Below are 234,776 nucleotides of genomic sequence, written 5' to 3'. Positions count from 1 at the left end.
TGAGATTTGATGGAGCAAGAGGGGAATGGGAGAAGTGATGAGGAGAGAGAGGAATTGGAGATGTGGAGGGCGAGAGAGGGGAATGGGAGATGTGCAGGGAGGGAGAGAGGTCTGGGAGACGTGGAGGGAGAGAGAGGAATGGGAAATATGGTGGAAGGAGGGAGAGAGGATGGGAGAAGTGATGGAGAGAGAGAGGAATGAGATATGATAGAGGGAGAGAGAGGAATGGGAGATGTGGAGGGAGAGAGAGGAATGAGATATGATGGAGGGAGAGAGGAATGGGAGATGTGGTGGAGTGAGGGAGAGAGGAATGGGAAATGAGGTGGAGGGTGCGAGAGCAATGGAAGTTGTGGAACTGAAGGGAGAAGGCAGTGGGAGATTTGAAGATAGAATCAGAGAGAGAGAGGAATGGGAGATTGGGAGAGAGTGGTGTTTCAAACCCCCCCCTCCATGATTGCTCTGGAGCCCCCAGAATTAAATATTTATTTTCTGATCACTTTTGTGACAAGACGAGGAGGAAACTAATTGGGACTCAGAAAAATATTGTTTCATTTTTTTCTTTTTTTCTGTTTCTAAACATTTTGGAAACAGGGAGAGAAGCTTCTTGACCAGTGGAAGATATGTCATCAAATTCCAGGAATGTTGTCGACTGGAGTTAGCAACACTGAGAAACGTAATGGAAAGGTGCGGCAAGGGGAGTGAACATTTAGGAGAAAGAACAGTGAAAGCAGGAAATGGGAGAGGGTGAAGGGAACAGTCAAAGGAAACATGAGTAAAATTAGCGTGAGAGGAACATGCTGAAGGATTGAGGAGGAAGGAAGGGGAGGTGATGACCAGAGAAAGAGGGATAAGATGAACCCGGGACAGGATAGATTATCTACAGTGTGGAAACAGGCCATTCAGCCCAACAAGTGCACAATGACCTTCCAACGAGTAACCCACCCAGACCCATTTCCCTCTGACCAATGCACCTCACGCTATGGGCAATTTAGCATGGCCAATTGACCTGACCTGCACATCTTTGGACTGTGGGAAGAAACCGGAGCACCCGGAGGAAACCCACACAGACACGGAGAACGTGCCAACTCCACACAGACAGTTGCCCGAGACTGGAATCGCACCTGGGTCCCTGGTGCTGTGAGGCAACAGTGCTAACCACTGAGCCACCGTGAATTTAGAAAAAGGAAAGAATTGAAGGATGTGTTGTTGATTGAGATGAGGTAAGGTGAGAAAAGACTTGTGAAAAACTGATGAGTTGGGCACATGCTCCTTTCTGCATTTACACTTGATATACATTTCCTAATACTGAGTAACTAGATTGAAAAGCACTTGAATACATGGGTGCTGTGGATAACTGCAGACTGGTTCCACAGGACTTACCAAATTCAGCAAAGGAACTAAAAGGCATGCTCCTGTTCCAATGCTCCCCAGGGATTGTTTAGCATGAATTGGAGGATCGAAGGTGGCATGGAGGAAGAGAGCAGGTAAGGGAGGTGATGGGACAATGACATAAATCTGTCTCACCATGCTGTCCTAAAAAAAAATTCAGATTGAATTTAACTTGAATAAACTATTGATGTTTAACCTCTAATTTTAATGTTTCAACAGGAAAGCTGAAACTGTGAATACAGTTCGCATCTTTACAACCTGGGCTCGAACATCTCTTGTGGGAGAAGCTAACAATAAGAGCTAAATAGATTGATTTATGTTATGGTGAAATATGTAATATACAAACACACAAAAAAAATAAAAAAAGAGTAGGTCACTTGGCCTTTGAAGTCTGCTATACAATAAGATCATGGCTGATCTGATTTTAACCTCAACTCTTCACTCTTGTATGCCTCGAAGTGTTTCCTGACTGGGAGGGAACATTCCTGTCTGGCAATTGTTGCATGGTGTCCTTCATTTGTTGTGTGTGTTGGCCAATATACCATGCTTCGGGGGCATTCTTGCCTGCAACATATGAGATTGGCAACGTTAGCTGAGTCACATGAGTATCTGCCATGTACATGGTGTGTGGTGTTCCCATGTGTGGTGATATTATCTATGTCGATGTTTTGACATGTCTTGCAGAGGTTACTATGCAGATGCGATGACAACAGATGAATGGACACAGTGCAACAATTGCCAGACAGGGATGTACCCTCCCAGTCGGGGAACACTTCGGCGGTCAGGGACATTCAGCCTCCAATCTTTAGGTCAGCATCCTCCAAAACAGCCTTCAAGATACACGACAATGCAGAATCGCCGAGCAGAAACTGCTAGCCAAGTTCCGTACCCATAAAGACAGCTTCAACTGTGAACTTGAGTTCCCATCATGTTACATGTGACCCCACCACACTGTTCTGTGTCTGTAAAATCTTCCTTACTGTCCTGTTTTGACACCATCACCTTGTTATGTTCTCTGTACCTTCATTAGTTTGTACAGTTTTGGACTACTTATTACTTTGTTTGACCCTCAGCATGCGATTCTTGTACCTATCATGTGCCTATCAAATTATTCCAGATATTTAGTTTGTCTCCAGCACCACCTTATTATTAATTTATTATAATTATCTCTCTGCCTCATTTAATCAGATTATAGGACACCCCTTCGCTTGTTATTCAGCAGTTGACACTTTACTCACACTATCTAACATTCTTGGTCTCCTGCAGAGATATTATGTGACACCCACTTATACCAGTTGTATGATCTTTTGATCTCTCTGCCTATAAATTCTGTGTCTGTGTGCACTTCTCTCTCACTACACCTGACAAAGGGGCTGCGCTCCGAAAGCTTGTATGATTTCAAATAAACCTGTTAAACTATAACTTGGTATTATGTGACTTCTGATCTTGTCCACCTCAGTGCAACACCAGCACCTCCAAATCATGGCAATAAAACAACATTATTAGCTTTCCCGATTATGTACAATAGCCCCATACTAACATTCTGTGATTCATGTACAAAGACACTCAGATCCCTGCAACCTCTCACTATTGAGATAATGTGTTCTTTATTCTTTCTGCCAAAACGGACAATCTCACCCTTCCCCACATTATACTCCATTTACCAAGTCTTTGCCAACTCTCATAACCATTTATATCCCTTTTAGACTCCTAATGCCTTCTTTACAACTCACCTTCTTACCTATCTTTGAGTCATCAACAAACTTACTACCATACCTTTAGCCCCTTCATTTACACTATCTAAATAAACCATAAAGATTTGAGGTTCCAGCAATAACCCAGGGCACACCACTTGGGAAATCCTGCTGGCCTGAAAAAGACCCACTTAGTCCTATTCTTCTGTCTGTGCCAATATGTAACCCCCTACACCATGAGCTTTTATTTCCCACAATAAATTTCACTGTGGCAACTTATCAAGTGCCGTCTGGAGATTTGAATACAGTGCATCCACTTGTTCCCGTTTATCCGTAGGACAAGTTACTTCCCCAATAAATTAAACTCAATTTCCCTTTGCATCAGGAGCAAGTGGGGACTGCAGATGCTGGAGATCAGAGCTGAAAATGTGTTGCTGGGAAAGCGCAGCAGATCAGGCAGCATCCAAGGAGCAGGAGAATCGTTTCGGGCATGAGCCCTTCTTCAGGAATCAGCCCTTCTTCAGGAATGCCCAAAACGTCGATTCTCCTGCTCCTTGAATGCTGCCTGACCTGCTGCGCTTTCCCAGCAACACATTTTCAGCTTCCCTTTGCATCAGTGTGGTTACCTTGAACTTATCAAGTGCCCAGTTAATAATTGAATGTTTACTTTCTGTCCCTTGTTTTAGTTTTTCATTGTCCACAGTTCCTACTAAAAAAATTGTAACCTTTGTCATTGAATCTTTCGCCTCCCTACTCAAAGACTGAACTAAGCATTTTGTAACCTGTATATTCTATTTGACTTTAAGGTGAGCTTCTTGCCCCATATCCAATTGAACATCAACTATTTACATTTATATAGCCCCTTTAAGGTAATAAGACATCTGAAGATGCAACAGAGGGGCATTGTAAAGCAACATTTCACACTTATTCACAAGAGGATATTAGGCTAGATGAACAAAAGCTTGGCCAAAGTGATGTATTTGAGAAGCATCTTACAAGGGGAACTGAGGGATTGGAATGTGTTATCAGATGAACCTCGGCAAGTTACTGCAGGGCACCTTGTAGATGGTACACTCTCAGTGTATCAGTGATGATGGAAGTGAATGTTGAAGTTGGTGGATAGGGTGTCAATCAAGCAACCTTTTTTATCCTGGGTTCTTCTCAAATGTTGATGGAGCTGCATTCTCTCATGCAAGTGGAGATTATTCCTCCACAATTCTGACTGGTGCCTTGGAGATGGTGACAAGGTTTGAGGAGTCAGGAGATGCATTATTGCCTGCAGAGGTCCCACCCTGTTCTTGTAAGCACAGAATGTATATGGCTGATCGATTTCAGTCTCTAAACGATGCCAAGCCCCCAGGATATTGATAGTGGGGATTCAGCCAAGATAATGCTATTAATTGTAAAGGGGAGATGTTGGATTCTGGCGTATTAGTGATTGTAATTGCCTGGCATTCAAGTAGCAAGTAGTGTTCATGCCACAACATAAGGCCAAGCCTTAATGTTATCCTTAATCTTACAACTTCTGAACATGAGTGTGGTACTACAAAAAAACAAAGCAGGTCACACAGCATCCGGGGAGCAGGAGAGTCAACATTTCGGGCAAAAGCCCTTCATCAGGAAGAGTTTTTACCCAAAATGTCAAATCTGCTTCTCGGATGCTGCCTGACCTGCTCTGCTTTTCCAGCACCACAATCTAGCCTCTAATCTCTAGCATCTGCAGTCCTCACTTTCACCTCCATGTAAACAAGGACTGGTTCAGCTTTAAGAATTGTGAATCATGCTGTACCTTGTGCAATTATTAGTCATTCCTCCTGACCTTAGGATGCAGGGAAAGTCACTGCTGAAGCTGCTGAAGGTTAGGATTAGGATTAAGACTCTACCCTGAGGAACTCCTGGAGCAATGTGCTATGGTTGAGATGATTCACCGACTCCAACAATCATCTTGCTTTATGCTACTTTTGACTCCAAACAGTAGAGTTTTCCTTCTAATTCCCATTAACTCCTATTTCGATAGGGCCCCTTGATGCCACACTTGGTCATCTCTGGGACACGCACCAAACAACTCCTCCGCCCTGAGGCTGACTCTCCCTCTCACTCTGCCAAGGGCATGCAAGTCCTGGACCGTCTCCACCACCAAATCCAAGCCACCTGACAACTGGAGGAAGAGTGCCTCATTTTCTGCCTTGGGACCCTCCAACCACACGGCATTGATGTTGACTTCACTAGTTTCCAAGTCACCCCTCCCTTCACCTTATCCCAGATCCAACCCTCCACTTTGGCACCGCCTTCTTGAACTGTCCGACCTGTCCATTTTCCTTCCCAACTATCCACTCCACCTTTCCCTCCGACCTATCACTACCACCCCCCAACCTGCATCTACCTATCGCCTTCCCAACTACCTTCCCTCCACCACCCCCCAACCTGCATCTACCTATCGCCTTCCCAGCTACCTTCCCTCCACCCCACCCCCCTCCCCCATTTGTCTCTCAGCCCCCTTTCCACCCTACATTCCTGATGAAGGGCTTATGCCCAAATCGTCAACTCTCCTGCTCCTCGGATGCTGCCAGATCTGCTGTGCTTTTCCAGTGCCACACTTTTCAAATCTGATCTCCAGCATCTACAGTCTTCACTTTCTCTATATAAGTTATGAAACAGGAGCAAAAGTAGACCATTCAGCCTCTTGAACATGCTCCAATCAGTAAGATCATAGCTCATGTGTTTGTGTTCTGAATTTCACATTCCTATCTATCCACAATAACCTTTGATCCCCTTGTTTAACAAGAATCTTATCTACCTCTATCTAAGGCAGGAACTTCCAAAGTTTCACAACACTGACAAGAAAAAAAAATTCTTCAAACTCAGTCCTAAAAGATGTGATCCCTGATTTTTCAACAATACCCTTTAATTCTATGAATCATAGAATCCCTAGTATGGAAACAGGCCCTTCAAGTGCACACCGATCCTCTGAAGAGAAACCCAACCAAACCCATTTCCCTACTACTCTACATTTACCACTAATGCCTCTAACCTACAAATCCCTGAACACTATGGGCAATTTAGCATGGCCAGTTCACCTAACCTGCACATCTTTTTACTGTGGGAGGGAATCCACACAGTCGCCAGAGGTGGGAATCAACCCTGGGTCCTGGCACTGAGGCAGCAGTGCTAACCACTGTGCCACCCTGGACTGACCCTCAAAAGCGAAACATCATTCCCACATACATCTTGTCAAGACCATTCAAAATCTTATACACTTCAATCAAGCCACCTCTCACTATTCTAAACACCAATGGAAACAAGCCCAGCCCATCTAACCTATCCTCATAAGACAATTTGCTCAATCCAGTAAACCTCCTTTGAACCACCTTCAATGAATTTACATCCTTCTGCAATAAAGATACAGAAACTACACACTGTATTCAAGAATTAACCTCACCTGTATAACTGAAGCAAGACTACTTGTACATTCAATCCTTCTCATAATAAAGGATGGAATCCCATTAGCTTGCTTGATTACTTGTGCTGTACCTGCTAAAGTTTTATGACTCGTGCACCAGAACACTGAATTCACTTTGCCTCTCGGAATTCTGCTGTCATTCTCCATTCAATCAGATTTTTCATTCTTCCTGACAAAGTAAACAACTTCACTTTGCACATTTTAATCCACCTGCCAGATTTCGGTCCAGTCACTCAACTTATCTATAGCCATCTGAAATTTCCATGTCTTCTTCACAGCATACTTTCCAACCTATCTTGATGCCCTTGTGAACATAGCTACCATTCCCTCACTCCCCTCATCCAAGTCATTGATGTAAATAAATAATAAATAAAGTGTTGTTCGTCTACAGGCTCCTCTTCATCTACAGCATGGCCAATAGTTTCCTGTTTTCTGCCTCTCTCACTTCTTGAATAAAGGGGTTACATTTGCTACTTTCCAGTCTGATGGAACCATTCCTGAATTGAGGAAATGCTAACCTCTTTAAAGACCCTAGTTAAGTCCACATGGACTTGGAGACTTGTCAACTCACAGCGCTATCAGTTTGCTTAGTAATAAGTTTGTCTTGATTGAAATTGTATGAAGTCCCACTTCCTGTTTGGTAGCTCTTACTGGAATGGTATTTTTGTAATCTTTAAGTGAAGGGAGAAACTAGGAACTCCCCATTCTCATGGCCTACAGAATCAACAGTTTACTTAACTCTTCTTTCTAAAATATTCTTCAAAAGTCTTGCAATCTGAATTTTACATTTCTACCTAGCTTCCTCTTCTTTAATTTGTTAACCTAACGTTTTATTCTTTTATCATTCTCTGCCATTCTTTATATTCTAACCAATCATCTGACCTGCTATTCAAGTTTGCACAGTCACATGATTTTTTTTCCCTTAAATTAGGTCCTTTCCTTACCTTATTTAGTTAACCACAAATGATAAATCCTCTCTAGAAATTTTCTTTATGGTAGGATTACATTTACTCGAGTATTCTGTAATATCCCCTTGAATGAACTGCATTGCTATTGATCTGTTCCCTAGCCCAGTATGCCAGTTCACTTAGCTAACTTGCTTTTCATGCCCATAGTTGTATTTTAAACCAAAATAAAGACTAGCTTTAAATCTAGTCTTCACCCTTTCAAACAGGATGTAAAATTCAATCATATTGTTGCCATTGCTACCTTGGGATGTCTTTATTTTGAAGTAATTATTTTATCATGTTACATTGTAAATAACCAAGTCTAATGTAACCTGCTCTCATCAGTTCCAGGTCATGTTCTGAGAAATTACCTCAAAAGGTTCAAGGAACTCTCTTCATTCAGGCTAATCTGACTGCTGACATTTCCAGTTTATTGCTATTGTTCAAGTTCCACGACTAACAGTGTAATCCCTTCAGCCTTTTCTAGTTTTCTATTCTTCTTGAATGGCATCAACATTAGGAATTATTTCCTTGCCATTTTGCTGCAGATGCCCATAGTAGGCATCAGACCGTATTGACTTCAAAGTGCGACTTCAGTTTATTTAATTTGTTTTGAATGCTAAGTGCATGCAGCTGTAGAAATTTTAGTTTCATGTTTTTATCGTCCTTGTGATATTGGTTTTGATTGTTGTGTAGTTCAAGGATTGTTTTTCTTTCTGTCCCTTACTGCTATTCCCTGACTTAATTTCCTAACAATAATTTCCCTCTGTCGCTTTGTCTCGACTATTTGATTTACTACATCTTTCTGCATTCAATCCCTTAAAAATCTCTCTACTTCGTGGTTGTGCAGTTTGCAAGAATATAAGCTCCAGCCCAGTTCAGGTGTAAACTATTCCAATGGTAAAGCCCCCACTTTCTCCATGAATTAGAGCCCATTTCTCTCCAGTCTCTGAGCCAGGCATTCCATCTAATTTTGTGTATCCAATGCCAATTTGCATGTGGCCCAGGTTGTAATCCAGAGATTACAAAGAGATACACAGAAACAGAATGAGATTCCATTACAGATTCATTTTATATATTTATCAAATTTCTTTTTTTTAAAAAAAATCTCTTTTGGTATATTAATAAACCCAAATGAAAAAAATGATCTAAACGTAGATAAAAATATATAAAAGGCCAGCTTAGTCACCGTGCAAAACATTTAAACATATACTGTGTCAAAGTGGAATTGAGACACGAGAAAATGTGCACTCCCTCAACCTCCATCGTTAATGTATTGACAGGACATACGGTAATATATTTTGTGATATTTGTTCATTTTGGTGACCAGTGTTCAAAATGTTGTATAATTACATGAAAGTTTACTGTAACAATACAGCAATCTTATTAAAAATAACCTTTGAGGTAGGGGTATAGCTTAGGGGTAGGGCATTTGAGAGTAGATCAAGGGATCTCCAGTTCAAATCTGGGTGCCCCCATTATACGGACACCTTGACTGAACATAAGCTGTGTTTCAATGTGCTTAGGTCTGGTTGGGCACAGCAGATATGGAGTGTAAGGGCATTTTGGCTGTAGTCAATGACCTTAGCACCTTCACTACTGATTTACGCTTGCCAGGGTTGGAGGATTTGAACTATAGTGAGACGCTGAATAGGCTAGGGCTAGGTTTAAGGTGAGAGATGAAAGATATGAAAGGAACCGAAGGGCCAACATTTTCACATTGAGTATGGTGCATGTAATGCAATGAGCTGCCAGAGGCAGTTGTGGAGGCTGGTCCAATCACAACATTTAAAAGGCACCCGGGTGGCTTTATAATGATTTGGAAGACTTTAGTGGAGCATGGGCCAAACACTGGCAAATAAAACTAGATCAATTTAGGATATCTAGGTTGACATGGAGGAGTTAGACCGAAGGGTCTGTTTCAGTGCTGTACAACTCTGATTCTAGTGAAGTTCTGTTTTTTAGTAGATCCAAATGCAAATAACTTCAATGGATAAGCAGCTTCTTGTGGTGACATTGATATTGAATGCCTGCACCCACAGCAATTCTCCATGGTGACTTCATATTCTAATACTGTGGGTGCAAAATTACAAAGAATTTAGACCTAAAAATGCACATATGTTGGATGGTCTAATATTTTCAATGATAGAACACTTGAATTAGTTTATCAGCCTTCTGCTTTAATAGCTGGAGGCTTCATATTCAGTGAGTCAACTTGTAGACCAGTTATCACAATAGCCAGAATTTCAAAAGTAGAATTTCACAAGAAAAACTTTATTCATTCACTACACTTAATGAACAGAATCACTTCGAATTGTGAAAGCAATCAAGTTCTGCAATACTAATTAACACACAACTGAGTGGACAGATAATTCATCTCACCTTTTCTCTTGCACCTTATCACCAAAGAAACCTCACACAATCCTACAGTACTTTCATTCAGCTTACTAAGTTTGCATATAAAGCAAATCAGGACACAAGCTTCATACTTAACCAGTTCAGCACCATTGTATCGGTATTGTATGTTCAAAAATATCGCGAACTTTCAATGCCACTAGATTTTTTTTTACACAACAGTAAGCAAGCCATAATGATCCCTAATTAAACTGCATGCTCATGCTGACCTGATGGGGTAAATTTAGGGTTAGGAGTTAGAGATAATCAAGTCACCAAGTTACGTTTCATGTTTGCAATGAGCAAATTGTATTGTACAACATATTGTATTCTATTTTTAAAACAAGCCTCCAAAGCCTAAGAAACTGGGTAATAAACACAAATTGATGTTTAAAAATATGACAGATTATTTTCTGTTCATATTTATAGCCAATTGTACATAGAAAGGGTGATATACACATCTGGATGAAACTTCCATAAACATTTTATTTTCAATATTCATATTCTCAAATTCACTTAGACCACCGAGGAGATGGAGGGTTAGAAGATGTGGCATCCTCGCCACTCCAATTTATATCTGAACATATTTCCAGCATTTGGTATGGAATGCAAAATGCACAAACAAGCCATAGTTAAACATGAAAACTAAGCCATTTGGAGTCCATTTATAGTACAGCTGGAACTTTGAAGCTCCATTTATACATATAGCATTAATCCAAGGTAATGACAAAGATGCTGGAGTGAAGTTGTGTGTTGTTGAGATTCAGATCTCCAAGCATGATTTGCATTACATCTGTTAATGTTGCAAGGGGAAAAATTTACACTGACACTAAACCTGGGGTATAAATGGATCCTGAGTCATGTATATGAGCAGGCAAACTGATACTGCAACCTTCAGATCCTGCAAAGAAAAAAGTTTGCTGAAGTATATAACATTTTGATTGCATGGGCTGTTTTTTTGATCCTCAACACTTTTAATCTGAGTCAAATGCAGAAAATCAGGACCTACAATTTTAATCATATAGAACCTGGGACTAAATATAGCCCAGAAATAAAGGTTTGTAAAATAAGAAGTCAGCTTTAAAGCTGTATTATATTGACTTATACAAATAATTTAAAAATAAAATGCCTTGTTTCACTCCAAAATAGGGTTGCCCACCCACCAAATGGCTAGGAACCACATCATAAACCACCAGTCCCCCCCCCCCCCCCCCCACTTCCCATTCACTACCCAATATTTCAGATCAAATTCATTAAAATTGGCAGCAGGTATTTAGAAACTGGCAATCTTCGTTGGCCGATTACATAATTTGAATGCCAATTAGTAATTGTTTTTCTGACACCCAATTCTAAAGCAACCCAATCTGTAACCATCACCTTTGGAATGTTAATTGTGAATGAAACTAGTTTAATTCATAATTGATCAATTCAAATTGTCTGGTGGCAATTCCAGACAGCTAAAGGACTCTGTACAGGCAAGACTCAACACAGAACCAGTGTGCGCTGAATTTATAAAGCCTTCTTCAAGCCTGGTCTCCCACAGAAAAAAATAACCACTATTCAAAAACACTCAGTAGCAAGCATATATGAAAACAAATGGAAAAACTCTTGCTACAAGCAACTGCAAGTACAGAGCTTAAGATGATTTTGAATGTTTTTAATTGGAGTTTTTAATAAAAGTGGAAAAAGATATTTTATAAACCAACTCCAATCAAATTAATTTGATTGTAGAAACTTGCTTACCTATACAACTGTTGGAAAAACAGCTTCACACAGCCACAAAACTACCAGAGGAGTAGGGGTTTACTGCTGTAAATCATCTTATACAGATGCATTTTTAAAATCTGTTTTCATGCATTACTTTAGTCCCTGAAATACAAAGCTACTAGGTGCTAGTCTTATAGACTATTGACTGTGAAATCTAAGACACAAATCTGGAAGTGGAATGAATCCCTTCAGCTGATGTCCAACCTGCTTTTAAGGTCATATTTGGGAACATGCATGACTGTTTGGATACCAGTAATACTTGTCTTCAGAGCTCCTCACTTCTGTCATGCAGTTGAAGAAGTTGGGCCTAAAATATGAAATGCTTCACAAGCATCACGTCTGGGGAAAATGATATTTAGATTCTATCATTTAATGTTATTTTGCCCAGAACCATCTTCCCAGATGATAGAAAGCATTGACTGACTACTGCATAGGATTCAAATCAGATGTGTTTAAAGGTAATTTTTAAATCTACCCAAAGTACCTCATTGAGTAATTAGTAAGTATTAACTGTTCGATATCAAAACTGTTTGATAGTTTGAATACAGTTGGCAACAACTGCACTGAAATCAGATATACCGATCAGTAAAAGTATACCAATAGGTGTTTGTCACAATTTTATAATAATTCACCTCCAAATACAGTAATAGAACTTAATTCTTTAAAGTCATGCCAGTTGGTTCTTTGTGTTTCTAGCAAACAGACATTAGAAAATAAACTGTAACCCATGATTGTTGGACCATGAAAAATGAATGGATGGAATCTCAAGAGCAGGCAGTATACAAAACAAAAATGTGATGTTTACATCCAGGATGTACCAGGAACACAACTTGAGTATTTAACCCCCAGTTTAAGAAAATACATTAAATGTACATGTACATTAGGAGTTAGCTACAACAAGCTTTTTGGAGAACAATTGGTTACAGTGCAGAGGAGAATACATGTGGTTACATTGTAAACCCGTCATGTTCCAACTCTGTCCTGGGATTATCACTCATCATTGTTATTTGGTTTAAAAAAAATAGATTAAGCCTTGGTTTATCAGATTAGTTATCTCTTCTGATTAACCCCATCTTGGATCTGCCATGGTTTTGTTTTGAAAGTAAATCCAGTTGTGTATAATTCTGGAAACATTTGCTCTTAATTTCAAGGAATTAAGTTGCTTAAACCCTATTTTCATAACTGCATTGTTTTATGCCTAAGTACCTGACCAATACATTTTGAAGATCATAAATCCATGACAGGAATGTTAGATCAGCCATGATCTCACTGAATGGTGGAGCAATCATAAGCTCAAAGAGGAGAAAAAGTAGTCAAATCTTTCAAAGATACTTTTAAAACAGTTTTATCTCATCAGCAGCACAAATAGTGTCGCATGTACTGTTTAGAATTGATAACTTTTAGAGCAATACAAGCCAGTGTTGACTAATTTTTCCAGTTCTAAAGCCAGAACATAGTAAAGCTTAGTGTTTCATTACTTCAATGCTTACACAGAACTCTACTTACCAGTATAAGGTTAGTGAACAGTATTAAAGAATCTTTACCAAAATGAAGTAAACAAACAAGTCACTGAACCCTAAAGGGATTTTTTTTCAATCAACATTGCAGCATAGAGAGAACAAAATTTGTTTTCAATATCCCGATTTGATCTTTGAGAGGAAAAAAAAAGAAATTCACTGAATCATTGTTCATGACTTGCAGGAAATAAGAAAATTATTGTTGCTGTACATGATAAAGAATCACTTTTTTCTTGAGCTTGTTGTTGGCAGGCAAATCCTGTCAATCCCCTTTCTCCTTCAGCTTCTGAATGTGACGAGCACGCAATCCTTGGTTCATCTTCATGGTCTGCTTAATGACGAGACACGTTGGAAGTACAGATGCCACAATCCAACCCTAAAGATGTTTATTAGAATATTGACATGCATTTTAATTAGTGACATTTAATTTTATGACAAGATTTTTCATACTAAGCTACAATCTGGGATTTCAAAGCTGTAGAAAGTCACACGATACTCAAAACATTAATTCTTCCTCTATCAACGAATGCTGCCATTCCTGCAGAGTTTCTCCAACAGGTTTTATTTCTGATTTCCAACATCTGCTGTACAGGCGGCCCCCAATTCATGAACACCTTACTCACAAACACCATGCCATTTTTAAAAGACCTGGCATACAAACTTACCCTGTATGTATGAATGGCTACTTCATATTATCCTACATTTTGTTCTGATTTGTGTACAAATGGACTTGTGAAAGGACTCCAGAATAGACATAGTTCGCAACCCAGGGACTGCCTGTACTTTAATTTTAATTCAAAGCTGCCACTTGACTTTATTTTAATGTATATTCAATATCAAGTTTTGGTGCATTGTGAAAGTAAAATGTTTTCTACAATAATAGTAAAATACAAAAAATTAAATGATTAGATATAGATTGCAGCACATTAGAGAACAGAATTTAAATCCCAACATCTTATAAGAAGTTGTCTCAAGGAGAGAAGCTAAGTGGACAATTACATTATGTGATATTATAGGCAAATTGAAGTACTGAGTGTGATTTTATCACATGCTTACAAGTTATTGCTATAAATTATTACTTTCATATATCATTGGCACATGTGAGAAAGTAACTTTGGTCACTTAAAGCAAGTTCCTGATCACAAATAATAATACAGCAAAGAGGAAATCAGCAGAGTTGAATGAAAGAGGTGCATAAGACCCAGGTAAGGCAACACCAGGATAATAATTACAGAACATGGATTCTGAAGATCTGCGACAAACAAAAACAGAAATTGCTGGAAAAACTAAGCAGGTCTGGCAGCATCTGTGGAGAGAGAAACAGAGTTAACATTTCACATCCAGTGATGTTTCTTTAGATCGAGAAACAGGTATGGAAATGGTGCTATAGGCAATCCCCGGGGTTCCATTGTGGAGACTGTTCACAAGTCAATTTGTACACAAGTCGGAACACAATGCAAGCCTATACCAAAGAACCATTTAAGTTCAGGAAATGTTATGTTGCCTCTTTAAGATTACAAATATGATCCCACATGGGTGTAAATATGAGTGTTGTAAACGTGGAATCCCATGTATGCTGTTAACAGGCATTTTGTGTAGTGGTAGTGAGTGGGAGGGGAAAGAGGGGAGAAGTGAGTTGATAGGTGTAGATGGAGCCCATACTCAGAAAAAAATAAGGGTAGGCAGACAAAGGACTATAGATAGTAAACCAGGAAGAAGTTAACTAGGTGATTATGGAGACAGTAAGTAGTTGAAAATGGGTTGGCTGTGCTGAAAGCAATCAATTTTATGACAGGACCTGGGGATGTGAGAGTAGCTAGTAGACAAGGAGTTAGTGTTCATGTTCTGAAATTGGTTAAAGTTGATGTTGAGTCCTGAAGGCTGTAAATGTACCTAAGTCAAAGTATTATTCTTCCCGTTTGCACTGTGGCTTGTAGGAGCAGGTCTCCTCCAGAAGTTTTGCACAGGAACACAGTGATGTGTTAATGTGACAGGCAGCTGGAAGCTCAGGACAATCTTTACAGGCAGAGAGTAGGTGTTCCACAAGGTGGTCACCCAGTCTGTGTTTCATCTTCCCAGTATAGAGGAAATCGTATTGTGAGTACTGGATAGAGCAAACTAGATTCAGTGAAGAGTAGGTAAATCACTGCTACACCCAGAAGTTGTGCCTGGATACATGGATAGTGAGGACAGAGGAGGTAAACTGTCAAGTGTTGCATCTTCTGCAATTGCATGGGAAAGTACTGTAGGGGTGTGGAGAATGCAGGAGGCTTGGACCAGGTATGTCCCAGAGGAAACAGTCCCTGCAAAATGCTAACGAGGAGAGCAGGGCACAGTATCCAAAAGGAGATGGTAGCTTATAATCCTTTAAATGCAGGGCAGAGGGCACATGCGAGAGAGAGAGAGAGAGAGAGAGAGAGAGAGAGGACGGAAGAGGGCAGGCGCAAGAAAGTGCAAGTGAGAGAATGGAGGAGGGCATGCGAGTGTGAGTGCGAGTGAGGGGGCGGAAAGCAGGAGACATAGTGCAGGTGCGAGGGGGCAGAGGAGGGCAGGCAAGAGAGAACAAGGGGAAAGGAGAGCAGGTGAGAGCATGAGCAAGGAGGTGGTGGAGAATAGACAAGAAAGAGCACATGCATGAAGGGGCCAAAAAAGGCAACACAGAATGAGGATACAAACAGCATGAGAAAGGGGGCAAAAAAGGCATGAGAAAAGTGATAAGGAGTACACAACAAAGGATGAAGATCTCAGCTATCTGCAAGAATAATAGGGTAGTTATGGTAGGGGATTTTAACTTTCCAAACATCGACTGGGACTGCCATAGTGTTAGGGTTTAGATGGAGAGGAATTTCTTAAGTATGTACAAGACAATTTTCTGATTCAGTGTGTGGAGAAGGTGCAAAACTTGACCTACTCTTGGGAAATAAGGCAGGGCAGGTGACTGAGGTGTCAGTGGGGGAGCACTTTGGGGCCAGCGACCATAATTCTATTCGTTTTAAAATAGTGATGGAAAAGAATAGACCAGATTTAAAAGTTGAAGTCCTAAATTGGAGAAAGGCCAATTTTGAATATTAGGCAAGAACTTTCGAAAGCTGATTGGAGGCAGATGTTCGCAGGTAAAGGGACGGCTGGAAAATGGAAAGCCTTCAGAAATGAGATAACAAGAATCCAGAGAAAGTATATTCCTGTCAGGGTGAAAGGGAAGGCTGGTAACTATAGGGAATGCTGGATGACTAAAGAAATTGAGGGTTTGGTTAAGAAAAGGAAGGAAGCATATGTCAGGTATAGAATCCTTAGAAGAGTATAATGAAAGGAGGAGTATACTTAAGAGGGAAATCAGGAGGGCAAAAAGGGGACATCAGATAGCTTTGGCAAATAGAATTAAGGAGAATCCAAAGGGTTTTTACAAATATATTAAGGACAAAAGGGTAACCATGGAGAGAATAGGGCCCCTCAAAGTTCAGCAAGGCTGCCTTTGTGTGGAGCCACAGAAAATGGGGGAGATACTAAATGAATATTTTGCATCAGTATTTACTGTGGAAAAGGATATGGAAGATATAGACTGTAGGGAAATAGATGGTGACATCTTGCAAAATATCCAGATTACAGAGGAGGAAGTGCTGGATGTCTTGAAACGGTTAAAGGTGGATAAACCCCCAGGACCTGGTCAGGTGTACCCGAGAACTCTGTGGGAAGTTGGAGAAGTGATTGCTGGGCCTCTTGCTGAGATATTTGTATCATCAATAGTCACAGGTGAGGTGCAAGAAAACTGGAGGTTGGTGAGTATGGTGCCACTCTTTAAGAAGGGCAGTAAAGACAAGCCAGGGAACTATAGACCGGTGAGCCTGACCTCGGTGGTGGGCAAGTTGTTGGAGGGAATCCTGAGGGACAGGATGTACATGTATTTGGAAAGGCAAGGACTGATTAGGGATAGTCAACATGGCTTTGTGCGTGGGAAATCATGTCTCACAAACTTGATTGAGTTTTTTTTGAAGAAGTAACAAAGAAGATTGATGAGGGCAGAGCAGTAGATATGATCTATATGGACTTCAGTAAGGCGTTCGACAAGGTTCCGTATGGGAGACTGATTAGCAAGGTTAGATCTCATGGAATACAGGGAGAACTAACCATTTAGATACAGAACTGGCTCAAAGGTAGAAGAAAGAGGGGGGTGGTGGAGGGTTGTTTTTCAGACTGGAGGCCTTTGACCAGTGGAGTGCCACAAGGATCAGTGCTGGGTCCTCTACCTTTTGTCATTTACATAAATGATTTTGATATGAGCATAAGAGGTACAGTCAGTAAGTTTGCAGATGGCACTGAAATTTGAGGTGCAGTGGACAGCGAAGAGGGTTACCTCAGATTACAACAGGATCTGGATCAGATAGGCCAATGGGCTAAGTAGTGGCAGATGGAGCTTGATTCAGATAAATGCGAGGTGCTGCATTTTGGGAAAGCAAATCTTAGCAGGACTTATACACTTAATGGTAAGGTCCTAGGGAGTGTTGCTAAACAAAGAGACCTTAGATTGCAGGTTCATAGCTCCTTGAAAGTGGAGTCGCAGGTAGTTAGGATAGTGAAAGCGGTGTTTGATATGCTTTCCTTTATTGGTCAGGGTATTGAGTACAGGAGTTGGGAGGTCATGTTGCAGCTGTACAGGACATTGGTTAGGCTACTGTTGAAATGTTGCGTGCAATTCTGGTCTCCTTCCTATCGGAAAGATGTTGTGAAACTTGAAAAGGTTCAGAAAAGATTCAAAAGGATGTTACCAGGGTTGGAGGATCTGAGCTACAGGGAGAGGCTGAACAGGCTGGGGCTGTTTTCCCTGGAGCGTCGGAGGCTGAGGGGTGACCTTATAGAGGTTTACAAAATTATGAGGGGCATGGATAGGATAAATAGGCAAAGTCTTTTCCCTAGGGTCGGGGACTCCAGAACTAGAGGACATAGGTTTAGGGTGAGAGGGGAAAGATGTAAAAGAGACCGAAGGGACAACGTTTTCACGCAGAGAGTGGTACATGTATGGAATGAGCTGTCAGAGGACGTGGTGGAGGCTGGTATAATTGCAACATTTGAGGGGCATTTGGATGGGTATATGAATAGGAAGGGTTTGGAGTGATATGGGCCGGGTGCTGGCAGGTGGGACTAGATTGGATTGGGATATCTGGTCGGCATGGACGGGTTGGACTGAAGGGTCTGTTTCCATGCTGTACATCTCTATGACTCTATGATGAAGAATGACAGGAAGATGAAGAAAAGTGGGGAGACAAGAATACTGGGAGACTGCTCAGACATAAAATCTCTCAGTTAATGAAGTATATGGATTCAAAAGAGATGTCACTGAGCATCTCCCACTCTCACCCCAACATTTACCTTGTTCTAGAGGCCACAGTGACAGTGGGCTGTCTATTGGTCATGTGCAGTTCTCGAAGGACTGTCAAAGAAAGGGATCATGGACAAGGCTAAGGACAGCCACCAAATGTGCTGATGGATTTGCTATAGCAAATCTGCTATAGCAGATTCCTGTGGTATCAATAAGAGTGAAGATAAGGTGACAGCAGATGGGAAGGGTAGTGTTTCCCCACACCATGGTTTTGAAAACTGGGGATGGTGGGGGTGGTCTTTGGTGGTGCAAGTGTACTGGATAGAGGGGGAGGGTGCAGAGGAGGGAGGATCTACCAAACCCAGACCCACCATTACAACAGCCAGAAACGGTCTCCTCAATCTCCACAACAACCGAAGCACGGGACACATTATTTACAGTAGTTACTGGACAGTCTATCCTTTTCCTCCCTCTCAAATATATGCCTTTAATCTCGCCAGCATCCTTCCTTTAACAGGACGCTCCTTCTCACATGAGACTGTGAAGCTACCCAACAATCACTTGGTTCACACAAGAGCCGACCACTCCTGCAAGTTTTGCAGGAGGCTGCTGGTACTGATGTGACCATATCCAAAAGATGAGTCAGCACTTAAAACAGAGAAGTTAAGTGATGCACCAAAACCAAGTGATAAATTAAACGACTGTTAAGAACTTGCATACTTACCATAATGGCATGTGGTAAATAGCCATTTGTTTGCATCTGAAGACCAACTGTTTTTAAAGCAGCCTTCGCATAGGTTTCAGGACTCGGTGCCGTTAGAGTTGGCCTTCGGATCTTACTCATCTTTGTAGACACAAAGAATGGCAGCACACTCTAACAAAACAAGTGCAAAGAGAAAAATACATTAGTAACAATATTGCTGGGAAATAGATTACTGTTGTTAGTGAAAAGAACGTTCTCACTTCTCTAAATTGTTGCTATTTCATGATCATGACTTAATTTTAAACAGCACAGAAAATCCAAACCTAAAATGGTAACAACACTGGCATATTCCACAACAGTAGTAAGTTATTCGAAATACTCATACAAGTAGCAGACCAAGGATATTTCAAACTTATTATTTGAGACCATGCACATAAGAATTTATTTATAATCAGACACTGTCTCAAATCAAATAGATATTGCAATTTGAGGCATGATAGGTAGGAGATTGGCACAAGGTAATAGAATCAGTGCAGGTACAAAGGGCCAAATAACCCACCTTCTCACTGTAGTAATTGAGGACACATCTGTTTCAAATGTATTCAGTTCAAGGTTTGCACAATACTACCTACCCAAGTTACCAGAAAAGACTGAATGGAAATACAGAGGAACCTAGATTATCTGAAGGACACGGGTAGACAGTATTTCATTCGGTTAATCAAATTCCAGATAATCGAATGCTGGATAACAGTTCAGATGAGCATCAGGACCTTGCGATCTTGCTCGATCATTCGATATTCGGATAATCGAATGCCAGAGGACCAGAGAAGGAAAATTTAAATATTAACCACTAGATGGCACAAAGGGGCCACAACAAGAACATACGTTGAAAACATTATTAGCTCCTCAATATTTTGTTAAGTGTAGTGATTATATCAAGGTCAACTCCATAGATGGAACTCCCTAAATGGACCAGATTAACAGCTCCAATCAGGGAGCTTTGGCTGACAGACAAGAATGGAGTGTTTTCCTAGTGGTTGAAAGTATAAAGATTTAGCACACGGGCTGACGAGGGAAATAAAATAAGCACAACAGCTGAATCTCCTTTGGCTGCTGTGGGAGCTGGGGGTTGGTGGTGAAGGGAAAAAAAACAACAACCAGGAGATTCAGAAGATCTCCTCAGTCGAGAGACTGGTTTTGAGCTGGCTGGCCATAGCCCACGTACTGTGCTCATGTGAATAAAGAGTGACTTGGTAATAGCATTTACAAAAAAAGGAAAAAGAACAGGAGTGTCAGACATTCTGTTCACTCAGAGCAGACTCAAGGACTCTCAGCACCAGGGCCCCAGGTTCAATTCCAACCTCGCGTGACTGCCTGCGTGGAGTTTGCACATTCTCCCCGTGTCTGCGTGGATTTCCTCCGGGTGCTCCGGTTTCCTCCCACAATCCAAAGATGTGCAGGTTATGTAAATTGGCTGTGCTAAATTGCCCATAGTGTCCAGGGATGTGTGGGTTAGGTGCATTCGTCAGGGGTAAATATAAGGTAGGGTCTGGGTAGGTTACTATTCGGAGGGTCGGTGTGGACGTGTTGGGCCAAATGGCCTGTTTCAACACTGTTGGGATTCTATGACTCTCCATTTGTAAATAAAGAGTGACTTGGTGACAGGATACTCTGTAGAATTCTCAGAAAGGCTAATTTATAAACGTTATATCCAACTGAACCTGATTTACTGTACTTTCTTCCTACAAAACAACACTTACTTCAGCAAATATTACTCTTTTAGCCCAGTGGCCAACATCATTCAATGAATATAGGTATTTGTGTAATTCTCTCCTGTTCTATGAGTTTGCAATTTAGTTGTAGCTGAGGAAGGACTTATGGGTCTGAAGCTATGAGGATATGTTGATTTACATTGCATATCAGCATTGTGGGTTTATAAATAAGAGCAGTTTCGCTTATTTGTGGGACATGGGCATCACTGGCTAGTGAACTGTTATCTTCAACTGCTGCAGTCCACGTGCTGTAGGTTGACCTACAATGCCATTAGAGAGAAAACCAGGATTTTACCTCAGCATTATATTTCCAAGTTAGGATGGTGAGTGACATGGAGGGGAACCTCCAGCTGGTGGTGTTCCCTCGTATTTGCTGCTCTTGAATAGAATAGAAATATCTTTATTGCCACGTGCACTCAAATGAGTGCCGTGAAAAGTTTGCAATGTTGTTGCTTATAACACCAGCTTAGGTGCAGGATACCTAGGTTCAGATACTAAAGTATTTGTTACAGAATTGAAAGAATAATAAATAAAAGTCCAGTATAAGAATAAAAAGTTTTTAAAAAGTACTCAAATTATAGGCCTTTTCACCAAGTCCGTGCCAGCACCTAGCCTTCAGGTCATTTGGACCAAGTCTCCAAACCATGCCGGGCTTCAAAACTCTGCTTCATTTCTAGTCCACAAGAGCTTGTGGTGGCCTGTAGTCCAGCCCTCACCTCCCCCTCACAATGATTTCTAGTCCACAAGGGCCTCACCTCCCCAGGATTCACCTCCCGCACCAGCCTCTGATCTGTGTCCTTCTAGATGGAAGTGGTTGTGGGTTTGGAAGGTACTGCCTAAGGATCTTTTGTGAATTTCTGCAGTGCATCTTGTAGATAATACACACTGCCACACTAGCATTGGTGGTGGAGACAGTGGATGCTTGTAGGTGTGGTGCCAATCAAACGGGATACTTTGTCTTAGATTGTGTCAAGTGATAAGTATTGTTGGAGCTGCACTCATCCAGACAAGTGGGGTGTCTTCCATCACACTTCTGACTTGTGCCTTGTAGATGGCGGACAGGTTTTGGAGTCACCAGGCGAGAGTTCTCGCTGCAGCAGCATTCCTAACTTCTGACCTGCTCTTGTAGGCCCTGTGTTTATGTAGTGAGTCTAGTTGAGTTTCTGGTTAAAGGTAAACCCTAGGATGGGGATTCAGTGATGGTAACACCATTGAACATCAAGGGGCAGTGGTGAGATTGTCTCTTGTTGGTGATCATCATTGCCTGGCAATTGTGTGAAACCAACGTTACCTGTACTTCCACAAATCTTTACTCAGAGAGTAGTAAGGGTATGGAATGCTTTGCCTGCATCGGTAGTAGATTCGCCAAGTTTAAGTGCATTTAAGTCGTCATGTTGGGATGGGCTTCAGATTAGTAGGGCGGCGCAACAACGAGGGCCAAGGGGCCTGTACTGCGCTGTAATGTTCTATGTTCTAAATGTCATCTACTGTATCCATTGCACCCGATGTGGCCTCCTTTACATCGGGGAGACAGGACGCTAACTTGCAGACCATTTCAGAGAACATCTCTGAGACACCCACACCAACCAACCCCACCGCCCCGTGGCTGAACACTTCAACTCCCTCCCACTTCGTCAAGGACATGCAGGTCCCGGGCCTCCTCCACCGCCAAACCTTAATCACTAGATGCCTGGAGGAAGAACGTTTTATCTTCTGCCTTGGGACCCTGCAACCACACGGGATTAATGTGGATTTCACCAGTTTCCTCATTTCCCCATTCCCCACCTTATCCCAGTCCCAAGCCTCCAACTTGGCACCTGTCCATTGTTTCTCCCATCTATCGGCTCCACCCTCCATTCCAACCTATCAACTTCTCCCCACCTTCATCTACCTATCACATTCCCAGCTATCCTCCCCCACCAGCCCACAAGTCTCATTCCTGATGAAGGGTTTATGCCCAAAACGTTAATTCTCCTCCTCCTCAGATGCTGCCTGACCTGCTGTGCTTTTCTAGCACTACACACTCTATTCTGATCTCCAGCATCTGCAGTCCTCATTTTCTCCCAGTTACTTGACACTTGTCAACCCAAGTCTGGATATTCAGATCTTGCTGCATCTGTAAGAAGTTGTGAATGGTACCAAACATGATGCAATCATTGGCAAACATCCCCACTTCTGACCTTATGGAAGGAAGATCAATGACAAAGCAGCTGAAGATGGTTGGCCCAAGGACACTACCCTGAGGAACTCCTGCAGAGATATACTGAAGCTGAGATGACAGACTAAATTATAAAGAAAACTAGCACAAAAATTATTGAAGATTCAATAAATACAACAAATCAGAAATGGAGCATGGATTTTTTTCTTTTTCATGCAAGGCATTGGAGGAATATTATGCATTTAGCCCACATTAATGTGCTCACTGTAACAGTTCACATTAAACCTCATCAGGAAGGTGACCTGTAAATTCTCTAAGTAGAGAGAAGAAACGACTTCTGAAGCCACTTTTGGAAACAGGCTCCTTTCATTGTTACTGAGGGAGTAAACTCAAGTAAGCATGACTGAAAAATACACATTTCGTTTTTCATTCCAGCAACCTAAACCCACCCAAATGCCTTTGGAGGGTAGGAGGCTGAGAGGTGACCAAAGAGGTTTATAAGATGATGAGGGGCATGGATAGGGTGAATCGTCATGGTATTTTCCCCAGGGTAGGGGAGTCCAAAACTAGAGGGCATAGTTTTAAGATGAGACAGGAAAGATTGAGAAGGGACCCAAGGGCAACTTTTTCATTGAGTAGTGAGTGCATGGAATGAACAGCCAGAGGAAGTGGAGGAAGCTGGTACAATTACAACATTTAGAAGGCATCTGGATGGTTACATGAATAGGAAAGGTTTAGAGGGATATGGGCCAAGTGCTAGCAAATGGGACTAGATTTATTTAGGAAATCTCGTTGGCATGGACAAATTGGACCGAAGGATCGGTTTCTATGCTGTACAGCTCTATGACTAATTTCAAAGCACTTTATTCAAAAATACCTTTGCATACACCCAACAGGAAAATATACAACTTTAAAAATGCCATGCGAAATGTAATTAATTTATTATATTAACAAGCCTAACTTTGCACACTCACATCGGGAGTCAGAATCACAGCACGAAAACAAACCCTTGTGGTCCAACTCATCCATGCCGACAAAGTTCCCTGAACTAAACTTGTCCCACTTGCCTGCCTTTAGCCATTACCCTTCTAATCCTTTCCCTATTCACATACCCATCCAAACGGCTTTCAAATTTTGTAACTTTACCTGCATCTACCACTTCCTCTGGCAGTTTATTCCATAAGTGCACCTCCCTCTTTGAGAAAATGTTGCCCCTCAGGTTGTCCCTCTGAAAAGCATCCCACCAAGACCCTGTGCCCCCCACCCTCCCCCTGTACTCTCATTTCCCACAGCTAATCCAACTAGCTGCACATCCCTGAACACTATGGGGCAATTTAGCATGGCCAGCCCACCTAACCTGCGCACCTTTGGCTTGAACAAGGAAATCAGGGTGTCCAATGGAAACCCATGCAGACAAACTGAGAACATGCAAACTCCATAGAGTCAGGCACCCAAGGCTGGAATTAAAACCAGATCCCTAGCAGTACGATGCAGGTGCTAACCACCATGCCACCCCATGCTGATACTACATCAGTGTTAACTTTAAATCTGAAATAGGTAAACTTTATTCAGCATAGACATTAAGGGGTACAGACCAAAGGCAGATGAACTGAGTTAGGCCACAATTCAGCCATGATCGCACTGAAGAGCGAAACAGGCTTGAGAGATTTAAAGGCTTCTGCCTGTTGCTATGTCCATATGAATAAAGGGGTGAATTTAGCCAAGACCACCAAGCAGCATCCGTAGAAAAAATCAATCAAAAATGGAGTTAATGCTTCAAAATAGTGAGACTTCAACAGAATGTAACTCAAAACCATTCACTGGACTTTCCAAAACATCAAATCTTTACTGTCTCTTCAGAAATGCCCAGCCTCTACAGTAATTCCTGTCCTTCGTTATGGCTTCAGATCACCAGCATCCACAGCTCTCCACCGTTACTGAGTTTACTGAGCCAAGTCTGATTTGTATGAAGGTGAACTCCAAGAATTGAGGATGCTGGAAACCTGAAACAGACAGAAAATCGCTGGAAAAACACAGCAAGTAACGAAGCGAGAGGACACCTCAAGCCCAGAAAGCCTATCCTCAGCCCTTCTGAAGTCATGGTCCCAAAATGTCACTTTGCCTCTGCACAGACCCACCAAGCACCTCCAGCAAGCCCTACCCTTGTTATTGCTTCAGACCTCCGTAATCCACAGCCACTGGCCCCATGATTGAATTTAGCCAAGTTTGAGTTCATCTTTATAATCTCTGCCCACACAGAGTACTAAAATGTTGCCCTCGCCCAGACAGAAAAAGCCCAAGTCCCCCAATTTTGCTGAAGGGATTGGCAAGGTAGATGTTGATCGGATGTTTCTTCATGTCAGACAATCTAGAACAAGAGATCACAGTTTTAGGATAACGAGGTAGCAGATTTAAAACAGGTGAGAAGAAATTGTTTCTCTCAAAGGATCGTGAATCCATGTGATTCACTATCTCAGAGTGCAGTGGATGCTGGAATATTGAAAAAAATTTAAGATGATAGACAGATTTTTAAATTAGAAATGGGTTAAAGGATTACAGAGAGGGGACAAAATTGAGTTGACATCAAGATGTGATCAGTCGTGATCATATCGAATGGTGGGGCAGACTTGAGGGGATGAATGTAATAGAAGGATTTTTATAAACTTCATTTCATATGCTGTCTTTAAGATATCTTGTACAGGTAGTTTATACCTTAGCTACAACTAATTATTCAAACATACTGAAAAGATGTATGAAAGTACATGTTTTCATCATTTTCAATTATGTATTGCATTTAAAAGTTTTGCCACAAAAGTAGATGGAAATTGAAAATAATTTCATATTCAGGCAAATTTACTTAACCTGGAGTACATAAATACAGTAATGCTTAAAGAAAATATTACATTTCTAATTTTTTTTGCAAGTTTTGTTTCAAAGATCAGCACTCTTTTTCTCACCAACACCATCTTTTGCTTTCACCCTTCAGCTTGCGTCACACTAGCAGCTATATGAATATAATTTACTGTAGTTGCTATGACAGTAGTTCCTATAGTAACTGTACAGTAACAAGGATACTTCTCCAAGCTCTACTTACCTGGACAACGATTCCCTTGCTCTTGTACTCAATATGTATCGCTTGCGAAAAGAAATCCACAAAAGACTATTGAAAATAAACAGAAATTAAGTCAGGAGAGTGAGAGAGAGTTCAGTGGTATGCTGTTCTGGGTTTATTTCGATTCATTTCGATTCTCAGAGGTTATAATCATAGGGCAGAACCTCGCCAGTCAGAAGCACAAATTTGTGATTTGAGGCACAGAGCGAGCAGATCGTGCATGATTTCCAGTCCTGGATTGAAATGATTCGCAGTCCAATCCCTGTACCTGAAGTGCCAGCATGTGATCACAGTGGGAACAGCCTTGTGCCAGGAGATAAAATTCATGAAATCTATTGTTGAGCTAAAATAATAGTCAAGTTATGATTTTATGAAGTCAATTATCTTGCTACTCACACTCAATACAAATTAAAACGTGTGTTTTTTTTACAATGAGATTTTAAACAGCCTTCATTTGAGTCAGGGCTCAGCAAATGTACAGACAGTCCCTGGGTAACAAACATGTTCCATTCCCAAGTTTGTAACTCAATTTGTAGGCTTGTGGAATATACTACAGTGTAAAATATCCACTCCAAAGTACAACCAGACATTCACATGTCAAATACGTAAAATTAAAGCAATATGGGATATGGTTTGTCAGTTCCTAAGTAGGGGACTCTTAGTAGGTTTTTTTTTGAGTGGCAGAGGTAGTAGAAACCGTAGGGGTAGTGTCTTAGAGGGCTTGCTTTACATACAACAGGATATTGTAGTAAGTAGTTATGAAACAAAGTTCAATAAATTAGTTAATTTATGGTCCAGCATTAAAAAAACCCCACAAACCTCTTTAGTCCGGGTTGAAGTCTTGAAAAATGCTGCACTAACGTTGCAGTACAGTATTGAGGTGCTGCTACATGGTTAGTGATGCCACCTTTCAAACGAGAGAAACATAGATCCTATTTGACTTCCCAGGTTAAAGTTTGGCTAGAGTTTGGCGGTGGAGGCGACGCAGAACTTGCATGTCCTTGGCAGAGTGGGAAGGGGAGTTAAAAGTGTACGGCCACAGGACGGTGCGGTTGTTTAATGAGTGTGTCCCAGAGATGTTCTCTGAAACATTCAGCAAGTTGGCATCCTGTCTTCCTAGTGTTGAGGAGACCACACAGAGAGCAACAGACACAGTAGATGACGTGTGAAAGTACAGGTAAATCTTTAGACGATGTGGAAGGATCCTCTAGGACCTTAGATGGAGGGGAGGGGGGAGTTGTCGGCACAGGTTTTGCACTTTTTGCAGTGGCAAGGGAAGGTGCTGGGAGTGGAGGGTGGGTTGGTGAGGGCATGACCTCAAGGGAGTCACGGAGGGAATGGTTTCTGTGGAACACGGATTGGGGTCGAGGGGGAAATATATCCCTGATGGAGTTTGTTTGCAGGTGGCAGAAATGGCGGAGGATGATGCATTGCATCTGGAGATTGGTGGGGTGGAAGGTGAGGACCAGGGGAGTTCTGTCCTTGTTGTAATTGCAGGGGTGGGGTTCAAGGACAGAGGTGCAGGAAGTGGAGGAGTTGCGCTGGAGGGCATCATTGACCACGTGGGAGGGAAATTGCAATCCTTGAAGGACGCCATCTGGGATGTTCAATGATGGAATTGATTCTCCTGGGAGCACATATGGCTGAGGCAGAGGAATTGTGAGTAAGGCTTTTTTTTAAAACAGGTGGTGGCGGAGGGGGAGGTGATGTAGCCCAGGTAGCTGTGGGAGTTGGTGGGTTTGAAGTAGATGCCAGTGTTGGGTCTACCGCCGAAAATGGAGATGGAGTGGTCCAGGAAGTGGAGGGAGGTGTCCGAGATGGTCCAGGTGAACTTCAAGTCAGGATGGTCTGTGTTGGTGAAGTTGATGAACTGTTCAAACTCCTCGTGGAAGCACGAGGTGGCACCAATACAATCATCAAACGTTACGGAGGAAAAGGTGGGGAATGGTGCTGGTGTAGCTGCGGAACATGGACTGTACCCGATGAAGAGGCAAGCATAGTTGGAGCCCATGGCTACCCCTTTTGTCTGGAGGAGGTGAGAGGATTCGAAGGAGAAATTGTTGAGGGTGAGGACCAACTCAGCCAATCGTATGAATGTGTCAGCGGAAGGGTACTATTTGGGTCGGCAGGAGAGCAAGAAACACAGGGCTTGGAGGCCTTCATCATGGTGGATGGATGTGTACAGGGACTGCATGTCCATGGTGAAGATGAGGCACTGGGAGTCAGGGAAATTGGAGGATAGGAAGGGCGTGGGCGGTGTCCCAAACATCTGTGGGCAGATCCTGGACCAAGGGAGACAGAACCGTGTCAAGGTATGCAGAGATAAGTTCGGTGGGGCAGCAGCAAGCTGAAGCGATGGGTTCATCAGGGCAGTCAGGTTTGTGAATTTTGGGCAGGAGGTAGAACCAGGCAGTGCAGGGTCCCTGGACCATGAGGTGGGAGGCTATTGGTGGGAGATCCCCTGAGGTGATGAGATTGTGGATGGTCTGAGAGAAGATAGTGGGGTGAAAGGTGAGGACCATAGGGGTTCTGTCCTTGTTGCAATTGGAGGGGTTGGGTTCAAGGGCAGAGGTACGGGAAGTGGAGGATACAATGCATCATCCTCAGTCATTCCGCCACCTACAGACTTCACCATCAGGAAAATATTTCCCTCTCCACTAACTCCCCGTCCCAGTCTGCCAAGGACATGCAAGTCCTTGGTCTCCTCCACCTCCTCCAAACTCTAGCCACCCGATGCCTGGAGGAAGAATGCCCCATCTTCCGCCTTGGGACCAATGTGGATTTCACCAGTTTCTTAATTTCCTCTACCCCCACCTAATCCCTGATTCAATCTTCCAACTCGGCACCATCCTCTTGAACTGTCCTACCTGTCCATCCTCCAGGTAAAAACAATGACTGCAGTTGCTGGAAACCAGATTCTGGAGTAGAGTGGTGCTGGAAAAGCACAGCAGTTCAGGTAGCATCCAAGGAGCAGTAAAATCGATGTTTCGGGCAAAAGCCCTTCATCAGGAGAGTCCATCCTCCTTCCTACTTATCCGCTCCAACCTATCACCATCACCTCCCACCTCCATCTACCTGTCAGGTTCCTAGCTACCTTCCCCACCCCCAGCACTAACCCCTCCCTTCATCAGTCACCCCCTCATTCCTGATGAAGGGCTTATGCTCGAAACGGCGATTCTCCTGCTCCTCGGAAGCTGCCTGACCTGCTGCGCTTTTCCAGCACGACACATTTCGACTCTGACCTCCAGCATCTGCAGTCCTCACTTTCTCCTAGTTAACAGAATTGGACAATTCAATAGTTTCATCAAATTTTCACGTCTGGGGCAAGTCCAGGAATTGTGGAGATGGATTTCCAATGCATTACCCCAGTGGGTCAGTACACTTCAAATATACCACGGTCATGGCACTTCATAGTTATTAATCATGGGATGTAGGTGTTGCTAGCTAGGCTAGCATTTAGTGCCCGTCCTGAAAAGTGGCAGTGAGCTGCCTTCTGCAAACACTGCCGTCCATTTGACGTAGAAAGACCCGTAATGTCATATGGGAGGGAGAGTTCCAAAATCTTGACCCAACAACAGTGAAGAAATGGCAAATCAGGATGGTAAGTGGCTTTAGGGAATATTGCAGGTGATGGTGTTCCCATATATCTGCTGCCCTTGTCCTTTGAGATGGAAGTGGTCATGGATCTGGAAGGTCCTTTGCCTTCTATTCTCCAGGACAAACAAAAAGGTCAATTTTCAAATGATCGCCACAATTTATATAACAGGCCTCTGTGATAATGCCTTGGCTACAGTAGAGACTAATCAAGCAATTATCCTGATGAGTGCTAAATGAAAACTTCAGCAATGTTTCTCTTTTCAGCAAAATTTAAGAACAACATCAAACCTGCAAATGTAAGTCAAAAGTGTTAAAAATTAACATTGCTGGCAAGCTACCAATTTTTTTTCCTCATTCTAAGAGCAAAACCAGAACTTTTACAAGAATTGAATTAACCGTAACCAAATGTTGCAGTACATGTTCAATTGTCTTCTCAGTCACCTCACTTCCCAACAATACACAATGAAGAGGCAGTTGACTGATAACAATTCTATTCTGCAGGGACCTAAGAGAAATGCACATGCATGTATGTGCTAAGGATGACACATTTAGCTACTTTCCACAAAGCAGACTTCCCTGCCAGGAATGTTTTGTTTGGCGTATCACAATACTTTTATATTGAATAAATATTACTGGGATCGCCATTATTTCACAACAGAGAGTTTGACATACCACAGTTATAACTCAAGCAAGCTGTCAAAAATATCAAGTTAAAGTTAAAAAGTTGATTTTTAGGCTTTGAACTAAGACTTAAAAGCGGAGGCCAAATTTCCATTGTACGCAGAATAAATTTTGCCAGTATCCCACAAGCATTCGTTTCTGTAAACCACAGAAACAAAGTGCACAAGTAAAATAATGAAAATATCGATGACCTATTTCTGCTACCAGGCATCAGCATTGTACAGATACTAGGTGGCACCAACTACCTTTTCTTAATGTGTTCTAAGCTTCAATCCCTGTTTCTACAAAGCTTATTAATACTGCTTAATGTCATTAAAATTTAATATTAAAGACTTAATAACTTAACATTGAAGTCTTAAAACGTATTGACTGCAAAGTTCTGCAGCATCTAAAGAGAGAAAACAGATAATATTGAGGCCAGTGTGATTCCTTTTCAAACATTTAACAAGTACAGCTGCTACGATTTAAAAATGATATCCAATTCATACAGTTAATATGTTGGGCAAAGATCAGATTCCAACTGTGGGAAAGATAAAGAAACAAAACATAAATGCGATGAGAATTTACAAGTTAACCAGCCCTTTTCATCATGCGTACCAACTCAAACACAGAAAAAGAATGGAGAGGATGGGCAACATCTCACCTTGGTGGCAGAGTAGAGAGTCAGTAAAGGAACAGGATACAGTGCAGAGGCTGATGCCACATTGAGGATGATGCCTTTTGACCTGTTAAAAATATGCATTATTCAGTTAACCTTTGGAATAAACGAGGATGAACTGTAGACTGAACACTCAAGGTTACATTATAAACAAAAAGCTTAACCCTGAAGTTGCTAGAGTGGGAGCTTTGAAATAAATCTTTTTAAATGATTTATTACATGTGTGCACAATGGAAAGACTTTGCAAATATATAGTTATACAGCCACCTTCATGTTGATGGCAAAGTTGTGAGCAAAAGGATGGTAGCTATGATATGCTCAGTGCACTGAAACCATGAGGTATGACTGTCTTCCAGTCATTTCACACTAACGGAAGCTCCGAGCCATAACTGCAGGAATATAACCTGACTTCAGAGCTCAAAGCTAATGAAGAAAAGTGGACACAGCACTGCTATTTAGTAGGTGGCGGATTTTTGGATATTTATCCAACTGTTAATTACACAATTGACCATAATCTCAAGGAGAAAAGGTTCGCAGAAAATTTCTTACATGAAACAAATGTAAATTTATATTCAAGAAAACAGATTTCTGTTCAAGGGAATCTATTGATACATGATCAGAAAACAATTTCAGAATAAATATTTGGCAATACAATGCTCAACCTGCACACTTATTTATAGTCTGAAGCCCTGGACAATGGTAAAAATGTGTAACTTTGTAACCATGTTTGAGATTTTGAAATGAAATGATGGGCAAAATATTCTTGCTCGAGAAATATTTAGGTTTGAAAATACTTGCTCAATGTTTGTTTGATTGATTGGACTTCTTAGTCTGAACTAAGAGCTATTTTCTGGATTACAACAGAAAACGTCCTTCTAAAAGGACCAGAGTGTCATGGAAAGCCATGTTGACTCCCCACCACAGATCAAAGACCAAGACTACATGGAGAATATACTGGCGAAAAAAACACAGCAAAATTGCAGCACTACTTGCACCTCAATTGCTCAGTCCTCTCTCAAGGCCAAATAAAAGTACTTGTAACAGTTTAAATACATTCTTTTAGTTGGACTAGACATGTGGCCTTCCTGATCACGGGTGATACTCGTGCATTTCTTATCAGTGTATATGCACAATAAGCTACATACCATTTTCGTCAGTCAGTGCACCTGATAGTAAACATGTTGATACATCCACAGCTTTCTTCCTTTCATATGGAGCACGTGGGTTTATACTAGTGTCTCAAATGACAATTCAGAATCCATAATGGAATGCTTATGATCCTTGCTTTTAAATCAGTTCTAGTTAAGATTGGCAGAATTTTTTTTAAAGACAGGATCAAAGAGATCATTACCTATTTAAAGTGCTGAATAGTGATAAACATCGCTTAATCGTCTGTTAATCACCTTAGCCTCACGATCACCAGATACAATGATGCAGCTGCAAGGAAATGATGCTATTTCTCATGTGTTTATAAAATTTGCTTTCCACAAACACTTCATTAAGGACACAAATATTCATGGAGACAAATAAAAGGTCTCGCTCCAGGCAAAACACTTGGAGAATCTCAAATCTATCATGTATTGATCTTTGTAAAAGATTGAGTTGAGGGCTCCAAACATTATCAATACAAGATGACTGCTTCACCAACCAAAGATCTAAGTGTCTAGTGTGGAAACATGTGCAGATTAAACCTCATCCACTGTACTGAACTATGGAGTGGACTCTGCTTGAGGACTGGAACCCACGCACTGGTTAATATACTGTGCAAAAACAATAGTTAAAAAGTTTCAATTTCACTGTTATTGGGTCATTTCTAGACTTACGAGGTCTGCTGGGTTAACGATCGTCAGTAACATATTTCAGACAGTTGACACCCTGGATAGGTAATTACTTCCCTCCCTCCCCCCCCACCCTTTAATCCCAAAACCAGATAAATTGCCATTTTAATTAAAATACAAACATGACAAATAATTCTTCCAAGCCAGTTTCAGAGTTAGCAACAACACCATTTATAAGAAATATAGACATGGAAATAAGGGAATCATAGCTTAGAAACCCGATGATTAGGTAGTATGAATTAGACTTCTCATTTAGTAACTGTTCTCGCCTTGTTAGGATTTGTCTAAATAATGAGAATTATTAAACCTTTTATCCCTCAAATTTCATAGTTTTTAAATTGAGCTACCATGTAATGCAGCATTACTGAAAAAATTTACTAGGGTTCCACCGGCAAGTGACATCCAAAGAGCTATACACTGCGGTCTTATAAATCTTAATTATTAGTGATGGACCGATTGTGACATTAATAATTACAATAACTTACTAAAAATTATGAAAGTCCATACTTTGTAGTGAAAAATTTCATACCAACGAACAGATAGAATTATTGCACAGTGCTAATTCTACTCGGCCATCAAGTAGTGTACAACCTCTGATAGCTGTAACACTCGACTGTTTAAGTGTAGATTAACAATCCATTTTTAAGCCTCCTCTGCAAGCCTGAGCAGATGACATCAATATGCCTTATGTGGGGCTGCATCAGGAAGCCACTAACAAGACAAGAAAAAAGAAATGCTGTTTAAATAGCTTGATACTTGTTCCCCTGTTTCACAGGATGCTGCCAGTTGTAATTGTCCAATACTCTCAACATTCCTCTGTTCCTGGGTCTTACCACTGGACAGCAAGCAGAGAAGCAGACAACTCAGATTTAGCAGGTGGAGGTGGGTACTGCAGATTAGAGTTAAGATTAGAGTGGTGCTGGAAAAGGACAGCAGGTCAGGCAGCATCCAATGAGCAGGAAAATCGACATTTCGACAAAAGCCCTTCATCAGGAATCACGAAGGGCTTTTCCCTGAATTGTCACTCTTTTTGTTCTTGGATGCTCCCTGACCTGCTGTGCTTTTCCGGCACCACTCTAATCTTGACTCAGGAGCCTCCGAAAGAATGACACGCATCAGCAGCTCACCCAATTTATTCCAAATGATTGGATGCACATGTACAGGTGAATCTTAGGTGTCCTGACTGAGGAGTGCATTCCATGATGTTCATTGGCTTGAAAATAGCTTGTGGCCAATGTTTGCACACTTATCTTTGACCCGCAATGTCTCAGGCTGAGGAAAGGAAGACAGATTTTAAATGATGACATAGGGAGCAATGACGTAAAAATATGGAAGTCTTAATTTGTTTAAATTATATTGGAAAACCTTAAAAATCAGACAAGATGTAGAACTTTTAACCTTTTAACTTATGATAGACATTATAAGTGAATAACGTGAGCCAACGATTAATGTTGTTCTCTCACTTGTGGAATAAATCTGCAGTTCCTTTTAGTTTTTGAATCTCAGGAGTTCAGTTTCTTTCACGAAGGGCCAATACTTCATTTTTAAATGACCTGTGAATAAAATACTCTGTATTCACTTATTGCAGTGCTGTTTATGGCTGGTGAGGTTATCCCTGGGAAATACCAAAGAGACAGCCTTTAAAAATGTCAAAAACCTACTGAAGAAAACTAGGTTGTACTCGACTGATGACTCATTTTTTTGTGTGTGTGTGTTCACCTACAGAAAGAAATAGCCACAATATCAAAAGGGAAGACTTCCCTGAGCTTATGAATCATTCCCTATGATACATATATTGTTACTCAATCATTTAAACGGAAAGACAAGGTTCATTAGTCATTCTAAATGAATTCTTGAAGGAAGGATTCTCCCTTATAAATAATAATGAGTTGAGTGACTCACCGCTTCACCATCGCAGGCAATACCACCTTAGTCATCTGCAGAAGCAAAATAAGTGAAATTTGAAAAGAAAACTCAAAACAAATTTGCAAACCTAATCTAAGAATTGCATTGGACCCTAAAACTTATCAAAAGAAATGAAACCAAAATATGACAGGTCTTCACATGAGACTATAGCATAAATAAAATGTCCTTTTAGCATAATTCTCTTTGAAAAATTCCTTACAGGTACAAGCTAGACAAATCTTGCATTAGCATCACAAACAACAACCCTTCACTGTGTATGCTGCAAAACAGGATTGGTACAGTTTCTTTAAAGTGAACATACTAGTGCTAACTATTGGCATCATGTATAGCAGCTATACCAGAATAGGCTTCAGAGGACTCTGAAAAACTTACCCAAACATCCACGAGGACGGAGAAGAAAGTGAGGACTGCAGATGCTGGAGACCAGGAGTTGAAAAATGTGATGCTGGAAAAACACAGCACGCCAGGCAGCATCCGAGGAGCAGGAGAATCAACATTTCTGGCATAAGCCCTTCTTCAGGAATGAGGCTGGTGTGCCAGGCGGGCTGAGATAAAAGGAGGGGATTTGGGGGAGGGGCACTGGGAATACGATAGGTGGAAGGTGAGGGTGAGGGTGATAGGCTGGAGAGGGCGTGGGGATGGAGAGATCGGGAAGAAGATTGCAGGTCAAGAGGGCGGTGCTGAATCCCGGGGTTGGGACTGAGATAGGGTGGGGGGAGGGAAAATGAGGAAGGTGGAGAAATCTACATTCATTGCAGGTCAAGAGGGCGGTCTCCAGCTTCCTCATTTCTCCTCCCCCCACCTTATCTCAGTCCCAATCCACGGATTCAGCACCGCCCTCTTGATCTGCAATCTTCTTCCCAACCTCTCTGGCCTATCACCCTCACCTCCTTCCACGTATTGTATTCCTAGTGCCCCTCCCCCAAATTCCCTCCCCCCTACCTTTTATCTCAGCCCGCCTGGCACACCAGCCTCATTCCTGAAGACGGGCTTATGCCTGAAACGTCGATTCTCCTGCTCCTCGGATGCCGCCTGGCCTGCTGTGTTTTTCCAGCACCACATTTTTCAATCCATGAGGACAGGCAGAATCGTGGCTGTGGTTAGCATTGCTGTCTGACAGCATCAGAGAGACCTGGGTTTGATTCTAGCCTGGGGCGACTGTGAGTGTTTCCTCCGGGTGCTTAGGTTTCCTCCCATAGTCCGAAGATGTGCAGGTTCGGTAGACTGGCCATGCTAAATTGTCCCATAGTGTCCCAATTTGCAGGCTAGGTGGGTTAGATGTGGTAATGCAGGGTTACAAAGGATAGAGTAGAGGAGCTGGGTCTGGGTGGAATTCTCTTTGGAGGCTCATTGTGGACTTGACTGGCCAAATGGCCTTTTCCACACTGTAGGCATTCTGTAATTCAATACCTTAATAGGATCAGAAATTTACCGATGTTTAAGTGTTAGTCTTACTCTCTTCTTTCCAAATGATAGACAATTATGTATCCCATCTGGGTCCTCTATTTCCTCTGTCAATAAGAACTCATCTGTCAGAATTGAATGGCTACACGTGTCAACTCTAACAGTGGTGTTGTGGGGACTCCCTTTTTGTATCGAGTCCTGTTCTGACTATGAAGCGATCTAGAATTGAGTTCAGCCATCATTGGCTGGAAACAAAGGCTCTTCACAGCAGAGTGTTCCGGTTGTGGGAATCAAAGACAACTTTGCCTATCAGACCCCAAATTCTTAAACAGTCAATTGCTAAGAATGATAACCCTTCCAATTAAAAGCATAAGAGATTTAAATGCATTGTATATGGATTTAATTAAGAAAGAATCTCCCAGGCCGTTTGAATTTATTCCCCTGAGAATATTAACTCTTTCTTGGCTTACATTTGAATGTTTCATGGCTGCACAACCTATCAGTCACAAGTCTTGAGAATGGAGCATAGATAAGCCAATCGCATATGTAAAGATTTACAAGATGTTGCATGGGATGTATTTGACTATTTTGGCATATTATTTGACAGCATGAGGAAAGACCAATAAATACTTGAAAAGAAGAACAGTGATCCTGAAAATGAACAGGAGAAACTTCAGTATGGTCAGGGGTATCAACACAATTCTCTCACTACTGACAGCAAGTTAAGTCAGGAATATTCCCTGCCCAGTGCCAGGGATGGGGACAACTGCTCTCAGCTGGACAGAAACTTTGAGAGGGGAGAGGATCCAACAATCATGATGCATTTTGGGATAACTGACAGGTCAAAAAAAAGGCTCTCTCCTGAGGGGGGATGGATGACAAAGAATTAAATTATGAAATTAAATCTCAAGGGGCAATAATCTCGGGATTGCTACCTGAGCCAAGAGCAAATCAGTGGAGGATAAGTAAAATTAGAAAGTTAAAGGCAATCAAAGCTTGGTGGGGGAGAAAGGAGTTTCATAGGATGCTGGCGGTATTGGGGAAAATGGGAACTGCACCTTTGGAAATTCATTAGACCCAGTTATATAACTAGGGTGTAACAGAGAGCTTTAAATTAAAAGTGGGTGAAGGATCAATGAAAGGAAGATATGATAAATTAAAGACAGAAGTCAAGGCAGGGGAGCAAGATGACAATAAGGGAAATGATGAAAGCATGGCTCGAAGAAATAGATGTTGCAAAACTAAGAGGCTACATCAGTAGATAAGGTGAGGAGGCTGTGAAAATAATAGAAGTACAGAACTAAGGGCTCAGGAGCAGACTGCATACATCGTCATAAAACATAAGTGACAGCATGGTTATAAGTAAATACTGTGTGAACTGGTAGCCATGATACAGATATTACTGCATGATGGCAAAGAATATGATTGGAATATATTAAGGGTATGTGGGATCAAGGAAGAATAGCAAGATCTAAAGGTGACACTGGTACGATAGAGGGAGTTTGGAAAATCAAAATGGAGAATCAACTTTGGTAGAGATAAGCAAGCTTAGAAGTTGTACAGGGGAGTGTGCGCATCATGTATCTGTAATCACACCAAAGGATGGGGTACATAGCAAGAAATAGCAAGGAATGTGTGTGAAAAATAGAGACAATCATGGAGGATTTTTACCCACATATGGACCAAAGGTAGCATACACAATGGGCTCACAGTGGTGATTTCAGGACAGTTTCTGAGAGCACCATGTTCTAGAATCAAGCAGGGAGCAGACTACACTAGATCTGCAAATGTGCAATGAGAGATTAATTAAATAATTCATAGTATATATAAATGCCTTTGGGTACCAGTGATCATAATACAACTGAATGTTGAAATGTTTGAGGGAGGGAAGAGTGGATTGAAGTCTAGTGTTTTAAGCTTAAATCAAGTTAACTTTGAGGGCATGAAGACAGAGCCAGCTAAAGTCAACTGGGATATTGGTTTACATGCTAGGAATCACAAGAAACGAGCACACAATTTCATTGGGTAATAGGGAAGATGAGTTGAATTGTGGTCTTTACTTCAAAGGGAACAGAGTATATAGACAGAGAAGATTTGTTAAAACCATACAAGGACTAGAGGCTGAGCATTATGACAGTGGTAGTGTCCCTACCTCTGGACCAAGTGGCCCATGTTCACATCCCACCTGCTCCAGAGGTGTGTAGTTGCATCACTGAACAGGTTGATTACAAAACATACACAGGCATTAGTTACATCACGCTTAGACAACTGTGAAGAGTTTTGGTCCCATAAAAAAGGAAAGACATAACAGCATTGGAGGCAGTCCATAGGAGGTTCACTAGGTTGATCCTGGACAGGGAAGGATTTTATGAGGGGTTGAGCAGTTTAAGTCTGTACTCATTAGAGTGAAGAATAGGAGACAACTTTATTGAAACATAAGATTATTATTTGACTTAATAAGGTAGGTACTAAAAGTTGGTTTCCCCTGAGAGATAGTCTGGGACTGGAAGGCACATTCTCAGAATGAGGATGTCACTTGTTTAATATTGAGGTGAGGAGGATTTCTTCTCCCGAAGTGCGATGGAATCATTTAATTTTACAAAAAACACCGAAGGCAGTCGAGGCCAGGTCATGTATATTTAAGACTGAGAATACATAGATTTCTAATCAGTAAGGGAATCAAGGGTTATGGGGAAAAGGTAGGAGTGGAATGCAGATGTGTTAGATCAGTCATGACCTCATTGAAAAATGGAGCAGACTCTGGATCAAATGGGGGTCTAGATTAGAGTAGTGCTGGAAAAGCACAAAGGTTGGGCAGAATCAGGGGAGCTAGAAAATCGACGTTTCGGGTAAAAGCCCTTCATCAGGGCCAAATGGCTCACGTGTTCTTGTGACTAATGATCAGTAGTGATGCAGTGGTCAACATTCAAGGAAGTATTTCAGAATACTCAAAGATACTTTCTAGTGAGGAAGAAAGACGTAAAGGAAGGACACACTATTAGTAGCTAACTAAAGGTTTAACAAGAAGGAGAGGGGGAGAGGAGGAGAGGAAGCTAGCAAGAAATGAGTTTTTAGAAGCACATAAAAGAGAAAAAACAAGCATGTGTTGATCTTCCAGAGTGTGTGTGTTGAGTATGTATGTCGAGGGAATTATTTATTTAAAATAATGAAATGGCAGATGAATTGAACAAATATTTTGCAGTTGCCTTCACTTTAGTGGACACAAATGACAATTCAGAAATAATTGAGAGTCCGGAGGTGAAAGGAAGGGAGAAACTCATTCACTGGGAAAAGGGTACAGCGATAAATTGTTAGAACTAAAAGTTCCAGGTCCTAATGGACTTCATCTCTAGTCTTAAAAGCAGGCTGCTGAAATAGTAGATGCACCAGTTTTAATTTTCCAAAATTCCCTAGATTGTGAAAAGGTGCCACTAGATGGGCATACAGGAAATGCTACTTCTGTATTTGAGAAAAGAGGAGAATGAAGCAGGAAACTATAGATCAGTTGGCTTAACATCTTCACAGGGAAAATGATGGATTATCAAGAACTATAGAGCAGGGTGCTTAGAAAAATGTTAATCGCAGTAAAGTTGATGAAAGGGAAGTCTTTTGACTATTAGAGTTTTTTGAGGAAGTAACAAGAAATGTGGATAAAGAACCACCTATGAATATGGCGTTTTTTGACTTCTGGATGGTGAGAGAGAAGATAGCACATCAAAGATTGCAACTCAAAATAAAAGCTTATAATGCAAGCAAGTGTAATAATGTGGATAGAAGATTGTTGAATTCATTAACAGGAAACAGTAGGTGTGACAACTAGAATGTCCAGAAATCAATGCAGTAGTCTCATGTAATTACAATTTATACTAATGACTCGGTTGAAGGATCCAAATGTATGGTTGCCAAATTTGCTTCCAGCCAAGCCACCTAACCTGCACACTTTTGGACTGTGGAAGGAAATTGAAAAACCTGCAGGAAATCCATGCTAACACAGGGATAACATGCAAACTCCCCACAGACATATTCACCGAAAGCAGGACTCAAACCTAGGTCTCTGGTGCTGTGAGGCAACAGTGCTAACCACTGAGTCATTGTGCCATATTACATTTTCCATGACAAGGGAACATGTTTCACATGTGACAATACATAATGTTTTGATGCACATGCTCAATGATGTCCCACAAGAATCCACCAAGAAAGACCATATACAAGCATGTGGTTGATTCAGAATGTGGACATTCATTGAAATGATACGTTTATCAACTGTCTTGCATGTACAGTATTGTAATTACATCCATCGACTATGAACATTAAATACTGGTGCAAACCTGATACAAGTCTGTACTCTTGGGTGTGAGATTTAACCTGTGACTAATATAAATATCAGGACTTTATTCCAACATCATGACCCATCAGAGTGATACCTTCCCATAAAACTGGAAACTCCACTTTAAATAAGCTTTTAACACAACTCATCTAAGGTGGTTTAACTAAATATTTATAATCACAGACCTTCTTTAATATGATTAAATTTTTAAAAAGTGCTGCGCGGGAGTTAGTTGATTATACAACAATTACTACAAACAAAGAAGTGGTCCACTAACTTTCAAGGTGGCCACACTGCTGCCACACTCAAAGAATCAGTTATGCAGCAAATTATAACCAGTCAACCCTCATACTAACTGTGAATGTATCCTCCCTGTGAACCGTGGCCCAAACTACATACAATATTCCAACTACAGCCAAATCTTGTTCACTTCTTCTTAGCCTTATTTACTTATGCCTGTATACCAAGGCGCATCTGCAAAGGCCTAGCCATTACAGATTAACTTCTCCTCCCTACCTTTCCATGCAATATCTTGTGAACTGCAGCAATCACTGAACAAGCATCCTGCTAGCCCCTGCCATTCAGTAGTCCTATATACCATCATTTATTAATTCCTCAATTTGACATAATCAAATCTAGATTCTGTTTCCTCACATCCAAGGAAATTATTTGTGGTTCTACTTTATTTTAATATCCCAAATAGAGACCATTATGAAAAGCCACTGACCAATCCAAAAAATTCTTTAACTTGATCGTTTCCTTTTTGTTCTCCAATCAACTTTGTGACATTGTTTGTTAAAACTCTTTGCACATTACTCTTCAATTATTCAGTAAATCAGTTGCACTAGAAATTTTAAAATTCATTTCAAAATATCTTGATTTTCATAAGTACAGAAATGTCACTCCATTCAAAGATTTTTTAAGTTAAATACAAGAATCATTCACTGAAGTGCATGAGTACTAAGATAATGCTAACATGTAGGGAGACCTTTTGCTATTAAGACTACACTCTCTTAAAAAAGTGGGAATTCTTTTATAAACCAATGTGTTCCAAATTTAGTGCATCAGGTTAGTTTCCTCATTTTAAAAAAAATCTGCAATAATTAACAGTTTTGCTTAGTTTCCCCAAACATGTAAATTGCTGTAGAAATAAACCTACACCTGCAGAAAACTTCACAAATAAATCAGCATCATAAAATTTGTGCATATTATAGAAACAGCTGCGAAATGTAAACACTGTTGAATTAAATAGAGATTAACGTCAAAATTGGCACACAAATTGTCAATTTGCATTAAAGTCATGTTGTGCTTTTCATATAAATGCAGGGTGCAGTCTCCGTGATTTCTATTTTCTTTCAATGACAATTGTCCTACATTAGAAATTGAATACTTGGAGTGGTAATGGGGAGGGTATGTTAATTAATTTCTGTTTAGTTGCATTGAGATTTTAAAAGAGACCTTGCAATTACGTAAAATTAGTACATTTTTTAAAAAAGCTGTCAGTTAGGTTATGTGATCAATTGCACAACTTAGGGCTCCTGGACTAATTTGTTAAAATTTTGATCCAAAAGGTAATTCAGGGGCTGGCAATGAAATGGAAGCCTCATTATGCTTGCACACAGAGTAATATAACCTCATGTTTGCCAAGGTCTGCAGCATTTTCATTAGTCGAGTGATTTTTATGAGCGAGCTCCCAGTTCCATTGAGAAACCAGTAGCAGCTGAAGTACAATCATTTTATCGGATTCCTAGAACTCCCCTTACTGAGCGCTACTGGCTACAAACTAACTGCAGGACCTTGCCAGTCTCTCTCAATTTTATTTTTCGACGTGCTAAATGAAACTGCTTCTTCATTCCAGACAGATGCAACAAGTATTAATGATAGCATGATCAAAGGAAATCCAGGAAAGTGTCTGCAACATCTACCTGTTGGATGAAATTAAAAAGGCACCCTATAACTGCGTTTGCTTAATTTAATTTCTAATAACTGCTCAGAACACAAAAACCTTCCACAAAGAGCTCTCATATATAATTGCATTTGCTTCATGCTTTTATTTTGCATTAAACCTTGCCCTAAAATATGCAATAACTAAAAATCGCCATATCAGTGAAATTATCTCCATCAGTGGAGATCTGCTAGCAAATTTCTCAGGCACGAGTTTAGACACTGGTAAATTTGCACTTGCCTTACAGTTGAAATAAACAGCTACGTGGTCCTCAAATATACCCAAAGTTTTTCTTTTAAAGATGACTTTCAAATGTTAGTATTAACTTAGCCAAACTTACTTTGGATTCTACTTGTTAGAATGACCATTCATCTGTACATTGAAAATGACCTCAAGGCACAGAAGTCACAGATATGTGTTGATGGCAAATGGAGTGAGCTCCTGCTTTCACTAAATGGTATCAATGCTGTTTTAACTTCAAATCCTTCGTAACTTGTTGTAAAGCTATGGTGTCAGAGAACATTTTTTTTAAAATGAGACACCACATCAAAGCAAAGAAACAAGTACGCTCTTTCACAGATTGAAACCTGCGTGCTATGCTGCACTGCTGAGCAACTGGGTATCCACATGGTGATTTCTTGAATCAACTCCAGGACTCAAATTGCCAAACTCAGAGTGTCGCTGCTCACTGCTGATTAAATGGATTGACTTCACTCCAAAGTCATCAACAACTTAGGAGAACAAGAGTTGTGGTGGCAGATAGCAGCAATTCCCCCCACCCACTCTCCTCACTGAAAACCACAATAAACAAAAATAAATCTGCAAGGGCACCAAAATCTAAAAACAAATTTCACTGACTGAGAAGTTCCAAATAGTACAATGATTTTGGTCATTAGTTTAAATATCAATGTGACTACTTGTCTAAATGGCCTAACTACTGTACCAGTGTTGCAGAAAATAACAATTACTTATGTCCACAACTTACAGGAGAATATATAAAAAAAACTAATTGTTGTCAAATTTAGTGAACTACCTGCATTGTTAGTATACTTTTGAGAAGTAACGAACACAAAAGTATTAATGAAGGAAACTTAAAAAAAGGCTTCTAAATTCAAGGGTATACAAGCCCATTAGCTCCAGTCTTTCAGTGTCGAGTGATTTCAGGAATTGACCTCGTGAACCTACGCTGCACTCCCTCAATAGCCAGAATGTCTTTCCTCAAATTTGGAGACCAGAATTGCACACAGTACTCCAGGTGTGGTCTCACCAGGGCCCTGTGCAGCTGCAGAAGAACCTCTTTGCTTCTATACTCAATCCCTCTTGTTATGAAGGCCAGCATGCTATTAGCCTTCTTCACTACCTGCTGTACCTGCATGCTTACCTTCATTGACTGGTGTACAAGAACACCCAGATCTCTCTGTACTGCCCCTTTACCTAAATTGATTCCATTTAGGTAGTAACCTGCCTTCCTGTTCTTGCCAAAGTGGATAACAATACATTTATCCACATTAAACTGCATCTGCCATGCATCTGCCCACTCACCTAACTTGTCCAGGTCACCCTGTAATCTCCTAACATCCTCATCACATTTCACCCTGCCACCCAGCTTAGTATCATCAGCAAATTTGCTAATTTTATTGCTAATACCATCTTCTATATCATTAACATATATTGTAAAAAGCTGCGGTCCCAACGGTACCGCACTGGTCACTGCCTGCCATTCCGAACTGGAGCTGTTTATCACTACTCTTTGTATCCTATCAGCCAACCAACTTTCAATCCAAGTTAGTACTTTACTCCCAATACCATGCGCCCTAATTTTGCTCACTAACCTCCTATGTGGGACTTTATCAAAGGCTTTCTGCAAGTCCAGGTACACTACATCTACTGGATTTCCCTCATCCATCTTCAGAGTTACAGGAGGTAATGTACTGAGCTGGATAAATGATTAGCTAACAGACAGAAAATGTAGAAATAAATGAGTCGTCGGACAGAAAAACATGCTCATTCAAAAATGCAACCTTAATAAGAATGATATTAAACATATACATGAAAATCTCAGACATCATCACACAACAGTAACACAACTTTGTATAACTTTGTCCATTAATTCAATCTAAATCTACTTCAATTAGCTCAGGAAATTGACCAATCCTTCAAGATGAGAGTTTGAAATTGGAATCATTGCAAATCTAGATAGACAGTGCAACTTGGGGTTAGCTTGGGGATCTCCTCATGCGGTGGTGCAACATAAACTTCGAAAAAGGAACCCTCAATACCAGGTCAACAATTCACCACATTAAAGTGGCTAACTAGTAGTTAATATTTTAATGTTCTCGAATGCAAAATGTTTCATTTTAACAAGACAGTGAATTAAATTTATGCTAATCTAGAAAACGTGCTCTCCTAACAACTTGTTTAACTTTTCCCACTAACAATTATAGTTAGAAAGCACCGATCATTCCATTTTCCAAAGGATTTACATTAATATGACAGTATTTTTCACTGGAAAGTTTAATATACCATAACCAACTCATTTCAAGGCAACAATTCACAATTGTGATCTTTAAAATTAGTTTACGGACAATAATTCAATTGCTAGCTGTGCAATGGATTCTACCTCAGCCAAGACACTGAACCTACAATAAAAGTTTTAAAGTAAAATCTTTAAAGGAATTAGTAAAATTTCAAATGGTTAGTAAAATATTGGTATTTTTAATGACTTGAAATGCAACACATCGTGCTGTTCAAATGCATTTAATAGCAAATTGAGTTTTAATATGGATACAAGTTGAATATCTTCTTATTCTCAAAACATTCACAAATTGAACAACTGAGGTCCACATGACAACAGAGTACTGCTTCATTTTTTTCTGCAAGATGAAAGAGCAGACAGAAAACTCCTTCTCTAGCTGTAACACTCTAGAAGTTACCTAGTGCAGTGACAAACTTGTACTGCTGTAATATCTATACTAGTTATCCCTGTAGCAGCGCTACAAAGTGATTAGGAAAGAAAATAGAAAGCGTGCTTTGAACTTAGAAACACTCAGAAATTAGATGGAACTGTGCCTAAATATGGCCTGCGTTCTGCGATGCTACCAGGCAATGCTTTATGTGCACACTGAGTTCCAAAAGTACTAAATGTTCCAGCTCCTACGCATGGACATGTGTCATCTTAATGGGCGCAAAACACTAGCCAGAAAAAATGCTGTTGATCATTGGTACAACTTTCAAATTCTGTTGAGATTAGAAAGATAAACTTTAGATTGTTAGATGATACACATAGAAGTAGTCATAAGGGGCACATATAACCTAATAATTTCACCAATCCTACCTATGTTCCAAATAACGTTATGTACCAGAGAGTTTGCTTGCAATTGCCATAATCACTCATTTACCAAATTGTTAATATACATTATTGCAAATTATTAATTTAAAATTAAAAGCAGACTTAAACAGTTTATAGTGGTTGGCGGTATTAGAGATCAAATAATTGAAACAGTTATGAATCTAAATAGGAATGTGAATGTATCAGAAGGTGGGAAAAAACAAACAGGTCTTCAAATTTCATTCTTCTGCACGAGCAAAAACTTTAATTTAGTATGTTACATAAAATCTTGAATTCATGGCATTTGTTCCCTGCAGCACGCTTACCAACGCCCACAGACTCTGTTCATCCACACACACTCACACCCACACAGTCTCTCTCAGGCACACACGCTCTTTCTCTGCAGCTTCACCTAGCACGACCTATTGAGTATATTTATCTGCAGACACAGTTGAGAATGATTCTCCATGCTGCTAATAACTTAAAGTCGTGAAATTGCAACTTGTTTGGATTCATTTTCTCTCAATCTCGATAATATATAGTATTGAAATTTTCTTTACAGAATGCCTGATTAAACAAACATGTTGTCAGGAAAACCCTGTTAGACTGCAGTATCTGCCTTTTGTAAAACGTATAATTTACGCAGATTACTTTTAACCAAATCTACACCATAACTTAATATTGGAAAACCATTGTTGTAAAAATATAATTGGATGAATGTGATGGAGTTTTTAAAAAAATCAGTATGATAACATTAGCATCCATTAGGGAGCAAAATAGAAGACAATTGGTATATCATAAAATGCAATATAATAAAATACTTATTGTTGAATTTTCTAATTATAGTTCAAAAATACGCCTGAAGTGGTGTTTAAATTTCCTTTTCCTCTCAGCTTACCCTGGCAGAGTAGCTAATTCCCTTGCTTCAACCTCTCCAAGTAGGTTTCTACACTGTCACTATGATGACAGGACCTTAATCAAAATCACAAATGATGTCCCTGTGACTGGTGCGTTATTCCTCATTCTTTCTGCTTGGGTCGCAAAATGTCCATGTTTCAGAATCATAACCAAGAGAACATGCTGAGAAATCAAGTCTTACAAATTACCAGCTTAGTCCAATGGATTAGCTTGATGCTTTGCAAGTTGGTCAAGATGGAAGCTGCTTGTATCATGCTCTGCAGCAAGAGACAGATTGTCTATCACATGGAACCTTGGCAGCAGAATTTGCTAAATAGTTCCATCAGGACAAGAGAGATCAGCAGCTAATATGCAATGCATTGTCTCATGACCAGTTTTCTTGATAATTACAACGAGGGAGAAGTAGTTACATGTTCTCTCCATGGGAGAGACAGTCCATGGACTTTTTGATAATTGATTTGTAAGGCATGCATTCTAAGTACTTTGTCTGGCAGAGTAACATGAACAACTTAGAAATCATTAAACGGAAAAAATAATTTCCATATTCACTTTCAGCAGCACATTGTCATTATCCAGGCAGAATAAAATCATAAATGTAAGTCTGCTCAAAGGCAGATCACCCACATTTGTTAGCATACAAACAGAAGAGGCTTCATTGGCTTGAGCAACCTACAGGATGGCAGACGGTTGCATCTCAAAGAACTTTCTGTACAGGAAGTAGCTGGAATCACATGATCTGCAGGACACCCAAAAGCTCCACTTTGTGCTTTCAAGTGAGATGTGAAGGCCTGAGACATTGATGATCACATCCAGGAATCAACATCTGACAGGAAAATGGTGACACTTCCTGTGGGTTGGTGTGCACGACCACCGCAAGCAGTGCCTATAATGCCTGGTAACAGATGCCAATTCCAAAAACCACCGACAACAACATTTGATAGCCTGACTTGTGATCGAACCGGTCTCTCCAACTTTCACCTCCTGCCTCAGCAGCAAAGGTGCACCATATGAAGTCATCCCATCAGAAATGGATGTTTGCTGTGTGCCCATCTTTTGGAGCTGGGGATGGTGGAATCTTTCTGCAGCTTTTGCCAAAATCAACCATGCCACAGAGGCAGAATCAATTATGGGATTCAAAAAGGAATTCAACGTTTATTTCAGAAGGAACAGTGTTCAGGGTTATAGGGAAAAGATGGAAGAATGATAAGTGAGGAAAGCCTGTGCATTATGATGGGTTGAATGGCTTTCTACTGCACTGTTACCAATTCTACATAGTGGTGATTCTTCTCCAACAGGACTCCTTTTGCCCTGATTAGCGGTTCCTCATCTTTGATTCCTATTTTTCTGACCAGCATGCATCCAACACATTTTATGATTCTACGATCTACAAGAATGGCTTCTTTCTTCCAACTACATTCATCATTGTGGAGTTTCCCATGATTCCTTCTTTGATCCTCCTCCACCATAACTAAAGGTGAGCTCCTGGGACATCAGCTGCAGACACGGTTCCATCTGTATAATAATGACATCAGAATCGATCTCTCTCAACTCTATGGCAGCACGGTGGCAGCAGTTAGCACAGCGCCAGAGACCCGGGTTCAATTCCTGCCTCAGGCAACTGTGTGGAGTTCGCACATTCTCCCCGTGTCTGCGTGGGTTTCCTCCGGGTGCTCGTGTTTCCTCCCCCAGTCCAAGAATGTACAGGTTAGGTGAATTGGCCATGCTAAATTGTTACCGTAGTGTTAGGTGAAGGGGTAAATGTAGGGGAATGGGTCTGGGTGGGTTGCCCTTTGGAGGGTTGGTGTGGACTTGTTGGGCCAAAGGGCCTGTTTCCATGCTGTAAGTAATCTAACCTAATCTTCTCAAATTGTCTGACCTATTATTAATTCATTCGTAAGTCTGGATGTCAACTGCTCAACCATCAATTACCCATCCCCAATTGCTTCAGAGAAAGTAGAGTCAAGTTACCTTCTCAAACTGCTACAGTCCTCGGTGTGAAGATGTACCCACAGTGCTATTAGGAAAGACCTTAACCCTGTGACAGCGGAGGGATGATTCCAAGTCAGTGTGCAGAAACTGCAGGAGATGGTGTTTCCATGCATTTGCTATCCTTGTCCTTCTGAAAGGCAGACATTGAGGCTATGGAAGCTGTTGCTGAGGAGCCTTAGTGAGTTAGTGCAGTGCAAGGGCAGCACAGCGGCTCAGTGGTTAGCATTGCTGCCTCAAAGCACCAGGGACCAGGGTTCGATGCCAGCCTCGGGCGACTGTGTGGAGTTTGCACATTTTCCCAGTGTCTGCGTTAGTTTTCTTCGGGTGCTCCGGTTTCCTTCCGCAGTCCAAGGATGTGCAAGTGAATTGACGATGCTAAATTTCCCATAGTGTTAGGTGCATTAGTCAGAGGGAAATGGGTCTAGGTGGCTTACTCTTTGGAGGGTCAGCGTGGACTTGTCGGGTCGAAGGACCTGTTTCCACACTGTAGGGAATCTAATCTAATCTAATCTAAACTTGTTGATAGTACACACTGCCCCCACAGTGCATTAGTGAAGAAGACATTAATGAATGTTGAAGATGGTGGATAGGATGCCAATGTGCTTTGAACAAAGAGTCATAGAGATGTACAGCACGGAAATAGACCACCCCCCCTGTCCAACTCGTTCATGCCAACCAGATATCTCAACCCAATCTAGTCCCATCTGCCAGCACCCAGCACATATCCCTCCAAACATTTCCTATTTATAGACCCATCCAGATGCCTTTTAAATGTTACAATTTTACTACCCTCCACCACTTCCTTTGGCAGCTCATTCCATACATGTACCACCCTCTGTGTGAAAACATTGCCCCTTAGGTCTCTCTTATATCTTTCCCCTCTTACTCTAAACCTATGCCCTCTAGTTCTGGACTCCCCAATCCCAGGGAAGAGAGATTTCCCACATACAAAGCCATGCTGACTATCCCTAATCAATCCTTGCCTTTCCAAATACATGTAAATCCTGTCCCTCAGGATTCCCTCCAACAACTTGACCACTACCGATCAGTCAAAGGGTAGTGAATCTGTGGAAGTCATTGTTGCAGAAAGCTATGGAGGCCAAGTCATTCAGTGTCTTTTTGACAGAGGTAGCTAGGTCCTTAATTAGTAAGAGGATTAAGGGTTATGGGGAGAAGACAGGAGAATGGGTTTGAGAAACATATGAGCCATGATGGAATGGCAGATCAGACTCAGTGGGCCAAATGGCATAATTCTGTTCCTAAATCCTATGGCCGATGGCCTTCGACGCTTACAGCCATTCATCCTATTGTATACATGGAAGTTAACAAATGTCTTACACTATTACCATTTTCCAACTCTTGGTACATAGCCCGTGAGCCTATGGCAATGCAAGTGAATATCAAAATACTATTTAAATGTTACAAGAATTTCTGATTCAACCACCCCTTTAGGCAGTGAGTTCCAAACTCCCACCACCCTCTTAGCAGAAACATTTCTCAACTCTCCGCTTAGCTTTCTATGCCTTACTTTGAATCTGGTTGTTCTGAATGACATCAAGCTCCTGGAGTGTTCTTAAGAGTCGCACTCATCCAAGCCAGTGCAAATACTCCATCATATCCCTGATGTGTCCATTGATGGAGGAGATTCATTGGGGAGACTGGGGGGGGGGGGGGGGGGGGGGGGGGGGAAGAGATCCTTGACACAAAATTCCTAGTCTTTGATGTACTCTTGCAGCCACAGTATTTATAGGACAGTTCCACCCCAAACTCTGGTACATTGCTAAACCCCCAGGATACTTATAGCTGAGGTTTCAGCTGCAAATTCCTCCAGTTGACAGTGGTCATGTATTTCTAGATTAATGGAAGAAAACACGGACAGCACTTTCAACATTGGCTTTAATTTTTGGTCTTTAAGATTGTAGGCAAGTCCAGCATTTCCCTGCCCACATACATAACACTATTGAGTCCAAGATCCATTACCATCAGACCTACATCTTGATCTGCTTGTGGTAGGTAAACGTAAACTATTTCACACATACCATCATATTGTCCATGAAGTTGCAATGCCTACATTTAAACCTGTAATTAAGTTAATGATTTGAAAAGTTGCCAGCATGAAATTTTGTAGATCATCCTGGATTCCAAAAATCCAAATCAACCACCAATTTTTAGGGTACACATATTTAGCCAATTCAGTGAAGTTACCATTAATTCCAGAGGATTTGCCACAGTTTGTACACTTACACTAATTAGTAACCTAGGATTGTTGCATTAAATATCTCTATTGCACTTCGAATATCTGATGAACAAATAACCTACTTACAGTCCACATATAAGCTTGCAGTCAGGGATCTGGTGTGACAGCCAATGGGACCCTACACAAAACCAATTTGAGGGAGGGACGGAGTAGGGAGTGCTGCATAAGAATTAAAAAGTAGTTGAAGAAAACCAACCTATTTGCAAACATAGCTACAAGGCACCGATAAGAACAATGCTCCTCCATGCAATTTGATTTGATAATCAAACCAAAGCACAAGCAGCAACAAACTTGGATGGAGTAGCATGCATGAAATTATCAAAGTCAGGCCTGAACACAACACATGATGGATTCCACAAAGTGGAACTACATTTTGATTATTTTAGAAAGGTATAGAGACATGGGACAGCAAAGTCAAGTTGGATTAAATGGATTGTTCTTCAATAGAGCTAGTGCAGACTTGATGAAAGGAATGGCATCCTTCTGTGCTACAGTGTCCTACGATTGTACGAAACTATAAGGAACAACCACCAACTGAGGTGGTAAAACTACAAGCTATATCCCTTTTCTGTGTGAATAATTCTACTAAAACAATGCATTATCAGAATTTGCACTGTATATTTAATCAATTTCAAACAGGTTCCAATTCTTGTCGACCTTGAATTGCTCATTTTTCAAATGCAAACAATCTATAACTCAAAGCCAACACAAGCACGAGTGAGTTATTAAGGTCTTTTATATACAATATCATGCAGATGCTCTGCTCACTTTAAGGGAATGATTCTTCATTCAAACTATGGCCTATATTACACACAACCAGTCAGCATTCACAGCTACAGATATTACTCATAATGCATTGACAAAGAAAGGCCTCTCCAATACTCAAACAGATGCCCATGTTAGATATTTTCATTTCTGTATCAAAAACAATGGATACGACTGACTAAAGATAAAGAAACCGAGAGGTCATAGTTGAAATTTAACCAAATTCCTTAAACGGATTGCAAGACATTCAGGAGTATTGTTACAATAAAGCTAAGGAAATTAGACGGATGGAAGGTAAATTTGCAAGCTTAACTGAGAGTCCCTTTCCTCCATTGCGCAGATTGTTGAGAGTAGATTAAAGTTCATAATCTACACAGATGAACAGTCTCTTGTGCCAAGGAAAACCGTAAAATCATCTTACTTAGGGATTCATCTATGAAACAATTAAAATTTATGAAGACAAGGAAAGCGGATACCATGGAAAAAGCTCACCTTGTCTGTCAGATTCCCAGTTACATGCTGAGAATAACTATCAGAAATTTATTAAAAGACAGTGAAATATTTCCTTGACTAACATTAATATTGCAAATATACAATACTATTTCAATACTTTATCATTTATGGCAATGCCTATTCTCAAAATCTTCAAATGCATTCTAAACAGATATTTGACTTGAACTCAACACAAGTCATGCCAGTCTATGAAATGTGACAAAATATGGAAGAAACTACTGATAAACTGGGCAAGGTGAAATTCATTTGCTGGCTACAATAGTAACCCAATCTTAGTTGAGCAGCAATCAAGCCTTTATGTAGTGATCCTTTCCTCATGTTTGGTTGCATTTACCTCATGGATTCAAAACCACTCCAGAAAAGTAAAAAAAAAAGAGATTCCATCCAAAGTCACCCTGTGCAGTATCAATGCTTTCAGTTTAGTGTCCAATACATCTTGAACGTTCTGCAAGTGCAGATGGGAATAATAACGACAACACATCACAAGTTAATAAACAATTATAGAACCTGAATTTGTGACTACCTCCAATCTTAGTTTTAGAAACTCAGATTCACAATCCTTACCGTTGCCTATGGATACTGACTTGAGTACATCAGAAACTATGTACCTGCATAGAAATTGTCTCCATTTATTACCCAGCATGAGGGAAGTCTATTTAGGTCTAACAAAACAAACAGCTGCCAAACCTACAACATATCCTGACATTAAAATTATACCACATACCATTGCATTGTAGCAAAACTCTGAGAACAAGAATCAGTGAAACTTGTTAAAAAGAAAACGAAAATGCCTTATTACAATTCATTTCATACTCCTTATTTTGTTTCAAAACAGGAAGATAATGACAATAACACTCAGATAAAGTGTGTCAAATCATTCACATCAAGCAACATTTTTAAAGAAAGAAACAGCTGCAAACAGATGAAGAAAATGAATCATGTTCAGACTTCAGACAAATAAGAACATTTGAAGAGAAAACAAACTTTCTGAAATATTTAATTTTAACAAACAGCTTGTTATGTACATTTGAATTACAATATATATATATTTAACACTGGAACAGGTCATTTGGCTTAGCCAGTGTGCAGGATTACTCTCCATGTGATGACATTGTTCTCATCTCATTTAACCATGCTGCTCCCAAAAGATGACGACACATTAATTACCCTGTGCACTAGGATAAATGTCATTTGTACATGTCACTTGCCTCAACCTAAGATAATATTTTGATCTCATGTCCACCACTACCATGCCAGGTAAACATAGTTCAAGCCTAAAATCAGCTGCCTTAGATTATTTAAAAGTTTAATTATAATGAGAGAAAAATATGATGTAAAATTTGATCTGCCCACTGGTTGTAGGATCCGAGAGACTATTTTCTGGAGACCAGAAGGATTGTATAAATAATGTTTACTATTAAAGAAAAATATCTAGAATTTACACGCAAGCACTCCCTGTACAACTTCAAGAATTTCAGCAGAATTATGATGATGCAGTCAAAATTTTAAAAATCCAACACTCATTGATATAAAAATAGAACATTACAGTGCAGTACAGGCCCTTCAGCTCTCAATGTTGCGCCGACCTGTCATACCAATCTGAAGCCCATCTAACCCACACTGTCCCATGTACATCCATACATCGTCCAATGACGACTTATATGTACTTAAAGTTGGCAAATCTACTACCATTGCAGGCAAAGCATTCCATACCCTCACTACTCTCAGAGTAAAGAAACATCTGTCCTATATCTATCACCCCTCAATTTAAAGCTATGCCCCCTCATGCTTGCCGTCACCATACTTGAAAAAAGGCTCTCCATGTCCATCCTATCTAACCCTCTGATTATCTTATATGTCTCTATTAAGTCACCTCTCAACCTTCTTCTAACGAAAACAGCCTCAAGTCCCTCAGCCTTTCCTCATAAGACCTCCCCTCCATACCAGGCAACATCCTAGTAAATCTCGTCTGCACCCTTTCCAAAGTTTCCACATCCTTCTTATAATGCGGTGACCAGAACTGTACACAATACTCCAAGTGCGGCCGCACCAGAGTTTTGTACAGCTGTAGCATAACCTCATGGTTCTGGAACTCGATCCCTCTATTAATAAAAGCTAGAACACTGCATGCCTTCTTAACAACCCTGTCAACCTGGGTGCCAACTTTCAAGGATCTGTGTACATAGACACATAGACCTCTCTGCTCATCTACACTACCAAGAATCTTACCGTTCGCCCAGTGCTTTGCATTCCGGTTACTCCAACCAAAGTGAATCACCTCACACTGGTCTTCATTAAACTCCATTTGCCACCTCTCAGCCCAGCTCTGCATATTGTTTAGAAAATGCAGCAGATTTAGGAAAGCACACAAGACATATCTTGCAATAATGAAAACCTAAAGATGACAGTACTAATTACTCCAGTAAACTGGTTTCAGTTTGTACCAAAGGCTGAAAACAGAATGATAGGTGACAGATTTTCCTGTTCTGTTTTAGGGCACAATACAAAAAAAGAAAAAAAAAGGGCAGGGAAACCATACGGCAAGCTAAGTAGATCTAACACTCAAGTGTTCTTATGAATACCTGCCAGTCTTACTCGATCACCTGAGTAGCATGGACCAACAACCTAAAGTTTCCTAAAACAGCATATTCAATATAAATTGAAAGTCAAATCACACAGAAAATATTTACAAATTGTAATTCCATGACCATGTCCATGTTGCAAAATGCACCATTTGCTAACCTTGTAATGGACCAAAACCTTCAAAAACTTCAAAAAAAAGCTAAAGGCTGACCGACTCTGCCAGAAAAATACTTATGATAGGGCAGCATGGTGGCTCAGTGGTTAACACTGCTGCCTCACAGTGCGAGGGACCACATTTAATTCCACTGTCTGGTGACTGCCTGTGGAGATTGCACATTTTCCCTGTGTCTGCATGGGTTTCCTCCCACAGTCCAAAATTGTGCAGGGGAGGTGAACTGGTCATGCTGAATTGCCCATTGCACCCAGGGATGTGTAGGTTGGGTGGATTGGCCATGGAAATTTCAGGGTTACAGGGATAGGTTTGGGTGGGCTGCTCTTTGGAAGGTCAATGTGCACTTGATGGGCTGAATAGCCTGCTTCCACGCTAAAGGGATTCTATAGTTCTAATCTGAATATTTTATTGAAACAAGCAGTGTGTGTGTAGAAATAGTACAAGACAAAATAAAAATGAAAATGCAAGTTCATAAAGTGGTAGGGAATTCCTGAGTTAAAGGTCATCACGATCAAATTAGTAAAAAGTTAAAATATTTTCAGCTGCAGTCGTACATGGTTGATTGGCAACAGTTAGCTCTGATAATAATAAAGCCTAGTGAAGAATTCAAAAACCAGAAAACGGGAAACTTTAATTCCAGACCTTGAAATACAAGATGATCTCCAGAAAGATTTTTGACAGTCGACTAAATGGTATTGTTAAATGTAAACATTTTTGTGAATTATGTTTTAAAATTTGATTTTACGCCTCAATACTCCACTGCATATAAAATCAAAATCCAACAACTGAATGCTGTTTGCAATTTCACCGCTTTGTATTTTCGAAGCTGTGAACTATGAATGGCACAAATCATCATACAGCAGAGACAAGCCATTCAACCCAACCAGTCATGCTAGTATTTATTCTCCACTCCAAGCTTTTTAAAATATTCATTACAGCTGGGATCTGGATGTTACTGGCTAGGCCAGCGTCATTGTCCAGTTCCAACTACTCTTGAACAAAAGAACAAAGAACAGTCCAGCACTAGAAAGGTCCCTTTGACCCACCAAGATTGCAACAACACATTATGCCGTTCTAAACTAAGAAACCTTTGGCCTTTATGTAGTCTGCATCCACCTTCACCACATCCTCTTACCACTCTTTAAAAAAAAACCCTGCTTCTCACATCTCACATTTAAACCTACCCCCTATTACTTTAAATCTTTATCGCCTAGTAAATGTCATTTCTATCCTAGGGGAAAGCCATGCCTCTCAATTTTGTAAACTTCTCTCAGGTCGCCCCACAACCTTCAACACACAAGTGTAAACAAACCAAGATTGTCCACTCTCTCCTCTAGCTAGTACCCTCTAAACCAGGCAACATCCTGACAAACCATTTCTGTACCCTCTCCAAAGTCTCAAAATCCTTCTGGTAGCGCGACAACCAGAACTGTACACAATACTCCAACGTGGCTTAATAAAGTTTGCGAGCGCTGAAACATGACATGTCAATTTTTATACTCTATGGCCTGACCAATGAAGGCAAGCATGCCACACATTTCTTGACCACCTTATCCACTTGTGTTACCACTTGCAGGGAACTGTGGATCTGTATCCCAGACCCCCCTGTATGTTGATGCAAATAAGGGTTCTACTATTTATTGCATACTTCCCTCCTGCATTAGATTTCCCAAAACTTCACATTTGTTCAGATTAACCTCCATCTACTTCTCCACCCCCCAAGTCTCCAGTCTATATTCTGCTGCATCCTTGAGCAACCCTCATTATCCACAACTCCCCCAATCTTTGTCATCCATAAACCTAATCAAGCCACCTACATTCTCCTTCCAGCACTGATCCGTGCAGAACACCCCGATCACAGATCTCCAATATGAAAAGCACCCTTTCCATTGCTATTCTCTACCAATGACTAAGCTAGTTCTGTGTCCATCTTAACAGCTCACTGCAGATCTTATGTAACTTCACCTTTTGTATCCACCTTCCATGAGGGACCTTGCTAACATCCATGTAGACATTCGCCGCCCTGCCCTCAGTTTCTTAAAAAACTCAATCAAGTTTAGACACAACCTGCCCTGCACAAAGCCTTGCTGTCTATTGCTAATATGTCTACATTTTCCCAAATGTGAGTAAACCCTACCCTAAGAACCTTCTTCAATAATTTCCCTACCACTGACATGAGGCTCACTTCTTGGATTATACCTGTTGCCCTGCTGAAACAAAGGAACAACATCAGCTCTTCTCCAGTTCTCTGGGACTTCTCTTGTGACTGACCTGGATACAAAGGCTGTGTACAAGGTCCCAGCAATTTCCTCACCTGCCTCCCTCAGTGCTCTGGGACAAGTCCCTTCAGGTCCTGGAGATTTGTCTGCCTTAATACTTTTCAAAACACCCAACAGCTTTTTATTTATATTGGCATGCTCCAATATATCAACATTTCCCTCCCAAGACTCATAATCCACCTTGTCCTTTCCCTTCGAATACTCGTGAAAAATATTAGTTAATGATCTCACCTACACCTTCCAGCTTCATGCATAAATTCCTTCCTGCCTTTGTCCTCGAATGGATCTACCTTTTCCCCTAAAGTGGAAGTTGACACATGACATGCTGGCATGGGGAGCACACAGACATAAGATGGCCGTTGAGCCATAAGTTGGTCACTTAGCACACAAGATGGCTACTGAGCTATTACATGGAAAAATACAGCGAATCACACAGATGCTGCCTGAGGCCAACAGAATACCAGCACAATAGAGACAGAACATAGATAATTAGTTTAAGGGAAGTGGGGGAGAGAATACACATCAGTAAAGTCTACTGCCTGAAGTGTCTGAGTCCAGCCATCACCATCAACAGAAATGTTAACTACCTGAGACTGCTTGTATACAAACATTAATACCTTTGGTTTGCAGTAATGGAAAACGATCTTCAATCTCAGGAAGAACGATCTTGACCAATTACTGCAGCAATGGCCTTCTGCGAAATTGCTGAAATTGATAATGACTAACGTTTTCTGTACACAAACCAAGCTGCACAAAGACTCGATATCTGGACCATTATACCATGGAACATATAAAATATCGTGATGTGTCCTCCATTGGTGAGAGAAGGGTCGCAGCTGACAGCCGTGCTGCCGGACGTCTCTCTCTTCCTGGAGCTCCGGTTTCTTTGTACAATAAACTCTGTCATTGATCCCCGATTCTGACTCAGACTGGTGATTTTCCCCACAACACCCCAGTTACCCTCCTGCTCCTGTCATGTGCATAAAATGCTTTGGGACTTTCCTTAATTCTGTTTGCCAAAGACTCTCATGGATCTTCTTGGCCATCCTAATTCATTGTTGAAGTTCTTTCCTGCGACCTTTGCATTCTGAGGGGCTCTGTAGAGGATTGTGCAATGCTGCCTTCTTGAACCACTACAGTCCATGTGGCATGGATACACCTACAGTGCTATTGCGCAAGTGTCCCAGGATTTTGACCCTGATAGTGAAGAAAAAAATATCATAGTGAGACTACATTATTTGAAAGGAGGAAACACCAGGGTTGAGTTCAGAAGTTTAGTTTCTCTCCTAGGAGTTCAAGCAACAAGTCAACTCAGCATTAGGAATTAGTTTGTACTGCTTCCAAACCAGAAGAGTTTGGATATAATCTGCAGGTTATTTGAAGTGAGAAGGATTAGGCTTTCAGATCTGAGAGAAGTTCATGTCAGCAGACTTGGAAAGGCATCATCAAATAGTTATTTTGCAGTGTAATGTGGAGACTAAGGAATCAGTTAAGTTGAAACTTAAAGTGTTGAGATAGGCATGTAATTTCACTGGATTCGAGTCCATAGCAGAGACTAATCAAGAAAAAGGTTGCAATTTGGCTTTTTGTGTTTTTATAACTTGGAAACTGTGTTTTTAGATATTGTTTTTTTAAATTATTATTTCTAATTTCTGATCTGTTATTAATGAAAATCCACAACATCAGAAGAGTGTGCCTCAGGGATTAACCAACATATTAACCAAACATTTAAAAAAATGACCAAACTAGGTTATATCACCATCCCTTTAGATGCTGGCTCAAAATCCTACAACTCACATTCTAACAGAGCTGTGCGTCACCACATTCCAAGGACTGCAGCTAATCAAGAAGGTAGCTCACCACCTTCCCAAGGGCAATTAGGGATTCTAATAAATACTCCACCTCGCCAATGATGCCCATGTCAAACAAATGTTTGAACAGTGCATATTTGTAATACATGCCCTGGCCCCTCAGTCACCATGGTGACTTCTCCCAAGTTTGCCACAGGGAGAATTAATAGCAGATTACATGATTTATGTCATTACCTGAAATTAAACAGATAGCTTGAAAAGTTTAAAGCTCTGTATTCACAACATGATCTTTGACTATGGACATCCTACAAATTGGAGGCCCCATGAAGTAATTTCCATTACCACTTTGGGTTGCTCTCAAGCCAGAGTAAACTGAAGTCCAAATAAAACAGACGGACATTATCCTGTTTTTTTTTTCGGGGGGGGGGGGGGGGGGGTGCTTAGCAGATTTAAGCTATGTTCAGAAAATTAATTAAACAGCTAACAATTTCATTCTCTTATACATGAGGCGACACTTTCCACAAGCTTGCTATTTTAACTTGCCTTTCAACTTAATTTTTATAATCTCTGAATGTCACTTTCCTCTTTAATTGAATACATTCCATGCATACATGGACAAAGAACTGAGTAACCAAAACATTAAACAGTACATGAGCCAGGTTGTGGGGATCACCCTGGCAGTGCAACAGTATAATTGAGACACACGTTAACTTTTGTAGTGGCCCCCAGCTAGAGATAAACCAAAGAAAGCTGTCAGCCAACTCGATAGCTTGCACCATGGAAACCTTTAGTCAACATTCACCCCATCATACTCAAAACCAGTTATTTCATGTGTACAACTGGCAAATTTATAATATCAATTCACAATCTGCATGACTATTGTGAAACACACAACACACCGCTCTAAATAAATTCTTCTCTTGATCTGATAAGAAATAGAGAATATGGTAAATACCGCACACAGCCCAATTTTTAAAGGACTACCAAGATCTGAAACTGCACCTGTAAGAGAAAGAGAACAGTACAATGGGAGGTGGAGGGAAGATGAGACTAAGACTTATCTCTGTCCCCCTCCCCCAAGCCTTTTCAATTTTCCAAGCACAGAAGCATTTACACTGAAGATCAGCAACTAGCACAGATTGGTAGCAAGACATTGTGAAGATGGAAAAGACAATATTCTAAAGCAGAAGAGACAAGCAACATGAGCAGGAATAGACTACACCCTATTGAACCTGCTCTATGATTCAATACGATTAAAATGAGGGCTTGAAACCCACTTTCCAGCCTGCTCCTCAAATCCTTCAAGTCCCTGAGACACCAATAATCTGTCTACTAAATTTCAGAGGATTCAAAGATGAAGTATTCACCACTCTTTGATGGATTCAGAACCCTCAAAAGAGCATGTTACAACAGCCTGAAAAGTTCTTTATCCAAAGCAATTACAGAAAAAGTGTGTTAAAACATTCAAATATCACAGGAATGTAAGAAGATAGGACCTTCTTACAGGAAATACACCCTTCAGCTGAAATAAAGGGCGAAGCATGTGAAAATAAAACATTCAGACTTGGAGAGAGCAAGAAAGAGGTAGAGAGAGAAAGGGGTGGGGGGGTGCGTGGGGAGAGACTCAGGGGAAGAGAAAGGGGGAGAGACAGAGAAAGTGGGGGGGGGGGGGAGAGAAAAGAGAGATTGAACATGATTGAATTTTGCATACAGTTGAGGGAGACAAGGCTGGGTCTAAGACTATTTTGTTCAAACTTAAGAAAGAATGATTGACAGCATGAAGTCAGAGATGGCTAAAGTGAACTGGGAAATTAGATTAGGGATAGTCAGTAAAGATACAGACATTTAAGGAAATATTTCACAATCATCAACAAAGTTACATTCCATTGAAGAGGTAAGACTAAGACAGGACACACAACAACTATGCTGGTTTTTGGTAGCATCAAATTGAAGGAACAGATGTCACTAACTCTCGTGGAATTTTACAAGTCAGAAAATCATAGTATAAAAAAAATTGAAGTCTCTCTGTAATATTATTGTTCTGAAATCATTTACATCTCTTCCTATCTCTCTAAGAAATATATTCTAATCTCCCATAAACTGAAGTGTTCCATTTGTTTCCGAATAATGGACAAATCCATGAATGATTCCCATTGACTGAAGCACATCTCACAATTAAATTTAAAGTTTGAGTGCAAAAGTCATTACAACTACTTCCTCAGATTGTAAACTGACAGACTTTAAATATAGGCTATTAAAAAATGGAAGCTGCAGAACTGAGTAATTTATGCAATGGAAATCTATTTACACACTACACATTTTGGTGAAGTTCTTTTACCATGCAACAGATATTGATGTGTTCGTACATTTGAAGAGAACAAAGAATTGCTGATCCATTTTTAAATGGAAAAATGAGAAACATTTCTAAAAATATTTTCAAGTACATATTTTTAATTTTGCAGCCAAAATCATGTTATTTGTTCATTTCCTCCCCATCGTCAAACGCACTGCACACTTCACACTTTGTCAATCCCAAGCTAATTCCACTTTGTGATTGAGCAACTGACACTAATTGACACCTCCACATATATTAGCACACAATGAGAAGACAGCAAGAAAAGCAGTAGTTATGTATGGTTCAAGATTGGAAAGAAACTTTTGGAAAGGGATGACTACATTGTTTAAAACATATTGAAGAGATACCAAAAACTACCAAATCAACTTAAAGTTTTTCATGCAAGGCTTAGAATTCTTATTGAGGAGTATATTTCCTGAAGTAGTATTATAGAGACATGCTGTCTCATCTGGCAATCAGGTCAGATGCAAGGATACCAGATTTCAAAGGGAACAATAATTTATATTGCATGAGAAAATGGCACTCACTAGTTGGTAAGTCAACTTTGATTGGTCATGGCATTTCAACGGAGAATGCTATACGCACAAACACGAATGAGCTCTGCAGCAAACAGGAATGCACCAAGGCATTGCATCTCTTTTGAATCAAATGAAAGCATAGGCCCTGCCTGCCAATGTAGTTAACTCAGCCACATTAGTGAGATTTAAACAATCCTTGGATAAGCAGATGGATGATGATGGGATAGTGGAGGGGGAACAAGCTGAGAATAGTTCACAGGTCGGCGCAACATTGAGGAACGAAGTGCCTGTTCTGCGCTGTATTGTTCTATGTTCTATAACAATAGTTCCTGAGCATATTCTACATGTTTAAGCCTCAACCAGCGTCGACTCAACTAGCCAGCACTCATTTAATCTCACAGCATAAATTGTTATGGGGTTTTCTGTTTCAAATTTGGCATTCTTGCATCTGTCCTGATGAGCAAAGATGAATGAAGTGAAAGCTGATTTTTTTAAGCAACATTCAAACTCTATTACCAAGCAACTGTAATCCAAGATGTTCCATAGTATATTTACACAGTTATATGGCCTTAGTTGGCAAAGCCATTTTATCAGTCAAAAGAATGTGCTCAAAACCCAGTTCCAGGTTTAGGACAAGTAATATTGGATTAAACTTCAGTGCAGAATTTGGGAATGCTGCGGTGCTAGAGGCATGACCTCTTTATTGAAGTGATTTGTTCAAATCGAGAAGTCTGTCCTGCAAAACAAGTTAAAGAATCGTGATGTCACATCCATGAGACTAGAAACATTTCCTAAATTGTTCAAAAAGTACACATTGCTGAGATTTAAAACGGCTACAGATCATGTGATTCACATGATGGTCACAGTCTAGACCCTCAATATGTGACTCTTATACCTATAATGCTATACCAGTCATTTGGTTTGTTTCCAAATGCATCCGATTTAAAATTTTTTTGTAATTATCTCTCTGCCTCAATTAATCGGTTCATAGGTCATCCCTTCACGTGTTATTTAGCTGTTGACACTTTACTCTCACTACCTGACACTTTTGATCACCTCGAAAGACTTCTTATTCAGCCTGTTGACACTTTACTCACACCGTTTGTATAATCTTTTGATCTCTCTGCCTATAAATTCCGTGCCTGAGTGCTTCCCTCCATTTCACCTGAAGATGGAGCAATGCTCCAAAAGCTTATGATTTCAAATAAACCTCTTGGACTACAACCTAGTGTTGCGTGACTTTTGATCTTGTTCACTTCAGTCCAAAACCAGCGCTTCCACATCAAGATGCGGATGGACGACTCATCAAAACTTAGTATGGTTGCAGAAGTGCTTAAAACCATCTAACAAATTTTAAATGAGTTTTGACCAGATAAAAACAACATTGACTAAATTACATGACAATTGCTAATTCCACATGACCAAAACTCCTTTGCATTTTAAAGGGTTTAATTATACATTGAAACAAACAAAATATTGTGGGCATTGAAGATCTGAAATAAAACCTGTGCCAGATAATCTCAGCAGGTCTGACAGGATCTGTGGAAAGAGTAAGAGTTCACATTACAAGTTAAATATGAATCTTTAGAACTTCTGGGCTCCAAAGACAAATTGATTTGAACTCAAAACACGGCTATTTCTTTCTCCACGGTTGCTGCCAGACTTTGTTTCTCTGGCAGTGCTTTTATTTATAATTACACGTTGGCTGAAGTCTTGACTTAGCCTGAGCCCAACTGTGTAGGAACAACTCAAAGCCAACAAGTGAATTTTATCTGAAAGCTGCAGTGTAATTGAAACCTGATTTCTGTAAAGATTTCTGAAGTAAATTGCTTTCCAATTTAAGTATCATTATCACCAACCTTAAAGAAATTCTGTGACTCAGGTCTTCAGCCATATGAAATCACCTGCACTATCTTCTGAGTGAAGGAACTCTAACACTACTGAATTGATAATTACATGTTTGGTTTTAATATTCAAAAATATAAGACCTTTGTCTTTCCTGTATTTTTCTTGTGTGCGTGCTTGCAAGAAAGAAGTCAAAGTCTGCTCCAGATTTCAATGTCTGAATAAACTCTTGTTTTAACTCTCAAGGAGCACGCTACAGTGACTTTACCAAAAAACACTTTTGGAAAAAAAAACACCGTAGCCTTTTTAAAAGAAAACTACTCTGCACAGAGAGACAGTGATGAATGTAAAATTAAAATTGCCTCTCTTCCCTGTCTGCATATAACTCCAGGAGTTGGAGAATCATTCAACCTTCTTCATAATGGAGACAAAACAAATTATTTTTTTTTCCTGCTTGTAAGATGTTGCAACTCTCATTGCAATGGTTGCTACATTTATCAAACGCAGAAACAATTAACAAAAACTACTGAGAAATCTTGCTAGTGTTAGTGGCTATTAAGATGGTTCATTGACTGGTGAAACAGTTTGGGGGTCTCCAGGTTACATCAAAAAATAACAGGTCACATTCTGCCAGAGGAAAATGGTGAGATGTTATGGCTTTGTACAAGATTATATAAAACCGGAGGGAAACCCACTTAATATTGACAAAGATGCGGTTTAGACCTCAAACCTTCAAAATGAAGAATTTTTTTCCATGCATTCATCCTGGTAGACAGAGCAAAGCATCTTGCCTTGTCATCATTCTGCTGTTGATTCGTTTGTTATGGGGTAGGGGGACGACTCGCTGCATGGTGGGTAAATGTCACCTTTTGGTTTAGAAAGTATTTGGTTTGAACATTCAAAGCATCAAAGGTTACTGCAGCAATTCTTTCACTTAAAATGGACAAACATCAAATTTAATGAGGAAACAAACTGGATAACAGCTGTTGCTAGATTTTATCTAGAGTTAGATTTATGGATAGGTTGCAGAAGGCAATCAACCACTTAAAGTCTACATCTCCAACGAGTGGAACCGGGTGCTAGATTAGATTACTTACTGGAAACACACCAATTCGCCGAAGCGCAACCCACCCATACCCCTACATTTACTCCTTCACCTAACATTACGGGCAATTTAGCATGGCCAATTCACCTGACCTGCATATCTTTGGACTGTGGGAGGAAACCGGAGCACCTGGAGGAAATCCACGCAGACACGGGGAGAATGTGCAAACTCCACAGAGTGGCCTGAGGTGGGAATTGAACCCGGGTCCCTGGCGCTGTGAGGCAGCAGTGCTAACCACTGTGCCACCATGCCGCCCATGATGTACCGAGAAATGGCTACCATATCTTGGATTGTGTTGATCACTATGTCATGTATAATTGATGCTAGGTACCTGGTATATTTAGAGCAGGGACTGAAATTCATATTAAATAAACAATCCAATGTCCAACAGGCTACCATCCTCTCCAGGGACTGGCGAATAAAACTAAGACAGGTCACGTGTTGGGTTGCCTCCACAATTATACATCGAGCAATATGGGAATTCAGAAGCTAAATCAATGAACCAAACATCTGAGTTAAAGAGCCCTCAATGCTTCTGGATATGGTTGGTTAGCCAGCCAGCTTGACTCAGTAGGGGTAATCCTCTCTACTAATGCTAACCTCAGTATCTTCAATGACATAACCTTTCTCGTTAGAATATTAAAAAAACACTGACCCAGTTTTGCAGTCAGTGGTAAAGTTAAAGCATATACCACTAACCAGGGGAGACAAGCTGCCCACAAAGATTTTTATGACATCAACATCCCCCCTTCTTGGCACCAAAATACAATTGGACACCAAATTAAGGAGATCCCCAGGTGTACAGCAGCAGTGATATCAGCAAGCAGGAAAATCATAGATATTCTCCAACAAACCCTGGAAGTTAAAAACCACTCTTACTTCCAATTTAAAATTCCAGATAAAATATTATTAGAAAACAAATGTTAGAAGTATGGAATTTATCAATGCAGAATTCTAACATTCCCCAACTGTAAATTATCTTTTCAAGGCTAATCAAGGTGTTCTGCTTATTATGAAATTAATCCATTGAATTTACACAATATTCAACAAGATTCAACTTTTTCAAAGATTTTTGCTGTGAGACCAAATGTAAAACTGGAATTTTTCATGACTTCACTGATCACTGAACTTTCACGCTTGGCAGGACCTCAACTGTGTCCCTCCAGTGAGTGCACCATCAGTGACAGCAACTTCTGGATTTGCACATTATTCTGCTTAAACTTAACCCCTGAATTTCATGTTAGTTTCAGTGGCGTGATGACAGTGAAAGCTGACTAGTTCACTGCTGTTACCACCACAATGTCCACGTCACTCGCCGTTAGCTTGTATCGATGAGGCATTGCCAAAGTAAAATGCCCGAAGGTGCTTCTCAGGAAGGAAACGAAACAGAATATATCAAACCACATAAGCAATTTGGTCAGATGACTAAAAGCTTTGTCAAAGAGGTAAAAAAAATTATTGGAAAGGAATGGAAAGAGGTATAAAAGGGTGCTTAGAATGACCATCATGAGAATGAATTGGGAGGAAGGATGTTTGGAAGAGGGGCTGCCAAGTACGTATGGGGAGACACCTTCAGAAGAGGGTGTGCTGTGAGTAAGTGTGTGTGTCGGGAAGAGGTCTGAGAAGAGATAGTGCTGTGTGAGTGGGGGGGGGGGGGGGGGGAGTGGGGGGGGCGGGGGAAATAGGATTAAGGGCTGTTGAGTGAGAGCAAATTGAGGATGGTGCTTAGAAAAATACGAATTGCTAGATTAGATTGGGACATCTGGTCGGCATGGACAAGTTGGACCAAAAGGTCTGTTTCCATGCTGTACATCTCTGACTCTATAACTTAACAAACAAACTTGCCTCATCTTAGGCTATTGTCAGGGAGAGTGATAGAGTTGCTACATAGGGAATGAAGTTTGGAACAGGGAGTGAAAAGAACATTTCTAGTCATCCCAATATTTAATTGGAGGAAATTTCTATTCATCCAGTTTTGAATAGCTTTAGCTATCCAGGATTATAGTTAGCCAGCAGTTACTCCACACTTTACTTCCTCCAACTGTTCTTGGCTCTCTATTAAGGTAAATGATTAAGAACACTCTGATGTCTTTGACTCACTCATGCACCTTTTCTCCAAGCACCATCCTCAATTTGCTCTCACTCAACAGCCCTTAATCCTATTTCGCCCCCCCCACCCCAACACCGCTTCTACTCACACAGCACTGTCTCTTCTCAGACCTCTTCCCGACACACCCTCTTCTGAAGGTGTCTCCCCATATGTACTCTTCCGAACATCCTTCCTCCCAACTCATTCTCATGATAGAATGATTCTAAGCACCCTCCCACTCAGTCGACAGCCTTGCCTTTTCAACAGCTTTACAGCAAACCCAAGCAGTCCTGCAACCCCACAGGCACCTTTGTGGTGAGGCCACTGAGTGATAACCAGCACCTTTACACTCCAACCACAGCCACGACCTGAAATCTGCTACTCTGTCTTCCTTCTGTACCCCTCTCCAGCCTCCCAAGTGCAAGGCTCCACCTTACAATCAGTAGATTGCACTGGATGACCGATAGCAGCCAGGTTCAGTTTGATATGAAGCTCAGTAACGACAGTTGAGGTTCAAATCTGGGTGCAAAGAGACTCTCCACAATGGAGTTTGTAGATTGTCTGCAGGATAGCCCAGACTTTTGGAATCTCATGACATGAGCTAGCAGCCAAGCTTACTGATGAGCACAGTGAAAGAAGTCAGAAAATCAATGCTAATGTCAGAATTCCACAAATGATAGGAATTTCTCAGCCCTGATACGTAGATAGAACCTTAACAATGACTGAGACGTGGCTGCCAATAATAGGAAGCTTGAGCCTAAGTTCATACGAACGTGCAGAAGAAGAAAATAAAGGCAAGTTTTGCAACATTGGAAATTAATTCTTCAAAGACAACCGGATTGTAGTTTGGTAGAAAGTGCACTTTTCTAAAGAATATATATAAAGAAAGAACAAGCATGTTGCTTTAATATTAAGCTTAATAACATTCTCCCTCTCTAACCAGTTCTATTAATAAACTGTGCTCCAGCTCAAAATTTCCAAACATGCAAACGCAATGTTTACACCACCACACCTGGAAGGCCTTACACTTACATCAAGTTTTTTATCTAATGGCTGAAGGACAATCGAGTTAGAGTTTTGGAAGTAGTTCCATAAAGTGCGATGGAAGCAGATTCAGTTATAGGCTTCAAAGAGGATAATCTTACAGGGTTACAGGAAAAGAGAAGGGGAATCAAATTAGCTGACTTGCTTTTGCAGAGATGGAAAGAACATGCTGTATCAATTCTGATCTTCCATTACCATTTTGTAGTTCTATAAGTTGAGCTGGCAAAGCAACGCAGGAACTATAATCAGCTTCAGTTCGAGAAAGGTGAAAATCAACCAGAGGTCTACAGACTGCTTGAATTCAGTACTGGTGTTGCATGTGATGAACAAGAGTCAGTTCCTAATCAATGTGTGGTAGTAGTGGTGGGCTTTGCTAACACTCAGAAAAAAACACAACCTGCTTGAATGTGCCTGTGGGGGAAAAATGTGAAAAAACTCAAGGTAAGAGTGTCACTGGTTATGAAATAATTTGCTTTTTGTCTGCAACTGATAATACACTAAGTTGACTTTTAGAACATAATTTTACCCAAATGTAGTGTAACCCATCTTTAAGTGGGTATGTAACGAATTAAAACTTCACAGAAATTAAATTAATTTGTTTTACCTTACAGACTGACATGATGTTGACGTTTATCATCTTGTTGATAACCTAAGAGAAAGAAAAATTCTCTGTTAAACTTGTTACTATAATAATTCAGCCTCTACTTTCTCAATGTTACAGCAATGGGAATGGGTAGACACTTGTACAAAGAGAAGGTGGACACTATTTGCTACGCAGGTCACAGAATACAGAACACAGCATTCAGCCCAATGATCACATACCACATTTATGCTCCATTTGGGCATTCACTCATTTTTAGTTAAATCTATCCTGTATCCACTCTTATTCGTAATGTTTGTCTAGCTTTGCCTTAAATGAGTTTTCACTTCAAACACTCCTTTTGGTATTAGGTTTCACATGCGCACCTCTATTTAAGTAAAAATAATTCTTCCAAATTCCCTTAAATCTTTTGACGACTAGCTCATATTGGTGAACTTTAGTTGTGCTCTTCCCTGGAAGTGGAAGCATTCACTCTATTATGTTGTCAAATCATTCATTCACAATTTGAAATACCTCCAGGTCACCTTTCGGGTCTTTTCTTTGCCCCAGGAGACATTACCAGTCTGTCAATCCTTTCCCGATATGTATGTCCACACATTCTTCGTATCAACATTGTAAACCTCCTCTACATCCTATCCAGAACTAGCTGTCTTCTTAAGTATGATCTAGTAAAGATCCAAAATGGAGAAGTTTTGCTAAGCTACTTTTCAATTCTACTCCTATAGAAATGAAGTTCAGTACTTACTCATTTTAGTGGCCTTAACAATAGCATATTTGTTTTCATATCCTTACTATTCCACTACAACCCCCCAGATTTGCAACGTGAGTCACATTCTCCATTTCCTAAGAAAACTAGGTAAGTTGGTCAATCTCATGTTAATCTGCTGCCCTTTGTTGCAGTCCTCTCTGATATCAACTTCTGTCACAATTTGGTGTTTTTGATTTCTAAGTCCAAATGACTTGTGCAAATTATGAACAGCAGTGGTCCCAGCAATGAACTTGTGACAATCTCTTCTCACCTTCTGCCACTCTGAATAATATTTACTCTCACGGCTTTGTCCTGAAGCCAGCAAACAATGCATTCTGCCACCACTGCTTTATGCACCTACATGCCCAAGCCCTTCTGCTCCTGCACATCCTTGAGAGTGCACTTTTTAATTTATGTTGTCTCCCCATGTTTTTTTTCTATTAAAATTAATCATTTCACATTTCTCCACATTGGACTCCACTCCCCAGCCACCCATCCCATCGACTTGCCTAAATTCTTTTGGTCTACACCAACTTCCTTACAGTTCACAATGTTCCCAAGCTACGCATTTTCCTCACATTTTGAAACTGTGGGGTGTCCATATGTCATTAATACATATTAGAAAGAGCAAGGATCCCAACAACAATCCCTGGAGAGCTCCTCTACAAACCTTCCTCCAGCCGAAAAACGCCCATTGACAACTACTCTCTGTAGCAACACTATCTCAGTCCCTTCAATACGATGCTATAACATAGCACACAAGCCTCTTGCCTGACAATGAATCAATGCCTTTTCAAAGTCCAAGTAAAACACATTAATAGTATCACCCTTATTAACCGTCTCTGTATCTCTTCAAAAAAAAACTCTTGCAATTTAGATAAGCAGTTAAAAAGCTAAGTTGTTGTAGAAGCTTCAATTTGATTGTGTAAGCTAAAAGAACAGATGCGCTGGAGATTGAGAGATGAGAACAGGAGGTGCAGCAGCTGGAGGTAAGGGAAGTTAAATAATGATGATATGGAGGACTTTACATGGCAATGATAACATATGGTTGGTCTAGAAAAAGATGCTCAGGATATGACCAGCACAAAGCTGTGAGAATGACAGAGCAGTGGAAGGGGCTAACTGGATAAAAGCTGGGATGCTAGAGATGCTCCCCTCAGGTCCTTGCAGCAGTAGAAGAATTATGGATTCTGGGTGGCATGGTGGCTCAATGGTTAGCACAGCTGCCTCACAGCGCCAGGGACCCAGGTTCAATTCCACCCTCAGGCGCATTCTCTCCATATCTGTGTGGGTTTCCTCCAGTTGCTCCAGTTTCTTCCCACAGTCCAAAGATGTGCAGGTTAAGTAGTCTGGTCATGCTAAATTGCCCATTGTGTCCAAAGACACAGGAAATGTAGGATTACAGGGATAGGTAGGGGGATGTGTCGGGATGGGTTACTGTTCAGAGGGGTGATGTGGAGTTGATGGACCAAATGGCATGCTTCCACACCATAGGGATTCTATGAAAGACCAGAAGCAACAGATGTAAGGAAAGAGAGAATTAAGCCTGATAATCAATGTAGCAACAAATGCAAGTTCTTCTGTTTCAACTTATTATGGATAGTAGAACCTGTGTTAAAATGAAAATCTCTGCTTGAGTTTACCTCAAACTTAATTTATTGTAATCCTATCTTGATAAATTAATTTCACAAATAAACTTTGTTCCTGTGTTTCTGCATCTGTAAAGACAGCATAGCTTACAAGTGCTGTAAATAGATGCTGACTGTTATATCATTCTTTGTCAATTCCTTTAGTAGCAATTCCAATCTGTTTCATACCACCAACTGTTAGCTGACAGGTTCCTTGGACAATTCTGTCCCCTTGTTTTAAATGTAGGAATTATATTTGCTATTTGTCAGACTTCTGGCATTACACCTTGCTTATTACAAATTATTTACGAAGTGTTGTAATGTCTCTGCTATTTCTCCCCTAGATCTTTAAAATGTGCATGCAATCCATCCAAATCATGGGCTTTCCCCTTTGAGTTTCCATTTAGTCAACAGATTCATTTATTTTTATTTCCAGGTACTTATCTCACTACTCATTATATATTAGGTTTACTTGTTCCTTCTCTCCAGTAGACAAGGGAAAGAATTAATTTAATATTTCAACCAGCTGTCATTGCCATATCCTGTCTATCTCGTAATGGTCATATTACAATTTAACAACCTTTATTATTAATGTACCAGTAAATATTACTGTTTTATGTTTTTTGACAATTTTACATCTCCTCTTTGCCTTCCTAATTATTTTGACACTCTCCAAATCTCCTCAACCTTGCATTCCTTATCAGTCTACATATTCAAAGTCTCTTTCTCTTTCTGATCATCAATTGTTCTGTTCCCTTGCCAGCTGAGGTTATGATAAGGGCTTTCTTCTCAACCTGTTCACTCACCTGAGACCCATGCAGCAGGTGACCATCAGGTTGAACCACTACCAGTCATCTCTCTCTGTGTCTCTAATGAGAAAGCCCTCTGAGACTTTACCTTTATATTCATCCACGGAGTCCTACTGATGTCTAGTTGGTCCTGTCCTTTCAGTGGAATACCTTGCTCCTCCATTGATGTGATTGAGCCTGCATTATTTTTGCTGAGCCCAAGCTTTGCTCCCTTTTCTCAAGTACAACTATTATTTTAGAAGAAAAGAAAATTTACAGCCCAGGAACAGGCCTTTTGGCCCTCCAAGCCTGAGCTGATCCAAATGGACTGTCCAAATCTGTCAGTCAATCCCTAAGCATCTGTATCCCTCTGCTCCCCACCTACTCATGCATTTGTCCAGACTCAGCTTAAATGAACCGACAGTGCCTGCCTCTACCACCTCTGCTGGCAACATGCTCCAAACATCCATCACCCTCTGTGTGAAGTACTTACCGCATGTATCCCCTTAACAGGAGGAAAAAAAGATGACATGCCATGCATTACCCGAATTCAACCAAGTCTCTTTAAATGCCCCAGCAACCCACTCAATCCATTGTTTAAACCAAACAGATTACTTCACCAAAAACACCGTGTTTGCTTTCACTCAGACTTGATTAGCCTGCATATTTTGAAAGCTGGCATTCACTAAAATGAGTGCTGCCTTCAACTCATGACTGAACACCTTAGCAAAGAATACAGCACCTGTTCCTGAGGAGCATTTGTTTTTATGGAATTACCACTTGTTTCCTGATAAAGGGCTTTTGCCTGAAACAGCGATTTTCCTACTCCTCAGATGCTGCCTGACCTGCTGTGCTTTTCCAGCACCATTGTAATCTTGACTCTAATCTCCAGCATCTGCAGTACCCACTTCTGCCTACTTGTTTCTCAACAGCCTAGCCCAAAATGTTAATACCTTCAAAGAGACAGTCTGCAAATGAGCATTAACTATTTCCCATCTGCAAGGCGGCTTTCAGCTTGGCATCAATAGTGAGCTTAGCATTAGGCTCCACTATTTACATTATCCACAATGTTCGTGGCTGTTCTAAAATACTTTTATGGACATGAGAAATTGCTTCCCTCCAGTGTTTCTGAACTAGACATCTTGATCAAATGATTGCATGCACAGCACAGGAAGAGATGAAGATTTCTAGATCAATGCAAATCTAATCTTGTAATACAAATTGCAAACCCATCTTTCAGTTCGTGAGACAAAGAGCTGACAGCATTAAGCAGATGCAAAAGATGGCAACCAGGGACAGAAAACCAATGAAAAGGCAGCATAAACTTGATAGAGAGAGAGGGGGAAGAGAATGAGAGAGAGGTGAAATGTACAAAATAAAGTACAAAGATGCAGATTAGAAGTTACCATAGTTAGAAACAAAGCAATCCAAGCCACACCAATTTTTGCTTTCAGAAATTTTTTTTTTTAAGGTTAGATTCCCTACAGCATGGAAACAGGCCCTTCGGCCCAACAAGTCCACACCAACCCTCCGAAGAGTAACCCACCCAGACCCATTTCCCTCTGACTAATGCACTTAACACTATGGGTAATTTAGGATGGCCAATCCACCTGACCTGCATATCTTTGGACTGAGGTGGGAAACTGGAGCACCCAGAGGAAACCCACACAGGCATAGGGAGATTGTGCAAACACCACACAGAGTGGCGCCCAAGGCTGGGTTTGAATCCAGGTCCCTGGTGCTGTGAGGCTGCAGTGCTAACCACTGAGCCATCATGCTGCTCCTTTATTCAAGGAAATGCTTTCAGAGTTCCTCCTTAACTTTGGGTCATGTAATTTTCCCCTGGATTTCCTGACCTTTGGAAAGGTCCTTGGATGGAAAGCTCCTTTTTTTTTAAAAGAAACGTAGACTACTCTTACCTTCGTCCTTGATTTACTTTTTGAGAAAAAGCACTTGGATTTTACTCAGCATTCCCTCAACAGAAAATTGACACTTTTTAGCACTAGGTGTTTGATGTTGAGATTCGGTCAGGGTGTTGGTGTTATGCACTAGGAACTTCTTTTCGGTGGCGGGCGGGGGGGGGGGAGCTGGGGGCAAAGAGAGGAGAGAGTAGATTCAGTTGGGGTGGCGGAAGTAAATTCAGCTATAGTTTTTGACTGCAGCATACAGAGGTGGAAAATCTCTGCATTGAACATTGAAAATGTTCCATACCATGATATGTGGAGCTGGTGGAAAGTGGACTCATCCACAGTGACCACACCCACAGTGAGTGTTGGCTGCATGAGTGACTTTGTTCAAAGTTCATAAGCTGAGTCTGAGCTGCAGACACTGAGACATACCAGAGAACACCATTTAAAGAGTGTGTCGAGATGATGACTTGAAGAGGAGGTGTATATTATTCTGTTTTTTTTTCATTTTATGAAGAGAGGATGAGACAGAAGCTTCAAGCAGTCTGCTCAAAACCAATAAAACAAACAGCTTGAGGGACCTTGGGGGCTTTTTATAAATTGAAACAATAGAAGAAGCCTGAATGGGTGGGGTCAAATTGTTCAAGCATTTTTCCCCCAACTCCTTTCCAGTGTACCATCTCACCATAAGGACTGGACCAGAAACAACATCCTGCAATTCCCTGGTTTCTCTCTCAATTCTGGACCTACCCTCCGAAACGATCTCAATAGACAAACACTCAATTACTATATTGAAAGTTCAACAGCCTACCTCTGATCTAGATGTAACCTGAAACAAACATGTGGCTGCCTTAACAAATTGGCTGCAGAAAACCCCCCTTACAAGTTTGCCAACAAAATGGATTTCTCTGTCAAGTAATTTTGATAAATATTAATTCACTTATATACAAAAAGATCATGTCTAAATAGCTAGAAAGTCATACAACTTTACGCTGCAGACTTCCAGACATGTTTAACACAATGCTACGTTTTACACAGATTATAACCATCCATTTCTGTTTTTATTACAAGTCTTATTTCCATCACTTTTGTTCCATTTAATGTAAGTTCTGATATAGTACATTGTTTCCTTTCCTCGACTGGTGCTTTTTTTGAACATTTTGTTCCTGCTTGCTGCACGTCAACTAATGTGCTCTGAATTGATTCTTCAAAAATTTATGAAAATGATATGAGCCAATTAGGTGCAAATGTGATGTACTTTCAAGTGAAACACAGATGTAACAGAATGAAGAGCTTTCCATGAATAGATAAATCAAGCATAGATCAAATATATTTGGCACTGGAACATGTAAAAATCTCACCCGATTCAGTTTTTTATAAAATATAGAATTTATTTTTTTTTAAATAAAATGGGTGTATATGCTCCCAAGCTGAATATAGCCACTATGATCCATCAGTACGTGCATGTTCAGCTGTACGAGGATATAAAAGAACAAGGAACAGTACAGCAGAGGAACTGGCCCATTGGCCTACCAATACTGTGCCAACACATGGTGCCTTTCTAAACCAGAAACCTTTTCCAACTGTACAGGCTGTAACCCTCTACTGTCAAGATGCCCTTAAAATGTTGCCAATGTATACACCTAAACTACCTCCTCTAGCAGCAAATTCCAGGCACTTACCACCCTGTGTAAAAAAACTGCCCTCTCACATCTCCCTTAGCCCTTTTACCTTAAACTGATGCCCCAAATAATTGACATTTCTACCCTGGGAAAAAGACTATCCATTCTATTCATACACTTCATAATTCTGTGAACCTCTAACAGGTTGCCCCTCATACTTCAACACACAAGTGGAAACAAACTAAGTTTGTGCAATCTCGCTTCCAGGTAATACCCTCCAAACCAGGCAACATCCTGACAAAATATTTCTTTACCCTCTCCAATGCTTCCACACCATTCTAGTAGTGCGGCAAATAGAACTGTAAAAAGTATATTCAAACTTGGCCTAACTAAAGCTCTATATAGCTTGCCAATTTTTACACTATGCCCCGAGAAGTGGAGACAAGCACCCCATATGCCTTCTTGACCATATCAACCACTTGTGTTGCCACTTTCAGGGAATTGGTGACCTGTGCACCTCGATCCTTCGGTATCAAGGGTTCTGCCTTTTACTGTGTACTTTACTCTTTATTCCCCAGCAAGCAATGTCTACTCCCTTGTCTATAGGTGAATAAAATCCTTGCTTACTTGATCTCCACGAATTTAACAGGATTTTTCACGAACCTTCAACAATTGGTTTGGTTATCAGGACCCGTGGGACTAGAACCAGACCTAATAGTAATATCAGGCTGCCAAGTACATTTAGTCCATTGCTCAACTAGATAAGGTGATCGGTAATTCGGGCAGGGAGCTGGTCAGCCAATTTGGGATCTGAATCAAGGGATGGTTTTGCAAGTGAAGTAATCAAAGGCAGCGCAGACCACAGATCGTAGGCTCTGTCATAGAGTCATAGACATGTACAGCATGGAAACAGACCCTTCGGTCCAACCTGTCCATGCTGACCAGATATCCCAACCCAATCTAGTCCCACCTGCCAGCACCTGGCCCATATCCCTCCAAATCCTTCCTATTCATATACCCAGCCAAATGCCTCTTAAATGTTGCAATTGTGCCAACCTCCAACCATATCCTCTGGCAGCTCATTCCATACATGTACCATCCTCTGCATGAAAAAGATGCCCCTTAGGTCTCTTTTATATCTTTCCCCTCTCACCCTAAACCTATGCCCTCTAGTTCTGGACTCCCTGACCCCAGGGAAAGACTTTGTCTATTTATCCTATCCATGCCCCTCATAATTTTGTAAACCTCTATAAGGTCACCCTCAGCCTTCGACACTCAGGGAAAACAGCCCCAGCCTGTTCAGCCTCTCTCTATAGCTCAGATCCTCCAAACCTGGCAACATTCTTGAAAATCTTTTCTGAACCCTTTCAAGTTTCACAATATCTTTCCGATAGGAAGGAGACAAGAATTGCACGAAATATTCCAACAGTGGTCTAACCAATGTCCTGTACAGCCGCAACATGACCTCCCAACTCCTGTACTCAATACTCTGACCAATAAAGGAAAGCATACCAAACGCCTTCTTCACTATCCTATCTTACTGTGACTCCACTTTCAAGGAGTTATGAACTGCACTCCAAGGTGTCTTTGTTCAGCAACACTTCCTAGTACCTTACCATTAAGTGGACAAGTCCTGCTAAGATTTGCTTTCCCAAAATGCAGCGCCTCATATTTATCCAAATTAAACTCCATCTGCCACTTCTCAGTCCGTTGGCCCATCTGGTCAAGATCCTGTTGTAATCTGAGGTAACCCTCTTCGCTGTCCACTACATCTCCAACTTTGGTGTCATCTGCAAACTTACTAACTGTACCTCTTATGCTTGCATCCAAATCATTTATGTAAATGACAAAAAGTAGAGGACCCAGCATCAATCCTTGTAGCACTCCAATAGTCACAGGCCTCCAGTCTGAAAAACAACCCTCCACCACCACCCTCTGTCTTCTACCTTTGAGCCAGTTCTGTATCCAAATGGCTAGTTCTCCCTGTATGCTCCTTGGGTAAACCAGGTGAACTAACCTATTAATATAGATGAGCCCCTTATTTCCCATTGGAAATGGTAGAATAAAATGGGGAAGTCTGCTTCCCATAGAAATGTGACAATCAACTGGAAACTTCCGTTACGACTGACCAAGATCCAAAAAGTGGAAATTCGAAGGATTACTCAATGAACTTTTGGTGGACAAGACAATTTTTAATTAGTAAGAGAATCAGGCCTATGGGGATAAGGCAGGAAAAGTGGAATTGAGGGATATCAGATCAGCCGTTATTTCATTGAATGGTAGAGTGGGCACAATGGGCCAAATAACTTACTTCCTCTCCTGCATCTTATCCTCCAAGGACAAGATGGATACAGGCGAAACTATTAAGGCAGGCTGGGACATTTCAAGGACCCCAGGGAGGCACAAGGAAAAATGAAGCAAAGAAAGAAAGAAAAGAACAATTTTATGTCAGTGCTATCTAAGAATGGGCCAGTCAGAAAATAAATTGGAGACAGCCAAACTAACCCAGACAAGGGAAAAGATGAAGAGATGTGAAGAAAACAGGTGGGACAGACCTGTTTTTGTCCCTTTTCATTGGTAAATCTGCCCTCACAGAGCCAAGGCAGATATAGGTTCCCAACCTAAACAACCCTGGCTTAGACCTGATCATCACAACAACCAAACATTTATTTCATCCTGGTTAACAGAATATCTTTTATCGTTAGCAACTGATATTAAAAGAAATGGGAATTCCCAGGGCCAGTTGAAATAACCGTGTGTTTTGGAAACAATTGGAAGAAATGAGAGAGATTCACAGCATGCATTGAAGAAAAATCACAATCTCAGAATTATTAGATGCAGAGTGATCTTCAGCCCATTGTGCTTGCACCAGCTCACCGAATGTTCATTTGTGTCGTTCTCCCATTCCTTCCTTGTAAATCCTGTACATTATTTTTATTTAAATAATCACAATGCCTTCTTGAATGCCTCAACTAAGCCTGTCACCACACCTTCAGGCAGTGCATTCCAGGCTCGAACCACTCGTTAAGTAAAAAAGTTTTTTCACGTTTACTTCTTTTGCAAAGCACTTCAAATCTGTGCCCTTTCTTTTCTGAATCTTTTTTGAACATTAACATTTTCTCCAGTTTCCTCTCCACTTTAATGACTAATGCAAAGTTACAGTTGAGTCTCTCTACTTGTGTTCACTTTTAGGAAGGTACCTTTTATTTGATCATCTATTTTCTTACTACCAAAATGCTTCACTTTACACTACCCTACAATGAAATACACCTGCTACCTATATGCCTTCACCAACAACTAGTCAATGCCCTTTTGAAGTTCTGAACTGTCCTTCTCACACAGATTATGTTTCCACTTTTGTTCCTCTTCAAAATTTGAAACTGTCCACTGAATTCTAGGTTAAATGAGATTCCTCCTCATCCTTCTAAACTCAGAGCACAGGGCAGAGTCCTCAACTGCTCTATATATAACAAGCCCTTCACATTCCCATGATCACCCCCTCTGGACACCCCTCCAATGCCAGCACACCATTATAGATACATATTTGAGTCTCCAAGTGGAGGAGGAAATGGGTAGGGACCCCAAACAGCAATGGTATGAACTCCCATTCCCAAGTGTGAGGGGGGCCTCTTGATGACTCTGTGAATTTTGTATTGAATGACTACCTGCTTCTAGAAGACACTGAAACCCATCAGTGACAATTCTGCTGCAATGATGTCGGGTAGTCCTCTCAGAATAGTCTTTAAGGCAACCAGTGGTGCTTTGATGGATAATGGGACAGTAGAAGATTGAAATATTGCAATAACCGCACCTTCTGCTAACAAGTCAGAGGTGCGTTTACTATGGGAGATTTCCATCTTGTAGACAAGAATCTCACTGGTCACAGTACTGGTTCTTGTCATGTGAAATATGGATCAGTGACTTTTAAATGTGAAATCATTAAATTCAGACAGTCATACACAGCTTCTAGTTTTACTAGTTAATTCAAAATTTTGAATATATTAACATTTCTGCAGAAACAACAACTTGCTGAACGTTAAATAAAACAATGCAAGATAAATTTCTGTACTATGAATCTCAGGAATGTTCTGCAAGTGCAATTGTTTCGCTCCAACCTTCTGCGATGTTTCTATACTTTTGCCACTTGAGGGTGCTGTTACACACAAATTCTCATCTGAATGCTCTCCAGAATAAAGTTCAGCCCACTGAATGTAACAGCCAAGTTTGCAAACAAAGCACCAAATTAGGCATTGAATTTTGCTATTGCTTCTGCTGCCCTTGCTGTCTTTAAGCACTGCTGATGTCTGCCCCAATGCCGCCTCTGGAGACTAATAGAACAACGTGACAGAGATCAAGGTGAACTGTTGATAGAATGGCTAAGTTTTTTATAAAATTCTTGGACTGGATGTTGGTACTGCCACTTGTTGCTCTTATCTGATTTCCCACTATAGCAAAAAGCCAACAAAAAGGAAACAAGTTGGTCTGTTATATATGTTGTAAAGTTCTGTGGTTCAACTTTTATGAAGCTGTTGTACATCGATTGCAAACTGCTTGCAAGAACAGTGTGCCTTGGCTTTCTTTTGGTGCCAATAGCGTTTACACTGACAGCAGTTCAGTGAATTCAGGCTGAAAGTAGTTTTGCCTTGGTTTTTGAATTGGGGGCGAACAATCGGGTGGTCATAGCCTGCAGTCATGAGTCAGAAGTGCAGCAGGCGGGATTACTAGCTTCTACTGGAGGAGTTTCCGGGAAAATACTCCAAAGTGCTCAGTAACTCTCTAGTATAATTTGAATGCACCCAACCCAGGCCACAATGATAGATTGAAGGGGTGGGGGAACCTTACTTTATCATTAGAGAAGGATGCAATTTGTTGCATCCAGCAGAAAGTGTTCCACCAGCTCAACCATAAGAAATAAGCCAGCCATTTGATCATCACTTACTCTTTTAAGTGGGCTTCACTGTTCCATGCTCAGGAAGCATCAAATCCAAAATTATTGCTGGGTAAGCAAACATTAAGTAAAATAACAGCTCAAACAGACCATGTCTAAGGTATACAAACTGCAGGCATGCAATAATTTAACCTTCTCACATAAGGAGACTTAGTTTTACAATTCTGTATTGCCCTCAACCTCACTGTGAAAGGATTAAACATAGAAGAACTCATACATTAAGGAGTTGAGAATAAAGAATTTAACATACACTTTACTACAGCACAGCAAACAGAAGGCAGTTTTTTTTAATTTTGCTATTAGATGGTCTGCCAACCAATGGTTGCTTTCCCCTGGACAGTGCCCATCTTACTCCTGACATGGGCCTTCCAGACTGTGAATTGGCACTGGGGAGACAAGGAAGTACATTACACGCCAGAGAAATCTGAACCTCTGACTTGTTCTTGCAACAAAACTATTTATACGGCCTGTCCAGTTCTGTTTCTAGTTAATGGTTACTGTCATGATGTTGCTAGGGAAGGAGATTTCTACATTCTTTCATGGGTTGTGGGTGTCACTAGCAAGGTCAGTATGTCACCCCCTCCTTAACTGTTCTTGAACTGAGTAACTTGCCAGTGCAATTTCTGAGAGCAGTTAAGAATCAACCACATTGCTGTGGGACTGGAGTCAGATGTAGGCCTGACCAGCTGAGGATAACATTTAATAGGGCAGTAATGAATCAGATGGGTTTTTATAATAAAAAACAGTTAAATGGTCACAATACTGCAGACCATGTTTCAATTCCAGATTCTTTTCATTGAATTTAAATTCTAGCAGTTGCCCATGAGAGATCTAAACTGGAACCCCCATCCCCAAAATTTAACTTGGGTCTCTGGATGACTAATCCAGAGTGCTCAGTAATTCTCTACTTATAATTAGAATGCATTGAATCTAAGCCACAATGATAGACTGAGGGGGTGGGGGACCCCACTTCACCTCCATCCCACCCATCAGCAATGGCAGTGACCACTGAACCTCCGTGTTAGATTCTCTTGTTGGTGATGGTCATTTTCTGGCATGTGTGACAGACATTTACCATTTATCAACCTAAGTCTGATGTCATCCAGATCGTGCCACATATGGGCATCAACTGCTTTAACATTTGAGACATCACGAATGAAACACAAGGACCAGTCACCATCCTCACTGCCAACCTTCTGATGGAGATGACGTCATTGATGAAGCAGCTGAAGATGGCAGCTATATGCTGGAGCTGAGATAACTGACCTCCAACATCCACAACCATCTTCCTTTGCACCAGGTTTGCAGCAACTTCAAACTGTGGACAGCTGGGAACGTGGGCACTGTCAGCCCTTTCTGCACCCTCTCCAAAGCATCCACATCCCTTAGTGGTGGGGTGACCGGAACTGTATGCAATATTCCAAGTGAGGCCTAATTAAAGTTCTATAAAGCTGCAGTATAACTTGTCTATCCTTAAACTCAATGCCACTTCCAATGAAGGCAAGCATGCCATAAGGTCATTGTTACTACTCTCTATATGTGGACTGCCACCTTCAGTGATCTGTGGACCTGCACACCTAGATCCCTCTGCATATCAATACTCCAAAGGATTCTGACATTCATTGTATAATTTTCATCTGTACTTGACCTTCCAAAAGTTCAAAACAAAGGCAAATGTGGCAAATGCCTTCTTCACTACCTTGTCTATCTGTGCTTCTACTTTCAAGGAACTATGCTCCTGCAGCCCTTGGTCTCCGTTTAGCAACACTCCCCAAAGCCCTACCGGTAATTGTATAAAATGAAAGCTGCATTGAGAGAAATAATACTCTGCGTGAAACTTTTGTTTGTTCACTTGATGGGAGCAAAGCGGCTGGAATTCATACTCCATTCCACCTCTGACCAATTTCTTCAAAATAAGAAGAAAAAACAGAAAAATTCAGCAAATAAGTTACCAGCTATAGAGAGAAAGGGTTTTGATGGAAGGTCATCAATCTGAAACATCAACTCTTTCTCTCCACACTTACGGTGTCTGCTTAGCTGAGTTTTTTTCCCCCACCCCAGATTTACAGCATCCACAGTGCTTTGCTTTCACAAGTTACTTTTATCCGCTGCACTTTGGAAGCAATTAAGAATTGCATACAAAAGATGTGAATGCTTGGTGTAGAAAGTAACCCAAATGGTAGAAATAACCACAGGACAAAGTGAGTACATTCACTCAAGATACAATCAAGGAAGTTGCCAGCCCAATGGACCCCATGGTAGCGTTTACACCAGACCAGAATCTATTGCAATCATATCACACAACAACAAAGTCATAAGTCACACAACACCAAGTTATAGTCTAACAGGTTTATTTGAAATCACAAGCTTTCAGAGCACAGCCCCTTTGTCAGTTCTGTTGAAGGGGCAATGCTCTGAAAGCTTGTGATTTCAAATAAATCTGTTGGGCTATAATCAGATGTTGTGTGACTTCTGACCTTGTCCAACCCAGTCCAACACTGGCACCTCCACATCATGGGTACCATAGCATGGCATCACAAGATATAAAGATAAATACTAACCTCAGTTGTGTTTGCACTGTGGAGTGGTATGGAGAGCAAATTTGTATTACATTAGTTTGAATGCATCCAAAAAAGTTAAAGAGAGTTAGCTTATGACCCATTGCATCATTCAGTTCCCAACTTTCCCTTGAGGACAAGACTGAAAATCAATTAAAATTAGAATACTTACATTATCAAGATCAGGAACATCCAGGAAATATTCTGGGTAGTCGTAAGAAACTCCCACATTGTTCACTAAAGAAGATTAAAACAATATATTAGGGTTCATTTAACTCCTTCATTGTCAGGATTTCCTGATGGAAAATTTTATTCAAGATTCAAATTGTCGCTTTGCAGTTTAAAAAAAGAGGGAAAAAGGAAAGAAGACATGCAATCCATACTTTTTAGCTTGCACTCATAAGGACAGGTGCAAGAATGCCAGACTTTCAACACAACCAATTCCCTCAGTGTAAAATTGCTGCTCCCTTTGAAACATTATTGTTCTGTCATGAGGAGTGCAAGGCAAAAATCTTCAACAGTTATGTCCCTCTTCTACCGCAATAAAGATTTAATAGAAACAATACAAATAGATTGACTTTTTTGTTTTTAAGCTCCATTCATAGCTTTCAACAACAGGCAGAAACAAATTACTGACTTCTTTATAGTTGGTCATTAGTTTGATAATATTTATATGAATGGGGAATTCCTATGAAGATACACAACCTAGTAACAAATATTTCCTTACTGGCATATGGTTAGCAGGATGCTCTTGGTACTGTCAAATTTAAATAATGGGATCTTACTCAATTAGTTACATTACAACTAACATTTTCAACTTTGAAAGGTACATCATATTCTTTCACACAAAACTTAACTGCCTCAAAGTTAGACATCAACATGAGCTACTCCACCCACTGACTATCAGGACAATGAGTTAGTAGATTTTTTTTCCTAAATGACACATGACAAAAGCATCAAATTCATAGGATACACAAGAAATAACCCTGTGCAGGTGGGAAAGAAGGGAAAGATTCCATACGTCTAGTCAAAAAATGAAAAATAAAATTTAGGGGATCAAGGAGAAGGGGAAAAAAGGAAAGGCAGCACGGTGGCTCAGTGGTTAGCACTGCTGCCTCACAGCATCCGTGACCCAGGTTCGATTCCACTCTGGCAACTATCCATCTGTGTGGAGTTTGCATGTTCTCCCCACGTCTGTGTGGGTTTCCTCCGGGTGCTCCGGTTTCCTCTCACAGTCCAAAGATGTGCAGGCCAGGTGAATTGGCCATGCTAAATTGCCCATGCTAAATTGCCCATAGTGTTCGGTACATTAGTCAGAGGGAAATGGGTCTAGGTGGGTTACTCTTCGGAGGGTCAGTGTGGACTTGTTGGGCAGAAGGGCCTGTTTCCACGCTGTAGGGAATCTAATCTAATCTAAATGGCCTGCTTACACACAATAGGGATTTTATGATTTGATGATAAAGGAGAACCACTAATGCCAGTTAAATTACAAATCCTTTTTAAATTAGTCTCCAGGCACTGAAGCTGGCATAGGTCATTCAAATAAATATTTAAATGAAGTTAGGATCTTCATTTCTGAAAATGAAGTACAATTTGCACACAATCAGGAATCAGTGATTATGAGCAGTTCCCTCGAAGTTTCAAGGTAATCTTGTTCTGAAATAATATTCACAGCTGGAGAGCAATCATCTCCACTCCAGGACACCTCTGCAGGAGTTCCTCAGGGTAAACGTTCGAGGCCAACCATCTTCAGTTGCTTCATCAATGACCTTCCCTCTACCGTTTGTTCAGAGATGATGATGGTTACACCATGATCAGCACCAATTATGACTCCTCAGATAGTTGATATCCAAATGCGCCATGAACGGGGCAACATTCAGGCTTGAGCTGATTATGCAGGTAACATGCATACCAGAAAAGTGCCAGGCAATAACCATCTCCAACTAGAGAGAATCTAGTTATCAATTCTTTCACATTCGATGGTGTTACCATCACTGAAATCCCAGTGAGGGGTTAGCATTGACAAGAAACAAAACTAGACCAGCCATTGTGGCGGCAAAAGCAAGTCAGAGACGGAAAGTTATGCGACAAGTAGAACTAGAATGAGCATTATTGTCAGATGCACTCACATGAGTGCAGTGAAAAGTTTATAAGTCACCATCTTAGGTACGAAAGTACTCAGGTACAGAATCTTGGGTACAAAGCAAAAAAGTAAAGAAACAAGATTAAAAACTTAAACATTACAGTCACCTTTACTTAAAATTAAAAAAAATCAAGAAATACTGTTAAAAGTTCAAGCCCACAGTCCATGAGCACCTGGCCATGCTGGGCTCACACTCCTCACAAAACGTCAATCTCACCCCCGCCACCGCCCGGGTCTTGCTGCATTGGGCTGTTTGTTTCTGCTTCTTGCATCGCCTCAAGCTACCTGCTCCCACTGTCACCACCAACCGCCTTGGATTGCTGCCAATTCAGGAACAGTTGCCTGCTCTCGCCGCCAGCCTCCTCAGGTTGTAAGCTCCCGTTCTCACCACCAGCCGGCTCAAGCCGCACGTTCCCACTCTCGCCGCCAGCCTCCTCAGGCCGCACGTTCCCGCTCTCACTGCCAGCCACATCGGGCCACACGTTCCTGTACTCGCTCCTGCTCAGGAAGACCGCCATCGAGGTCAGGGGCCTCACTCACCACCACATCGGTTTTGCCCTCCACCGCGCTGCAGAAACTCGCAACTCACTTAAGCTAAGACAATTACACCATTAAATAAAGAAGACACCTCAATTCCTCAAAGCCCGTCCACCCTCCACAAGGTACAATTCATGAGTGCGAGACACTAAATACTTCCCCATTTGCAGGTTACAACAATACTATAGCTTTGGGAAGTGTATTTTGTCCTACGTTTGTTTTGAAGAGGTTTTGAGCCATAAATGCTGAGCAGTCACTTCCAAGCCAATAAAGGAAAGTAAACAGCTTGTAAGACCTTGGGGTTTTTTTAAACAATAGCAGCAGCATGAATGGGTGGAGTCAGATTCTCACGGAACAAGGGCTATAGAGTCATAGTCTCACAGAGATGTACAGCATGGAAACACACTTCAGTCCATTCCTTCCATGCCTACCAGATATCCCAACCCAATCTAGCCCCACCTGCCAGCACCCAGCCCATATCCCTCCAAATCCTTCCTATTCATATACCCATTCAGATGCCTTTTAAATATTGCAATTGTACCAGCCTCCACCACTTCCTCTAGCAGCTCATTCCATACATGTACCACCCTCTGTGTGAAAAAGTTGCCATGTAGGTCTCTTTTATATCTTTCCCCTCTCACCCTAAACCTACGCACCTCCAGTTCTGAACTCCCCAACCCCAGGAAAAAGACGTTTCCTATTTACCCTATCCATGCCCCTCATGATTCTATAAGGTCACCCCTCAGCCTCCGAGGGAAAACAGCCCCAGTCTATTCAGCCTCTCCCTATAGCTCAAATCCTCCAAACCTGGGAACATCCTTGTAAATCTTTTCTGAACCCTTTCAAGTTTCACAACAACTTTCCGATAGGAAGGAGACCAGAATTGCACGCAATATTCCAACAGTGGCCTAACCAATGTCCTGTCCAGCCTGCATACCAAACACCTTCTTCACTATCCTATCTACCTGCGACTCCACTTTCAAGGAGCTCTGAACCTGCACTCCAAGGTCTCTTTGTTCAGCAACACTCCCTCGGACCTTACCATTAAGTGCATAAGTCCTGCTAAGTTTTGCTTTCCCAAATGGTAGCACCTCGCATTTATCTGAATTAAACTCCATCTGCCACATCTCAGCCCATTGGCCTATCTGATCAAGATCCTGTTGTAATCTGAGGTAACCCTCTTCTCTGTCCACTACATCTCCAATTTTGGTGTTATCCGCAAACTTATTAATGATATCTCTTATGCTCGCATCAAAATCATTTATGTAAATGACAAGAAGTAGAGGACCCTGCACCCATCCTTGTGGAACTCCACTGGTCACAGGCCTCCAGTCTGAAAAACAACCATCCACCACCAACCTCTATCTTCTACCTTTCAGCCAGTTCTATATCCAAATGGCTAGTTCTCCCTGTATCCCATGAGATCTAACCTTGCTAATCAGTCTCCCATGGGGAACCTTGTCGAACGCCTTACTGAAGTCCATATAGATCTCATCTACTGCTCTGCCCTCATCAATCTTCTTTGTTACTTCTTCAAAAAACTCATTCAAGTTTGTGAGATATGTCGACTATCCCTAATCAGTCCTTGCCTTTCCAAATACATGTATATCCTGTCCCTCAGGATTCCCTCCAACAACTTGCCCATCACCGAGGTCATTAGTATAGCTTTCTGTGGTTTTACAAGTTGTTTGTGGAAGTTGCCAAATCTTTAACAGAAGTTTCTCAATGTCTTTCATCCTGGACCGGAAAAGCACCACATCAGACAATATTTTGCTGAATTTGCTTTTGCCAAGGGTGTGTTTGTAGGATATTACCAAGTTGGAACAATAGTAATTAAATAATGATTATTCTGTAACATTTTTCAATAAAGTTATACCAATTCTTCTTTCTTTTGTTTGTATTTTAACTGTAGGGTAGAGTGTGCTTTGCTTAAAGCAGGGTAGTGTAACCAATCAAATTACATCGGGAACACAGCACCTTGCCTTTAAATAAGATAACAGTACCGCCTTCAGTATTCATTTAACTAACTCATGGCAGCAATTTGCACCAAGGTGCATTAAAACAACTCACAAAGGTGCCATAAATAGCACTTCCTAAACTTGCACTCTTGATTACCTAGAAAGACAAAGGAAGCAGATACATGGGGACACTAATGTACGAAAGATCCCATCCAACTCTCTCACCTTCCTGATTTGGAACTGTCCCTGCTCCTTCACTGTCAGTGGGTAAAAATCTGGAACTCATTCTGTACCTACACCGTTTGGACTTCAGTGCTTCAAGGAGGCAGATTGTTGCTATTTTTCAAGGCCATTAAATGCTGGCCAAGCCAGTGATGCCCAGATCTCAAAGTCATACAGCACAGAAACAGGCCCTTCAGTCCAACCAGTCAAACAAACAAACAAACAAACAAACAAACAAACAAACAATCTCAAACTGAACTATTCCCTTCGAGAAGATTTGTAGCTCAGGTTGAAAGTATGTAATTAGTCCCACCTGCCTGTTTCTGACCCATATCTCTCCAAACCTTTCTTATTCATGTTCTAAAGGTCTTTCAAAGTTGTAATTGTACCCGCATCCACTACTTCTGCAGGAAGTTCATTCCACACACAAATCGCCCTGTGTGTAAACAATTTGCCCCTCATGTCATTAAATCTCTCACACCTCACCTTAAAAATGTGCCCTCTAGTCTTGAAATCCCCCATCCTAGGAAAAAGAAAACTCATTACCGTATAGACTTCAATACGGTCGCCTCTCAACCTCCTACACTCAAGTGGAAAAAAGTTTCAGCCAATTCAGCCTTTCTTTATAACTGAAGCCTTCATAACCGACAACACCCTGAACCCTCTCCAGTTTGATAATTATTTTCCTATAACTGAGCGACCAAAACTGGACCCAGTACTCTAGACGAGGCCCCAATGCCCTCTACAGCCTCAACTTGACCTTCTAACTCCTATACTCAAAAGGAGTGAACAATGAAGACAAGCTTGCCAAATGCTTTTGATCACCCTGTCTGTGTGTGATCTAAATTCAAAGAATTATTGCACCTGCACCCTTAGGTCCCTTTGTTCTACAACACTACCCAAGGCCCTACCATTAACTGTATAAGTCTTAGCTTTGCTTGTTTTACCAAAATGTAATATCTTGTATTTACACAGATTGAGCTGCATCTGCCATTTTTCAGCCCATTTGATCAAGCCAAGTAGCAAGCTCACGCTAAATCCCATGTGATCTAACTTCACTAATTAGTCTACCATGCAGAACCTTGTTAAAGGCTTCACTAAAATCCATCTAAGCGATGTCTACTGCTAGGCCCTCAATCTTTTTGGTTACTACTACAAAAGACTCAATCAAGTTTGAAAGACATAATTTTCCTCACTCAAAACCATACTGACTATCCCTAATCAATTTTTGCCTCTCTAAATGTCCATAAATCCCAACTTTTATAATCACTTCCAGCAATTTGCCTCTAACTGAAGTCAGATTCACAGGTCTATAGCTCCCCTGATTTCTCCTTACAATCTTTCTTAAAAGGTATAACATTAGCCACCCTCTAGTCATCAGGCACCTCACCAGTAGTTATAATGATGCAAATATTTCTGTAAGGGGTTTTGCAGTTTCCTCCCTTAATTCCCAGAATGTTCTGGGATACATTAGATCAGGTCACAGAGATTTATCCATCTTTATATTCTCTAAGACCTCCTGAGTTTCCTCTTTTGTAATGTGAATTGTTTTTAAAACATCAAAGTTTATTTCTCTGCATTCTCTAGACTCAATTTCTTTCACAACAGTAAAAACTAGTGTAAAATATTCATTTCGCATTCCTCCTACCTCCTGGGACTCAACACAAAGATAAGCTCCTTGATCTTTAAGGGGCCCTACCCTCCTAGTTACCCTCTTGCTCTTAGTGTATTTGCAGAATCTCTTTGGATTATCCTTAACCTATGTCAGTACTAGCTCATATCCCCTCTCCGCCTTCCTGCTTTCTTTAAGAATGCCCCTAGACTCATTATATTGGTGAAGAGATTCAATTGAACCAAGTTGCCCATGTCGAAAATAAGATCGTTATTTTTAATTTCAACCTCAATATCTTTATTCATCCATTGTTCCTTAATTTTACCAACCTTACCCTCCACTCTAACAGGAATACACTGCCTCTGAACTCTCGTCATCACACTCTTGACAGCCTCCCACTTGACAAAGACGACCCTTTACCTCCAAAGTCTACGCCAATCAACTTTGGAAAGTTCTTATCGCATACAATTAAAGTTTTTAATTATGGTACGGCAAAATTTCAACTTTTACAAAAGGTTTATCCTATTCCATAACCATTTTGAAACTAATAGAGTTATGATCACTAGATCCAAAGTGCTCCCTGTTTTACTTCATTCCCCTGCACTGCCTTATTGCCTAAAAGGGTTTAGCTCCTTCTCTCACAGAAGTATCCATACATTGATAAAGTGAATGAATAAAGAACAGGCTATCATCCAAAAAAGTGCAAGTCAACCAAATGACCTGTTTTATGAAATGCACATCTCTGTATTTCTATTTAAACTGTACATCAAGCCATTTAAAAACCCATTGTTATTTCATAGGTAAATAAAACAAAGCTTTCCAGAAGTGACAACATAAGTGTTATCTGCCTGACAAAAAAAAACAGGTATATTGGGCTCACCAAAGGGTGCAGATGGAATGACCTGTGTCAAAATAAAAGTGCGCAATTATAGTTGCAAGGTAAGAAATTTCAGATCACACAGAAGCATCAAACAGCTCTGCTATTGCCAAATCGCGGACAATCTGGTGACCAAAGACAGCAGGAACTTCTAGCCTCTACACAGTGAAGTTCAGAAACACAAGTTGGACCAACAACTTTGGCCAATTGGAAGTATAAATGCCTACCTGACACTAATCTATTCAACTCCGAAAGCAAGGACTGCAGATGTTGGGGATCAGAGTCAAAAAGTGTGGTGCTGGAAAAGCACAGCCGGTCAGGCAGCATCCAAGGAGTAGGAGTGCTGATGTTTCCAGCATATGCTCTTCATCAGGTGTGAGTGGGTGGCCCAAGGGGGCTGAGAGATAAATGGATGGGGTGTGCGGCTGAGGGGGATGGGGGTGGAGGTAGCTCGCAATGCGACAGGTACGAGGTGGTGGGGAGTGATGGCAACAGGTCAGAAAGGAGCGTGTAGCGGATAGGTGGGAAGGAAGATGGACAGGTAGGGCAGTGTCGAGTTGGAAGATTGGATCAGGGATAAGGTGGGGGGAGGGGAAATGAAGAAACTAGTGAAATCTACATTGATGCAGTGCGGTTGCAGGGTCCCAGGTTGGAAGATGAGGTGTTCTTCCTCCAGGCATCAGGTGGCTAGAGGTTGGTGGTGGCAGTGGACCAGGACTTGCATGTCCTTGGCGGAGTGGGAGGGCGAGTTAGAGAGTTCGGCCACAGGGCGATGGGGTTGTTTAGTGTTTGTGTCCCAGAGACGTTCCACAAGTTGACATTCTGTCTCCCCAGTGTAGAGGAGACCACACTGAGAGCAATAGACTGATGTGTGTGGAAGTACACGTAAATCTCCGTTGGACGTGGAAGGATCTTCTGGGGCCTTGGACGGAGGTGATGAGGGAGATGTGGGTGCAGGTGTTGCACTTGTTTACAGTGGCATGGAAGATGCCAGGAGTGGAGGGTGAGTTGATGGGGGAAATCGCAGAGGGAACATCTCTTCGGAATGCAGATAGGGCCTGGTTGTAGTTGGCAGAAATGGCAGGGGATGATATGCTGTATCCAGATGTTGGTGGGGTAGGTGGTGAGGACCAGGGAGGTTCTGTCCTTGTTGCAATTGGAGGGGTGGGGTTCAAGGGCAAAGGTGTGAGAAGTGGAGGAGATGTGCTGGTCAGTATCATCGACCACGTGGAAGGGGGAGTGCGATCCTTGAAGGAGGTAGCCATCTGGCATGTTCTATGGTGGAATTAGTCCTCGTGGGGGCAGATGCAGCAGAGCTGGAGGAAATGAGAGGAAGGGATAAAGTTTTTATCGGAGGCTGGGTGGGAGGTGGTGTAATCCAAGTAGCTGTGGGATTCAGTGGGTTTGAAGCAGATATTCATGTTGAGTCTGTTGCCGGAAATGGAGCTAGAGAGGTCCAGGAAGGGGACAGAGGTGTCCAAAATGGTCCAGGTGAACTTGAGGTCAGGGAGCAAGGTGTTGGTGAAGTTCATGAACTGTTCAACCTCCTCGCAAAAGCACGAGGTAGCGCCGATACAGTCATCGATGTAGCAGAGGAAAAGGCGGGGAATGGTGCCAGTGTAGCTGCAGAAGATGGACTGTTCCACATACCTGAAGAGGAGACAGGTATTGCTGGGGCCCATGTGGGTGCCCACGGCTACCCCTTTTGTCTGGAGGAAGTGGGAGGATTCGAAGAAGAAATTGTTGAGGGTGAAGACCAGTTTAGCCTATTGGATGAGTGTGTCAGTGGGAAGGTACTGGTTGGGTCAGCGGGAGAGGATGGAATGGAGGGCAGAATGATTGCAGTTATCCTAGTTTTTCTTTAAGCGCATTGACACGTGCCATCTTCCAATTTAGAAGTTCTACTTTAGATCATTCCTTGCACTTATTAGTCTAAACCTTTCGCTGTACAAGTGCTCTTATCCAAGCATTCCCCCACAGACATTTAGGCCATCATGACCATTTCCTCTTGGACCACGATGATCATACCCTCCTGCACCACATCCAGCTAAGTGTCCTTTCTAGCAGAACCAAGACCATACAGCTCAACAAAGTTCTCCTGGACACATTTCTTCCCCTCTTTTCCTTTACACTAATATTAATTACCTGAATATCAATGGGGATAAAGCCTCCTCATTTCACGCTCTTGCAAGTTCAATTTCCCTGTGAATTTGCTCTTTTTCTCTTTTAAATTGGATCAAGAGAATATTCCCCAAGTCAACTGATCATCCTCGCTTATTTCTCAACTCTAGCCAAACAAATTCTGTTAACTGCATCCTCAAGAGCAGCCTCTTTTTCCAATAGTATTTCTTTCCAAGTCAGTATGACCACTCCATTCCCTTTCTCCCTTCCTTGCGCACAATGCACAGATTTTCTCCACCTAGATCTTGTAAAGTATCAAAACAAAAAAAAAACTAAAATGTCTTGTACCTTGGGGGAAAAAAAACTGCTGCATCAAATCCTTTACCTGCAGAGACTTATTTTGCCAATCAGCAAATCACTGTAAAGACAGATATTTTATAATACAAATTTAAAAACAAGTGTGGTTCAATTGAAGGCAGAGGATGACTCAGTAAACACTACTTAGCTGGGATTAAACTGAAGCAACTTTCTTTCAAAGATTTTCCAAAGCAAAAGAAGGGAGGGGGAAGGGGCTATCTGGGGAATTGCAACACTAGCTTATTCAATGAAAGAAATAAGTGTCTGCTGTATGGAGGCTTGCTGTACCCCAGAAGAAGTGAATAGATAAAATTGACTAGCAAAGCATAACATCGAAAATGAAATCCCTCCCTCTTATAGAATTAAATCAACATCTTATTTTTAAAACATCTGCTTTTAAGTACACACAATATTGCAAGTTTAGGCTTTGAGCATTGTAAACAGAGACACAGGAATTTCACTTGTGTTATTCAAAAGGTACATACCCAGAACGCCAATTTCTAGTCCAGCCAGACCAGCCTCAATAACCTTGTAAATTTCAGTTCCTTCTCCAAAATCCACTGCAAGAGTTTTAGTTTCAACTTTGAATTGCTCCCCTAGAAAAGAGAATGTTCGTGCATATTACAATTTACTCCAGGACTTTGAAATAATGCATGGAATCAGTTTCAAGATACATGAACCACAAAGTCAGTCTTATAGCACAGGCAGCCAATTGGCTCAGCTCACGCCAATTTTTGTTCTTTCCCCATAACCCCCTCACATTAATAGCCAAACAATTATCCAATACCCTTCTCAAGATCTCAACTGAACTTACGTTCAACTTCCAAAGTGTATTCCAGACCCTAAGTACTGACTGTGAGAAAAGGTATTTCTCACATCGCATTCGTTTCTTTTACAAATCCCTTTAAAATTTGTGCCACCCAGTTTTTGATCCTTTTACACTTTGGTAGAGTTTCTCCTAATCTACCCTATCAAGCCTGCTCAGGATTTTGAAACCTTGCATTAGATCTCCTCCTAGCCTTCACTCCAAAGTGAACAGTCCTAACTTCTACCACCTAGCTTAATTATTAAAATCCATCAACCCTGGAACTATTCTTGTACATTGTTCTTGCACACTCTAATGCTTTCACATCCTTGCTATAATATGAATCCTACAACTATGCACAGAATAGGCAGCTGCAATGTTGCAAATGGGTTCTTAAGTTCCTTCGCAAGTCGATTTGTACAGACCAACTGGCAAGTCGGAACACAATGTAGAGTCAGAATCCTACAGCACTGAAACAGACACTTCAGTTCAATTCATCCGTGCTGACCACGTTTCCTAACACTGAACTAGTCCCAGTTGCCTGCATTTGGCACATATCCCTCTGAATCTTTCCTATCCATGTACCTGTGTAAATGTCTTAAATGTTCCAATTGTACACATGCCTACAACCTCCTCTGGCAGTTCATTCCATATACACACCATTCTGTGAAAAAGCTGCCCCTCAGGTCTGTTTTGTACCTTTCCCCTCTCACCTTAAACCTATGCCTCCTGGTTTTGGATTCCCCTCCCGTGGGGAAAAGACCTTGATATTCACCTTATCTATACCCCTCAATAATTTAGAAACCTCTAAGGTCACCCCTCAGGCTCCTTTTAAGGAACTACATACCTGCATCCTTAGGTCTCTGTTCAGCTCTATAGGCCCTAACACAAACTGTTTAAGTCCTGCCCTGGCTTGTCTTACAAAAATGCAATGCCTCATATTTGTCTGAACTAAATTCCATCTGCCATTCATCAGGCCACCAGTATAGTTGACCAGGATTCTCTTGTATTCTTTGATAAACTTCCTCACTGTCCACTGTACCACCAATTTTGGTATCATCCACAAACCTACTAACCATGCCCTTGCCTTCATTGCTCAGACCATTGAATACAGAAGTTGGGACATCATGTTGAGCTTGCACAGGATGTTGGTGAGGTCACTTCTGGAGTACTGCCCTGCTATAGGTAGGATATTATTATATGGGGGGGGGGGGGGGGGGGGTCAGAAAAGATTTACAAGAATGTGGCCAGAACTAGATGGTTTGAGTTATATGGAGGGGCTGATTAGGCTAGGACTTCTTTCACTGGAGCATAGGAGTTTAAGTGGTAACCTCGAGGAGCAAAGATAAGGTGAATAGCAAAAGTCCTTTCTCCCAGGTGGGTGAGTTTGAAACTAGGGGGCATATTTTTAAGGTGAGGAGAAAGTTTGAGAGAGACCGGAGGGGCAATTCTTTCCACACAAAAGGTGGTTAGTATGTGAAATGAACCACCAAAAGGTAATAGTAGAGGCAGGTATAATTAAACATTTAAAAGACATTTGGATAGATACATGAAAAGAAAATGTTCAGAGGATAAATCAGCCAATCGCAGCTAAGTGAGGCTAGTTTAGTTTGGGAAACTTGTTCAACAATGGCAGGTTGGATCGAGAAGTCTGTTTCTATGCTGTATGTCTCTATGCCTCCTATATGCTCATTAAATCATTTATATAAAAGATTTAGGAGTGGACCAGCACCAATCCTTACGAAATGTCATTGGTCACAAGCCTCCAGTCTGAAAACAGCCCTCTCTTTTGTATCCAATTGGCTAGCTCTCCTTGGATCCCAGCTGATCTAGATTAGAGTGGTGCTGGAAAAAGTACAGCAGGTCAGGCAGCATCCTAGAAGCAGGGAGCCTTACTAACCAGACTACCATACAGAACCTCAAAGAGCTTGCTAAAGTCCATGTAGACAACATCTACCACCCTGCCTTTACCTCCTGTCAGTTCTGCTATAACACGGTAGTTCTGTTCTCATGTAAGAAAATCATGTAATAGCAGCACAAGTCAAAATAATGAGGCCTGAATCACACTATAACCAATACATGTTTTTAAAGTCCCCGCTTTAGAAACAGTGTCCCCAATTCATCAATCACGTTACAGAGTGTTTGCATTAACAAAACTTGTATAGGAGACCAATCTTTACCATCTTGGTCACCTCTCAAAAATACTCAAATTTGAGAGACACTATTTCCCATGTAGAAAGCCATGCTGATGATCCCTAATCAGTCCTTCCTTTTCAAAGGCATATTTATCCTGTGTCTCAGAATTTCCTCCCATAACATATCCACAACTGACATCAGCTCCCAGGCATTTCCATGCAGCCTTTCTTAAACAATGGAACAACACCAGCCACTCTCCAAGTCTTCCAGCCTCTTACCCATGCCTGTCGATAATACAAATATTTCTGCTAGGGACCCCAGAGTTTCTTCCCTAGCTTCCCACAATGTTCTGGGATAACTTGATCAGGTCTCGGGGATTTATTTGCATTTATGTGTTTTAAGACTTCCAGCGCTTCTGGTTCTATAATGTGGACGGTTTTCAAGACATTTATTTCCGAGTTCCCTAGCTTCCATGTCTTTCTCCAGTAAATTCTGACAATATTTGTTTAAGATCTTGCCCTCCGCCCATGGTTCCACATGTAGTTGCAAGTCAATGTAAAGCAACTATTCATAAGTAGAGGAAATGATCGTATGTCGGCTTTGTAAACTTGTACCCTATTTGGGATCGTATTCGTAAAATTGGGGATCCTCAGTATTCCAGCTGAGATCTGACAAGTGTCTCGTAGAAGTTCAATAATCATCTCCTTGCTCTTGTACACTGCATCCATATCAATAGATAACAAATGGCTTTCACGTGGGTTTAGCCTATACCTCCATTCTTAGCAAGAAACACTGGCTGAGTAATTTCTCAAACAAACGAAGGAGTTTTGAATATTTATCTTCTATTTAGCACTTCAAACAAACAGTTATTCCATAGTCATTGATGATCTTTGAATAGCTAGAAAACACATAAATGGGCTCAGGTGGAAGTCTAATGCTGGCAATGGCTCCAATTATGCAGAACGGATACAAACTAACAGAAGGATATTCAAATTTAACCAATTGGTGCTCTTAGCAAATTTCCCATTGTCATAGTCAAAAGGGCTGGTTGCACCTGCAATACACTGGTATGATCAGGTCCAAGTTTGAAGCTACATTAACTGTATTGATCTTAGATAATTGTTCCAGAATATTAAATGACAACAAGAAGTTTCTTCCTGTCTAAAGTCTAAGCTGTTACACTTGCACCTTTGCAAGCCACTAAGAAAACGGACTAACTGTCCATAAGAAAACTAACTACTAGAGTGAACAGATTCTGCTACTTTAGACTGTAACTACTCAACAATACTCTACCCTCAATGCTAAGGTGCATATGTGAAATCTTAATCTCTTGGTCTTGAAAACTTGATGACTATATTCAAATATCTAGGTGAGTGTTTACTTAGTCTTAGCTTTGCAGACCTCCCTAGTTCTGACTCTCCCAAATGATATTTCAATGTTAAGCTGCTGCAGCATGATATTGTTGAAGGAACTGCTCCCTCACCGTGGTGCCTGATTTTCATGCTCCAGCTGCTTTAGGTCAGATTAAAAGCTCCTTCCACCACTGCTAGCCTTTCATACCTACTCACCATTCACTTTCTAGCTAAGTTAGGAGAGCAAAACACATTGGGATATTTGATCATTTAAACATGACATGTGCCATATGGTAATAAATCCAGTAATGGATTTACTGATATTCAACTTATTCAAAGGACTACTGAAAAGTTAAACAAGGCAAAATTATAATAAGCAAGCTCTTGTAGGGTCATTGTAGCCAGAGTCAAGCCCATGACACTATAGACCACTTAGCTGGGGGGGGGGGGGGGGGGGGGGGTCAAAGGATGGAAAAGCAATAGTTATAGAGGATCCCATGGTCAGATCAGACAAGCATTTCTGTGCAGTAAACATGACTGTGGATAGTGTGTTGCCTCCCTGGTGCTAGGGTCAAGGATGTCATGGAACAGTTGTAGGTCATCCTTCCCAGGAGCGGGAAAATGAGTCAGAAGTCGTGGTTCACGTTGATACGAACAACATAGGTAGCAAGAGATCAAGTCCTGAAGACAGATTTTGGGGAGTTAGTAGGGAAATTAAAAGCAAACCTCAACAGCAGTAATGTCAGAATTGTTCCCAATGCCACATGCTAATGAGAATAAAAATAGGAGATCTGATCAATTGAATACATGGATGGAGAACTGGAGTAGGAGGAAGGGCACTAGATTTCTGAGGAATTGAACCAGTTCTGGGGCAGGTGAGGCCTGCTTACGCTGGTCAGGTTAGACCTCCATAAGACTGGAACTGATACCAAAGATTTTCTCTTGCTCTTTTTAATATTAGGTTTTTGGAGAGTGGGAACCTGAGGGGGCGACCTCTGGAAGTCAAAAAACTGCCCGAGACTAGAAAATAGGAGAGTATGCTTCAAAACAGGATAATGTCAAAAAGTTAAGGGCACTTTACCTGATCATTTGCAGTAAGGTAGATGTTTGAAAGGCACGAATAGAAATACTCTAACCGCCATTACAGAAACATGGTGACCAGGACTGGAAAGCAATTATTCAAGGATATTTGATGTTTAGGAAAGACAGGCAAGGAGGAAGAGGAGAGAGTTGTGCCAGTGTTAAGGGAAAGGATCATTACGTCAGTAAGTGAAAATCTCAGATTGGAAGAACAACATCTGGGATCTGTTTGGGTGAAACTAAGAAACTGCAAGGCAGCAGACATTAGGTGGTGTTATTAGATGCAAGAACTTGAAAATACTCAATGATTGAGCATAAACTTCAGGTGAGAACCCCAGGAAATTCATTAGCATTGAACTTAAACATGACAAATGCAATTCAATACTATATACATTCAATGGCACTTAATTCAAAAAAGCCAAAATGTTTTACTCATCATGACATAGTGCAGATGTTTTAAATCGTACCAAATAGACAAGTTATTGCAAACCCCTATACGTAATTCAACGGGACTAGATTATTTGTTAGAAATATTTTTCAAAATCATAACAGAAGCATCAGAAAAGGTGGAGATTTGTAGACAGTTGCCAATGGAGAGAAAATGCTTCCATAAACTTATGAAACTGGTTCAATTGTACTAAACATGGTCAAATGAGCAAACTCAGACAACTACATCACCAGCTTTTTCAGCAGCACCTAGCAATGTTAGTCAATCTTAATCAACTTAAGATAACCAAATGATTCACCACATTCAAATTGCAGTGGGTTGATATGGTGAAATTAGCAACTGAAAACACTGGTTTATTACATTGTGAAGAATACAAAGTGTACACTGGAAAGTTGCAACAATCCATAAATGCAAATCATGTCATTAGTTTACATTTCAAGCACAACACTGAAGGTATATATGTAAGAAAACAGTAACCCAGCTGGTTTAAAAAATAATTCTGCATTAACTATGCTGCAATACAGAAAAATTGGTTTAAACAAAATCAGTATTAAAGTTTAAGGTGCTTTTGAAGCACCTGTTTAAGTGAAGCAATTCATCTCTGGAATTCAAAGGAGTATTTCACAGGCAATAAAGATGTCACTATCCTAGTTTTAAATCCAGGGACCAAATATTGTAATGACCAAATTGAATCGACAACATAAAAAGATACAGATTACAATGGAGCAAAGCTTGAGAAACAACTTTTTTTTGTTTAGCTTAAAAAGCCCTAGATATTTGTTCCTCTTGCACTTCTGAAATAGACAAACTAAGTTTCAAAATGTAGAAATTAATTTTGGAATGAATGATTGATCACCACAGGAAACAATTGAGAAGAGGGTGAAAAAGATGTGTTTTTAAAAGCTAGTCAAAGCAGTCACCGATTTAAAAAGCATTATATTTAATCAATACAATAAGCTGATTTTCAAAATGCAACTGAACTATCCAGGACTATTTCACCTTCCAGTTAAAAGTCCAAAATGTCATCACATGTCATCACATACCAATACTTGAAGTCTTTATTGAAACAAAACTGTAAACAAAAGATTTAAAACATCTCACATAAGTTTCAACAATGCCAATGATTATATCCAGTTGCCATATATTTAAATTAAAAAAATCAAAAACTTGAATTTGTCCAAATATTCTCCCCACTCTTTTTTGAAACCATCATGAAGCTTTATTCTTTGACTGCTAGTATCAGATGAATTTGCAGGATTGCTCATACATGGATCAGACAATAAACAGTGGCAACTTGAATAACCAACATTGGGATGGTGGGAGGCAAAAAGGAGACAACAATTACAGCTACACAAAGAATCAAGTTGAGGGTTGCAGCCATGAGATTAATGAGACCCTTATTCTGTAGATACAATATTGGCTCAAGTCGAAAAGGAGTCATGAATAACTCTTTATCAAAGCTAAAGGAAGTGTATTGTTATGCACCAAATCCCAGTGATGGAACTGTCGCTTGTCATTTACATTGCAACTTTGTGCACAATTTCAAAATCTGGAAATGATGTGAAACTCGACTGCAGTAAACTTTAGATTAAATTCCCTACAGCATGGAAACAGGCCCTTTAGCCCAACAAGTCCACAATGACCCATTCCCCTATCCTATATTTACCCCTGACTAATGCACCTAACACTATAGCCAATTTACCTGACATGCACATCTTTGAATTGTGGGAGGAAACCCACGCAGGCACAGGGAGAATGAGCAAACTCCACACAGAGTTGCCAGAGGCAGAAACTGAACCCGGGTCCCTGAGCCACCGTGCTGCCCAGTAAACGGCTATGATAAAATCAGACTTCAGGAAAACTCTTCTGAAATGGGCAGCAACAGAGCCCTGGGGGACCATATACACGAAGTTTGAAAGTGATAGTACAAGCGACATGGCTTAAGAAAAAAAAAAGTCCACAGAATCTCCTTGGTTTACAAATACAGACATAGAACATAAGCAAAGAAGCCAGGCCCTAAAAATTGCATAATTCTCAGATTAGGCTTGAAGACTACCATGTTAACTCTAAGCATCACACCACACAAAAGATGGTGAGGCCTTGTATAAGATATACAGAAAATGTACTGAAACTGTACCAAGAATGAAAAAGTTAGGTTACATTTCAAGATTTGTGTATTCCTTTCACCAGAGAAAGAAAAGGGAAGATTTAAAAGATGTTCAAGATCGTGAAGGATTTGTATAGTTTGTTTTAAGTTTCGCTAATTCCATTTGCTTAAGATGACTGGCAAAAGACAGAAGGATAAGGGAAAAAAGGTTTTGAGCAGAGTAGCAATTTCTTCGAATGCACTGCACGATTGAGATTAGCGGAAGCATGTTCAAAAATGACTTTGAAAATGGGACTGAATTAAGATTTGAAGAGAAATGTTTTGCAGAGAAAGACCAAACAAATGGGATGAATTGAAAAATCTCAAAATGTCAGCACAGCTATTATGGCATAAAATGTCTCCTTCTGACTATGAATCTAGACGGAGTGTATCAAGGAATGGTTTCAGTGTTGGTCAATTCTCTCTCCACCCTGCAACCCAGGATATGAGATCATACAATACAGGAGCAGAATTAGGCCATTCAGCCCATCAAGTCTGCTCCACCATTTGATTTAGGCTGAGACGTTTCCCAATCGACAGTGTGGTACCAGATAAGTATAGCAGGTCAGGCAACATCCAAAAAACAGGAGAAGTGACGTTTTGGACAGAAGTCCTTCATCTCCTTTCTTGATGAAGGATTTATGCCTGAAATGGCAATTCTTCTGCTCCTTGGATGCTGCCTGACCTGCTGTGCTTTTCCAGCACCACACTCTCAACTCTGCAGTTCTCACTTTCTCCTGAGATGTTTCTCATCCTATTTGAGTATCTTCTGCCTGTAATATTTGATCCCCTTAACAATCAAGAATCTCCATCTTAAAGACAATGACTTGGCCTCCACAGCTTTCTGTGGCAATGAGTTATACAGATTCACTATCCTCTGGCTGAAGAAATTCCTCTCAGCTCTAAAGGGTCTTCACTCCCTTCACATGGAGTCTGTGCCTCTCTGATCATCGTGTCTCCTACTAGTGGAAATATCTTCTCCAAGTCCACTCTATCCAGGCCTTTTGCATTCTGCAAGTTTCAAAAAGATTTTCCTCACCCCAACTCACTCATCTCTCTCAACTCCATACAGTACAGACCCAGAGTTCTCAACCACTCCTCAAATAACAGGCCCTTCATGCCTGGGATCATTCTTGTAAATCTCCTCTGAACCACTTTGAAGGCCAGCACATCCATCTTTAGATAGAGCCCAAGACTGTTAAAGACTATTGGAATTCAACACTACCAAGCATAAAAAAAAACTGGCCAAGAAATCATCCTAGAACAATCCTGATCAAACGTTTTGGTGCTGTTGAGTTGAAAAAAAAACTGTTACAACACATGGGAAGCTACAATTCCAGTTATCTTGACAAAAAAAAAGTTGTTGATTAAAGAAGATTATTGGTACATTCGAAGATATTGTTGAGACTATACCTAATAGTTTGCTTGAATCAAAAAAAGTAACTAATTGGTAACCTTAATGTTCCTTTTTAAGTAATACTTCCTTGTAAATTATCTTGGGTTTCTGACCACAGAAAGAATACCATAGAAAAGCAATAGGAAAGAATCATTCTTTAGAATGCTCTGTTATGTATGTTGGAATTTGTTTTATTTTGACGGCATCTTAAAAGTTCAAAATACTAACAAAAAAAATTCTTAAAACAGTATAATTTTCTTTTATCAGAAATGCATAACATTTGCAAAATATGGTAACGGTGCATAATCTGGTATGCACACCGAAATCCAAGGACGCAAAGATCTGGCTTAAAGATATCTAATCCAAAACAAGAATTACTATTCACCAACTGTTTTATGGAAACCAAAATTATATAGTACATTGAATAGAGACATCACTCAGAACTGTGTGAAAAGAGCGAGACTAATTAAGTAGTTTGGTCAAAGAGCCAACACTGGCATGATAGGCCAAATGCCTGCCTGTGTTCTGGAAAGTTGTCCCATTCTATCTTCTGATGTATCAACCAAATTCACTTCATTTGGATGTGATCAGTACAGCATACATAACCCAACTAAAGTACTAACTCTCAAATTAGACGTAACCCACTTGGATTGCCAAGCCTAATATCTTGCTGCTCATTATTTCATTTGCTCACCGCAATTTAAATATGTATGATATTACTTATGGTAAAGTTAGTCAAGATATGTCCAGTAAATGAGTGCAACAAAACATGCATCCTTCTCAACTAATTAGTTTGGAACACAGAAAAGACCTGTGCTGAAATCAAAAGCCTAAAGTATACAAACTGTGTAGTCAATGAGATAATTTCAAGTTGTACATTCTTTCACATGTTTCTCAAGGCTACAATAGGCTACATGGAGTGCAAAACTAATTAATATTAAATTCAGCTTTACATTGTGAAAGTGCTATTTGCAGAAATAAATTAATGAATAAAATTCCAAAAGACAGCTACTATTACTTTATTAAGCAAAATATACTCACATTTATGAAATTATATATCCTTTTTCTGTAATCAAAAACTGCTGGGGGAATTTTATAATAGGGCGCTTCTTGTACAGTTTCAATTGGAATTCCTGCCTCTAGCCCTCAATGCTAAATGCAGGCTAGAAGGTTCACTAGAGACAGATACTGGAATGCTTTCTAAAAAAAAACAGGTCCTATTCTCACCTGTCCCTAAGTGTTTGGACAGGGCTTTACACAGCTAAGTAATGTCAAAACTGATTGTGTTTTAGCTGGAAGACACTGAAGCTACCTTTCATATACAACCTAACCAAAGAAAATATGTTTGCAATCCATACTCAATATAACGCACACACAATTCTTTCAGATTGCCTTGAAATTAGCCTAAAAAGCCAAAAGAGAAAATTAAGCATCACATACTAGCGATATCTCAATTAAAATTCTTAGTAAATTGCCACTGATTTGCAAGAAATAAATAGCCAAAACTGCCGAGCAATCTTTGATGTATCTAAGGGGAAGCTATACAAACATACAACTATGAAAATAATTGATGGATTTATTGATAGGCTGAGAGGAAGTGCCAAGTGACTCAAGTAGAGCAAAAACACTAGATTAGATGGTTAAAATGGTGCTGAGAAATTCAACTAATTGGCTTTCATAAGTAAATTTGTAACTCTCTCTCCACAGATGCTGCCAAATTTGAATTTTCTCCAGCGCTTTGCTTTTATTTTAGAACAGCCCTTCTATTGAAAGGTTTTATAATAAATTTTATGAGTAGATTCCCTACAGTATGGAAACAGGCCCAACATGTCCACACCGACCCTCCGAAGAGTAACCCACCCAGACCCATTCCCCAACCCTATATTTATCCCTGACTAATGCACCTAACACAATGGGCAATTTAGCATGGCCAATCACCTAACCTGCACATCTTCAGATTGTGGGAGGAAACCGGAGCATCCGGAGGAAACTCACACAGACAATGGGAGAATATGCAACTCCACACAGACAGTCGCCCGAGGATGGAATCGAACCTGGGACCCTGGTGCTGTTGAGGCAGCAGTGCTAACTGCTGAGCCACCATGCTGCCCCATTATTCTAAACATAAAGAGTTTATTCCTGAAGTTGCTGCAGTGGGAGCTATGAAATAAACCACTGAGCCACCGTGCCACCCCCAATGTCCAAATTTGATAAACTATTACAACAGAAATTAAGTTATGTATTATCTCAAGAGATTCATATTTAAATTTTGCTTCACGCACTGGATATGTCAAAAGCTAACAACCTGTTACTTTGCAAGTTATTTACTCTTTGTGAGCAATCAAGTTTGTAATTAGTTTATTGTAATTTTGTAATTGGTTTGCATTCGGTTTATAGTCTACACTTACTTACGTTTGCTGACCCTACAGTAAGTGGATTTTAAAACTCTTTCACCAAATGTCACGATGCTGTCTATTTCAAGTAAGTTGTAATTTAACAACTGACTAGCTGATTCACCAATAGTATTCAATGCTGAGCACAAATTAATGCATTTGGCAGTATTTTAAAAATAGAAAATCTATTTATAAAATAGAAATAATGAACTTGAAAAACAAATTCTATTACAAACAGTTGATCAGTCATTTAAAGACGCTGATGCCTCTATTAACAGGCATAAAGGCAAATAAAACTTTACAGAACAATACTACATGCACAGAATGAATCCAGATAGTGTTTTTTGAACTCTGGCTACTTTTGTTCTGCATTTGCTGCCATACGTGAAAGGAAAACAATGGAAAATATTCAGGGAAGACTGGCAAATGGATTTCAGTTTATTCATTTATAAATTGGAAGCTAAGTGGGAGACAGAGAGAAAGAAGTGAAATGAAAACAGAAGACTACTCTGTTTTTCTCTCTCTGCAGATGTTGCCAGACTTGCTCAGTTGATAGAATCACAGAATCCCTACAGTGTGGAAATAGGTCAGTTGGCCCAACAAGTCCACACTGATCCTCCGAAGAGTAACCTACTCAACACATCCCCCTACACTATTATTCTACATTTACCCCGAACTAATGCACCCAACCTACACATCCCTGAACACTATGGGCAATTTGGCATTGCCATTTCACCTAACCTGCACATTTTTGGATTATGAGGGGAAAATCTATGCAGACATGGGGAGAATGTGCAAACTCCACACAGACAGATACTAAAGGCTGGAATCGAACCAGGGTCCCAGGCGCTGTGAGGCAGCAGTGCTAACTACTGAGCCACCAACATTTTCAGTTTTTTTCAGACTTCCAGCACCTGCAGTATTTTGTTTACATTTGAGAAAAGCATTATGTTTGCAAGGTGAAAGGATGTGATCTGGTTCAATTAAATTCATTCTGTATCAAAATTTTTAACAGACATGACAATGGAATCCATAAAGAAAATAATTGACAGCAAAAGTTACTAATTCCAGGTACCCAGTGAGTGGACTAATTAAGTTTGTTTAAGATGGGAAAAGATGGAAACTGTTTAGATTGGATTAGATTGTATCCTTGTTACAGCTGCTGATACACTTATTTTGGCTTCTCTTGGCCAATGTTTCACACTTAACCTCTGTGCGCTTGTGCATCCATAATTCCTGTTGCTTGTCTCATCTGCAAGTCAACTGGTAGCATACACACCTGAGTTACAACGTTGAGAGTTCAAGTCAATTCCTCAGGATTTCAACCCAAAAATCAAGGTTGACACTCCATTGCAGTTCAGAGATATTGTTGGAGATGCCTTCCTTCAGGTGAAGCTTTAAACCAAGATCTAGCTGCCTGAGGTGGATGTAAAAAATTCCCTACTGCTACTTAGAGCAAGAGTCGGGAAGTTGTTATTAGTGACCTGGCTGATACATATCCCTTAACAGACATTATTTAAACAGGTTATTTGGTTGTTATTGTATAGTATTTATAGCAGCTCGCTGTATGTAAAACATCCGTTTTGCCTCCTACATTATAACAATAAATACATTTTTTTTAAAGTGGTCTGGTGGTGATATATAAATGCATGCCTTTTTTCCTAACTGCCTCCAAGTCCCATAAACCCATCACTGCTGTGATCACTAAATTACCCTGTTTCAGAGTTAAGTAATGCCTCAATTTTAAGTTCTTACCTTTGCTTTCATACCCCTCCATGACTTTCCTTGCCTTACCTTTCCAATCTTTTCCAACACGGTCAGTTTTCCTCTCATTTAAACTGCTGTACCATTGGTGGGCTGTCTTTTTAGCTGCATGACCCTTGGATTTGGAATCCCCTGGTAAATTTCCACTTTGCTTTCTCTCTTAGCACAGTGGCTCAGTGGTTAGCACTGCTGCCTCACAGCACCAGTGACCCAGGTTTGATTCCAAGCTTGGGCGACTGTCTGTGTGGAGTTTGCACATTCTCCCAGTGTCTGTGTGGGTTTCCTCCCACAATCTAAAGATGGACAGGTCAGGCGAACTGGCCATGCTAAATTGCCCATAGTGTTCAGGGATGTGTAGGTTAGGTGCAGAGGAAAATATAGGTAGGGGAATGGGTCTGGGTGGATTACTCTTCAGAGGGTCGGTGTGGACGTCTTGGTCCAAAGGACCTGTTTCCATATTGTAGGCATTCTATTCTACTCCTCTTTCATGACATTCCATAGACCTCTTTTTCTTTGAGATACTGATTATCTGCTCTGATATTTCCTTAAGTGGTTCAGCGTCATATTCGTTTTGATAATGCTTCTGTGAAGTGTCTTAGAATACTGTATTGTCTTAGAGATGCTGCCACTATATAAATACTAATTGTCATTTTCATTGAGCCTGTAAGTCACAGAAGTGCTTACTTGGTTTGACATGGCGCAACTATTCAAATTGTGCTATTCCTTCAGTTTTGAGCATCTTATTTAAGGAAGGATGTTAAAGCCCTGGAGTGAATGCAAAAGAGATGTATTTAAATTACACCAGGAATGACAGATTTTAGATACAAGGAAAGATTAGGGAAATTGGACTTATTCTTCTTGGAGCTGAGGAGCTAACCTTATTAGGGTATTTAAAATTATGAATAACTTTGAGAGAATAGAGGGGGATATTCTGTTCCCACTAATTGGTAGGTCAGGAACTACAAGTCACAATTTCAACATTGTCAGCAGAGCTGAGTAAGATGAGAAGAAACTTCTTTACTCAGTTGTGATGATTTTGAAATGTGCTGTCCAGGAGAATGGTGGAGGTGGATTCACTAGGTGGTTTCAAAACAGTTGCATATGTATTTGAAAATGAATTTAGAGGACTACAGAGATAAGGCTGGGGAATGGGACTAGCTGGGTGGATCTTTCAGAAGCTGGCACATACATGGGGCAGATGACCTCATTCTGTACTGTAAAATTCTATAATTCTATTATTTTGCACATGGATAAGCCAAACAACTCTCGGAAACTTGTCAAGAAAATCTTAAAGTCCCAAATGCAACTTTGAATCCCACTGCGAAGTGTGTTCAGCTGTAGCAGATATTCAGTACATGCTGGGTGGAACCATATTATGGCTTTAACAGAGATTTGTTCTGTGCTCTCTCTCTGGCAGAGAAGTGTTATCAGTGCTTCTGGAATGTCTGTTTCAAAAGAAGGGGCTTTGAGCTCCCTGACTGTTTCGCTCAAAAATCGACAAAAGAAGCACGAGAAGGTGTCGTGGAACAGAGGGATCCTGGAGTTCATACTCACACTTCTCCAAAAGTGTGGCCACAGGTAGACAGGGCAGTGAAGGTGCTTTTTGGCACACTAGCCTTCATCAGTCAGGGCACTGAGTACAGAGGTTGGGAAGTTATGTTGTCGATCTACAGTACATTGGTGAGGCCGCACATGGAGTACGGTGTTCAGTTTTGACCACCTTGCTATAGAAAGGAATTTATGAAAGTGGAAAGAGTGCAGAAGAAATTTACAATGATGTTGCCTGGCCTCGATGGTCCGAGTTATCGGGAGAGGTTGGACAAACTAGGACTTTCTTTTGAGTGTCGGAGACTGAGGGGGGACCTTATAGAGGTGTATAAGATGATGAGAGGCACAGGTAGGGTGAATGCACTCAGTCTTTGGTTCACGACTGAGGAATCGAGTAGAGGACATCAGTTTATGATTAGAGGGGAAAGAATAAAAGGGAACTTGTGGGTCAACTTTTTTTTTTAAAAAGAGAGTGGGTATGCATATGGAATGAGCTGCCAGCAAAAGTGGTTGAGGCATTTAAAAGGCATTTGGACAAATACATAGATAGGAAAGGATTAGAAGAATATGGGCCAAGTGCAAGGAAATGAGGTTAGTGTGAAGGGACATTTTGGTCAGCATGGACCAGTTTGGGCTAAAAGATCTGTCTCCATGCTGTAGGACTCTATGAGGTGGAGTCAGGCTCACAGAAACCCAGGGTTTTAATTTTGCTTTCAGATAAAGTTAGGGTTTTTGAAGTTGAATCTGATAGACACATCTCTCTCTCTGCTGCTAGATTGTTTCTTTTGGTGTTCCTTTCCCCTAGACTAAAGATAGCACATAAGTAAAATCAGTTTTGCTGTAATTGCCTTTGCTAAGGGTATATTTATGGATGCTGCTATGCTGGAACAGTTGATGACTAATAGTTAAATATTATTTTATTAAGTATTTCAATAGAGTTAAAGTTATATTTTGAGGGGGTTTGGGCTGTTCTATAACATAGCACTGCAATGGAAGATCATAAAGTCATTATGTTAAGCCCCTTTTACATTTATTACAAGTGAAACCAAACAGTAGACAGAGTCTTTTAGCATTGGCTACACTTTAAAAATTCAAGTGCAGAAGAACTAACAGAAACATAAATCCATGAATGAGGAAGTCAATAAATCTCCCACCTGGTTAGGAAGTGCTTTTTCCAGCAAAGTAAATTTAAGTCAGTTGGTATGTTTCTACGCTCAGTAAGGAGATTGAACAGTGAAGTCCACGTATTTATGGAGCCCTTGTATAATTTTACAGACTAGAGATAAAGGAATGTGCAATCTTTAAAATATCAGTTCAATTCAAATTGAAGTTTGAGGGGGACACTCTGTCCATTGTTTAAAAATGTTCATGCTTGCACAAAAGCTACTGTTCTAAATGAATTTAATTTATCTATACGTAAAGATGTAACAAGGGTGGGTGGGTTCCATGTCTAACTTGTGTCATGACCCTAGCTGACGTTATAACCAGAGAAGATAGATCCTAGACATACACCTAGCATGAGATTGTATTTTGATTTATTTTAGTGAAGTGGTCTCAGTGAAACAAAAGCTGACAATGCTGCAGATTTTGCCACCTGAAATAAGATCATAAGACTGAAAGAAATAGGAAGACTAAGCAGCTCAGCCCCTCAAACCAGCTAAGACTCCCCTCATTATACTCCAAGCTCCTTGAAATAAGGGCCAATATTCCATTCGACTTCCTGTGACCTGTTGCAATCATACTTGTCGCCACTTCAACTTTTAGACTACCTACAAATAGCTTCTTCCTGGAGTTATTATATGACTGGTTATATGTACTCAATTTTAAATAACCTCTTCAGGGTTTTGTCCCAATGCTTATAATCGCGAAGTAACTAATTCCTCACTAAGTCAATCTAGTCCATGATATATCCTTCCTTTCTCAGAAGCACTGGTCTATACAGGAGCTTCATAGGACTGCTCAAAACTCAACACAAAACCAAAACACTCCTCCTCTAAATTGTTTCCCTTCATCATAAGTAAAGAGAGTTCCAGAAATCTCTAGCAAACTTTGAGGCCCCATGATTTACTTGTCAAGCTGCAAAATAATCCAAGATTAATAATAAAACTATTGGTGGCACACAGTAAACCTGTTCATTCGAAAATCAGGCCTCAAAAACTGCTTTTGAAGAGATTCTTAAAAGTTAACTATTAACTTCAAATTCACAAAGACTGATGCCTTTAAACTCAAAATGCAAAAAGTCAAATTTGCAATAAATTATATTAAAAACATATCCCTAAATCTCAGTTTATATCAGTTTTCTGTGACCTGACTAACCTTTGGAACTCATGACTGACACAGGGTCACAGCAGAGTAGTTTCCATTTCACAGCCTCTCCCTGAGCCCTGGCAACAATCTGCTGGCTGCAGCAACAGCAGCACAGAAGTGAGGAGTGACCCACCCATCCCAGATTACACTTGCTACTCCTATGACTTGCAAACTGACCGGGTAATCTTTAAGAACATTTCATAACAAATGGGTCATTGATTGTGCAGCACTTGGCAACAACAGGTAATGTGGAACAACTTCTCTTCCTTGAACAAGATGTACTTTAATATTAAAAATTAATAGGAAAATATATTGTAAACTTGCTGAAGAGCTTTTTAAAAATTATTTATTTGCTACTACATATCAAAGAAATGTAGAAGTCACGTAGGCGATGACTTTACCATCAAATAATTTTTTCAATGTGTATGTACGTACTGGTGACATAAATCTCTCTACCAAACAAACTGAAGCTGACAACTCAACTCTGTTAAGTCTTCAATACCAAGTAAATAACTGGGAAGCGCAGAACATTGTAATTGGTTATTACTCATACTTCATTATACAATACAATGCAAACTTCACAGAATCTGTGCAGTAGAAAATTTTGTCAGAGTAAAGTCAATATAGATTCACGTAGGAGAAGTCTATTTGTGACAATCTTTGTTCAGCATCACTCCCAAACTAATCTGGTGAGGTTTCCAAAACCCAGTAGTTAAATGCGCAGATGTTACAAAGCTAATGAAGCTGGTAGACTGCAAAATTACACAAGATAAGCAATAACAAGATTTGCGAATTCAATACTGGTACCAGATGTCAAATGGAATGCAGTAGAATACAAAAAGTATACCTCATGTGGGCGCCAAAAGCTGAAATGATTAGCACTGGAAAGAAACAATATGTATGGAAAATGTCTATGTTCCTGAGTAATAAGAGATAATCACAACATGATCAGAGGCAGAATGTAAATCAGGTGCTGAAATGTATTTAAAAGGCAAGAGAGAGCCAAAAGCAAGTTAGTGGTCATGCCATGTATACTTCTGGTCACATAAAAATGAAAATGTTGCAGAACTGCCATAGAGTCAGAGTTGTATAGCACGAAAACAGACCCTATGGTCTAACTTGTCTAACCAGATATCCTAAATTAATCTAGTCCCATTTGCCAGCATTAAGTCCATATCCCTCTAAACCCTTCCTATTCATATACCCATCCAGATGCCTTTTCAATGTTATTGTACCAGCCTCCTCCACTTCCTCTGGCAGCTCATTCCATAGAAGCACAACCCTGTGAAAAAGTTGCCCCTCAAATCTCTTTTATATCTTTCCCCTCTTACCTTAAACCTATGCCCTCTAGTTTTGGACTCCCTCACCCCATGGAAAAGACTTTGGTTATTCATCCTATCCATGCTCCTCTTGACTTTATAAACCTCTAACTTCCAAAGACATGAAAGTTAGGTGAATTGGATTAAATTACCCAGTGATCTGGAGAAGTAAAAAGATGTGCAAGACAAGTTTTTCTCCCCCACCCCGAAAAGAGAAGGTGGTACGCGCCTGGAACAAGTTGCCAGAAGAGGAAATAGAAGCAGATAAAGAGTCAGAGATGTACAGCATGGAATCAGACGCTTCGGTCCAACGTGCCCATGCAGACCAGATATCCCAACCCAATCTAGTCCCAACTACCAGCCCGTATCCCTCTAAACCCTTCCTATTCATATAACCATCCAGGTGTCTTTTAAATGTTGCAATTGTACCAGCCTTCACCACATCCTCTGGCAGCTCAGTCCATACATGTATCACCCTCCCTGTGAAAAAGTTGCCCTTTTAGGTCTCTTTTATATATTTCCCCTCTCACCCTAAACCTAGGCCCTCTAGTTCTGGACTCCCCCACCCCAGGGAAAAGACTTTGTCTATTTATCCTATCTGCCCTTAGCCTCGGATGCTCCAGGAAGAACTCAAATCCTCCAACCCTGGCAACATCCTTGAAAATCTTTTCTGAACCCTTTCACGCTTCACAAAAATAGCAACTTTTAAGAGGCATTTAGACAGATACAGGACAGGCAGAGAACAAAGGTGTACAGACCACATGCAAGCAGATTGAATTAGTTTAGAATGTCATCATGCTTGGCACAGAGTAATAGAGCACGGAAACAGTGCTGACCAGACATCGCAGTCTGACCCAGTCCCATTTTGCCAGCATTTGGCCCATATCCGTCTCACCCTTCCTATTCATATACTCATCCAGATTTGGATGGGTATATGAATAGGAAGGGTTTGGAGGGATATGGGCCAGGTGCTGGCAGGTGGGACTAGATTAGATTGGGATATCTGGTCGGCATGAACAGGTTGGACCGAAGGGTCTGTTTCTATGCTGTACATCTCTATGAGGCTATGCCTTTTAAAGTGTTGTAATTATACTCACTTCCACCACTTCCTCTGGCAGCTCATTCCAAAAACGCTTCGGCTTCTGCAAGAAACAGTTACCCCTCAGGTCCTTTTTAAATCTTGCTCCCCTTTCACCTTAAAACGATGCCCTATAGTTTTGGACTCCCCCCATCAAAGGAGAAAGACCTTGGCTTTCATCCTATCCATGCTTCTCATGATTTTATAAACCTCTAATTTCACCTCAGCCTCTGACACTCCAGGAAAACAAAAGCCCCAGCCTATTCCATCTCTCCCTATATAGCTCAAACCCTCCAACCCTGGCAACATCCTTCAAACGTTTTTCTGAACCTTTTCAAGTTTCACAACATCCTTCTTAAAATGGGAAGACAGAATTGTACAAAAGTGGCCTTACCAATGCCCTGTACAGCTGCAACATGATATCCCAACTCCTATACTCAATGCACTCTCAATGAAGACAAGCATGCCAAATGCATTCTTCACCACCGTCTACAAGCAACTCCACTTTCAAGGAACTATGCACTTGCATCCTAGGTCTCTTTACATAGCAACATTCCTCAGGACCCTGCCTTACAAAAATGCAACACCTTGCATTTATCTATATTAAACTCCATCTGCCACTCATCGGCCCAAATGCCCATCCGATCAAAGTCCCACTGTACTCTAAGATAACCTTCTTCATAGAGCACTACACCTCCAATTTTAGTGTCACCTGCAAACTTAGTAACCATGCCCATCCAAATTATTAATATAAATGATAAATAGCAGTGGACCCAGCAGCAATCCTTGTAGCACACAGCTGGTCACAGGCCTTCAGTCCACAAACCAATCCACTACCACAACCTTCTGGTGAGCTGAAGGATCTGTTACTATTCTGTACTGTTCTTTGCTTACTATTCACACACAGCCATTGTTGCTTATTAACACAAGTAACCTTTAATTCTTATTGAGTTGAAAAGAAACAGAGTTGTATTTATTTTGCTGTCTGCATGAAAATTAGGATTTAACTTTACCTGAATTTTATTGGCATTTTGTTCCAATACCTTGAATCAAGTAACATATCTTTGCCACCTGAAATAAGACCAAAAGATATGGGAACAAGAGTAGGTCATTCCACCCCCCTCAAGCCTCCACTGCCATTGAATAGGATCATATAAAATCAGACATTCCTCGCACTGACTTTCCTGCCCTTTCCCCGTACCCTTTGATTCCCATACTGATCAAGAATCTATCTCAGCCGTAAATATGCAGAAGCATTGTATCCCCACAGTTCTTTGTGACAAGGAGTTCTGAGGTTTTTAGATCCTGAGAGAAGAAATTCCTCCTCACCTCCATCTTAAACTGGCACTCATTTATTCTGCGACTATGCCCTCAGGTCCTAAACCGTGCTCTGGCAATGTAATCTAACTTAAGAACAACCCCTTTGTCTGCCTACGCAGAATTTTGTCAGCCATTGCCACATCATCAGCATAAATACCACCTTTTCCTGGCTACTTGCCGTTCTGAAGAATGATCATTGGACTTAAAATATTAACTGTCTTTCTCGCCCCACAGATGCTGCCAGACCTGCTGAGTTGTGTGCATGTCTTCCAACATACAAGACTGACAGAAAAGCATGTAAATATGCTAACTTTGCTGAATAATAGATAGCATTAGAAACAGTTGTGGTTTTGGCCTGCTCGGGGATATAACATAAAAAGTTAGTAACTTTTGAAACATTTTTCCTGCTTTGGAAAAGGCATTTAATGTTTGTAGACATTATGCAAGATGTCCCTACAGTTCTGTAAATTTACCCAATATTCTTTTTCATCTTTGGGAAGTATAATTTACACTACGTGCTGAAAATAAACAGTGTTTTAGCAATAAACACACCTGCTCACATAAAACTGTTAAACAATGTAACCTTAATAGTTTCAATAACTACTTTAAAACTAAATTCACATTCCTACTGTAGGGCTTGAATAGCAGCACTCAGTGTGCACTGTACTGAGATTGGCTAAAATGACTTACCTTTCCAACGGTTTGAAATCAATTCACTAACACAAACATAGGAATTCATACATCAAACACTGCAGCAGATTTAAAGCTAGAGGAAGACAAATCATGACAATTTTTAAATACCATTTACAAGGGTAATACTTCAATCAGGCCAAACAGGATTATACATTTTAGTGTTCGCAGACTCTCAATTAAATACTCAGCTTACACATGTACAAACTATGTAACTTTCTTTCAGTGTGGCATACATATTATATTTGAGTGTTAAGTTTGAACATTCTTAGTTTCATTTAATCCCTTCTTCCTTTAATTATTTTTCACAATCAAAAGTGAGATATGAATGTTTCTTGCCCATCAATATTTATTCAGTATAAGACAGTTGCATTTAAATAAAGCTCCTTCTCGTCTGCTCAACCATGTGCCATAACAGTGCTCTGAACCAATGTAAACATTTCCAATATCTATCATTACAACCCTGCCAACTACCTGTAAAGTGGTAAATTATGAAAGTCTGTCATGACGTGGGTTGAAACTGGCCAATGTAGAAAAGACTTACATTCAAAAGTCAAATTGCATAGAACTTACCATTTCCATTTATTCATTCTCTGCATGCAAACATTGCTGGCAAATATTACCTGCTCCTGGCTGTCTTTTCAAGACAGCCAGGACATAGAAAAGCTCCTGTGCTTTGCAAAGTGACACCAACTGTCCCATCATGTAGGGATCTCCAAGTTTATGAATTCTCACTAATGAAGAAACAACGTCATACCCAGTTTAGAATGAGTCATACTTGGAGAATGTGATGGGGATTTTGCTCCACAAGACCTACTGTCAGTCACTTCAGTGATCTCAAGTCTTTCGTTTGGAAAATTATTGCCAAAGAAACCAGTGAATTGCTGTAGTGAACCCTGTAAAGACTGCCCATTACCAGTGATGTTTGTTACTGAAGTGAATGGCTGTTGGGTCTGTGGCGAGATGCAGAACAAGCAATGTACTGTGACCTGTACACTATCAAACTTTTACAACATTGTTGGAATTGCACCCATCAAGGCAACTTCCAGACAACTTAGTGCTTTGTAGGTAGTGGAAAAAATTGGGAATCAGCAAGTTGGCCATTTAAGAAAAACTCAGTAATTCTAATTACAATTAAAGGATTGATCTACTTCAGTTTCTGATTGACGGTAACCATCACAGTGGCTGGGAGTTTTTTTTCATTTTTATTATGGGTTATGAGTGTCATTGGCAATGGGCATTTATTGCCCATCCTTAATTGTCCTCAAAAAGGTGGCAGTGTGACATCATCTTAAACTGCTGCAGTCAATGTGATGTGATGCGATGCAGGAGGGGGGGATTCCAGGATTTTAATGATCTTCAGTGAAAGATCTAGTGCCATGTCAGAATGATTGGTGATCTGGAGGAGAACAAGTTGATGGTCATGTTTCCACACATCTGCTGGCTTTGTCCATCAAGGTGGCACAGATTATGGTTTGGAAGGTGTTATCAAAGCAGATGTAGTAAACTCCCACAGAGCAGTTTGTGAATTGAACACAACGCTTCTATTCTGCAATTATAATGAAGGAAGCAGATGGAATGGGGTGAGAAATCAAGCAGACTGATTTTTTTCAATGACTGAGTTTTCATTATCTCATTAAGACAAGTGGATCATACTCCACCACACTAACTTGGTCCTTGTAGGTGTTGGGTTACTCGCCACAGAATTCCTAATTTCTGACCTGTTCTGTGGCCACATTATTTGTATGACTGGTCCAGTTCAGTTGCTAGTCAATGGTAACTTCCAGGATGTTGCTAGTGAAGGATTCAGTGATCATTAAGCCATTGAATATCATGGGGACATAGTTAAGATTTTCATTTGTTGAGGATGTGGTTATTGCCTGTGAGATGAAAGGTGTGACTTAATATATAAATGATTATAATTTTTAGCATTTGGATTTCGAAACAGTAATGCATATGTTGCTTAATAGTGTGAAGGATTCAAAATGAACAAGGTCAAAGATTCCTATAAGAACCACGATCTAATCTAGTCTGTGTCAGAGAACAGGTGACTGCAGGCCTCTTGCATGTTAGTAGAAGATTGTTTTTCTGTGAGGTTTACAGTACAGACAAAACGTTGAAAGTCATTAGATTGCTTTTGGTTTAGAATAATCCAGGATTGACTTTTATAGTGATATAGAAAATAGGAGCAGGAATGGTCAATTAGCCCTTTAAGCCTGCTCCACTATTCAATATGATCATCCAACTCAGTACATGTCCCTGCTTTCTCCCCATACCCATTGATCTCTTCAGCCTTAAGGACCAAACCTTAGGGAAACCCAGAACTCGAAAGCTTTGAGAGAGATTTGGAGGAGACTTGACTGGGGTTAGAGTAAGTAGTTTCATTCCTGGAAAGGAGTGAAGGACAGATTGGAAAAGCTCAAATACATTGGTGTAAATGTTTAGCTTGTAAAGCTCACTGACCATAAGAGTTTGATTAGAAAACTGCAGATTATTACGAGACAAAGTCTAAGCTTTCAATTTCATGAGTATTTACATAAGATGACTTCACATTTTACAGGACAGAACTGTAAAGACACAGTCAAGTTGAATCAATTATTTGAGAGAAGGATAATTTCTGAATTTGAAATGTTGTAAAATAATGTGTAACAAGGGAGCAAGAGAATAAAGAGAACTACAGGCCTGTCAGCATTACATTAGAAATAGATTCTGTTTCCCTATCATTAAAGTATGTGAGAAATGGGCACTTGGATAATCATGATCTAACTGTGCATAAATAGCATAGATTTGCAAATAGAAAATTGAGTGCGACAAACTGGTCAGACTTTTTTCAGGATATTGTTAATAAAAATCAAAAAAAAGGAGTCAATTAAGTATTATACTTGGATTTTCAGAAGGCTTTTGATAAGAACCCCACAAGAAATTGCTTGCAAGATTAAAGTATGTAGGATAGGAGTTATCAGCACGAATTAGGATTGACTGATAGGCAGAGAACCAAGGGAAGGAATAAACACATTATTCTTCTGTTGCCTGGCTCTGACTAGGGAGATACTGCAAAAATCAGAACCTGAGCCACAGCTGGCCCACATATTTGTCAGTGATTTGAATGTGGGGAGCAATGGAGCTCTTGTGGTATCACCAATTTTGGACCACAAGACCCAGGTTCAAGACCTACCTGCACCAGAGATGTGCAACAACGTCTCTGAGCAGGTTGATTATAAAATATCAATACCCCCTATCTGAACATAAACCAGCAATCATCTTGGCTTTAACTGTTCTTGTGGCACAGCGGTAGTGTCCCTACCTTGGACCAGAAGACCTAGGTTCAAGTCACACCTGTTCCGGACGTGTTCAATATAGTATATCCGAGCAAGTTAATTTTTTTAAAAAATGAACGTGGGAACCAAATGTAATATTTACCAATTTGCAGTTGATGCAATGCTAAGCAGAAAGATGCAAGAAAGACTTAGAGTGTTCAGGAGGATTTGAACAGGCTTAGTGACTTGGCAAAAACAGGTTAGTAGAAGGAACGATGTTCAGCGTATTTCTTAAATGTTAAGGAGGTTAGAAAGTGTACAAAAGCATCTACATATCCTTGTCAATAAGTCACTGAAGGCTAACATACAGGTGTACCAAACTATTTACAGACAATGGAATGTTAACCTTTTATTTGAAAAGGATCAGAGTACAGGAGTAATGAAGTCTTGCTTAAATTGTAGAGAAGCATGGTTAGACAGCTACCCTGGAATACTGTATGCAGTCTTGGTCTCCTTATCTCAGGAAATGTTATTACCATAGCAGGTATACAACAAAGATTCATCACACCTGCTCCCTGTATGGTGGGATTATCCTACAAACTGGGCCTGTATGCTCCAGAGTTTCAAAGAATGAGAGATGATCTAATTGAAACCTACAAATTAAAAAAGGGATAGACAGTGTATATGCAGCCAAGAGATTTTCCTTGGATGGGGCGTCTAGAATCGGGGGAACAATTCAAAAATAAGGTGATGCTCTTTAGGTCCGAAATTAGGAAAAGCATTTTGTCTCAGAGGATGGAGCGTTTTTGGAAATCTCTATCACAAAGACTAAGCTACCTCAGCTCTCCGACTGTGTTTAAAATATAGATTCACAGATTTCTGATTACCAATAATGTAAGGGGTATGGGGCTAGCATGAGTAAATGTCATTGAAGTGTTTGATTATTGATTACTACATTGGATTGCAGAGCAGGCTCAACAGGCAGAATGCATTCCCCCTGTTCCTAAGTTCCTATATTCTGGGGAATAAAAGAGACATTTTACAGTATTTTATGATTTTTCATATGGGATTTGGATAGCTTTGTTCACTTGATTAAATGAGTTCATAAAATAATTTAAAAAGTTCTGTTTTATTGTTCAAGAATCTGCAGCCTGTGCAACCCTATGCACACTGAGGTCTCAGTTCATGACCACCATAGAGTTTTTTTGGATCTACCAAGGCAGGTTTCATTCTAGCTTGTCCCTTAGCATCAGCTGGGAACATAACACCTGGCATTTGAGATATGTTACTTGCCATTTTATCAACCCAAGTCTGAATTATGTCCAACATTTGCTGCAAATACACAGGACAACTTCAGTACCTTATTGGGATAGTCCTGCTACAGCTTCATCTGAACACGAGTGTATCAGAAGGAATGATCACCACAGTTTTAGATTCACAGAATAGAATCCTTACAATGTGGGAAAAGGCCTTTCGACTCTTGGAATCTGCACCAACCCTCTGAAGAGCATTCTGCCTAGACCCACCCATAGCCCCATCCCACCCTATCCCCATAAACCCGCACAGGGTATTACTTAACTACCCAGCCTGCACACCCCTGGACACACCAGGACAATTTAGCATGGCCAACCCACCTAATCTACACATCTGTGAATTTGGGAGGAAATTAGAGCACCCGGAGGAAACCAATGCAGACATGGGGAGAGTGTACAACCTCCACAATAGTAACCCAAGGGTGAAATCGAACCAGAGACCCTAGTTCCCACAGGCCACAGTGCTAACCCCTGTGCCACCTGCCTTTTTGGAGACCAAGTCTAATTTTCACATGGAGACCATCCTCCATAGTGTTATGTGACAAGATTCTTGATCTGAATGGGATAGATTTCAGAGAGATCTAGCAAAACACAAAGCAAACATCCATGAAGTACTGTGGGCCAACACCCGCAGCAGAATTGCATTCCAACACAATCTGCAACCTCATGGCCCAGCATATCCCCATTCCACCATTAACAACAACTCAGCGATCAACCCTGGCCAAATTAAGACTGCAGCAGGACAGCATCAGGCATATCTAAAAAGGAGGCACCAACTGACATGAAGCTCCAACATAGGACTTGCAGCATAAACAGAAATGATGGACATGGTGAAACAAATCCATAACCAAGTGAGCAGATATCTGATCTGCAGTCCAGCCACATCTAGTTAGGAGTAGTGGTAGACACTCAGACAACTCACTAGAGAAGGTGGCTTCATAAATACCCCAACTGTCAATGATGGGGGAACCCAACACATCAGTGCAAACAATAGGCTGAAGTAATTGCAACAATCTTCATCAGAAGTGCAAGTAAACAACCCATCTTGGCCTTCTGCAGGAGGTTCCCAGGACCACAGATGCCAGCCTTCAGCCTGTTCAGTTCACTCCACATGATATCGAATAGTAGATGGTTGCACTGGAAAACACAAAGGCCATGGGCCCTAGCAATATTCCGGCAATAGTACTAAAGATTTATGCGCTAGAACTTGCCAAACTTTTCCAGTACAAACACAATACTAACAAAGACCTGACAATGTGATAAATTGGACACAAAAAAGACAAATCTAGTTCTGTCAACTACCACCCCATTAGTTTATTTTCAACCATCAATAAAGTGATGGAAGGTGTCAAGTGATAGCAAACAGTATTGCTTAGCAATATCCTCCTCAATGGCACTCAGTCTAGGTTCTGCCAGGACCACTCAGCTCCTGACCTTGCTTGAACCAAGACTGTAGCATGAACAAAACAGAACTCCAAAAGGTGGTTCATCAAGGCCACATTTGACCAAGTGTAGCATGAAGGAGTTCCAGCAAAATTTCAGTCAATGGAAGTCTAGGCCCTGCTGCTTGGAGATATATTTAACATATAGATAGTTGGAGTTGTTGAAGCTCACTCATCTCCAGGACATCTCTGCAGAAGTCCCTCAGGGTAGTGTCCTAGGCTGAAATCAATTTAACTCTCATCATGAGTGTATGTTTACTGATTGCACAAAATTCAGCAACATTTGCAATACCTCAGGCACGGATACACTCCATGTCCAAATGCAATTAGACCTGGATAATATCCAAGCTTGGGTCTCTCCACGCTTCAGGCTCACTGCCTTTATTCCTGATGAAGGGCTTTTGCCCGAAACATCGATTTCACTGCTCATTGGATGCTGCCTGAACTGCTGTGCTCTTCCAGCACCACTAATCCAGTAAGTGACATTCATGCCAGGCAATGACCATCTTCAAAAGGGAATCCAACTATCACCCCTCGATACTCGATAACATGACCAACATTGAATCCCCCACTACTAACATCCTGGGGTTACAACTGTGCAGAAACTGAACTGACCTAGCTATATACTGTGGCTATAAGAGTAGGTCAGAAGTTAGGAGTGAGCAATACGTCCAGGCTCTCTAAAGCCTGTCCATTATCTACAAGATGCAGTGTGATGGATAAATCCCATTTGCCTGAATGAGTGCAACTGCAACAAAAGTGAAGACCTCTGACACTATCCAGGATAAAGCAGCCCACTTTGACAGGTACCAGATCCATAACATCTAGTCCCACCAACAATGCTCAGTAACAGCAATACGTATGAACTACAAAGTTACATCAGAGAAATTCACTGAGGCTTCTTAGAGAGCACCTTCCAAACGTACGACCACTACTATCGAAAAAAGACAAGAATAGCATGCACGTAGGAACACCACAACCTACAAACCCCCTCCAAGCCACTTATCACCTTGATTTGTATCGCTGCTCGGTCAGTCCGTTGGGTCAGAATACTGGAATGTCTTTGCCAACATCATACGGCTGGCAGAGATCAAATCCAATGAAAAAAAAATCTGGAACTGAAAGCTAGACTTGTAATATGCCCATGAAACTGTGACTGCCATTAAACTAAACACTATCTGGGATTCTCCAGTCCCTTGTTGGTCTGGCCTAAATATTCCTCCTGACCCACAGCAACTGTTCTCTGAAGAAGTGACTTGGTCAAAAACAATTAGGAGCAAGTAATAAATGCTACCTTTAACATCACATTTTTGTTAAAGAATTGTCTGTTTGGATGAGGAAATGCCCTAACTTATACAACACACATTTGATCCTAATTTAGCTGAAGTATCTTCAGATTATAGTTATCAACTCAGTTGGAGGAAAACGTAGCTATCATTCTACTTTAAGTACTGTCTGGGGTGTGAGTTGGACCACACTGTTTTTAAAAGAATGAGATAGAATAGTGCACAGATAACACACTTACCCTGCTGAATGCAAAAAGTTGATTCCTGGTGCATTACTATAAGAAGTTTCACCAATAACATTAATATAAATCTTTACTGTTAGTTATGCATTATAAGGTTAGTAAATTTTCAATGCTGATTTCAGCCAATCTCAGTTTTTAAATCAATGCGTAGCCTCTACGCTGGAGTACTGTTGATCAACACTAATAACCTGTCCGCTAACATTTCATTCTGCGTTTTTAATGAATGGGTCAATGCTATTCAGTAAACACAGCCAGACTCTCCCCTTCTTTCCACCACAGATTTTTTTTTTTTTTAAGATTACATTAGATTACATTACAGTGTGGAAACAGGCCCTTCGGCCCAACAAGTCCACACCGACCCGCCGAAGCGCAACCCACCCATCCCTAACATTTACCCCTTACCTAACACTACAGGCAATTTAGCATGGCCAATTCACCTGACCTGCACATCTTTGGACTGTGGGAGGAAACTGGAGCACCCGGAGGAAACCCACACAGACACGGGGAGAATGTGCAAACTCCACACAGTCAGTCAGGAATTGAACCCGGGTCTCAGGCGCTGTGAGGCAGCAGTGCTAACTGCTGTGCCACCGTGCCGCCCACAAACACAGTTATCCTCCCCAAACACAGCTACATAAACATTCAGGTGTTTTCCTTGATTGGTAGAAATATGATTGGATTTGGATTTTTCTGAGCTTATCCCAACATGACCTTGTTGAAAGTGTGTATCAGTGGATATTAGATGGTAATAAAGGAGGAAGTGGGGAGAAGCAAAAAAAAAGGAAGAGAAACAGAAGAAAAGGTATGACTTACTTATTTCGTTAGCAACTTGGTCCAATTTTTCTTGGGATCTGCTGATAAGGACGGTATTCATACCATGCTTGGCAAGCTATTGTGTAAATGAAAAAGTCAAAAATCAAAACAAAATCAAAGTTACAGGTAAATAACATTTTAACAAGTCCAAATATATAAAGTTGCTTCAATTTTCTTTGGTATCCTATATAAAACGCTTTATGGCTGAACAGAAATATAACAGACATTTTATTTATATATATATTACATCTACATAGATACACATTTGTTCTAAGGTAATTAATTAGCACAAAATTGCGAAATTTCATCCTGAACAAAGAGAAGATTTGTTTACCTTAAACAGTGTGCAGAAAGAATGATTAATTAAAACCATGACTAATTTTCTAACATACCTCCTTTGCATAAGCCTTCCCAATTCCATCAGTTGCTCCTGTAACAACTGAAACAAAAAAAAGTTCATCTTTAACAGCTTAAAGAATCTATAATGAACAATCAATATAAGATCACAAGTGTCTTTCTGATAAATCAAAATGCAAATGGAACTTCAGAAATATTTTATAACAAGACTTCTGCTCTTTTCCTCCCCAGTTTGCATAAAATGGCCAAGTTTAGCTCCCTACATAGGTATTCCAAAAGTTTTTTTTTAAATGCTTTAAATGAAAATAGTATGCTGTGCTCTGGAATACTGGAAGTGCATGGAAACAATGTCAATAGCAACTTTCAAGAGAATTTGATAAATACCTGAAGGAAACTAAGTTGTGAGGCAATGGAGTAAATAGTGGGAAAGTGGGACTTACAAAACCAATGTACTGAAGAGCAGGAATAGACACTCATTCAAATTGGCTCCTCCTATGCTCCACCATTGTATGATTAAGGTTTAACTCTTCCAGCATTTGGAAACTACCAAATGAGGTGGACCTTCATTAAATCAGATTTTGCTTATAGTGGTTAAGGAGAACTAAAATATTCAATTATCTAAAAGCATTATTACACCAGGACCCTGGACAGAGGGGGAACATCAGAACCTGTGGCTTGTAGGAGGCCTGCTACGCTCAGACCATGCCTAAAAGCATCAGAACTCATGATTTCTGTTCCTGACCTTGATTCAAACTAGGCAGGAGAAATCCACAGCATGGTGGTTGAAAAGCCCATCGCCTAAAAGAATTTGAACTTGTAACAGCAATTTTGTTGGAACATGAACATCAATAGACAACAAATGATGCGTCGATTAAGAATTTTCTGTTGCTTGCTATTGCACCAATGGACAATACTTGTTGGATAAATGTTCTGTTAACCAGTAGCAATAAGGTTAACTTGATGAACTAGATAAAAAGAAAGGAGGGCTTGTCTAAGGGTAGTGCCCCCATTTCTGAGCCAGGAGGCCCAAGTTTAAGTCCAATCTACTCTAGAGATGCATTATCACATCCATTATAATCACTACAAATCTGTGTTAGACATCTTAAGTATTGACAGTGTTGTGGTTCTGGCATCAGATGAACCTGAAGCTTGCAAAGTCAAATCTCATGGTAAGTTGAGAAAATCCAACAAATTTGGTCATTTGTGGATTGGTGCCAGTCAGGAAAACCAAAATGTGAAAGTGCTAATTTGCCAGAAATACAATATATTCACTCAACTCCTAGAGGAAAAAGAAACTGATCATCTCACTCCAGGTTCATTTATATGCGACCCCAGTGCAAAACTGCTTTCTAACTCAATGCTGTCTACTGGTTAAATGAAGTCCTTGACTTTAAAAAATATGTTGCAATGAGGATGCACCACCATCTTTGTAGGGCAAGCGTAGTCATATCGCCATACACATCTAGAATACAAAGTAGAATATTTTATTAATGTACACAATAGATTTTAAAGATTGTAACAGACTGGCATCACTACACATAGAATTGTTACAACAAAGGAGGCCATTCAGCCTTTGTCTGTACCAGCTCTCTGCAAGAGCCATTCAACTTTCACCACTCCCCTGCAGCCCTGCAAATATTTTCTTTTAAAAATGAAAATCTATTTTGCAGCATCTTACACTTCCAATGACCCAGCTGGAAAATCAAAGAGATTATTTTTGCGGAAAAAACTACAGCCTGTAATTCTCAAAACAGAAAAAAAAGACCAAATTACAAATTTAAAGTACATGTTATTTCAATTGAGAGGTTTGTGACAACCTGATAACATTTGCTATCAGCGAGAGTTATTCCTACTTGCATGAACAGAAAAACAGTGCTTCTGTAACCTGCAAGGAGCAGTCCTATTTTTAGCTGAGCCTATCCATTCAAACTATAAATGCACAAAAATTTATATTGTAAAAGCTCCGTGTACACCTGGGATATTTTTAGCTCGTGCGTTTTTATTTTTGACATCGCCTGCCTGAATTGTGACTGCAATGCCCACGCCTGAGAGCTTAGTTATTCTGGGCAGGTCCTCGTGACCTTTATCTGTGCAGTAAGACTCCATTGATTAGCGGCTAATACCACTGCAAAATCGTGACAGATGCATCCCATCCAAGAGCAAAGGTCTGACTGACAAGGGCTTCAGCAGCACGCCTGCCGCAGGGGAGGAGGGGGCGATCTGTTACAGGAGGAACGAAGTTGCTATTTCCATCTCTTGGCTTCTAAAAATAGAAGCATCCCGATTGATTCCATCAAACCAAGCAAAACAAGCGCTCTCTTGTGCTGGATTTAGAAGCTGCTGGAGTCTCTGGAGCATGTGTTGCCGCATCTTTAATGAAAAGGGGACCGCGAGTTACAAGAAAAATCAGCCTTCCAAAGTGAAAACCAAAAAAAGGGGGGGGGGGGAAGGATAATTTGAGAAGTAGAACAAACCCTGCTGCCTCCTCCACACCCCGTTCCACCCCCCCCCGAAGAAAAATTAAAGAACATGAGAAAAAAAATTACATCATTTTACACAGCTCCATCCCCTCCTCGCGTGTGAACAACAAACGCAAAAAGGTACAAGCCATCCACCCGTGACAGACGACAATAAACGGTGCGTAAGCAGTTGCGCAGGGAAGCATGCCTGGGATGCGGTGAGGATCTGCAAACCAAGGGCTTTTTGCTTCACCACTGATATCTCATCAAAACGTTCTAGTTCAGTAAATAAATGGAGAGAGAGAGGAGAAAATCTTGCCCCCGTCACATTTATAGCAATTGATAGCTTGCCAGCGAGATGCAGATGAATATTTTATGAGTCAAAAATGGCATTCAGGTGCCTAAAAATAGCTTCCACTGCAGACCTGTCAGATGGGGCTGCGAGCTGGACTGGAATACCTGAGCATGCCTCCGCTGCAGTTCAGAGATTTTTATGCAAGTCTATATATAAAATCCAACCTGTAGCTATGAAAAGAAACTTCAGCAGAATTTTTTCTTATGAAAACTAGCCAAAAGTTAGCAAAATGTACAAGCAGACATCTGCTTATAAAATGACAACAAACTTTAACATTGTGTTTAAAAAGTCCAAAGAACCTCATGGGAGCCTCAAAATTCAACACAGAGCTACATAAGGAATTAAGAGTCTAAAGATGGCCATGAAACTATTGATGATTGTCAGGAAAAGCCCATCTAGTTCACCAATATCCTTTAGCTAAGGAAAATCTGCCATCCTGGCCTACATGTGACTTCAGACACAAAGCAATGTGGTTGATGCTTAATTACACTCAGAGCAAATAGGCATGGGCAAATACCCAAATCCCATTAACAAATGAATACAAAAAGATGTTAAGGCAGGTGATCAGAGATAGATCGTAAGGTGCTTACAAAAGGAGTGAAGAGAAATTCTGAGAGGGAACTCCAAAGTTTGGGACTGAAGGAGTTAAAGCTACAGAAAGCAATTAGAGTAATTAAAATCAGGTTAGTGAAAGGTCCAAGCCAAAGGCATGCAGGACACCATAACAGGACTGGAGTGAATAGAGAGATATGGTCTGGAAAGGATCAGAGAAAGTTGAGGTATTTGCTTTTGATTAAGCAATGCAGAGAAGTGAGCACAGGGTAACCTGCAAACGAGATGGGAAGGTTTGGGCGATAGGGAGCGACTGAAGAACCTTAGGTTTTTATTCTTCCAGTGCATTGGATGTTGAGGGGTGACCTTACAGAAGTTTATAAAATCATGACAGGGATAGATAGGGTGAATAGCCACGGTTATTTTCCTAGGGTAGGGGAGTCCAAAAATAGAGGACAATAATTTATGGCGAGAGGGGAAAGATTGAAAACAGGACCTGAGGGGTAACTTTTTCCACAGAGAGTGGTGCGTGTATGGAACAAGAGGAAGATGGGGAAGTCGGTACAATTACAACATTTAGGAAGGGTTTGGAGGTACGTGGACTAAATGCTGGTAAAGAGGACTAGGTCAGATTGGGATGTCTGGTCAGCACAAATGAGTTGGACTGAAGGTCTGTTTCCATACTGCATGAGTCTATGTGAGGTTACAGGGAGCAAAGTTCTGGGTGCTCGCAAGTAAAAGGGAAACAAAACGCAGGACAACAACCACTTGTGAAAATAGTCAAGCCTCAAGATCTTAAAGTCAAGGACGAGAGTTTCAGATGAGCTGAGACAGGGGTGGCTTTTGGTAAATGGTAGACCTGGCAATAGCGGATATGTGGTTTCAAACTATCAAGGTGAAATGTAACGTAATGCTGAAAACAGTCTGGTTCATTGTCAAAGTTGCCAAAAAGAGACATGGAGTCAGTGGCTCAGGAACTAAAAACTGTGGCAGTGACTCAAGACAATGGCTTCAGTCTGACCAAAATTAATTCAAGGAGTTTTTGTCTTTTAGCCAGTTCTAAAAGACAAGCAAAAATACAGATTGTTGGAAAAGCTCAGCAAGTCTGGCAGCATCTGTGAACAGAAATCAGAGTTAACATTTCAGGACTACTGACTAATCCTCAGAACAGTTCTTTTTCAGCAATCTCTATTGTATTTCTGATGTAAGCATCCGTAGTTTCTAAAAGAAAAGCAATCTGACAATTTAGAGACAGGTTGAGAGGTGATGGTTACAAAGGGCACAGTGAGGTGCATTTGCAAAAATAGGTGCCATTTCCAATATCACTGAGGGGTACAATGTCTATCAGAAATAGGCAACCACCAAGGATTCTCCGAGGACAAAAAGGTAATAATGTAGAAGCATGAAGAGACGCCATTGCAGACGACATGCTGATGATGACTGAATAGATAAGACTACAAACAGGCAAGCACTGCACTGCAAAGTAACAAAGTGTTGGAGCAGGACAATATGGCCAAGTATGTAGAAGGATGCATCAGGTTGAGAAGGATAGAGAATTAAGAAGGGATTGTTAACCTATTTAAACAGTTAAAGAGCATTGTATTTGTAACTGATTAAAAAATGTTTTATTACTATGGTAGAATGGAAAACTGATGGGGTTCAAACATACAGGTCCAGGAAAGATGAGTTTGGATGTGGTCAACAAGTGCCATTCAAGGACTTGAAAGGGAAATAAAAGATGGAGGTGATGGACTTCAAGGGTATTTTTGAGGGATTAAGGAGATTTGGAAGGGAAAAGTGGAAAGTGCCTGAGGAGAAAGCAGTATTAATAGTTGCTAACATGGGTGCCAGGAAGGGAAGTGAGGTGGGTCAGCAATTTTGTCAGAATGGAGTCAAGGCAGCAGGACCACGAGCTTAGTAGCTGCAGTAAAGTCACACTGACTGAGGGGGCGATGGTTTAGGCATTTTGAATTTAGAAATCGCAGGGAGGAATGAATTGAGAGGTTCCCCCAAATAGTCTCTCAATGGCAGAGTAGGCCCAAAGGGCTGACTTAAAGATCATAGAACCCGTACAGTGTGGAAGCAAGCCATTTGGCTCATCGAGTCTACACCAAAACTTCAAACAGCATCTCACCCAGACTCACCACATCCTTGTAACTCTGCATTCCCATGGCTAATCCACCCAGCCTGCACATCCCTGGACACTATGGGCAATTTAGCATAGTCAATCCACCTAACCTGTACGGCTTTGGACTGTGGGAGGAAACCAGAGCATCCAGAGGAAATCTACGCAGACACAGGGAGAATGTCAATCTCCACACAGTCACCCAAGGCTGGAATCAAACCCAGGTCCCTGGCGCTGGGAGGCAGTAGTGCTAACCACTGAGCCACCATGTCACCTGCTCCTATTTCTTTTGTTATATTTTATGATGTTATTCAAAAACAGATCAAGTGCCAAATGGAAGCCAAGGATAGCCTGATAACTTACCCAGCCACTCCCTCAGGATTCCTCCCTCTGGTTTGTTAGGGTTTATCATCCAATATTAGCAGAAATTCACTCAAAAATATTGAAGCGGTGGATAACAATTCATTGTTTTAGTTCTTGTTCACAAACTCCATCCCTAGCTACTATTTGAAGCAGAATTAGAATGATCACAACCTCAACACTGTTTGACCACAAGACTGGTTCCAATCACAAACCTGGTCAAACACCAAGACTTCCACCTGCATTCTCACCCAACTTCAAAGTTGCCTCAGCTCAACTGACCTGCTAATACTGATTCATGTTACATTATGTCCAAAGGTAACAATTTCAATGATCTTATTTATTCTATATGCATATAACACCAAAAACATCTTCCAAGTCCAATTCATCCTTATTCACACTTGCAGACCGGAAGTGGTTCAGAGTCAAGTAATGCCTCAATTTTAAAATTCTCATCTTTATTTTCAATTCTCTCCATAACATAGGGTTTTGAAAGAAAAGCATTATAAAAGTCATGGGCAATTTCAATCTTGATCTGAACTGAACAAGTCACATTGTGAACTTCTCCTCTAGACAACCTCAGAGACTGTATGCAGGACATTTTGTTTCAGAGCAAATAAGTTCTGGAACCAATTAGACGGCAGGCTACTTTAGACCTGGAAATTTGTAATGAAGCAGGATTAATTAATTCACTGCAAAAAATCTTTTAGACAAAAAGGAATGATCATAAAATGCAAATTTCATATTCTGTTTGAAGACATAAATCTTGGATCTATACTGCTGTCATAAAAATTAAATTAAAGTAATTACAAGAGTATAAAGATATAGGTGGCTAAAGGAGCATTGGGAAAAATAAAGATGTTAAAGAGGAAGTGGCAGACATAAGGAGATATTAAAGTTTCAAATCTGCCCTTACATCAGATGCACTGCAAAGGCAGGCAGAAAACTAGAAATTGTAGGCCAGTTGGCTTAACATTTCACATTGAATGGATTTTACCATTTTCCCATAGATAGCAAAAGTTGCAACAATTTTATCAGTCCATAGGGCTGCTCCGTCATTGGACGGAGACACACAGAGGCACACTTGATAGTTTAACCTGAAAGGCAAGAAAAAAGGAGAATTCTTCATGATAATCCCAGCCAATGTGGAAACTGAACCCACACTGTGGGCATCACCTTGCATTATTTTAAGAATTTCTATATAAAATGGATAACATTGTTCTGTGAAAGGTAAATCATGGTTGACTAATTTTAGTTTTTTTTTGAGAAATTCGTATGTTGGGTAAAGGGGAATCTGCAGTTGTGGTGTATTTGGATTTCTAAGAGGTACTTAGATCAGTTGGGTAGCACGTGCTTCAGATTAGTGTGAACAGTACAAGTTCAAACTTGGTTCCCACTTAAACATCTGGGAACCGACCTCCCTACCCTCCTCCTGACAGTGAAAAGCAAATGCAAACCCTCACAGAAAAACTTGCCAAGCACAAAAACTCAGGAAGGAGCCTTAAATTTGATAAAACATCACAACTGCTGGCGACGATACACTAGCATAGTGGCATAGCGGAAATGTGCTGGGCCCATAACCCTAAGGTTACTGGATCAAAACATCACCTGCTATTCCAGAGTTCCAATTTGTTGCATGCATGTGCTACACCCAGTGTAGCACAGGTGGCTCAGTGGTTAGCACTGCTGCCTCACAATGTCAGGGACTCCGGTTTGGTCCTAACCTTGAATAACTGCCTGCGTGGGGTTCGCTCATTCTCCCAATGTCTGCGTAGGTTTCTGTCCGGTGCTCCAGTTTCCTCCCACAGTCCAAAGATGTACAGATTAGCTTGATGGCCATGCTATATTGCCCATAGGTGTCCAAGGATATGCAGCCGAGGTGATTTAGCGATGCTAATTGTGGGGTTACAGGGACAGTAGGGGGCTAAGTCTGGCTGGAATGCTCTTTGGATGGGGAGTGTTGACTCAAAGGGCCGAATGGCCTCCTTCCACACTCTAGGGATTCTATGATTCTAAAAGCTTAGGTTAGGTGTGATATATTAAAGACTTTTTATAGGATTGGCTAACAGAAGACCAGAAGAATGAGCACTGACCTTACGGAAACAAAATATTTGAGGGCCTTGATGAGGTGCAATGTTTCACCATGTAGGACAACCAGGAACCTGGAGGGGCAGTTTCAAAATAAAGAGCCTCCTTGTTCAAGACAAGGATGAATTTCTTCAGACCATCAAGAGTCTTTAAAATTGTCTTCCAGAGAAAGCAGCAGAGATTGGGTCACATAATTTATGAAAGGCTCAGATGGATTGATTCTTGATCTAGAAGGGAATTTAAGGGATGCAGAGGGGAAAATGGACTTACAGTTATTATCAGAACAGTCCTAAGCCATAGAGCATGAAAACAGACCTTTCAGTCCAAATTGTCCATGCCGACAAGTTCACAAATTACACTATTCCCACATCCCTCGAAACCTTTCCTACTCATGTAACTGTTCAAATGTCTTTTAAATATTGTAACCGTACCTGCATTAACCACTTCCTCTGGCAGTTGATTCCATATACAAACCACACTGGAAAGACCTCTCAGGTCCCTTTTAAACCTTTCTCCTCTCACCTTAAGACTATGCTCTCTAGTTTTGGACTTTTCCACCCGAGGGAAAAGACCTTTGCTATTCATCTTATTTAGAGTCATACAATTGTAGAGATGTACAGCATAGAAACAGACCCTTCAGTTCAACCTGTCCATGCCGATCAGATATCCCAACCCAATCTAGTCCCACCTGCCAGCACCCGACCCATATCCCTCCAAACCCTTCCTATTCATATACCCATCCAAATGTATGTTAAATGTTGTAACTGTACCAGCCTCCACCACTTCCTCTGGCAGCTCATTCCATACACAGACCACCCTCTGCGTGAAAATGTTGCCCCTTGGGTCTCTTTTATATCTTTCCCCTCTCACCCTAAACCTATGAACTCTCTGACCTCAGGGAAAATTTGTCTATTTATCAGATCCATGCCCCTCAATTTTGTAAACCTCTATAAGCTCACCCCTCAGCCTCCGATGGTCAAGGGAAAAATAGCCCCAGCCTGTTCAGCCTCTCTCTATAGCTCAAATCCTCCAACCCTGGCAACATCCTTGTGTATCTTTTCTGAACCCTTTCAAGTTTGACAACATCTTTCCGATAGAAAGGAGACCAGAATTGCACGCAATATTTCAACAGTGGTCTAACCAATGTCCTGTACAGCCACAGCATGACCTCCCAGCTCCTGTACTCAATACTCTGACCAATAAAGGAAAGCAGACCAAATGCCTTGTTCACTATTCTATCGACTTGCAACTCCACTTTCAAGAGGCTATGAACCTGCACTCCAAGGTCTCTTTTGTTCAGCAACACTCCCTAGGACCTTACCATTAAATCCTGAGATTTGTTTTCCCAAAATGCAGCACCTCACATTTATCTGAATTAAACACCATCTGCCACTTCTCAGCCCATTGGCCCATCTGATCAACACCCTGTTGTAATCTGAAATAACCTTCTTCGCTGTCCACTACACCTCCAATTTTGGTGTCATCTGCAAACTTACTAACTATATCTCTTATGCTCCCATCCAAATCATTTATCTAAAACGATGAAAGGTAGAGGACCCAGTACCGATCCTTGTTGCACTCCACTGGTCACAGGCCTCCAGTCTGAAAAACAACCCTCCACCATCACCGTCTGTCTTCTACCTTTGAGCCAGTTCTGTATCCAAATGGCTAGTTCTCCCTGTACTCCGTGAGATCTAACCTTGCTGACCAGTCTACCATGGCGAACGCCTCACTGAAGCCCATATAGATCACATCCACCACTCTGCCCTCATCAATCCTCTTTGTTATTTCTTCAAAAAACAAAATCAAGTTTGAGAGACATGATTTCCCAAGCACAAAGCCACGCTGACTATCCCTAATCAGTCCTGGCCTTTCCAAATACATGTACATCCTGTCCCTGAGGATTCCCTCCAACAACTTGCCCACCACCGAGGTCAGGCTCACCGGTCTATAGTTCCCCGGCTTGTCCTTACCACCCTTCTTAAACAGTGCCACCATGGTAGCCAACCTCCAGTCTTCCGGCACCTCACCTGTGACTATCGATGACACAAATATCTCAGCAAAAGACCCAGCGATCACTCACCTAGCTTCCCTCCGTGTTCTAGGGTACACCTGATCAGGTACTGGGGATTTATCCACCTTTATGCATTTCAAGACATCCAGCACTTCCTCCTCTGTAATGCCCCTGATGATTTTAATCCTCTATAAAGGTCAACCCTCAATCTCCCACACTCCAGTGAAAAAGGTCCGAGCCTAACCTCATAACTCAAACTTTCCCGTCGCAACATCCTCAAATCTTTTCAGAAACCTCACCAATTTAAAAAGCAGGGCAATCAGAACAGTACGCAGTACGTTGGATGGCTGAACAGGATGATGGGTCCAAATTGCCTTCCCCTTTCTTGTCAGATCTCTGCACTTTTCCAATTCTGATCTTGTATATCTGATTTTAATTTCTCCACCACTGACAGAAATCGTTTCAGCTGCAATGATCCCAACCTTTAGAATTCCTTTTCCAATACCATCTCCTTACTTTTAAGATGTTCCGTGAAAGCTCTTTGATCAAGATTTTGGTCAATGACTTTATGTATGCTTGGTATATGTGCAGAAATGAAAAAAGTATTGACACTAAGGCTTAGTTAAAATCAATTTTATCAATATTGCTAGTTAGCATTTTAGATCCCCTATTAAAGATACTTGTAAATGCTTGTTGCAGAAAACTGCATAATTATTATAACTGGGATGTCTTCCCAGAAATGGTTTAAAAAAATGGTTTAAATGCTACCAACTTTAGATGGAATCAGGTAATTCTTTAGAAAACTCAAATGTGCTGCTGCTGACTGTCCAAGATGAAACATAAGTCAGCTTTTGCTTGCAAATTATGATATTCAAACTCAATGGCAAATGTAGGAACTTACTGGGGGGAAAAAAACAAACATTTAAGGTAAGTTCTTGTTTTGAAAACAAAGATAGCATCCAAGATTTGGTTGCGGTGCACTTTGCTCCTTTATGCCATTTCATTTGCAAGTAAGTGTAAGCACAGTTTTAGACAATACATATTGGTCTAATTACATTCTTCTCTCTTCAGAGAGAAAATATGGCGGATGTCACATGCATTCTTCTGCAAACATTTGACACAATTTAGAGATAACTCTTAAACCAGGGCTTAATAATTCAAGGGCAGCTCAGTGGTTGTTATTGCTGTCTCTCAGCACCAGGGACCCAGGTTCAATTCCACCCTCAGGTGACTGTGTGGAGTAAATTTACCCTGGTATGGACTTTGTGGCCATTCAATCCATCATGTGGGGATTCTAGAATTCCATGAAATAGGACAGTGACTCAAAATTTCAATTCAAAACCCACTCACAAGCCCCAAATATAATATTGGTATTATCATTCTATCAATTGCAACCCTTTGGCGATAGGAAACAATATTATTCCAGAGATCAGATAAAGCCTTTTCACGCAAGACAATGCTGCCCATGTAACAGTAAAATGAGGATCTAGTAGAGAACCTGAATTTTTAAAAAGCAGAGGTACTGTACTTAAAAGATTAGCAAAGTAGATCCTCTGATCTGAATGGGATGTTTAAGTCACTAAGAGAAGTGAAAGGGGCTCTCTCCACAATCGTTCAATCCTGCTTGGATAGAGGAATGGTGCCAGACAAACAGAAAATCAAACTTGTTCAAAAGGGAAAGTTAGCCAGCAAAACCTAACAGTGGAATAAATTTGAAACAATAAAAGATTAGAGAAGTGAGGTTGTTCTTGTTAGGAGTGGACACTTCCTAGAGGAATTGATAGCTGTTTGAAATCATGAAAAGTCATCAAGTAAATGGCAAACTGCTTCCAGTAGCATAAGGGCTGGCAATCAGAAGAAAGATTTCAGACTACTGTATTCACAAAGACAGCAAGCGACATAACAGGAGAATTTCGATTTGAAAGGATGGTGGAAGCAGATTCAATAATAGCATTCAAACTAGAATTGGATAAAAAGTCAAAAAAGAAAATATTCCAAAGAGGAGTGACAATTTCCAAGTGTTGGTAGAGGCATAATAGGGTAAACCACCTCTTCCAATGCTGTACAATTCTGTGATATTGGACCATCAATTCCACAGAGCTACCAAGCTATTGCTATCACTTTTTATGTCAAAAGCCAAAGTCTCATGCCAGCTTCCTCAAGGGCCACTCAGGAAAGCTGTACCGGAGAATGTAGGGGCATAGGTCTATGTTTGTAATTCCCCACGCAATGAGGTTCCTATTTTAAACATTGCACTTTAGGGCATTAGCAAGTGAAGCAGCACTTCTCTACAGACTAGGGAAAAAGGTATATAGTTCATATTTTAATTGAGCCCTTTCACTTGCAGTATGGAATGTGTAACAGCCTTATAACATCCCCTTGTGTTTTACAATATTAGGTAGTTAAGGGAAGATACATTATTTCAACTCAGCTTGGGGAACATCCCACAACAGAGCAGTAAATAAAGAGACTGAAAACAAAACCTCAATAAATTTACCAAGGATAAAATGAGCAAAGGAAATTGACCCAGGACCTAATTGTTAAAGCTTCCTCAGAGGTACTCATTCTTTGGTAAAATTTCAATGCTCTCTCAGTCACTTTGGAACTCTTTATAACAAGTAACTTACTTTTATTTAAAAGGTATTCAATATGTACTGAAAAGTAATGCAGATCAGATAAAGTGCAATGATCTGGGTTAATATTACACTGAAATCTTACTGAACCCAAGACCTAAACAGATCCTGATTAATGAAGTGAAAAATCCAATTGCAATCTTAAATTCAGAAGTAAAATGAAATGTTGCAGTTTTAACATTGTTTGTTTTCAATTCTTTCATGGGACACAAGTGGTGCTCACAGTCTGCTGTCTATCCCCAGCTGCTTTTCAATTGATTGAATGAAATGGCCTAGAGAGCCAAGAGACAGGTAAAAGTCAACCACATTGCTATGGGTCTGGATGCAAACTTAGGCCAGACTAGGTAAGGACAGCATATTTCCATCTCTACAGGACTTGAGTAAACCAGATGACAATTTACAATGGTGACATAGTTGCTATTAGAATTTCAACTACAAATTTCCTTGGCATTCAAATGTTACCACTTAACATTCAAAACCATAACCCCAGTATGTTAGCCTTAGCTGTGGATTACAAGTCTAATGACATGGCATCACTGCCTTCCCCAAAATGTATACTGCCACACAACGCCAAGAGTTCCACACTCATGTGACAGGGGTTGGGAGTAGGAAACATACTCTGACCCACAGTTACAGCAACTACTCCTTTAAGTCTGGTTTACTAAGTGAGAAAAACTTTATCTTGCTTTCAGTAGTTCTGTTATTCATTAAAGTTATGCAATTCAGCGAAAGCCCCAGAATAGAAAATCTTACATTCCCTTCCACGAATAATTAAATTTCTTTAAATTCAAAATGACGATGACTACATAGCTTCAAAGACATATATATATATATATAGAAATGTTTTACCTACATTATATCAAATATTACACCAGAAATAACACGTATAACATGTATTACTGCAAGTTATCTAAAGCTTAGATGCATAGTCATATCTTTCTAAATAACTTTATTAGAACACAATACATCATGGTGCAAACAAGAGAAGACATAGTGTTCCAGATAATAGTTATCTTAAAACATCCTTGAGTGGATCCCTGTCCTATATGCAAGGCTATTTTTGAGACCATGATAATTAATTATTTATGATGTATTAACCTTGAAACAACTTTGGTCTGAAATTGATGACGGCACAGGCTGAAGAGTTCTATATCTTTTTTGTAGATTATCTTCCAGCAAATCATCACCATTGTGAAGTAAGGTACAGTGTTGCAACCTCTAAGATGTAGAAGACGGATGGAGCAATGACACAGCATTTGACCAAAGTCTGCACTAAGCTAGGATCTGTGGTTGATTTATTAATGTGGGAGAAGATGGTGACATGCACATTCCATAAGCCTTAATGTTGAAATAGTCACAGGCTTTCATACAGTCAGTCAAAAAAGTGCATATACGGCAGTTGATGTTATTTCTTTCAATTTTCGTGGACTTACCAGAGTGGACATCATGTTTGCAGAGCTTCTTGATGGGTGAAAAATACATTACAAACTTGGAAGGAATTCCTCAGTCACCAGAAGGAAGCAACCGAGTGCCAACCTTGCAAATAATGTTCACTGTGGCCAACAGCAAGAGGATTCCTCTGTAGTTGCTGTTAAGTTGATTTGTCTCTCTTCTGGAACAGAGCCATGATCACAGTACACTGAAAGCACTCCTGCATGCACTTTTCTTTCCAAATGAGGTGGACCAGGAGTATGTCTCTGCTGTTTTTCAGAATTTCAGCAAGAATTCCAAAAACACCAATGGCTGGTGTTGTTTATCAGCTGCCAAATGGCAAATTCAACTTGGCTTCAGAACAGGGTGAATTCACAATTGAGCCCACTGGGGTATTAAGGAATGAAATTCAAGATATTCAAGTCAAAGATAGTCTCCATTAAGACATTACTGAGCTCCAGGAGGCAGATGAGAGTTGTGCACGCACACACTCAGAACAGATAGAAACCGAGCTCTAAATCATGGGCAATTCCATCTTGGAAGCAGAAGAAAATAGCTTTCCACTGAATGCCAGGGAAATGAAGTTCCTCTTAGCTCCCACAGTGCAATCTCACCAGCAGCAGGATTCTATAAAACGTGGACCATTTTCTATCACTTGTCTGAACAAACGATGACAGACAGAAAATTCTTCTTCACCTGAAATGTTGCAGCTCAGCCTTTGAATAACTGAGGAAAAGACCTCAGGACCTGGAATTCAAACCAGAGACTAAGATCATGGTTCACTAGACAACAGTGATCCCTGCCTTCCTTTATGTTTCAAATATTTGGACCACCTATCACAGGCATCTCAAAGCATTGGAGAAGTGCCATCTGTTGTCCCTGAAGATCCATCCTCTCCCAGGAACACAATAGAATGCATTTGAGACATCCTCTTACATTCCTGATGGAGTTGAACAGTCTCACCAATTCATGGGAATCCCTAGCTTGTGACTAATGTACTGACAACAGTCATTCAGAAAGTACCAAACACAAGCTTTATCAGAAACATGAGAGCACAACAATTCTCCAGATTCACCTAACCAACTCTCCAACCACCTTAAAGTGGCCAAAACTGTATATGGCACTCTGTGTAGTCTCAGCGATGCTTTATACAGTTACAGAAAATCTTTCCTATGCTTCTACTCCATTCACCCGAAAATAAAGATCAACATCCAATTGCTATCCTTATTACTTGCTACATCTGCATGCTAGCTTTTCGTGATTCATGGTCAAGAATACCTGGATATCTCCAAAATGCAGCATTGTGTAGTCTCTCTCCATTTAAACAGTATTCCTGTTCTTCCTACTGAAGTGGACCACTTTGCATTTTCTCATATTATGTACTCCATCTTGCAGCTCTTTCCCATTGTATTAGCCTGTGTATATCCCTTGGCAGACCAATCTGAATAGATCAGGTCAAAAGTCACACAACTTTAGGTTATAGTACAACAGGTTGATTTGAAATCACAAGCTTTTGGAACGTTGCCCCTTCGCTAGGTGAAGTAAAGAGAGCAACCAGGCACAGGCTTTATAATCAAAGAGATCAAAAGATCATAGAAATGGTGTAAGATATAGGAGCAGAATTCAGCCATTCCGCCCAGGAGTCTGTTCTGCCATTCGATCATGGCTGATATGCTCCTCACCTTCATTTTCCTGCCTTCGCCCCCTAACCCTTCAGCCCATTATCAATTAAAAACCTGTCTTACACCTCCTCAAATTTAATCATGGTCCCAGCATCCATCACACTTTGGGGAGAGCCAATTCCAAAGATTCACAACTCTTGGGAGTAGCTGTTTCTCATTAACTGTTTTAAATTTGCTACCCCGTATCCTAAGACTATGACCTCTTATCCTAGAATGCTCAACAAGAGGACTGGAGAACCTTCTATCCCTTAACCTAAATCATTAGCATAGATGTAAATAGCTGGGATCCAAGGACTGAACCCTGTGGCACCCCACTAGAAACATCTTGCCATCCAGAAAAAAAAGCATTTATCCCGACTGTGTCTTCTGTCCATTAGTAAGTCATCTATCCAAGCTAATAATTACTCCAAATCCCATATTATCCAACCTTTTGTGCTGCACCTTATCAAATGTAATATAGTACATCGACAGGATCCCCGTTATCCACTTTGCTTTTTACATCTTTGAAGAGCTCCAGCAAACTAGTCAAATGTGATTTGCCCTTCATAAAACTATGTTGGCGCTGATGAATAGTGTTTTAACTTTCCAAGGGTCCTGATATTGCTTCCTCGATAACAGATTCTCACACTTTCTAATAACAGGTGTGAAACTAACTGGTCTGTAATTTCCCACATTTTGCCATCTTCCCGTTTTGATTAAGGGCATTATAGTAGCATTTTTTTAATCCACTGGAATGTGTCCAGGAAATTTTGGACTCCACTGTCTCCGCGACTATTTCCTTTAATACCCTAAGATGTAGGCCATCAGGCCTGGGGAACCTCTCTGCCCTCAACCCTTACAATTTGCTGAGTACTTTTCCTTGTCAATTATGATTGTTCTAGGTTCTACACTTTCTATTGCCTCTGACTTTCCTGTTCCAATAGGAATAATATTGTTCTTTACCACAAAAACTGAGGCAAAGCACTGATTTAACATCTCTGCCATTTCAGTGTTCCACATTATCAATTCTCTGGTTTCATCTTCCAAGGACCAACATTCACCTTAGTGACTCTCTTCTCTTTTGTATACTTATAGAAGATTTGCTATGCTTTTTGCTATTTTGTACTTGTTTTCTTTTGTAATTTACCTGAGCTCTTTTTATTAATTTTTGAGTATCCTTTTGTTCATGTTTGAAAGTTTCCAAATTTCCAACCTACCACTGGCCTTTGCAATATGGTTTACCTTAGTTTTTGACTTTATATTGTCCTTAACCTCCTCGTTTAGCCATGCATGTTTTACCCCTAACCCTTACCATCTTTCTTCCTCACTGGGACATATTATTTGTGAGGAATTGAGTAACTCTTTAAACATCTGCCACTGCTCATCTGCTGTCTCAACTTTTAGCCTTCCTGCCCAATCTACTCAGGCCACATTTGTCCACATACCTATGTAATTTTCTTTGTCTAATTCCAGAACAATGTGGAGTGTTGACAGGCTGAATAATAGGTCTCTGCAGGTGATCAAGAGTGTCAGATGGTGTGAGTAAAGTGTCAATGGCTGAATAATAAGTGAAGGGATGACCTACAATCTGATTAATTGATCAAATTAAAATTTGAGATAGATTAGATTACTTAGTGTGGAAACAGGTTCTTCAGCCCAATAAGTCCACATAAGATAGATGGATGATTAATTAGTAATGGGTTGAAGGTTTATGAAGAGCAGTCAGGAAAGCGGAGTTGAGATTAAGATGAGAGCAACATGATGGTATCAAATGGCAGAAACAAAGGCTGAATTTCCTACTCCTGCTCTTAGTTCTACAAACAAAATTAAGTACCAGCTTGGCCATAGAAAATCAGCAATCTAGGAAAAAGATTAACTTGCCAAATTTAGACAACTTTGAAGACACTACAATAGGATAGTAATTTCTAAAATGATGTACTTGGATAAAGGGCTGATGAAGGGCTTTTGTCCGAAACATCGATTTCGCTGCTCGTTGGATGCTGCCTGAACTGCTGTGCTCTTCCAGCACCACTAATCCAGTACCTGGATAAAAACTCAACTTCTTTATTTAGAAATCTCCTTATTTATCAAGGATCCTAACCTGAGAGAAAATTCACTTCATCCATAATGGAAGGGCAGTGACACGAGATGCCCATGGGTATTGACCTAATGTCATCATTCTACATTCAACAGCCCCAACAACAGCACGTGTCTAAGCCTATGCTCCAGTCAAAACAACTCACTAGTGACAAAAATTCGATCTGCAGCTTCACAACAGGTCCATATTTATGCCAAAGGCTTGCTGCATAAATGGCATTGCTCACAATTCACAAGAGCATACAAGCCACAGCAGACAAAATTCTCCATTCAAAGTTTAGTCTCTAGCATTTTAAACATTTCTAAAACACACTTGCCAATGGATCTGTTTTTAATGTTAAACATTTAAATACCTTTACCAATATTCATAGCTACTCCATTCTTTGGCATTCAACACCCCACGCTTTCCCCCAGAAAAGACCATTTAGATTTATCGCTATTGTTTCTTGAAACAACGTTGTACATTTGATCCAGATAAACAAGCTGACAGTACATACAGGTCTCCATCTTGCAAAGGGACAAATAAAGACAATTAAATTTGGACAAATACTCCCGCTAACAGCATAAGGGCAGCAAGAGAATATACTGGAGGGAAATCAGGCAGGCAAAAAAGGGACATGAGGCAGATTGGGCAAAAAAGGGTTAAGGTGAATCTAAAGAGATTCTGCAAATACATTAAGGGCAAAAGAGTAACTAGGGAAAGAATAGGGCCCTATGTGTGGAACCGCAAGATGTGGGTGAGATATTAAACGTGTATTTCGCGTATTTTCTGTGGAGAAGGACATATAAGCTAGAGAACTTGGAGAAATAAACAGTGAGATCTCTAAAAGTGTGCATATTACAGAGGTGGTGCTAGAATTTGTAAAACACAAAAGGTGAATAAATCCTCAGGACCCAATCAGGTGCATCCCAGAACTTTGCGGGAAGCTGCTGGACCCCATCCTGAGATATCTGTTTTTTTCTCATACTCTGTCTTTCTTTTCTTTATAGCCCTTTTTGTGGCTTTCTGCTGACCTTAAAGGTTTTCCCAATCTTCTAGATTCTTGCTATTTTTGGCCACATTGTATGTCTTCTTTTTCACTTTGATAGCCTGCCTTATTTCCTTACATACCCATGGCACACTACCCCTTGAGAATATTTGTAGTTCAGGTTGTAACTTTGCTCGCTGAGCTCGAAGGTTTGTTTTCATACTAGGTAACAGTAAGCCTCCAGTGAAGCGCTGGTGTTATATCCAGTTTTCTATTTGTGTGCCTTGGTCTCTTAAGATAAGTGATATCATTTCCAGTTCTATTCTTAAATAGAAGGCGGGACATAACACCAGCACTTCACCAGAGGCTCACTGATGTTACCTAGCATGGTGACGAAACATCTGAATCGTAGAATCCCTACAGTATGGCAAAGCCATTTGGCCCAAGTGTACACTACTCCTCCGAAGAGTAACTCACCCAGACCCATTCCGCTACACTAGTACTCTGCATGTCCCAACTTATGCCCCTAACCTACACATCCCTATACACAATGGGAAATTTAATATGGCCGAATCAGCTAACCTGCACATCTTTGGATGGTGGGAGGAAACCGGAGCATCCAGTGGAAACCCATGCACACTCTGTGAGAACATGCAAACTACACACAGACACACTGTCGCTAGAGGCTGGATTTGAATCTGGATCCCTGGTGCTGTGAGGCAGCAGTACTAACCCCGGAGCCACCATGCCACCTGAAAACAAACCTTCTAGCTCAACAAGCAAACTTAAAACCTGAACCTCAACCTGAGCTACAAATCTTGTCAAAAATCACAAACACCGCTGGATGCAATACGCTAAAACTAACCTGAAGATGGGAAACCAACACCATCTGACTGATCGCCACCTGCAAACTGTACTTCCTGCATGAATGCCTCAGGAAACAGGTACTACCAAAATGCCTTAAATACAAACCACCGCTCAATGCTCCAAACGGATAGCAGAACAGAATGGCTGCAGAATGTTGCAACAATTAATGAATGATGCCCATAACCAGTTCCACAAACACAACTGGGAAATCGCGCGTCAAAAAACTTTATACACCAACATTACAGACCATGAATGGACAGAGACACTAGAACGAGCAATCAGCATCAACCAACAGCAAACAAAGAAAACAAAAAAAAACCAACCCCTACAAGAAAAACTAGACAAGCTCACACAAAAGAATACAGACAACTCAGAGGCTTGGATTAAAAACTGCTCAGACCGACCATTAACCATTTACCAATCTCTGAGAAAAAGAACCGGAAAGGATATCAACCACCTTAAGAGACCAAGACACAAATAGAAAGCGGGACATAACACAGTGTTTTACCAGAGGCTCACTGATGAAGTTACGTAGCATGGTAACTAAAACAAACCTTCCATCTCAGTGAACAAACTTAACCTGGGAAATTCTTTTCACAGAGGGTAGTGCACGTATGGAATGAGCTGCCAGAGGAAGTGATGGAGGCTGGTATAATAAAAACATTTGAAAGACATTTGGACGGGTAAATGAATAGGAAGGGATATGGACCAAATGCTAGCAAGTGGGAATAGATTAATTTAGAATGTGGTTGGGTCTGTTTCTATGCTATACAACTGTATGACTCGACTCACTAATTTTTTTTAAACTGCATTACGCATGTTTTACAAATGTGTAAACACTTATGGGCAATTCACAATTTATTCTTTACCCTTTATCTCAGAATAATGAGACAGTCACTCATCCCATGACACCTAGGCCAGCTTTTTGGTCAGTTTTCCAAACTGTTCTGCTTTCTCGCATGCAATTTTACTCCAAGTATTTATTTTATTCCTTTTTGAAAATGAGTATTGAACCTGGCTCCATAAATCCTTTCAGCAGATCGCAACAAGTCACTGTAGGATTAAAAAAATGTTCTCAAGTCATTTCAGGTTCTTTTGCCAAACATCCTAAATTTGTGTCCAATTTCTGTCACTGGAAATTTTATTCTCACGTACTCGGTCAAAACTGGTCTTGAATAACTCAATCTCCAAGATCTTTAGGACAGAGAGGGTTATGAGAACAAAATCCAGAAAGACTTCTTCGGGTAAATAAAATTCCTCAATCCTGGTAATACACCACTAAATCTCTGCTGTACTTTCTCCAAGATATTGGCATGGCTCATACATCCTGGATTAGTGGTGCTGTAAGAGCACAGCAGTTCAGGCAGCATCCAACGAGCAGCGAAATCAACGTTTCGGGCAAAAGCCCTTCAGGATGAAGGGCTTTTGCCCGAAACGTTGATTTCGCTGCTCGTTGGATGCTGCCTGAACTGCTGTGCTCTTACAGCACCACTAATCCAGTATTTGATTTTCAGCATCTGCAGTCATTGTTTTTACCTCATACATCCTGGAGTCAGGTGTCCACAGTTGAATGCCATCCTAATTTTGAGGCCTAACAAGCATTTGATAAAATCAAGGGGAAAGAGAGGGGAAAAACTCTCAAGTGATTCATGGCACATGGCTGCTTTTTTTCCCACGCAAAGGGTAGTGGGTATCTGGAACACTGCCTGAAAGTAGCTAGAGGCAGGAACCATCACAACATTTATGTAGTATTTCAAACACTGTAGTATACTAGGCTATAGGTCAAGGGCGGGAAAATGGTGCTTAATGGCTAATGCAGACATGATGGATTCAAGGGCCTTTTTGATGCTATAAAACTCTGATTCTAAATTAAATAAAATTTGAATGCAGAATGTTCAAGGTCAAATCTCCAGGAACCTATTCAATAGAAGTTACATACAAGACTCACTATAATCCCATGGAACCATTTCCGCAATCAATGGGCAATACCTTGAGTTTGGTTTCACCCTAGCCACAACACCAGATAAAGGGTGTGTGAGATAGTGACACCAATAAAGGTTGCATGCAAGCACAGTAACTAGGTAAACTGAATTTTATTAATTGCAAGGGCAACGGAATACAAAATAGGAAGCTATGCATCAGTTACACAGGGCACTTGAGAGGTCACATCTGGAGCACTGCATATAATATTGGTCACCTTATTTAAGAAAGGAAGTGCGTGCCTTGGAAGCAGTTTAGAGATCAGTATATGGAATGAGTAGGCTGTCTCATGAGGAAAGGGTGGACAAGCTTGGTGATGTCTGCTGTAGTTTAGAAGAGTAGAGGCACCTCGATCGAACAGCTAGATCCTGAGGGATCTTCACAAGTTGGATATGTACAGGATGTTTCTCCTTGTAGACGGGACAAAAACTAAGGGCCACGTATTAAAAATAAGATGTCATCCATTGAAAACAGAGTTCAGACAAAATTGTTTTCTATGCAGGTTCCAGAAAAAGAGGGCCAAAGCAGAGTCCTTGGATATTTTTAAAATGAAGAGATAGGTAGATTCTTAAGCAAGGAGGTAAATGTTTATCAGGGACTGACATGAATATGTTTTTGTCACGTCATATCCATCGCCAGGATCATATTAAGTGGCAAATCAGGCTCAAGGGGGTTAAAAGACCAACTTCCACTTTGTATATTCATGTGTAAACTACCCCACTCATCCAGTCAGCAATCTTTGACATGGCCAATAACTCACACTTCTCAACAGAAGGTCAGCTAAGTGAGACCACATTTGCCTAGTTTCATTCTCTTCTCGTTATTACCATTCTTGGCCGTCTTCTCCTAGCTATCACCTTCTCCCCCATCTTCATCTACCTATTCCACTCTCAGCTGCCTTCCCCCCAGCCCCACCCATTTATCTCTCAGCCCTCCAAGCGCACAAGCCTCATTCCTGATGAAGGACTTATGCCTGAAACGTCAATTTTCTTGCTCCTCTGACCTGCCACCTAACTTGTCTTGCACCTGCGCACCAGTTCTTCACTTGATGAAGGGACAGCGCTCTAAAAGCTGGGGTTTTTATTTAGGTAGAGGATGGGGTGCCAATCAGGCAAGCTACTTTGTCCAAGCTGGTGTTGAACTTCTTAAAGTGCTGCTAACCTAACCAGACAGGAGTCTACCTTACACCTGATTTGTGCCTACTTGCTGCAGAACACCTGATTCCTGACCAGTTCTAGTATTTATATGACCAATCTAGTTCAGTTGCTAGTTGATAGTAACCTCTTAGGACAAAGAAGATAGGAGAATTGAGCAATGGTAATGGCACTGAGGGAGATGGTCATTACACAAATGCCAGGCAATGTAAATTTTACTTGCCATTAAGCAATCCAAGCCAGGTATTGCTGCATGAAGACATGGACTGCTTCAATATTGGCAGTCATGAATGGTTAACATCTTGCAATTAAACATCCCTCCAGAATAAGGTCAGAAAAGGGGAAGGCAATTGATGAAGCAACTGAAGACAGCCCTTGCTGACTACCCTGAGGAACTCCTGCAGTGATGCCAGGGGACGGAGGAGATTGCCCTTCAACAAGCAAAACCATCTTTGTAGTAGGTACAAACCCAACCAGCAAACACCCTTCCTTCCAATTTCCATTGCCTCTAGTGCTCTAGAGCCCCAGACAAATGTGGCCTGGATAACAAGGCAATCACTCTCACCTTACCTGTACAATTCAGCTCTTTTGGCCAAAACTACACTTAGGTCAGATGGTGGAGGAGAGGTGATAGCCTAGTGGCATTATTGCTTGATCATTAATCTAGAGACACAGGTGGAATTTGAATTCAATGAGAAATCCAGAACTAAGAGTCTCATGTTAATGGCTGGTTCACTAATGTCCATCAGAGAAATGAAGTCTGCTGTCCTTACCTAGTTTGGCTTACGTGTGCTGCAGACTGACAGCAATATGATTGACTCTTTTATGGCCCTCTGGGAAATAAGTGATGTGGGTATCACATTCCATGACTGAATGAATTAAAAACAAAAAGGAGTTCAGAGCCCCTGGCAATATCCAGTTACATAATCAACCTGTTCAGAGATGTTACGACAGATCTTTGGAGTAGGCAGTACTTGAACCTAGGTCTCCTGATCTAGAATGAAGGACACTACCAACACACAAGAGTCTAGTTGGCAGAATCAAAACCAAGTGTCAGCGAGGCTCTAGCTGATCAAATGCCACTGATGACAAAGAATAGACTAATACAGCTCTAATTGGTTGGGTTGGATTTGTCCAGCTTCTTGTGGACAAGACAGACCCCTGGGCAATTTTCCACATTGTTGGGCAAATGCCATATTGTGGCTGTATGGAAACAGCTTGATTGGGGTGACTAGTTCTACAGAAGTACTATTGCCAGATGGTGAGAAAATGGACGTTTTAGTAAACACTTTGAAAACTCAGACCCTCTTCCAACTAGCTCCCACAGCACTTTACACCACCCATGCCCTACAAGCAAAATTAAAACTTCCATCCTTGTTTTCAAATTCTTCCCCGGCCATGCCCCTTCCTCTTCTTCCCCTAATCATCTCCAGAAGTACAAACTTCAGAAATATTTAGGCTCATTCAACATTGGCATCTTTAGCACACTGAACTTTACTTGCTCTGCCATTGCCAGCCTTTAGCTGTCAACAACCATAGCTCCGGCATTCCCTCCATAATCTTCTGTAATTCTCTCACCTACTTAAAGATGCAGATTTTGAGGAATGTCAAACTAAGCTTTTGACCATTTGCCCTAACATCACTTTATGTTGGCTAGACACTATGACACTATGCCTCAGGCGACTGACTGTGTGGAGTTTGCACGTTCTCCCCGTGTCTGCGTGGGTTTCCTCCGGGTGCTCCGGTTTCCTCCCACAGTCCAAAGATGTGCAGGCCAGGTGAATTGGCCATGCTAAATTGCCCATAGTGTTAGGTAAGGGGTAAATGTAGATGTAGGGGTATGGGTGGGTTACGCTTCGGCGGGGCGGTGCGGACTTGTTGGGCCGAAGGGCCTGTTTCCACACTGTAAGTAATCTAATCTAATTAGAGGCACTCTATAAACATACAGCAGGAGACTATCATTGTAGCCCTATATTCTGTCAACCATTCCCAACAATCAGCACTATAAAACATTAACAGGGCAAGCCTTTCTCAGAACATTGCTGTAGTTATGCTTTCCAAAGACTGATTTCCTATAAGCCAAATCAATGTAACATTTCTAGTTTAGAACTGCTCAGATTATGGGGAACAATAAAACTATTAAAAGCCAGTTATATTTTGAAGTTTAGGGTGTCACAAAGCTGGACCCTTTTTTCTAAAAGCTGTTCCTTTTCTCAAGGATACTGGGTCCTTGGTGCTTTTAAGAGGGGTCGTAAACAGCTCCCAGTTGCAATTAGACTGATTAGGTACAGAGATTAAAAGGTATTGAGGGGCCTTTTAGTTTATATGTAAACAGGTGAGACATCAGACCAAAGTGGTCATGTTGTCGAAGTGATCTATATAATGAAAGGGAAATGGTCAGCTCTCTATGTGAGAGTGTCAGTCCAGAACTGGTTAGGAGCTCAGCTGTGTGAAAACATGCTCTCTCCTTCTGCCCTTCTAACTTCAACCCATAAGCATTTGTTCCATTTTTGCTGTTTTTAAAGGGGGTTTGCTTATTTGAACTGTTGTTTATGTTCAGAACAGCATAATTAAGTATAGTTTGGATAGACTGAGATCTGTAGGGGATCTTTATTCTGTTCTTTGTGCTTCATTCTGTAATTGACAATAAACTTTTGTCTGCATTTAAAACCTGGTGATCAACCTAACTTACTTACTCTGGGTAACTTACACTGCACACTTACCAAAACACGTTCAAAGTTATGGTCTGGGTTGCTTGCTTAAGAATGTTGAGTGATTTGGCTTAGCCCATGACAAGGCTCATGGGTTTTTATAGGAAAAATGCTGAGTTTATTAAAAAATGGACACCTTGCACTACAAAAATGCACAAAGTATAGACATTGGTTTTTTTTTTCTATAACCTATCGCCCCCTAGTGTAAATTCTAGCTAAACAAATTGCAACCTATTTGAAATTTTGCAATAATTTTAAGCGTAGACACAATGAGACACTGCAGATCTTTGGACAAGACCCTGTTAAGTGACCCACCTGAAAATGCTAAAGAAAGTCAAATGAGTATTCATTTTAAAATCTAAATTTCTAAAATAAACTGTACACATTCAACACACTGTTTGAAAAAGATCTTATAACTTACTAATTGTTTGAAAAATACTTAAAGAACATTCTTTAAATTTGTATGAGGGAGATGCCAAAGACATCTACATGCATTTTGGTTCGAGTTTGCATACAACTATCCCTGGAGTACATCCTTGACCTTCAATACATTGCTGTTTCATTCCAGAATTTAGCTGCACAATCCTGGGTTGTTAAGTAGGAGAGGAGTTGCATGATGAGCAAGATTTTTCTTCAAAACCATAGTACACATTAACATATTCCCAACTATATCTCCATGAGTGTACATTCTAAACACAAGATTTAAACTACCAACTTAAACAATTCTGAGAATAATGCAGTGAAAACATGTGCATAAGTAATCACCAAAAGGATAAGCACACTGTATTTACACATCAGGGAACCATAATTAAATGCCAGTCTAGAACATGGATAAAAGTTCTACTCTCTACATTAAAAATCTCTTTCAACAGTCACCCAGTTCTTGGGGGCACAAGCTCAAACTAGAAAACTCAACAAATCTGGATACTCCAGGGGTGAGATAAATGCATTCCCTGGAACAGGGTATGTGAGACTTTCTCTGCAGCCAACTATACTGTGCTTGGTCAACCCAAACACAGGACACCAAGCTTAGGAAAAGTGGCTCCTTCCAAACAAACATTAACACTCACTTTGAGAAAGGCATTTAGCAAAAGAAATCAATATTAACACCCAAAGTTTTAACTGGTTACTGATCGCCAAATGTGGATCAGTAAACAGAGGTAATCTGCACAATCCAAAATTTTCAGTATAGAAATATCAATGGCATGTGCCACTGCTCCAAACACTGAATCAACATACTCCAATCCCATTTCATATTCATCTCCTTCCAAACATGCATTCCATACCTATGAGCTCTTTACATGAATGTCTGGATTTTAATGCTGGAAATTTCAATGTTTCAGCCCAGATCCTCCAAGAACGTCATCCAATGCTTCCATGAGTGAAGATTCACTTTATACACTAAACTGGAGCTGCTATCTTTAAAAAAAATCATTAGCTAAATGGGATCTTGCCTTCCACTTCTTCTTTTACAGTATAACTTTACATCTATATTCTAAAACATTTAAATATTCAGAAGGAACAAACTCTGAGAAAGTGTGAAAACCAAGAATTCTTCTGTCATAATATGGAGGACCATATCAACAGAAGCCTAAGGACTGGTAAAATGTGTCAAGTACATTTCAACTACAAATTTTCATGCTGTGGGAGCACAATTGCCTCAGACACAGGATTATAGATCCAACTCACACCTCCGATATAACTTAGACCAATATTGCAGTGCAATACAAAGGAAATGTAACACTGCCATAAGGGCCATCATTTGAACCATGTGTTAAAACAGGACTCTATTATAATCTCATGAACAGAACAAGTTTCACTCTTTGGTTAAACACATAGAAAGCATGTGCTGTGCAACACTAATTTTAAAAATACAAAAGATTTACAGCAGAATTTGTAAGCAATAAAAGTAGCTGGAATGTAGCTTTCCAGTTGAAAAAGTATGATGTTAATACTTTAAAAATAAACCCTCGGCAAGAGAGCGAGCAAACAGTCAACGGGTAACAAATCTGAACCAGAGCTAGCACAAGGCGTGGAAGCCGGCAAGCTTCTTTTTAATAAGTTGCTAATTGCTGGTAAAGTTATTTTGTATAATAAACAGAGGCATGGCAAGAATCTCAATCGTAAGCACACCCTACTTCACAGAAGAACTCAAAGACACTTCTGATGTGTTGGACGAGGTCAAACTACAAGCTTTGGAGCTCCAGGTTTCAACAGTGCTGCTTTCATAAGGTTGAGAAGGTGTGGTGTATCTCGAGATTTCCAGGAGGGGAGGGCCAAGTAGACCAACCAAGACTGAGACAGTAATCTTTAGCTGTGGTATCCCTCACTCGCGTGACGCAATAGGCAGAATTTTATCCTTCCATGATAGAAACCGCTCTTTGTTAATGAAGGTTTGAACACAAAAGACAGCAAAATGGCTTACTATAAAATATATATTCTGGCTATTTCTAACCCAGATCATAAAAACTACCCAACACATCCAGTATCAAGGACTCTGATTTAAAACCACAAAAGCATATTAGGTATATTACAATGCAAACAGCTTAACATTGCTGTGAAATTACATGGTAGTGCATATTCATTGCCACATATTTTAAAATAATTTTATCGACATTATGAAAAACTTTGTACTCAGCTACGTTATACAAATTCTGTATCCCTACAGTGTCCAGAATAATAACGTTCACAATTAAATGCTTGTTCTTCTAAATAGCCTGTTGTTATCTGCAATGACATCTCAACTTGACTGTAAGAACTTTGACAACTTATCTACTCAGCACTTTCACCTAATCATCACAGTGTTGTCTGAAAGCCTAAGAAACATATCCAAGTTCAGTTAAAGTCAGGCTTAGTATTCAACCTTTTACCAAACTGCTCAGGTTTTATTCTTAGAGTGGCCTCGACTGTCTGAAGAATATACTTTATTCTTGCAGAGTCCATTCAGCAAGTAACGTATGGATAGCCACCATGATTGAATGCATACCTTGATCTATTTGCAAAAGCCCTTCAATAGGCCTTGCCTCCAGAGATCAAGAACACATCACTGCAGACACTTCAAGTACTCCAAAGACAAGCTTATGAGCAAGATAATGTGGAAGAATTATGTTACTAATTAAAAGTGTGTCTGAAAGAATGTCTAAACTGCACAAAGAAAGGAGATCTTGGAGGGATCACCCAGGGAGGCCATATGGTTAGAATTTGGGAATAATAAAGATGCAATCATTATGTGGGTTACATTATAGTCCACCCAATAACCAGCGTGAGATAGAGGAATAGTTATGTAAGCAGATCATGAAAAGATGTAGAAACAACAGGTTGTCATCATGTGATTTTAACTTCCCCAATATTGATTGGGATTCCCTGAGAGCTAGAGGCTTAGATGAGGTAAAAATTAAGGGCATCCAGGAGGATTTCATGAAGTAATATGTAAATAGTCCAACTAGGGAAGGGGCTGTACTTGACCTTACTTTGGGGAATTAGCCTCACCAGGTGATTAAAATTTCAAGTGGGGAAGCATTTTTGGAACTGTGATTATACTTCCACAAGTTTCAAAACAGTGATGGATAAGGATAAGACTGGTCCTGGGGTAAAATTAATAAACTGGGGGAAAGCTAACAATAACAATAGTATTAGACAGGAAAAGGAGAAATTAGATTTAAGACAGCTGTTTGAGGGTAAATCCACATCTGACACATGGGAGTTTTTTTTAAAAGGAAAGAAAGGCCAGTTGAGCAGAGTTCAGGACCAGCATGTTCCAGTAAGGAAAAAAGGATAGCAAGATTCACGAACCTTGGATGACAACGAGATATTGAAAGTTTAGTCAAAAAGAAAATGAAAAATATGTAAGCTTTAGGAAACTGAAATCAAACAAATCCCTTGAGCATAAAGGAAGCAAAAAAGAATTTAAACAAGAACTCAGGAGAGCCTGTTTTAACAGGTTCCATACTTGGGGATAGGGACAGTTACTTTAATAGGCACTGGCTACTAATCCAAACTGAGGGCAAAGGAGAGAGACTGCTGATTGAGAGCAAATTGGGGCACAGTGGTTGGAGGAGGGTGGATGGAGCTGCTAAACGAATGAGTTGGAGAGGATAGGGATGTTTCAGAAGAGGAATTGATGAGCGAGTAGGTTGATGGTGAGAGGGAAGAGACCACCTGGTGAAAAGAAGTTGGGAAAGGGACTAACAGGAAAAGAGTCTACAATCTTAAACTTGGATACAGGGACCAAGTGTATTGCAGCCAGATTTGCTAACAAATCCAAATTATGTGGGGAAACCTGTTGGGAGGACAAAGTCTGCCAATGAATGCAGATAAGGCTGGGCAAGTTCAAAATATGTGGCAGATGAAGTATAATATTAGAAAACATCAGGATGCCCACTTTGACAGAAAGTAGATTATTTAAATGGAGAGATAACAAAAAGTTGCTGTGCGGTGGAATTTCGATGTCGTTGTAATGTGAAACACTAAAGAGTAGTGTGTAGGTTAAACAGCAGCCGAGGAAATTAAGTAGAATGCTGGTTTTAATTACAAAGCAAATGGGACATAAATAAAGAGCATTGATGAGATCATACCTATTTCACTGCATAGGGTTTTGATCTTATTTAAGGAGGAACACAGTTGCATTTGGAGCAGTTCAATTCAGGCTGGTTGGGCTCATTCATTGAAGTTTAGAAGAATGAAAAATGAACTTATTAAAATGCTGATTCTTAAGGGTGGATAATGAGAGAATGTTTCTTTAATAGGCACTCATCTAATGTTTCTCCTCATAAGGAAATCTAGAATTGGAGAATAGAGCCTTAGGATAAGGTTTTAACTGTTTAAGACAGACAAACAGAATTCAGTCGGAGTGGTGTAAATCTCTAGAATTCTCTACCCCCGAGACAGTGGAAACAATATCACTAAATATTTCCAAATCAGAGATAGACAAGTTCTTGAATTAAGGGATTTCTGAAATCATGGGAACAAGCAGGAAAAGGTTTTAGGTCAAGATCAGGTTAGTCATGATCTCACTGAATGACGAAGGGGTTATAGCTCCCATTTCTTATGTTCTTGATCACTGCCAAACAATCTCTGATGATGGAGGCACTTGCCTCGTGATTACTGCAGATGCCTTTTAAAATAAAAAGACATAGGTTTGAGGAAGCGATGAAAAACAATCTTTCTTTCCTCTGATTCACTTGCTACACATGGTTTGATATTAAATTAAATATTCTAACTTACACTTTCAGGTTCAGACAGTGCAAAGGGTTCTTCAACCCATCTAGTTCACGAGACAGAATGAGGGGGATTATGCAGTCAGTTGCATTAGCTAAGGTGCAGAAGGCATTTAAAACTATGAGCCTACTTTCTTTATTGACTTCAGTATGAATTTACTTGTAGCATGGCTCAATCCTGAAAAAAGACATTCCTCCTCTAATGTCACAAGCCAAAGGCAGACCTACCCCACAAGTTTATTCTCAATTCAAAAACAGGTTTTAATGATTTTTAACTTTTCTACTTTTAGCTGGTTTCTAATAAGGCACACCTGCCCACCTCAAACCCTGCTTCAGCTTACAGCAGGTCAGTAATATGGGCTGCCTCAAAACTCATTCAGATGCACCACAATTTTCAGGATCAAGCAAAGGTGCATTCCCCACATGTTGAGGTCTCATCACTTGGCGGTCACCGCAATTACAGCAGTTAAGATCCAGGCCATCTTTGCTTGCTCAGCCCACACATATCTTGGATTGCCGATAGAATTTTGAATTTGCTCACCATTTTGATTTTCAATCATCTCAAGTTCCAAAGAAAAGGTCTGTTCAAAATCCCATACAAAGTGTCAGAACCCACTACCAGCAGAATCCTGACCAGTCACTTCTTCATGTGATGCATCCATAGAATATAAAAGTTTGTTTTTAAATTTTAATCAACCATTCCTATCTTTCTATATAAAGATCAACCCGAACAAGTCACGGACGTGGCTATGGGATGGCTCTAAAATCTGTTCCACTCAAGTTTGTCCTGATTGAAATCCAGCTTGTACTATTAGCCTCAAAAATCTCCTATTCACTCATAACTTAAAAATCACCCTTGTTTCTTCACAAGCAGGCTCATCTTCCACCTCCTGTATCCTTCTGTTAAGATGAAAATTCACTTATTCTAACTGACTGGCATGTTTCTCTCAGCGTTGGCAATTTAAAGAGTTTCCAGAGTTGGTACAGGCATAACTTAACCCCAATATTCTTATCCTTTACACTCCTAGAGAAGAATACTTATAACAGTAGGTCATAACATAATTCTTGGTGTGCATTACAAGCTCTTTCAACAAGTTTGGCCAAAATGAATTTTAATTTCTCACCCAAGGGACAAGTTATAACTAATGAAAACTAAGTGAGTTTGTCAAAAGATATATTTTCAATTGTTGGCCTATTACAAAAATTGATGTCAGATATACATTATGAAAGCCAAGCTGAGAGAAAAACTTTGTAACCTGTAACATGATTTCATCCTATAATAATGTTTAAAAGTAACTCATCAACAATTAAACATATTTCATGTCCAAATCCACTAAGTTAATAGCCTTTTATTGACACTTGGGATATAAATTAACCTTAAGTTGCAGCCGATTGCAAATCAGCAGCCCAATTTTCATCTCTCTCAGTGCAAAACTTGATTCACTGTTGTTTATCTCATCTTCCACCCAAGATGAATTTATACCCCACTTCATTTAAAAGGGAGTCATTATCAGTGGCATGAGTTGAGAGTGTGGCGCTGGAAAAGCACAGCAGGTCAAGCAGCATCCAAGAAACAGGAGAATCAATGTTTTGGGCATAAGCCCTTCATCAGAAATTAGGCTTTGGGTCGGGGCTGAGGTAAATGGGCGGGCGTGGGGTTGGGGCAGAAGTTAGCTGAGAAAGCAATTAGGTGGATGAAAGTGAGGGAGAAGGTGATAGGTCAGAGGGGGGAGTGATGGACAGGTCAGGAGGGCGGTGCAGAGTTGGAGGCTTGGCTCTGGGATAATGTGGGGGAAGGGGAAATGAGGAAGCTGTTGAAATCCACATTTATCCCATGTGGTTGGAGGGCCCCAAGGCAGAATATGAGGAGTTCTGCCTCCAGGGCCGGGTGGTAACGGTTTGGTGGTGGAGGCGGCCCAGGACCTGCATATCCTTAACAGAGCGGGAGGGGAAGTTGAAGTGTTTAACCACGGGGCGGTGAGATTGGTGGGTGCAGGTGTCCCAGAGATGTTCTCTGAAACGATCTGCAAGAAGGCAACTTGTCTCTCCGATGTAGAGGAGGCCACACAAGATGCTACAGATGCAGCAGATGACATTGGTAGAGGTCACAATGCTGTCCACATAGTAACATTAACCAACATGCTGCTAAAGGTGTCAGGATGAAAGGAAAACAACAGATTCCTGGGTCAGAATAATCTGCACAAATACAGTGTGTTGAAACCAATTTCAAATCTGTGAATGAGATTGAAATGATTGGTGCTGGGTGGGTGGTTGATTGGAATGATAGCACGGAAGACAGAATACACTAAATAGATGGAAAGGAAAAGCAAGTAAGTCTATATTAGTGAGGTATAAATGGTTTAAAGAGGTTAAATAGACAAATTCATAAAAATTAGGATGCAAACTAAAAGCCAAAAACTAAAATGTACACGAGAACTACAATGTTTAAGACAAAGTGGTAATTTAAGCTAAATATAAAATACAGCTATTTGCAAACCAGAAAAACAAACAAATTAAGGATGAGCCCATTCTAGGGTTGTAATCTCAGGATTACTTCCTGTGCCATATGTCAGTGAGGTTAGGAATAAGATAGTCCAGTTAAATCTGTTGCTAAAGAACTTGTGTGGGAATGAAGGTTTCAGTTATGCAGATCATTGGGTGGTCTGTGAGGGCAAATGGGACCTGCAAAGAAAGACAGGTTGAATCTAAACTGGAAGGGTACCAATATCCTGGCAGGGAGGATTTCTAGTGCCATTCAGTGAGGTTTAAACGAGAATGGCAGAACAGGAGGTCAGAAATTAAGAGGACTGAAGAGAAGTCAGAGACTAAGATGAAGAACAGACAGGGAGAGGTTACTGAACACAGCAGAACTAGCAGGTAAAGGTATACTTATTTTAAATTGAAGAGTATGACAGATAACACAGATGAACCTAGAGTCTGGATTAATACATGTAACTATGGTGGTGTAGCTAATATAGAGACTGGGTTGAGAGAGGGACAAGACTGGCAGCTTAAGCTTCCAAGACATGGATGTTTCAGGCGAGATTGAGTGGGATATAAAAGAGGTTGGAGCAGTTGCAGTGCTGGCAAGGGAGAATACCAGTTGCACTGAGGGAAGAGTCCTTGGAGGGCTCATTCAGCAAAGCTATATGGGTAGAGCTCAAGAATAGAACATTGCAAAAACATTGATAGGGTTGTGCTGTAGCCTTCCAACAGCCAGTGACTGATTGATGCAAACATGGGCTACTCTATGGTAGAGATGGTCGAGAGCATCAAGCTTCTGGGTGCGATGACCATCAACAATCTGTCTCGGTTCACCCACGTCAACACTACAGTCAAGAAAGCACAGCAATGCCTCTACTTCCTCAGGAAGCTACTCAAATCTTTACAAATGTACCATTGAAGGCATATCTGGATGCATTACAGCGTGATATAGCAACTATTCTTCCCAAGGCCAAAAGAAACTACGGAGAATTGTGAATACATCCCAGTCCATTACACAAACCATCTACTGATTTCATGTATACTTCATGCTGCCTCAGGATAGCAACCAACATAATCAAAGACCCCGCCCAATCCAGTTATACACTCTTTCAGCCTCTTTTCAGGCAGAAGATATAAAGGTTTGTATACACGTACGAACAGATTCAAGAACAGCTTGTTCCCTGCTGTTATCAGACTTATGAATGGGCCTCTTTAATGTTAATACTGATCTCTCTCCACCTTCTCAGCAGCTGTAAATTGTATCCTGCACTCTTGTTACCCTGATGCACTTGTATCGTGTGGCCTGCCAGTAAAGCACGCAAGACAAAACTTTTCACTGTACCGCAGTACATATGACAAGAAAAACTCAAATCTTAAGAACTGGGGATGCAAAATTGAAGTCTGCTGACAAACCTAAGTGTTGAGCTGGAAGGGTTCACAAAAGGAGGGCTGAGGAGAGACAGATGGAGTTTAGATTAGATTACTTAGTGTGGAAACAGGCCCTTCAGCCCAACAAGTCTGCACCGACCCGCCGAAGCATAACCCACCCAAACCCATTCTCCTCGCTTTACCCCTTCACCTAACACTACAGGCAATTTAGCATGGCCAATTCACCTAACTGGAGCACCCGGAGGAAACCCACACAGACACAGGGAGAATGTGCAAGTCCACACATAGAGTCGCCTGAGGAGGGAATTGAACCCGGGTCTCTTGGCGCTGCAAGGCAGCAGTGCTAACCACTGTGCCACCGTGTCGCCCAAAATGAATGAAGAAAAATGATTCAGAGCACAAACTGGCAAGCAGGATAGAAAGATAGGAATTGTGGGCTATTGCTGAGAAAAGGGAATGATACATTTTGAACTTAGAAATGTACATACGCCTCATTTGATAAGACTGGAGAACAAACTGGCGTGCACAGAAATCAAAACTGGAAGTATAGTTTCATGTCAGAGGTTAAACAGAATCCTTTAAAATATAGCTAGAGAAAGAAAACAAAACAAATAAGTTATGCTTAGTTCATGCAAAATTTGGAACTTATTAACAGCATTGCAGAAGCTCCTCAACCACACAGATTGCAGCAATTCAAGGCAGCTCACCACAACCTTCAACTCTTCTGTCTCAATCTCGTTGATATTTCTCTCTCTACATATATTGAATGCTGCCAAACATGCTGCGTTTTTCAGTATTTCCTGTTTATAACTTCAGATTTTCAGCATCTAAAATACTTTCTTCTTGGTTTTATCAAGGGCACTAGGGAGAGATAACAAATATTGACCTTGTCAGCAATAACCACCTCCCACGATTCCACACATTAAAACACATAGTTGGAATATTGCTTACAATTTCACACATCCTTAGAAAGGAATGCACATATTGTGCAAGTGCACAGATACTGCTTAGGTATGAGATTGCTCTTCTCCAAACATATTAGAACTTTTCAATAGAGTCAAGGAAAAGACAAGGCATCAACTAAGAGTCTTAAAAGATTTAGGAGTTAAGATCAAAGTAAGTTTTCACTCATCTACAAAGCAGTGAGATGATGTTAAAATAAAGTTCAAAAAAGGAAAAGGCTAGAAAAAAATTTCCAGGTAGTGGGTGATTAGAAATTTCAATTTCTGCTCTGAACTGATTTTGAAATAGATCCCATACCTTCATCTTATAACAGAATTAAAGGGTTGCTTCAAAAAAGCAGTATTAACTAGACAAAATTACTAGATGCAGCAACTGGATTTGGCTCGTGTGGAAGGAACACCCACTCTCAGATGGAAGATGAAATAGTTTTCTTCTGTACTGTGACAGTGCATCTGAAGTAGGATGCTCTACAATTTACAAACTCTCAGACTTTTTGGGACCAGAGGGCAGAAAGTTCTGCATCTGAAGAATCATACAAAGGCTATTTGGCGCTATGCCTTTGCTAGCTCCCTTTAAACCAAAAAACTAGAACTCTTCAAGAAAATGTTCAATTGTCCTTTGATAGTTGCTACGAAATCAGTTTCCATCATTCCAGATCGCAATCCTCTTAAAATAAAATGCTCATTATTTTCACACACACTGACATCTACATATTGTGCAAGTTCACAGATATAACTAGAAGTGAGATTGTACTTCTCCAAAAATATTAGAACTTTCTTTCCAATGCAGTCAAGAAAAGAATACATGAACTATGAGTCTTTAAAATGTTAAAATCAATCAAGATGAATTATTTTCACTTATCGACAAAGCAGTGACAAGAGGGAAAAATTATTTAAAAGGAAATGAAGATTAGAAACAAATCTCCAAATAATAGAGATGTAACGTTTAATCTTATTTTAAATCTGTGCTCCGATTACCGACCCATTCACCTTGGGTACAGTTTTTCCCTAGTCGTCCTATCAAAGCCGTTACCTTTAAATGTGACTATTTTTTAAAAAAGCTGAGAAAGAAAACAACTTCTCCACTCAAGCCGTTCATCCTCAAACCTATCCTAGTACCCCCTCCATTTCTTTGACAACTCAGCTAAATTATGATTTACCAAACTGTACACAATATTTCAACTAAGACCAATTAATTAATATTTCACAGCCTACATTTTTGGCATTCAATGTTCTGCTTTGTCCCACACTCACCCTGACTGTCGCCCCGACCGACCTCGCCTCCCTCACCCTGACCGACCTCGCGTCCCTCACCTCCCTCACGCCGACCGACCGAGCCCTCCTCCCTCACGCCGACCGACCTCTCCTCCCTCACCTCCCTCACCCCGACCGACCTCACCTCGCCTCCATCACCCCGACCGACCTCACCTCGCCTCCCTCACCCCGACCGACCTCACCTCGCCTCCCTCACCCCGACCGACCTCACCTCGCCTCCCTCACCCCGACCGACCTCACCTCGCCTCCCTCACCCAGACCGACCTCACCTCGCCTCCCTCACCCAGACCGACCTCACCTCGCCTCCCTCACCCAGACCGACCTCACCTCGCCTCCCTCACCCAGACCGACCTCACCTCGCCTCCCTCAGCCCGACCGACCTCACCTCGCCTCCCTCAGCCCGACCGACCTCACCTCGCCTCCCTCAGCCCGACCGACCTCACCTCGCCTCCCACACCCCGACCGACCTCACCTCGCCTCCCACACCCCGACCGACCGAGCCCATCTCCCTCACCCAGACCGACCGAGCCCACCTCCCCTCACCTCGCTCACCCAGACCGAGCGAGCCCACTTCACCTCCCTCACCCAGACCGACCGACCTCACCTCACTTGCCTCACCCTGACCGACCCACCTCACCTCACTTGCCACACCCTGACCGACCCACCTCACCTCACTTGCCACACCCTGACCGACCCACCTCACCTCGCCTCCCTCACCCCGACCGACCGAGCGCGCCTCCCTCACCCCGACCGGCCGAGCGCGCCTCCCTCACCCCGACCGGCCGAGCGCGCCTCCCTCACCCCGACCGGCCGCGCCTCACCCAGACCGACCGACCGCGCCTCACCTCCCTCACCCAGACCGACCGACCTCGCCTCACCTCCCTCACCCAGACCGACCGACCTCGCCTCACCTCCCTCACCCGGACCGACCGACCGACCTCGCCTCACCTCCCTCACCCGGACCGACCGACCTCGCCTCACCTCCCTCACCCGGACCGACCGACCTCGCCTCACCTCACCTCCCTCACCCGGACCGACCGACCTCGCCTCACCTCCCTCACCCGTACCGACCGACCTCGCCTCACCTCCCTCACCCGGACCGACCGACCTCACCTCACCTCCCTCAGCCAGACCGACCGACCTCACCTCGCCTCCCTCAGCCAGACCGACCTCACCTCACCTCCCACACCCCGACCGACCTCACCTCACCTCCCACACCCCGACCGACCTCACCTCACCTCCCACACCCCGACCGACCTCACCTCCCTCACCCCGACCGACCGAGCCCATCTCCCTCACCCAGACCTACCGAGCCCACCTCCCCTCACCTCGCTCACCCAGACCGAGCGAGCCCACTTCACCTCCCTCACCCAGACCGACCGACCTCACCTCCCTCACCCTGACCGACCGACTTCACCGCGCTTGCCTCACCCTGACCGACCCACCTCACCTCGCTTGCCACACCCTGACCGACCCACCTCACCTCGCTTGCCACACCCTGACCGACCGAGCGCGCCTCCCTCACCCCGACCGACCGAGCGCGCCTCCCTCACCCCGACCGACCGAGCGCGCCTCCCTCACCCCGACCGACCGAGCGCGCCTCCCTCACCCCGACCGACCGAGCGCGCCTCCCTCACCCCGACCGACCGCACCTCACCCAGACCGGCCGAACTCGCCTCACCTCCCTCAGCCAGACCGACCGACCTCGCCTCACCTCCCTCACCCAGACCGACCGACCTCACCTCCCTCTCCCACCCGGACCGACCGACCTCACCTCACCTCCCTCAGCCAGACCGACCGACCTCACCTCACCTCCCTCAGCCAGACCGACCGACCTCACCTCACCTCCCTCAGCCAGACCGACCGACCTCGCCTCACCTCCCTCACCCAGACCGACCGACCTCACCTCCCTCTCCCACCCGGACCGACCGACCTCACCTCATCTCCCTCAGCCAGACCGACCGACCTCACCTCACCTCCCTCAGCCAGACCGACCGACCGACCTCACCTCACCCAGCCAGACCGACCGACCTCACCTCACCTCCCTCAGCCAGACCGACCGTCCTCACCTCACCTCCCTCAGCCAGACCGACCGACCTCACCTCACCTCCCTCACCCAGACCGACCTCACCTCACCTCCCTCACCCAGACCGACCGACCTCACCTCCCTCTCTCACCCGGACCGACCGACCTCACCTCACCTCCCTCAGCCAGACCGACCGACCTCACCTCACCTCCCTCAGCCAGACCGACCGACCTCACCTCACCTCCCTCAGCCAGACCGACCGACCTCACCTCACCTCCCTCAGCCAGACCGACCGACCTCACCTCACCTCCCTCAGCCAGACCGACCGACCTCACCTCACCTCCCTCAGCCAGACCGACCGACCTCGCCTCACCTCCCTCACCCAGACCGACCGACCTAACCTCCCTCACCCAGACCGACCGACCTCATCTCACCTCCTTCACCCGGACCGACCGACCTCACCTCCCTCACCCAGACCAACCGACCGACCTCGCCTCACCCCCCTCACCCTGACCGATCGATCTCACCTCCCTCACCCAGACCAACCGACGTCATCTCACCTCCCTCACCCGGACCGACCGACCTCACCTCCCTCACCCAGACCAACCGACCTCGCCTCACCTCCCTCACCCAGACCGACCGACCTCACCTCCCTCACCCGGACCGAACGACCTCACCTCACCTCACCTCCCTCACCCGGACCGACCGACCTCACCTCCCTCACCCGGACCGACCGACCTCACCTCCCTCACCCAGACCAACCGACCTCGCCTCACCTCCCTCACCCAGACCGACCGACCTCACCTCCCTCACCCGGACCGACCGACCTCACCTCACCTCACCTCACCTCCCTCACCCGGACCGACCGACCTCACCTCCCTCACCCGGACCGACCGACCTCACCTCCCTCACCCGGACCGACCGACCTCACCTCACCTCACCTCCCTCACCCGGACCGACCGACCTCACCTCACCTCCCTCACCCGGACCGACCGACCTCACCTCCCTCACCCGGACCGACCGACCTCACCTCACCTCCCTCAGCCAGACCGACCGACCTCACCTCACCTCCCTCACCCGGACCGACCGACCTCACCTCACCTCCCTCACCCGGACCGACCCACCTCACCTCCCTCACCCGGACCGACCGACCTCACCTCACCTCCCTCACCCGGACCGACCGACCTCACCTCACCTCCCTCACCCGGACCGACCGACCTCACCTCACCTCCCTCAGCCAGACCGACCTCACCTCACCTCCCTCAGCCAGACCGACCGTCCTCACCTCACATCACCTCCCTCAGCCAGACCGACCGACCTCACCTCACCTCCCTCAGCCAGACCGACCGTCCTCACCTCACCTCCCTCAGCCAGACCGACCGACCTCACCTCACCTCCCTCACCCAGACCGACCTCACCTCACCTCCCTCACCCAGACCGACCGACCTCACCTCCCTCTCCCACCCGGACCGACCGACCTCACCTCATCTCCCTCAGCCAGACCGACCGACCTCACCTCACCTCCCTCAGCCAGACCGACCGACCGACCTCACCTCACCTCCCTCAGCCAGACCGACCGACCTCACCTCACCTCCCTCAGCCAGACCGACCGTCCTCACCTCACCTCCCTCAGCCAGACCGACCGACCTCACCTCACCTCCCTCACCCAGACCGACCTCACCTCACCTCCCTCACCCAGACCGACCGACCTCACCTCCCTCTCCCACCCGGACCGACCGACCTCACCTCACCTCCCTCAGCCAGACCGACCGACCTCACCTCACCTCCCTCAGCCAGACCGACCGACCTCACCTCACCTCCCTCAGCCAGACCGACCGACCTCACCTCACCTCCCTCAGCCAGACCGACCGACCTCACCTCACCTCCCTCAGCCAGACCGACCGACCTCACCTCACCTCCCTCAGCCAGACCGACCGACCTCACCTCACCTCCCTCAGCCAGACCGACCGACCTCACCTCACCTCCCTCAGCCAGACCGACCGACCTCACCTCACCTCCCTCAGCCAGACCGACCGACCTCACCTCACCTCCCTCAGCCAGACCGACCGACCTCACCTCACCTCCCTCAGCCAGACCGACCGACCTCACCTCACCTCCCTCAGCCAGACCGACCGACCTCACCCCACCTCCCTCAGCCAGACCGACCTCACCTCACCTCCCTCAGCCAGACCGACCGTCCTCACCTCACCTCACCTCCCTCACCCAGACCGACCTCACCTCACCTCCCTCACCCAGACCGACCTCACCTCACCTCCCTCACCCAGACCGACCTCACCTCACCCCACTCACCCAGACCGACCGACCTCACCCCCCTCAGCCACACCGACCGACCTCACCTCACCTCCCTCAGCCACACCGACCGACCTCACCTCACCTCCCTCAGCCACACCGACCGACCTCACCTCACCTCCCTCAGCCACACCGACCGACCTCACCTCACCTCCCTCACCCAGACCGACCTCACCTCACCTCCGTCACCCAGACCGACCTCACCTCACCTCCCTCACCCAGACCGACCTCACCTCATCTCCCTCACCCAGACCGACCGACCTCACCTCCCTCACCCAGACCGACCGACCTCACCTCCCTCAGCCACACCGACCGACCTCACCTCACCTCCCTCAGCCACACCGACCGACCGACCTCACCTCACCTCCCTCAGCCAGACCGACCGACCGACCTCACCTCACCTCCCTCAGCCAGACCGACCGACCGACCTCACCTCCCTCAGCCAGACCGACCGACCGAACTCACCTCACCTCCCTCAGCCAGACCGACCGACCTCACCTCACCTCCCTCAGCCAGACCGACCGACCTCACCTCACCTCCCTCAGCCAGACCGACCGACCGACCTCACCTCACCTCCCTCAGCCACACCGACCGACCGACCTCACCTCACCTCCCTCAGCCAGACCGACCGACCGACCTCACCTCACCTCCCTCAGCCAGACCGACCGACCGACCTCACCTCACCTCCCTCAGCCAGACCGACCGACCGACCTCACCTCACCTCCCTCAGCCAGACCGACCGACCTCATCTCACCTCCCTCACCTGGACCGACCTCATCTCACCACCCTCACCCTGACCGACCGACCTCACCTCCCTCAGCCAGACCGACCGACCTCACCTCACCTCCCTCACCCGGACCGACCGACCTCACCTCACCTCCCTCACCCAGACCAACCGACCACACCTCACCTCCCTCAGCCAGACCGACCGACCTCACCTCACCTCCCTCACCCGGACCGACCGACCTCACCTCCCTCAGCCAGACCGACCGACCTCACCTCACCTCCCTCAGCCGGACCGACCGACCTCACCTCACCTCCCTCACCCGGACCGACCGACCTCACCTCACCTCCCTCACCCGGACCGACCGACCTCACCTCACCTCCCTCACCCGGACCGACCGACCTCACCTCACCTCCCTCACCCGGACCGACCGACCTCACCTCACCTCACCTCCCTCACCCGGACCGACCGACCTCACCTCACCTCACCTCCCTCACCGGGACCGACCGACCTCACCTCACCTCCCTCACCCGGACCGACCGACCTCACCTCCCTCACCCGGACCGACCGACCTCACCTCCCTCACCCGGACCGACCGACCTCACCTCCCTCACCCGGACCGACCGACCTCACCTCACCTCCCCTCCCTCACCCAGACCGACCGACCTCACCTCCCTCACCCGAACCGACCGACCTCACCTCACCTCCCTCACCCGGACCGACCGACCTCACCTCACCTCCCTCACCCGGACCGACCGACCTCACCTCACCCCCCTCAGCCAGACCGACCGACCTCACCCCACCCCCCTCACCCAGACCGACCGACCTCACCTCACCCCCCTCACCCAGACCGACCGACCTCACCCCCCTCACCCAGACCGACCGACCTCACCCCCCTCACCCAGACCGACCGACCTCACCCCCCTCACCCAGACCGACCGACCTCACCCCCCTCACCCAGACCGACCGACCTCACCTCACCTCACCTCCCTCAGCCGGACCGACCTCACCTCACCTCACCTCCCTCACCCGGACCGACCGACCTCACCTCACCCCCCTCACCCAGACCGACCGACCTCACCTCACCCTCCTCACCCAGACCGACCGACCTCACCTCACCTCCCTCACCCAGACCGACCGACCTCACCCTCCTCACCCAGACCGACCGACCTCACCCTCCTCACCCAGACCGACCGACCTCACCCCCCTCACCCAGACCGACCGACCTCACCCCCCTCACCCAGACCGACCGACCTCACCTCACCTCACCTCCCTCAGCCGGACCGACCTCACCTCACCTCACCTCCCTCACCCGGACCAACCGACCTCACCTCCCTCACCCGGACCGACCGACCTCACCTCCCTCACCCGGACCGACCGACCTCACCTCACCTCCCCTCCCTCACCCAGACCGACCGACCTCACCTCCCTCACCCGGACCGACCGACCTCACCTCACCTCCCTCACCCGGACCGACCGACCTCACCTCACCTCCCTCACCCGGACCGACCGACCTCACCTCACCCCCCTCAGCCAGACCGACCGACCTCACCCCACCCCCCTCACCCAGACCGACCGACCTCACCTCACCCCCCTCACCCAGACCGACCGACCTCACCCCCCTCACCCAGACCGATCGACCTCACCTCACCTCACCTCCCTCAGCCGGACCGACCTCACCTCACCTCACCTCCCTCACCCGGACCGACCGACCTCACCTCCCTCACCCGGACCGACCGACCTCACCTCCCTCACCCGGACCGACCGACCTCACCTCACCTCCCCTCCCTCACCCAGACCGACCGACCTCACCTCACCTCCCTCACCCGGACCGACCGACCTCACCTCACCTCCCTCACCCAGACCGACCGACCTCACCTCCCTCACCCGAACCGACCGACCTCACCTCACCTCCCTCACCCGGACCGACCGACCTCACCTCACCTCCCTCACCCGGACCGACCGACCTCACCTCACCCCCCTCAGCCAGACCGACCGACCTCACCCCACCCCCCTCACCCAGACCGACCGACCTCACCTCACCCCCCTCACCCAGACCGACCGACCTCACCCCCCTCACCCAGACCGACCGACCTCACCCCCCTCACCCAGACCGACCGACCTCACCCCCCTCACCCAGACCGACCGACCTCACCCCCCTCACCCAGACCGACCGACCTCACCCCCCTCACCCAGACCGACCGACCTCACCTCACCTCACCTCCCTCAGCCGGACCGACCTCACCTCACCTCACCTCCCTCACCCGGACCGACCGACCTCACCTCACCCCCCTCACCCAGACCGACCGACCTCACCTCACCCTCCTCACCCAGACCGACCGACCTCACCTCACCTCCCTCACCCAGACCGACCGACCTCACCCTCCTCACCCAGACCGACCGACCTCACCCTCCTCACCCAGACCGACCGACCTCACCCCCCTCACCCAGACCGACCGACCTCACCCCCCTCACCCAGACCGACCGACCTCACCTCACCTCACCTCCCTCAGCCGGACCGACCTCACCTCACCTCACCTCCCTCACCCGGACCAACCGACCTCACCTCCCTCACCCGGACCGACCGACCTCACCTCCCTCACCCGGACCGACCGACCTCACCTCACCTCCCCTCCCTCACCCAGACCGACCGACCTCACCTCCCTCACCCGGACCGACCGACCTCACCTCACCTCCCTCACCCGGACCGACCGACCTCACCTCACCTCCCTCACCCGGACCGACCGACCTCACCTCACCCCCCTCAGCCAGACCGACCGACCTCACCCCACCCCCCTCACCCAGACCGACCGACCTCACCTCACCCCCCTCACCCAGACCGACCGACCTCACCCCCCTCACCCAGACCGATCGACCTCACCTCACCTCACCTCCCTCAGCCGGACCGACCTCACCTCACCTCACCTCCCTCACCCGGACCGACCGACCTCACCTCCCTCACCCGGACCGACCGACCTCACCTCCCTCACCCGGACCGACCGACCTCACCTCACCTCCCCTCCCTCACCCAGACCGACCGACCTCACCTCACCTCCCTCACCCGGACCGACCGACCTCACCTCACCTCCCTCACCCGGACCGACCGACCTCACCTCACCTCCCTCACCCGGACCGACCGACCTCACCCCACCCCCCTCACCCAGACCGACCGACCTCACCTCACCCCCCTCACCCAGACCGACCGACCTCACCCCCCTCACCCAGACCGACCGACCTCACCCCCCTCACCCAGACCGACCGACCTCACCTCACCTCACCTCCCTCAGCCGGACCGACCTCACCTCACCTCACCTCCCTCACCCGGACCGACCGACCTCACCTCCCTCACCCGGACCGACCGACCTCACCTCACCTCCCCTCCCTCACCCAGACCGACCGACCTCACCTCCCTCACCCGGACCGACCGACCTCACCTCACCTCCCTCACCCGGACCGACCGACCTCACCTCACCTCCCTCACCCGGACCGACCGACCTCACCTCACCTCCCTCACCCGGACCGACCGACCTCACCTCACCCCCCTCAGCCAGACCGACCGACCTCACCTCACCCCCCTCACCCAGACCGACCGACCTCACCTCACCCCCCTCACCCAGACCGACCGACCTCACCCCCCTCACCCAGACCGACCGACCTCACCCCCCTCACCCAGACCAACCTCACCTCACCCTCCTCACCCAGACCGACCTCACCTCACCCTCCTCACCCAGACCGACCTCACCTCACCCCCCTCACCCAGACCGACCGACCTCACCCCCCTCACCCAGACCGACCGACCTCACCCCCCTCACCCAGACCGACCGACCTCACCCCCCTCACCCAGACCGACCGACCTCACCTCCCTCACCCCGACCGACCGACCTCACCCCCCTCACCCCGACCGACCGACCTCACCCCCCTCACCCCGACCGACCGACCTCACCTCACCCCCCTCACCCAGACCGACCTCACCTCACCTCCCTCACCCAGACCGACCTCACCTCACCCCCCTCACCCAGACCGACCTCACCTCACCTCCCTCACCCAGACCGACCGACCTCACCCCCATCACCCAGACCGACCTCACCTCACCCTCCTCACCCAGACCGACCTCACCTCACCCCCCTCACCCAGACCGACCGACCTCACCCCCCTCACACAGACCGACCTCACCTCACCCTCCTCACCCAGACCGACCTCACCTCACCTCCCTCACCCAGACCGACCTCACCTCACCCCCCTCACCCAGACCGACCTCACCTCCCTCACCCAGACCGACCGACCTCACCTCACCCCCCCTCACCCAGACCGACCGACCGACCTCACCCTCACCCAGACCGACCTCACCTCACCCCCCTCACCCAGACCGACCGACCTCACCCCCCTCACCCAGACCGACCGACCTCACCCCCCTCACCCAGACCGACCTCACCTCACCCCCCTCACCCAGACCGACCGACCTCACCCCCCTCACCCAGACCGACCGGCCTCACCCCCCTCACCCAGACCTACCGACCTCACCTCACCCCCCTCACCCAGACCTACCGACCTCACCTCACCCCCCTCACCCAGACCGACCGACCTCACCCCCCTCACCCAGACCGACCTCACCCCACCTCCCTCACCCAGACCGACCGACCTCACCCCCCACACCCAGACCGACCGACCTCACCCCCCACACCCAGACCGACCTCACCTCACCCTCCTCACCCAGACCGACCTCACCTCACCCCCCTCACCCAGACCGACCTCACCTCACCCTCCTCACCCAGACCGACCTCACCTCACCCCCCTCACCCAGACCGACCGACCTCACCCCCCTCACCCAGACCGACCGACCTCACCCCCCTCACCCAGACCGACCGACCTCACCCCCCTCACCCAGACCGACCGACCTCACCTCCCTCACCCAGACCGACCTCACCTCACCCCCCTCACCCAGACCGACCTCACCTCCCTCACCCAGACCGACCGACCTCACCTCACCCCCCTCACCCAGACCGACCGACCTCACCCCCCTCACCCAGACCGACCTCACCTCACCCCCCTCACCCAGACCGACCGACCTCACCCCCCTCACCCAGACCGACCTCACCTCACCCCCCTCACCCAGACCGACCTCACCTCACCCTCCTCACCCAGACCGACCTCACCTCTCTCCCTCCCTCCCTCAGCCTGACCCTCCCCAGCCGCACTCACTTGCCCAGCGGCCGTACTCGAGCAGCCTGATCCCGCTTCCAAACACGAAGGCCTTCGCCCCATTCAGCAGCCTCAAGGCGGCCTTCAGTGACAGCCAGGTCACGGTGGCCACGCCGAGCCAGTAAAAGAACGGAACAGCCGGCAACGATCCGAGAGGAACCATCATCTCCAAGTGCAGCTCCTGGCACCAGCCGGAAACACACGCCCAACTTCCGGCAGGCGCCCATTGGCTTACTTACCTCCGACATCCTATTGGTTGAGCGGTACGTCGATCGGTCCGTGGGGCCTATTGTGAGCGTCAGCTCCTCCTCCGCCGATGCATTATGGGACTTGTCGTTTTCACCGACCTCTACCACCGTGGACACATTGCTGTTTGGAACTACAGGTCCCACAATCCAACAGTAACAGCAAAATCACGCAGCTCCAGCAGTCCTCTCGTGAGATCTCACGATCCTAGAAACGCGGAAGTGGTAGCTTTAATCACACATGTGCTACATTTATTAAAAATATTGAAAAGATACACAAAATATTCAGGCCAAAATTGTGGGGTGATGATAGAAATTACTTCTTGCAAACAATTCTGTTTTCACAATAAATGTCATTTTGTCCAACAATCTGTCCTTCATATTTGAGCAAGCACACTTTTAAAAACATTTCATTGCAAACATTGATTTTAGACAGTATTAGTAATGTTATTTAACTTAAAAATTTATTTTTGGAATTGTGTTGTATATTTTATCGTCTGGAATGTGGAGGCAATAATTTGAAACTGACATTTACAACTATCTGTTACTACAAGTATTTTAAGAAGTTGCAGTGTAAATTCAAAATTTATCTTTTGAAACAAACAATACACTGATTTTTCTACATTCTACCGAAAAAACGAAAAATAATGTGTGAAATGTGTTTTGTTTCATTATAAAACACCTAAGTGCTTTTTGTAATATGGGCATTTGCTGAGATAAAAATAATGTGTTCTAAAGCATTAAATTATTATTTGTAATATATTTTGAAACCTATTTTCTGATATTATTTGTTGAATCTTATATTCTAGTGTGTTTCACGATATTGCAAAGCATTACAGAAAATTTTTGTCTTTCATCATCTTTGTAATTCAATACAAACTCAAATTGTTCATTTGCAGTTTTATTTGTTTTTAAGGAATAATATTTCTTTCACTAACTAATAGAGTAATACAACTGCCACAAACAATGCTATGAAACTATCAGAATGGAAACAACATATTACCTGAGCTTCTCTATTTTCATTAGTTTTGAACTACCAGGTTTTTGTTAACATTCCAATTAAGAAATAATGACTCAGGAAATAAAGAAATGCACATTTAATTAATGACAATTATCCTGCTTTATAAAAACAATTGTCCAACTTTTAATAACTACGGAATTTTAGAACAACTAAAATACAGCATTTAATCAAATGCAGCACAAGCTGCAATGTGATCTATATTGCGCTAACATTGACAAAAGAGTAATAACGGCAAGAATTTATCAATATATATATTTTATACAAATATGTAAAATAATTAACTGAGTACTTTTCTTTATTGCCAATTAATTAATAGTGCTGTGCTGTATGTTTACAGTAAACACATTCTGGATATTTGAATAACTTATGATTAAAATGTTTATAGGTTTGGTTTCTGACAAGAATATTATTTATATTCCATTGAAAGAAAATAGGCTTAAAGACATATTCTGCCCTTTTTTAATGTTTTAAACAATACAGAATGTAGCATTCACGACAGTATTTTACTGCATCTTTTATAATTCTGTATTCCTTATCAAAACTTGCACAAATGTAAAATTTGCAGTAATAATTTAAAGTAACTATTTCTTAACAGTCCAATCACATTTGATTACTTTTAAATTAAAATATTTCAAAATGTTCCTTTTAACCAAAATACATAAAAGCATATTCCAGTTTTAGGAAAATACCTGCCAAAATCTACCTCAGATATTGTGATATATGTCCTCTCTTTTATATCAAATAGCAAGTTTATTTTTCTGTCTGTCTCTTTCCATTTCCTCCGAATAACATAATACAATCTAACCAAAACTTCTATGACAGAAATAACCATTTCTGATACCTCATAGTGAACCACACAATTAAAATTATGAATGAAAAACGTAGCAAGTTATTACTTCATACCTCAACATCATTACAATAAATATTGTATTTATTCCATTCTAGTATTCTCTTTGCAAATGAAACTAATAAATGCTGATTTCTGTTTTTGAATATAGGTATTTAAATATACCACAAATTGCCTAATTTACCAGCATTTTCTAAATCCTCGTACTTTCTCTTACGATGAGGCCTTTTTGATTAAACATTTACACTCACCAGATTTGTAATGTTACGCATTTCATTTATCTTTTGATAACAACAAATATTTTAGTGTTATTCAAACAGTTGTAACCCCCACAATAAACCATTAGGGTTTAAACATATTTTAATCTTGAGCTACAGTAAAATAAATAGTCAGATTCTCATTTAAACCTGATAGCTTTTTACTGTCATTATTTCCACTTTTAAAATAACAAATATTTACCTACAGGTTGAATCAAATATTCAGCTTGGATAGAATCAATTGTCTATAGAATCTTTTGCTTTAACCTGCAATATTACTTACATTTTAATTTAATATTGTAATCCTTGTTCAGTAAAATAGAAACTCTTTTCCATTAAAGAACACATATTGCTTTCATTTATAAAAGATTTTAGGGTATGAACTCTCCTGCTCAGGAGTAGGAAAATGCTATTCACATGTCCAAAGGAAAGTAAATAGCTGAAATTTTGTTTTTAAAAAATATGAGCTGCTTATATATAGAGAGGGGTAATTAAAAAAGTGTCTTTTTTTTCCTGATGCTGTAAATGAGAAAATAATTTCATTTTAACATAATACTAATCTGGCAGGGCAAAATTCATATCCATTTTAAGAAGTAGACATATTATGTTGCACATAAATTACACACTTACAAATTATATCATGTGTGGGTATTTTATACTGTATATAAGACCAACGTTAAAGTATCTTTATTACTGGAGACAAATATTGGTTATTTAATTTGCTAATAAAAGAATGGGAGATCCAAACATTTGACAGATTCCTATGAAGACATAATTGTTTGCTTTTATCAGTCAATAAAGAGGATGTACAAGTGCTGATCATTTGTTCAGCCAAATATTTGATTAAAATAGTTTACTAAAAAAAATGCTTTAACATGCAAGTCAAAGCTTTATTTCCTATCTTAGAGCGAAATATAATATGTGGTATGTTCATCCCAACTTTTGAAATCTTTTATGTGTTTGTTATTTTTTTAAAAAATCTATATCTAGAGAAAATAACGCAAAAGGGTAAGACAGGTTAAGTGCATGGCTCACGTGGATAACAAGCCATTTTAACAGTATCTGTTCTTAAATATATTTTTAAGAAATTTGGCAGCACCATGCTCAAGTCTCTTTGTTTATAAAGAAGTTCATAATAATTTGCATAATTATAAAACTCAAAGGACAAAGAAAGGAAGAAATGTCAATGTTTTCCCTTCCAATTTTATCCTAATTTCTCTTCTTGTCTCTTTGAAGTGATTTTTTTTAAAAAGTATCTTTTGTTGGATATTCCCGACCCTTCCGAATCCCTTCAAAGGATCATTTTCCATACATGATTCAAGACAGTGAGCACCGGGAGACCTTTGACCATGAGAAAGCACATTATAGATACAGTATATCATGTATTGAACTTTGTCAATGTCAATGTACAATAAGATGTTAGCTAGGGGGGCATCCATGGACAAAGATCAACAGCAGGGCCCTCATTAGAATATTCACATTCCTATTTTGGGCGTATTACAGACAATCTGAGCATTAAGTCTTTTCTAAGGTCAGCAAACTTGGGAGTGGATCTTCCTGCTCTGCGTGATTTATTAACAAACTATATGATGTTGTTACCTTCTGATCAATTATGGAGGTTAGAGATATCATGCTTAAGATTAATTACTGATTGTACATTAGTTTGAATATAATAATTTACACATTAACACTGCAATATATATGCTGTAATATATGATTATTTTTGTAATGTTAAAATTTTTAATCAGATTTGAGGCATTCCAATTATATTTATTGAAGTTGACACATCACTTATATATTAATTTTAATGTAACTTTATCTAAAGAGTTATTTGTACAGATTTGAAATCATAGTATGGTTAACACTTTTTAAAAAATCACTAATATATGATGTGGTTTGTTGAAACAAATAAATGCAAAAATCAAGTTGAAGGTGTGCAACTTATTACTTGATTCTTTATCTCATTCAGTTAAGATTGTTATGACATTACATGGGATATTAAGGTATTTTGTATCATACGATATCTCTTTTTCAAGAATTACAACAGTACTTCATCTGATGTCATTGTCAGCTTAAAAACATTAGTTATGCAATAGGTATTGAAGAAAAGAATATAGTTTAATAATGGCAAAGGGTTAAGATAAACAACATAAGACTGACATTCACTGAAAATTTATCAACAGAGATTTAGGAAGGAAATTATGTCATGCTATGTTAAAAAGTGTATGTTGTGCTCAGAAATGTTAGAGTTATGAATAAAAACTAAATAAACAATACCAAGCAAAGATAAATAAGTCAATGGATGAATGGATAGTTTGATAAGTAGATAGATAGATAGATATACAGATAGATAGATAGATAGACAGACAGACAGACAGAAAGACAGATTTAAGTTCTTTTCTTCTTTCGATCAGCATGATATTTGGTAGTGGCTGACATTATTTAATTCCAAGCAATTTCTTGGTCTTTTGGTTAGAAATTATTGCCTTAGAACTATGGTTATATAATATGTAATATACTATCCATTATTCATTCCTGTCCCTGGTTTGTATCGTGACCAAAAAGTAACAATACTGAATTAATTACTTAACAAATGAGTTTGTTTAATCCATCGTAAGCAGAATATGAGTTATATCATTTCTGATATACTCTGGATGTTCTCTAACTATCCCACACCCCATAAGAATGTAATTGCAATTTACCAGATTGTAATGTAAACAAAAAATGCTCTGTTCTTTGTATATTTTTACAGTTGGAGGGGAAGTATCTTTATTTTCTCAAATTATTGATATGAGATTACTTGACACCACAAGAAAAATTAATTTGGAGTGATATGTCTCTAAAGAATGTGTAGTCCAAAAAGGAATGCATTTGTTTTTCAGGATTAGTCAAACATACAATTGGGGCAGGTTGTGACTGAGCAATTACTAGATGTAATAAAGCAGCTTTATCTCCTTTATATGAATTGTGTTTGATCAGTCCTCTGTTTTGCATTCTGGACAAATAATTGACAGAGACTTAATTATTTCATCATTTCTGATCAAAATATAAGATTCCTATCAGAAGAATTACACTATAGAACTTTTCTTAAAAAAAACATAAATACCTACACAGTAATTTTAAATTACTACCAAATTTTGTTGGGCATGACCCTACATATTACTTAGCTGATACTTCCTTTGATTTTTCAAATCATATAATTTAAACATGCAATTCGATGATATGGCTGAATTGTAGCCTATGTTCTCTCTGCTTTAGTTTCTCCTTTCCTTTTTACCACTGTTCACTTAACATCTAGCACCGATATTGCAAGATGTAGCCATTTATTATCTACCATTTTATTGTAATTTGATATTTTCTTCTTTATGTTTGGTAGTAGCCAACATTCTCTAATTCAAAGTAGTTTGCTGGACTTACAACTTGAATGTATTCCCTTTAAAACAGGACTTTGTAAAATTCAGGAGAATTTAACATTCTTTTCTTCCCTGGTTTGTGTTGTGATCAAAGTTAACATTACTGAATTAAGTATTTAATAAATTACAAATTTCTAGCTAAATAGTGGATTTATTTAATTTATAATAGAATGGAGCTGTCATTGTAAATTGTATCATTTTTAACACATTGACACAAATTGTCTTATTATTAATTATCTATTCTGGTAATAATCATGCTCCTGCACAGAAGAGCTAACTTTCCTAAAGTACAAATGTGTAAAACAAAACGTTACATTTATTAGTTCTTAAATAGTTTATTTATACTAGATGTTTGAATGGAAAAGATATCATTCAATATACTCCAACTCCTTGAGACACCTCAAAATACAATTTGATCTTACAAAATGAATTTCAATTATGTCTATCATATATGTTGCTAATATTTACCTCTTGGGATTATTCATATATCGACACTTTTCAAAGCATAAACAATCTTGGATTAGAGTTGTAGCAAACTCTACTTTAAAATATGTCCTCTTTTTCTCAACTTTAAACAAGGTGTTATAATATCTTCCTGGTCCTAGTTACTTTATTTCATACAAGCATCTAAAATTTGCAAACAAAATAAGGTTCCTTTCCGGTGCAAATTAGCATTTAATTATTGTTTATTTGAGAAAATATATTTGATATCAATTTAGACATCAGTTTACTAATTGGGGAATATTCTTCATTTTAACCAAAGCAGTAATATGCCAATTAGTTTCTATTTTGTTTACTGCGTGAGAAATGGCAATATTTTAACATGTAAGCACCACGTTCTTTTTGGAAACTGACCTTACCTGAATTTTACAGCAATGTTCTGCTTTCAAAGTTGTCACAAACATCATAGACAGGTAAGATCTTTCTTCTATGTGTTAATGTAAGTCATAGTTTGAGAAATCCGAAGAGACTATTGAAGATGGTGAGATAGAAATAAATGTCCTGCATGGAAAAATAAGGAAGATATATTAGTTAACAGAAAGGAAAAGCGAACATTGAAGATAAACTATACTACATGAAAGCTAAACAGAGTCTTTTTCAAAAATATGTACTCTGCTTTGAGACATTTTGTTGCAAAATGCAAGCACTCTGATGCATTCATTTAAAATTGAAGATTTTTATGCATAACCTAACAAGAAAAGTTGATATATTTATTTCAGGACATGCCTATTCTGGTGAATTTAGTGACAAATTCCAAATATAAGCACTTCTGTAGCCTAAACAAGGAAATAGTTTTAATTGTTCATGTTATTTTGTTTTTACCTTTATATACAGGGAGTGAATCAAATCTTTAATACAACAGTTACTTCATTACCTTTTGCACAGGTGCATATCACGATTTTGACAAAATAAGTTAAATTGCATAATTCAGGTTGATTTAGGACGTAGCGGTGTGTGATGGTTTTGAACTAAGTTTCCATTCATATACTGTTCTATGATTCTTAACATTTTATAGGTCTCATCAGGTGTGTCTAAAAATGCAATATATTAAATGCATTCACTATCGATACTTGATCACTTAAACTATCCAGTTGAAGAAATGTAAGTCATTAGTACTAAAAGAAAATAACTATTTTATGAATTCAACTTAAATTAAGACTATCATTTACTATTATCCTTCCACATTTAAATCCTCAAAATTCTATTTCTATCTTATTGTAACAACATGCGTAAAATGTAATAGATTTTGCTTCAAATACTATTGGTTAAAATGGGGAAGAAGAAATAATCTAGGAAATTCTACACTATATTAACATAACTAAAGCTTCTGACAATGTCAAGTCACATTATCTATTTTATTTCATGCAAGTAGTTTATACAGTTTGATCAATCCAGTTTAGAAAATAAATTGCATTAACAGTTACATTTCAACTTGGTCAAGCTTTCTGCAGTATTACTTATTTAAGTACAACACAACACACAATATTTATGCCTCGAATTAGCTTCCAGATATGCTAACTTTGTAAATATGTGTACACCATTGTGTAGATTAGGGAAAATAACAAAATGGAGTATTACCAAGGTAGCCTGTGGTGCATGCAGAGATAATACTAGGATAGAAAGTTATTGTTTACAAGACTATGACAGGAATGAATAGTGGTAGATATCATATCCTTTATATCTTAATAATTAAATACAGTACTGGTAAGGCAGTTCATTGGACAGAAATATGATTATTCAATATACATTATGTTTATCTAATATGAATTCATGTGAGCATGTATCTTCTGAAAACTGGAATAATATCTGGTCACCTCACTAACATTCAGATTCTATAAATAATGTCAGCTCAAATATTAAGAATATTTAAAAACAAAATACTGACAGCTACAGCATTAATTTCATAAATTTTATAATGCAATACAATACAATACAGCATAGGATCAGGCCTTTCGGCACACCAAGACTTGTGCCAATTCCTTCTTCTTATTTAGACCCACTGCTTATTGTCCAGGTCTGGTTTCTATACCTCTGTTCACCTCCTGTTCATGGCTCTATCAAGATATGCCTTAAATGTTGCTAATGTGCATGCTTCCATCACCTCCACTCGCAATGGGGTCCAGGCAGCCTCCACACACAGTGTGAAAATGTTTCCCCACACTTCTCTCCTAAGTTTTTCCCTTATCACCTTGAACACACGTTTTCTTTCCATCCCGGGAAAAAAGCCTCTGAATATATACCCTATCTGTGCCTCACATAGTTTTGTAGCTCTCCAACAGATCGCCCCTTAGCCTCTGTCTTTCCAGTGAAAACAATTCACATTTTTCCAACATCTGTAACTAAAATCCTCCAACCCTGGCAACAGCCTGGGAAACATTCTCTGCACCCTCTCCAAAGGATCCATGTCCTTCTGTTAGTGTGGTGACCAGAACTGTATGCAATATTCCAAATAAGGCCTAACCAAAGTTTTGTACAGCTGTAACATAGCTTGCCAAGTTTTGTATTCATTGTCCTGACTGATGATGGCAAGCATGCTGTATGCCTCCTTGACCATCTTATCTACCTGTGTTGCCACTTTCAGGGATCTGTGGACTTGTATGTCCAGATCCTCTGCATGTAAATGCTCCTAAGGGTTCTGCCATTGATTGTACAGTTCACACTTGAATTTGATCTTCCAAAATGCATCACCTTGCATTTGTCCGGATTAAACTCCATGTGCCATTTCTCTGTCCAAATCTGCTATCTATCTATATCCTGCTGTATCCTTTGACAGTCTTTTTCAGCACCTGCAACTCTATCAATTTTGGTGCCATCTGCAAGCTTACTAATCAGACCGCCTACATTTTCCTCCACTTACATAAATTATAAACAACAAAGGTCCCAGCACTGATGCCTGCAGAATACCACTAGTTACTGATCTCCATTCTGAAAAGTATCCTTCCACCACTAATCTCTGTCTTCTATGACCAATTCAGTTTTGTATCCATCTAGTCATCTCAGGATTCCACGAGACTCTACCTTCTATACCAGCCTGCCATGAGGTACCTTATCAAGTGCCTTACTCATGTTCATGTAGATAACATCCACTACCCTTCTCTTCTGAATCATTCTTGTTACTTCCTCAAAAAACAAAATCTTTTAAAAACTTGCAAAAATTGTTATTTAATGGAAACAGTTAATAAATAAAATTGGACCATGAAGAGATCATTTGTATGGTGTAGAAAACTGAGCCCAATTTTGAAAGAATTGTACCTGTGCAATTTCAAGCATTTTGAATCTGAAATCTAAGGAATTTTGGAGAGTCCATGAAACAGAATTGGGAATGTGGCAAAAGCAACTGTATCAATGTGCTGAAGGCTGACCTGACCAGAAATGGACATTAGATGCCCTGGCAGCCATGTCATTCCATTTCTGAAATACGAGACCATCCTCATACAAAAAAAAGTGAAAGTAAAGTGTTACATATAGCGTGTTTTATCATTTAGAAGGTCAAAAATTATGGTACTGTAACATCAATGAAAATGCAAAAACTGTACCACAATTTAAATAATGCTGGATCTTGGAAACCTGAAAAGAAAACAGAAAATTCTGGAAATATTTGGCAGGTCAGGCAGCACCTATAGAGAGAAACAGCGAGTTAATGTTTCATGACTATGACCTGACATCATGTACTATGCAAGGTTTGTGAAGGTTTGTACTACATGTACAATCATGTACTATATTTTACTTAAACCTATGAAGATTATAAACAGTCTCAAATTTATTATTTAAAAATCTTACTTCAAAATATGAATATACAAATGCTTACCTAAAAACAACATTTGCAACAAGGTAAATTATGCTGTTGCATTAGTTTCAAAACAAGTTGGATTCTAACTCCAATAGCAAATTGTTTTTCTGTGTTTGATCATGGGATGTGTGCATTGTTGGCCCACATTTAATACCCATCCCTAATTGCTACTTGAACTGTCTGGCTTATTAGTACCATTTCAGAGGACACTTAAGAGTCAAGTATATTGCTGTGGGCCAGGAGTCTCAACTCTTGCAGAATCACAGAACCATTACGGTGCAGAAGGAGGCCATATCGTGTATCATAACTACATCGACTTTTCAAGTTAGCATTACTACCTACTATCAATCTCCCGCTTTATCCCCATACCTCTGAACATTATTTTTATTTAAATCATCATCCAAGACCTTCTTGAATGCCTCAGTTAAACCTGCCATGACACATTTCCAGGCAACTACTCTCTGAGTGAAAACATTTTTCTCAAATCACCTTTGCTTCTTGTGCATATAATTTTAAATCTGTGTTCTCTCGTTCTTATGATGAGCATCCAGAACAGGTAAGAACAACACATTTTATTCCCTAAAGACGGACATGATAGTCTAGTGGCAATGTCACTAGACTGTTCATCCAGAGACCCAGGCAATGTTCTGGGAACATGGGTTCAAATCCCACCATGGCAGAATTCATTAAAATTGTGAAGTTAAGGGTCTAATGATGACCATGAACTGATTGTTGGAAAAAAACCCATTGGTTCTTTAATGTCTGTTAGGGAAGGAAACTGCCAGCCTTACCTGGTCTGGTCTTCACGTGACAATGTGATAAACAAGGCATAGAAAAGATAATTCCTCATGTGGTGAAATCTGATACAAGAGGTCATGTTTTAGCACAATCGGCAGCAGATTTAAAACAGGAAGGAGAAAACATTACTTCTCTCAAATAGTTGTAAATCTGTGGAATTCACTACCCCACTGTGCGATGGATACGAGGACATTGAGTAAATTTAGGGGAGAGATAGATTTTTAATTAGTAATGGGTTGAAGGGTTATAGAGAAACCCACAGCAATGTGGTTAACTCTTTACTGCTCTCTCTCGGGGCAATTAGGGATGGGCAATAAATGCTGGCCTAGCCAGCGATATGCTCATCCTGTGAATGCATAAAAAAAATTAACCAAATGAGTTTTTACAATAACTGACAATGGTTACATGGTCACCATTCAACTAGCTCTACATTCCAGATATTCATTGTTTAAAGTTTTGCTATGGTGGGATTCAAATCTCTGTTTCAAGAGCAATTGCTTAGATCTCAGGATTACTAGTCCACTGACAAAATCCACCAACCCACCACCTCACCAAGTTATATTTCATAGGTTGCCTTTCGAAACATAAGAACTGTGAGCATGAGTAGGCAGTTGCTGCTGAAGGGCTTTTGCCCGAAACGTTGATTTCGCTGCTCGTTGGATGCTGCCTGAACTGCTGTGCTCTTCCAGCACCACTAATCCAGTTGCTGCTGAGCCTGCTCTGCTAGTTAATATGCTCATAGCTCGGCCTCAACTCCACTTTTCTGCCCTTTCTCTATAACCCTTCAAGCCAATAACTGATTAAAAATCTATCTTCACCTTGAATTTACTCAATGTTACAGTGTCTACTGCACTTTGGTGTAGTGAATTTGACAGATTCGCAAGAGGAATAATTTCTACTCTTTACTGTTTTGAATCTGCTGCCTCTTATCCGAAAAGTATGACCTCTTGTTCTGGGCTGCCCCATAGGAGGAATCATCCTTTCTGTGCCTACTTTGTCAATTATCTTTAGCATCTCCTATACCTCAATCAAGGTACTCTTAATGTAGTTCCTCTTTAATGAACCAGATGAAACATCCCAAGGTGCTTTACAGGAGGACTAAAAATGAAGACAGCAAGTCACAAAATGAGACATTAGGTCAAATGATCAAAGACTTGGACAAAGAGATACGTTCTAAGGACTGTATTAAAAGAGGAGAATGAAGGAGAGGTGCAAAGAGGTGTGGGGAGGGAATTGAGGCCCAGACAAGTGAAGACATGGCTACCATTGATGGAGCAATTATAATTGGGAGTCCACGAAAGTTTAGAATTAGGGATGGCGGAGGGTTATGAGACTGGAAAAGATTGCAAAAATAAGGGGGGAAAGACATGTATGGATTTGAAAGTGAGGATAAGAATTTTAAAATAGGGAACCAATGTAGGTCAGCAAGCACATTGGAACAGGGCTGGAAAGATGATTATATGTGACGTCTTGTAAACAATTGATACATACTGCATAATAGACTATATACACTCTTACATATACTTGTGATTGTTTAAATATTTATGCAATTCTACATTGCAACAATGCCTAAACTTCAATATTATTTCATCAGTTGTAACTCCTTTTGGGATATTATAAGATGGTTAAAAAGTGCTATACAAATGCAAAACTCTATGTTCAATCATGACTGGCATATGATCTCTTCTCAAACAGCAAAGATGTTCTTATTGATTATTCATAGGTAAATTTTCACTATATTTTCTGGATAACACATCTTTGTGTTTGCTGTGATTAATTTGATTCGTTTGGTGCACTAGTTTACATAGACAACAGTTCAAGAAGATGCTTCTCAGAGATGGTAATAAAATCATGACCTAGCCAGAAATACCCAAGACGAAATAAATAAATGGCAATAAATTTACTGCAGATATGGGTTCTAGGTAGGTACCAGGAACAAAGCATTTTACATCATATTAAGCTTGCTTCCTGCATTATTTATGTTTTTTTATTAATGTGGTCTTCATGACATGGTCTTATTTAGGAACCAATCTCTCTAAACAGTAAAAAGAAAGCTTTATTTTGAAAATGAAGCATTATTCTAAGAGCAATCACAGCCCTTATGTATATGGTTATGGGACTGGTGATGTTAACCCATATAAGTAGTCAGAACCTGCAATGGTTAACTTTATTAGGGTAAAGATGAAAGATCTTAGAAAACACAATGATTTGTTGCAATAGTGACTGAGGACAATGAGTGCGATTAAAAGATGTTTACTTCCACAATTCAATTTGAAATAAAGTTTGTTGCTAAATCTAGTGATTCATTCCCATGTTATTTTTTTTCCAATAATCTTCATTATACACCTTCTGTTGGAATTTGGAAATAACCAAGGGGGCAACATTTTCCTTCATTTCTTGAATCTAAACTCTCCTTGGTTTAGTCCCCATGTACACAGCTCCCTGATCTGATACTCACTTGAAGGCCTGACAATGTCTATGTCTCCTAAAAGTCATACTACTGAACTTCAACAAGGAGGCTTTCAACGCTAATTTTCAGAAATAAAACATCTCTCATTACTTAGCCCACTAACAGGTACGTCTGTTTTTTTTCCTTGTACATTATTTTATCCCCTTTGAGCGAAAAGCAGACAATTGGTCAATGGCCTCACTTTGTTTAACTTCCTAATTCGATTTCGCCAAGTATTTAAAATGAAACGCCCCCGGTGAGAAAGTTTTCTCCACCAAAGCGTGTGCAATATGCACATAGACACCCAGACACACGCATTCTTTTAAGGTAAAATTGGCTGTAAAGACGGGAACGATCTCGCCCTGTTCCTGCTCTTGAAACTAGCTGTGGTTTGGAAATAGACATGCTTCTGTTCCTACTTTACCTGAACCGTGTTTAAATACATTTTAATTTTAACTGTTTATCTCTACCGAGGCAGAATAAAAGCGAGAAACGCGTGACTGTAACAGTTACAGTGGAGTTTGAAGAAGAAATACGGCTGGAATATGATCGAGAGTTATAGACACCGCCGCGCACGCTGCCTCTCGATCCTGGTTCACTGGCACGCTTTCCTCTGCTTATTAATTGAGAAAGTTTGGGCAGTTTCTTGCATTACTCTATTTTGCATGCCTCCATATTTCTACAAAATAAAGAAAAGGGATTCTAAAATAATTTTAAAAATGAAAACTAGGGTTGTGGTGTGCAGTACTGACATAAAAGGATGCAACTCTAAGCGTTACCCAGCCATTTTGTCGGCTCTTTTCAACACAGTCCGTGTTTGACACACACTGAACATAAAGTATTTATTGCTGTGGTGAAGCTGAATTGATGCTGTTTGCATGAACTTTTTTTTTTCTTTTTCCCCCTTCCCACCCCCCACCTTGAAAATGAAGAAATGTGTTCTCGTTTATTGTGGGAGTCCCCAATGACTGAAGAGGTGTTGCAATGAGGGAAAGTTTGTATTTTGGAAAAGGAGGGGGGGGGGTTGGGGGGGGTCGAGTAAGGCCTGGAAATAAGGGACTGGGGTGGTGGGGTAATTGGTGAAACGGGGCTGTGGTTGGAGTCAGGGAGGGTAAGAGGTTAGGAGAGGGTTGGGGTGGGTATTGGCAATGGTTCCCAAACCCACCCACATTCCCCCCCCCCCCCCCCACCCAACAGCCCCCGCTGGTGCTGGGCAAAAAGGGAGCTGCGGTCGATCCACAATGAGTCCGGTCCTTTCGTTGCCGATGTACGGCGGCTACCCTCAGTTCCAGCAGCGTCTCTCTCTCTCTCTCTCTGTGTGGTAAATCTTCGATGAACGCGTCCTCCGCGAATGCTTTTTGGGGTAAGGGCTTCCCGGTTACAGAGTCACAGACAGCAAGCCCAGACCGCAAAAAGATTCGAGAAAGACAAAAAACAAAAATCAGCTGGAGTGGTTTGGGGGGGCGGGGGGTAGGTTTGGGGTGGGGGGAGAGGATGGGGGGGGGGTTAAGTGAGAGGGAAGCTGCCAATAACAATAACAAAAATCAAGGCTCCGAGCAGACGGACGGAGATCTTGGCTTTTTTTGTAGATGGTCCTCTCGATCTTCAGCTGGAGCCGTTCTTTGGCGCCCAACACGGTTTCCCCCCCTCCACCTTCACCCACCCCCTTTCCATCCATCCATGCTCCCTCCTTCCACGACGCGTATGGAGCTCCCCCCCACCCATCCATCGCCTCACTGAAAAGAGCCAGGTTTCCCCCTTCCCCACCTCCCCCCCCCCCCCCCCTCACAATCTTCTCTGAGACACTCATCAACTCCACTTAGTGCTGGAGCAGGAACTGCCTCCTGATGTTTTAAACAGACAGAGAGAGAAAGGGAGGGAGGGTAGACAGAGAAAAGGCAGGGAGAGGGAGAGAGAGAGAAAAAAAAGCGAGAGAGAAGGGTATTTCTATGGAGAGTGATGGAGAGACGGACTTGAATCCTCACGATCTGTTTCCAAGTGTAGTCTGTGCTGCAGACTTGGTGTCGCTGCGTAAAGGAGGTAACGCTGCCCCGACCAGTAAATAAATAGAGACCGGCGCGCAAGCTCATTGGTGTCCACCGAATCGTCACCGTCCAATCCCGAAAGAGCTCATTTCAAGGGCCCCCCTTTCAAAACACACACACACACACACATAGACACTCAGATACATAGACACAGACAGATACATAAAAACCCACACAGGCAGATTCATAGACACACATAGACACAGAAAGATACAGAAACACACACACAGACAGATCCATAGACACAGACACATGGACACAGCCAGAGACATAAACACACACAGGCAGATACATAGATACACACATAGACACAGATAGACACATAAGCACACACTCACATACAGATACATAGACACACACGTAGACACACAAACTGACACACAGACAAACACATAAGCAGACCACACATAGGCACAGACACACACTCATAGGGGCATACAGGCGAGACAGGCACATAGACAGACACACACACGGGCAGAGACATGCACAGAGACACACACACAGGCAGAGACAGGGATACAGGCAGAGACATGGACAGACACACACATGCTCCCAGTGAAACAGGTTCAGGCCAGGCTTGAACCTTACTTGCCCCCACCCCCTTCACAGCTCCTGACGAGGGTGCCCGGCTTCCCCAGAACATTTGTCCGGCTCGCCTTCGTGTCCACCACGTCCAGTCTTCACCATGTCCCCATCCCACAAAACAGCAGCATCTGGGGATGGGGAAGGAAAATCAAAATAAAACTGCCTGCTGCCCCTGCTTGTGCACAGAGAGCTCTCGCAGCTTCCTATCATGATCCGTCAAGGAACAGCCTTTTGTTCCCCAGCAGGAACTGTGCATCTTTTTGCAGGAAAGGCACCGCCGTGGTCATAACCAGGAGAGCAGGTGAAGTTTGTAAGAATCCTCAGTGACTCTATGCTGCGGGACGCTGTCCTTCCACTTGAGCATGGTGTGTTAACAATTTGCTTCTTTTCGAAAATAAAATGGTAGATTGTGTCGCGCCAAAACGCTTTAGGGAGGATTATAAAAACCAAACAGTGCAAGAAGTATCCATCCAGGCCACCACAGGAATATCAACAACAAAACAATATAAATGCATCTTCGCAGTTTATGACCACTCTCGAGATTACTATGGTAATATGACGGTTGACTGTGAGCCACTAACGTTTGCACCACAAACGATAATGAGCCTAAAGGTTTACAATTGTTTTGAAAAGTCTTGATCTGACTTACCTCTGTCTTCCGCTTTCATTCCTGGATTTCGCACGTTCAGCAGCGAATGTAAACTAAAATTCCTCTTACCCACAGAAAGTATATAAGTTATTATATTGTGTGGGAGGGTCACGATCTTGGTAATTAGGTATTCTAGGACCAATCTTCTGGTCCTATGGAGGATAATAAAAGAAAACGCGAGCGGATCGCCCGGTTGCACTGCAGTCCTGTTGGCAAAGTTCTGATTGGGAGCCTTTCATTTGGGGATGTAGCGAGTAAGTCACGATTTTCTTCAGTTGCGAGTGAACTGTGACTGGACCCATGACGCATCCACGCAGATTACTCACTTCACAGTCACGACTTTGAAGCCATGCTGTGGAAAAATTACGCCACTCTGAATTAGTTAATTCACTCAGAATCCTAGACGAGACTCGCTGTGGAGTAAGCCAAACACTGGGGAAAGCGACCTTGGTTTTTTTTTAAATGGAAGGCGACGCTGGGAGTTGGTCGGGATGCCTGTATTTTATTTTCAGTCTGCACGTGTTTTATGTTCAGTCTGCACCATCGGCTTGTCCACACAGCGCCTCGGCACTCGATCCCACACAGATGCCGGCTGGTGAACTTTGGCGCACATTTGGTGCCTTGCAAACGCGGCAGGTCGGTTCAAAAGGTGGGTGTTGGTGTGGGTTAATCAGCATGTGTTTATTTACAGAATATAATGATACCTGTAAATGCAGATCGTCTGTTGCCTCTTCATTAGCTCGTGCGTCTCTGTGTATGTGTGCCTGACGACTAGATTTGTGCTTCATTGATGCATCTACCTCATCATCCTATCTACGTTCCTGTTCACTGTGTCTAATTGCATACTGACAACATCAAGGCTGCCGCAAATACAGGATAAGTAGAAACATACAGGAGCTCAATTTAGGATTGCACCAATGCAGAATGCGCATCACCGCCTGTATAAATTAATGTAATTTTGACATTCAGATATATCTTCATCCATCTGTCGTAGAGTTCATAAAGTCTAAACACAGTACGAATTGTGCATGTCGAAGCGATTAACTTACAAGTGTTTGGCTATTACATTAGTTCCCTGTATATCTTCACCACACTGTTGGGATGTTGACGACTTGTAGACCAAGTGAATGTCCGCTTGGTGAAGGGACGGGTTATACTATGTTCTATTTGCTCATGTAGCTGGTATTCACAGGATATGTTCTATAATGTATATCAATAATGCAATAATCCGTTCCAGTGTTACTCGGAGCATCACTTCCCAGACAGAACTCTGGGTCAGGTGCAGTGTCAGCAGAGGCAGCGCCGTTCAATACAATCAGTGCACACCACTTTCTCAAAACACCACAACTGAAATAGAGATTCCACCCACTCACCCAAACAGAATATCACTAAGAACAGAAAAGTGAGAGAGGAAGTATGTGATGATCGCGGTAAGAGCAGTGAGGAGACAAAAAAGAAGAATGTGTGGGAGAAGAGTTTTTTTTAAAAAAGCGTCCTATAACCTCCTATTCTACAGAACATCATCCAGTAGGGGAACTCAGAATTATAGGCGGGAAGAGCTGAAAAATACACGCGTGTGTCAGTGAGTACAATGTTGAAGAGGCTGCATTCGATGTCTGCCTGTAACTGATGTAAACGAAACATCAGAATAATGCCAGAGCTTAGCAGGAAAGTCTTCAGTGCACCTTAAATGTTAATATTGCTTTTAAAACTTCAGAAGAACTCAGAACTGTTTACAAAGTTGCTACAATTACCGTCTTCCGTACAGTATTCCTCCAGATGCTGCTCGCCCCCCCCCTCCTCCCAAACACACAGATACGTCTACCATCACACCCAGTAACATTGGAGGCTCCAATCAGAAAGGGTGATATAATCGATTGTCAAAAGTGGAAGTGAGAACTGACTATTGAGAATTGATATTTGTTTTGCGGACATAGAGCGATTCTAAAGCATCGACTTACAATTCAGCACGAAGGAAGGACGGGTTATATTTTTACGTTGTGTTTACTTTCACAGCTCCATCCGTCTTGTCCCAGAATCTGTTTTGCCCTCGAAGTTATGACAGCGCCACGTTAAAGCTGGCTCATTCTCGGGATCACGTTTGCTGAGAGTCTCAGCACCGCCGACAGAGAGCGGCTTCCAACTGATATTGATTCAGATATATAAGGATTCAGGGTGATCCTCCATCCACCTGCTGCCTACTCTCCACAATGAGTATCTCTTAGAAAGAAAAACACATGCAATGCGATCTACTTGTGAGCATATTCAGAGACAATTTTTAAAAAATGCACAGTAAAGCTTCACATCATTGTAGATACAAATATAACCTACCATCGCTTAGGATTCCTCTCCTCGGCAAAACAAAAGTATCCTATTAATTTTCTGATTGAGTTGCAAATATAGAAGTCGAAATCAGGTTTTCCTCCACCCGCGCTCTCTTTTTATGCAAGTAAATCCCTCCTTCTATTTCTGGAGTGCGATCAAACCCCGTGCTATTTTTAGCTTGCGGTCTCAAAAAAAACTACTCACAAAGGCATTTTGCTGCAACGTGACGTACAAACCATGAAATGAACACTGAGATTTTGATCCTTTACCATCTCTGCACCACTTGTATCTGGCTACCTTTTAGTTACATCATTGCAGAGATTTCAAACCTTTCTACACTCTCCGGTCTCATTTACACATCTCCCCAGCTGTCTGGGTGTGTGGGGGCTTCGATCGTGTGCCCCCGGCTTTCAAATATATTTAGCGGTCCACCTTTCATTTTATTTGCATCTCGCACTTTTGGAGAATATGCAGCGCTTCCTTGCAAAACACTTCTGGGAAGCAACACTTCACAAAAATACATACAACCCCAGCTTTCTAACACGCCAGTCATTATTGTTTGGGTGTTTTTTTTTAACACAAGGCCTTTCTTTACAAAATGTTATTTCTGTTTTCTCTGCAATTGAGGAATTAGGAGCAAAAGGTGGCTCTTTGGGCAGTGGGGTTGGAGCTGTAAAGGGGAAGGAATGAGGGACTCTGTAGCTACCGTCTCCAGCTTGTGTGGAAATGGTGAGTTTGGTACGCGTCAGTCTTATTCCATTGACGTCACGTTCACAGTCTCTTTAAGAGTCTCGGGGGTGATCCGAATGAGGATTTTTTTTTATTTTTCAGCGCCAAAACATTAGCATTAGCCTCTAGGCATGGGCATTGTAATCTAGGGTGTGTTGTGCCTGGTGTACCTCGCACGGTTTACACACTGCAGAAACAAGCCTGTGCCAGGAGCACATTCTCCCTCTCTCTTCAATCGAACTACAGCCAGATATTGATAAAGCGAGGTTAATTCTGCCTATTTGTCAGGCAAACAGCCCCGTCTCCTGCAGTGACGCAAATAACAAGAATCTTTGGCTCTGGCTTGCTACTTTTCAGCGCCCACGCATTCTGCCTGGGCTCCCACGGAATCAGCTCGTGCAGCTTTCCACAGACAAGACCCAGAATTAAAATTACACTGTGATTAAAATAAACCCCGCAGAACTGTCCACTCAATGTGGAAGGAGCAGGCCAGCATTGTTCTTCCAATCCCAGTGAAACAAGTGACACAAATCTGAAAAAAAAGACACAAATGTTCCTATTTGCACCAGTCAGGTTCCTCAATGTGCAGTTTGACCATTCAAATTGATTCCTGCATTTTTTAAAAAAAAGCCATTCTATCACACAAAGCTTTTTTTTAAAGTCTCTCTTCTGTGTAGTAATTGAAGAAGGCTTTGCAAAGTACGGATATAAAACACGCTGATGTATTTTCCGAAAACCGAATGCAGTGCCCTTAATCTAGCGATAGCCACGCCAGCAAATATGTTTCCTGTTCACAAATATGATAAACAGCACATTATCGCGTCAATCTTTGGACCACTTGGGAGAATACACAACTGTCAATAAACAATTCAGGATAACTTGGGAAGAAGCAGTAGGGTTACTTAAGTCGACCTGAAATCCTTGTTCTGACAGAGCAAAGTTACACACAACAGACAAAAAAAAGCAAGTACCACCGAAATGGATATTTCCAGAGAATAATTCGGTATGTTTTGGCCATTTCATTTTACAGATGTTTAGATTCACATTGAAGGAAAATGGAACAGACAGAAGGCACGATCTTTAATGAACAAGGGATCATTCATTTACATTCATTTCAGTGTTAATTAAAAAAAACTGCAGAATCATACTTCAACATTGAAGAAATTTGCACACAGACGCAACGATGCACACATTGCTGTCTGAATAATAGGCACTTCATATTATTTACTGCAAATGGACACAAGCAAAACTGCTTCTTGAAAACTCCAAAGCAAAGCTAAGCAGAAACATGAATACAAAAGAAAAAATAATATTCTCCAATTGCGTCGTTGAGAGGAACACCCACACCACATACAGGTGCACAAAACACAGACATGCTTGTGCTGGTTTGTAATCCTTTTTTCTAACGTGTATAAAACACCAGGGTGCTTTTCTTCCCCGGACAACGCAGCATATCTTTCTAACTACTACCTCTCTTTTACTGAAATGTACCTGGGTCCAGCTGTACACTCCTATACCGCAGTAGCAAACATCACAATTCATGGAACACAAACACGTTTCAATCGGTGGAAAAGATGGTACTTGCATGAAAGATGAATTATCGTCAAGTGAATTCAGGCACTCACCAAACTCCCGTACTTTTACAGACAATGAATACAATGTGAACTTTAAGTTTTTTTTTTCAAATGTCAACAATCCTGTTTTTCCTTTATTTTAAATCATTTCTTAATTCGAGTTTTTTCCTATCTGGTTGCAATTCAGAATCAGAAATAGATGCAGTCACGCCAATGTGTTTTTACTGTCAGTGACGTGATAATACTATACTTCCAGCAAAGATGGATCTTTGGAAACTTATAACATTGTCTTGTTGGTTATCTATGCTTAGAATAGTTGAGTGGTGCTAAGATGGGAACCCGCCGGCCGGCTGTTGATTGCATGTGAGCCCGTTTCCAAAAGGCTCGAAAGCAACGTGGTAGCTGTTCGTGGTGCTGAAATCTTCAACTGCTCTTTACAAACTCACCCAGAATAACACTGCTGCCGAGGCAGTTCAACGTGGAACCACTTACGGAGGTTTATAGTCTGGGAGAGAAAGTAAACAGTGCAGACAATAACTTGTGCATCAGATACTCTAAAATTTTCCAAATGACAAAAGGCAATTATAACAGAATGATGATCTCTGGTCATACCATACATCACAGGTTTATGGATCATAGAATATGGGAGCCCGTTCAGTCCATAGTGCTTGTGGTTCTTTGAAAGCAAAGTTGGTACCACACTCTTGCTCTTTCCTCATAATACTGCTTTCTCAACCGATTCAGACAATACATTTAAGGCCATAACATCACAACCTGTAAAAATATTTACTTCTTATCAACACTCCTCATCTCTGTAATCTCCTCTCACCCACAACCTTGCCAGATATATGTGATCCATAATTCTAACCTCTTGACCATCCTTGAGTTTAACTACTCCATTATTGGTTGCTGGGCCTTCAGTTGCTCAGACCCTATGTTCTGGAATAACCTCCCTTCACCTCTCTGCGTCTTAAGGTCACATTCCTCCTCCAAGATACTTCTTAAAACTCTTGGCCCAAGCTTTTGGTCATCTGACCTAATAAGTTCAGTGGCTTGGTCTTAAGTTCTCCTGTAAAACACTTTGGGATGTCTTATGTTAAAAGGCATCACATAAGTGGTTTTGGATTCTATTTTTGGATTAATTATCTTAAATCTATGCTCAATAGTTGTTGGCAGTGAAAATAGTTTTGCATTGTTGTATGGTGTCAAAGTCTTTCACCATTTTCAACAATTCTCTTCTTAAATTTATCTGCTTTAAGAGAAGAGAATAGGGCCCCCCAAAGATCAGCAAGACAACCTTTGTGTGGAGCCACAGAAAATGGGGGAGATACTAAATGAATATTTTGCACCAATATTTAATGTGGAAAAGAATATGGAAAATATAGACTGTAGGGAAATAGATGGTGACATCTTGCAAAATGTCCAGATTACAGAGGAGGAACTGCTGGATGTCTTGAAATGGGTAAAGGTGGATAAATCGCCAGGACCTGATCAGGTGTACCCTAGAACTCTGTGGGAAGCTAGAGAAGTGATTGCTGGGCCTCTTGCTGAGATATTTGTATCATTGATAGTCACAGGTGAGGTGCCAGAAGACTGGAGGTTGGCAAACGTGGTGCCACTGTTTAAGAAAGGTGATAAGGACAAGCCAGGGAACTATAACCAGTAACCTCGGTGGTGGGCTTGCTGTTAGAAGGAATCCCGAGAGACAGGATGTGCATGTATTTGGAAAGGCAAGGACGGATTAGGGATAGTCGACATGGCTTTGTGCGTGGGAAATCATGTCTCACAAACTTGATTGAGTATTTTAAAGATGTAACAAAGAAGATTGATGAGCGCAGAGTGGTAGATGTGATCTATATGGACTTCAGTAAGGTGTTCGCCAAGGTTCCCCATGGGAGGCTGATTAGCAAGGTTAGATCTCATGGGATACAGGGAGAACCAGCTATTTGGATATAGAACTAGCTGAAAGGTAGAAGACAGAGGTTGGTGGTGGATGGTTGTTTTTCAGACTGGAGGCCTGTGACCAGTGGAGTTCCACAAGGATTGGTGCTGGGTCCTCTACTTTTTGTCATTTACATAAATGATTTGGATGTGAGCATAAGAGGTATCGTTAGTAAGTTTGCAGATGACACCAAAATTGGAGGTGTGGTGAACAGCGAAAAAGTTTACCTCAGATTACAACAGGATCTTGATCAGATGGGCCAATGGGCTGAGAAGTCGCAGATGGTGTTTAATTCAGATAAATGCAAGGTGCTACATTTTGGGAAAGAAAATCTTAGCAGGACTTATACACTCAATGGTAAGGTCCTGGGGAGTGTTGCTGAACAAAGAGACCTTGGAGTGCAGGTTCATAACTCCTTGAAAGTGGAGTCACAGGTAGACAGAATAGTGAAGGCGGCGTTTGGTATGCTTTCTTTTATTGGTCAGAGTATTGAGTACAGGAGTTGGGAAGTCATGTTGCAGCTAAATAGGACATTGGTCAGGCCATTGTTGTAATATTGCGTGCAATTCTGGTCTCCTTCCTATCGGAAAGATGTTGTGAAACTTGAAAGGGTTCAGAAAAGATTTACAAGGATGCTGCCAGGTTTGGAGGGTTTTAGCTATAGACAGAGGCTGAACAGGCTGGGGCTGTTTTCCCTGGAGCATCGGAGGCTGAGGGGTGACCTTATCGGGGTTCACAAAACTATGAGGGGCATGGATAGGGTAAATAGGCAAAGTCTTTTCCCTGTGGTCGGGGAGTCCAGAACTAGAGGGCATAGGTTTAGGGTGAGAGAGAAAAGATATAAAAGAGACCGAAGGGGCAACTTTTTCACACAGAGGTTGGTACGGGTATGGAATGAGCCGCCAGAGGAAGTGGTGGAGGTTGGTACAATTGTAACATTTAAGAGGCATTTGGATGGGTATATGAATAGGAAGGGTTTGGAGGGATATGGGCCGGGTGCTGTCAGGTGGGACTAGATTAGGTTGGGATCTCTGGTCAGCATGGACGGGTTGGACCGAAGGGTCTGTTTCCATTCTGTACATCTCTATGACTCTCTGACCCTATAACAAATTCAGATTCTCTAGTCTTTCTCCATGACCGAATTGTCTCACCTCTGACATAATTCGAGCAAACTGCCTTCATAGATTCTTCCCTTTTAAAGAATGGGATGCAAAATTAGCCAAAATATTCAAACTGATGCCGAACCAGTGATTTACAAATGGTCAGCATGAGAAACATGATTCTGAAGCTTTTAATCTTGTGCTCATTGGGACAAATGCAAAAATGCCAAATTTCAACTGATCACAACAGCTTATGCCACAAGAAAAAGGAATGCTACTTGACTGGCCAGCCAACCTGCATCTTTTATTTCTGTTATCGAAATTGTTGTGATTTTTTGAAAATTGTTATTCTTTGAGATATCCTAAATGGGGCAAGATTAAAAGCTTTGGCAGCTTTTAAAAACCAAAAGAACTGCAGGTGCTAGAAATCAGAAACAAAAATAGAAATTGCTGGAAAAGCTCAGCAGGTCTGGCAGCATCTGTGGAGAGAAATCAGAGTTAACATTTTGGGTCAGGTCAGCTTTCCTCTGAGGAAGGGTTGCCTGACCCAAAACGTTAACTCTGTTTTCTCTTCATACATGCTGTCAGACCCACTGAGCCTTTCCAGCAATTTCTATTTTTATTTTTGGCAAGACATCTCTCTTTTCAACAAAATTCTATATACCAAAAGATAACTTAACATAACCTTCTCCTTTTGCCTTTACTCGTTGTTTCTTGCTACCTACATAGAGTCATAGAGATATACAGCATGGAAACAGTCCCTTTGGTCCAACTTGTCCATGCTGACCAGATATCCTAACCTAACCTAGTCCCACTTACCAACACTTAGCCCATCTCTCATAAACCCTTCTATTTATATACCCTTCCCGATGCCTTTTAAATGCTGTTATTGTACCAGCCTCTACCACTTTCTCTGGCAGCTCATTCCGTACATGTACCATCCTCTGTATGAAAAAGTTGTCCCTTAGGTCCCTTTTATATCGTTCCCCACTCACCCTGAACCAATGCCCTCTAGTTCTGTACTCCCTCATTCCAGGGGAAAAACCTTATCTATTTATCCTATCCATGCCCCTCATGATTTCATAAACCTCTATAAGGTCACCCCTCAGCTTCTGATGCTCCAGGGAAAACAGCCTTTCCCTATATCTCAAATACTCCAACCCTGGCAATATCCGTGTAAATCTTTTCTGAACCCTTTCAAGTTTCACAACATCTTTGTGATAGGAAGGACACTAGAATTGCACACAATATTCTGAAAGTGGCCTGACCAATGTCCTGTACAGCTGCAACATGACCTCTCCACTCCTATACTCAATGCTCTGACCAATAAAGGAAAGCATACTAAATGCCTTCTTCACTATCCTATCCACCTGCAACTCTTAGGAACAATGAACCTGCACTCCAACGTCTCTTTGCTCAGCAACACTCCCCAGGACCTTACCATTAAGTGTATTTGCTTCTCCAAAATGCAACACCTTGCATTTATCTAAATTAAACTCCATCTGCCACTCCTCAGCCCATTGGCCCATTTGATCAAGATCCCATTGTACTCTGAGGTAACCTTCTTCGCTGTCCACTATACCTCCAATTTTGGTGTATTCTGCAAATTTACTAACTATACCTCCTAAATTCATATCTAAATCATTTATATAAATGACAAAAACAGTGGACCCAGCACTGATCCTTTTAGCACAGCACTGGTCACAGGCCTCCAGTCTGAAAAGCAACCCTCCACCACCACCCTCTGTCTTCTACCTTCGAGCCAGTTCTGCATCCAAATGGCTAGTTCTCCCTGTATTCCATGAGATCTAACCTTGCAATGGGATTCCTATGAAGTTCTAAAATTCTTTACTAGTATATAATAACAAGTTATGTCATTTGCAACATTGATGTCATCTTTGAGCCTGAACTGAGTGTCTAATCACACATCCACTGCATGACCAAGATTGCCTGCTTTCACTTCTGTAACATCAGCTGATTTCCTACTCTGCTTCTTTTCATCTGCTGCTGAAACTCTCCTTCATTCCTTTGTTACTGCTAGATTTGACTACTCTAATTCCCATCCTGGTTGGTCTCCTGTCTTCCACCTTACATAAAGGTGTGTACATTAACAACTTCAGAAGAGGAAAAACACAAGTCAACTTGCATCTAATTTATTTTACCCATCAATGATTATCTGACCTATACTGGTTTTCATTCTGATAAAATCTTAATTTTGAAATCATCACCTTTGTTTTCAAGTTTCTCTTTGACCTCACCCCTTTCTATTTTTGTAACCACCTCTAGCCACCCAAGCCTTTAGACATATTAGAGGATATGGGGAGAAAGTGGAAACTTGGAATCTTCGAACTTGGATCATCGGCCATGATCGTATCAAATGGCACAGCAGGCTCAAAGGGCCGAATGGCCCACTCCTGCTCCTGTTATCTATGTTTCAATATTTACATTCCTCCAATTCTTGCATCTTGTATAACCTTAATATTAATCACTCCAATACTGACAGGTGTACATTCAGTTGCTAAGGCTCCATGCTCAGGAATTCACTTTTGAATTCTTTCCCCTCTAGCAAGCCTTCTTTAAGCCATTCCTTGATATGTACCTTTTTGAATAAGTTGTCAATCATCTGATATCTCACTTTGTGTCTCTCTATCTTCTTATTACTTGATAATACATTTGTTAAGCACTTTGGGATATTTTGCTGGTTACAAGTGCTATAAAAATGCAAACCTTGCTCTTCTCTAAGAAGAATACACACTTCTGTCTGTATGTACATTAATAGGTTAAAGACCAGTTGGGAATAATGCCATAGATTGTTTTTCATACCAATCTCGATTCAAATAAGTGTGTGCATTTTTGACAGATAACACTTTGTAAAATTTAAATGTCCTGATGCCTATTTTCAGTGTAAATTATAAAACATCACAAGATTCTTTTGACACAGATGCCCTTACATGTGATATGAATCTGCTGAGGTCTTCTTGCGTAGATCTATCCCTGGACTGAAAGTAGAAAAAAAGATACATAACATAAATATAGAACATATTTGCAGAGATAGAGACAGGGTGTGAGAAATATAGCCGATATTTATATATGTGCATACTCATCAGACTGCAGAAAGCAAAAAACACCTCACATTTTGTTCCGAATGGAAAGAGCTGATGATTACATCAGTGCTTTTCAATCTAAATAACATTGGTGACACGACTGTAGGTGATTCTGCCAGCTGTAGTAATACATAAATTGGCATATAGAGAAAACAACACAAGAGCAATATCAATGGATGACCATAGTCAAGGCAATACAGTAATCAGAGCTTAGGGCAAAACCTGCAGGGCATTTGCTGCACTTGGGACACCATCACACTGGGTCCACAATCGGTATATAACAGAATATCAATTAAATACAGAACACATGAACAGCCTCATTAGATGTTCAGGTTTAGGCTGGAGTTTATGATATATTGTGATGAACTGATTATTGCAGATATCTTAACCCTATCCATTTTTATGCCCTATCTTTTCTGCACTGTTTTCATAAAGGTTTCGGTTGCTCCATTTGCTTGTGCTTAACAAACTATATCAATGTGTGACCATATTATGTTTTGAGTGTATTCAGACTCTACTCAGGCACTATCGCCTGCAGGAGTATGGTATCCTTAACACATGAGGGGGTGTTAAGCAATCACATCCTTCAGTGAGTCACGAGCAATGGTGAACGCTCTGCTTACATTGAGCCCAGTCAGCATTCTTGTTAAAGCTGCTAACGGCTGGAAAAACAAAATAACTTTTACATGCAGTACCTCTAACAGGATGGGCAGTGCTGCTGTGATACTGAGAATTTGACTGAATTCAGCTGGGCTTGTTCTTCATGTCCACCCCACTTCCCTGGTACGGTTCAAGCGTCGACCTAGCATTAACAAAACATTTTCAAAAGATCATTGTGAAATAATACACAACAGAGAAAAATCAGGATGAGAACCAACCTGCTTGAGTGTGGGCTTGATGCTAAATAATCCACAGATGTCATTTTAAGAAACAGCAAAACAGAGAGTGAACGCACCAAGCATTATCAGCAAGTAAGTAATCTACCACCCTGACTGAGTGGTTTTTCGAGTGGAGAAGGAAAAAAAAGGAAACACTCACTCACTCACACACACGATGTTTTGAGCGTCTTACCTTTTACCAACTCGGTTCAGATCTGCAGCTGTGTCCTGTTCTGACGACGCGAATTCTATGCAACCATTTATATACGTATATATGTATATTTCTGAAAGTGTACCAGATATCATAATCTGTGCGCAAGGCGCCAGAAGCTCTGCCCTTCACGTGAGAGTCTGCATTCTGAATTAACAGTGGCAGAACATTTGGTGCTCGGTGCCAAATTCAGGAGAGAGCAAACTAATAAATAATCAGGGATATTTCTATCTAGTACAAGCTACTGGAACGTTGACAACTGCAAATAAATAAATAAATAATAATCGGATTCAGACCAACCCTCTGGGTTAGCGATTCTATTTTTCGGATTACAAACACACTCAGTGGTGCTCTATATGCCTGGATTTTGTTTGGGGGGTGAGGGGGGTTGTATTTTGCAAAAAGCCCTGCCCTGATCAACCAGCTCGGCTCTTCCAGTGTGTTCCTGACCTGCACTGACGTCATTGCGTCATTAGGTCTCCCTTAGAAACACTGAGTTTCAAAAATAGTATCAAATTAATTCAGGAGCAAAGGAAGGCTGCACGCTTCTGCAACTGGGAGCAGTTATGAAATATTCTACCCACTGCCCTCGCAGGATGCCGAGAGAGGAATATCTAACAAAAATACATCGATTTTTTTTTCACCCAAAAATATCTATTGGAAAAATACCTCCCCCTTTTGCTGGTCTAAAAATAGCCCATGCAGTCAGTGATTGCAAACCCGTCACTGGCATTGCTCACCTCTGTAAGGATACACGAAGAATATGAATGAATGATCGAAAAAGACAAAGTAGAGCGTACCCACACACAAATTTGGCGGCACGAGAGTCACCAATTAAAAGGTTACACTGTGGCAGGTTTCCCTTCCATGTTTCATCATCTCCCCCAATGTTAAAAAAAAACACAATTCTGATTTTATTCCTCCTTCTGGTCCTTTTCTCCCCCCAAAAATTAAATGCACAGCACGTGCCTCACGTGTCTATATCTGGCAGCAGCTCCTGCTCATTCACAGAAAAGTCCGTGAAGCGGCCCATTAATGATTTGCGCAGACATACAGTACACTGAGAAATGGAGCTGTTTGTGTCCCGTGCAGTTCCCCTGTCTCACCGCCAGAAATTTATCAATAGCCTGACGCCGAGGGAAGAGAGCGAGCCTGGTCTGCAGGAAGGCAGTTTCAGCATCGTGAGTGCAGCAATCAGGGATTATGCACAGGCTTTCTGGGGGTTGGGGGTATTTGCCAGGAGGGGAGGGTGGTCATTGGAAAAGCTTATTGACTGGTCCCGAGCGGGGGAGGGGGGGGGGGGGGGACACTGCTTGTCCTGTTACTAGTGCAACAGGTAACCGCAGGGTAATCCACAAACAAATAATCACAGGAGTTAAAATCCTTCCTTGCTATACTTTAAAAAGCATCAGACTTTCTCAAAGCAGCAGTTATTTATTTTGCAAGAATTTCCACAAGATGGTGAATGTCTTGCCATCTGTTTCTAAAAATAAACTGGGATCCCTATAGGTCCAACCAGACGATCCAATATTCCTCTCTGACTGAAACACGCCCCACACTGGAAACCTGGTGACAATCTTTGCCACACAGATGTAGATGCTACAGATCTACAGTGAAGCCCAATTTCTACACCAAACCGAAGTCAAAAACCAACGGCAGTGTGAAGAACATTAATATAACAGGATAATATGACCAGTATTTTAATATTGTTAAAGAAAATCCCATTGTCTAACAACTGGCAAAATGTAATTTTCATCAGGAATAGGGGCAGGACTAGTCCTCTCAGCCCTTTGAGCTCACTGTTATTCAATGAGATCATGGCTGATCGACTACTCTTCTAAAATTCTTGAATAATATCCACGTGGTGTGGATGTCATGAATTCTTTTGCCACCTTGCAGTAGGATCTTCATTACTGAGGCTTATATTGGCACAGTGGGTTGTGCTAGACATGTGAACTGATCAGACATCACAAGATCCCACAGAGTTCAGATTACCTGTCAACGTTTACCACTGCATTTCATTCCTGCACCTGGGGTTTTCCTAAATCTGTTCATCTTGAAATATAATTTATTGAATTTTTGTGGCTTTATTTCACTTTAGTTCCACCTCCCTTTAGTACCTGCAACTCTTTAAGTAAAACATCAAGATGACTCATAGGTAAGAAAGAAAAGCTTGCATTAATACAGCACCTTTCATGACCTTTTTCCTTGTACACACTGACAGGAATTCATCGACCACAGAAATATTGTTAATGTGGATTCATAGAATCCCTAGAAGCAGGTAATTTGGCCCATCAAGTCCACACTGACACCTCCAAAGAGCATCCAACTGGTTCAGTTCCCAGTCTTGGTCACTCTGCAAACATGGCTCTATAGTCACAATCATATCTTTGCTATTTATAACTATTTGTTAACTTGTCTCTTCACTGCAGATGCTTTGTGCATTTAGACCTAGCTCAATGACATAACATTTTTGTACTCCAACCCTAATTGCTGCATTCCTTTGTCTCATCTACCTTCCACTTTTGTTTTCTACTTTCCTATCTGTGTATCAGAACTTGCCGCTCCCGTAGCCAAGCTGTTCCAGTACAATTACAACACTAGTATCTACCCGGTAATATGGAAAATTGCCCAAGTATGTCCTATACATTAAAAGCAGGCCAAATCCAATCGGGCCAATTTCCGCCCCATCAGTCTACTCTCGGTCATCAGTAAAGTGAAGGGAGGTGTCATTAACAGTGCTATCAAGCAGCACCTGCTCAGCAATAACTCAGTCTGTGTTCAGCAAGGGCCACTCTGCTCTGGAGCTCATTACAGCCTTGATCCAAAGCAGCTGAATTCCAGAGGTGAGGTGAGAGCAACAGCCCTTGGCATCAAGGCTGCATTTGCCCAAGTGTGGCATCAAGGAGCCCTAGCAAAACTGGAATCAATGGGTATAAGGGAAAAATACTCTGGTGGTTAAAGTCATACTTGACATATAAGAAGATGTTTGTAGTTAGTGGAGGTCAGTCATCTCAGCTCCAGGACATCTCTGCAGGAGTTCCTCAGGGTAGTGTCCTAGGCCCAAACATTTTCAGCTGTGTTATCAATGACCTTGCCTCCATCAAAGTCAGAAGTAGCAATGAGTGCAGCTCCAACAATACTCAAGAAGCTTGAGTATTGATATTCACCGTACTTCTCTATAGCAAAAACGTACACTTCCTCAGGTAAGGAAACCAAATCTGCACACAATGTTCCAGGTGGTCTCACCAAGGCACAATTGCAGCAAGACATCCCTATTCCTGTACTCAAACCTCTTGCTATGAAGGCCTACCCAAGAAAATATACACTTGCCATATTACGAGTGCTGTGAGAGTTCACCAGACTGATTCCTGGGATGGCAGGTTTGTCATACGAGGAGAGATTGCATAGATTGGATCTCCATTCACTGGAGTTTAGAAAAGTGAGAGGCAATTTCATTGGAATATGTGAAGTCCTGACAGCACTGTACAGATTGGATGCAGGAATGATGATTCTGTGGCTAGGAATCCAGAATGAAGAGTCACAGTCTCAGGATCCACTAGTGATCCATTTCAGACTGAGATAAGAAGAAAGTTTTTTCACTGAAGGTGATAATTCTGTGGAATTCTTTACTACAGAAGGCATGAGAATCAGGACAAAGCAAGAATATGGCATTGAGATAGAGGATCATCAATGATCATGTTGAATGGAGTAGGTGAAGTTGGCAAAAGTCTGCTTCTGCTCCTATTTTCTGTGTTACCATGTTTATATAACATACGGCACTTTACAGTCACCATTATAATATAGAGAAATGGGCCAACCAATTTGTAGCAGCAAGCTTTCCCAGATAACAGTGAGATAATGACAAAGTAAGCTGCTTCAGCGGTGTCTGTTGAGGTATGAATATTGGTTAATGACATTGGGGGGAAATCTCCTGCTCTTCTTCAGATTGCACTCCCCAAGTGTAAGGTATTGCTTGGATTCCCAGTACTTTTCCTTTTAATTTCATCCAAAAGTCACAGAAATTATCTACAATTATTTATACACGACAAGCCATTTCCTTGCAATGTGCACCTTCTTTAAGAAGTTCATACTATGACTTCACTTCTCCATTGCAGTTCACCATCTATTCTCGTCTTTCTACTAAATTAACCCTGAGATGTTTCACTGAAACAATAGCTATTTGACTCAAAAATGGCCTTCCTGATCGATCACATCCAACCTGTTTGTTTTCTCGTTATATCTGTCAATCTCTGCCCAAAACACAATTCTGGATAATTTTAATTTATTATACAACAGTGGTTCCCCAGGTAACTTTCTCCATAAGCTGGTCTTATAATTTTTAAAATCTTATGATTTAAAAGAAAGAATCTCCTGCCTGCCTGACTGGTTTTAGCTTTGTGATATTTAATTTGTGTTTGACATTTTTGCTGGGGAAGGAGAGTAGTTAAATTAGCTTTGTCAAATTACTTCACTCTGCAGACAATGTCCTCCAAGCAATCTCAAAATCTCTCTATAGTGATTATAATGAGGCAGACCTCATAGAATATGAGTTCTTTGATTGGGGCTGTTAAACTGGTCCAATCAGGGAGGCCTGGCTAACATACATAAAGGAATGTCAGAGATTCTATTTGCTGGACCAATGTTAAGTATTATGTACGTGTAAGTAAAGGGTGACTTGGTGACAGGATACCGGCCTCTGTGGAGTTATTTCAGTCTGTCTTCGAAAGAATTATCTCAACTTCCTTTGCTTCCATTATAACTTGGGTTCAAAATACATGGAGATAGACTGAATGTTTCATATGTGACATACAGATCCAATTATTGGTTAGTTTACTAGTACAACTATTATGGATCAAGGTCAATTACACTTGTGTAGTTCTTACATCTGTGAAACTTACTTTTAGAAATATTCCAGAATCTTTATGATACACCTCAGGCTCTGTAATATGTTTGATTTAGTATTTATTTAGTCATGTAAAGCTGAAGTTTCTAAAACAACATATCACTGTGTTTAAAACATCTGAGATTGTTTTAACAGAATCCAAGAGGGAATTAACTTGAAACGTTTATAATCTGTTCATTAGTGAATGTGGCATTGTACTATTAGCTGATCATAATGGAAGAGGGTGCATTCAGATAACATACACCCCAGATCCAATTTTAAATCTATTCAAGCGACGATGTTTCAACTGACTTCAAATCTGGCCCCTAGGGTGTCTACAGCCAGTGCTAACTATACATAAATCCCTTTTCCAAGCCTCTCATTCAACTTCATCCAACTTTGATTCTCAGAACTTTCATATGTATGATTTTCTTTTGGAAAATAAAATAATAAAAATTAAGTAAGGGGTGAAATATATCAGGAATCAATCTGTTGTGTCTTCAATCAGCTCATTAGAGAATAGCACTAGATGTCTTTTTAAACTCAAAGCTGAATCACAACAACATTTGCATTCAGAACAGTCTGTATTCATACTGAACATTCATAAACATTAAATCACTTTCTTAGTTGACAGTAAGGTCAGTGAAATTTCGCAAAATAGCTTCTACATTTTCCATAAATTTAATTGAAATACAAGATTCTTAATATTTTAAATAATAAAAGCAATTTGCATGAGGAGTGGATTTATTATATTCGAATCACATCTAATGAAATCACATGGAGCTTGCCTCTTCTGTCACCCTGAACTTAAAGCCTTCTCCCATTATGATCTGCTAACAGTGTGCTGGCAGGTGGGACTAGATTGGGTTGGGATAACTGGTCGATATAGACTGATTGGACCGAAGGGTGTGTTTCCATGCTGTACATCTCTATGACTCTATGACTCTACCAACAGTACAATGGCAAATTCATTAATAAACAGCCAATAAATATTGTTGCTAAATCTCTCTTGGATTCTGTTAAATCTGTGAACAAAATGATGTATTGTTTTCTCCTACTTTTTGTAATGCATTTCTTTCCTTCTATTGCAATACGTCTCCATGAATCGAGTTCACCTTGAGCAGTGTCGGACTGGAGTGGTGGTGGAAAAAGCATGGCAGGTCAGGCAGCATCTGAGGAGCAAGATAGTCGACATTTCGGGTGCAACCCTTCTTCAGGACTGAAGGGTTATGTCCAAAACATCGCCTCTCTTACTCCTGGGCTCCTGAAGAAAGGTTGTGCTTGAAACATCGACTCTTTTGTTCTTCGGATGCTACCTGACCTACTGTGTTTTTTCCACTGCCACACTGAATCAACTCTGACTCTCCAGCATCTGCAGTCCTCACTTTCTCCAGGTCATAAGGAGACCAGACGAGGTGGATGTTGCAGGATGTTGTAGGAAAATGTCGGATGTCTTGCAGTGTCTGACTTCTTTGTCAGACATTAGTCAACCAGTTGGATTGTTGAGAATGACTGTTGCATTTCCAGTCATTTTATCTAGCGCCAGTGTATAAGCTATAAGCAGAAGACAGTAAACTAGAACAACCACTTGGCTAAGGAAACATAAATTTTAAAATAACTTGAAATATCAGGAAGTGGCTCCTGGAAGTAAGGAGTGTTATACTGAGGCTGAGAGGCTTCCAGTAGGTTTGCAATATTAAACTGTGGCCATTATCAAGTCAGCGACTGTCAGTGTTATACCATTCATTTCAATGCTCTTCATTGATCAGCCAGTTAGTAGAAAATGACCACAGTAAAGAGACGACATGGTTAGAAATCAAATCTATTGAGCACCACTTTACTATTAAATTGTTTCACAATAAGACAGGCTCAAAAGTGAAATCTGAGATGTAAACCAGATAAATCCTTCTGCATGGGCAAACCAGGGCAGGACATATACAGTTAATGGTAAGAATCTGGGAAGTGTTGCCCAACAAAGAGACCTAGGGGTGCAGGTGCACAGTTCCTTGAAATGGAGTCACAGGTAAACGGGATGGTGAAAAATTACATTGGCATGCTTGCCTTCAATGGTCATAACATTGAGTCTCGAAGTTGGGATGTCATTGTTGAGGCTGTACATGACATTTTTGAGGCCACATTTAGAATACTGCATTCAATTCTGATTGCCCTTCTTTTGGAAGCATGTTGTTAAACTTGAGAGGGTGCAGAAAAGATTTATAAGGATGTTGCCAGGATTGGAAGGTTTGAGTTATATGGAGAGCTGAGTAGGATTTTACCCTGGAGCACTGGAGGCTGAGGAGTGACCTTATCGCACTTTATAAAGTCATGAGGGGCATACATAGGGTGCATAGCCAAGGTATTTTTCAGAAACAAATGGGTATTGATTTAAGGTGACAGGGGAAAGATTCATAAAAGGACCTGAGGGGTAACCTTTTCACACAGGTGTGTGTATGGAACAAGCTGCCAGAGGAAGTGGTGGAGGCGAGTATAATTATAACATTTAAATGCATCTGGACGGGTATATGAACAGGGTATATGAAGAGGTGTATGGGCCAAATACTGGCAAATGGGAGGAAGTCAGATTGGGATGTCTGGTCAGCACAGACGAGTTGGACCAACGACTCTGTTTTTGTTCTGTAGGACTTTATGATTCAGGCATTCCCTGGTTTCCTACCACTTAATTAATTTTTTCATGGTATGTGGACACTGCTTGCGAGGCCAGCATTTGATGCCAATTCTTTATTGTCTTTGAACTAAATGCCTTCCTCAGGCACTTAAGATTCAACCAAGTTGCCAAGGGTCTGACATTCTATTCAGGCTAGATAAACATGGCAGATTTTCTTTCTCCTGAAGAGAATTTGTGAATCAAATATGTTTTTGCAAAAAAAAATGTTATTTAGCGGTCACCACCAAGACTGGCTTTCAATTCCAGATTTTATTAATTGAATGTGAATTACCAGGAGACGTAGGATTTGTACACATATACCCAGTGCATTAACTTGGGCCCCTGAAACAATTGTCCAATAAGATTACCACTACACTACCATCTTCTCATTTGGCAATAGCATTGTTTCTTGATCTTTGAATCCAGTTTAAAGGAGGTCTGTGAGATTATCCATGTCACCTTTTCCCACAGTGGCATAGTTGAGATTGAAAATTTAGTAGAGTGAGGCAGCTAATCTGCAAAATACCCATCTATGGGGCCACATATTTTCATCCGATTATGGTGCACTGCTGTACTGTCTTTATCATAGACATCTTGAGCTGACCACAAGGCACATCAAAAGAGGCATCACATAGTTTGACTTTCTTTCATTTGCTGTGTGAAAAATGCTGCCTATCAGTTTGTGTTTTCAAACTGATGGTTGAGGCAAAACAGGAATTTTGCTGTATGTACCCCATTGTCATGCTTCACCACCACTTAATTTTAAAGAAAGACAACTTTCCTGTTACACTTGCTTTCAATGATCTCATCAAGGCTTTTGATCATGTGAGCAGAGTCGGTCTATTTGAGTTCCCAGAAAAAAACATTCAGTTTCCATCTGAAGCTGGTCAGTGTGATCTCCCCCTTCAGTGACAATGTGACAGGTAAGATCAGCTATGATAGGGCAACATTAAAATCCTGCGTTGGGGTTAAACAGCCTTGTGTCCTGATTCTGATTAGTCTTTGATATATCCCTGTCTTTGCTTCTATTGTAAAGCTTGAGGTCACTTCCATGACATGTCCACCTGCACATGCTGTTGAGTTCACTCGGTTGGCGGGTCAGCCGATTTGCAATGCAGAGTGATGCCAATAGCATGGGTTCAATTCCTGCACTGGCTGCGTTACCATGAAGGACTCTTCTCAACCTCCCTCCATGCCTGAGGGATGGGCAACCCTCAGGGTAAACTGTCACCAGTTGTGTGTCTCTACTGAGAGAGACATCCTCAGGGCTGGTAAAGTTATGGTGACTTTACCTTTACTTTTACCACCTGCACATCAAAACTGATGGAAAGCTGCTCAGCCTTGTTTGCCTGAGATCTAAAGCAAAAGTGCACCACATCTTTATCAATGAGGCACTAATATTCAGTACTGAGGAACACATGCAGCAGCAAATAGACGTCCATCTTGTGCCTGTAAAACTTTGGTTTGAATACAGCCATTAGGAAGACAAATGGCAGGGTCCACGATGTTGTCATGCAACCATCTGTTAGGATTGATAGTGAGATTCTGGAGGTTATCAATTGCTTCACGTATCCAGGCTGTACAATCACAGAATTGTTGCAGTGCTGAAGACAGGCCGTTTGGCCCCTCGTGTCTGCACTGGCTGTCTGAGCATTTTAATGTATTGCCAATCTCCTGTCTGTCTGTCAGGCAGGAGAAAAGCTGAACTGCTCCCACTTTTGCTGTTTCAGGCATATCCTCAGCGTGTCTTTGGCAGGGTATGGTCACCAATACAGAGGCCTGCAAAGGAGCAAGACCCTGGTGTATCGGCCTCCTATCTGTCGTGAAACAATAAAACAGGAAATAGCAAAGGCATCAGGGACCTCAATATGGAGAAAGATTGGCGAAAATCATATCGGTATCGGATCCCAAGAAAAGGAACATGTGGAATGTCAATGAGATGGTTTATTTTTGGAGCAGCTTGTGGCAGAGCCAACTTGGGAACAGGTCATTCTGCATTTGGTGATGTGTAATGAGGCAGCCTTGATTGGAGAGTTGAAGGTGAAAGAGCTCCTGGGCACAATGACTATAAAATTAATGAATGAATTGTCACTTGTATTTTACAGTGAATAACACAATGAAAGGCTTGCTACAAATCAGCACTATTTTGAATAGTTTAAGAATAGGAGATATGGCGGAAAGAGAGTCCATCTCCTCATCCTGCAGTTTGAGAGGGAGAGGCTGGAATCAGACATAATGGTATTACAATTGAGTAAAGGTAACTACAAAGACAGAAGGGAGGAACTGGCCAGAATTGATTGGAAGGAAAGCCTAGCAAGGAAGATGGTGGAGCAGAAATGGCAGGAGTTTCTTGGGGTAATTCAGGAGGCTCAGCAGAAATTCATCCCAGAGAAGAAGAAATGTACTACAGGGAATCAGCGGCAGCAGAAAAGCGAAAGAAAAACGTACAATATGGTGAAAATCTGGGAAACCAGAGGATTGGAAAGTCTTTTAAAAAGCAGAGAACATAGCACAGTATGGCCCTTCAGCCCTTGAAGTTGTGCTGACCTTTTATTCTACTCTAAAATCAAACAAACCTTTCATTTTACTATCATCCATGTACCTATCCAAGAGTTGTTTAAATGACCCTAATGTATCTAACTCTACGACCACTGCTGGCACGAGGTCTCTTTGGAAGGAATCTACCTCTGACATCTCCCCTAAACCTCCCTCCAATCACCTTAATATATGCCCCCTCATGATCGCCATTTTTGCCCTGGGGAAAAAGCCTCGAGCTATCCACTCTATCCATGCCTCTTATCATCTTGTACACCTCTATCTAGTCACCTGTCCTCCTTCTTCACTCCAATGGGAAAAGCCCGAGCTCCTTCAACCTTTCTTTGTAAGACATGTCCCCCAGTCCAGGCAACATCCTGGTAAATCCCCTCTGCACTCTCTCTAACTTTTCCACATCCTTCCTATAATGACGTGACCAGAACTGATCACAATATTCCAAGGGTGGTCTAACCAGGGCTCTATAGAGCTGCAGAGCTGAAAATGTGTTGCTGGAAAAGCGCAGCAGGTCAGGCAGCATCCAAGGAACAGGAGAATCGCCGTTTCGGGCATGAGCCCTTCTTCAGGCTGATGCCCGAAACGTCGATTCTCCTGCTCCTTAGATGCTGCCTGACCTGCTGCGCTTTTCCAGCAACACATTTTCAGCTCTGATCTCCAGCATCTGCAGTCCTCACTTTCTCCTCTATAGAGTTGCAGCATAACCCTGCAGCTCTTAAACTCAATCCCCCCGCTAATGAAACCCAACACATCATACTCCTCCTTAACAACCCTATCATCTTGGGTGGCAACTTTGAGGGATCTTCAGATGTGGACCCCAAGATCCCTCTGTTGCTCCACACTGCCAAGAATCCTGCCTTTAAACCTGTAGTCTGCATTCAAATTCAACCTTCCAAAATGAATCAGTTCACACTTTTCCAAGTTGAACTCCATCTGCCACTTCTCAGCCCAGCTCTGCATCCTGTCATTGTCCCATTGCAACCTAGAACAGCCCTCCACACTCCAACAACATTCATGTCATCAGCAAACTTATTAACTCACCCTTCTACTTCCTCATGCAAGTCATTAAAAGAAGTCACAAAAAGGGGATCCAAGATGGCGGCGATCTGATAGGTCTGTTGTGCTGGGCTCTGCACCATAACTCAAGTAAAGTGGTGCTTTTACTCCCCACCCACCTCACTGGCCATCTATAAGAAAAATTGGGAAAGTAAAGTAAAACAAAACCCCTAGAACCTTTTAAATACTGATCCTAATGTTTTTGGGAAGAAGATGAAGACGATTAAAGGGAAGGGAACGTGAGGATCGCAGCATCCCCATACAGTGCCGGGAGTGCCCACAGCCATGGTCCCTACTCCTGTGAGAGCCTTGGATCCCATTGGTACAACAGAACTTTGTGTCAAAGTTTATAAAACTCGAAGAAAAAATCGAGTCGGCGCTGGATCCGATCTTTGCCATGCTACAAAAACATGAGCAGGAGAACCAAATGTTGGGTTAAGGCAGTCGAACAAAGGACTGAGGTGTCGGAGACTGCACCAGAGGACTTGGCGGGGAGGATCCGTACACCGGAAGGTCAGGTTCAGGCCCTGCTGGACCAGGTCAAGAATCGAGGCCAATAGAAGAACTCACGAATAATCGGGATCTTGGAACATGAAGGTGAGAACCTGGTTAGTTTCCTGGAGCAATGGCTCCCGCAGTTTCTGGGGTTGGGAGTAGAGTCGGGCCCGGTGCATGTAGAACAGGCCCACCGGATACGCAGGTCCAGGTCGGATCAGTGTCCCTGCCCAGTCCTAGCGTGAACTCCAATGTTACAAGCAAAAGCAAATGATAATGGAAGCTTCCAGAAGGCTGGGAAAAGACTTGCCAGCCCTGGTTACAAGGGATAGAAAATTATGTTTTTTCAAGACTTCTCTGAGGCTGTAATCAAGAAAAGGAAATCTTCTGATGAAGTCAGGAAGAGGCTGAGAGACTGAATATCCAGTACTCTGTCTGATGCCCGGCAGTACTGCACTTCAACTGTGGAGGGTTTGTTTACAACTTTGACTCAGCAGAAAAAGCAAGGGATTCCTTGACTCTTGGAAATAGATGGTTGGGTCAGAAAAAAGCTTCAGACAATGGTATATCCTTTGCTGAAGAAAGTGAGGACTGCAGATGCTGGAGATCAGAGCTGAAAATGTGTTGCTGGAAAAGCGCAGCAGGTCGAAGAAGGGCTGATGCCCGCAACGTCGATTCTCCTGTTCCTTGGATGCTGCCTGACCTGCTGCGCTTTTCCAGCAACATATTTTCAGCTCTATATCCTTTGCTCCCTTGGTTGTTAGTTTTATATGCTTGGCATTGCTTTATAAAAATCCACCCCTTTATTTTACTAATTTCTGTTATTCCCTCATTTCCTCTGGGGTGGTTATCTCTTCCACTAAAGACAAATGGGGTTGACGTATGGAGGGTATGGGTTGGGCATCCACTTTTAATTTTCACCTGTGTAAGTATTAGGTTTTCTTTGTCTCTGTACTGCTTGGGTTTGGGGTGATGCTTTAGCTGGAATGAACCTTGATGGTAGTAGGAATTGGGAAAGAGCCCCCTACGGTGAGGGGGGAAATCTCCAATTATTTGTTGCTTGTGTGTTTGTTTGTTTAATTTGAGTAGTGGTTAGTTCTTTTATAGTTTTTGTAGTACCTGTAGAGGTAGTTTTTAGATTTTATAAATCCTGTTTTGTCTCCGCTCAGTGCACCATGAGTAAGCTTCTTCCCCTCGGGGGGCTGTGGGCCACTGTGGACGGTTATCATGAGTGGTTTGTTTAGATGGTGCACCTGGAACATAAAGGGAGATCATTTCCCAATCAAAAGAAAGAAGGTGCTCTCAAACCTCAGAAAAAAGAGGGTTGATCACCCAGCTACTAGATACGCATTGGAATGACAAGGAACATTTGAACTTATATCAGGGAGGGGTTTGGTAGGGTATTCTTTACCTCTTTCAATTCTAAAGCCAGGGGAGTGGCCGTACTAGTACAGAGAAACCTCCCATTTCAGATAATAGAGCAAATTAAGGATGAAAATGGACAGTTCATCATCCTCAAGGCCTTAATAAATGAGGAAGGGTATGGCATCCTGAATGTCTACTGCCCCCCGGCGCACCCTTTTAAATTCGTAAACGACACATTCTCCAAATTGATGGCTCTTGGGGTGCGCCGTATAATTATAGGTTGAGATCCTGAGGTGGACAGGATGCCAAGGGGCCTCTCGGGTATCTCCCTGTGATCCAGACGGTTGGTGGATTTATGTGGGGAGTTGGGATTGGTGGATGTGTGGAGATGTCTCCAGCCTAATGGTAGGGGTTCTACCTTTTACTCCTACCCGCACAAGTGCCACACAAGAATTAACATGTTCTTTGTTCCATCGATCTGTCTGGATTTGGTGTTATCTTGCAGGATTGGGAGAGATAGCCATTTCGGACCATGTGGCAGTGTACTTGGTTGTCAAGATCAGAGGTAGTGGAATAAATACACAACATTAGCGCATGGATCCATTCCTTTTTGAAGGATAGCAAATTTAGAGAGTACTTCAAAAGGGAGTTCAGAGACAGAGAGGAGAACAGCAACGTATGCTTGAGGCCTGGCTGAAGGCAACCGAATCGGCGTATTATGATAGACTGCCCGTGGCTGACCAGTGGGTCTCACAGCTCTCCAGGCGGCTCTGAATTCAGTACTTACCTGGGCATTGAAGGGAGAGCTCTCCTTTTGCAAAGCAAAGATTACTTGAATATGATGATAAGTCAGGTGGATACCTGGCATATTTGGCCAGGAAGAAAGGTAGCCCGCAGTCCATTGTGTCAGGGACGGGCAGGACTGGCAGCTTAATGTTCCAGGATACAAATGCGACAGGAAGGATAGAAAGGGAGGCAAGAGAGGAGGGGGAGTGGTGTTTTTGATAAGGGATAGCATTACAGCTGAACAGAGGGAGAATATTCCCAGAAATACATCCAGGGAAGTTATTTGGGTGGAACTGAGAAATAAGAAAGGGATGATCACCTTATTGGGATTGTATTATGGACCTCCTAATAGATAGAGGGAAATTGAGAAACAACTTGTAAGGAGATCTCAGCTATCTGTAAGAATAATAGGGGTGGTTATGGTAGGGGATTTTAACTTTCCAAACATAGACTGGAACTGTCATAGTGTTAAGGGTTTAGATGGAGAGAAATTTGTTAAGTGTGCACAAGACAATTTTCTGATTCAGTATGTGGATGTACCTACTAGAGAAGGTACAAAACTTGACCTATTCTTGGTAAATAAGGCAGGGCAGGTGACTGAGGTGTCAGTGGGAGAGCACTTTGGGGCCAGCAACCATAATTCTATTAGTTTTAAAATAGTGATGGTAAAGGATAGACCAGATCTAAAAGTTGCAGCTCTAAATTGGAGGAAGGCCAATTTAGATGGCATTAGGCAAGAACTTTTGAAAGCTGATTGGGGGCAGATGTTCGCAGGTAAAGGGACAGCTGGAAAATGGGAAGCTTTCAGAAATGAGTTAATGAGAATCCAGAGTAAGTATTTTCCTGTCAGGGTGAAAGGAATTGCTGATAGGTATAGGGAATGCTGGATGACTAAAGAAATTGAGGGTTTGATTAAGAGAAAGAAGGAAGGTTTAGACAGGATAGATTGAGTGAATCCTTAGAAGAGTATAAAGGAGTATACTTAAGAGGGAAATCAGGAAGGTAGGAAGGGGACATCAGATAGCTTTGGCAAATAGAATTAAGGAAAATCCAAAGGGTTTTTACAAATACATTAAAGACAGAAGGGTAACTAGGGAGTGAATAGGGCCCTCAAAGATCAGCAAGGCGGCCTCTGTGTGAAGCCACAGAAAATGGGGAAGATACTAAAAGAGTATTTTGCATTAGAAAAGGATACGGAAGATATATACTGTAGGGAAATAGATGGTGATACCTTGCAAAATGTCCAGATTACAGAGGAGGAAATGCTGGATATCTTGAAACGCATAAAAGTTGATAAAACCCCAGGACCTGATCAGGTGTACCCTAGAACTCTGTGGGAAGCTAGAGAAGTGATTGCTGGGCCTCTTGCTGAGATATTTGTGTCATCAATAGTCACAGGTGAGGTGCTGGAAGACTGAAGGTTGGCTAACATGGTGCCACTGTTTAAGAAGGGTGGTAAGGACAAGCCAGGGAACTATAGACCAGTGAGCCTGACGTCAGTGGTGGGCAAGTTGTTGGAGGGAATCCTGACGGACAGGATGCACATGTATTTGGAAAGGCAAGGACTGATTAGGGATAGTCAACATGGCTTTGTGCGTGGGAAATCATGTCTCACAAACTTGATTGAGACATTTGAGGAAGTAACAAAGAGGATTGATGAGGGCAGAGCAGTAGATGTGATCTATATGGACTTCAGTTAGGCATTTGACAAGGTTCCCCATGGGAGACTGATTAGCAAGATTAGATCTCACGGAATACAGGGAGAAGTAGCCATATGGATATAGAATTGGCTCAAAGGTAGAAGGCAGACGGTGGTGGTAGAGGGTTGTTTTTCAGATTGGAGGCCTGTGACCAGTGGAGTGCCACAGGGTTCAGTGCTGGGTCCTCTATTTTTTTGTCATTTACATAAATGATTTAGATGAGAGCATAAGAGGTACAGTTAGTAAGTTTGCAGATGACACCAAAATTGGAGGTGTAGTGGACAGCAAAGGGGGTTACTTCAGATTACAACAGGACCTTGACCAGATGGGCCAATGGGCTGAGAAGTGGCAGATGGAGTTATAATTCAGATAAATGCGAGGTGCTGAATTTTGGGAAAGCAAATCTTAGCAGGACTTATACACTTAATGGTAAGGTTCTAGGGAGTGTTGCTGAATAAAGAGACCTTGGAGTGCAGGTTCATAGCTCCTTGAAAGTGGAGACACAGGTAGATAGGATAGTGAAGAAGGCATTTGGTATGCTTTCTTTTATTGGTCAGAGTATTGAGTACAGGAGTTGCCAGGTCATGTTGCAGCTGTAAAGGACATTGGTTCGGCCACTGTTGGAATATTGCGTGCAATTCTGGTCTCCTTCCTATTGGAAAGATGTTGTGAAACTTGAAAGGGTTCAAAAAAGATTTACAAGGATGTTGCCAGGGTTGGATGATTTGAGCTATAGGGAGAGACTGAACAGGCTGGGGCTGTTTTCCCTGGAGCGTCAGAGGCTGAGGGGTGACCTTATAGAGGTTTATAAAATCATGAGGGGCATGGATAGGGTAAATAGGCAAAGTCTTTTCCCTGGGGTTGGGGAGTCCAGAACTGGAGGGCATAGGTTTAGGGTGAGAGGGGAAAGAAATAAAAGAGACTTAAGGAGCAACTTTTTCACACAGTGGGTGTATGTGAATGGAATGAGCTGCCAGAAGAAGTGGTGGAGGCTGGTACAATTGTAACATTTAAGAGGCATTTGGATGGGTATATGAATAGAAGGGGTTTGGAGGGATATGGGCCAGGTGCTGGAAGGTGGGACTAGATTGGGTTGGGATATCTGGTCGGCATGGACAGGTTGGACCGAAGGGTCTGTTTCCATGCTGTACATCTCTATGACTCTATGACTGGTAGTATCACTCATGACTCTAAAAAAATTAATGCAATATTCAGGAAATTTTACGCAGAGTTATATCGGTCGGCGGGTTGTGAGGATAGAGTAGCAAGGATGGAATCCTTTTTTGAGAATCTGGACTTCCCAGGTATGAATGTGCCCTTAACAATACAAGAGATACAAGAGGCAGTAAGACAAGTCCAAAGTGGCAAAGCACCCGGCCCAGACAGGTTTCCAAGCGAGTTCTACAAGGAGCTCATAAACATGTTGGCTGAGCCAATATTGGGTATGTACAATCATTCATACCGCCAGGACTGCCTTCTGCCCTCTCTCAAGACAGTGTAAGATCCTGAGGACTGTGCCTCATATAGACCTATCTCACTTCTGAATGTTCATTTTAAAATCCTGTCCAAAACATTAGCTCTGAGATTAGAGAAGGTACTGCCACTATCATAAAGGAAGACCAGACAGGTTTTATTAAGGTTGAGAGTGTGTTGCTGGAAAAGCATACCAGGAAGATTCCTGATGAAGGGCTTTTGCCCACAACGTCGATTCTCCTCCTCAGATGCTGCCTGACCATCTGTGCATTTCCAACTCCACACTCTAGCCTCTAATCTCCAGCATCTGCAGTCCTCACTTTCTCCTAATAGGTTTTATTAATGGTCATAGCTCTTCCAAGAATATCAGGAGAGTATTGAATATAGTACATATTAGATTAGATTACTTACAGTGTGGAAACAGGCCCTTCGGCCCAACAAGTCCACACCGCCCCGCCGACGCAAAACCCACCCATACCCCTACCCCTACCCCTACCCCTACATCTACATCTTCCTCTACCCCTTACCTAACACTACGGGCAATTTAGCATGGCCAATTCACCTGACCTGCACATCTTTGGACTGTGGGAGGAAACCGGAGCACCCGGAGGAAACCCACGCAGACACAGGGAGAATGTGCAAACTCCACACAGTCAGTCGCCTGAGGCAGGAATTGAACCCGGGTCTCTGGCGCTGTGAGGCAGCAGTGCTAACCACTGTGCCACCGTGCCGCCCACGGTGTCAGCAGAGGTCATTTCCAGGTTTGGTGGTCTCCTTGCACGTGGAAAAGGCATTCGACCAGGTGGAGTGGCTGTACCCTTTTGGTGTCTTGGAATGATTTGGCCCTGGATGGGGAGGGGAGGGGGGTGGTGGAAGTGGGCATTCGCTGGGTGGGTGGCAGTGCTGTATAATGACCCCATGGCATCGGTCCTTACGAAGAGATTATTCAACATTCTCACATATTGTGCAAGTAAGAATATTTTAGTGAGCTGGACCTCAGAAAACCCCTCAGGTCTCATGGGGTGGCGTAGATTAATGATGGAACACGTTCCTCTGGATTTTCTTACGAATGTAGTGCACCAGAATATGGAACTATTCGATAAAACGTGGTGGCCCTTTTAAAATTATGTAGACATGGACTTGTCGGCCATATTGACCAGGGCCTTTATATTGCCGTGAAGGTTGGGCCTGGAGGTCTGGGGGCCTTGGGGAGAAGGAAGTTTGATTAAATACGGGTTTAATAACCAATGCTGCCATGGATGGGAGCCTCCGTGGGGGTGCATCGAGTGGTGTGATTTAATTTAAGTTAGGTTAGTCTAGTATAATTTAAGCTAATTCCATACTTTTGTGATATTTTTGGTTTGTTTTGTAGAGTAGTAGGTAGTTTATTGTTATTGTTCTTGTAATATAAGATTATTATACCACCTTTTGTACTTTTATAACTTCATAAAAAATAAAATGTTTTTTCAATAAAAAACATCACAGCAGCAGATTACTTGGGAGAAAAAAAGAATGAGGTAAGAAGGTGAAATAGGGGGGTAAGTTTGCTGGTAAAATAAAATTAGATTGTAAGTGCTTCCTTAGATGTCTAAAAAGATAAGAGAGAGATAGGAGTGGACATTGGAATGCTGCAAAATGAGGCTGGAGAGGCAGTGAAGGGGAACAAAGAAATGGCAGATGAACTGAATTGGGTAGTTTGCATCAGTGTTGTCGATGGAAGACACTAGCCACTCTCCAGAACTTCAAGAGAGTCAGGTGCAGAAGGGAGTGCAGTTGTCGTCATAAAGGAGAAGGTGCTAGGGAAGCTGAAAAAGCTGAAAGTGGATAAATCACCTGAACTGCATTATCAATCTGGGTGAAGAAACTGAGAACGTTGTTGCTAAATTTGCAGATGACACAAAGATAGGTGGAGGGGCAGGGGGAAACTGGAGAATGGTTTTGACGTGATAGGACAGTGGGATAAGAAGTGGCAGATGGAACACGAGGTGGGAAAGTGTGAGCTTATGCACTTTGGTAGGAAGAATAGAGGCGTAGACTATTTTCTAAAAGGGGAATGGATTTGGAAATCTAAAGCACAAAGGGACTTGGGCATCCTAGTTCAGAATTTTCTTATGGTTAATAGCAGGTTCACTTGGCAGTTAGCAAGGCAAATAAAATGTTAGCATTCATTTCAAGAAGGCTAGAATACAAGAGCAGAGATGTACTGCTGAGGCTGTATAAGGCTCTGGTTGGAAATCTGTGAGCAGTTTTGGACCCCATATCTAAGGAAGGTTGTGCTGGGTTTTAAGGGAGATGTACAAGAATGATCCCGGGGATGAAGCACTTGTCATATGAGGAGTGGTTGAGGACTTTGGGTCTGTACTTCAGTTTAGATGGATGAGGGGGAAATTTCATTGAAACTTATAGAATACTGTGAGGCCTGAGGACCATAGGCTGACAACCATGGCCTCCGGAGACTGACTCTATAGAAGGCCTTTGGAGGAGAAATTAAGAAAATAAATATAAGAAATCGTAGTAGGAGGACCAATTCAACTCCATGACCCAGCTCTGGCTGCCAATAAGATCATGGCTGATCTGATGTGGCTTTAATTTCACTTCCCTGCCCGTGCCCCTTCCAACCCTTCATGTCTATGACAGGAGCAAAAAACAAAAGTCTCAGCTGACTGAGAGGAGACTCCAGAGAAAGCAGAGGCCAGTAATGCTGCATCTTCTTGGTCCACTGTCTTTCTCTACAACAAATGTGCCTGCAGAAGTCAATGCTGAATACAGACATCCACTTTGTGAAGTGTTTTGTGACGATTTTCTTCATTACTGCTACACTATGAATGCAAGGTGTTGCTGCTGATCACTAAACAAAGCACCGATAAATGCTTGGTTTACAATTCATAATTTCATACTTTGTTCTAAGCTATTTCTGAGTCAATAAGAAGCACTATTTACAGAAAGTGAACTAAGATTCCACCCTCTTTCATGTTGGTTTGGAAAATGTCTTCTGATGAAACTAAACTGAAAAAGTATATGCACAATTTTAAAATATTTCAAAAATCTTCACTAATCTGCTTTTTAACAGATATCCTTTTTTGTTTTAAGTGTTTGCTTCAATTTTAAACGCAGGTTACAGAAAGAAATCCTTTACGTTATACATTAAATTAGCAGGAGTGACATTTTAATGCAGTGACTATTTGGTAATTATTATGTCTCATTGCTGTACATATTCCTTGCCATTCACTTCTGCAATGCCCTTCAGGTTGGTTGCAGATCTTACAAAGAAGCAGCTGGATATAGAAACATCTATAAATAGCTCAATAGCGCATCAACCAGCATACACCAAGATAGAACAAAACTAGGCTGATCTTACAAGAAAACCATTAGATAATACAGTAATTGATTCTCAGAATGTATTGATGCAAGATGTGTGCAACTGTTACTAGGCATATGTGAAACTTGGTAACATTATTTCCATATAAAGGAATATTGTATATGCTTTGAAGCATTACAGTAGTATTCAGATGAAGATGTTTCTCATTGCAAATGTATTACATGCGCAGATTTACATGTGCAGTGTTTTTCCATTGTATCTAGAATATTTTTGGTAATAGTGCACAGTATATATTTAGTTATTTACACAGTCATAGTGATTGTATGTAACTTAATTTTGTTTTTTAAGTGCAAAAATAAATTCCAACTCCAAATAAACATGATATTTAGAAGAAATGCTTAAAACACACACAGACACACACAGACACGCACACACAGAGACACAGACATGTACACGCACAGACACACACGCAGACATACACACACACAGACACAGATACTCCCACAGGCGTGTATGCGCACACGCACACGCAGGCACTTTCACGCATAGACACACACGCAGACACAGACACACGCATGCACAGACACTCCCACAGGTGCACATGCACACACACAGGCATAGACACACACACACAGATACACGCATAGGTACACACGCAGAGGCACACACACAGGCACTGACGCACACACAGACACATGCACAGGTAATGCAGAGGCACACACACAGGCGCGCACACACACACACCAACACACAGGCACAGACGCACACACAGACACACGCACAGGTACACACGCAGAGGCACACACACAGGCACAGACACACATACACACACATTTATCATGTATATGCCTGCAGTATGAATAAATTATGAACTTCCACTTAATTAAAAATAATGTGTAATCCAAATTAAAACAGGTGTTATAATTAATCTATAGGTTGGTAGGGAGTTGGAATGAGAAATCTGTAATAATGTATTTAACTTTTTAAAGGTCAGGTTTATGCCATTGACCAGCCTGTTTGAAACAACCTGTCTTTTTGACAGGATAGACTGTGGCACCAGCAGTCATGATTTAGTAGCAGGAAGGAAGGGGAATTCATGGGGAATAGGGGGAGATTGTAAGAAGGCAAGCAAATTAGAGAGTGTGAGAGGGGGATTTTGTGGAGGCAGTGAAATAATTATCAGAGAAGATCATGGAAGTGGAGGAACATTAGGATGGGGTGTTGGTGATTGGGAGGTGAGGCTGCACTGAGGGAAAATCTGTGATTGTTAGGGGAGCGCATGTTGGGGTTCAGAGATTGCAGGTATGCTGTTTGGTCAGTGATTGGGGAGTGAAGCTGGTTAGCTTCAAGCAGTGCTGGAAGAGTCCTCATTTTGAGGATTCATCCTTTCTTGCTTCCTTTTATCCACCCAGTTTCCACCGGGACTGGGAAACCTTGCTGAAATGGGTTATGAATTGAAAAGCCAATTAAAATGAAAGTATGTACCTGCCTGTTACTGCTGAAAATGTGTTGCTGGAAAAGCGCAGCAGGTCAGGTAGCATCCAAGGAGCAGGAGAATCGACGTTTCGGGCATGAGCCCTTCTTCAGGAATCTGCCTGTTACCTGCCTGTTACTTCTTACTAGAAACAAGATCCAGTATGAAATAATCACAGAGCTCAACAATTAGACATGAGAGAAGGTTTGGAAATTGTATTCAAATTTTTGGACAAGGTTTCTAAAACTTTTTATATGCATATTGGGCAGCCAGAATTTAATAGACATAGAAGGCAGGGTCATTATTCTATAGAAGAGTATATAATAGAACTTAATAGACTATACACAGGATTATAAAAATTCTATGTAGAAATTCATAATTCAGCGCTTGCCTTTAATTGTGTGAAGATGTTGAATATGAATCATAGTATGAACTGGAGTTAGATTTTCAGAAAGAAACACTTTTTGGGCATAATCTTTAATCCTTAAAGTTTCTTGGGGGAGCATTTATTTCCAACGTCTTCTGAGGAACAAGAGAGACATTTGGCATTTACAGTGAAATGGAATATTCAATGATAGTAAAATCTTGAGATTGAGGCACAAGCAAGAATGTGAATGAAAGATCATTAACTGAAAGGGGTGTTGATTGAGACAGGAATGAAGCCAGGAATACCTTGGAAATTGTTCCATGTTCTCCTCCTCTGATGATGATTTCAGTCCCTTCATGAAATCCCCCTCTCACACGTATTTCATACAACTAGAAATATCATTATTCAATCAGTTATCCTAAATAGAGTAGCAAGGAATTTTGAAATGCTGCATAATATAGAAGGTTGAGAAGGAGAAGAAGGCAGTACTGAGCCGATTTTAAAAAAACATTTTGCTGACGATACGAAGTAGGAGCAGAACTAAGCAATTCACCCCATCAAGTCTACTTCACTGTGAATGAGATCATGATCTGATAAGCCTCAACTCGAATTCCCTGCCTTATCCCCATAACGCTTCATCCCTGTACTGATTAAAATTCTGTCTTTTTCAGCCTCAATCCAGCCTCGACAATCCTCTGTGGTAAAGAATTCCACAAATTCCCTAACTTCTAATAGAAGAAATTCTTCTTCATTTCTGTCTTAAATGGGCAACCCCTTACTGTGAAATTATGCCCATGGTCTTAGACCTCCCATAAGGGAAAATAACCTTTCTACATCTACCCTGTTCAGTCCCGTAAGAACCTTGAGTTTCAATGAGGTCTCCTCTCAATCTTCTAACCTTTAATGAGTACAAGCCTACTCTATCTTCTCAAAAGAAAATCCCTCCATATCTGGAATCAATTGTGTCAAATTTCTCTGATTGCCTCCAATGACAGGATATCTTCCCTTAAATAAGAGGACCGAAACTGTTCATGGTGTTACAATTGTGCTCTGACTAGTATCTTGTGTAGTTTTTAAACAAGACCTCCCTATTCTTTTCTCCAATCCCTTGGAAATAAAGGCCAACAGTCCATTTGCCTCCCTGTTATACCCTGAATGTGGTTTCTAGCTTATCGTGATCCATGCATGAGGATTCCCAAGTCATTCTGTGCTACACGTTTCTGTAGTCTTTCCCTATTTAAATAATATTCTGCTCCTCAATTCTTTCCACCATGCATGACCTTATATTTTCCCACATTGCATTTTATTTACTAAGTTTTCATCCACTCACCCAAGCTGTCTATGTCCTTCTGTAGAGTCCGTGTCATTGTAAGTACTTGCCTTCCCCCGTATTTTTGTGTCATTGTGAACTTGGCTATAGTACATCCACTTTCCTCATCTATGTCATTTATATTGAAAATAATTGTGGCCCCAGCTCTGATGCCTGTTGTTGGCTGCCATCCTGAGACTCTATAAGGCTTTGGTCAGACCACATTTGGAGTATTATGTGCAGTTTTGGGCCCAATATCTCAGGAAGGATGTATTGGTCCTGCAGTGTGTTCAGAGGAGATTCATGAGAATGGTCCAGGAATGAACAGCTTAACGTCTGAGGAATGTTTGAGGACTCTTTTTCATTTAGTTTAATATTATTCCTAACTTCCTTGGTTAACTATGGTCAGTTTATACTTTTCCTTGAACCCTTCTTCCTCACTGGGTTATAGCTTTGCTATGAGTCTTCATGAACTATTTTCTTAAGTGTCTGCAGTTGTTCCTCAATCACATTTTCTGCTCATCTCCTTTACAAGTTCAGTTAACTTTTCCCTTATCTCCATTTCATTTCCCTCATTTATATTTAGCACACTTGTTTCTGATTCAAGTTTCTCACACTTAAATTGAATGTTAATCTTTACCACGTTATGGTCAGTGTTCTATGGAATTGTAGAATCTCCACAGCCCATTCAGCCTATCGAGTCTGCACTGACCCTCTGAAGAGCATCCCACAGTTACCATGACTAATCCACCTACCCTGCACATCCTTGGACTGTGGGAGGAAACCTGGAGGAAACCCACGCAGACACGGGAAGAATGTGCAAACTCCACACTGACAGTCGCTTGAGGTTAAAATTGAATTAACAGTACTAATTGGGGTGGCATGGTGGCTCAGTGGTTAGCATTGCATCACAGTGCCAGGGACCCAGGTTCAATTCCAGCCTTAGGTGACTGTGTGGAGTTTGTACATTCTCCCAGTGTCTGTGTTGGTCCCCTCGGGGTGCTCTGGTTTTCTCCAAAGATATGCAGGTTAGATGAATTGGCCATTCTAAACTGCCCATAGTGTAGATTATTAAGTCAGGGGTAAATATAGGTTAGGGGTCTGGGTGGGTTGCCCTCCGGAGGGTTGATGTGGACTTGTTGGGCCAAAGGCTCTGTTTCCACACTGTAGGGGTTCTAATGGGCGCCCACTAATTTTAGTGGGCGGCATGGTGGCACAGTGGTTAGCACTGCTGCCTCACAGCGCCTGAGACCTGGGTTCAATTCCCGCCTCAGGCGACTGACTGTGTGGAGTTTGCATGTTCTCCCCGTGTCTGCGTGGGTTTCCTCCGGGTGCTCCGGTTTCCTCCCACAGTCCAAAGATGTGCAGGCCAGGTGAATTGGCCATGCTAAATTGCCCATAGTGTTAGGTAAGGGGTAAATGTAGATGTAGGGGTATGGGTGGGTTACGCTTCGGCGGGGCGGTGTGGACTTGTTGGGCCGAAGGGCCTGTTTCCACATTGTAAGTAATCTAATCTAATCTAATCTAATTCTAACCACTGTGTCACCCCCAGCCACTCTAAGAGTTTCCTAGGGAATCTTTTACATTGTGATCACTTAGTAAACCTGCCTCATTACAAAGTACAGCATCTAAAATAGGCTGATCCCAGGTTGGCAAAAGTGAGGACTGCAGATGCTGGAGGTCCGAGTCGAGAGCGGAGTACTAGAAAAACACAGCAGGTCAAGAAGCATCCGAGGAGCAGGAGAATTGACATTTCAGGTTCGATCCACCACAATTTGTTCTACGAAACTGTCCCAAATACACGAAGGCTTCCTCATCATGGCTACCTATCATTTTGATTTTCCTAATCAACACAACTCTACTTAGTCACAAGAAGCTTCAGCCCAGTAATGAATGTTTTAATCACAGATGTATTCGGTTGTGCCGTGTTGAACAGTGGACGCACAATATGACCAGAATTGAAGAAATAGGTCAAAGTCTAGGAAACTTAATGAAACAAAGCCCCATGAAGATTAGCGGGTAAGGAAGATCAGAGGTCACTGATGTCGCAGAACAAAAGACAAAGGCGATGGTAATGATTTAGGGAAAAGGATCAGAGTATGTGTGAATCACAGATCATATTCATTACTAATGTGTCAATATAAATAATATAATAAATAGTTACAGGACTATTTGTGGGCAGCACGGTGGCACAGTGGTTAGCACTGCTGCCTCACAGCGTCAGAGAGCTGGGTTCAATTCCTGCCTCAGGCGACTCTCTGTGTGGAGTTTGCACATCCTCCCCGTGTCTGCGTGGATTTCCTCCGGGTGCTCCGGTTTCCTCCCACACTCCAAAGATGTGCAGGTCAGGTGAATTGGCCATGCTAAATTGCCCATAGTGTTAGGTAAGGGGTAGATGTAGGGGTATGGGTGGGTTGCGCTTCGGCGGGGCGGTGTGGACTTGTTGGGCCGAAGGGCCTGTTTCCACACTGTAAGTAATCTAATCTAATCTAATTGACTCTTGAAGTGCCTAAGCAAAAAAAATGAAGTGCTTTCTGCAGGTTACATTGGGCTTTGCTGGAACACTGCAGCAAGTCTACAACAGAAATGTTAGCACAAGATCAGGGTGATATATAAAATTGCAAGTGTCTGGAAGACCAAGTTTATGCTTGTGAGAAAAAAAGTGTGTTTCATGTCAGGGTTAGTAACACTTTTAAATGACAAACAGAACAGAAAGCCATTCATTCTTATTCAATACTCAACTTTCTTGATCACGCTGTCAAATTCCCAAAACCTTTTATGTTGGTAAAAGCAATTACATTTTCTTTCCTGGAAATGTGTGCAATTTTTATGTTAACCAGTTGCAGATCTAAGTTCTATCCGAAAAATCTTGGAGACCTACTTTAAAATCATTCCACAAATCTCAGGGTATTATGGTCTGTAAAAACAATACTTTTGAAATCTTTCTTTGTTTTGTATATAAACTTCAAAATCTTGAAGACCTATTAACCCTACTGATGCTTCCTTTCTAATAATGGAATACTTCTGCTGATGTCTGTTCAATTTCTTTGAAAAACAAGGCACGTCCTTTTCCATTAAAGCCTCGTCATCTTATAAGAGAACAGCTCCAATTCCAGCAGTTGCTAGCCCCTCCTACTAATTCAAATGGTTTGTTAAAGTTGGGTGCAATTAAATCAGGTTCATTCATTGAAAAGCTAAAAGCGATTTTAAAAGCTGTCTGGCATCCCGTAGACCATACCATCTCTGTTTTTGGAGCAAATTAGTCAAAGGCATGGCTGCTGTACTAAAATTAGATACAAACTTTCAATAAATTTTACATATTCCCAGGAAACTCATTATCTGCTGTTTTGTTTTGGGTGTGGGAAAGTCAAACTTTTGCTTTTCTGGGTGACACCTGTCCTTGTCCCACGTCATGTCCGAAGTACATCACCTTGACTTTTGCAAATTCACTTATTGCTGGATTTAACACCAACCAGACTGGCTATAATTGTGTAAAAAAAAAGCTTCTTAACTGTTCCTTCCATGTAGCCCTGGATACTACAGTGTCCCTCAAGTAAAATACACAATTTTAGCTATCAATTCCTGAAGAAGGGCTCATGCCCGAAATGTCGATTCTCCTGCTCCTTGGATGCTGCCTGACCTGCTGTGCTTTTCCAGCAACACATTTTCAGCATTCTTAAATTCAAATGGCATAATTCAACGTCGGTCCATTAGGTATGACAAATGTGGACATGTCCTTAGTTTTTGTTGCCAGTGGTACTTGCCAATGCCCTTTTAACAAATCAATTTTTGTTAAGATTTACATGTTAGCAACCCTATCAATGCAATCCTCTAGTTTGGGAATAGAGTATGAATCCATCTTTGCTACTGCATTCACTTTCTTTTATGTGTAATCTAATCAAACTATATGCTTTAGGACCAATATAACAGGAGAACTCCAAATAGTCTGATTTTGTTCAATTAATTGATTCTCCAACATATATTGAATTTGTGTCTCTGGGTTTAACTGATATATAGGTTGTTTGGTTATTGTGGTGCATCCAAATATTAGCAAACCCCTTTGTATTTCTGAGCAATCTCAATGTATCTCTGTGTTGATCTTTCTCCAGTTACAAAAACGTAGTGTCTGGATTCTCTACTATCCCTGAAATTGTTAATCTAATCGTAGGAAATTCATTTGGGAAATTGTTCAGTTCTCTTTGGCTTTTATCCTCCTCTGCTCAACAAACAACTCAACACACCTGCACATTCTCATCACCTTCCCTATGATCGCACTGTTTTAACTTAGAATCATAGAGATGTACAGCATGGAAACAGGCCCTTCGGTCCAACCCGTCCATGCTGACTAGATCTGTCCAATCTAGTCCCACCTGCCAGCACCCGGCCCATATCCCTCCAAACCCTTCCTATTCACATATCCATCCAAATGCCTCTTAAATGTTGTAATTGTACCAGCCTCCACCACATCCTCTGACAGCTCATTCCATACACGTACCACCGTCTGCGTGAAAAGGTTGCACAGTAGGTCTCTTTTATATCTTTCCCCTCTCACCCTAAACCTATGCCCTCTAGTTCTGGACTCCCCAAACACAGGGAAAAGACTTTGTCTATTTACCCTATCCATGTCTCTCATAATTTTGTAAACCTCTATAAGGTCTCCCCTTAGTCTCTGACGCTCCAGGGAAAACAGCCCCAGCCTGTTCAGCCTCTCCCTATAGCTCAAATCCTCCAACCCTGGCAACATCCTTGTAAATCTTTTCTAAACCCTTTCAAGTTTCACAACATCTTTCCGATAGGAAGGAGACCAGAATTGCGCGCAATATTCCAAAGTGGCCTAACCAATGTCCTGTGCAGCCGCAACATGACCTCCCAACTCCTGTACTCAATACTCTGACCAATAAAAGAAAGCATACCAGACGCCTTCTTCACTATCCTACCTACCTGCAACTCTCCATTTTCAAGGAGCTATGCACCTGCACTCCAAGGTCTCTTTGTTCAGCAACACTCCCTAGGACCTTACCATTAAGTGTATAAGTCCTGCTAAGATTTGCTTTCCCAAAATGCAGCACCTCACATTTATCTGAATTAAACTCCATCTGCCAAATCTGCCATTGGCCCATTTGGTCCAGATCCTGTTGTAATCTGAGGTAACCCTCTTTGCTGTCCACTACACCTCCAATTTTGGTGTCATCTGCAAACTTACTAATTGTGCCTCTTATGCTGGCATCCAAATCATTTATATAAATGACACAAAGCAGAAGACCCAGCACCAATCCTTGTGGCACTCCACTGGTCACAGGCCTCCAGTCTGAAAAACAACCTTCCACCACCACCCTCTGTCTTCTATCTTTGAGCCAGTTCTGTATCCAAATGGCTAGTTTGCCCTGTATCCCTTGAGATCTAACCTTGCTAATCAGTCTCCCATGGGGAACCTTGTCGAACGCCTTACTGAAGTCCATATAGATCACATCTACCGCTCTTCCCTCATCAATCCTCTTTGTTACCTCCTCAAAAAACTCAAGTTTGTGAGACATGATTTCCCACATACAAAACCATGTTGACTATCACGAGTCAGTCCTTGCCTTTCTGAATACATGTGCATCCTGTCCCTCAGGATTCCCTCCAACAACTTGCCCACCACTGAGGTCAGGCTCACCGGTCTATAGTTCCCTGGCTTGTCCTTACCACCCTTCTTAAACAGTGCCACCATGGTAGCCAACCTCCAGTCTTCCGGCACCTCACCTGTGACTATCGATGATACAAATCTCTCAGCAAGAGGCCAGCAATCACTTCTCTAGCTTCCCACAGAGTTCTCAGGTATACCTGATCAGGTCCTGGGGATTTATCCACCTTTACCCGTTTCAAGACATCCAGCACTTTCTCCTCTGTAATCTGGACATTTTGCAAGATGTCACCATCTATTTCCCTACAGTCTATATCTTCCATATCCTTTTCCACAGTAAATACTGATGCAAAATACTCTTTTAGCATCTCCCCCATTTTCTGTGGCTCCACACAAAGGCCGCCTTGCTGATCTTTGAGGGGCCCTATTCTCTCCCTAGGTACCCTTTTGTCCTTAATATATTTGTAAAAACCCTTTGGATTCTCCTTAATTCTATTTGCCAAAGCTATCTGATGTCCCCTTTATGCCCTCCTGATTTCTGTCTTATGTATATTCCTACTGCCTTTATATTCTTCTAAGATTCACTCAATATATCCTGTCTATTCCTTCTTTTTCTTAACCAAACCCTCAATTTCTTTAGTCATCCAGCATTCCCTACACCTACCAGCCTTGCCTTTCACCCTAACGGGAATATACTTTCTCTGGATTCTTGTTATCTCATTTCTGAAGACTACCCATTTTCCAGCCATCCCTTTACCTGTGAACAGGTGCCCCCAATCAGCTTTCGAAAGTTCTCGCCTAATACCATCAATTTCGAACTACAACTTTTCGATCTGGTCTATCCTTTTCCATCACTACTTTAAATCTAATAGAATTATGGTCGCTGGCCCCAAAGTGCTCCCCCACTGACACCTCAGTCACCTGCCCTGCCTTATTTCCCAAGAGTAAGTCAAGTTTTGCACCTTCTCTAGTAGGTACATCCACATACTGAATCAGAAAATTGTCTTTTTTTTTAGATTACTTACAATGTGGAAACAGGCCCTTCAGCCCAACAAGTCCACACTGATCCGCCGAAGCGCAACCCACCCAAACCCATTCCCCTACATTTACCCCTTCACTTAACACTACGGGCAATTTAGCCCGGCCAATGTACCTAACCTGCACATTTTTGGACTGTGGGAGGAAACCGGAGCACCCGGAGGAAACCCACGCAGACACGGGGAGAATGTGCAAAATCTACACAGACAGTCGCCTGAGGTGGGAATTGAACCCGGGTCTCTGGCACTGTGAGGCAGCAGTGCTAACCACAGTGCCACTGTGCCACCCAGTCTTGTGCACACTTAATAAATTCCTCTCTATCTAAACCCTTAAGACTATGGCAGTCCCAGTCTATGTTTGTAAAGTTAAAATCCCCTACCATAACCACCCTATTACTCTTACAGTTAGCTGAGAACTCCTTACACGTTTGTTTCTCATTTTCCCTCCGAGTATTAGGGGGTCTATAATACAATCCCAATAAGGTGATCATCCCTTTCTTATTTCTCAGTTCCACGTAAATAACTTTCCTGGATGTAATTCCGGGAATATCCTCCCTCATCACAGCTGTAAAGCTATCCCTTATCAAAAATGCCACTCCCCCTTCTCTCTTGCCTCCCTTTCTATCCTTCCTGTAGCATTTGTATCCTGGAAGATTAAGCTGCCAGTCCTGCCCATCCCTGAGCCATGTTTCTGTAATTGCTATGATATCCCAGTCCCATGTTCCTAACTATGAGTTCATCTGCCTTCCCTGTTAGGCCCCTTGCATTGAAATAAATGCAGTTTAATTTATTAGTCCTACCTTGTCCCTGCCTGCCCTGACTGTTTGACTCGCTTCTGTTCTCAACTGTACTAGTCTCAGATTGATCACTTTCCTCACTATCTCCCTGAGTGCCACCCCCCCCCCCCCCAACCTTACTAGTTTAAATCCTCCCGAGCAGCTCTAGCAAATTTCCCTGCCAGTATATTAGTCCCCTTCCAATTTAGGTGCAATCCGTGCTTCTTGTACAGGTCACTTCTACCCCAAAAGAGATTCCAATGATCCAAAAATGTGAGTCCTTCCCCCATACACCAGCTCCTCAGCCATGCATTCATCTACTCTATCCTCCTATTCCTGCCCTCATTAGCTCGTAGCACTGGGAGTAATCCAGATATTACTATTCTTAAGGACCTCCTTTTTAAATTCTGCCTAACTCTCTGTAATCACCCTTCCCTTCCTATGTCATTGGTTCCAATATGGACAATGACCTCTTACTGGTCTCTCTCCCCCTGTGAGAACATTCTGCACCCTCTCTGAGACATCCCTGATTCTGGCACCAGGGAAGCAACACACCATTCTGCTTTTTTGCTGCTGGCCACAGAAATGTCTGTCTGTACCTCAAACTACAGAATCCCCTAACACAATTGATCTCTTGGAAGCCGACATACCCCTCGTGGCATTAGAGCCAGTCTCCATACCAGAAACTTGGCTGTTTGTGTGACTTTCCCCTGAGAATCCATCACCCCCTACGTTTTCCAAAACAGCATACCTGTATATCCACAAGAGACTCCTGCACTGGCTGCCTACCTCTCTTACCTTTCCTAGAGATAACCCATCTATGCAACTGTATCTGAGACTTTTCCCCCTTCCTATAACTGCCATCCATCACATACTGTTGCTGTTGCAAATTCCTCACGCTTCTAACTGTCTCTCCAACCGATCCATTCGATCTGATAAGATTTGCAGCCAGCAGCATTTATGGCAGATATAATCTGCAGTAACCCTTAAACTCTCTTTAAACTCCCACATCCGAAAATGGCCTCTATTAAAGGCCATTTTTGCTCCTTCACAATCTACAGACCCAGAAAATAACACCGTCATATTCCTCTACAAATGCTGCCCCAGGTTAAATTAATAGTTATGGCTTATATTTTAAGTTTAATCAAGAGACATATCTTCAAAAACATATAATGAAGAAAGAACCTACTCTACTCACTACTGCAGATTCTCTGTAGGCCACATTTAAAACAATGATAACCTTATCTGCTTCTGTGCTGTGAACTTTGCCCAACAGTTCCTCCAAGATTAGTTGTGAATTTCACTGTTTGTTAATTTTCCCAGTTACACTCCGATGTCCAGCGATATACAAATTCAAACAGCAAAGGCAGTAACTGTACAGGTTCTCTCTCTCTCTTTCTCTCTCTCTCTCTCTCCTGCACTGACCTCACCATGTACTTCCTTTGTCTGTTCTTCTCCCTTTTAAAACTGCTGTTGTTTTGCCTTTTTTTCCCCCAAAGTTCTAAAACAATGCAGCAGCATATAAAACAGTAATTGTTGCTCCTGGAATTCGAGGAAATCACCTCCAGCACCTAAAATGCCTCAAAAGCGGAGCAGCTGTTACAGCCAGAAATTTTTCCCGTCCTTTATCTTGGATTACTTCATCATATGATGCAACGGATTCTTCTTCCTTTGATCAGGAGTATCAATTAAACGTTACTGAATTAATCCTTTAAATTACTTTGTAGGGACCATTGAATTTTGGCTTTTAATGGCTCATCTTGTGAAGGGAACAGTGCCCAAACCTCATCTCCTCATTTTAGAGTTCTGCTTGATGTATATCTATCTGCCCACTCTTTCATCTTGTTTTTAGATGTTTCTGTGCATATTCCTTTTCACCTTTTTGAGAAATGTGGACGCATACTCAAACTCAAACATTTTACTGACTTAGCAGTTTATTTCTAATCTTCCTCTTATTTCATAGCCAAACTTGAACAGGGGGAAAGTGGGTACTGCAGATGCTGGAGATTAGAGTCAAGATTAGAGTGGTGCTGGAAAAGCACAGCAGCTCAGGCAGCATCCAAGGACCAGGTTTCGGGCAAAAGCCCTTAATCAGGAATGAGGCAGTGAGATAAATGGGAGGGGGTGGGGCTGGGGAGACTTCAGTGTCGCCTACTCACAGAGCGCTACAGGGAACATCTCTGGGACAATCCCACTGCCCCGTGGCTGAACATTTCAACTCCCCCTCCCACTCTGCCGAGGACATGCATTGCCACTCCCTCACCACCTGAAGCCTGGAAGAAGAATGCCTCATCTTCCACCTTGGAACCCTTCAACCCCAAGGCATCAATGTGGACTTCAGCAGTTTCCTCATTTCCCCTCCACCCCCCTTACTCCAGTTTCGACCTTACAGCTCAGCCCTGTCCTCATGACCTGTCCCACATGTCAATCTTCCTTCCCACCTATCCACTCCACCCTCCTCTCCAACCTATCACCTTTACCCCCACCTCCATCCACCTATTGCACTCACAGCTACCTTCTCCCCAGCCCCAGCTCCCTCCCATTTATCTCTCCACCCCCGAGGCTCCCAGGCTCATTCCTGATGAAGAGCTTTTGCTTGAAATGTCGATTTTCCTGCTCCTCAGATGCTGCCTGGCCTGCTGTGCTTTTCCAGTGCAACTCTAACCTTGATACCAACTTGAACGGGCTGATGCCAATAGATACATTTTGGAGAATCCCTGGTTGGAATCGAGAGAAAATCTAATACTCTGGATACTCATAATGATAGGCTTTGATTATTGTTTTGAGAATTGGTGATACCTCTCCAAAGCACCTATGGTATGCAGTCGATTTCAGTTTTTTAATCCCCATACAACCTTTTCAAAATATCATCTATATTGTCATAAGGTTTGATTTTTGTTCATAACAAGTGAAAAATTGAGAGTTTTTCCACCACTTTGATCTGAAGGGAATAGCCTCTGGAAACCAAGTAGTCTTTTCCCTAACGGTAAGGATATATTTCTTTTGGCTTTTGTTTTAGATCCCTCACCATCGCTTATATACGATTGAATAGTAGAAAGGTGGTGTTTAATCACACATTGAGGTTTACCTGCAACTTGACAAATATGGCACATTTTACAAAACTGTACCACATCTTTATACAAGTTTGGCCAGGTAAAATACCTGTTTATGTACATTTAAGTTTTCTGAATCCCTACATATCCTGCCATAGGAATCTCATGTGCTATTTGCAACATCTGCCTACGATAGCTGGGTGGTACTATTATCTGATATACAACCGACAGACGCACAACTGGGGAATGATCAGGGGTCTCCACTTCCTCATAAGCCGTCCGTTCTTAAGATAAGAGCACTCTGAAACTCCTTTGCCCTCTGTTTCAGTATATACTGACTGTGTGCTTATCTGTTTAATTCACGATTGGCTTTTTGTGCTGCTTTTAGAGGCCTTGTACCAAACACTGCCTCTGGATTATCCTCCCCTTTTTGGAAACTTTCAGTGATCCTTTCACTTGCTTGTGGCATCACATGGACCCTTACTGATGGATTTTGTTTAACCATTTCCCTGATTACCACACATGAAGGAAAGATGCCAGGAACCTGGCCTTGTGATTGTTCTGTTTCTTGTATCCCTTTGGGCATTCTGAAGCTAACTGCCAAATCTTTACTTGGAAGTAAATCTACTTCCTCAACAGGTAATGTTTTTATGACTTTAAAAGTAACAAATCACATTCTATTTGTACTTTTATATAATGGGACTAGAGTATATTCTCCACCAATAACATTTATTAATTCTGCACTTCCAACTGAACTTTTAATTCTTCCTCCATTAAAAGTGATTGTGTTGCCCTGTATGAGGGATTTGTACTGTTCAGTTTTTCATGTAGAGTTGAGTTGTAACCCTGATGCTGAGGTGTCTGCTCCATGGAGAATGGAGTTAGTAATTTTGGGTTTGTTTTCATTGGACCAAAGAAGCATGAGTGGATGGAGTCAGGCTGACACAGGGTTTTAGTTGGTGAAGTTGTGGAATTGGAGTTGAAGCTGCAAGATACAGCTCTCTCCCTCTGCCCGCCCTCTCTCTCCGCCCGCCCTCTCTCTCTCTCTCTCTCTCTCTCTGCTTCTAAATTCATTCTTTTCGTCTTTCCTTTCTCCTGGACTGGAGGTAGCACATGAGGGAAATCAGTTTAGCTGAATTTGCCTTTGCCAAGGGTGTGTTTATGGGATGCTGCTACATTGGAGCAGTTGATGAGTAGTAGTTAAATATGCTGTGTTGTTAAGTATTTCGATAGAGTTAAAGTTGTGCTAATTCTTTTTTTTTTGTTTGTGTTTTAACTGTGGTGTAAGAATAAAGTATGTTTTGCTTAAAGCCTAGTAGTTTGACCAATCAAATCATAACAGGAACACAGTGCTTTACACTTGCTTTTAAGTAAGATAAAGTTATGGTCCAGGTTATCTCCTTGATATGTTTTGACGGGGTTTGGTCTCATTCATAACAAACTGGGGGCTCTTGTTGGAATCAAAATCTCTAATTCCAGACTGAGTTTAGAGTTATTGGACTCAAAGACAGTGAGTGTTGAGTATTGGTGTTCTGTTTTCAAGTATTACATTCAGCTGGTTTAAACAGGGTGTGCCTCATGTAATAATGGCTCTTCCAGAGGCTAAAAGTTTCCTGGGTGGAGAAGAAGTTACTTTGGGTGGTTTACAGAAGGTGAGCAAAGCGAAGCTTTTGGAATTGGCAGATAAACTGAATTTGAAGTTGCCTGTGCCTATAAGGGAAGGGGAGGCAATTGTAGCGATAGCTCAGCATTTACAATTGTCAGGAATACAATGGAATCGTTGTAACCAGCTAAAATTCAATTGCAAGTGAATTGGCTTGAATTAGAGGAAAGTGAAAAAGAAAGGGAGGCGAAAGAGAGAGACATAATTGCAGTGGAACAAAGAGCAAAAGAATTAAAGCAACTTGATATGAAAAAGAAATGGAACAGTTTGAATTATGATTAAGAGAGAAATTTGAACTTTGGCATCGAAAGTGAAAGTCAACTTGAAATGAAGGAGTTTAAAATTCATTTCCTGAATAGTGAAAACTCATGTGGAAGAGCAGA

The 234,776-nt window shown here is 41.9% G+C and overlaps 1 protein-coding gene and 1 long non-coding RNA gene across 2 annotated transcripts; both read right to left on the bottom strand.

The window, feature by feature from the left end:
- Nucleotides 1–9,743: 9,743 nt before the first annotated feature.
- On the bottom strand, nucleotides 9,744–170,523 carry hsd17b12a (hydroxysteroid (17-beta) dehydrogenase 12a). Its single transcript, XM_072592668.1, has 11 exons — nucleotides 170,335–170,523; nucleotides 123,330–123,376; nucleotides 122,938–123,013; nucleotides 93,288–93,398; nucleotides 83,148–83,212; nucleotides 68,780–68,824; nucleotides 34,904–34,938; nucleotides 31,149–31,230; nucleotides 26,210–26,275; nucleotides 19,207–19,356; nucleotides 9,744–13,544 (listed from the first exon to the last, which is right to left on the bottom strand). Exons 1-11 carry the CDS (start codon nucleotides 170,498–170,500, stop codon nucleotides 13,431–13,433), a joined length of 957 nt encoding a protein of 318 aa, XP_072448769.1. The 5' UTR covers nucleotides 170,501–170,523; the 3' UTR covers nucleotides 9,744–13,430.
- Nucleotides 170,524–191,053: 20,530 nt separating this feature from the next.
- On the bottom strand, nucleotides 191,054–199,203 carry LOC140493791 (uncharacterized). Its single transcript, XR_011963769.1, has 4 exons — nucleotides 198,780–199,203; nucleotides 198,404–198,510; nucleotides 197,556–197,603; nucleotides 191,054–192,067 (listed from the first exon to the last, which is right to left on the bottom strand). It is a non-coding gene; the product is annotated as an uncharacterized lncRNA (long non-coding RNA).
- Nucleotides 199,204–234,776: the final 35,573 nt, after the last annotated feature.

The sequence above is a fragment of the Chiloscyllium punctatum genome, chromosome 22 (genome assembly GCF_047496795.1).
Source record: "Chiloscyllium punctatum isolate Juve2018m chromosome 22, sChiPun1.3, whole genome shotgun sequence".
Taxonomy (NCBI): Eukaryota; Metazoa; Chordata; class Chondrichthyes; order Orectolobiformes; family Hemiscylliidae; genus Chiloscyllium; species Chiloscyllium punctatum.
Note: the sequence above shows the minus strand (reverse complement) of the source record. Positions and strands in the feature narration are given on the sequence as shown.

What these genes read in the sequence shown, in the direction of transcription:
- hsd17b12a (XM_072592668.1), bottom strand. Translation starts at nt 170,500, where the DNA reads ATGATGGTTCCTCTCGGATCGTTGCCGGCTGTTCCGTTCTTTTACTGG. An exon ending in CCAAGTTGCTAACGAAATAA is followed by an intron (nt 93,399 to 122,937) that starts GTAAGTCATACC and finishes TCTCTTTTCTAG; the next exon opens with GGGAGCAATTCAAAGTTGAA. An exon ending in TTGCCTGCGATGGTGAAGCG is followed by an intron (nt 31,231 to 34,903) that starts GTGAGTCACTCA and finishes TATTTTTAACAG; the next exon opens with GTCAAAAGGCATCATCCTCA.